Genomic DNA, 288,358 nt, shown 5'->3' with positions numbered 1-288,358 from the left:
TGCCCCTTCCTTCTGCTCCTGCACTCTTTCTCTCAAATAAATAAACAAATAAAATCTTTAAAAAATATTCATATATAAACATAAGAATGAAATTCCCAACGCACCCAGGGAAATTTCATGTCTGTATTTCCTAAACATAGTAAAAGAATGAAACACATTTCCCAAAAAGCCACAGGACATTTTAAGAATTTTATAATTCTTCTGCACACACAATGTTATTTTTTTAAGATTTATTTATTTATTTGAGGAAAAGGGCATGCACAGGTGCATGAGTTCGGAGAAGGCAGAGGGAGAGAATCTCTTTTTTTAAAGATTTTATTTATTTATTCATGATAGAGAGAGACAGAGAGGGGCAGAGACACAGGCAGAGGGAGAAGCAGGCTCCATGCAGGGAGCCTGACGTGGGACTTGATCCCAGGACCCCAGGATCACGCCCTAGGCCAAATGCAGGTGCTAAACCGCTGAGCCACCCAGGGATCCCTGAGGGAGAGAATCTTTAAGCAGACTCCCCACTGATCACCCAGCCTGAGCAGGGCTCCATCCCACCACCCACAAGATCAGGACCTGAGCTGAAACTAAGAGTGGGACGCTAAGCCAACTGAATCACCCAGGTGCCCCTGCACATACCATGCTATTTAAATAATTTTGACAGCTAAGTAAACTACTGATGTTTCCAATTTATTTTCCAAATAAACAGATTACATTGTCCCAATGGTAAATAGCTGGAACATGATATGGTTTCAGATTTAATTTTACTCTGGGTCCAATAATTTGATGTAGAGTCACTCTCTGTCCTGGAAACCAAAAGGGCTTGGATCACTGTTCTGTTTCTTTTTTTTTTTCTCAGCATATTATATTGTCCTGGAATTCTGAATTTGTCATAATTCTGTTATTTCTTCTCTATAAAATGGGGCTAATCACCAGGAATGGGTTTGGATCTTGTGGGACTCAAAACTTACGTATCAGGAGAGGCCTTCTTTAAGAAAAAGAATACAAAAGTATGTTGTAGCCCTACAAAAGTAGGGCTTTGGCCTTGATCTGTGACACTAAATGGCTCTGGAACAGCATCACAGTACATCCACTTCTGCTAATACCAATCCCATGTGATAGTAAGGTAGGGTGCCATGGATGCGGAAGGCCCATTCACAAACAACGTATCTTGACTCTTTTAGCCTCCCTCTACCTCTGAAAGACTCGACAGTTGCAGCACTGCAATGCATTGCTTCCCTATACCCTGAAACTTGGCAGACCCTTAAGAGATATTGGTTTCCTCCAACGAGAAGAAGAAAAAACCTACTCACTCCCCCGATTTGCATCATTCACTTCAGAAAGTAGAGATTATAAAAGATGATGCATTTAATCAGCTATGGGAATCCTATTCAAAAGCCATTTCTTGAGAGTTGAAAATGTGCAAAGGCACTTAGGTATCCAAAGTGAATAAGATAGAATTATGGAAAAAATAGCTGCTCATACAGGGAGTAGTACTGGTGGTATTGGAGACAGAATGATATCTACAGGTTAGGAAGTGCTACATTTTATAGTAAATGGGAAAAACACAACCTGAAAATTCTTAGAAAGTACACTAGTGGAAACAATTCAGAGCTTTAAATGAAAAAAAAAAAGCAACCCAATTTCTTCAAGACGCATAAGGAACTGATTTTGGACATGTGTACAAGGAAAAGGGGGACGGCCTAGACTGGGATTTTACCTGAGAACTAGGTACTTCTGGCCCATATGATGCAACTTTGTGTGTCTTTGTAAACTTGGGCTAACTACATTATGCTCTCTCAGATGAATTTTTAATATCCCAAGGGGCACTGATGAAATCCCATCACATTTTTAACCTGAAGCTGTTTTCAAACTCAGGAAGTCAGAATGTTCCGAGCCCAACCAGAATGTGTTCAGATTCATAATTTTCTTTATTAACAGCAAACGTTAAAACAGTGAAATAAAACATTTAACATAAATCCGCAAAACTGTGGCAGTTCAATAACACTAATTCAACTTGCTGCTGTCAAGCACTCTTAGAGCTAAAAATAGAGTGTTCTTCAGAATGATTCATTAGGTTATTTCCTAATCAATGGTAAATAATCCTGACAAAAGTGTATTGACTTCAAAAGTTTAGTAACTTCTAAAATAACAATTTCATTGTTTGCAAAGAAACTGCATTCAATCTTTTTTTTTAATTTATTTGAGGTTGCAAGAGTTTCTTACTAATACCAGGATATGTTGTGTGCTAACAGAAATGCAACCGATTCATTCATTTTCACCCCGGAAAGTAAATATTCACCACAGTTTCAGTGAATCCCCCATTGAACGGATTCCCTCTATTGCTTTGATCTCTGTCAATGGATTTGGTTTGAGAAAACTAATTTTACCAGGATTTCTCACTAGTCAAAACTAAACTTCGGCTCTGATAAGCAAGAAAACAAATACACATTTGACCTCACTTTATCTACAGGTCAGACTCCTCACTTTGGAGTTGGATCACATGCGTCTCCTTTCAATCAGTGCTCCTCACAGTGGTGGCTCCAGGATTTCTATAAAGGGAATGCTCAAGTCTCAAAATCTGATTGCAAGTCAGGCGGGATAACGTGCAGACCTCTCGAAGTTTCACTGGCTTTTTTTGCTCAGTTGTCCATCTGTTGGGGTGGGAGCCACAGATACGCCTCCCATGTCACCCCTTGGCACTGACACTGTCTTTTGGTTTTCCCCAGGAAGCCCACTCCTGCTAAAAGCTGGCAGAAAGTGGTCATGAATAAGAAGGACTGTCTGCAAATGCTATTATTTCTCCCTACCATCCGAGATCTACTTGGGCTTCAGTGGCTTAGGTTTTGACAGAATTTTAACATTACTCTTTCATCCGCTGTCCACTGTTCAATGAGCCAAGTCATAAAAAGCACAACTTTGAATTTCTCCAGAAATACTGTTGGAAACATCATTCATCCATTCCATTGTCCAGCTTCCCTTATATAACAATCACCACCTAACACATCAGGCATTCTAAAAGGACTTTCATGGACAGTGTTTTAATCCTCACAACACCACTGGGACACGTCTAGGCTTGTCCTCATTCTAGACATGATGAAATCGGGGCATGGAAAGGTTAACACAGAGAAGATCACAGAAAAGAGTAAGCGTGGCAAAGACAATATTAGGTGCTTATCAAACCTCTAGATGTTTCCTTTTGGGAGGCTAAGTACACTTCTTGACCTTTCCTAGAGTTAGACCGTGCCACGTGAGGGAGTTCTGGTTAGTAAAATGCGGTTAGAAGTCATGTGTGCCACTTCCTGGGGCCTTTAAAGTTCCCCACATAGTCCTCGAAGCTTTCACCTGGCCTTCACTAACATACCTGGACTTGAAAATGAAATAGAAAGTTTTACTTAAAAAGCCACAAAAAAGGGGTGGTGGAAAGGGAGGTGGGTGGGGGGTGGGGGTGACTGGGTGATGGGCACTGAGGGGGGCACTTGATGGGATGAGCACTGGGTGTTATGCTATATGTTGGCAAATTGAACACCAATAAAATAAAATAAAATAAATAAAATAAAATAAAATAAAATAAAATAAAATAAAATAAAATAAATAAAATAAAATAAAATAAAATAAAATACCACTGGCGGGGCACCTGGGTGGCTCAGTCAGTTAGGTGTCCAGCCTGATTTTGGCTCAGATTATGGTCTCGGGGTTGTGGGATTGAGCCCTGCATCGGGCTCGATGCTAAGTGTGGAGTCTACTTGCGATTCTCTATCTCCCTCTACCCCTGCCTCTCCCTCCCCACTCGCTGTCTCTCTTTAAAACAAAACAAACCAAACCAAATCAAAACAAAACAAAACAAAACAAAATAATTCTTTTAAAAAAAGCCATTGGAAGTTGGGGGCTTTTTTGTTAAAGGAGGTAGACTACCCTTGCTAACAGAGTGGAGCTGGCGCTCTCATCCTTTCCCACCTTATCTACCTCCATTCACTGCCATGCACTTTGCATTCTTAGGAGAAAAACCTACTGGGACATCATTCTCTGGTTCATCTGCCACCAAACTGTATCATCCACATCTCATTTTTATTTTTATTTTTTTAAATTTTTTATTTTTTTTTACATATTTTTTAATCGGAGTTCAATTTGCCAACATATAGCATAACACCCAGTGCTCATCCCATCAAGTGCCCCCTCAGTGCCCATCACCCAGTCACCCTCAGCCCCCGCCCACCTCCCTTTTTAAATGCTTTCTCTAGGGCAATGCTCTTTTTTTTTTTTTTTTTTTTGGTAATGCTGTCTTTGATTCCACAGCCTTCCCTCTGCTCTCATCCCATTTTGTTCATGTCGAATGCCTAGTAAGCAAGCAACTTGAATAAGTCACTCTCCCTCTTTGGGTTCCCATTTAGGATAATGTTTAGTTAGCACTTAGGACGCATCAAGGCCTGTGCTAAGCGCTGCCTGGGCTTCATCTCATTTACTCTTTACAACAAAGAAACTGGAAACGGATACTATCAGTATCCTCAGTTTAAGATGGAGAAATGGAGGCCTAGAGACTTGCCCAGAGTCACACGGGTACTAAGTAGTAGACCAACTTTTACACTTGCAGGACTATGCTATAAATCATTGTACACGTGGCCAGTCCCTCCACTATGTTAGAGAGCTAGAGTCCAAGTAATTGCAGTATTTCCTGTACTTAATGCACTGCTGATCCCCTGATCCCGAGTTAGCTGCAACAAACATTTTGGGAATGAACAAGTGGAGGTATGAATGAATCAGAACCAGAATCAAGTTCATCTGTTCCAAGTCTTCCCTTCACTATATTACACTGCCTCGTGTTACAGCTGCACATTCATCCCAGAAACAAGTGCTTACTTGAAACTAGCTACACAGGAGGCATTAAATAAATATGTGCTGAATGAATACAAGAGGTCACAACAAAGGGCTGAGGCAAGCGCAAAACAATCCTTCATCACTACAAATTCCCTCCCAGGAAGACGGTGCCCGTCTAATAGAAATACATCTTATGCTTCTGAGTATTTTTATAGGTTTTGGATATGCACGCCTGAGAATCCAAGCTAAAGAGCGGGCCAAGTAAATCTGCATAACAGAAGGTGAGGAATTTGGAGTTCTCAGTACAGTTCTGGATTGAGGGTGTGAAGAGAAGTGGGAGGAGGAAGACAGAAAGCAGCCAGTATGGCATGGCGGTGTGACGGTAGAGACTACATGGGATGAAAGCGTCTGTGGGAATACTCCAGAGAGGGGTGGCTGGTGCACATTTTTAGAACAGGGATAGCTAATGTTGAACTTGAGATTGTTGGCACTTTAACAATGCAAATCCCTCCTCCATATCTCTATGATTCCCAAATTTTGAATAAAGTCTACTACATTTTCCAAGGCTTTGTGTCATGTTTGATGGAACTCAGGAAGGAAGTGTATTGCACATCAGGGTTGATCCTGTGAGGGAACAGAGACCGGACTTCTAGAAGCAGGACTCCAGTGTCAAAGGCGACTGTGAGAACCCAAGTTCTCCGCGAACTGGAAGAAACCTGGGAAAAGAGGTTCGACGTGCCATAGGGGTTCAAGTCGATTTACCATGTACCCATGTCATGGTCACTCCTACTGACATCTGGGTTATCGGAGGTATCAGACAGGCCTAATTTTTACCACATTGATATATCAGAGAGCTGAGGGCAGGTTGGCCCTCGGTGAAATGAGATGCTGCAAGAACAAAATATCTCCCAGTCTGCATGGGCAATGAATTACAAAGAACTAAATATACTCTCATGGATGGATGCCAAGGGAAAGGAGTTAGATATTTTAAAACATTTCCTGAGAAGAGATGAAATAAAAAAAGGCTTGTGTAACTCACATTTAAGTGAGCAAGGAACAGCAAAATGGCAATTTTTCTCTTCATCCAGAATGAGGAGGCATGCTGTACAGGAAGCAAGCAACCACAAAGTAACGGACTTTTGAGTAGTGGAGGCCGAGACTTCCAGGGAGCAATCAGGCTGTCCTTCCAGGGAATCACATAAAACTGCCTCCGTGACAGCTGCCCTGGGCCTTAATTTGAATGTATAGGCAGCTGCAAAGACATTTGCAGAATTGTTAGAGTCACATGTCTAGCATTTACACAGATTGCATAATTAGCAATTAAGAGCAGAAACAGCCAGGGCACTGGTGATATCTGTACCTTAAAGGCTAGGTTGACAGCATTGCCGGCACAGAAACTGAAAACCCTTTGCAAAAAAAAAAAAAAAAAAGAAAACCCTTTGCAAGGCCAACATCGCCTCTGCTCAGGGTAGCCGACCCTCTGATGTGGACATGCTCCAGTCTGCAAGCAGGACCCTGACACCCAGAGCACATGAGCAACACTCCTCAGGGGACAAGATCTGATCTGATCCCCATTCCTGACTGTTCAGATCGTGGGTACAACGCTTTGGGTGCAAATGTTTGTTGTGCAGCCAGCAGCATCATTAGGCTTGGCTCACTCTTTTGATTTTTCTAAACCCCACTGGAAAAACAAAACAAAACAAAACAAAACAAACAAATGCAACCAACAACCTCGGCAACTCATGTCATGCCCCCCCTCCATTAGCCGCCTGGGGGAGGCATGACATGAGTAAGACCTCTGAAGGGCTGAGCAAGCCAGAGACTGAGGACCATTTCATGTTCGAGACAGTTCTGATCTCTACCTGTCAGTCACAAACAACACGGAGGTCGCCCTGTTTCAGACAGCCCCCTTGGGAACTTGAAACATTTAAAAACGGGCAATGACAGGCAGGGAAGTGCTCCCCTCTAGCCCTGTGCAATTCTAGTTAAGAATCAAGGGATTCAGAGGAGGCAGGAAGAAATGAGAATGAAATCAGCACTCAGCAGTTTAGCTCAGAGGACCAAACGCAGATCCAACTGCTTAATCACGGAATAAATCCTACTCAAATTCCAGGCTGTGGAGGGGGGAGCCATGGGGTGCTTAGGGAGGCCCAGCCACCTGCCAGTGTAAGAGGAAAGCTAGTCCAGTCATGGCCAGGTGAGCCAACACAATGCTGCCTCTGGCTTTTAGAGCTGGAAACTGACCCCTTGATTAACACAGAGTCGGAGATAGGTTAAGTCTTCTCTTTTGTCATTATTCGGCTCATTGATTCATACTACCACCTCTCTGAAGCCTTTGCGGGTACTACAGTCCCCCCCTCACTAGAGAGAAGAGGAACCATGTGGCAGTAGTGTGACCAGTGGTTTATAATCCTCAGTGGATTCTCATCAGACTCCTACCAACCCTGGTAGGGTGAACTGTCCTCTCTCCTTGCACATCTACCAGCCAGCTGCAAAATGACCTTTTGTAAATCACTGCTCATTCTCCACCTCTCACAAGCTTCCCCCATGGCAGCAGGGTGACTCATCCGATTGCTTAGATGGCAAGAATCAGACTCTGACACCCACTGTACAAGCAGAGAATGAATGAAATGTGGACGCTCAGCGTCTGCTCTGCCTGCAGCTCTCACCACACCATGAGGCTAGTTGGTTCCCGCCGAGCAGTCCCACATGTAGGGGCCAAGATCCAGACTTGCCAGGAAGGAGCAGTAAGCCTGATTCACCTCAGGCCAACTATTACAATAATTAGCATGGATATTTTGATTGCCTGACCTCAGTGTGGATTTCTCAGTCCAGACCATGGGAAAGAAAATAGTATGGTAAACTATTCCCCTTATCCTGGCAACAAGTACTTTTAATCCATGTTACAAGAAGAAGTTGACATCAGGGCACCTGGGTGGGTCAGCGGTTGAGCATCTGCCTTTGGCCCAGGGTGTGATCCTGGAGACCCCGGATCGAGTCCCACATCGGGCTCCCTGCATGGAGCCTGCTTCTCCCCCTGCCTGTGTCTCTGCCTCTCTCTCTGTCTCTCATGAATAAATAAATAAAATTAAAAAAAGAATAAGTAGACATGTAAGCCATTGATGTAACTTGCCCACTTGTTTCTTACCCCATATGTATTCATTTCTTCAGTCTATCCTATTTTTTTTATTTTTTATTGGTGTTCAATTTACTAACATACAGAATAACCCCCAGTGCCCGTCACAGTCTATCCTATTAAATATAAGTTACAAGAAGGCAAAATTATTTTTGTGTCAAGGCCACGTGTAGGGCTGAGAGGGCTCGGTAATATATGCAGGTGATGAACGTGTAGCAGGGTATCAATCTTTCATTCCTTTTCATTGTCGAGTACTATACCATTATGTGGATGTACCACAATTTACCCAGCTATTCACCCATGGAGACGTGTTTGGGTCGTTTCCAATATTTTTGCTATTTGGAATGAAATATTGATACATGCAAAATAGTGCGACCTGGATAGACCTCAAGGACATGATGCTGAATGAAACAAGAAAGCTAATATTTAAAAGTCACATACTAAATTATTCCTTTTATATCACATTCGTCAAGTGATAAAATTAGAGAGATGGTGGGGGATCCCTGGGTGGCTCAGCGGTTTAGCACCTGCCTTCAGCCCAGGGTGTGATCCTGGAGACCCGGGATCGGGTCCCATGTCGAGCTCCCTGCATGGGGCCTGCTTCTCCCTCTGCCTGTGTCTCTGCCTCTCTCTCTCTCTCTCTGTGTCTCTCATGAATAAATAAATAAAATCTTTTAAAAAATAAAATAAAAGAATCTTTCTATAAGCAGTTACTGTAAAGGGCACTTTCATTTAATCACACATTTAATTTTCAACACCATTAGACAGGTATTATCATTCCCACTGTAAAGGTAAGAAAACAGAAAAAGCAGACTGCTGAATTTCACAAAACTAGAATGTGGCCAAGCTGGAATTTGCATACAGCCTTATCTTATTCTAAGTCAATTTTTTACATTCACCCACATTTGCTTACAACAGGTTGGAAAAATTCCTAATAACCTTTCTAATCAGGAAGGAGGCCAAATTCTCCTATGCTAGCTTTGCAACACCACTCAGTGAGGAATGATAATGGCAAAGGCCCCACAACCCGCCGCACAGCATTTGGGACGGAATGGGCAGTCAATAAACTCTTGTAAGTTGAACAATAATCAAAAATTCTACAAAAAGAAAAAAAAAGTATGCTTTCATATCATTTGTAAAGTACTGGTTTACTTTATTTATTTATCTATCTATCTATCTATCTATCTATTTATTATTTATTTATTTATTCATTCATTCATTCATTCATTCATTTATTTAATTTTTTTACATCTCTTCTTAAGTTTATTTTTTTATAAATTTATTTTTTATTGGTGTTCAATTTGCCTACATATAGAATAACACCCAGTGCTCATCTCATCAAGTGTCCCCCTCAGTGCCCGTCACCCAGTCACCCCCACCCCCCGCCCACCTCCCGTTCCACCACCCCTAGTTTGTTTCCCAGAGTTAGGAGTCTCTCATGTTCTGTCTCCCTTTCTGATATTTCCCACTCATTTTTTCACCTTTGCCCTTTATCCTCTTTCACTAATTTTTATATTCCCCCAATGAATGAGATCATATAATGTTTGTCCTTCCCCGATTGACTTATTTCACTCAGCATAATACCCTCCAGTTCCATCCACCAGCTTACATTTTAGCGGAGACGATCTACTGTCCTTAAGACCAAATAATAGGTATTTTAAAAAATATTTTAATTAAAAAAGATTCTAAAATTATCTAATTTCTGGTTTTCCTCCCACTGTGTTTGCTAACTGCTGTGGTCTACAGAGTCTTCAACTATAGAATGAGGAGGATATTAATAATACCTGGCTCTGTTGGGGATTTACCCCAAAGATACAAATGCAATGAAACGCCGGGACACCTGCACCCCGATGTTTCTAGCAGCAATGGCCACGATAGCCAAACTGTGGAAGGAGCCTCGGTGTCCAACGAAAGATGAATGGATAAAGAAGATGTGGTTTATGTATACAATGGAATATTACTCAGCTATTAGAAATGACAAATACCCACCATTTGCTTCAACGTGGATGGAACTGGAGGGTATTATGCTGAGTGAAGTAAGTCAGTCGGAGAAGGACAAACATTATATGTTCTCATTCATTTGGGGAATATAAATAATAGTGAAAGGGAAAATAAGGGAAGGGAGAAGAAATGTGTGGGAAATATCAGAAAGGGAGACAGAACGTAAAGACTGCTAACTCTGGGAAACGAACTAGGGGTGGTAGAAGGGGAGGAGGGCGGGGGGTGGGAGTGAATGGGTGACGGGCACTGGGTGTTATTCTGTATGTTAGTAAATTGAACACCAATAAAAAAAAATACCTGGCTCATCGTATAGGGAAAGAGAAAAAAATATTCTAGGGCATACATCATCTATTGTAGCACTTATGATAGTGTACTGTCCTTGTTTTGTGAATTCCTCCCACACGAGGCCCTGAAATCCTTAAAGGAAAAGGCAATTTTATTCTATTTTGTGTTCTCAGTATCGTGCAATGTAAAAATATTAAGGAAATGAATGATATAATTTAACTCATAAAATAGTGACTGACTGACCACTGTTTTTCCAGAAGAGCATCACTACCTGTACGTAGAGTTAATGTACATTCTTATGTCTAACTATACAGCATATAGGACTACACACGCAGAGCGATGTGCATATAGAACTACATTAACCACACAATTATATATATTTATATTCACACACATATATATTTAATGAAGTGATTGAAATGTCTCAAAACTAACTTTTATTTTTGTTTTTTATTTTATTTTTTTTTCTGAGTCACTTTTAAAGAACTTCCATTACTTTTTAATTATCAACTTCTCCCCCCATCCCCTCGTTCATCACAGGCGGAGTTGGTGATGGTTGCACAGCGCTCAATTTTACTAAAAAATAGTTGAAGTGTATACCTAAAAATGGATACGTTTGATGGTAGGTAGATTATACTTCAATCAACCTTTTCTTTCTTTCTTTAAATTGAAGTTTACATACAACATTATGTTAGCTTCAGGCATACAACATCGTGGTTCGAGATTTATATACGTTATGAAGTAGTCACTAGGATAAGATAATCACCATGCAAAGTTATTTTAATATTACTGGCTATATTCTCTATGCTCTACTCTTCATCTCCGTGATTTACTTATTTTATTGTTATTAATTAATTAATTTATTTATTTTGATTTACTTATTTTATAACTGGAAGTTTGTACCTCTTCATCCCCTTCACTTATTTCAGTGCCCCCAACCCCTCCCCTCTCTGATAACCAATAGCTCGTTTCCTGTATCTATGAATTTCTTTCCATTTTGTTTTTTTTGTTTTGTTTTTCAGATTCCACATATATTCTACACAAGTGGAATCATACCGTGTTCGTCTGTCTTCTGATTTCACTTAGTACCTGTTTTATTCAAGATGAAATCGTTTTTATTTTGTTTTGTTTTGGTTTTTGTCTGGTAGTTTGTTCCAGTAGACCCCATCCGCTGGACTTAATCCAACATTCAAATTCCCTATCAGGATGCTTGTTCCCTGCTCTCAGTGGGCCTGCCATATTCTCTTTATTTCAAAGTTTGTATCTAGGGTACATAGAGCCTAGGGAGGCATTAGGGAAAGGCTCCCATGAAATGCAGGCTGTCCTCTGAGCTTCCCTGGTCTCCAGTTCAGTGTGGCATCTAGGTCCTATCCTGTGATTTGGTGGACATCTCTGCAATATTTTTGTCCTTCACACAGGCACTTGGGGCTGAAGTCTATGTCGCTGCCAAAGCCTATGACCACGAGATCTCTGCATTTGATGGCTTCATCAATTCCAGACTAATTTTGGTTCACCAGTTCACTCAACCATTTAGGGCCTGAGAAATCTTAGCTACCTTCTCCGTATCACTCTGGAATATGTGAGGTTGTTGGCTGTTGGCATTGGCCCTTAAATCCAGTTTCAGGACTTCTTCCTCAGGCATTTCTAACCTTTACACCTATGGGGTACCTTATTGCTCAAATGTCATGCTGATTTAAGGACATCTTCATGATACTTTCAATTTCCCCAGGCTATTCTGGGACCTGCCCCATACTGGGAATTAGGCCACATTCTCTCTCCTCTGCACTGTGTCCAAACAGAGGAAGTGAAAATACTCACATGTGATCACTGTGCCCTATTTTGGGAACCAATATCTGACAACCAACTCTCTTTGATTTCTCTCTATAATAATCTTTTTTTTAATAATTTTTATTTATTTATGATAGTCACAGAGAGAGAGAGAGAGAGGCAGAGACACAGGCAGAGGGAGAAGCAGGCTCCATGCACCGGGAGCCCGACGTGGGATTCGATCCCGGGTCTCCAGGATCGCGCCCTGGGCCAAAGGCAGGCGCTAAACCGCTGCGCCACCCAGGGATCCCTCTCTATAATAATCTTAATCCACCACAATCACTTCCACCTCTTTCAGGCAATGAGTGACTCTAGAGAAGGCTCAGGCTAAACACAAGGAAGAATTTTTAAAAAGCACACCAACGCATTTGAGAAACACTATCCTGTGTTACATGAGATTATTATTGTTTAATAATAAAGCCATAAATGACATAAATTGGAATGCGAATGACTTCGAGGTGTGAATCAACTTGGGTACCAGATTCAAATCCTGAATTTCAGCGGAAAACATGGTTTAATACAGCATAGCATCAACACATTAGAGTTCATAAACCACATAGTATGCATATCACCTGAAGATAACAACTGAAAGGGATATTTATCCAATGCTAAGGTAGATACTGCTGTAGATGACATAGGTTTATTTATAATAAACCTATAATTTAAGATTATGAGTCTAAGCAGTTAATTTCAATTTACAGTAAAAACATCCAAATAATGGGATCATTAGCACTAGAGGAGACAAGAATATATGCTAATGGACAATCTGCAGGTGTCTCAAAGACAAACCCATTGTTTAAAAAAAGACTGCTCTGCCATGATCATATCAGATTAGTTGGCTGCAACGATCTCTTTATCTAATCTGTGGCTTGGGAAAAAAAACTTTCTTGGTGATGCTATAAACTTTAACTATTCAAGACAGTGTGACAGCTAGTAAAATTCACGGCAGGTACAGAATAAGGGTGACCTGTTGTCAGATCCAGACCCTGCCACTGTGGCCCCTACCTTTTGACAGACTGTGTACATAATAACTTGACCAGAGTTCCTCAAGTGGGTCCTGAGTTATTTTATCCCATGGGCATTCCAGGTAGCCTTCAGCCTATGGACCCATTATCTCTAGTCATGAGCAGCCTTATGTGTTAATAGAATGCTGTTATGCACATTTCATTAGCTACGTGTGCTATGGAGTGAAAGAGGTTTAGAAACAGTGATGCAGATCCATAGTCGCAAAGGGGTTTCCATCTCATGAAAAAGTCCTATCTAGTGGTAGTAGCTGCTACATAAAGAGATTGTAGCACAATGGCTAGTGTCAGTGGGAGGGAATGCGCTACTTAATTATCAATGCCATGTGTTTCGGGGTGAAAATCACAACAGACTTTGTATTTGTTAATCTTGGCATATGATTCCAAGGCTGCAAAAATAAACTGTTGAGGAGGTGAGATATTATATATACAAGGAAGTGTGGTTGTGGAGAGGAGTAATGATTGTGAGAAGGCATTTAAACACAGATCTTTGCAATGGGTGTTTGCAGTGTATGGTATGAAGCCACTCTTAGTGAAAACCATTGTCCTTATGAAGAGACTTTTATTTTTTATTTATTTTTAAATTTTTTTAAAGGGGATAGATTTTTTTAAAGATTTTATTTATTTATTCATGACAGACAGACAGACACACACACACACACAGAGACACAGGCAAAGGGAGAAGCAGGCCCCATGCAGGGAGCCTGACATGGGACTCGATCCTGGGTCTCCAGGATCACACCCTGGGCTGAAGGCGGCGCTAAACCACTGAGCCACCAGGGCTGCCCATGAAGTGCCTTTTAAAAGAAAATTATTATGATCATGCCCGTTTTCAACTCCACTCAGGTAAATGTAGCCTGGGTCTAGTACCCTGGCCTGAGGTGTTCAGAGCCTTTGGCTTAACCCTGGCTATCCAAAGCATGCCACGTTAGCACTTCATTTATGCCATATGTGATATTTAGAAACAATCTGCTGGCTTGCACCATTCTAGTTAGAACAAAGGTGAAATTTCTGAACATAAGATTCGATTTTTGAATGCAATCACTCTGTAATAGATTCTAAACTTTAGTTGATTTCTATGTATTTTGGGAATAATTTTATTAATTTTATCATTTGCCTGTCTTACCATCAACAGATGGTCCTATAATTAAATGCTTATTCTTTTTTTATAAATTTATTTTTTATTGGTGTTCAACTTGCCAACATATAGAATAACACCCAGTGCTCATCCCATCAAGTGCCCCCCTCAGTGCCCGTCACTCAGTCACCCCCACCCCCCGCCCACCTCCCTTTCTACCACCCCTTGTTCGTTTCCCAGAGTTAGGAGTCTTCATGTTCTGTCTCCCTTTCTGATATTTCCCACTCATTTTTTCTCCTTTCCCCTTTATTCCCTTTCACTATTTTTTATATTCCCCAAATGGATGAGACCATATAATGTTTGTCCTTCTCTGATTGACTTACTTCACTCAGCATAATACCCTCCAGGTCCATCCACGTTGAAGCAAATGGTGGGTATTTGTCGTTTCTAATGGTTAAATGCTTATTCTACTACTAGTCATGTCTCACAGCTCATACATACTAGATAATAATTCTCACAGACATCTTCGTCTACTATTCTCTACCTAGATATTTGTACAAATAAGGGTTAGATGGGAAACTACTACTTAAAAGGCTGAAAACGATCTAAGCTTCAGTATCAAATTAAAGACAGGAAATATTTTTATCATGTTATAGCTTCGAGTGTCATCTAATTGCTGTATTTATTTCAGTGTAAAGGTATAAATGAAAAATAAAAATATTTCAAATGATAAAAAGCAATTATTTCCTCTTCAACATTTAAAACCATGTTTTACAAAGGTGCTGCATTAAGTATAATGTTTTAATAAGAGTAATTTTCATAATTACACCTCAACTTCATATCCCCATTTTAATTAGAATCTTCTGCTCTTCCATAAGATTTCTACAAAGTCAGTTGCAAATGTGTTACCAACGTTTTTATCAATATAACCAAACTTCAGAACAACTCAGTCTTCAAGAACTCCCAGAGTACTTGAATGCTTTAAGTCAATTTTTCTCCTACTTGAGAGAATAAATGCTAGTACTTTGAGGAGAACCATAATATAATTCAGTTAATAGGGATGCCTGGGTGGCTCAGTGGTTGAGCGTCTGCCTTAAGCTCAGGGTGTGATCTTGAATCAGGGGATGGAGTCCTGCAGCAGGCTCCCTGCGAGGAGCCTGCGTCTCCCTCTGTCTGTACCTCTGCCCCTCTCTGTGTCTCTCATGAATAAATAAGTAAAATCTTTTTTAAAAATTCAGTTAATATAAATGTGCATATTTCCTTTCAATTCTGAGATCGCCATATCTTCACAATTCCTACTTAGCGACACTATGGTGCCATTTCTCTTAGTTAATAATGACAGCCACCTGAGGAATAATTATAGATTAAAGCAGCATACTGTAAAAAAATAAAACTGCCACTAGAAAAAATGATTTTTGAAAAGATTCAATTATTCAAAAGGGCTCTCTTACATTCTCTTAATACAGCCTCTTGTTTTGACCATCACAGTTCATTTTTACCTTGACTATCCTTAAGAGGAGCACCCAGTGAATCAGGGGTCTAGCTTTTGTCTGTTTCATCTTTAACTTTTAATTCCCTTGATGACTTTCTGAGGAGATTAACCACCAATGACACAGCATATTTTAATCCCCATGCATTTAAATTCTCTGTAGAAAACAGCAGCTCCTCTTCAAAGAGTATTAGACTTACAGAGTCTTAGAGCTTCGGCCAGGTTCTATTTGCATTCATAAAACACTTTCAGTTTCTAGAATTTTCATTTCTAAAATTACATTTTAAGACAGAAGCAAATAGTATGTTCCTTTCTCACTGATGTCTGGGACCAATAACTTGTATAAAAAGCAAATTACTCAGTGGTTTAAACATTCCCTATGGCTATTAAAGGGCACAGTTAGGCTGCAAGCCTCAATAGAGCAACTGAATTTCTATGGTGGAGTAAAAAGCTGAAAGATGCTTTTGGATTTCTCTGCCTCAAACTACCTGGCACCTATCAGATTGTCCTGGAATTCTCCAAAACCCCTTCTTGCCAACCTCAATGTTTCCCCCAAATCTCCTGATTATGCCCATTGTTCTAAAGTGTGTTTTTCCCTTTCATCTCAGTGTCCAAATTTTGGAGTTAGGCTTTGGAAAGAATGCAGTAATATTGCATAAAACCTCTTTACAAAATGAATGGTTGACATCTTCCTATTAACCCTCATTCATTCCTTCAATGAATATTACACTGAATGCCTATTATGTACCAGGCATTGAGTTTGGCAATGGAGATACAACAGAAAGCAAAAATAGACACAATTCCCAATATTATGGCTTAAAATTTAGTAGGGAGACATAGATTTTAATGAACTAATTGCAAAGAGATGGGCCTGATCTCATGAATAGGCTTAACCTAGCCTTGAACTCAGGGAAGGGGAACTTCTGAGAATGGGATGATTGAGCTGATATCTAAAGAAAGAATATGAAGAGGGAAGGGAAGAGTATTCCAGACCAAAGGGTTCAAAAGCATGGGTAGAGGACAAATCATGGGGGAACATAGTTGGAAATGAAGCTAGAGAGGTAAGTGGAAGTCATAAGAATTAGGTATTTGTAGGTCATAATAAAGTTTTTTTCCCCCCAATGATGTGAAGTTATTTAATTGTAGAAGGTTGCAGATGATGATGGGATATGATTAGATTTGCAATTTGAAAAGATCAGTCCTACTGCTGTATGGAAAGAAATTAGAGGGTAGAGTAGTTAGGAGGCTGATGCAGTACTACATGTGAAAAATGATGATGATGGCATGAACTAGAATAAGCATCCACGTGGAGATTTTAAATAGGCCATTAAAGCATGGCCTCGGTGTTCAGAAGAGACATCTGGGCTAGAGTTGTGATCCATCTCATTGGGGCAGTCACATTTTAAAACAGGATGTTTATTCATTTAAACTGGCAATCAAAGAAATATATTTGTACCAAAGTTTCCTACTCAGTGACCTTTTCTTGATTAAATTATTATTTTTTAAATTTATTTTTTTTTTTTTTTTTTATTGGTGTTCAATTTACTAACATACAGAATAACACCCAGTGCCCGTCACCCATTCACTCCCACCCCCCGCCCTCCTCCCCTTCTACCACCCCTAGTTCGTTTCCCAGAGTTAGCAGTCTTTATGTTCTGTCTCCCTTTCTGATATTTCCCACACATTTCTTCTCCCTTCCCTTATTTTCCCTTTCACTATTATTTATATTCCCCAAATGAATGAGAACATATAATGTTTGTCCTTCTCCGACTGACTTACTTCACTCAGCATAATACCCTCCAGTTCCATCCACGTTGAAGCAAATGGTGGGTATTTGTCATTTCTAATAGCTGAGTAATATTCCATTGTATACATAAACCACATCTTCTTTATCCATTCATCTCTCGTTGGACACCGAGGCTCCTTCCACAGTTTGGCTATCGTGGCCATTGCTGCTAGAAACATCGGGGTGCAGGTGTCCCAGCGTTTCATTGCATTTGTATCTTTGGGGTAAATCCCCAACAGTGCAATTGCTGGGTCGTAGGGCAGGTATATTTTTAACTGTTTGAGGAACCTCCACACAGTTTTCCACAGTGGCTGCACCAGTTCACATTCCCACCAACAGTGTAAGAGGGTTCCCTTTTCTCCACATCCTCTCCAACATTTGTTGTTTCCTGCCTTGTTAATTTTTCCCATTCTCACTGGTGTGAGGTGGTATCTCATTGTGGTTTTGATTTGTATTTCCCTGATGGCAAGTGATGCAGAGCATTTTCTCATGTGCATGTTGGCCATGTCTATGTCTTCTTCTGTGAGATTTCTGTTCATGTCTTTTGCCCATTTCATGATTGGATTGTTTGTTTCTTTGGTGTTGAGTTTAATAAGTTCTTTATAGATCTTGGAAACTAGCCCTTTATCTGATATGTCATTTGCAAATATCTTCTCCCATTCTGTAGGTTGTCTTTGAGTTTTGTTGACTGTATCCTTTGCTGTGCAAAAGCTTCTTATCTTGATGAAGTCCCAATAGTTCATTTTTGCTTTTGTTTCTTTTGCCTTCGTGGATGTATCTTGCAAGAAGTTACTATGGCCGAGTTCAAAAAGGGTGTTGCCTGTGTTCTTCTCTAGGATTTTGATGGAATCTTGTCTCACATTTAGATCTTTCATCCATTTTGAGTTTATCTTTGTGTATGGTGAAAGAGAGTGGTCTAGTTTCATTCTTCTGCATGTGGATGTCCAATTTTCCCAGCACCATTTATTGAAGAGACTGTCTTTCTTCCAATGGATAGTCTTTCCTCCTTTATCGAATATTAGTTGCCCATAAAGTTCAGGGTCCACTTCTGGATTCTCTATTCTGTTCCACTGATCTATGTGTCTGTTTTTGTGCCAGTACCACACTGTCTTGATGACCACAGCTTTGTAGTACAACCTGAAATCTGGCATTGTGATGCCCCCAGATATGGTTTTCTTTTTTAAAATTCCCCTGGCTATTCGGGGTCTTTTCTGATTCCACACAAATCTTAAAATAATTTGTTCTAACTCTCTGAAGAAAGTCCATGGTATTTTGATAGGGATTGCATTAAACGTGTATATTGCCCTGGGTAACATTGACATTTTCACAATATTAATTCTGCCAATCCATGAGCATGGAATATTTTTCCATCTCTTTGTGTCTTCCTCAATTTCTTTCAGAAGTGTTCTATTCAATTAGCCAACATATAGTACATCATTAGTTTTACATGTAGTGTACAGTAATTTATCAGTTGTGTATAATATCCAGTGCTCATAACATCATGTGCCCTCCTTAATGCCCATCACCCATTTACCCTACCCCCCAACCTCCCTTCCAGCAACTCTTAGTTTGTTTCCCAGAATTAAGAGCCTCTCATGGTTTGTTTCCCTCTCTGATTTCTTCCCATTTATTTTTTCCCTCCCTTCGCCTACGATCCTCTGTGCTGTTTCTTATATTCCACCTTTGACTGAAACTGTAGGATAATTGTCTTTCTCCAACTGATTTATTTCACTCAGCTTAATACCCTCCAGTTCCATCCATGTCAATGTAAATGGTAGGTATTCATCCTTTCTGGTGGCTGACAGTGACCTTTAAATCCTACCACTGTCTATCTACCTATAAGTTTACCCCAACTCATAAAGAAGATGTAATATATAAATATAAATATATATATTATTTATTTATTTATACACACACAATGGAATATTACTCAGCCATCAGAAAGGATGAATACCTACCATTAACATTGACGTGGATGGAACTGGAAGGTATTATACTGAGTGAAATACGTCATTCAGAGAAAGGCAGTTACCATATGGTTTCACTCATATGTAGAATATAAGAAATAGAGAAAGGGACCATCAGGGAAGCAGAAAACTGAGTGGGGAAAGATTAAAGAGGAAGACAAACCATAAGAGACTCCTTCCTAACTCTGGGAAGCAAACAAAGGGTTGCAGAAAAGAGGAGGTGGGTAGGGAGTTAGGGTAACTGGGTGAAGGGCATTAAGGAGGGCACATTGATGAGATGAGCATGGGGTGTTATGCTATCTGTTGGCAAATTGAATTTAAATAAACAATTTTAAAAGTTTACCCCAACTCAGTGGCATGAGTAACTTTTTGAAAATTCTTCTTTGATTATAACAAATGATCAAATAGAAGAACAATAGCATTGTGAACTTAGGATCCTCTCTTTCCTACGGGAAAGATCCAGGAATCATGAATTGAAGGCTGAGAAAGCAAATTCTAGAACAAAAATTAAAATACAAAACATAAATTTCATCAAAGTACACTGCCCCCATTAAACAGGCTAAGACAAGAATAAGAGAGTACAGAAGAATTTCCAAAGAATTTTGAAAATTATTAATTTATGACAATGCCCTACTCTCTTTCAAAAATGATTTGTGGCTTTTAAAGATGTACATAATGCAAAACAGGAGGATCTAAAACAAAGGTAGAACAAAATCAATTAAATGGGAGCAATGAATTTGCGCACTCTGTACTTCTTATCACTTAAAAGATGATAAAGAAGAAACATTAAGTTGTATCACTTACATATGCTGAATCAAAACTGGGACTTCTTATCTAACAATGGGGTGAAGTTGAGACTTTCCTGGAATATCTAGAATCTAAGGTTTACTTTGCTGAATCATTCTCATTGCTTGACAAAAGACAACATGCATATTTTTTAGAGATATGTTTGCTTGTATTAAATTCAAGAAGGTATTAATGGACTCTATAATTTTTTAAAGATTTTATTTATTCATGAGAGACACAGAGACAGAGAGAGAGGCAGAGACACAGGCAGAGGGAGAAGCAGGCTCCATGCAGGGAGCCCGACGTGGGACTCGATCCCGGGTCTCCAGGATCACTCCCTGGGCTGAAGGTGGGGCTAAACCCCTGAGCCGCCCGGGCTGCCTGGACTTTATAATTTGATATAAAGTTTGGCATGCAAGAAATATAACTGATTGAAAAAATGATGGTTTGATCCTCTGTACTCTTGTTCAGTATTGCCAATGGCTGTTCGGAACTCCATTTCTTTTAACAAGCTTTGGGTTAGCAATGCAGGAAGAGATTCTCCAAGTCTCTTCCCTTCACACGTGGGCTACTCCCCCGCCCCCACAACCAATTATTATTATTATTTTTAAAGATTTTATTTATTCATGAGAGACACACAAAGAGAGAGGGGCAGAGACACAGGCAGGGGGAGAAGCAGGCTCCACTTGAGGACCCCGACGTGGGACTCGATCCCGGGACTCTGGGATCACGCCCTGGGCAGAAGGCAGGCGCTAAACCGCTGAGCCACCCAGGATCCCCACAACCAATTATTGATCTATGTATTTTAGCTTAGTTCACAAATGACCCAGTTTTCTAAATTGTAAGGAAGTGTCCTGAAACACATTTCTTTGTGTGTGTGTGTGTGTGTGTGTTTTCTGAAACACATTTCTAATGATAAGTTACTTTAAATAAATTTTTGTTCAGAGGACTAAAATCATATGTTGTGCTTCATAAATATGTACAAGTAATAGTGCATCAGTGTGATTTTTGTTTGTGAATAGACCTTTCATAAATCCTTAAGTGGCTTTCAGCTCCTATTTTATTTCAACTGCAATATTTTCTGAAAAGCTGCAAATTGTTTTGTTGTTGTTGTTGTTTCCAAAAATTTGTTTTATGTTATGGTGCAAATTATGTATCAGGAACAATTCCATCCCACAGCTCTGATGATGTTTTCATGAAACTGGAGGTACCTCTCTTTAAGTACTGAAAAATGCTAATAACTTTACTGAAAACTCTTCTTACATGAACATAAAATCCTGAATTACCAAGCCAGTTGTTAGGTTTGCCATCACTCCAAAGAGGTATTTCTGCAGTCTTTCCTCCCAGAGGACTGTTGATTACCTCTTTAGGACCCTATATCAATGAAACAAGACAGACTTCAATGAGCAGAATACGGGACACCCGGGTGGCTCAGCGGTTTGGTGTCTGCCTTCAGCCCAGGGTGTGATCCTGGAGCCCCGGGATCGAGTCCCACGTCAGGCTCCCTGCATGGAGCCTGCTTCTCCCTCTGCCTGGGTCTCTGCCTCTCTTTCTGTATCTCTCATGAATAAATAAATAAATAATCTTTAAAAATGAGCAGAATACTCCAAAGTAAATCTCTCTTGGGATTAATAGTTGAGATGTTAGAGAGAGGGGCACTTGCAAAGGTAGTTTTTGATTAGGTAATATAATTATGATAGGTTTCATCTGTATGGAACCATAGCATTTTGCAAAGTGTTTTTACATATAATACCCTTGACTATGAATAACATCTGGTAATATACAAAATACCAAATTAAGACAGTAATTCAAAAAGATACGAAATATAAGTATTTGAAGCCTTCCCATCTCTTCTGTTTGTCTGCCTGAAGTGTCCAAGAGCTTTTCTTGTTATCCCCATGAGTTCCTTCCTTGGCTATATTTAGCACACTGTGAGGAACACTCTTGGTCTCCTCCATTTTTCCACTGTGGGTCATTTTAGGGAAGCAAGTGATCCTCAATCAAGACATACTGATTGTTAGTTCCTTGCTGATGGATGAATTACTTTTTAAGAGTCAATTTAACAGGACATTTATGAATCTCCACTATGTGAATCTTCTAAGAGGCTTCTGAATATGGCTAATGCATAACCTCTGCTATCAAAGAGTCTGAAATCCTGCAGAGTTAAAGAAAATGTACACCATTAAATACAAACCAAGATAGAAAGAAATAATTGCTCTATTAGAAGTTTTAAGCAAGGTACTGTCACGGTACAGAGGAAAGAACAGGAGTTCTAGAAGTTTTCACAAATGAGCCATTTGTTTGGTCTCGGTCTCAAAACTTACTAACTTTATATGGAAGTACAAATAGGCAGAAGAAATATGCCTTTTGGTGCAGAGTGTTTGGGGGATCCAGAAGAGGCGATCCTGGCTGATCAAAATACTCTTCTGAAAACATCAACTATAATACAAATGCAACAGTTATGTCTATGTCAGAAACATATTCCCCAAAGTGGCATTTTTCAAAGCTGTTTTACACTTTCATAGTGGTCCAAAAAGATAGTCTCCAAACAGACCATGAAACATCTACTAGAAGTTTCCCTTTGTTAATCTCAATCCTTTGACATGAAATTCCGAATCAGCTGCCTCTCTGTGGGCGCCTGCAGGATCTCTATACACCGGATTGTACACTAGTGCTGCATGGGACGATCTGCAAACGTCCAATCGTGTGGCCCTTCTGGGTCGACCAAATTCGAGGGACTTGCGTCTGCGGGGAATCCCATCTTTACAAAATGAAGAGTCTTACTAAATATTTCCCTATGCTGTTCTATTACTGCATAGAAAATAGCCTCAAGTATAGATCTTGTTCTACTCAAACAAAACTGAATTGCAGGCTGCCTCGGTAGTAAACAGATGGATTTTACTTAGGGCAGAATCAGCCTAAGCATTAGCCTTCTGTTCCGTTACATATCTGGGGCTACATAATCAAGTGCGCTTTTATTTAAAAACATGCATTACCATTCCTGGAGTGGATCTGCAATTGTGCAGAATTTAAAGAAGCGGTTCTACAACTTTTCTATTTAAAGTAATGGGAGGGGATCCCTGGGTGGCTCAGCGGTTTAGAGCCTGCCTTCAGCCCAGGGTGTGATCCTGGGGTCCCGGGATCGAGTCCCATGTCAGGCTCCTGCATGGAGCCTGCTTCTCCCTCTGCCTGTGTCTCTGCCTCTTTCTCTCTCTCTCTCTGTCTCTCATGAATAACTAAATAAAATCTTTTTTAAAAATAAAGTAATGGGAGGCTGAGTAGGTTCACACATTTATTTATCAAATATCATCTCCGACTGCAACATACACAAAGGTGTTTATCTTCAATAGATTTATCTGAGATCGACGTATTTGGGGAATAATGTGTTTTTCATTAATTTATAAAAAAATAGATGCTAAAACATGACAACTGCTGGGTGACAGTCACTGAGGGGGGCACTTGATGGGATGAGCACTGGGTGTTATGCTATATGTTGGCAAATTGAACTCCAATAAAAAAATAAAAATAAATAAATAAAAATAATAAAAACAAAGAAGCAAACACACACACAAAAAAAAACCCTGGTGTTTTGCCAAGTCATTCAGTACAGGAAAATACAATGAATGGATTCTTCAAACACCACAGGGTCAAAGCAGTAAGTTAGCTGATGAATTGTTTCCCTGTTCAACTACTTGTGAAAAAGAGTCCATGTGTACCACACATTCCTTACTCCTGAATACACGTTGTTTAAATATTCAAACACTGGGGCTCCTGGGTGGCTCAGCCAGTTAAGCGTCTGCCCTCAACTCAGGTCATGATCCTGGAGTCCTGGGATCAGCCCTGCATAGGGCTCGCAGCTCATCGGGGAGCCTGCTTCCCCCTCTCCCTTTGCCTGCTGCTCTGCCTACTTCTGTGTGCGTGTACTCTCTCTCTATCTGAAATAAATAAATAAAATCTTTTTAAAAAGTAAATATCCAAACACCAAAAAAAAACACTCAAAAAAATCCCCAAAACCAAACAAACAAAAAAACCCACACCCGATTTTGGTGACTAGAGTCAGCACTCATTTTTGTTCTTCTACAGGTCCCCATAGCACATAGATGTTGTCTAGAATGTAATAGGCACATATAACTGTTGATTGCACTCACTTATGCCAAAATTATAACACTGTGTCTATATGCTGCTGCTAGAATTTTTCCAGATGTAATTTTTAGTACATATGATAGAATCTGATCTTGAGCTGAATCAGCACTATGAAAACATCATCACACTCTCCTAGATGATTAAAAAAATATTCACGTCACATGCACCTGAGAAATCCATTTTAAAATGTAAATATTGGGGGCAGCCCAGGTGGTTCTGCGGTTTAGTGCTACCTTCAGCCCGAGGCCTGATCCTGGAGACCCGGGGTCAAGTCCCATGTTGGGCTCCCTGCATGGAGCCTGCTTCCCCCAACTCCTGTGTCTCTGCCTCTCTCTCTCTCTTATGAATAAATCAAATCTTTAAAAAAGAAAAAAATGGAAATATTGAGTGTATTGTGAGTCAAATAATGAAAATATGTTGACAAAAATTAAAATATTAAACATAATATCAAATTTATTTCTTGGCATTTAAGAAAGTAGATTTTCTTAGGAACTGATGAAGGATGTATTAGTTTCATATTGTTACATAATAAGCTACCACAAACTTAGAAACTTCAAAACAATTTTTGTTTATTATTTCAAATTACTGTAGGGGAGACATCTGAGCTGGGGTAGGCTGGGGTTTGCTGGGTTCTCTGATTGGAGTCTCACAAGGCTGAAATCAGAGGCAGACTGGCCTTTCATCTAAAAGCTCTGGGGCAGAAATCGTTTCAAACTCTTTAAGGTTATTGGCAAAAATCTGTTCCTTGTGGCTGGGGATCTGATGCCTGCCCCTTTTTTCTTGTTCATTGTCAGCCAGGGGCTGGTCTTACAGGTTATCCACATTCCTGAGTATGTGATCCTCCCCATTTTCAAGCAACAGTGACTTGAGTCCTTCTTATACTTCTTATCTTTCACTTACTCTTTGACAATCAGCTCAAAAAAAATTTATGATTTTAAAGAGCTCTTATGATTAGGTTTGACCCACTCAGATAATCTCCTGTCGAACAGGAAGACCTCGACACCAATCCCAAACAAGGATTTCCACCATGGAAAACAACAAAGATCATCAATGGCTACCACCAAAGTTGGAGCCCATAGACCTTGGCCCACTTGCATTTTCTGTAGATTCCCAGTCACCAATGAGGACTCAATATACAAGGTGCTATTTGGAATGAGGCTTTCCTCACACACAGAAGACACATGGCAAGGGCAGTGTTGGAGTGTGCACTGGCCTCTTATGACCAGCGGAGCGGGTCCCTCCTGATGGACAAAACACTACTCCCACACTGTAGGGGAACACTCTATTCCCTTCCTACAGGGCTATATATACTGGTGGGCCTGGCCAGGTGTCCTATGAAGCACGTTTTTTTTCTTAAAGATTTATTTATTTGAGAGAGAGAGAGAGAGAGAGAGAGAACTCAAGTTTGGGGAGGGAGCAATGGAAGAGGGAGGGAGAATCCCAAGCAGACTCCCCACTGGCTGTAAAGCCCAATGCGGGGCTCAATCTCATGATGCTGAGATCATGACCCAAGCTGAAATCAGGAGCTGGCCACTTAATGGACTGAGCCACCCAAGCATTCTCCCTATGAAGTATATTCGTAAGCAGTTCAAGGAAGTTCACTACATACCCACAACAGGGGAAAAAGTTTTACTTAATAATAAGAATCTGGGGCCAGTGATAGCTTTGCCACCTAGCTTCCTACAGAGGAATGCTCCAGTCCCAGGGCACTGACTATGCAATTCCGAAAAGAAGCAGCAGGGTGGGTGATGGCTGCTTCCACAACACCCCATCTTAAGGTCAACTGATGTGAACCCTTAATCAGATCTGAAAAAAATCCCTTCATAGCAGTATTTAGATTAATATTTGATCGAATAACTGGAACAAGATGGAAGATGAGGACTAGGAATCTGGGAGGTCGTTGCAGAATAATGCCAACCACAGATAAGCTCTACAAATGAAGGTATAATCTAAGAAAGAGAAGAGTAGGCAATCAAAAACTAAGGGCAGGAGAAAAAGAGAAGGGAGGAAAGTCATGATGAAAGCTGTGATGCCATCTCAGGGAGATACAGGTCCAGCTTCCATCAGAACTATAAGAGATTGTGGAAAGAGGCCTTGTGAGAAAAAAAAAATACAACTGATAAGTTAGATCATATGTTTGAAGCTTCAAAACACAGTATGAAAAGGCCTTTTACAGTTCTGGCATACTCAATTATATTAAAATTAAATTGATTCGAGCCAAAAAATAATGGAAATGGAAAAAAACATGGAAACCCTGGTTCGAAAAACCATGGAAATTCAATGCTGGTACATAAAAAGCTGTAGAAAAAGGTGCAATTACAGCACCTCATATGGCTCAACTGTGGAGAATATTTGCAAAGTTCTAACAAGCGTAACTGCTGCATGTTAATCAAGACTGAAACTGAATTATATTGATAAAATTGGAAGAAAGATGAAGCTACATCTACCATAAAACAGTCAATAGAGAATATATACAAATGGAAAATACAAACAGCAATCAAAAATGTTATTCAGAAATGTGGAAGAAATGTAAGAATCAAGAGACAAAAGAAGAGAAAGTGGTTGCTTTGAAGGTGGGGTTCATGGGACTTCTCTTTTCCATTATAGACACATTGCTGCTTTTTGACACTTTATAGTAGGCCCAAGATTTACACTGAGAAATATTAAAGTAACTGCAAATGCATATTTATACATACATACTTTTGTCATTGAGGAGTCAAGAAATTATATTCCAAACTTCGGGACATTACAGAGGCTCTGTTTTTTTTTTGTTTTTTTTTTGACTTTTTTTTTTTTTTGACTTTTTTTTTTTTTAGAGGCTCTGGTTCTACCTTTGAAAGTGTCACTACTAAATGTTAGTAAATGACTCAGAGGCATATGTCTCGCTGAAGACTGCAACATCATTTGCAATGCTTAAGATACGGCATTACCAACTGCCTAACAGATGACTTTACTCATTTCCCTGAAAGCAGCATTAACTAATAAATGCATACATGATTCCACACCAAACCTATAGAAGTTGGCAAATACTCAACACTGTGCTAACTCTGGCATCATGATAATCTTCTGTCAAGCTCAAAAACCATCATTTTGCCAATATGTCCTAACGATGATACCACGGCAAAGTCATTTAACAAGTCTTTGGGAGAAGAGCAGCCAACACAGGCACCCTAATATGCTAATGGTTAGCAGACACTTGTCAGGCAACTACTATCCCCAGCACATATTTTCTTACATTCCTTGCTCGGCAAGGAGGGAGTGTTTTAGTATTTCACTTTAATACTTTGTCTCCCTTCCAACTCAAGTAAAATTCATGTATGATCTTAGGAGATACCTTAAAATAGGTCAATAGGTTCAAGTGATATGAAGAATGCCGAAAGAACTGTCAGGGCTGTAATATTAACGTGGTTAAGGTGATACAGGGCCAAGAAAGAGCTTCCAACAACCGTTACTGTTGAGACTGTTATTTGTGCAAGATGTGGAGCCCCTATTCACTGCAATAACCTAACAACATGCACACTGGAAGTCAGTTAACAAGCCATCATTTAGGGAATGAAGCAGTCAATGAGATAGATTCCCACATTACCAGAAACACTAGCACCTTATTATATTTTCTTTTTCATCTTACTATTTTTTTCTTCTCCTGATTTATTCTGAATTTCGAGCATTATTATTGTCCTGCACAGTATGTATAATTATAAACTCAATTTGAGGGTAAATATTGTTACACAGGAAGATATTAAAATTCAGATTACCTCTCTTTAATGCTTAGAAATGCATATACTATGTATGTATCAACCAGCCGCTAATTACCAAAAAGTAGTAGATTTGCATCCAAATGCAACTTTCAAACATCTGCATTCCTTAGGACGATTTTAATATATCTAAGAGTTTGTTTTATCCCCAGCAGAATAAAATTTTAATTCCCCATTGGAAGTCCACTGGAAAGGTAGATCCACTTAATGTAAGTTCATTTGACAGAAAACTTGGCTGGAACACGTCACTTCCACTTAGGAAAGGATATCTGACACCAAGTGAGAAATCACCATATTCTGGGTCTATTTTGATCTCCAATTTTTCAGCTCTAATACTTGGCTTAGCTAGTATGTTCAATAAAAAATGCACAAGCTATTGATTTTACATTTCGTCTGAGATTTTCTAGCTCCTTAAAAATTGAAGTAGACCAATTTTTATTGTCAGCAAATATAAATATCCAGCAAGCAGATAGACCACCTTTCATAATTCTTCCTGAAATGTCTTGAGGAATCACAGTCGAAAGGTCTTCAAATATACTGTGCTAAAAGTATATGTAGAACAGAGTGATAACACTGTGTGGAGTCTTTGAACGCCAAGAATACATACATAATTTAGTGAGCAAAAGGTGAAAGGGCAATAGACTATTTTTCAAGTGATGATGTTCAGTGTTTAGAAGGTACTTTTCACACAGTCACAAAAATGATTCCCCTTTGACCTAAAAGAATTTCCATTTAAAGCAATTCAATGCATATACATTCTAGTTAAATTTATATAGATATAAAATCATTTGAATTTTTAACATTTTCCATCCAAATACTATTTTTCTCCCTGATTTTATTTTCAACTTATGCATGCTGTACCAGAAAGGTAAAAAAAAAAAAAAACAAAAAAAAAAACAAAAAAAAAAGACTTTGCCCACTATTCATAAAATATCGCTTTCACTTTATCAAGTATTGCTATCAAACATCCCATATTTCAAGGGCATATCAATTCATTCTTTGCTCACCCCCACAGCTCCTATGTAAGGATGTTGGATAATACAGAATTCCATTCTCTTTTGTAGTTAGAGAAACTGAGGCACAGAAAATCAAAACATCTTGTTCCAGCCTTTTTATAAAATTATCTCAAAACAGGGCTGTGATTCAACTTCAAATCATTCTGACTCTTATTATGAAGGATTAAGATTAGTTCACTGTTTGATGGGGGTAGAAGGACACAGTTTTTGGTAGATAGGTTCTCTCTTGCGTAGCCTGGGAAATGTGCCAATTTATGACAGAGTCATCATTCTTATATGTCAGGTTTTTGTCCCATAATGAAAATTTTACAATGAATTCTGGCTGAAAAATGCATGGGTGAAGTTTGTTTTAATGACCTCCATGAAAGATCCTTCATTTTTCTCTCTTATTTGCGTTAAAAGTCAAATCAGGGCTTCATAACACATTACAGATTGTTCCCAGGATGTCAGGTGACACCAACGTTCAGATTCCTACTGTGTCTAACACTTGGTTTTCTCTCTAAAGTTCCCCATAAGCCTTTTGTTTACTATCTTGACAAGTTCTATCAAAATTTTTACATACTATGCCACCAATAGGTCTTTGTTGCTTTTTATATTATTAATTTTCTAGATTGGTGTGTCCCCTAAGTGACTTTGGCTGAGAAAGCAGATCAATATTTTTTTTCTGGTTGTAGAATATAAGCTAAGCATAAATGAACAAAATTTGCCAAGAGACATGATCTCTAGTGTTCTGTCTGAACATTTTTTTTCCACCAACATGGATCTGTTATTGGTCAAAGTTCACTAGAATATGCATCAAAGGCATTAGAGTTACTGAGAATTTGGATTACAGTTTAGGCCTCTACGTTTGTATAGACTTGAATTAATTTGTAATGACAACCCCAGCTTATGCTTTTTAAAATACTTTATAAGCAAGAGTGACTTTTCCATGCTCCAATTGATTTCTTGTTTCTTTTAACATTGACCTATCATGTCTGATATTGGTAACTTAATGTTTTTTTATGCAGTATTTCTCCTTCCTTAACTCCTTCACTGCTAAAATACTGCCCTAATTTCATTTATATTCCAAGAAAGAAATTACACACACACCCTATTTGAAACCTAATAAAATTAACTTACTCATGGCTTACTCCATTGTTTAATAGTAGCATCATCAAATCCTTGAAACTCAAGTTTGGAGGATCTTGCCTATGTCTATTGATTCAGTAGATCTGAGGTGGAGCTGGAAATCTATTTTTAGAAGTTCATTGGAGAGTTTCTCTTGCAGCTGGTTCTCTAGACCAAATCTCTGTAAGAAAACTTACAATTCGTGAATTTTTGTATCAGAAATAGACTATAGTCAAAATTATACCATGTCTAAAAGTTATACTGGTTAAAATTCCATATTCTCCTGTTCCATTTCAATCATTGATTTCAATATTTCAAATGCTGTTCCATTTTAAATGCCATGGGTTGCCCAGATGGTGTCCAGAAGTACTTACTCCTCCAAAAATAAAATTTGGTGACTCTGATTCTTCCCCAAAATACTTGCTTTTAATCTCCAATCATCAGTATCTAAAATAATGTAATAGACATTTGCTAAATTGTTCAATGCTGTTTGATTTGTTTAGATTTAACCAATTTGGTGCACAGCTATTATAAATACATTCTTTGTATGCATAACATGCATAGTAAATAGACATTGTTATTCAGTGTTTCATGATGCAAGAATAAAGGTCATACTGCATTAAATTTTTCTTTTAATTAATCTTATATGATAAACAAAATCTATTTTCAGCTCTCAAAGGCAGTAGAGCAAGTTTATCTAATCCATATAACTGTCGTAGTTTTACTGGATGAATTCTTAATAAGGACTTCCAATCAGGTTAAATTAATGATAATAAAAGAAAGACTGTTTTCTAATGAGACTTACTGATTTTGTGGCTGATTGTAATGACTACACAATGTAAAAACCATGTAAGAACTAACAGAATTATTGCATTTTAAGTCAGGATTATTGAACCATTGAAAAAAGAAATGCACCCCACTAAGGTATCTTATCTTTATGAAAATAAGGAGAGGGTCTAGATTTTTCCATTTCCATTTCAGTAAGGCTCTGATTTCCTCAAGGAATCCCACTAAAAAGAGATAAGAAAACTTAAAAAAACCCAAAGATGTTTTCTTCCTGCAGTTCCTATCGACCCAATTCAAATTGGTACTAAGGATACAGACTGTATCTTGCCAACCAATTGCGGTTGTTCTCAACTGAATAGTGATTTTCAGTGGTCTGAAGAGAAGCCTAACCAAAGCACACAAACTTGGCCCTCCCCTTGGAAAATTGACATACTTTTTAAAGATTCAAAAATTCTTAAACACATGTAGCTTCTTGGCTGACACTTAAAGAATATATATACTACAGCTGATTATACTTTTCCTTATTTTAATATCTTATTTGTATTCAGGTAATTTGTCTAAAGCCTGCAGTACAGCTGAATTTCTCTGATCATAGGCTCTAGAGTCCATCTTCAGACATATCTAATTAAAATCACTTCTGCTATGTGACCTTGGGGGCATGCTTAACCTCTCTGGATAGGAGTTTCCTCATGTGAAAATTAGCTAAAATAATAATGCCCGTCTCCTCTGGTAATTTGGCACTTAAATGTGTTAATCCAATATGTGCTATTGATGAATCATAGCACCGCAGGAGAGGCACCTGTGTGCATTTCATCACAACCACATGTTCCTGGTGGAAGTATTTTCATCACAGAATTCAGCACATGCTACAATCAGGCTGTTTCCTCCTCAGAAAACTAGGTGTTGAAAGCATTTACTAGCACACTGCTGATTAATACACTTAAAGTCATGCAGAATGCAGTGGTTCCATCAACAAGACAGTCATGTATGATATTATGAGCTCTCAGAGTACTATAACTGGAGAGTATTAGATTTATTCACTCAACAGAAATGTGTCTACTAAGCATCAGTCACTTATCTAGGTGTGAAACATAAGGAGCTTGTATACTCATTGGGGTTACACTCTATTAGGGCAGAAAGAAAACAAATACAATATATAGTGTTTTAGATAAGATAAATTATCCAGCAGATGATAAAGTACATGAAGAAGATGGTGGGGGGTGTGGAGGGTTTTTTTAGGAGAGTGGCCAGCAAGGAAGGCCTCGATGAAAAGGTGGCATTTGAATAAAGATGCAAGCAAATCTTGTGGATATCTGGAAGAAGAGTATTCCAGGTAGAATGAACAGCAAGTGCAAAGGTCCTGAGGTGGACATATGCCTAGAAAAACAAAAACAAAAAGACTAGTGTGGTCAAATCAGGAGGAAAGTAGTAGGAAATGAATTCAGAGAGGTAAAGACTGTGAATTCTTTAGTTGTAACAATGTTCTTTTTTTTTTCCATTTTGATTGTTTTGTTATTATTTAAAAAAAATATTTTTAAGATTTTATTTATTTATTCATGAGAGACAGGCGGGAGAAGCAGGCTCCATACAAAGAGCCTGATGTGGGGCTCGACCTGGCTGAAGGCAGGCGCTTAACCGCTGAGCCACCCAGGGATCCCCTGATTGTTTTCTTTTTTAAGTGAGAAGACATTGAAAATTTCAACAGGGACAACTGGGCCTTTGGCCCAGGGCATGATCCTGGAGTCCTGGGATCGAGTCCCACATCGGGCTCCCTGCACGGAGTCTGCTTCTCCCTCTGCCTTTGTCTATCCCTCTCTCTCTCTGTCACTCATGAATAAATAAATAAAATCTTAAAAAAAGAACATTTTCAACAGAGAAAATACATTTTCTGACATCATACATTTTTAAAAGATTATTTGAGCGACAGTTTGAAAATAATCTGTGAAGGGTAGAAGAGGAAGAAGCAGGGACAGCATTTAGCAGGTTTATTGCAATGATCTAGGTCTGAGATGATGGTTCCTTGGAAAGGAGGGAGAGAAGTGGTGGGTAAATGCAGATGGATGTATACAATTCTATTGCTTAAGCATTATCAAAAAATTTGGGGCCACTGGTACAGCTACTGTGTACAACAGTATGGAATTTCCTCAAAAAATGAAAATATAAATACCATATGATCCAATAATTCCACTATTGGGTATTTATCCAAAGGAAACAAAAACACTAATTTGAAAAAAAATATTTGCACCACTATGCTTATTGCAGCATTATTTACAACAGCGAAGATATGGAAGCAATCCAAGTGCCCATCAATAGATGAATGGATGGTGGTGGAAGGGGAGGAGGGTGGGGGTGGGGGTGAATGGGTGATGGGCACTGAGGGGGGCACTTCACGGGATGAGCACTGGGTGTTATTCTGTATGTTGGCAAACTGAACACCAATAAAAAATAAATTTATTATTAAAAAATAGATGAATGGATAAGGAAGATATGGGATATATATACAATGGAATATTACACAGCCATAAGAAGATAGGGTCCTTCTATTTGAGACAACATGGATGGACCTAGAGAGTATTACAGTAAGTCAAATAAGTCAAAGTGAGAAAGACAAATACCATAGGATTACATTTACAAGTAAAATCTTAAAAAAAAAAAAACACAACAAAAACAAATGAATAAACAAACATAAAGCAGAATCAGACCTAAAAATATAGAGAAAAAAACTGATGGTTGCCAGAGGGGAGAGGGGTGGGGGGCTTGGCAAAATGGGTGAAGGGGAGATGGGGTTAGGTTTCCAATTATGAAATGAATAAATCACAGGAATAAAAGGCACAGCCTAGGGACTATATATAGTCAATGATACTGTTAAAAGCAATGTAGCTACACTTGTGGTGAAGAGAGGTACAGACTTGCCAAATCACTATGTTGTACTCTTGAAACTAATGTAACAATGTGTGTCAACTATACTGAAAAACTTTTTAAATAATTTAAAAATGTAAAAAGAAATATGAATAAAAGCTTTTGTTTCTTCAACTGATGGATATATCTAGAGTTGCGTTAATTCTCTACAAAATATTCTTGGCACATAAAGATCATGATAAAAGGACATTTTATTATTAATAACACATCATTACATTAAGTACATTAAAATACACATGATTAATAATAAATATAGTAAAACTAAGGATTTATAATCTCTTAAAAATTGGTGGCCCAAATTTTATTTTCATGTTATTAATTTTCTCTCATGAATTACTATTAGGTTTTTGAAAAACATGATGAGCAACTACTTGGTTTCCTTGGTGTTGTAGTACTTGAAAGGAAATTCATATTTGTCTAATAGTGACATTTCAAATCGTGTAATTGCCTGCAAATAAAACAATGTTGTTGGTGCAGGAATGAATTTCAGTTTCATTTAATATTTCTCTAAAGCCAAATGTCATTTCCCTAATAATTATTTTCCCTTGTATAATGCCTCCAAGTCATCTGTACCATCTTAATGTAAAGTACACAGTGTTAAATACGTTTTGATCATATCTCAGAATAATATTCCCAGTAGTATTTCATATCCAACCATCAGGACAGGATTCAGAGTTGCTTTCTTTTCTTCAACGTGCTCCATACATTTTGAATCCTCAACTTAAAGAAATTCTCCCCAAAATCATCAACTGGTAAATTTCTATTTTTCTAATGCAGAAGAAGAAGAAGATGGAGGAGGAGAAGGAGGAGGAGGAGAAGGAGGAGGAGGAGGAGGAGAGAGAAAGAAAAAGAAGAAAGAAAGAAAGAAGAAAGAAAGAAAGAAAGAAAGAAAGAAAGAAAGAAAGAAAGAAAGAAAGGAAGGAAGGAAGGAAGGAAGGAAGGAAGGAAGGAAGGAAGAAAGAAAGAAAGAAAGAAAGAAAGAAAGAAAGAAAGAAAGAAAGAAAGGATTCCAATAGGATTTAAAAGAAAAAAATATAGTTTGTATGTGTGGAAGTAAATGATGGAGATGAACAAAGCTACCTCCCTTTGTTTTCCAAATATATTATAATGACTTTTTTTTTTGGCAGTGGATGTGAAGTCTATACTGATGTAGTAAAGATGTTAGGGTTCAAAGTGGACAGCCAAGAATTTTTGAGATGTCTTTGGTGCAAAAAGGTGGTTTTGTTAAAGCATGGGGGCAAGACCTGTGGGCAGAAAGAGCAGCACTGGAGTCATGAGGAATGGCCCATTATATACTTTCGAGTTGGAAGGGGGTGAGGGATAGCATAAGTCTCTGAGGAATTTTGGAAGCAAGGTTTCCAGGACCTTGAGGGGGCCTAGCTCTTGTTGGGAAAAGGTAATTTATTACCATCTAATACACCCTGAGTCATGAGACCCATCAGATGTATATAGTGGGCCATATGCTTGGGGGATGATCACCAACACGTATCTTGGGGGGTTTAGAGATAAAGGAAGTTTCTCAAGGAATTTTTATATGTTAAAGTAGATTTACAGGATCCTGGGGGTCAGGCTAAGATTGCCTGTTGCCCTTAGCCAAGTATCAATATCAAGGCAGCTGAGCTCCCAGAGGAATGTCACTGTGCCTGCCTCAAGGACTTGACAGTGGGCTGTAGGCAGTAAGGAAACTTAATTTTTCTTTTGCTTTATTTCTCATATCATAAATGCTAAACATGAGCTCTGTGAGGGTAGGGGTTGTTTCACACTCATTAGTTTATCTTAAGGCCCAGCATACCGCAACAGATCCCTATTATTTGTCGGAGGGTCCAATGTGTTTTTCTTTCCAACACCACCAAGCAATTTATGTTAGAGCTTAACTCAATTCTGACAGTATTACCTCATGATAATGTCATATCACAGAGGTCTCAGTCTCACTAAATTATACTCTACCCTCCTTTCAGAAACCAATCTCAAATTCAGATTGTTACCTCCTCAGGTTTGATTAATTTGTTAGAGTGGCTCTCAAAATTCAGAGGAACACTTACTAAGGTTTGCCAATTTATTATAAAGGATACACATGAACAGCTAGATGAAAAGGTACATAGGGCAAGATCCAGAAGTGTCCGGAGCCCAGGAGCTTTTGTCCCCACGGAACTGGGAACACGTGGATGCATTCACCAACATAAAAGCTCCTTGAAAATTGTTTAAAGAGTTTTTAAAGAGCTTCATCTGTAGCCTATCACCTCCCTTTCCCAGAGGCTCTTAGGAGTGAGGCTGAAAGTTCCACTTTTCTAATCAATTGATTCTCCTGGTAACCAGACCCATCTTGAGGCTGTTTAAGGACACCATCCTAAATCACGTAATTAGCATAAACTTAAAAAGGGATCCTATGAATGAAAAAAGATGCAACAATCATCGGGGAAATCCCAAAGGTTGGAGGAGCTTCATTCCACGAAGCAGGACAAAGACCAAATATATTTATTATACCACATAGTGTATTACAAAATAACAACCACCAAAGAGGAAGGGAAGCCAGATAACCACCAAAGCCATTGTTATCTGTTATCATTTCTGGGTCTTGCACTCTGCTCAAAATGGGACAAAAGCTATGAATCTTTTTACCATAAAAATGGACATATGCAAAAAAATTTTTTGCATCCATTTTCATTGAGTTGTTCAGTACTGAGGATTTTTTTTAAAGATTTTATTTATTTATTCATGAGACACACAGAGAGAGAGAGAGGCAGAGACACAGGCAGAGGGAGAAGCAGACTCCACGCAGGGAGCCCGATGCGGGGACTCGGGACTCGATCCCAGGTCTCCAGGTTCAGGCCCTGGGCTGAAGGCAGGTGCTAAACTGCTGAGCCATCCAGGCTGCCCTGAGGATTTTATTTACTCATTAATTCATTCATAATATAAAGGCAGAACAAAAGAGTTGCCAGACACTGAACTATGCATTAGAGACAAAATAAATGCAATAAATTCATAGTCAAATGTTGAAAAGCGCATAACTAAAATGTTATAGGTTTAGAGAAAGGAAAACAAGAAGACCCGATTTACACCGGGCAAGGGGGAAGGACTTATCAGAACTTATCAGAAAATATTTAAACGAAATACAGTTTTTTAAGGGAAGAATGAATAGTAGTTAGCTGGGGAAAGTTAAGGACCAGGAGCATGCTAGGCCGAAGTTTAGGGTAAGATCTGAAGCAGAAACCTATTGGCATGCTCTAGCAACACTCCAAACCTCAATCCAGGCAACCCTTATGATGCTGTCACCTTAGCTTAGTTTTGCAATTTCTAGACTTTACTTAAAGGGACCTAGTAGGCGCTCTTCTGGGTCTGTCCTCTTTCACTCAAAGTATTTTTTGAGATTTATCCATGTTACTGTGTGTCAACAAGTTTTTTATTACTGAACATATCCCATTAGATGATTGTCTCGCAGTTATCCTGCACTTGCATTGTTTCCACCTGGAGGCCAACAGGAATAAAACTGCCATAATCGTCAACCTACAGGTCTTTGAGTGGATATGTATTTTTCATCCTATTTAGGAGGAGGATGGCTAGATCTAGATTGTAAGGTAAATGCATCTTTAACTCCGTAAGAAATAGCCAAACTGCTTTCCAAAGTGGTCGTATTCATGTTACACCACTGGCAGCAAGATACTGGAGTTCCAGTTGCTTTTTTCTTTTTTTCCTTCTTTTTTTCCTCCCTTTTTTTTTTCCTTTTTTTTTCTTTCTTTTTTTTTTCCTTTTTTCCAGTTGCTTTCCATCCTTGTAGTACTTGGACAGTTATAAATTTTTTTATCTTTACCATTCTTGTTGGTGTGTAGCGTTATTTCATTATGGTTTTAATTTTCATTTGCTTGATAACGATATTGGGCATATTTTCATGTGCTCATTGGTCATTTATCTTTTGGTGACATTCTGTTTAAATATTTTGTCCATTTTAACTGGCTTGTCATTTTTGTTATGAGTTGTGTTTTAGCCTACGTGAAATAATAAATGCTGCCATATATAATCACCATGGCTGTACACTGCCTATGCATGTTTGTCTTTTGAGAGCTGAATATTTTAATTTTAATGAAACCTGATTTATATTACTTTATTGTGTCTTGAATAAGCAAACTCTGCCTGAAATTAAGTTTCAAGCATATTCTCTAAAGTTTTCTTCTAGGAGCTTTACAGGGTAAGGTTCTATATTTAGGTTTAGAATCCATCTCAAATTCATTCTTATATATTGTAACTGGAGTCAAGGCCCATATTTTGGCAAATGGCTATTGAGTTGTTACAGAATCATTTGTTAAAAAATAATTTTCTGGGGCACGTGGGTGGATCAGTCAGTTAAGTGTCTGTCTTCAGCTCAGGTCATGATTCCAGGGTCCTGGGATTGAGCCCCGCATTGGGCTCCTTGCACAGCAGGGAGCCTGCTTATCTTTTCCCCTCTGCTGCTCCCCCTGCTTGTGCTCTCTCTCTCTCTCTCTCTCTGTCAAATAAATACATAAAAATCTTAAAAAATAATTTTCTTTTTTCATGGAAGAGTTTTAGAATATTTGCCAGAATTAAGTGACTGGTTAAGTATAGGTTTATATTACTGCTCCATTTATCTATTTGTTGAACCCTTATGTCAGTATCATTCTACCCTAATTACTATAGCTTTACAGTGAGTACAGGTAGTGTTACTCTTCCAAATCTGTTGTTTTCCAAATTGCTTTCTATACCCTACATCATCTTTCCATCTTACTTTTGGAAACAGTTTGACTATTTCTCCCAGGAAACCTAATTGAATTATGACAGAGATTTCACTAAATATACAGAAAAATTGGGGAAGAAATATTGAGTTAAATTATAAATATTGAGTCTTCTAATCCATGAACATGGTAGACATTTTTATTTCTATATCTTAAAAAATTTCTATCAGTATTACCTTTTATTTTTCAGAGTATAGATCTTACACATGGTCGGTTAAATTTGTTCCAAATCATTTTATATTTTTGATATTATTATCAATAGACTTTTCTCCCACTACCTAATAGTTTGTTCTAATACTGCATAAAGATACTGTAAACTTCACACACAGATTTTCTAGCAAATGCATGCTAAAGGAAATTATTGGTTCCTATAGGCTTTTAAAAGATACATTAGAATTTTCTACAAAATCATTCATGTCTTATGTAGATAAAGAAAGTCCTGTTTTTTTAAAGATTTTACTTATTTATTTATGAGAGAAACAGAGAGAAGCAGAGACATAGGCAGAGGGAGAAGCAGGCTCCCTCGGGGGAGCCCAATGTGAGATTTGATCCCAGGACCCCGGGATCATGACCTGAGCCGAACACAGATATTCAACCACTGAACCACCCAGGTGCCCCAAGACAGTTCTGTTTTTTATTTCATTATGCATGCTTTTTATTTCTTTGATTTGCATGTCGAAATTGCTAGAATCTTCACTAGAATGCACAATAAAGTGAAGTAGTTTTTTCTTTTTTATTGCTCTAATGAGTAAGACTGTTAAATTTTCAGCATTAAATATTGTCATCTGTAGGTTTTATTGTTCATATCCCTAATCTAGACAAAGGGGTCCTTTTATATATCTTCTTTGCTTGGAATTTTTGTCATGAATGCATGTTCAATTTTGATGAATGATTTTTCTGACATGTTGAGATTATTACATGACTTTTCCTTTAACCTATATGGCAAATTACTTTGGCACTTTAACAAACTTTTAAATTTTAGAACACTCCTATATTTACAAAAAAACTTGTGAATACAGAAAGTTCTGAAATACCCTACAACAAATTTCTCCTACTGTTCTTATACATTTTTTCTAGCTTTATTTAGAAATATTTGAAATATTACCTATATAAGTTTAAGGTGTACAATGTGATGATTTGATTCACTTATATGTTGTAAATTAATTACCACAATAAGATTAGTTAACACCTTCATCATTTCACATAATTACCATTTTTTTGTGTGTGTGGTGATAACACTTAAGGTCTAATCTCATAGCAACTTTCAATTAACAGTACTGTTACCTACAATCACCATGATGGACAACAGATCCCAAGAAATTCTTACCTTACAATTCCAAGTTCACACTGTTTAACCAACATCTCCCCATTTCCCCCACTGTTCAGCCCATGTCAACCTATTTTACTCTGTTATTAAGAGTTTCATTTATTTTAGATTCTACATAAAAGTGAGAACATACAGTATTTGTCTTTGTCTGAATTATTTTTATTTATTTAGCATAATATCCTCAAGGTCTTTCCATGTTGTAGCAAATGGCAGGATTTCCTTCTTTTTTATGGTTGAATTGTATTCCATCAAACCTATATAATTACATTATATACATATATGTGTGTGGGGGGTGGGTGGGTGCACACGTGCCTCACATTTTCTTTATCCATTCATCTAATGGACACATGAATTCTTTACATGTCTTGGCTACTGTGAATAATGCTGCTAAGAACATGAGGATGCAGGTATCTCTTCAAGGTAGTGATGAAATTATCTCCTTCAGCTCCCAGTAGTGAGATTGCTTGATACTTCGAGGAACCTACATACTGTGGCTGCATAGTGGCTGCACCAATTTATATTCCCACTAACAATGTACAAAGGTTCCCTTTTCTCCACATCCTCACCGGCATTCATTATCTCATCTTTTTTTTTTTAAAGATTTTTATTTATTTATTCATGGGAGAGAGAGAGAGAGAGAGAGAGAGAGAGGCAGAGACACAGGCAGAGGGAGAAGCAGTCTCCATGCAGGGAGCCTGACATGGGACTCGATCCTGGGTCTCCAGGATAACACCCTGGGCTGAAGGTGTCGCTAAACCACTGAGCCCCCGGGCTGCCCTCATCTTTTTGATAGTAGCCACTCCAACAGGTTTAAGATGCTAACTCGCTGTGGTTTTGATTTGCATTTTCCAACGATTAGTGATGTTGAGCTTCTTTTCATGTACCTGATGGCGATTTACATGTCTTCCTTGGAAAAATGCCCCCTGCCCATTTTTTAAATGGACTATTTGGGGTTCTATTTTCTACTGAGTTCTAGGACTTCCTCATATATTTGGAGCATTAAACTCTTATCAGATAGATGGGTTGCAAATATCTTCTACCATTCCATAGGTTGTCTTTTCTTTTTGTTGCTTCTTTTGCTGTGCAGAGTTTTTTAGTTTGATGTCATCCATTTTTTAAAAAAAAATATGCTTTTGTTGCTCTCACTTTTGGTGTCATACCCAGACAGTTGTTGCCAATACCAATGGCTAGGAAGCTTTTTCCCTATTTTGTTCAGGAGATTTATAAATTCTGGTCTTACATTTAAGTTTTTAAATCCACTTTGAGTTGATTTTGGTGAGCGGTACAAGATTGGGGACTAATTCCATTCTTTCGCATGTGAATATCCAATTTTCCCAACATCATTTATTGAAGAGAGTATTCTTTACCCATTGAATATTCTTGGTTTCCTTGTGAAATACTAGGTGACCATATATGCTTTGGGTTTATTTCTGTGCTCTCAACTGTTCCATTAGCCTGTATGCCTGTTTTTATTCCAGTATCACACTGTTTCAATTACTGTATCTGTGTAATAAAGTTTGAAATCAAGAAGTATAGGTCCTGGAGCCTGGGTCTGTGGGAGCTTACCTGAATCCTAAAAATTCAGAAGCCCATATGAATCCTGAGGCCTTGAGGGACAGCTGATGCTGGGGTGAGCCTGGTGCCTGGGTTCAGGGGACCCCACCTAGAGTTTGGAGCTGCAGAGTTGGTCTGGCTCTGGGTCAGGCAGGGAGCCTAAGGCCACAGCATCTGGCCTGGTACTGGGGCAGCCCTGGGATCTTGGGCTCACAGAGTTCACAGAAGCCCACCTATGGCCTGGGTTCTTGGAAGCTGGTGAGCCTTCTTGTAGCTGAGACCTGGGTTCCCAGTACCAGGGGAGTTTATGGGGTCGAAGGAGTCTGCTGGTGCCAGAGTAGGTCAAGAGCTTGTGGGCACTACCTGGGGATACAGGAATGGCCTGGTTCTGGGAAGGGACTGCACTGGATTCCTGCACTCATTTCATTTGCCTTCTCACAAGGGGAAGGTATCTCTCTCCATGCTGGGTTGCCCAGGCTTGGGGGAGAGGTGACAGCGGTAATGTGAATATATTTTTCTTACCTTCTTCAACGTGTCTTTTCTTTTTTCTGTGCTTCGCCCAGATGCTATAATCCCTTCACATGAAACCCTTCATGTTTGTAACAGTATTTTTATGCACAGATAGTTCAAATTGAGTTTTCTGGGAGGGACAGGTGATAGAAATTCCTATACCAGCACCTTGCTGATATGATTCACTTGTCCTGTCAACATCTTAGAATAGATTTGTCACAAGGCAACCATAAAGATATATATTTTACTAAAGTACATACATTATCCACATTTCCTTAGTTTTTATACCAGGTGTCCTTTTCCTGTTCCAGGATCCCATCTAGTCAAGATATTACATTTAGTCATCATGTTTCCTGAGGCTCCTCAGAAACAATAGTTTCTAAGACAATTCTGGTTTGTTTTTTTGCGGGGGGGCTGTTTTTTTTTCCCTCTTTATTTTAGTTAGGATAGTTCCTTTGCTCTATGTTCAAGTTTTCTGATCTTTTATTCAGCAGTTTTGAATCTGCTTGGGAAGCCTAAACAGCCTTCTTTTTTTTTCATTAATTTTATTTTCCATTTCTCACACTTCATTTGATTCTTCTTTTATATTTGTAAGGTTTTCCTTACCATGTTTATATTTCCTCAAAATTTTTGGTCATATTTATAATAGTTCGTTAAAGTCTTTGTCTACTTAATCCATAATTTCTGTTATTTCTGTGTCTGTTTCTTTTGCATGATTTTTCTCTTGGTTATATGTTACATTTTCCTGCCTCATTGCATATTCACTATATTTTGACTGGACATTGCTGCACACTGTAATGTTATATTTTTGGCTGTCTGGATTTTGCTTTATTCTTTCAGAAAGAGTTGATTTAAAAAATATTTCTCTATCAGCCTAATATTTTTGAAGCTTATTTTTAAGTGTTATTATAACGGGTCAAAATCATCTTTTACTGTGAGGCTATTTTAGGTCTACCCCAGAGGCCTGACCATTCTGCTGTCTTTACTGAATGTCCTGGATGCTGAAAGAGTTCTTTTCACCCTAGCTACTATAAATCTTAGACCTGGTTGAGTTCTGGGAATTGTTCAGCATACAGCTTCATGGCAGTTCTCCGCTGTTTGGCCTCAGGGGAATTAACCCTATAAATGTTTGGCTTTAAATATTCAGTTGAAGAGCCAAAGAAATGTCCATAAATGTTTCTGGAGCCCTTTTGGTATGTAGCCTTCATCTATGACTCTTGTAAACAAATTTCAGTTGTTGAGTCTTTCTAAACTCTGTATCATAAACTCAATAGGACTTCTGTGACATGACACCCATAGTCCTGAAATTGCCTCCAGGGAGAAACCCTGGGTGATCATAGGATATACCTCATTAGTTTCCCTTTTCTCAGTCATTACTCGCCTTAACTGCTTGCTTTCCAATGTCTGAAAGCCTGTTTAATATATTTTCTGTTTTTTTTTAACATAAGGAAACAATTCTGGAACCAATAACTGTCATGGCTCAACACATTATTTTAATGAATATTAGGTAGGCTGAAGATAAATATACTGTCTCACTTAATAAAAGGAAAGAGTACGATTCATCATTATCTGAAATAATAGATGAAAATTGTATCTGTCCCTGGCAAACCCAGTTAAAATATTAACCTTATTTGAAAAAATAGATTATGTGGCTTTTTGGTAGAAAATAGATTGGAATGATAGGATCAGGTGTGGAAATAGGACAACCAGTTAGGTGACCACTGCACAGATGAGTGTGGCCTGCACTATGCTGATACTTGTAGAAATGGTAGAGAAATGGATGTATTAAAGATGGTTTAGAGATTGACTTGTTACAGTTGAACTGAATGGTGAATGATGGATGGAGAAAAGAAGCCAAGCAAAGATGAAAGTTTCTCAATTATGCATAATGGAATAACATGCTTCCATTTCCATATCACCCTAGAGAAGGGGTCACGGCATGCCACTAGGGCCATAGAGGGAGCATCAGGTTTTGATCAGGTGGCAGGAGACAGGAAACAGGGGAAAGTATGGGTCAGAGCTTTTATTGGGATTCTCATGGAAAAGGCAAGGCAGGGCCTAATAAACAGCATAGATTTGGTTAATTTGAATAATTCCAGGGCACTTCAAGCTATATCCCAAAGTGGTGGTCTCTAGGTGCCTGATACCTGACTCTGAGAGAAATTAGAGCAAGGGAAATATTAGCTTGGTGTGTGAGAGTTAGACAAGGAGGTGGATGGGGCTACCACCTTAGGATTGGTTGGTTTTGTGCCTCATCTTTGCTAGCTCTAAGAACTGGCTATGTCAGGAGGGGCAGTCTGTGCAGCCAACAAGATTTTTAAGATGTCAAATGATCATAATATGCAGGAAATTTCTTAAAATTGATCAGTAAAGATATTCAAGTGTGAAGACCTGAGAAGAGATCAGAGATTCAGATATAAATTTTGAGCGAATGGCTTTTTGTTTGCCATTGAAGCCATGGAAGAATTTGAAATGATCTCGGAAGAATATTTAGATAGAGAAAAGGTGAGAGCGCAGGACATATCTCATAGGAATACTGACTTCTAAGGATGAGTCAGGGGGACTGAAGGGACACAGAGAAGAGAAAAAAAAAATCTGAGAGGTAAGAAGAAAGTCAGAAGAGCATGGTTTCCTGAAATCCAAAATAACAGACTGCTTTAAAAAGAGGGGAATGCTTAACATCATCAAACACCGCTGAGAGATGAAATAAGATAAATACATAAAAGAATATATTCAATTTTGAATTGTGGAGTTCATTGGTGACCTTGATGACTTAAGTTTGGTAGAGTGGTGACAAAGCAGCCAGATGTGAGTGCATGAAGAGAAAATGGGAGGTGTGATAATAAAAAATGTAAGCAACTGTCAGTAATTTAGGGATGGGCAGTAAATAGAAAGGCTGGTAGGTAGCGATGATTGGTCAAACACTAACTTTTTAAACTTGTAAAACACCTCTGCGTATTGAAATGCTGATGGGAAGGATTCTGTGTACAGAGGGAGTTTGAACAGGTAAGAGGAAAGGGATAAAATAGTCAGAGAGTGGTAGGGGTCAAAACAAGAACACCCATCCAGAAACTAGGACAGGAAGTGGGGTAGTTCCTTTGATTGGAGATGGCACATCATTATAGTTGAGACTAGAGTCTAGGCTCTAAAGGTAGGCTGCTCTTTTTAAAATTCTTTTTTAAAAGATGTTATTTATTCATGAGAGACACAGAGAGAGGGGGAGAAACACAGGCAGAGGGAGAAGCAGGCTCCCTGCAGGGAGCCTGATGCGGGACTCGATCCCAGGACCCCATCACGCCCTGAGCAGAAGGCAGATGCTCAACTGCTGAGCCACCCAGGTATCCTTCTTTTTAAAACTCTTAATCCTTTCTATTTAACTTTGGGCAAGTTGATTAATCTCTCTGGGCTACAGTGTCCTCCCTGGTGAAAGGGGGGAATAATTATAAAGCTGACCACACAAGGTTGTTGTTAGTACTGAGTGAGAATTTTATAATGCCTGTGTGAACACACCTAGGCACACATAGTGCTTAACGTAGTGCCCTGCAGTTGTTAAGCATTAAGCAAATTTTAAACAGCATTATATAATAGGAGAGAAGAAAGAAAATATTCACGCATTGCAAATAGCCCAGCCAGATTTAAAAATCAGAGGCCATTTCCTTACTATCTGAATGGTCTTCACTAAATGACTTTACCCCTGATAGTTGATTTGTATTTTTTAAAAAGCCGGAATATAAATACTTACACATAGATCTGTGATAAAGGTTAATATCTAAAACAGTTCGACTCAAATTGACATCTGGATACAAATGCCAATACAGCAACTCTTTGATTCTGGTCTGTGAGGAGTACAGAAATTGAGAGGAAGTGTTCAAAAACATTTGCAATGAAGGTTATGTCTCCTAAATCTAATAATAATTTAAAAATTAGGCTTGGATCATTGCTTGGTTTTTCCATATCATTTTCATATTAATGTACTCGATTGGATTTTACAGAAGTGTCAATCCATATTAGATTAGGGAGAAAAACTGTTCCAACAGTACAGATAATTTGAGAACTACAAATCTAAAGAATAAAGCATATTGCCCTCCTTTAAGTGGATATTGGAAAACTTACATTTATGAATTTGTTTTGTGTACACAAAAGATGGCTGGAGATTATATAGAATACAAGACACAATGGCTTTCCTTACGGGTATGTATAATCTAGTATTTCTGGTGTAACATAATGTATACACGTGAAACAACCAAGTAATTATGAAAGAGTATCAATCTAGTCAAAATTATACTAATTAAAATAGACTGTCTGATGAAACAATTATTGCCCAATTTTGGAGGGGTTAAATAAGGACCAACACATCAATTTGCTTTGGGATTAGACTAGAATTGTAATATTCCTTAAACTTGAGTTTGTGCAATTGGGACAATTCATTAAAATATAATTAAACCAATATTTATTGAACACTTGATAACAAGACACTGTTGTACAGTTGAGAATATAGCAGTGAACAAGATAGTTATGGTTTCTGTCATAGAGTTTATAGCCTAGAGTGGGAAAAGTTTTTAAAATGCATTGGGGTTGGGGATCCCTGGGTGGCTCAGCGGTTTGGCACCTTTGGCCCAGGAAGCGATCCTGGAGTCCCGGGATCGAGTCCCGCGCCGGGCTCCCTGCATGGAGCCTGCTTCTCCCTCTGCCTGTGTCTCTGCCTCTGTCTCTCTCTCTCTCTCTCTATATATATATATATATATATATATGTCTATCATGAATGAATAAATAAAAAATCTTTAAAAAAACCTTAAGAAAAGAATATTACTTATAAAAAATGCATTGAGTTAATGATGTATTACATGTTGGCTAATTGAATTTAAATAAGAAATAAAAATAAAATGCACTGAGTTACATTATTTTAGGTGGTGAGAAGTGCCATGCTGAAAATTTAAGACAGGTAAACTAGGATGCTATTTTAGATAAGATGATCACTGAAAGGCTCTCTGTAAGGAGATTTGCACAGAGACGTAAGAAAAATAAGGGAGTTGGCTACGCTGGTACTTAGGACAAGAATGTTCCAGAAAGTGTGGAATAGCAAGGGCCAAAGTCTTGAGACAAGAACATGTGTGCTGAGCTTAAAGACCAGGAGTGGGATCTTTGCAACTGGAGAAAAAAGAGTGAAGAGGAGAGTGGTAAAAGATGAAGTCAAAGAAATAGCAGAGATGCTGATTTGCAGGAAATTTTATGCCAAGGTAAGGCTTTTCTGGCTTTTACTTGGCTTGAAATTGAAAGCCACTGAAGATTTTTAGCGGAGGCATCAAATGACTTATCTTACATTTTAAAGATAATTATGCATTTTGAAAATGGAGGAAGGCAAAAGAAGAGGCAGAGGGAATAGCATGGAAACTATCGTATCAGTCCAGGTAAGAGACTGTGGATGAATAAGAGCAGAGAGATCAGGGTCGAAGAGTTGGCTGTGGTGAGAAGTGGTACAGATCGTTCTGTAATGGGCACCTGATGTATTTTTTCCAATATCAATTCCTATTGTCTTGCCCAATGACAACAAATAGCATCAATAATAATAAAAAATATTAGTTGAGTGTGTATTATGTTCCATACATTTTTCTTTTCTTTTTTTTTTTTAAGATTTTATTTGAGAGAGCGACAGAGCATGCAAGCAGCGGGGAGGGGGGAAGGAGAGGGAGAAGTAGACTCACCGCTGATCAGGGAGCCTGACTTGGGGCCTGATCCCAAGACTCTGAGGCCATGACCCAAGCCCAAGACAGATGCCCAATGGACTGTGCCACCCAGGCGCCCCTCCACACTCTATTCTAAGCAGTCAGGGGATAGTTGAAGAGGAGTGAAGAGATATAACATTTTTCACATCATACATGTGTTCAGACTGTGTATAAGACTGTCTCTCTCCCATAAGATTATGAGCTCCGCAAAGATAAGAACCATGTCTTATTCATTCTTACATCGCCTACAGTATGTAGAATACTGTCCTGAATTGTATTTCCTCAATAAGTATTTGCTGTGTTTGTTCATAAAGATTGATGAAAGAAATCCCCTACACTCGGCATGCCAAAAAAGATGGTCACTGCAGAAAATGATGTGAACTCAAGGAAACTGGGCATTGTCAGCATCACCAATTTCACAAACTTCAACAACTGGTACAGAAGAGTAGTGATTTCACCAGGTTTCCCTGCTGGATGCTCTACAGCACCATGTAACTGTCCTTCCTGGCACTTAACAGTTACAATTTTATAATTATGTGAGCCACCCAATATGTGATCAATGTCTGAATCCTCCTCCACAAAAGTGTAAACTCCAAGAGGAAAAACCGCAACTGATTTTCAACGTTTTATCCTCATGCTTAGCACAACATCTGGCATATAATAAGCATTTACTATTTATAAACTAAATGAGAAAAGGTAACCAAAATGGATTTTTCTTGTGTGCTAAAATCTCTCTCAAGTACTTTACGGGTATCAACTCATTTAATCTTGGTCTCAACCCTATGAAGCAGGGAAGCTTTTATTCTCATTTTACTGTCTTGAATGAATTATTATTAATTATTAATTAACTGCTAATTAGATATTTTTATTTTACTACCTTAAATGATTTAATGAATATAAAGAAGAAGACCATTACGATAAGAAGGTCATGCCCACAGCACTGCCAACCACACACACACCACAAAGGTGATCCATGCATTAATGATAAATCTTTCCACCAGGCACAGCCAAGACTCTAATTTACTGAGCTTACTGAATTATTTGCTTTTCAACTGATACTGTGTTTCATCTCTGTGGTTCCAAAAGAAATTATGTGATGGGTTTATTCAACCAGTTAACATGTCTGATTAAATTGATAAAATTTGTTTTCCACGACTTATTGATATAGCCTGAGGTTTCAGTCACAAAAAATAAATGCTTGTGACTAAATTTACAGGTCAAGGTCTCTTTTGATGGTATCATAATTGCCTATGAATTCAGTTCTCTCTTTTTTTTGCCATTAGCAATGTAATGCTTTACCCTTGGATTTTCACTTTTCCACAAATTAATTCACACAATTAATCTCATTAAATAATGTATTTAATTAGATGTCTATTAAATTTTTATAATGAGAATGAGTCATAAGGTTCATTCTAAACAAGTAGAAGTTCATGCAATTAAAATATATAGCTGTTGTAGTAAGTCGGTCTCATACGCACACTGGTGAACATTATTATAATTAAAGGACAATCTGGCACTTTGGGGTCAGTCTGAAATATCTCAGCACGAAACTATATCCTTACATTTAAGCCATAAGACAACTTAGGAAAAAAGGGAAAACATCAGATTGCTTTTCTTTTTTAGTTCTTAAAGAAAGATAGTATTCATCATTATTTCATTTTCCTAATAGATTAATATGTAGGTTAATAGGACAAAAAGAAATAAACGAATAATTTGTGGCTTTTTGAAAGTCTGTTAGTGGTTGAGTGTTATGATAGTATTGTCACTGCCTTGACTGCATGTTCTCAGCCTGTTTGGATTCTTCTGACTTGAGAAAACAGCATTTCAGCAAACAGAGGTTCCAGACCAGGGAGGACTTCTTACAGTTTCCCTACTAGTTCTTTTGTTATCATCACACATCCCATCTCATATTGGGAGTTATAAGAAGTCAGGTTTTATGTTTAGCTCAGATAAAAAAAAAAAAACATGCCTTATTCCACACTTCTCAGTCCCTTTTAGGTTCTCCCAAGTAGATCTGTCCAACAGTAAAACATGCTGCCTTAGGAATTAGCACCCTTTAAGTTGACATGTTTAAGCAGAGGCTGAATTTGTGAACAGCCATCTGTCTAAGATATTGTATGGCATAATACAGATGATCTGTAAAGTAACTGTAATTATATGAATTGTTATTTAAAAGTCCCCACCAAAACATAGATTTATAAAAAATGGCAACCAAAGAGCATTATTTTTAGATGCTTCTTTCTAGTGGTTAGCTAATCTTTCAAAGTAATAACTGGTGACTTGAGAGAGAGAGGATATTATCCCTAGTGTTATAGTCAAACAATCTGTTGATACTATTTTTCAAGTCACAGAACACACAGACTGAATGTCAGAAACAGCCTGAAAATAATCTTTAGAACATATTCCTCTAACCCGTATCCTGCCTCAATGCTGGTCAAATCTCCTTTGGGGCATCAAGAAAATATGGGACTTAGATATATAGCTAAGGTTATAAAATATGGAAATCATAATATATTTTAATGATAATAGACAGACTACTAGAAATCAGGAGTGTTCTTTAAAATCCTGGCTTACGTTTGTTTGACCATTATTGGGCATCTCCACATATCCAACCCAAAACCTTCCATTTGAATTTAGGGTAAAAAATGTAAAAGAAATCTCTTGATAGGGGATCCCTGGGTGGCTCAGTGGTTGAGTGCCTGCCTTTGTCCCAGGGTGTGATCCTGGAGTCCCAGGATGGAGTCCCGCGTCGGGCTTCCTGCATGGAGCCTGCTTCTCCCTCTGCCTCTCTCTCTCTCTCCCCCCCCCTCCGTCTCTCATGAATAAATAAATAAAAATCTTAAAAAAGAGAAATCTCTCGATAGACATATAGATATCACATAATAAAGTAAAGTATATATATAATATTGCTCTCTCTATATGAATAGTACTCCTCTATTTAGGAGTTTTTTTAACCAACTAAAACAATTCATTTTTTGTAACCATAAAAATCTTTTAGTTATATAAAATTTTGTTTCTGATCCCCAAAGTAAAGGATTTGGCCAATGCAGACTGAAGCCACTGAATTTGATGAGTCATTTCTTTGATAACACTTTGCAAATTACTGCTTCACCCCTTGAAAAGTGAATCATCGAGTCTTTATATGAAGTCAATATAAGAGCCTCTAAAGCTAAAAGAAATTAGTATATTCATTTGGTAAAATTAACATAACATCTAAGCATTGAATAACTTGATTTTTCCACATTTCCATGCTTTGTATCATCTGTTTATCTCATTATTTTCAGTAGGATATGTGACAAAAGGCTCAAAAGATTTCAAAGTTATGAATTACAATAAAGAAAAATTATTCATTTAAAACACATCATTCTTTGGTTTTGAAATATAAATGTCCCAACCATATTTATACAAAAATAGGATTTTAAGTTGGTGCATAGTTGTTTTGGGTGTGAACTGTAAGGCGATGCTTGCTTCTGTTATTATAATTTCATGAGAATTCAACGTAAGTGGTTTTTAAATTTATATGAGTGTCAAACTCCTTTTTATTTGACTTTCATATGTTTCTTATATTTCAGGGATGGTGACCCCTCATTGCAAATTGGAAGAAAATCTAATTAACTTTCATTTGCATTGGTAATACCTTCATACAAGTAAAAGAGCTCATAAAAAATGTATACATTGATTCCTATTGTGTATTCCTCAAAATACGCCAAGTAGAATATTGATTATCTCAGCCTGAGTAGATATCAACTTGAGTAAAAAAAAATATGTCTTGATTATATCATGTTGAACTATAAAGAGGTATGCATATCACATGAGGGAAGAGATCAGCTTACATGGCCATTGCAAGACAGGTCTATAATTATTGGTGGCCCATGTGGTATTTAGTTCTGTACTTGAGCTGAACTAGCTAGACATATCCTTTTGAAAATTCTTTCAGAGCCCTGGCTTGATCTGCTTCAAGTTAATGTCTATCTACTTTAGGTTACACTAGGAGTTTTATAGTACAAAATGTCATATTCTGTGTCCCAGTATATTTAGAGGTTAAATCAATCATGATTCATGATTTAGTTTTAAATTTCTCTCTCATTTACAACTATATAAATGGATTAACTCACTACATATCTAAATAGGACTGTACAAAAGAAGTGAAAACAGAGCATATAAACATCATATGTGTTTCTGAGATATTATCTAGATTATGAATTACTGATGCATTTATTTTATTTAAGTACCTCTGAAAATAAACTTCACCTCTGTCCCCTTTGTATATCTAGTCTGTCGACTGGTTCAGGTTCCATGCAGCTTGTTATCACTAACTGACATAATTTTTTACAGTAACTGAGCTTCCACTGCCAACCACTTACACTACCTGTTGCATTTAAAAATGAACAAAAAGCAGAATCAGACCTATACATACAGAGAACAAACATGGCTGCCAAAGGGAAGGAGGCAAGGGTTGGGGGAAAAGGCAAAATGGGTGAAGGGGAGTGGGAGATATGAACTTCCAGTTACAGAATGAGAAAGTCATAGAAATAAAAGGCACAGAATAAGGAATATAGTCAATAATATTGCAATAGCAATGTAATGAGACAAATGGTAGCTACACTTGTGGTGAGCATAGCTTAATTCATAAACTTGTGGAATCACTGATGTATACCTGAAACTAATGTAACATTGTGTGTCAAGTATACTCAAATAGTAAAAAAATAAAATAAAAATGAATATACAATTCATCCATCAAAATGATAATAATATGACAAGTTAATGACAGATAACAAGGACACTACAACAAATGGTTGCTGTAACTAATTTATTAAATAACAGGATGAGCACTGGGTGTTATGCCATATGTTGGCAAATTGAACTCCAATAAAAAAAAGAAAAGAAAAGAAAAAAGAAAATAAAAAATAAAAAACATAAAAAATAAATAATACATAAATAAATAACCAAATAATAAAAAGAAAAAAGGTAAACAAGTTGCTTGGCATATATTAAAAATGTGTATTGTTAACAACTTTTATTTTTCATCTACTTTTCATAAATAAATCTAATTTGAAAGCTATGCATACCCAACAGAAACCATTAGCACTAAAGAAAATGTAGCCATTAAGTCAGAATTATTCAGGGAATTTTCTCCTATTCTCACTTCTGTAAACAGAACCATAACAATAAAAAGGGCCCAACCTATTTATTGTATGGAATATAAATTGCTGCCAACTCCTTTTCTAAGGCTTAATTTTTAATTCGTTTACTGAATGTGTCTTTTAAAAATCTATCCAGCGATTACTTCAGAAATAAGTTTTTTAAAAGTTTATATTTAATATACAAATAGGTTTGGAAGTTAGACATATTAACTTGTGTCATAATATGCAAAATGTTATAATACAGCAATTTAATAGTTGGAAAGTTATCATTAAATATTCCAGTGTATAGAGTAGCTCGCATAATTTAATCAGAAACTTTGCTAATGACTTCAATGATTTGCAATCAAATAATTTTCCTCTTGTCCATTCAATTCCACTTGGAATATATAAATTTAGATTTAAAAAAAACAGAAATGACTATGATTATACATATCTAAAGACAAAAATTTCCATATTTTTTGATTCCATAGAAGGAGCCTGCTGTGACTTAGAATTGAAAAATGTGGCTAATTAATCTTCTAAAATTCATTATGTTTATCTCCAAAATTCATTATGTAATATTAGTAGCCTCGCGCAAGATGCAACCGTAAACAAAATGGATCGTGCCCCTGTTTCAGTGCTTCAATGTGTAACAAGTAATCAAGACAAAAGAATAGTGTCTTGAAGCCAACTAACGCCTACACGAAGAAAATACAAAAGCTATATAAAATACAAATAATGTCTACTTAAAAACATCAGGGAGCTACTGAAGAAACAGGGACCAGAGGGGTCAAGATTCTGAAGAGTGGAAAAACACACTGAGAGGCCAGCTGACAAGCAGTAGATGCTTTTACCCCCAGAAGGCCCTGCATTAAAGGGCTCAGGGCAAGAAAATGCCTTCTTTGACCAGTGGAGACTGTTGCTGAGGAACAAAGATACAAGTCAAGTGTCTGTCGGCATCACCCAGTAGAGAGAAAATTCAAAGCTTCTCTGGCATGAAATCCCAGTAAGAAGGGCAAAGGAGAAAACTGGTCCTTGTATACATATGGCTTTATCTTCAAGAAATTTGCCAAACCCTGAAGCCACCAGTGGCAGGATACTGAAAGCTAAGCCCAAGTCTTCTGCAAAGCTCTGCCAAGTTTTCCACAGTTTACTTTTGCTGAGAGATGAAAGTGAAAGCTCAGAACCAGCTAGGGAAAAAGATCCTAGTTACCATACGAGGTCTCAGTGGAAAAGTTTAGATGGCTATGCTCTGGCATCAGCGTCAGCTCACAGATCTACCAAACATTCCCCAAAGTGGAATGAAACCCCTCTTCCGATCAGTCCATACTCACATTTAAGTGAAAGACCCCCATTCCATCTGCTTGGCAGAGGAAATTGGAAATGCCGTATCCAAGATAATAACCTCACCTGGGGCTTCAAACATGTAACCAATAACTTGTCTTCAGTTAAGAACAAATTTATATATGTATGTCAGTCCTACCAAGAGACGGGGCTATTATGACTAAACGCAAGACAGAAACCATCAGACATATAGACACACCAGAGGCTTTCAAATACTGCAGATGGAAGACAAAGATGGAAAAATAAAAAAATATGGGTCATTTAAGCAGAAGAGTTTTCTGATTGAAGCCAGGTCACAAGGCTGCTGCTGAGTCCATCATAGCATTTGCAGTCGGCAGGCCTATTAGCAGGGGTGTGGACAGGTGTGCATATTGTCTGATTTGGGGGGACAAGACTGTTTCTGGACATTGCTCTGTACAGTTCAGTTGGGATGACAATCGTTTTCTGGTCTGCAGTCGGATCTAAAGGCAGTGTGCCTATTACCAGGGGTGTTGATAGGTATGGCACCAAACAGGTCCCTGAGAGATCTGTTGTCAGGACACTGGCTGGGTCTCTGAGGGGCTACGATCCAGTCCCAGGGTTGTTCAGTGTCAATAGCTGGGATGAAAGTCTGTCAACCAGGCTCTGGAGAGACAAATGGGCATGTCTCGTCAGGTCCACAGTAGGAAGGGCCACTCCTTGACTATGGCTGGGAGGGCCTGGAGGCTGGTAGAGGGTCATTTCAAGACCTCTAGGGATGGGGCAGCCCAGGTGACTCAGCGGTTTAGTGCCTGCCTTCAGCCCAGGGCCTGATCCTGGAGTCCCAGAATCGAGTCCCACATGGGTCTCCCTGCGTGGAGCCTGCTTCTCCCTCTGCCTGTGTCTCTGCCTTTCTCTGTGTCTCTCATGAATAAATAAATAAAATCTTAAAAAAAAGACCTCCAGGGATGTATATGTGAGTGTTTCCCACTGGGTCCCTGGGCTAGCAGGGCTGCTTGCCACTGTGGCTAGGAGTGGGGGGAGCCCAGTTACAGAGAAATTTCAGAAAGTATAGTTGGACTGAGTTCAACAAGTTTGCCTCCAAAGGCTCCCAGACTGGCCAAGAGTTGCTATAACTGAGTCATGGGCCACTTTTGAATCCAAAGCCAGGAGTCAGGTCTGTGGGCCTATCACCCCAGGCATGGGTATGCACGACTCCTCCCAGGTACTTTGGCAGATTGTGTCAGTGGCAGGACCAAAGTGAAACTGTGCTGAAGCTGAGTTCTCTAGGAAGATGTGGCTGTTTCTTGGCCTATAGTTAGAACCGCAGTCGGTGGGCACCTGGGAAACCTCTTATTCTTATATCTTGCTAATGTCACTCCCTGGAATGTGTTTCTTCCAGTATAAAAAGTATACTCTCAACCTAGAATTCTCTATTCAGTCAGATTATCTTTCCAGATGAACTAAAAATCAATATAGTTCCAGATAATAACTAGGACATATGCCACTAGGAAATGCCCAAAATGTTCTTGGGGTAGAGAGAAAAGGGTCTAAGATGAAAAGATTACAATTCAGGAAGGAATGAAGCAATGGCAAAAATAAACAAATTGATATTCATCGTTCTAAATGAAACTTGCAAAGCCTCTTGTGATTTGAAATATACCTGGAATAAAACTGCATGAAGACAAGAATGCAAAAGTCTCGCTGTAGGAGGAGTGGAGGGTAACAGAGGTAAAATCATTTGAGATCGTAAAATTGTGAGGGAGCTGATAGAAGTAACATTTATTAGATTGTAATAAGTCAAGAAGCATGTTGTAGTATCTAGAGTTTCCACTAAAAGAAGAGTAAAGAATGAATGATGTGTTTTAGAGGAAAATGTTGTGTGTGTGTGTGTGTGTGTGTGTGTGTGTGTGTGTGTAAGTTAGAGACTGACAAAAGGAGAGACAGAGGATGATGAATACAAGAGAAGGTAAGAAAGAAAAATTAATATAGAAAGATCAATCAAATAGAATCAGAATCTGCCTCAAATCAAACTTTTAGGACTATTGAAAGTTTCAAACCCCTCCCATAATTCCCACAAATCCATTAATTTGAAGGGCTAAGTTTCCACAACAGTGGGGTCTTGAATTCCCTTCTCATAACATCTCCATCCAGCAGATGGCAAAATTCCTTGTGAATGATGAACTGGTTCAAATGTTTATACCAGCTCATTAGTGAGGCTATATCAGAGATAGCAAAAAAATATACATAGTCATTTTTTAACTCTGTGTTCACAATTACTATAGGACATGAAGATAATTGCACAGATTTGGCCTAAATGCATCTGCGCACCAACTACAAAATTACACAGAATATCTGAATAAGTACTGGTAAAACTTTAGTTTGAGTTTGTCAAACCTTTCAGTATCTACTAGATGCTGTCGCTGATCTAAGCACTACAGCTTCAAGAGTGAGTAACCCATTATGTCCCTCGCTCTCACATTTTTATAATCTAGTAAGGGAGATAGAAACAATCTCAATCCTGATTTTATATGTGTATAAATCATCATATTGTCATGTACTTCCGAAAAGTAAGAAAGTAATGAGAGATATCAATTAGATTTTGCAATTGAATGGACCATGGCTACTTTCGTGAAATTTCTTCCTGCCATTTGTAAGGATGAGAGTAATACTATAGTGGTTGACAAGGGCAAAAAATAGTAAGAAATCGGGGAAGGAATATATTGACTGATGATGAAAATATTTGGTTTAAAACTGAAAAAATAAAGCAAGAGCTGGACAAAAGAAGTTAAGAGGAGAGGTTATGATTACCTACTATGTATTAAAATGGGCTATGTGTATATATACGTATAAACTGAAGGGAAAAAGGAGTAAGAAAATAAGAAAGGGAAAAAAGAATGATCTCTATGGGAGATGGGAGGGGACAGAATGAATAGCACAGGACAGGAAATTTTGTACAAGAGTAAAGACCTCTACAAAGTTAATGGACTTTACAATGGAATTGATTTTCCTCTAGTTAAATATTTTCATCTAAATCTTTACTACTAGACAAATGCTTCTTCTCATTCACATTTTCATTGGGTACTCAAGCCCCAAAAGCAAAGACTTAATATCTCTCAAGCTATTAATTCTTCTCTTTTGGCCTCAAATTGGATTCCTAATTTGTTTAGTTCATGGATCATTCCCTTTGTCCTTTCCAAACCTACTGACTGTTGCCAGGACTAGAAGCCTAGGTTCTTCCAACAAGGATGTTAGGGAATAAAAAACCAAAGGAGCTAGTAGTATGTTCCCCACAATTTGAGTAGGGTTCTGAGTTTTTATGGAGAAGTAGATGGTATAGATATCTGCCAACAGTCAGTACAATACTTGAGGGTTTGGAATCATTAATGAAAGGCAAGAAAGTAAAAAGATCAGATCAGTATCACAGGTCTACACAGTTGTCTGGTATTTGTCTAGCATCACTCATCCACCAAAATACAGTTGCAGCAAAGATGCATTAGAGAATTGGTAAATTCTCGAAATCCTAGCGACATATGCACTCGGGGCATGTCTCTCTCATACCGAGCAGTCACCTCATCACCCAGCAAGTACTTCACTGCTTTGCCGAGAGCTGCAAACTCAAATGTCAACCTAGGAAGGACAGACTATCTAAAGAGATGACAGGACATATCCAAGGCTAGAGGCCAAAGTGGGATCTACACGACTCTCAAAAGATTGTATCCCATCTTAAATTATGCAAGCCAAATTTTCTTCCAATTAGTGAAGGTAAGCTGTTAAGAGCATTGTTTAGAGCCAAGATGAATGAGTTTGAATACTCAATCCCACAGCTTGCTAAGTATGAGGCCTTGAGCAAGTTACTTATGCTGGATTCCCTTACCTACACAATGGGGCTAATAACCAAACCTCTTCGGATTGTTGTGAGCATGGACTGAGTTAATATCAATAAAATGCTCAGCATAGTGCTTGGCTAATACAGGGGTGTCCTGTCATTAGCATTTTTGTTCTTTTCTTACTTCCTAAATATTAAATATAAAATTTATCTTCTGCTTCCAAAACCCAAAAAGTGCTAAGTACTTAACCATATGCAAAATGTACAGACTTTTAAGACAGAATATTGCTAACACATACAGATATATTGATTTCAGGGGATCCCTGGGTGGCTCAGCAGTTTAGCATCTGCCTTTGGCCCAGGACATGATCCTGGAGTCCAGGGATCGAGTCCCACATCAGGCTCCCTTCATGGAGCCTGCTTCTCCCTCTGCCTATGTCTCTGCCTCACTCTCTGTGTCTCTCATGAATAAATAAATAAAATCTTAAAAAAAGATAGATTGATTTCAGTGTTATTTATAATAAGAGATAACTAGAAACCATTTTAATTCCAAACAATAGGAAAATGGTCACATTACAGCAAACTCATACAATGTAGTATTAATTAATCACTGAAGTTTTGCTCTGAATAGTATATAATACGACATCTTTATAATTTATCTGTAATTTTTTTTACATTTTTTAATTGGAGTTCAATTTGCCAACATATAGCATAACACCCAGGGCTCATCTCCTCAAGTGCCACCCTCAGTGCCCGTCACCCAGTCACCCCCACCCCCCACCCACCTCCCTTTCCACCACCCCTTGTTCGTTTCCCAGAGTTAAAAAATAAATAAAATCCTCAAAAAAGAAAGAAAAAGAAAGAAGGAAAGAAGGAAAGAAAAAGAAAGAAAGAAAGAAAGAAAGAAAGAAAGAAAGAAAGAAAGAAAGAAAGAAAGAAAGAAAAAAAGAAAGAAAGAAAGAAAGAAACCCAAACTGGAAATTGTAGTAGATGCCTTCTGGGCTGGTTTAAGCCAGAAGAACAAGAGGAAGACCATTTCATGTACATTTATAAGTTTAAAGTTAAAATAAAGGGTTTATAGAACATAAAAAATTATCTGTAAATTTAAAAAAAACAGAAAGAAAAATGAAAATGTATTATTGTATAAATGAAAATATATACAAGATACTAGAAGAAAATAGTTTTGTCAATAGGATCAAAGCTACGTTTTGATTTTCTCTATTGGGAAAACTTTATATTCTTCTACTATGATACTTTAATAAAAATGCATTTAAAAGATAGGATGTAAACAATAAAAATATCCCATTCATTAATGACTAAAATGCAAAATGTTACGCCAATTTGGAAGATGGTTTCACAGTCTCTCACAAAACTAAACACACCTTTACCATAAGATTCAGCAATCACCTTCCTTGGCATTTATACAAAAGAACTGAAAACATTCTTCCACAAAAAAAAAAAAAACTTGTGAACAATTGTTTATAGCTGCTTTGTTCATAATTGCAAAACCTTGGAAGTAACCTGGATATCCTCCAATAAATAAATGGATAAAAAAAAATCTGTGGTCCATTCACACAATGGAATATTACTCAGTGATAAAAAGAAATGAGCTATCAAGCCATGAAAAGAAATGGAGCAACCTTAAAAGCATATTGCTAAGTAAAAGAAACCAGTCTCAGTCCAAAAGGGCTTCATACTGCAGGATTCCAACTATTTGGCATTCCAGAAAAGGCAAAACTGTGGACACAGTAAAGACATCAGTTATTATTAAGGGTTTAGCAGGGGAATGGAAGTTTGAATATGTAGACCATAGAGGATTTTTAGGGCAGTGAAATTATTTTGTATTATATCATAGTGGTGGATATTTGTCACAACATATTTGTCAAAATCCATATATTGTGCAACAACAGAAGTGAACCCTAATTATGGACTGTAGTTAATAACATATCAATATTGGCTCACCAGCTATAACAAATGTATCACACCAATGCAAGATGTTAATAATGGGGGATAATGAGTGTTGATGACAGGGTAAATGGGAACTCTGCACTTCCTACTTAGATTTTCTGTAAGCCTAAAACTGCTCAAAAATAAAGTGTATTTTTAAAAAATATTTATTTATTTGAGAGAAAGAGAGAGAGGATGTGCAAAAGCAAGCACAGGGGAGATTGGTAGAGAGAGAGGAAGAGAATTCCAAGCAGGCTTCACATATAGTGCAGAGGCCCACACGGGGCTCAATCTCGTGACCCTGAGATCAGGACCTGAGCTGAAATCAAGAGCCAGGTATTTAGCTGATAGAGCCATCCAGGTGCCCCCAAAATAGTCTATTAATAATCAAAATAGGGGCCCCCTGGTGGCTCTGTTGGCTGAGCATCTGACTCTTGGTTTTGGCTCAGGTGGTGATCTCACAGGTCATAAGATCAAGCCCGAGGCTTGCCACTCGGTAGGGAGTCTGCTTGAAGATTCTCTCTCTCTGTCTCTCTTCCCATTCTCTCTCTCTCTCTCTCTCTCTCTCTCTCTCTCTCTCACACACACACACACACACACACACACAAAACCACACACTCTCTAAAATAAATAACACTTTAAAAAATAATCAAAATATTAAAACCTCGAAGTAAAACAGAATAATAACAAAGGAATCTCAAAACATAAAATTAGAGAGGAAGACAAACCATGAGAGGCTCCTTACTCTGGAAAGCAAACAAAGGGTTGCAGAAGGGGAGGGAGTGGGGGAATGGGGTATTTGGATGATGGACATTAAGGAGCGCAGGTGATGTGATGAGCACTGGATGTTATACTATGTTGGCAAATTGTACTTAAATTAAAAAAAAATAACCATTATGGAATCTAGTCTTAATTACATTCCTCAAAATCTATGTAACAGTTTAAGTTTCAGTCTTCAGATCAACAATCTCCATAATCTCCAAAGTCCTGTCCCTCCAAATTTTATGATTCTGTTATTTTTTTTTACCTTAAGAGAGTGTTATTTAATTATCCCTAAATATTGGTAGTCATTTTGGTTAAAAAGGAAAATTATATATCAACCCCCACCTACTAACAGAGTACATTTTAGTTTTCTGAGTGCATTAAAACTCCTTAAGCAAAGAAAATCAATTACTGACACTTTTATTGACAGTTTCAGAAGCTAAACTTGGGGCGGAATGTTAGGCTAGTAGGAGAATGTGTAATATTTGTAAGGAAAAAGTATGATTTGATAAGTAAGACGTTAAAAGCTTAACTATGGAATTGCAGTGTATTCTAAAATAAAAGCACTTTCTGATATTACTTAAGCCATCATTTAAAAAAATAGTTTTAAGAGCTTGGCCTTAGATGAATAAAAACAATTTCACAGGAGTGGTAACAAAGGCCAGAGAGTCAGTAAAAAGGAAAAGTGCTGGAAGGTAGCAAGCAAAATAGAAGTATACGTCCTTATATTACTTTGATATAGTTCCTTGTCTTTGTCAGAGTGTCTGCTAGACATGAAGAATCTCAAAGGTACCAAAGGAGGGAGCAGATAATTGTCAATACCTGATTAGGGGTTGAATTAGTTCAGGCTGCCATAACAAAATACTATAAACTCAGTGGCTTAAGTAACAGAAATTTCTCACAGTTCTGGAGACTGAAAATCCAGGGTCTGTGTGACAACATGGTCAGTTTCCAGTGATGGCTTTGTTCCCGGCTTGAAGATGGCTACGTTCTTGGGATATGCTTACATGACCTTTCTTTGGTGTATTTATGCTTAAGGTCACTGATACTACTGGGTTTTCACACTGATGGCCTTATTTAATAAGTTCTAAAACTTCTACCTCCAAATATAATCACACTGGGGATTAGGGCTTCAAAATATGAATTTTGAGGGGACACAATTCAGTCCATAGAAGTGGTGTGACAAAGAAGTAAGAGTAATATTTTTCCTTTATTTAAAAATGATTAACATATAACTCAAAAGTAATACTTACTGTCTTTGGATCAAGATGGGAAACTGAGCATATGTATGTACTGGTCTACCTCCCAAAAGCCCACTAAAAGTATGTATGCAAGGAAATAAGCATAGAACATGAAGGAAAATGAAGGGCAACAAGAGATAATTCTTAGAAGGTAATATTTACTCAGAAAATTCTATAAGATAAAAAGTAGATGTCAGCACACCAATGCAAAGAACAAAGAAGCAGCAGCCACCGCCCAGAATAAACACAAGAATAGCTCACAATTGAGGTGGGAGCCAATCTTTTGAACATAGGATTGGAAAACCACCCACTCCTGATTGGAACATATGCATGTGGGATCAACACAGAAAAGAGGGTGAGCACGTAAAGGGGATATGAAAGGAATGGCTGCATGTGATGACACTGACCACCTTGCATTCCTATTAATGCAGAATCAGCCCCGTGATTACCACCAAAAGACCGTTCTCTAAAGAAATTGCACACTTGGCCTGAAAGAGATGGGCTTCTCAGAAGGGTTTTGCACACCAACTACTTTGTGACATGGTGTGGAACAGAACATGGGCTCATACTTAACCAATTCTCCAATGTACAATAAAGCAAAATCTAGTAGGCTATGACACTTATTCAATTACACAGAACTCTTTCAAAGAAAGAAGCAACCTATCGGGAAAAACAATCCACACTACAAATAAGTAACCAAGGCCTTCATTTGTTTAAAAAAAATCATTCATCATCAAGGATCAGCATATATTTGAAGAAACCAGTGTAAAAAATATAAAGATCAAGCCAAGTATTTTACACTGGAGAAAATGCGTGCAATTCAAGGAAGAGAAAAGGAACAAAAGAATCTAATTAGCCTCCTCAGACAGATCTGAAATGATACCAACTACATCAATAAGGACAGAATGTTTTGTAAAGGCAACTATAAGAACAAATAAGATTTTATAGAAATTAAGCATCACCAAATCTTAAAAGGGGAAGCCCTTAAAAAGGATATAATGTATAGCTAAGAATACCTCTTAAAAATAAAGTAAAATGGCAAAAACAGAACACATGGGAGGAATCTGATTAATAGAAATTCCAGAAAGAAGAGAGAGGAAGTTACCAAATGGGGAAAATATTACTCATAAATAATGATATTAAGTCTCTAAAGTGAACACACTCACCACGTACCAAAGAGCATGTGTTTGTTAACTCAACCAGTACTTAAGCAGAGTGTACTAGGGGCAGCCCTTTTATGGTTGCTGGGAATACAGCAGTGAACGACAGATAAAACAGACAAAACAGACAAAAATCACTCTGTTCTCACAGAGCCTACATTCTAGATGAGGGAGTCAGGTGATAAATAAAGAAATGAGTGAAATACATAGGGTGTCAATAAAGGATAGGCAGTGCTAGGGAAGTTGGTGTTTTAAGTAGGATACTTAGGATAAGTCTTTCTAATACTAAAGGTCATATTTAAACAGAGATTTGAAGAAATTAAGGGACTAAGTATATAGACATCTTTACAACAACATTCCAGGCAGTAGTAGGATCAGCAAATGGTAAGCCCCTGAGGTGACCAAGTGCCAAATATTAAAAAGTTAGAGCACAGAGGCCAACATACCTGGAATAGAATGAGCAAAAAGGAGGAAAGTTCTTATAAGTCACTGTGAGCTTAGACCTCCATCTCTATGAAATGAAAGTCTGGAGGGTTCTGAGGGTAGTGATGGTGATATGATGCAATATACGTTTTTTAAAGTCACTCTGGGCTCTCTTTTAAGAATGGGCTCCAGAAAGAGAAGAACAGAAATTGGGCTCTTTTTTTAATGGAAAAGGATGAATGAATTCCAGATGAAAACACAGACCCCAGACCCTTCTACTTCAGCAGAAGTATCTACCAAGTCCTTCATAAAACAAGCTTGCAACTACTGCAACATGAGGTCAGGGACACCAAAGACTACCATTAAAAATACTCTTTCATAATCCCATCTATCAGTTTCTGTCCTGCAGATAGACACCACTTAATGGGCATTTTCTTTAAGATACTTAGTGACCTTTTCACACTTTTCACAGTTTTAGGCAATAATATTATATTTATTTATAAAATAGATCCAACAATTCAAATTCCCGGGTCAATAGGTTATATCACTTCTTGTGACAGTGGTGTCTGTCAGTTAAAAAACTCCAAGTGATTCTGAGAGACAGCAAGGTCTTTTTTTTGTAATTTAAATCAATACCCTGACACTGAAGCCAGAAATCGACATTTATTTTCGACGTGGGAGTGGCTCCTGAAACAAAAACCTATGTGCCTTTGTTCCTCCTGAAACGATTTTATATTCAATGAGTTCTTAAATTAATTCTTAAGATTCTTATGAGAATAAGCCACATCGTGAATTTAGAAGACAAAGAGAAATGACATCTGTTAACCTCACAAGAGTTCATTCTCACTATATCTTTAAATACATTGATGCTCTCTCTACAATCATAGTTCTTGTTTCTAATTAAGGTACAATTCGCATAACATAAAATCAGTCATTTCAAGGTATGCAATTCTGCGCCATTTACTCTAGATCTAAAAATTCTTCATCATCCCAAAGAAATGATACCCAGTGAGCTGTCATGACCCCAGCCCCTGACAACAATCAATCTACTTTCAGTATCTATGGATTTGCTGCTCTGGCCATTTCATATAAATAAAATCATACAATATGTGATCCCTTCTGTCTAGTTTCTTTCTCACTATTTTTTTCAAGATTCATCCGGTCTGCACCATGTATCAGTATCATATTCGCGCACCCCCCGTGTGTGTATGTATGTGTGTGTGTGTGTGTGTGTGTGTGTGTGTGCAGGCACATACATACTTTTTAAAAAATCCCTTTATCAGCTGATGGATATTTAGGTTGTTTTCACCTTTTGGCTACTATTAATGGTGCTGCCATGAACACTCATGAACAGATATTTGTTTGAATACCTGCTTTCACTACATTTGAGTATAGATCTAGAAGTGAAATTGTAGAGTCATATGGAAATTCCTTGTTTAACTTTCTGAGGAATCCATATATTGCTTTTGAGCTTTTATAAGTCAGGCAAATATGAAGCTGTGAAATATATTGCTTTCTACATTCATTGTTCAGTTTTGTCAGTCCTTTAAGTGTAAAATTTAGAGCTCAATTTGATATTGTCGTCATCATACGAAATTAGACACATTACTAAGCATAAAAAAAAACAAAAAACAAAAAAACAAAAAACTAAGGATGCTGTTTTCTTAACTTTTCAATGAAGCTATAAAATTCAATTACCAAAAAAATACAAAATAAAAAAATAAAAAATAAAATTCAATTACCACTTTTGATGAAAAGTAAGTTCTTTATAACTTAAGAATATGATCATTCTTAAATAAGTTAAAATGCAACTGCATTGTCATTAAATAACATTTGAGAAAGGGAAGCCTAGTATCGCCTTAATTGCAAAAATAAGACAGACAAGCAATTTAAGCAAAATATATAGAAACTGAAAAAGAAACAGTTACTATCAAAAAGTGAAAAGGAGGGCAGCCCCGGTGGTGTAAAGATTTAGCGATGCCTGCAGCCTGGGTGTGATCCTAGAGTCCTAGGATCTAGTCCCACATTGGACTCCCTGCATGGAGCCTGCTTCTCCCTCTGCCCATGTCTCTGCCTCTCTCTCTCTCTCTTTCTCTCTCTCTCTCTCTGTGTGTGTGTCTCTCATGAATAAATAAAATCTTTAAAAAAAAGTGAAAAGGAGAAAAAAAAAGAAAAATTGTTTTAGCATACTTCTAAAGCAGAAAATAAACCAAAACAGTCAATAAACATGAAAATATATTCCACCTAGTAACATCTGAAGGAAGATAAAATAATACAAAAATATACTATTATTTGTCAAGCATTGAATTATTAACCAAAGTGAAGAAATACTTATATGAATTGGAATTGCTTTCTTAATGGCAGTACCTGACATTGGACAATTTGGAAGAAACCTATTTTCTCATTAAAAGTTGTAGTTTTGGGGCAACTGAGTGGCTCAATCAATTAAGTGTCTGCCTTCGGCTCAGGTCATGACCCTGGGGTCCTGGGATTGAGACCCACTTCAGGCTCCCTGCTTCTCCTTCTCCCTCTGCCCCTCCGCTCTGCTTGTGTGCTCTCTCCCAAATAAATAAATAAAATCCTTTTTAAAAGTTGTACAGGTTTTAAGCTTTTAGTATATATATATGTGGTAGTTTTTGCATTCAACTCAGGGATTTCTAACATAAACTTTGGCTACAAAGAAGTCCATCAGAATATTGTTTATAATATCATAAAGTATAAACAATCTAGCTGTCCAATAATTAAGGATACTCAAAGAACCACAGTCTGTCCTCACAATGAATGCCAAGAGAGTATTACAAATAATGGGTGCAGGATTTTATTAGGATGTGATGAAAATGTTCTAAAATTGATTATATTAATGGTTACATGATTCTGTGAATATACTAAACTTATTTAATTGTACTCTAAATAAGTCAATTGCATGGTAGGTATCCCAATAAATCTGTTACCATGAAAATCCACAAAACTACTTACGGGAAAAAAATCAGAATATAAAAGTTAGTGACATATGAAGAAATTAAGTGGGGGAAAAAGCAGCTTACAAAATAATATGAACAATATAATTTCCTCCTGTTTGTAAAATACAGAGGAAAAAATCACAACAAAATTTAAAAAACTTCTTGCAATTGTAATCAACTGTAGAAGGTAAACACAAACCCAATTTTAATTAGAAAGGAACTAAAACCACAATAAAGAAGATAGATATTTGTAAATTATAAGAAAAATATATAAATATATATATAAGAACAATATATAAATTATAAGAAAATACTACCAACAATTATATGCTATTAATTATTAATTTTCCATCAAAAGGATGATTTTCTATGTAAGATACAGATTATCTAAAGGAAGAAAACTTGAGTAAGACAGTGATAATGGAGAATATGGAAAAAAAGTATTACCTCAAATATAGCACTATGCTCATATTGTTTTACAGAAACTGTCTTTCAAAATTCAAAACACTGATAATTATTACGCTATATAAACAGTTCCATCACCTACAGAAACAACAAAATTTCATATTTTACAAACGTACTTTAAGTTAATACTATGACCTTGCATAAAGAGATGTAAAGACTAATCATACATGTACAGATTAAAAAACATTTTTAATACAATCTCAGCATATCAGATCCATTTTTGTATTAAAAGATGCTATTCCTGGGGCGGCTGAGTGGCTCAGTAGGTTAAGCATTTGACTTTGGCTCAGGTCATGATCCCAGGGTCCTGGGATCGAGTCCCACACTGGGCTCCCTGCTCCACAAGGAGTCTGCTCCTTCTTCTCCTTTTACCATCCCCACTGCTTGTACTCTCTCTCTCTCTCAAATAAATAAATAAAATCTTAATAAAAAAGATGCTAATTTTTAAAAATGTATTGCATACGATAAAAGTGAATGTATTTTTATTCTATCAGTACATGACTTAATGTCATGAGGTCCATTAATATTTTATATTAATATAATAAGTTATATCTTATTATCTCTAATATAAATAGGGAGAATGAGAAAAATGGTTCAAGCTCCTCAGGAGAATCCTAAAACACATTTTATTTAGCATCTGCACTTGCTGCTTCTCCTACTCCTGAGCCCTTGCTGTATGCCAGTCACAGTAGAAAAAAAACCTTTTATTCATTATATAATTTAATCCTCACAATCACTCTGTAAGATAGGCACTAGCAACACCTCACTTCTGTTACAAATGAAGACAGATTCAGAGGCTGAGTAACCTACGGAAGTCAGACAACTAGTAAATGCAAAATTACTCCAAAGGCCATACTCTCAGCCACGGTGCAATGCTGTCTGTCTTTCAATGATTAAGGACACTTATCTTAATTCAAAAGCCAAATTACATCCATTGAAACAAAAGAAATGATAACTACTATTATAATTGTTATTTAATATTAGTCTAAGTGACGTACCCAAGCTATGAGAAGAGTAACTGATTTAACTCTTGAAATATTGGTGATAAAATAATATTTTTTAATGGTGATCATATTATCTAACTAGAAAATACACAAGGCAACAACAAAATACTACAAATATTAGCAACAGAAGATGGATTATAAAGTCAATGCACAAAATCGATAGCTTCCTTATAAATGAGAAAATAGAAATACATCTAATGCAAAATTACAATAAAATTATAACAGTAATGGGGCAGCCCGGGTGGCTCAGCAGTTTAGTGCTGCCTTTGGCCCAGGGTGTGATCCTGGGGACCCGGGATCAAGTCCCATGTTGGGCTCCTTGCATAGAGCCTGCTTCTCCCTCTGCCTGTGTCTCTGCCTCTCTCTCTCTCTCTCTCTCTCTGTGTGTCTCTCGTGAATGAATAAATAAAAAATCTTTTAAAAAATTATACAGTAATGATAAAATTAACATAAATAATGTGTTTAATATCTTCACAAGTCTAAAACATTATTGAGAGACTTAAAAGAACCTTCAGGGTTCCAGCTTTTAGGATGGAATCACTTGAACCCATGTAGATACCATTTTGTCCAAAAGTAATCAATATGCCTTATTTCTAAAACGTCACAAATTATTCTGAATTTCACCTAAAATTAACGTTTAGAAGTTATCAAAACCAAGACAAAAAAAAATCTTGCACAAGCTGAAAATATTCATGAATGTATTATCTGATAAAATGTTTGATTCAAATAACTAGGGAATAAAAAATCCACTGGCTATAAAACACTATTGCTAATGATTTGTATTTTGATAACCACATATAAGATAAACCCCAGATGAATTAAACAATTAAAAGCAAACAACTATAAACATCTTTCTTAAAATGGAAAGTTTAAAGAAATGGTATTATCTCATGGTACTATCATGAAAATTACAAAACAATATTTCCTTGAAAATCTTTGATCAATTTGGGAATAAGATAAGGATAAAATCGAATTTTGTAAAATATGATCTCAGCTCTCAAAATTGAATAGTGATTGACCTCTAACCAATTAAATTATGAGACCTTTATTTTTATTTTATTTTCCAATTTGCTATAGTGAGGGCACATTACTTTTAAATTATCTTTCTTGATAGATGCTTTGAATAGCATAAAATGGATCCCGTTGGTGAGGAGTGTGATGAGTACTGACAAGTGTTACACACAACTAACTATACAACAAGAAAGGATATTTTCTTTACCCTATAAAGTTAACTCATGTTCATTTGGAGTAAATTCTTCACACACCTGGATCCAGGAGAATGCTGATAGGCTTTACCTCCCTATATTTTCATCTAACATTTCACATAAAGAAAATCATACAGAACGTATTTTTGTATTCCTACTTGTTTTCACTATGTTTTTATGGTGCATCCATGTTTTGTGTATCAGTTGCTCATTCATCTTTTTTTTTTTTTCCTATGAAATATCCCATTGTAGATTTCCTTCCTAAGTCTGCTGTAACTAATTGCCACACACTGGGTGGCTTATTTTTTTTTAAGATTTTATTTATGCATAAGAGACATAAAGAGAGAGGCAGAGACATAGGGAGAGGGAGACACAGGCTCCTCATCAGGGAACCCAAAGCGGGACTCGATCCTGGGCCCCTGGGATCAAGCCCTGAGCTGAAGGCAGATGCTCAACCGCTCAGCCACCCAGTCATTGGATTGGGGCTCACCCTCATCCAGTATGACGTGAACTGAACCTGATTACATCTGCAAAGACCCTGTTTCCAAATAAGGACATATTCACAAGTTCTGGGACAATTTGAATTGAGGGGAGGAATGCTGTGCATTAAATGTCAAGTCTTCAAATTCCTGACTGCCGTATCTTAGCATGGATCCGTGACTTCTTAGGTTTTTCTCAGCAATGTGGACAGTTGAGTATATGTCTTACATACGTTTTGTTAAATTTATCCTTGACTAAACTATATATTATTACACTTTAATGAATGGTAATTAAATGTCCAATTCATTGTTGCTAGTGTGCACAATGCACTTGCTCGCATTAGCATTGTGTGCATCCCTCAGGATTTTTACATCCGTGATCATCTAATATTCAAAAAAACAGAGTTCCTTCTCAGGCTATCTACCTTTTAGATTTTTTTCTTAGCCTGTTTCATTGCCTAGGGTCTGGAGGACAATTTTGACTATAAATGGTGAATGCAGATGTAAATCCTTGTTCCTGATTTTAGGGCTGTTCCTCACCACTAGGTAGCATGTAAAGTGAAGACTCCTAAGATGTCTCTTTGTAGGTAGAAGAAAAACCTTTCTCTTCTAGTTTTTTTTCTTCTTCTAGTTTTCTGAAGTGAACATAACACTCTGATTTTCTTCACTTCTGAGTCAATGTATCGGATAACATTAATTTTCAAATGTGTTAAACCCATTTTATATTCCAAGTTAAAAAAATCCACTTTCTCTTGATGTACTTTTTATATACTGATGGATTCTATTTGTTAATGTTTTGTAGGGTTTTTGCATCTATATTTAGGATAGATATTTGTCTGTAGTTTTCTCTTGCAATTTCTAGGTCATCTTTTGGTACTAGAACAGTGCTGGCTTCCTACTGGGAGTTGAGAACTGTTCCCTCTTCCATGTTTCCAAAATATTATAACATCGGTATTATTTATTTCTGAAGCTTTTGACAGAATTTAGCAATGAAAATATCTGGGCCTGAAATTTCATTGTAGAAAATATTTTTTTAAGGATTCAGTAACTTACATTTCAATAAGCCTATTCAGTTGCTGTGTGTGACATACACTTGGAGTTTACATTTCTCAAAAATGACTTCTTCTCTAGTATTATCATTTCACCTGAGGCAAAGATACTTAAGAGTTTTGGCTATATTGTGGGATTTAACTTCTAATAGCCTATGTTTCAGAGGGCAAGGCCTTGTAAATTTTTGCTTCATGGATGTTAAACTAAATGTCCATAATCCATATGACTTGTATTTCAGTTAGATCTCCCCACTCATTTTGGGGAGCATCTGCAGTGTCAGCTTGTACACTTCTCTCTCTGGCTTTTGTTCCCTCTTTATTTATAGCACCTGGTGTTTTCAGATTTTTTTTTTCTCTGCAAGCTAAGCTCTGAAAATTTTTCTCACATTTTATCCAGCATGCTTTTTAAATAAAAGGGTCTCCAAGCATTTTGATTTAATTCACCATGATATTGGGACTGGAAGTCCTAGACTGAATAGTAACAAAAGCCTTTTGAGAATACAAGAGAGAATTCTATGGGTTTTCTCTTTTTATATGCTAATGTAGTATTTTACATCTAAAAATTTCCTAATGTTGAGACATCTTTGAACTACTGGTACAAGTCCTGTTTGATCTCAATTTAACACTTTTTTAAACATATTGTTTCTGTTTGCAAATACATTTTTAATGATTAGTACATACAATTCAGTAAGGTAGGCTTAGAGTTTCCTGTCTTCTATGCTATCCTCTGTATGGTGATACCCAAGTCTCTCTACAATTATGGTGAACTCAGAACGATTACTTAGCTTTCTTGACATATAATTATAGAATTCACGTAGCAATTCAACTCAATGTCTATTTTATTATATTCAAAGAAGTGTAAGAATTGTGTGCCCATGATCACAAATAATTTTAGAGCATTTTCATTACTCCAAAGAGAAACTCAGTACCCATTAACACACACTCCTAATTCCACCAATCCCACCTTGCTTCCTTCAGGCTCTGGCAGCAAGCAATCTACTTTTTGTTATCTATGAAATCGACCATTCTGGATATCTGGACATTTCACATGAGTGGAATCATACAATGTGTGGTCTTTCATTTCTGGCTTCCTTTACTTAGCATAAGGTTTTCAAGACGCATCCATCCTAGAGCAGGTATCAGTACTTCATTCTTCTTGTATCACTGAAAATATTCCTTTGTATGGATATACCACATTTCTTTATGCATGACTTGATGGATATCAGTAGTGTTTTCATTGCTTATTATAAACAATGCTACTGTGAACACTTATGTACATGTGTTTGTATGGACATATGTTTTATATTTAATATAGTTTCTAATTTCTCTACATCGTAACCAACACTTGTCATGATTTCTCCTTTTGATTACAGCAAACCTAGTTGGGTTCAAACGGTATCCCATTATGGATTTGATCTGCATTTCCCTAATGGCTAACTATTATGAGCATTTTTTTCTTTTTCTTTAAGATTTATTTATTCATGAGAGACACACAGAGAGACAGAGACACAGGCAGGGGGAGATGCAGGCATTCTGTTGGGAGCCTAATGTGGGACTTGATCCCAGACCCCAGGATTACAACCTGAGCCAAAGGCAGATGATCAACCTCTGAGCCACCCGGGTGCCCCAGAGCATTTTTTTTTCATTTGCTTATTGGCCATGTGTATATATTCTTCTTTAGTATATTGTATACTCAGATCCTTTGCCTATATTTTGATTAGGTTGTCTTCTCACTATGGAGTTCAATAAGTTTTTAAATATATATATATATATATATTAGACAACCTAATCAAAATATATATTAATATATATTAATATATATATTATATATATAATATATATATTCTTCTATATATTAACCTAATCAAATAATATATTCTAGGGGAGCCTGGGTGGCTCAGTCAGTTAATCCTCTGACTTGATTTTGGCTCAGATCATGATCTCAGAGTTGTGAGATTGAGCCCTGTGTTGGGCTCCATGCTGAGTATGGAGCCTGCCTAATATTCTCTCGCTCCTTCTCCTCTGGCCCCTCTCTTGCCATGCTCACTTGTGGGGGTGCGCACTCTCTCTCTCTCTCAAAAAAAAATACATATATGTTTTACATATAAACTGCATATAAGATAAATAAATTGGAAATATCTTCTCCTGTTCCTGGCTTAGGGATTCATTGTCTTGATGGTGTCCTTTAAAAAACAAAATTTTTAATTTTTTATGTCAGCTTATCCATTTTTCCTTTATCAATTATTACTTTTGATGTTCTAACTAATAAACTACTATGTAATCCAGGTTACAACATTTAAACCTTTATTTTCCTCTAAGACTTCTATAATTTTAGGGCAGCCTGGGTGGCTCAGCGGTTTAGCGCCTGCCTTCGGCCTGGGGCATGATCCTGGAGACCCGGGATCGAGTCCCACGTCAGGCTCCCTGCGTGGAGCCTGCCTCTCCGTCTGCCTGTGTCTCTGCCTCTCTCTCTCTGTCTCTACAAATAAATAAATAAAATCTTTAAAAAAAGGAAAAAAAGACTTCTATAATTTTAGCTCTTGATTTTTTAGCTCTTCTGTCCTATTTTACTTATCCTTTAATCTGTGTTTCTAAATCACTGTTTAATGACAAAGTGATTATCTGTACATTAAAAATTTTAATAAATCAAAAAATATATTCTTGTTCCATTTTGACTTGATTTTTACATATGGTGTGAGACAGATTTCTGAAATAATTCACTCACAGGGGATATCCAGTTATGCCAGCATATTTAATTTTTTTCTTTCTTCACTAAATTCTACAGGTACCCTTGTTGAAAATCAGTTCACCATAAATATGAGGCTTCTAGACTTTCAGTTATATTCCATTGATCTACATGTCTATCCGCATCTAATACCTTACTGTCTTGATTACTGTAGCTTTGTCTGCTGTAATTTTCTAATTAGCAATTATGAGTCCCCAAATTTGCTCTTTTAAGACTGTTTTAGATATCTTCTATTGCATTTCCATATGAATTTTAGCATCAACTTTTAAATTTCTACAAAGAAAAAACTCTTCTAGAATTTTGACAGGACTTGCACTGAATCTGTAGATCTTCTTAGAGCGTAATGTCAACCAACATGTCTTCCAGTCCATGAACATGAAAGGATATCCCATATATTTGGGTCTTCTACAGTTTATTTCAACAGTGTTTTGTATTCTTTTAGGATTCATTAATTGAGAGAGTGAGCATGCATGGGGAAGGGGGAGAGAGAGAATCTTGAGCAGACTCCCTGAGGAGTGCAGAGCCCAATGCGGACTCACGACCTTGAGATCATGAACTGAAACAAAATCAAGAATAGGAGGCTTAACTGACTGAACCACCTAGGTGCCCTCGAAAATGTTTTGTATTTTTAAGAACATCAAATTTTCACTTCTTTTGTTAAATTTATTTTTTGATCATATAAATAAAATTGCTTTTGAATTTCATTTTCAGATTGTTCATTTGAAGTGTATGTACTGAAATACAGCTGATTTTTATATATGGATCTTGCAACCTTGCTGAAATCATTTATTAGCTCAATTTTGTTAACTGACCATATTTTTAGAGCCGTTTTAAGGATAGAGAGAATTTTTATGAAAATTCTCACATATCCCCTCTCTCCTGCACACAGTGTTTTCTCCTACTATTAACAATCCTGTATTACTGTAGAATGTTCCTGGAACCACACATTTAATAAACTATTTTCAATATATTATTAACTAAAATCCATTACATGGGAATTCATTCTCTGTACTGTATCTTATAGCTGTATATGTATTCTCCAGGATTTTTTTTTCTCCAGGATTTTTATACACAAGAACATATCAACAAGAAAGATGGTTTTACTATTTATTTCCAGTGTGCATGACTTTCACTTCCTTTTATCGTCTGATTACTCTGGTTAGAATATCCAGTATAATGTCAAACAGAATTGGCTATCTCCTTTTCTTGTTTCTAATCTTAGGCAGAGAAGATTCAGGGTTTCGCAATTAAGATATTAGGCATACTTCATAGAAGTCATTTGTCAGGGATCCCTGGGTGGCTCAGCGGTTTAGCGCCTGCCTTCGGCCCAGGGCATGATCCTGGAGTCCCGGGATCGAGTCCCACATCGGGCTCCCTGCATGGAGCCTGCTTCTCCCTCTGCCTGTGTCTCTGCCTCTCTCTCTCTCTCTGTCTTTCATGAATAAATAAATAAAATAAAATAAAAAGAAATCATTTGTCAGGTTGAGGATATTCCTAGATTGTTGAGTGTTTTCATGAAAAAAATGTTAAATTTGTCAAATGCTTTTTCTGCATCTACTGAGATATTAATACTGTTGTTTTTGTCCTTTTTTCTATCTGTATAGAACATTATATGGTTTTTAGGTGTTAAACCAATCTTACATTCCTGGGATAAATTCTGCTGGTCATGGTATATGCTTTTCATATACTGCTGGATTTGGTTTCTAAGTATTTTATTAAGAAACGTTTGGTATATATTCATAAGGCAATTTGATTTGTAGTTTTCTTATGACATTTTTGTCTGGTTTTCATATCGAGGTGATTCTAGTTTCATAGAATGAGTTTGGACGTGTTCTGACCTCTATTTTTCTTATTCTTTTATCTGTTTCTAGATCAGTTTTTAAAAAACAAAGTGATTATTTTACATTAAAAATTTTACAAAGTCAACCACTCTAGTGTGTAGGTTTTAAATGTTCTTAGGTTTGTATGTCTATTTTTAAATATTTAGAATGTAGTAAATGAGCCTATTATAAAATAAAAATTCAAGTACAAATTTGCAAATGTAGTTCTACTTTCCTTTCCTTTTCCCATTCCTCTGTCCTTCTCCAGTAAGACAGCATTTTGGGGCAGCCCTGGTGGCTCAGCGGTTTAGCGCTGCCTTCAGCCTAGGGTGTGATCCTGGAGACCAGCGTTCAAGTCTTGCGTCAGGCTCCCTCCACGGAGTCTGCTTCTCCCCCTGCCTGTGTCTGTGCCTCTCTCTCTCTCTGTCTCTCATGAATAAATAAATTAAAAAAAATCTTTTTTAAAAAAAGCATTTTATGAACTTCTGATTCCTTCTAGGTATAACAAATGCACAAAAAGCACATATTGACATAGATATGTAATCCATCCTCATTATATAAATATATACAAATCATATTACATACGGTCTACTAGATTCATTCTCTTTGAAATTTGTTTTTCAATTATGAACTTGTAATCAGTAGGAATTGGTAGATACATGAGATTCATGTGTTGTCCATTCTGTCAAACTGTTGCTATGGATTGTTTCTCATTCGCTTTATGTAATTTTCCCAACTTAAGGCTAATTCTCTTGTTATAAAAGTTACATACCAGGAAGGAGCTGTTAGTTCATATTTCGCTGCATATGTTGTAAGTCTAGTTCTTTAATTTCACGTAGCTGCTTTCCCTTCCTTGAGTCACAGGCAGATACAAGCTTCCTTTTTAATTCCTGAGCTAGTGAAAGGAATTTAAAGAGCTCTTTCTAGACCACAGATTAGTGCAGGGGCTCATCTCATCATCAGCTCACAGAGATCCATCCTATGCTTTCAATACCTTTTCTCCTATATATCTCTAGCCTACTCAAGATCGCATAACTTCTGATATGCTGTTTATCATAATTTCTACATACTAATTATTGTTTTGACTTGAATTCATCCAGGTCTGATAATATATAAAGATTTTCTTTTCGTGTTCTATCATATCAGTTTACTTTGCTATCTTTCCATATTTAAAAACTGTACAAGTGGTGCACTTGGGTGGCTCAGGGGCTGAGCATCTGCCTTTGGCTCAGGTCATGATCCTGGGGTCCTGGGGTCCTGGGGTCCTGAAGTCCTGGGGTCGAGTCCCACATTGGGCTCCTCACAAGGTGCCTGCTTCTCCCTCTGACTATTTTTCTGCCTCTCTCTCTCTCTGTGTCTCTCAAGGGCAAATGAATAAAATCTTTTTAAAAAACTGTATAAGCTATATTTGAAAATATAGTTTCATTATGATTTTTTTTATTTTTTTATTTGCCAGAGAAAGAGAGAGTCAGTAAGCAGAGACCCCAATGCAGGGCTCCATCCCAGGACCCTGGCATCACAACCTGAGCCAAAGGCAGATGCTTAACCAACTAAGCCAGCAAGGCACCCCTATTTATTTTTAAAGATTTTATTTATTTACTAGAGAGAGAGAGAGAGAGAGAGAGGAAACATGGGGGGGGGGGGCAGAGAGAGAGAGAGAGGCAGACACTCCACGGAGCAGGAACCTGACACAGGGCTCAATCCCAGGACCCTGGAAACATCATCTGAGCCAAAGTCAGACACTTAAATGACTGAGCCACCTAGGTTATGCGCCAATCGTTATGGTTTTAATCAGCCTTTGCATTTTCCTATAATAACTGATACTTACCTCATTTGCATGTATTGATGATATAAATTTGTTCCTAAAGGGCATCTTATTCCCATGATGCTATTTTCTTGTAGATTCCTCTTTTTTGTTTTAGTCTTTCATAATAATCTAGATTTATTTTTTATTTTCTACTATTTCTTTTAAAATTTGGAAGCTTTTTCATCTCTTTTCAGTGCTTACAATACTCATCTTTTAAACGTCATTATAATTTGGGGCACATGGGTAGCTCAGTTGGTTAAGTGTCTACTTTCAGTTCAGGTCATGATTACAGCGTCCTAGGATCAAGCCTTGTGTCAGGCTTCCTGCTCAGTGGGGAGTCTGCTTCTCCTCTCCCTCTGCTCCTCCCCCCACTCAGGTTCTCTCTCAAGTAAATAAAATCATATATATATATATATATAAATTATATAATAAAATTATATATAATATATAATAAAATCTTATATATATATAATCTTATATATATATATTTTTTTGCCTCCTGTCCTATTTTCCATAACCTATGAAACCTGTTTCATTTGATCATATAGAGGCATAATGAATAAAGAAAATCTTAAGGGACAATGTGATTAATATAATTTTGTAATCACTACCTTGATACTGAAACAGAATTCAAGCACCCCCACATATTCCCTCTCTTGGGAAGCCGGGGTGGCTCAGAGGTTTAGTTCCACCTTCAGCCCAGGGCGTGATCCTCGAATCCCAGGATCAAGTCCCACATGGGGCTCCCTGAATAGAACCTGCTTCTCCCTCTGCCTGTGTCTCTGCCTCTCTCTCTCTCTCATGAATAAATAAATAAAATATTTTAAAAAATCCCTCTCTTACACCTCCCATTCAAACCACATACCTAAAGTAATCACCATTCTGTCTGCTATTGCCCTACATGTGTTTTGCCTTCCTCATAGGAATGGAAAGCTATAGTAGGCATTATTTTGTAGTAAGCTTCTTTCTTTCTTCTTTTGCATTGTTGCGTGGAGCAATGATTTATATTTTTGTTGCCATGTAATATTCCATTATGTAAGTCTACCACAATTTATTTCTTCATCCTCTAACTGACAGACATTTGGGCTGATTCTAGTTCATGGCTACAATAAATAAAACTGCTACATTCTTAACTATATCATAATGAACATAACTCATTTCTCTTATACATCAAGGAGTGAAACTGCTGGGTCAATACAGTGCCAATTGGATTTGTAAAAAGCTGACGGCAATTTACACTTCCACCAGCAAAGTATGAGAGTTCCAGTTCTTTCACATCCTTGTCAACACTTGGTATCATTGTCTCTTCAATTTTAGTCATCCGGACATGTGCTGGTGTATCTTTGTGGCTTTCGCTTGCATTTAATTAAGACTGATGACTTTGAACATCATTCTATGTGATTATAGGTCATAAAGATATGCTGTTTTCTGAAAGTCGTGCTCATGCCCTTTCACCATCTAATTTTAAGTTACATTGCCTGTCTTGTCTTATTCACTTCCAGGGTTTCTTTACATATTCTGAATAGAGCCATTTGTTAGATACTTATTTTAATTATCTTCTTGCTTTGTATGTATAGGTTTCCTTTTCAAAAAATAAAAGTTCTTAATTTTAACAAGGTCTGATATAATGATTTTTAAAAACTATTAAACTATACTTTCATTAGATTATAGTTTGCAGGGATGCCTGGGTGGCTCAGCAGTTGAGCACCTCCCTTTGGCCCAGGCCCTGATCCTGGAGTTCAAAGATCAAGTCCTATTTCAGGCTCCTTGCATGGAGCCTGCTTCTCCCTCTGCCTGTGTCTCAGCCTCTCTCCTCTCTCTCTGTGTCTCTCATGAATAAATAAATAAAATCTTTAAAAAAAACTTTAAAAAGGATTATAGTTTGCATGGTATATTCTTTCCATCTTTTTTCTTAAATTTTGTATTATAATGTATCTCACTTTTATTATGTTTTTTTTTTAGATTTTATTCATTTATGAGAGAAGGAGAGAGCATATGAACAGGGAGAGAAGAAAGGGGCAAGGGGGAGGGGGAGGGAAGAAGTGAGAGAGAATCTGGAGCAGACTCTGCTATGCTGAGTGTCGATCCCAATGCAGGGCTGGATCTCACCACCCTGATATCATGACCTGAGCCAAAACCAAGAGTCAGATGATTAACTGACTGAGCCACCCAGGTGCCCTCAATGTATCTCTTCTTTTAAAGGGCCTATAATTGTATTTAAATCACTCTGACAATCTTTACCTTTCAACAGAAAGTTTAGTACAATTACATTTAAAACAGTGACTAATAAAGGAAAGCTCAAGTCAACCATTTTCTATTTATTTTATTATATCTCATCTACATCTCATTTTGGTAAATACATTTCCTTTCAATTAGTCATGTGTTCAAATACAATTTTTTCTTAGATTAGATTTTCATTATTTGTTCTATTATTCTTTTATTGGTATCACGAAATTAAAGTATACATTTTTAGACTACTATAATCTATTCTTTTCTTTAGTATTTTTACTATTTCTATAGAATGCAAGATTCTCACAGAAGTATAAATACACCTGTAGTTACTCTTTCCATGTCTTGTGTGATCTTTACCTTATATATACATCTATACATTTATTATAAACCTCACTACATTGTTATAATATTCTTTTATAATTACATATTAACAGATTGATGTCCTTCATTTTTTCTTGTGATTTTGCTTTCATGTAGTGTCATTAATTTCAATTTGAAGAATTCACTTATATATTTTTTCCAGTATAAATATATATATATCAATTTTTTCTTTAAATTCTAGTTACTTAACATATACTGTAATATTGGTTTCAGGAGAATTTAGTGATTCATCACTTACATGTGATACCCCCAGTGCTTAACACAAGTGCCCTCCTTAACCTCCATCATCCATTTAGCCCATCCCATGGCCACCTCTCCTCCAGCAACCCTCAGTTTGTTCTCTATAGTTAAAAGTCTCTTAAGATTTGCTTAATGGTTTTTCCTTTCCCCTATGTTTATCTGTTTTGTTTCTTAACTTCCACATGTGAGTGAAATCAGATGGTCTTCTCTGACTTTCTCTGACTTATTTCACTTAGCATAATACTCTCTAGCTCCAACCACATCATTGCAAATGGCAAGATTTCATTCTTTTTGATGGATGAGCAATATTCTAGTGTGTGTGTGTGTGTGTGTCGGTGTGTGTACACCACATCTTCTTTATCCATTCATCAGTCAATGGACATTTGGGCTCCTTCCATAATTTGGCTATTGTTAATAATGCTGCCATAAACATCAGGGTTCATATGCCTCTGTGAATCAGTATTTTTGTATCCTTTGGCTAAATACCTAGTAGTGCAATTGTTGGGTAACAGGGCAGTGCTATGTTTATATTTTTCGAAGCACTGACATACAGTTTTCCACCATAGATGCACCAGCTTAAATTCCTACCAATAGTGCAAGAGAGTTTCCCTTTCTCCACATCCTCGCCAACATCTGTTATTTCCTGAGTTGTTAATTTTAGCCCTTCGGACTGGTTTCAGGTGGTATCTCATCATGGTTTGATTTGAATTTCCCTGATGGTGAGTGACCTTGGCATCTTTTCATGTGTTTTTTGGCCATCTGTATATCGTCTTTGGAAAAATATCTATTCATGTCTTCTGCCCATTTCTTAACTGGATTATTTGGGGTTTTTTAGGTGTTGATTTGTTAAGTTCTTTATAGATTTTAGATACTAACCCTTTATCAGATATGTCATTTGCAAATATCTTCTCCCATTCTGTAGGTTGTCTTTTAGTGGTGTTGTTTCTTTTGCTGTGCAGAAGCTTTTTATCTTGATGAACTCCCAATTGTTCATTTTTGCTTTTATTTTCCTTGCCTCTAGAGATGTGTCTAGTAAGAAGTTGCTACAGTCATGGTGAAAACGGTTGCTACCTGTGTTCTTCTCTAGGATTTTTGATGGTTTCCTGCCTCATATTTAGGCCTTTCATCCATTTGGAACTCATTTTTGTGGGTGATGTAAGAAAGTGGTCCAATTTCATTATTCTGCATGCTATTGTCCAAGTTTTCCAACACCATTTGTTGAAGAGACTGACTTTTTCCCATTGGATAATCTCTCCTGCTTTGTCTGCTTGACTGATAAATTCTTTCAGCATCTTTTGAATATTACTTAACTTTCTGTTTTGAAGAATATTTTCCCTGTAGATTGCTATGGCCTGATTGCTTATCCTCTGAAAATATAAAATGTTGGAATCCTAACCTCCAAGGTGATGTGTTAGGAACTGGGGCCTTTGGGAGAAGATGAAATAATTATGGTAGTAGAGCCCTCATGAACGGTATTAGTGCCCTTACAAAAAAGGCCACAAAGGGATTTGCTTTCCCCTTTTAACATGTGAAGACACAGCATCTATGAAACAGGAAATGGGTTTTTATCAGACAGTGAATCTGCTGGCATCTTGATGTTGGATTTCCCAACCCCCAGAACTGTGAGAAATAAATTTCTGTTGTGTGTAAGCTACCTGTTCATGGTATTTTATTATAGCACCCAAATAGTCTAAGGGCTAGTGTGACAGGATGGTAAGATTTTCCAATTTGGTTTTATTTCTGCGTTTTAACAATGCCATTCAATTGTATTCTGCTTTCTTTTTACCTTTGAAGAAAATCCATCTTTTAATGTTACTGATGCTTACTTGAAAATAACCTTATTTTTAAAAACAGAGGAAAAAAAGTTGTATATCTTTTTTTTTCTTTGAGAACTTTGACTAAGAAATGCATATGTGTTGCTTTATTTGCATTTATTCTGCTTGGGATTCACTAGGAATCTTAAATTTGTGAGTTGAGGCCTTCTATCAATTTTAGATATCACATCTTCAAATATTGCATCTGCTCTGTTTTCTCTCATTTCTTTCTGTAACTCAAATTACATGTTATTTTTTTTTTACTGTAACATTTTTCTTATACTATGTCCATCTTTTAAAATTCTTTTGGCCCTGTGCTTCATACCAAATATTTTTAGTTCACAACTTCTCCTTTTCACTCATTTGTCTCCTGCAATGTCCCATCTTCTGTTAAACATATCAATATGGCTTTAGTTTGAGATACTGTATTTATTTCTAAAACATGAATATGGTTCCTTCTTTAAAAAAATTATTTATTTATTCATGAGAGGCACAGAGAGAGAGGCAGAGACATAGGCAGAGGGAGAGTCAGGTTCCCAGCAGGGAGCCTGATGTGGGATTCAATCCAGGACCCCGAGATCATGGCTTGGGCCAAAGGCAGATGCTCAACCATTGAGCCACCCAGGTGCCCCTAAATTTGGCTCCTTCTCATAAATTCTAATTATTTCTTAAATTTCTCTATAATTTCCACTATTTTTGCTATTTTCTTGAAAACAAAACCATTTCCATTTCAAGCTCTGTAAGGTAATGTCACTGCCTGAATATAACAGGTCTTTTTCTGATCTTTATATTATTCCTCTTATTGGGTTCAGCAACATCTAATTTTTTTCATATTAATTTAGTTGTAGAATTATAAATTGGCACAGATGTTCTGGAATGTGGTGTGGTGATAAGAATCAAAGAAATTTAAAATTTTAATATGCCTTAATCTAAATATGTAAAATATAGTGAACAGAAGTTAGAAGACACATGAAAACTTTTGAGTATGTATATCTTCACTGTACCACTGTTAATTTAAGCAAAAAATGGAAAGTAATTTAAATGTTCAATAAGTGAATCAACAAAAACATTCCTTTCTATTCTTGTAATTTATTATTTTGTGGTCATAAAAAAGTCACATTTTCAATGATTATTGAAGGACACAGAAAGCTTGCGTTAACATATTATGTGAAGCTTCAGGCTACAAACTGTAACTCCACATTTTTATCTACAACCATATATCAGCTGGATGACTGTCATTTTGGTGAAAGAGAAATTCATTATCAACTCCTTTCACATGTTCTGTAGAAATGAAAAGATCGCTAAAGATTATAGAAAATTACTAGAGACTAGTGTTTTTCTGATATTTATGATTCTAATGTTTTTGCCCAATGACATCTCAATTTCATATGCATGTCACTTGCCATGGCTATTTTTTTCCATCTCCTGCACACACACACATACACACAAGGAAGAAATCTTATTAAAATGTATCTCTTGATTAGTTTGATTTTTAATATATTGAATTATTTTTGTTTTCCTCATTATTTTTTTCAGTAGTTTTATATTTTAATCAAAAGAATTTCAAAAATTAGTAAGAACAAAGAAATATTGATGGGAACTATGAAGAAAATAACTAAATTGAAAACATGTGCTAGTTGATACTTTTCATCATATTAATCTGAGACTCTAATTCATGATTCATATGATCAAGTATGTAATTCAATCAGAAATAATTAATGTAGCAGCAAAACTGAAACAAACATTCCTCATTGGTTAACAAGATTTAGGTTCTGAAAGTAAACATACACCCAAAATCTTTATCATTTAGACAAGCACACAAAGTTGAGGATAAGCACATACTCCTACACCAGTACACTCACACACATGTCTTTTATCAAATAATCAGGCATGAATGGTGTAATATGTGCATACCTTATATATTTGCCATGATGAACTCTGAAACTATACAGAAATCAACACACACATGAAGTTTCTCTAGTACATTTGAATATATAGTTGTCATTGCCTGCACTAAAGGAACTTCTTAAGCATATCATTATAGCACAATCAGAGGTATAAAATTTCATTGTCCTATCTAGTTCCATTTCTAATTCTGAATTTAAGTATGTGTCTACAAACTTTCTCACACAGTTCTTTTTTAAAAAATATTTATTTTTTTATTCATGAGAAACACAGAGAGAGAGGCAAAGACATAGGCAGAGGGAGAAGCAGGCTCCATGCAGGGAGCCCGATATGGGACTCGATCCCAGATCCTGGGATCATGCCCTGAGCCACTCAGGCCAGTGAAGACAGACACTCAACCACTGAGCCACCCAGGCATCCCCAAACTTTCCTACACAGATGTTAAAAATAATATCTACAAATAAGCAGGGCTGTGAGAAAGAAAATTATAGATATTTTTTATAGATAATTAAGAATTAAAATAGTCTCTGGGAATTATAGCATCAAAATCGTTTATCCTTCATAAAAATAACTTCAAAGCAATAGTAAATAAGTAAAGATGTAGTGCAACTATTTTACAAGTCAAAATTTTAAAATAAATAAATGATGTGTTATTTTTTAGGGAAATATTTCCATAGGCTGGCCTTCTGTTAAATTTTGCCAAGTGAAAGTGACACACTCTCATGGAAACAGGGATGAGTTATACAAAATTGTCTTTATGAAAACAATTCACATTGGTTAAACTCTCTCAAATCAGAAAAGCAGTTACATTCTATTGACATCAGATACTGGGAAATTTAAATTATTACATTAAAATTCTATCAGCTTAATGTAATGGATTTATACAAACAATAAAAACCAAGGTAAGGTAATGTATGAAAAAGTATTTGCTATTACTGGCTCTATACTAGACAGTTTGCACTGTGCTTTGTGTGCCTTGTTCTATTTAATTTCACAATAACCGTATAATTATGACATGTAATTCAAATTTCATAGTAAGGAAATAGAGACTTATGAAGATACAGTGGTTTTATCATGACCACAAAGCTAAAATTGAGAAATTCTGATTTGAACCCAGATTTTTGGGATCCGTAAGTTATTTATCCTATAAAATGTGCTTCTGAAGCCTGGTATATTATCACAGAATTATCCTTGTCATTATTTTGTTGGTAAACAAAAAGGGGGGAAATATATATACATATATATAGATATATAGATATATAGATATAGATCTACACCCAATACCCTAAAACACACTCAAGACACATCCACACAAATTTATTCCTTTTCTCATTTAACATTCCTTTCTCCTAATCTTGTCTCTTTGAAAGTTATAGATTAGATTAGATGGACAGAACAGAGAGGAAAAAGACAGAAAGAGACAGATATACTATTAAGAAGAGGTTAGATTAAATTCTGCTTCATCCTTCCATCCCTGCAGATGCTTCTCAACACGACCCTTAATTCACAGGTACTCAGAATAGGCATGAACATTTCCTGTGACTTCATTCAGCAGACAGTTCCAATGCTGTGCATTAGTAGAAAGTTCTTCCTTATACTGAGTGAAAATTTTCTTTCCTGTAACTTTCACCTCTTAATGCTAGTTATGCCCTCTGGGCCTACAGGAAAAAAATCTACTCCCTCTTCCACATGACAGCTCTTCAAATATTTCAAGACAACTAGAATGTCTCCCCTTAGTCTTTTAGTCCCCAGGCTAAACACCCACAGAAGATTATACTGCAGCATTAATATCTCCACTTTGCATTTTCTACACTCCCACATGTCTTCTCCTTTGTTCCTTCTTCTCTCAAACAGTGAGAATAATGAGAAATTATATCATCTATGAACCAAGTTATATAATCTCACTCACCTCCTACTTCATTCACGCACATAGGTTCTTTGCAGACCTTCCAGGTAGTGAAGTACTATAGGATTTAGCGGAAAGAAATCATTCAGGAATCTTTCTTAGACCATGAAGTTCAGTTTTCAATCCTAAAGGTCAAAGAGACATAAAAAAGCAAACACATTGTAGCATTCACCATTACCCATTGAAGCTATTCACAGTAGCAAAGACGAAATCTATGAAAAACACCTGATTTTTTAGAAGTTATAATAAACTTACAAAATTTACAGGAGCCGGCACTGTAGTAAGAATGAGGAATGTTGCTACAAGCATGCTTTAGAAAAAAAAAAAGTTGTGTTTGTGCTCCAGCTCTGCATTTACTAGATATGTGCTCTTACACAACGTACCTATATTCACTCAATCACAATTTCCTCAAAAAGGGAAAATAATTCTTAATTCATATGGTTATTGTAAGGATGAGAAGCCTATGCATGGCAGAGTAGAACAGACTCATTTAATTTGAAAGCATACAAATGACTGAGTTCATTCATGTATTGGAATATTGTAATAGCCAAATTAATGGTTAATTCACTTTAAAGGTATAAGTCAAATGTTCAACATGAAGGCTAATTCCGAAAGGGTGGAACCTTTATCACGTCAGAATGAGGAGCTTCCAAGGTCCCTGACAGTCATTTATAGGCATTTATTTCACTCAACATGGTAAATTTAATCCACACATTAACCTCTGCTCTCAACCTAACCCCACTAAAATGACAGTAAAATATTTAAAGTCATAAATTTGCAAAGTCAGAAACAAGAGAAGAAACAAAAGATCACAAGACATGCAAAACAATTTTGGAAAATGGAAAAGCAAACGGACAATTGGAAATTGACTTAGCAGTCCAGAGAATTTAAGTTTCTACAGAAAAAAAAAAAGCCAACAAGTAAACCATTTTGTGATGCAGCAACCAAGAAACACTCAAGAATTGCAGACATCAGTTCCTTTTAAGATAGAGATATGTACGGTGATACAAAAAGGAATTTGTTGTTAGCCACTCCTTTCATACTCTGCATGGAAATCTACTCAGCTAAATATCCAAGTTGATCCCCTACGAGTGATGAACTTTCTACTTTCCAGTAAACAATAAAACAATTAGCCACATTCTGTTACTTTATAAAATGCATCAGTTGTTTTCCAGTTTCCAGTAGCATGTTCCTCATTTCCATTCAAGACTTCAACATAAGCACTGTTAATGTTCATATTTCTACTAACATTTTGTCCATAAAAATATATATGTATTCTCTAAGAACATACACATTTTCTCTACAGTGCTCCTCTTTCCTTTCTGACATCTCACCAGAATTGCCTTTAACATATTTGTTTTTTTTTTAAGTTTTTATTTATTTATTCATGAGAGACAGACAGAGGCAGAGACACAGGCAGAGGGAGAAGTAGGTTCCTCGCAGGGATCCCGATGCAGGACTTGATACCCAGATCCAGGATCACGCCCTGAGCCAAAGGCAGGCGTTCCATCGCTGAGCCACACAGGTGTCCCAACCTTTAACATATTTGTGATGGTTACTCTTATCTGTCAACTTGACAGGGCTATGGGGTGATTTAATGTTAATCTCAGGGGCTAAACGGGTGAAGGGTATTAAAGAGGGCACTTGTGATGAGCACTGGGTGTTATATGTAAGTGATGAGTCACTAAGTTATATTCCTGAAACCAGTATTACACTATATGTTAACCAACTAGGATTAAAACAAATTAATCTCATCAGAAGGTATTTGCAAATCATATAACTATGATATATCCAAAATATATAGAGAACTCCCACAACTCAATATCAAAAAAAAAAAATGAAACAATTCAATTTGAAGATGGGCAGAGGACATGAACAGACATTTATCCAAGGACAACATCCAGGTGGCCAACAGACACATGAAAAGATTCTCAACATCACTAATCATCAGGGAAAATGCAAATCAAAACCACAGTATGTCCTCACCTCATAGCAGTCAGAATGTATATTACCAAAAAGACAAAAGGTAAGAAGTATGGCCAAGTGGAGAAAAGGGAACCCTGATGCACTGCTGATAGGGATGTGAAACGGTGTGGCCACTATGGAAAACAATGTAAAGGTTGCTCAAAAAACTAAAAAACACAACTACCATATGATCCAGCAATTCCACTTCCAGGTATTTATATGAAAAAACAAAACAAAAACAAAAACACTAGTTCATAAAAAAATGCACCCCTATTTTCATGGCAGCATTATTTACAACAGTTAAGATATGGAAGCAACCTAAGTGTCCATCAATAGATGAATGTATAAAGAGGATGTGGTGTGTATGTATGTATACATATGTACATGTATAAGTACTTACACAATGGAATGTCACTCAGCATTAAAAAAGAATGAAATCTTGCCATTTGCAACAACATAGATGGACCTAGAGGGTATTATGCTAAGTGAAAAAGACAGAGAAAAGACAAATACCATATGATTTCACTTGTATGTGGAATCTAAAAAAAAAAAGTCAAAACAAGACAGAAACAGTCTCATAGATACAGAGAAATATCTGGTGGTTGCCAAAGGGCAGGGGAGTGGGGGGATTGGACAAAATAGTGCAAGTATATTAAAAGGTACAAATGTCCACATATAAAATAAATGAAACAGGGAGATACGATGTACAGCATAGGGAAAATATTTAACAATACGTAACAAATATGTGATAGACGATAACTAGATTTATCATGGTGATCACCTCATGATGTATATAAATGTTGACTCACTATGTTGTACACCCGAAACTAATATAATATTGTATGTTAACTACACAATAGAAATATTAAAAAATAAAAATATATTTAAAAAGCTTCCCCCAAAATCATTAGCGTCAACTAAAAAAGTACCCCCACAGCAACATCTAGACATTTGACCATATACCTGGTTACCATGTCCTAGTAAAGTTGACGGATAAAATTAACTATGACAACTTAAAACAGGTTTCAAAGGTACACTGATATTCACAGCATCATTACTTAAAATATCCAAAAAGTAGAAATAACCAAAATGTCCACGAATTGATGGACAAATAAAATGCAATCTACACATGATAGAATATTTAGACATAAAAAGGAATGAAGTACTGACACATACTACAACATGAATGAACTTTAGAGACATTATACTACGTGAAAGAATTGACTCAAAAATCTATGTATGATTCTGTTTAAATGAAATTTGCAGAATAGGACAATCCACAGAAATAATAAAGCAGATTGGTGGTATAGGGTCTAGGGCGAGAAAGAATGAGAAGTGACTACTTAATATGTACAGGGCTACCTTGGGGTAGTCAGAATGTTCTGGATTTAGATAGCTGTGATAGTTGCACAACACTATGAATAGATGAGAAGCCACTGAAACTGTAGTCTCTAAAATAGTTGAAACAGTGAATTTTCTCATGTGAACTTTACCTAAATAAAAGACTGCATAATGAAATTCGTATCCGTAATAACACAAGACACTTACAACTGAATAGCAAGAAGCAACAACATTTAAATAAATAAAGGGTAACATATTTCAACAGAAATTTCACCAAAAAAAAAAAAAATCAGAAGATCAAGACCCATGTTATAGGATAACATCATTAGCCATCAGGTAAAGCACTGAGGGGGGTACTTGATGGGATGAGCGCTGGGTGTTATTCTATATGTTGGCAAATTGAACACCAATAATAAATCAATCAATCAATCAATCAATCAATCAATCATCATCTTGTACCACTGTATAACAAATTAGAACTGGGATCCCTGGGTGGCGCAGCGGTTTGGCGCCTGCCTTTGGCCCAGGGCGCGATCCTGGAGACCCGGGATCGAATCCCACATCGGGCTCCCGGTGCATGGAGCCTGCTTCTCCCTCTGCCTGTGTCTCTGCGCCTCTCTCTCTCTCTGTGACTATCATAAATAAATAAAAGTTAAAAAAAAAAACAATTAGAACTTAAAATTTAAAAAATAAATAAAGACTGATAAACTTCAGTATCGGTGATGCTACAAAACACAAGAAACCCTCATGCATTGCTGGTGGAAACACAAAATGGTAGAGCCAATTTGGAAAGCTGTTTGTGTTCCTCTTCAAGTGTTAAAGAGATATTATTACCTGGTCTAGCAATCTCTATCTTAGCTATTTACTTAAGATAAATGATTTGCAATACCTTGATTCATCGTTTAAACCAACTGAAAGCAATACGATGCCTATCAACTAGTGAGGAGATAAAGTGTGGTTCATCCACAGGGTGGACTTCTGATAAACCGACAACATGGATGCATCTCTACAGTTTTCTGCCAAGTGAACGGATTTCAACAAAATATTGCTTAATGCATTACTCTACTTATGCGAAATAGGAGAAAGGCAAAACAGAGCACAGAAATCAGGACAGTAGATCCCAAGGGCTGAGGTGCACAGGTGTGATTAACTGCAAGGTGAAAAGGAGCTCTTTGCTGGGTCAATGGAAATGTTTTATATCATTATGACTGTGGTGGTGGCTACACAAATGTATACCTTTGTCAAAAGTCATTAAAGAGCATGGGTAAAATTAGTAGATTTTATTGTAGGCAAATGTTACAAAAATAAGAACAATGATAGATAAAAATGGATTCTTCTACTGTTTGTTCATAGAGGAGATCGGTCATTAAAACTCATGAAAGCAATCTAAGGCAACTCATTCACTTCTTTAAACAACCATTTACTGATTAAAAAAAAAAACATTTACTGAGCACCTATTCTTTACCTGGTGGTAGTCTACACAGTGGTAAGAGTCTAGCCAAGAAGAAAGGCAATATCCGGGGACCCCTGGGTGGCTCAGTGGTTGAGCATCTGCCTTTGGTTCAGGGCATGATCCCAGGGTCCTGGGATCGAGTCCCGCATCATGCACCCTGCGAGTAGCCTGCTTCTCCCTCTGCCTGGTCTCTGCCTCTCTCTCTGTATCTCTCATGAATAAGTAAATAAAATCTTTTTAAAAGAAAAGAAGAAAGAGAATATCCGTAATTCCATTTCGCTACTATTCTGCTGGCCCTTTGTAATACAGATTTTAGGAACCACACTGTTGACTACAGAGCAAAGCTGCGTCCCTGGGATGATGGCTGAAAATACAGGGTTAGAGCAAACAAAAGATTGGCTTGAGGAGTTGCTAGGTGGCTCAGTGTACCTGTCACCTAAGAACATCTATAAACAATCCCGCCCCCAGATCAGAGGCTCTGCTTGCAGTGCCCACTGGAGTGAGTGGGCTGCCTGCTAGACCTTTCCTTTGCCAAGACTCAGCTTTGACTTTGGGCTTTTTCTCTGGCCAGGGCTACACGATGGCTGGTTTACCCCATATTAGCAGCTCCTTCTGCAGACTAACCCCAGGCTGTCCTGAACTGTCCCCTCCTGTCCATTTGACAGTAACATTTAGCAGATACTTGTCGTTATCACAATGCATGTGTACATTTCTTCTTCCTTAGACTGTAAGCCCCGAGAAAGCATGAATCACAGCTGTTTTTTTAAAATTTCCTCATCCCCCCAACCCCCCTCAACCCCTCCAGTACTCATCATGCTACATGGCCACTAAGTGCTTTCCAATGTACTGAAAATGTAGTCATAGGATTTTGATAGACACATATGCAGCCAATTTATGAAAAATGAGCAGTTAATAGTTTCCGATTTGACTTTACCTCTGTACCTTAATAGCTGAATTCTATACCTACCACCTGCTTCCCTCCCAGCTTACCTCCCCATAAAAAATGCAAGGAGGATGCTTAAATAGGCATGACGCTCATAATTCACTCCTGCTTAAAGTCCTTCTCTAAGCTGACTCTGCCTCTCTAGTTAGACAATCATTGACTGTGTATTTTAAAACTCATGAGGAATTACCACCTTAAAGCTTTCAGAGGGCTCCGTTTGGAGGAAATTAAGAAAATAGCAGTGGGAGAACAGTCCCAGGGACCAAGTCTTCCTAATAAATAAATTTGTTTTATTTTCTTCTAGAACTGCCTACTTCAGCACTCCCCAGTAATCCACTCAATTATTCAAGTTGCCTCAATTAGAAAACATAACCTCCAACTCAATAACTCAGTGAATCCTATGATTAGTCCACATAGTCGAGATATATGGGAACCCTGTGCTATAGCAGAAAACATTTTAAGCCACTAGAAAATATGCTTGTTAGAGAGCCAGAAAACTTCAGGTGCCTCTGAGCAACTGAAGAGAACCTTGGGAATTTGAATAATCAAATTCTGCTCCTTTAATAACCAGCTAGGAACAGACAACAATATGACATACTAAGGTACGTAGCATGATTGATTTAGGGGCTATTTAATAAAATTCTGCATGATGTAGACAATTGTAAGACAAAGATATAGAAAATGAACCAAACGTTATGTGCTTTTGGGGGGTTTAATTGGGGGTAGTCAAATAGATTGTAGCACATTGGACCTTAAAGAACACTGAAATTCTAGCCCCAAGCTTCCGAAGCCTGCCTATACGTAGAATTATCTAGAAAGTTTATCTATTCTTCCTTCCATCCTTCCATCCTCCCACTAATGCCCAAGCCCAATTCAGATCCACTTAAATCAGAATCTTTGGAACCAGGGCTTCAGTATTAGTATTTTTAAAAACTCCTTTGTGGATCCCAATATGCAATCAACATTGTTCCATTCTAAATTATTCCTATTTATTTTTACATATGAAGACTCAAAGGGAAAGGGACTTGTCCAAAGTTCCATGATGGGTAATGTCAAGCAACTAATTCGTCTGAGTCTCCAAGAGCACTCTATTCTACTCTATGCAATGTTGCTCAATGAAAACTTTATATTTCAATCATAACAAAAAAGCCAGTATTCTGTAAGTGCCATTTATAGTCTTTGTAGGGAAATTACAATAATGAAATTTGAATATTTTTCACCATAAAAGTAATATATCTTCACTATGAAAAATTGGAGAAATACAAAAAAAGTTGAATATGATATTACAGCATCAAAATGCTTATATTGTCTTAACATCTTTTTCTCACAAAAACATATATGTTTATTTTCAACATTTAGAAAAGACTAACAAATGAAGAAGATAATCAATCACCCAGGTTTATCTGACTATTTTTACATTTTTGAGAATACTCACATCCATTCAAAAAGTAATTACTGAGACATTACCATGTGTCTGTCATTGTTTTGTGAACTTGGGATACATCAGGAAATAAGAAATAGAAAGATCTTGGCTATCATGATGTCTATGATGATAATTATGTGGATTGTGAAGTAGCAGTTATATTCTTATTCAGTTAAAAAATAAAATTTAAAATACTTTGGCCAAATACACATCCAGAAGCAGCAAAATTTAACATATGTGCTAATTCAAATGAAAAAGCCTACACATCACTAAACCATCTGTTTCTGAGAAATGAAAATCATCTTCAAGCACTAATACATGAGTATGGTCTACAGGGCCATTAATACTCTGGTTCATTCTTACTATTTTAGTCTAAATTGCCATTCCCAACATATCCCCTATGCTACTTTCACAAATCCAAATTCTTTGAAAATTATCTAACACTCTGTTCTCTTACATGGTTTTGTCACATTAAACATGTTTTTTTTTTTTTCCTGCTGAAATACCCTTTCGCTCTCATCCTGTATTGCCCACCCATAGAACTCTTCTTCACATTTTGATATTCCCCTGCAAGTTCCATCTCTGAAGTCTTCCCTCTCATTAAGCTACAGGTGAAAAATTCATAGTTCTTATGTGGTGTTGCCATTATATATACCTTTACTAAAACAAATGCCAGACGAATACCCACCATTTGCTTCTACATGGATGGAACTGGAGGGTATTATGCTGAGAGAAATAAGTCAATCAGAGAAGGACAATCATCATATGGTTTCACTCACACGTGGAAGATAAAAAATAGTGAAAAGGATTATAAAGGAAAAGAAGGGAACTGAGTGGGAAAAATTAGAGAGGGAAACAAACCATGAGAGATGCCTAATCCTGGGAAACAAACAAAGGGGTGCAGAAGGGGAGGTGGGTGGGTGGGGGAATGGGGTAGCTGGGTGATGGGCACTGAGGAGGGCTCTTGATGGGGTGAGCATTGGGTGTTATACTATATGTTGGCAAGTTGAATTTAAATTAAAAAAAAAAAATAGGGCAGCCCGGGTGGCTCAGCGGTTTAGTGCCATCTTCAGCCCAGGGTGTGATCCTGGAGACTCGGGATCGAGTCCCACGTCAGGCTCCCTGCATGGAGCCTTGTTTCTCTTTCTGCCTGTGTCTCTGCCTCTCTCAGTCTCTCTCTCTCTCTCTGTCTCTCATGAATAAATGAATAAAATCTTTAAAAAATTAATAAAATAAAATAAAATAAAAATAAATGGCAGAGTACATGGTAATCATTGATTCTATTCTCAGTATTTTCACCTAGACAGCCTTATTCCTTAAGGCTAGGATATGGTTATTAATTTATAAATATACAGTGAATATGAGAATGGGTTATAATAAATGTTGAGCAATTGTTTATTAATTTGAAAAAAGCATATATTGTTTCACTTTTCAAAAATATAGTGCTTTAGACCTTATAAAGTATTTCCTCATACATCAAAAGTGGGTACTTGTCCACCCTAGCAGAATGGAGACCCTTGTATAGTAGTCTCTGGCATAGTTTCACTATACTCAAACGAATTTTGGCCACATAGTCAAGCTGCCTTAGAATATGTATTGTTTTACTTTCCATAACACAAGGATGGAATTAATGAACATTATGTTTTCTCTAATTGCCTAAGGAAGGTGGCAGACAGTATAATATCCAACACCCTGCATGTCGAAAGGTAGATATAGTTATTCCTAGAGGTTGGTTATTTCTCCTTTTTAAATATAATGACCACATCATCAGAGTAAAACTTTCTACAAGGTTTTGAGGCTAAATTTGATTTGAAGAACTGCATCTTTATGAACCAGTCCAAGATTTGGGTCATATCCAGAAATTAGACATGGCCTTGTCTCATTATTTTGATGTCTAATTAGAACTAGTGGGATCCCTGGGTGGCGCAGCAGTTTAGCGCCTGCCTTTGGCCCAGGGCGTGATCCTGGAGACCCGGGGTCGAATCCCACATCGGGCTCCCGGTGCATGGAGCCTGCTTCTCCCTCTGCCTGTGTCTCTGCCTCTCTCTCTCTCTCTCTGTGTGACTATCATTAAAAAAAAAAAAGAACTAGTGCCCTGGTAAAGTGCTTACAAAAGCTTTCTAGTAGGAGAGTAGGAAAACAAATAGGATTGTTTACACTTTACCACCTAGACGTCGAGAGACCTCCTGGGTTCAAATTATGATCCTGCTACTTACTAGCAATAGGACTGAGTGTTTTAACAAATCCTTTCAAGCCTCATTGAGTAGGGTCTATAAATATGATGGGATAGTCACTCTAGTAATTATGATATATAAGAATATCTTAGCAGACTGAAGAGGGAGATTTAAATTGAGATATTCACCTGCTGAACTTGAAGAAGCAAACAACCATGATGTAAACTGCCCATAGAGGAGGCCATGTGGTAAGAACCTGAGAATGGTCTATAGGATCCCACAGCCATTCCTGGTCCATAGTTACAAGAAAACAGCGACTGCAATCCCAGACTCAAGCAAATAAATTCTACCAACAACTAGAAGGGTCTTGGAATCATATCTTTCCCAATCAAGCCTCCAGGTGAAAATGCAGCTAGTCTAGAGGCCTTGAATAGAGAACACTGCTAAGGGGTGCTTGGGTGGCTCAGTGGGTTGGTTAAACAACTGGCTGCCTTTGGCTCAGGTCATGATCCTGGGGTCCTGGGATATATATAGCCCCATAGTGGGCTCTCTGCTCACCGGGGATTCTGCTTCTCCCTCTCCCTGACTGCCGTTCCCCCTGCTTGTGTTCTCTCTTTGGGTGTACAAATAAACAAACTCTTAAAAGAAAAAACACCGCTAAGCTGTGTCTGGACTCCTGACCTCCAGAAACTGATACTAAATTTGAGTTATTTTAAGCCAATAAATTTATGGTAATTTGTTACACTGCAATAGAAAATTACCTATGTCATAGCACGGTTATAAAGACTAAATGAGTGTAATATTTAAATCTGCATAAGTGCCTGTTAATGAAAAATGCAGATCTGTGAATCATTCAAGAAACTCAAAATGAAGAGTGTCTACATCTGCAAACTCATATAAAGTAGGGAGCAACACTGGGAAAATTTCCTCAAAACTCAACCTCTATTTCCAAATGTTAGACTCTAGACTTATAATTACACTCCTTACCTCTTTCACATCAGAACCATTGTGACTACCTCTACAGAGTTGGACTATAATTCATTCTCCATTAGTCTAACATATATAATATCCTCAGAAACTGATTCAAATATATTTTTCTTCATCCAATACCCACTTAATAACAGTCCACTTCTCTTAAGATCTCTCCAAGCATAACAGCTCTGTGAAACTGATGAGATACAAAATATTTAAATTAATCCAATATATGCAACCAAGATGAATTCCTTTTTCACGAATTATTCTCAGTTACTGTATGATGATGCAAATGAAGCTTCAGTTCTTTCAAAAATTCATTTAGATTCTTTTTCGACCTCCCATTATACTTAAAACATCTGTAGTAGTTTAGAAAGCTTAGACTATTAAAACAAAATAATCGACATTTTAGCGCTGATCTCAAGCTGTTCCAAGAACAATGAATCACGAAAGATGCCAATTTTACACTATGAAATAAAAACGTTTCATCCAATAAAAGTTTATGTTCCTGGTGGCAGCCAATTTATTATTTTATTTAGAAAGATTCATTTAACATCCAGCTGTTGTATGCTACGTATATTTTGGAATATGTTAAGCGTTTAGATATTGATTTACATGCATTAAGAACATCAAAGCAAGTTGATGATTTTCTTCTTTTAAATGACTGTTACATAATCAGGTTGAAGACTTTTGCATGGGTTTTTGTTGCTGTAGCATATAAAACTTAAATTTTACCAACTGACAAAAGAATCATGTCACCCAAGACTCATTATATTTCTGCATTCCAAATTATATTGGAAAATAATGTATGCAATAAAAGAACTCTAATCTCACTAGATTTTATGACGTGTCTTACTACATATCTTGTATTGTATGACTTTCATTGTCCAGTCCACAACTGCCAGTATTTTTTGTGTAACAGGCCTGTGTTGTGGATTTCGGCCAAGTGTTCTTCATCCTTTGGGTGGCTGCATGCTAAATGGAGGGCTCTCCAAAGCAGAAATTCTCCACCTACTGAAATAATGATTCCTATACTTAATTACTGACCTGTAATATAATATGTATGCTTACATCCTCGGCCAACCTGAGAATATAAAAAAAAAAAATCTGGGATCCCTGGGTGGCTCAGCGGTTTGGCGCCTGCCTTTGGCCCAGGGTGCAATCCTGGAGACCCGGGATCGAATCCCACGTCAGGCTCCCAGTGCATGGAGCCTGCTTCTCCCTCTGCCTGTGTCTCTGCCTCTCTCTCTCTCTCTATCATAAATAAATAAATAAAAAATATTAAAAAAAATCTTTACCACGATGGTGTAAATTCAATCTTCTTTTTGGGGGGCTCCACTTCTCCACAGTTTCTGAGAATACTAAAAAGTACTTGCTGAACAAAGCCTCAGGGAAGGGTCTCTAATCTTTAACACATCACATAAATTGCTGAGGTGCATTACTCTCAAATTCTGTTGGGAACTCCAATCCCTTGGTTCCAAGAGTGGGTAAAGGGTTCTTTTACCCCAAATTCAGGGCTATTGGAATTATCCTTATTAATTAGTATTCAATTCTTTCAACTTATCTGTAAATCAGAGTTGCTGTTAATTGTTAAGATGCTTCATGGTAGTGGAATGGATATCTCCAGCACTGGAACCAACCTCTTTCATTTTTTTTTACAAGATTTTATTCATTCACTCGAGAGAGAGAGAGAGAGAGAGAGAGAGAGAAAGAGAGAGAGAGGATGTGAGCAAAAGTAAGGGGAGAGCAGAGGGAGAGGGAGAAGCTGGGTCTCCACTGAGCAGGGAACCCAACGCAGGGCTCGATCCCAGGACCCTGGGATCATGACCTGAGCTGAAGAGAAACGCTTAACTGACTGAGCCACGCAGGCGCCCCTGGAACCAACCTCTTTCACGATCCTAGTGGATCTCTTTCTACTCAAAGGCAGAAGTGGTTCTGTCCTGCATTCCTGCACATCTCCATATATCCCTTATCTCCCCTAACAAAAGCCTTGTCAGGGCTTTTGCTTCAAGTAATTTATGTATTTTTATGTTTTAAAATAATTTTATATTTTTGCAACAACTATGGATTTACTGCACATCTTTGAAAATACATTTCTCTAATCTAATTTCCTCTAATATTAATATATTACCTTAGTATATTTGTCAAAATTAAGAAACCAACATTTGTTTCAACAGGCTCCAGATGTTATTCAGATTTCACCAATTTTTCTACTAATGTCATTTTTCTGTTCCAGGACCCAATCCAGGAAGCAACATTGTATTTAGTGCAATTTGGTTTTGGCCCAAGAAATGAAAAGAAAATTAAGGTCCTCCACAAGCATCAGAAGTCTAGATTCTTAATACAAAGTTTTAGGGGCAAGCAACATAAGGCAACTCTCATTCTTTCCTCCATCATCCACAGTAGCAGAATAAAAATAAATATCTCAGTAAATTATCCTGCCACAATACTTAACAATGCCATTTCTCATTTGACAATACATTTCAACCACACACATATTTTTATAGAGGAAACTGATTGTCAGAAAAGAGATGTGATTTGCCACATCATGTAAATACAGCTTTGACATTCAGGCTCAATTTTATTAGCTATAATCCTGGAGATCTTTCCACAATACCATGTTGCCTCCCATCCTTTCTCTAAGCCAACAGACACTCACAGACTTGACACAATTTTGCCACTTAAACAAAATTAGATAATGGAGTGAAATGATGAGGTAGGATATAAATAAATTAGCTGTTTTTACATATGTATGAGTAGATATTAGATAATACATGACAGGGATAAAAATTATACCAGTATTTTGAAATTAGTTGATGTCAACAGTCAACCAAATCCAATTATAATAGATTTAAAGAGATATTCCAAGCTCCATTATACATTTTTCATAAAAAAATGTTTAAAATTTATCAGCAACCAAGCTGTCTCTTGGTGATCACTTTTTGTGTGTGTTTATTTTCACACCACGGACATTAGGATTCAAGGATTAAATGTACAGGTAGGACTCCATCTGATGGTGGGGGGGGTGCTGAAGTCTGTTTCCTGCTTTCTTGTTCTAAAAGGAATCCATGCTGTCCTTGTGGAGTTATATAATTAAAAGGATTTAAATAATTTATGTAAGTATACCGTCGTGGTCATAGCAATATGTTTCAGCTAAACATAACCATATAGATTAATTGGTTGGGAAATAAGAATTCAATGTTAAACTTCAAGATTAGGAATATAATTATTTTTATCTTGGAATGAGCCGACTTCCAAGGTACCATGACATTAAAAAAGTCAAAAAGATTAAAGCTGTTGAAGAATCCAAATCCTGTAATTCATGGAATATCTACACTGGATACTCATTAAACTCCCTTAATCTTTAATTTCTAAGAAAAGGCTCCACCTAAAATGACTATTTTACATTCTGTTTCATGATTGGTAATTGGTCAAATTTTATAAGTGTCTGGGATTACAAGTAGATATTTCTTTCCCTCTCTTTGTTAGAAGTCTATTAGAACATACCGGTTTTCCTTTATAACTAAATTTCTACTGAAGGAAAAGAAGTATTCAAAAGAACATCTCAGGAAAACATATTCCTTGCTTGCTTAATGGTCCAAATTTTCCATGAATCTTTATGCATTTTGCCTATCTCTGTTGAGAGGGACCAAGTGCAATGCTTTGTTGTCTTCATTTAGAACTGAACAAAGCTGATTACTAACTGAATAGAAAAAAGTATGTTGTGCCTCTCTTGTCTTACCCAGACAGGTTATTCCCACTCTAAAATGTATAATAAAAACCATCTTCATTTCAGAGTCTTTCTGGATTGCTCAAGAAACATATATTTGCTCTTTGCTCTCTCACAGACTTCCCACCAATTATATTCTTCTCTTGAGTCTAATCTCCCCAAACTGCATGCTCCTGACAAAATCTTACTTTGCCCATTCATGTACAATTCAGTATTTATGTGTGATATTATATTCATGTGTGCTATTTCTACATCTATTGATTAGAAAAGGTTTCAAAAATCAAGTCTAGGAAAACACAGATGTGATGAATGTCCTGTAATGACATTAATTATTATTATTTATTTATTATATTAATAAAATATTAATTTAATTATTTCTTTATCTCTTAATTACATTTGACATGTAATCATGCCAAAGAAATCTCTATTAGCTTTTCTGTTCTAGTCCTTGAGGAAATTTCAATATATTTCTTAGCACAACAAATTTCTTAGCATAATTTCTTACGCACATTGGTACCTTACAAGAGTGCTGTTTGGGGGCACCTGGGTGGCTCAGTCAGTTGAGCGTCTGCCTTCGGCCCAGGTCACAATCCCACCATCCATCCTGGGATCAAGCCCCAAGTTGGGCTCCCTGCTCAGCTGGGAGTCTGCTTCTCCCTCTTCCTCTGCTGCTGCCCCTGCTCCTGCTTTCTCTCTCTCTCTCTCTCTCTCTCTCTCTCTCTCTCTCTCAATTAAATAAATAAAATCTTTTTAAAAAGAGGGCTGTTTGATTAGCAAACAATAATGAGTAAACTACTTTTGTCATCTTCTATAATTTATCCCTTTTCTAAACTGGTGTCACTCTACATCTCCTCTGTCGCGTGGTCTTTTTGAACTCATTCTCCTGCTAAAATTATATCCCAACAAACTAAATTTCAACATACAAATTGAGAATACCTAGGTGGGGATGCAAAGCGTTATGTACCATATTACATGTTCTTTCTTCCAATTGTGAATACTAACTGCTTGGTTACTTGAAAGTTTATTGAAGCAGCACTGTTTACAAAACAAATGCGTCTTGAAAAAATATTTACATAAACACATGTTAAACATCTAACAAAGAAAACATGAAAATTAATACTGATTTTCCAAATGTCTGATGAAGGCTAAGGGCTTCTTTTGGATATGTTGTCAAGGGTCAGGCCTTTAGTGCATAAACCCAAACTGAAACACTAATACTATCATTTTCAGTTTCTGCTTCTTCAAAGGGAACCCAGAAACTTGTGTAGAAAGCTGGATATGATACTTAGGGGGTTCTGTAATTTCTCCCAATATTTTATACTTTTCTCCTCCCACATGTAATTTGACAACTTGTGTTTTGATGACTCATTTTTATACTCTTTTTAAGAAAGTCACCCTGATTTTCCATAGAGACTTTTCAAATTCATATTTCCTCAACATAACATAATGTTGAATTCAATTAGATCACTGTGGTACTAAGCAGAAGTGGCATCGCTAGGTTCACAAACACATACCGCTACCTGTGAAAGCACCCAACTCAGCTGCTGCGGGGAAGAGCGAAGGGTCCAGAACACAGAGGGATGAGGATGCGCTGGGTGGTGCCAGCATGCCTTAGGCACTAACCAGTCAGTGCTCTGCAGAGGAGGAGAGCAAGTCTGATGAGGAAGTTTGCTGAGCTCAACAGCAGTATAGACACTACACAGGAAAAAAAAAGTGGGAAGGAGGTAGAAGGAAAGAAGAAACTTCTTTGGCAAATGAGAAAGGGATAGTTTTATATAAATATATGCATAAACATTACTTTATGTTTCTAAGAGTATCCAATCAACTGCAATCCCAAAATATCTCCTCTCAGACATGCTGTACTCTGAAGGAATTCTTTCCTGAGAAATGTCCCTGATGAGTTCATTTTCTAATTTGAACTTGAATTAATTACCTTAAGCAATTTCACAAATGCCCCTAAAATATCTTTTTAAAGATGTTATTGAAAGTGTACTATGTAACTAGAGGTAAAAATAGAAAATTGACAGCTTAACTTTCTTCCCTGCCATTTCTTAAATGTGTACCCTAAATTCCATAAATAGAAATAATGAAATCAATAACACTGGGTTCAACAAAAGATGTTGAGTGAAATCACTCAAAAATATCTTTTGGGGGTGAGAGTTATACTTCCGCTTTGCCCACCTCACAGCATAATGCTTGAGAATTCTTATCCAAATTAAGACTCTTGAAATTTTCCCATCAAAATACACATTTAAAGTTCCCCATTAGTCAACTTATCATACCGTGTACTAAAAATACACCGATAGAAATTATATTCAATGAGATGCTCTCTTGCTAGGAGTCCCTATTTTTAGCAAGCAGGTGATGGTTTTGAAATTAAGGATTACTTCTAATACATAAAATGTTCCTACTTTAAGATGTTCAGCTCCTTTAAAACATCGTCAATCTTTGCAAAGTGTGGAACCCCAGAGGGTTTCTTCCTACAAAGGGGAATTATGAAAGGTCAACTTTCATTTGAGGGAACATGATGCAAGATCACAAACATTAAGAACTGAAACTTGTTTTTACTGGTGCTGCTCATTCAAAAGGCTAAGGTAGCAATGCCTAATTCTGCTTTTTGCTATCTTATAGCTGTAGGCTGCTGTCACTCTCTCTCTCTGGTCTTCCCATGGTCATGAGAGAATTTCCAAAAGAAAATTTGTTTATTTTCCAAGATGGTATAGTTTGCCAATGCAATGTCATTCTCAAAGGGTTTTTTTTTTTTTTTTTTCTGAGTGAAATGTTGCATTTGTAAACTAGGGAGACAATGTCTGGCAACAGATTCGATGTGCTTTCATTTGCATTTACCTTTACTTCACTCTGAACCTAAGGAGGTCTGGCAGATGCTAAGACCAGCTCGTTGCTAAATAGCTGATTTGTAAGACTGTAGACTGGACGATACATTCATTCTAATTAAAAAAAAAAAAAAAACTTCTGTGTAAAATCTTTCAACCGAAAAACTTTTTTCAGCAAAATACAATTTATGTTCTATTGTCACTGTTATCACCACAGCTGCATAAGTCTTGCAATAGTAAGATGGCTTAAATCCCTGGTAATGTGCCAATAAAAGCATTAAGATTTCTTTTCCACAGGCCAAAAATATGTGATGGTATCTTCAGGTAGATATGAGGGTATGAGTATGTATGTATATACACACTTATTTTTCCTTTTTTGAATGTGAAATATTCAAATCATATTCAAGAGCCTAGATATATTTCCTGAGATTTTTTTCCCCAAAAGCAAATAGCTTAAAAGCAGGGTTTCTGGAGATAAATGCATATAACTATCATAAAAATGGAGTCTAATGAAAATTCGTATTACCTGTATCCATTGCGGTATTGTTCATTTCAGCTATTGCTCTTATTTTTGGTTACTTTGGATTTCAAAAAATTGCACTGATTTAACTGCAGGACGCAATTTGTAGGCTTGATTATTGTAATAGTCACAGCTGAGAAGCACAAAACTGTACTTGTTTTTCAAAAATGTTAACCTTGTAATTGACCTTAACATTTGATCTACATTTCTGTGAGCAAATGATTACGAATGATCAATTAGAATAAAAGATGAGAGATTTCTATTTCAAAGCATTTTTCTGGTTTTAAAGAAGACTAATTGATAAATACATAACATTAATCTTCTTACCATAGAACATGACTACAAAAAGTACATACATATATATAAAACAATTAAGAGGATACACATATTAGTACCACCTGAGTCAGAAAATAAAATACTGACAGGACCCAATCAAAACAAACAAACAAATAAATAAATAAATAAATAAATAAATATATAAATATATACACATACCATAAAATATATAAATATATTAATTAATTAAAATTAAATTAATTTAATTTATTAAATAAATTGAATAAATTAAAACTAAATAAAAATATAAATAAATATAAATATATAAATAAAATATATGTATTTATATATATACATATATATATAACCCTGAAATAAATTTAAATATATACATATATGTGGCTTATATTAGTTAATTTCTTAGCTATATGAATGGAATTATTAAAAATGTACAATAAGTATCAAGTACCTTATTTTTTTTTCATTCAACATAATGCTTAAGATCATGGATGCAAAATTCCTCGTGCTATTCAATATAGGTACAGGCCATTTATTTTCATTGCTGTATAGTATTCCGTTGTATAAATATGCCCAGCCCATTCTGCTGTTTGCGGTCATTTTGGTTGTTTTCCATTTTACAACTTAAGTATAAATATACTACCAATATGAACATTCTTGCAGATGCATCATGATGTATATATTTATTAAAATTATCCAAAGGCCTATACCAAGGAGTATAATTTTGGGAGAAAGTAACATCTTGACGGTAGGTAGTGACTCTTCCCATCTAATAACATGGACTATCTTTCCAATTAGTTCTCAGTGTTGTTACTCAGTTTTGCAATTTTTCTCATATAAATCTTGTATATACTGTTAGGTTAATACCTGTTTTATTTTTGGGGGGGTGCTCATGTAAATTAGATTGTGTTTTTAGTTCCAGGTTCTACTTGTTGATTGTTGGTATCCAGGAAATTAATTCACCTAGGAAAGTATATTAACCTTGTTTCCTCTAACCTTCCTATAATCACTTACTAGTTTCAAGAATTTTGGCGGGATGAGCACTGGGTGTTATGCTATATGTTGGCAAATTGAACTCCAATAAAAAAATTTTAAAAAAAGAATTTTGCTGATTGTTCTGCATTTTGAACAAAATGAACTCAACAAAAATTTTTATTTTTTATTTATTTTATTTTTTAATACATTTATTTTTTATTGGTGTTCAATTTACCAACATACAGAATAACACCCAGTGCTCATCCCGTCAAGTGCCCCCCCTCAGTACCCGTCACCCATTCACCCCCACCCCCCGCCCTCCTCCCCTTCCACCACCCCTAGTTCGTTTCCCAGAGTTAGGAGTCTTTATGTTCTGTCTCCCTTTCTGATATTTCCCACACATTTCTTCTCCCTTCCCTTATATTCCCTTTCACTATTATTTATATTCCCCAAATGAATGAGAACATAAAATGTTTGTCCTTCTCCGATTGACTTACTTCACTCAGCATAATACCTTCCAGTTCCATCCACGTTGAAGCAAATGGTGGGTATTTGTCGTTTCTAATGGCTGAGTAATATTCCATTGTATAGATAAACCACATCTTCTTTATCCATTCATCTTTCGATGGACACCGAGGCTCCTTCCACAGTGTGGCTATTGTGGACATTGCTGCTAGAAACATCGGGGTGCAGGTGTCCCAGCGTTTCACTGCATCTGTATCTTTGGGGTAAATCCCCAACAGTGCAATTGCTGGGTCGTAGGGCAGGTCTATTTTTAACTCTTTGAGGAACCTCCACACAGTTTTCCAGAGTGTGGAATCAGAAAAGACCCCGAATAGCCAGGGGAATTTTAAAAAAGAAAACCATATCTGGGGGCATCACAATGCCAGATTTCAGGTTGTACTACAAAGCTGTGGTCATCAAGACAGTGTGGTACTGGCACAAAAACAGACACATAGATCAATGGAACAGAATAGAGAACCCAGAAGTGGACCCTCAACTTTATGGTCAACTAATATTCGATAAAGGAGGAAAGACTATCCATTGAACAAAAAATTTTAGGTCTTCATTCTGAATCTCTATATGCTTTATAGTATATATATGCTTTTCTTGCATTACTGCATTAGCAAAGAATTCTGATACAAGTAAAAAGGAGTGGTGAGAGGGGAAATCCTTGCCTCCCACATCATCTTACTGGGAAAGCTTCAAGTTTCTCACCATTAAATGTGATATAACTCATAGATGTTTCTGAATTTTTTCTCAAGTTGATAAATGTTGCCTTTATTCCAAGTTTACTGAAATTTTAGCATGAATGAGTGTTGGGTTTTCAGAAATGCTTTTTCTTTATCTATTACTATGACCATGTGATCTTAATTTTTAGCTTGTTAATGTGGATTGATTTCATAAAATTGAGGCATCCTTCTACAGTAGGGATAAATCCCACTTGGTCAAGGTTTATAAATGTTTTCTTTGGATTCTATTTGCTAATATTTTGTTGAGAATTTTTGCATCTAGATTCATGAGATATATTTGTAGTTATATTTTATTGTAATATCTTTGCATGTTTCTGGTATTGTGATAATGCTGGCCTTATACAGCAAGTTAGGAAGTATGCTTCTGCTTCTATTCTCTGAAAGACACTGTATTGGCACAATTTCTTCTTAAATATTTGACAGAATTCACCAGTAAACATATTTGTCCCGGTGCTTTCTATTTTTTGTATATTTTTTTATTAGAGTTCGATTTGCCAACATATAGTATAACTGGTGCTTTCTAATTTGGAAGTTTATTAGTGATTCACTCAAATTTTTTTTTTTGATTCACTCAAATTTTTAAATAGACATGGCCTACGCACATAATGTAGATCTTGTATGAGTTTTTGCAAATAATCTCTTTCAAGGAATTGGTCCATGTCATCATATTAGGCAAATCTGTGAGCATAAAGTTATTAAATATTTCTTTAACAAGCTTTGATTTTTCATGGGATCCTCAGTGGTGACCACTTTTCAGTTGCAATATTACTAATTTGGTGCCATTTTTTTTTTTTCTGAGTTTGGCTTTCAATGATCTCTTTGAACAACATGCCTTGAGTTTTCTTGATTTACTATTTCCTGTCTTCAATTTCATTGATTTATGCTCTAAATCTTATTTTCTTCTGCTTACCTTGGATTTAATTTGCTCTTGATGTTCTTTTTTCTTAAGGTGAGAATTCTGATTACTGGTTGCAGATCTTCTTTTATAATATATGCTTTCAGTGCTATAAATTTCTGTGCACCGCTTCCTCCGCATCTCAAAACTTTTGTTAACTTGTCTTTTCATTTGTATTTAGGTGAAAATATATTTTAATTTCTTGAGATTTTTTTCTTTGATCCATATGTCATTTAGATGGGTGTAGTTTCATCTCCATGTATTTTGGGACTTTCCAGTTACCTTTTTGTTACTGATTTCTGGTTTAACACTATTGTGTCTGAGAGCAGACACTGTAGGATTTCTATTCTTTCAAATTTGTTACATTAAATTTTATGTCCCCAAGTGTGGCATATCTCATTGAATGTTCAATTAAATTTGAGAAAAATGTGTCTTCTGTTGCTACTGGATGAAGAATTCGATATGTGTGAACTATATCCAGTTCGTTGTTGGTGTTGCCAAAGTCAACTCTGTCCTTTCTGATTTTCATTTTTTTTTAGTTTAAATCCAATTAGTCAACATATACTACATCATTAGTATCACATGTAGAGTTCAGTTATTCATCAGTTGCATGTCACACCCAGTGCTCATTGCATTCACATGCCCTCCTTCATGCCCATCACCCAGTTACTTCTCCCCAGCTGCCCTCCCCTCCAGCAACCCTTAGTTTCTTTCCCAGAGTTGAGAGTCTCTCATGGTTTGATGTCTCCCTCTTTTATTTCTTCCCTTTCAGCTTTCCCTCCTTTCCTCTATAATCCTCAGAGCTATTTCTCATATTCCACATGAGTGAAACTGCATGATAATGTCTTTCTCTGATTGACTTACTTTGCTCAGCATAGTACCCTCCAGTTCCATCCACATCATTGTAAATGTTAAGACTGCCCTTTCTGAACTTCCGCCTGCTGAAACTGCTCATTCCTAAGAGCAAGGTGTTGAGATCTCCAACTATAATGGTGGATTTATCTATTTATCACTTTCACCTAATGCAGTTTGTTGATCTGTTTTCAATCATGTACACATAAAAGAAAAATGATGTCCTTATCTGGCTATGGTATCAGAGTAAATTTAATCTCATAAAATGTGATTTGGAGGTTCCTTCCTCTTCAATTTTTTAGAATAGTTTAAGGCTTGGTATAAATTCCTCTTTAAATGTGTGGTAGCACTCACCACAGAAACCATATGGTTATGGGCATTTGTTGGGAGATTTCATTACTAAAATCTCCTTGCATGTTAGTGGTCAGTTCAAATTTCCTATTTCCTTCTGATTTGGACTCAGTAGGTTTTATGTTTCTAGGCATTTATCCATTTTTCCAGGTTATCCAATTTGTTTCAAAAGAATTTGTTCAGAGTAGTCTCCTATGATCTATCTTCTGCATTTCTGAACTGGTGAGTTGTAATGTTTCCTCTTTATGAGTTTTTTTTTTTTTTTGGTCTTCTTTTTATACTAACTTAATCTACCTAAAAGCCTTGTCCACTTTTTTTGCACTTTCAAAAAGCCAACTCTTGGTTTTACTGAGCTTTTCTAGTCTTTTTAGTTTTTCTTTGTGTACTGATCTCCCTGCTTCTGATGTTGGGATTCATTTGTTCTTTTTCTAGCTACTTGACTGTAAAATTAGGTTAATTGTGATTTTTACTATTACTTGTTGTAGGTGTTTATTGCTATAAACTTCCCACTCAAACTACCCTGGGTACATCCATTATGTTTTGGTATATTGTGTTTCCATTTCTTTTTGTTTCAAGATACTATTTAATTTACTTTACACTTCTACTTTGACATATTAGTTGTTCAGGAGTGTACTGTTTAATCTCCATACACCATACATTTGTGAATTTTCCAGCTTTCCTTCCATGTGAATTTCCAGTTTCTTATCTTATGTTTGGAATAGATAGATAGATAGATAGATAGATAGATAGATAGATAGATAGATAGATAGATAGAAAGAAATATAGATATAGATAGTGTGATTTCAAATTCTACATTTGCTAAGGCCTGTTATTCACTTTCTCCTGCTTTGTATATGTTTATCTAACCTTCAAATTTACTTTCTGAATATGTTTTATGTTTCTCTTATAAATATTATTAGATTTATGTAGTAGATGCACAATTTGATATTTTGACTTTATTAACCCTCTTACTTTTCAATGTTACGAAAATGTACTGAGCATAAAGAGATCTATATCACATGGATAGATCAGTATTTTCATAAACTGAATACACCTGTATAGTGGAAATAATAGAAAGGAATGAAAAAAAAGTAGAAACCAAAGAAAACTTTACATGCTCCCTTCGAAAAACTACTTAAGGAAAATCACAATCATATTTTCTAACTGCATAGTTACATTTTGACAAATTTTGCACTTCATATAAATGCCATTTTATATGTACTCCTTGGTATATGGATTTATTCATTTAACACCATATGTGAAAAACACTACCCACATTAAGCATAGTTGTTAGTCATTGCCAATTTTGGTACAGTATACCAATATGTGATATACCATAAAATATTTATCCATTATACAATTGGACATTTGTTTTTTTCCAGTTCAGAGCTAATATGTGACTTCCTTCTGTGAGCAAAATTAGTAGATCATAGGGTATTATAAAATTCTGTAGGCAGGCAGCCCGGGCGGCTCAGCAGTTTAGCGCCGCCTTCAGCCCAGGGCGTGATCCTGAAAACCCAGGATCGAATCCCACATCAGGCTCCCTTCATGGAACCTGCTTCTCCCTCTGCCTGTATCTCTGCCTCTCTCTCTCTCTCTCTCTCTCTCCCTCTGCCTCTCATGAATAAACAAAATCTTAAAAAAATTGGTAGGCAATGTTAGCTTTTCAAAAAGTTCATACTAATACATAAGAAATGTAGGATCATTCTAGTTGTTTAGCATCCTTCAGGTTCTTTGGAAATTTAGTCTTTCTATGTTTTCTTTATTTTTTAGTATTTTTAATTTTGTCCATTCTTATATTTATGGTATCATGTTGTAGATTTAATTTTTATGTCCTTGATGTTTAATAAAATCAAGGACTTTTTCATAGGTTTACCTTCTTTTTAAGTTTTTACTTAAGTTCCAGTTAGTTAACACGCAGTATAATCTTAGTTTCAGGGTACAATATAGTGAATCAACACTTCCATACAAGGCAGTTCTCATCACAAGTACTCTCTTTAATCCCCATCACCTATTTCACCCATTCCCCACTCTCTTCCCCTCGGTTGCCATCAGATTGTTCTCCATAATTCAGTCTATTTCTTGGTTTGCTGCTCTCTTTTTTTTTCTCTTTGTTTGTTCATTTGTTTTGTTTCTTAAATTCCATGTGAGTGAAATCATATGGTATTTGTCTTTCTCGGACTTATTTCACATAGGATGATACTCTCTAACTCCATCTATGTTATTGCAAATGGCAAGATTTCATTATTTTTATGGCCGAGTAATAGTCCATTTTATATATATTTACACACACACACACACACACACACACACACACACACACTCTTCTCTATCCATTCATCAAGTCAATGGACACATGGGATATTGCAGATAATGCTGCTATAAACATCAGGATGCACATATCCCTTCGTATTAGTATTACTGTATTCTTTGGGTAAGTACCTAATAGTGCAATTGCTGGTTCATGGTAGTTCTATTTTTAACTTTTTGAGGAATCTCCAAACTGTTTTCCAAAGTGCCTGCAGCAGTTTGCATTCCCACCAGCAGTGCAACACGCTTCCCCTTCATCTTCATCCTTGCAAACGTCTGTTATTTTATTGTTGATTTTAGCCATTCTGACAGATGTGAGGTAATAGGTTATTGTGGTTTTGATTTGCATTTCCCTGATGATCTGTGATATTGATCGTATTTTCATGTGTCTGTTGGCCATCTGCATGTCTTCTTTGGAAAAATGTCTATTCACATCTTCTGGCCACTTTTAATTGGATTATTCATTTTGGGGGGGTTGAGTTTTATAAGTTCTTTATACATTTTGGATACTACACTTTATCAGATATGTCATTTGCAAATATCTTCTCCCATTCCACAGGTTGACTTTTAGTTCTGTTGTTTCCTTCACTGTGCAAAGGCTTTTTATTTTTATGGAGTCCCAATAGTTTATTTTTGCTTTTGCTTCCCTCGCTTCAGAAGACGTATCTAGAAAGAAAATGCTATGGTAGATGTCAAAGAGGCTACTGCCTGTGTTCTCCTCTAGGATTTTTATAATTTCAGGTGTCACATTTAGGTCTTCAATCCATTTTGAATTTATTTTTGTGGATGGTGAAAGAAAGTGGTCCATTTTCATTCTTTTGCATGAAGCTGACCAGTTTTCCCAACACCATTTCTTGAAAAGACTTTTTCCTCTTGGATATTCTTTTTCCTGCTTTGTCAAAGATGAATTGACAATATAGTCATGGGTTTGTGGCTTTTCTTTTCTGTTCCATTGATTTGAGTTTCTATTTTTGTGCCAGTACCATACTGTTTTGATCACTAAAGCCTTGTAATATAACCTGAAGTTCAGAATTGTGATGCCTTCAGTTTTGCTTTTCTTTATATAGGTTGCTTTGGCTCTTCAGGGTCTTTTGTGGTTCCATATGAGTTTTAGGATTGTTTATTATAGCTCTGTGAAACATGCTATTGGTATTTTGGTAGAGATTGTATTAAGTGTGTAGATTGCTTTGGATAGTATAGACATTGCAACATTTGCTCTGATGCATGAGTATCGAATGTCTTTCCATTTCTTTCTGTCATTCTCCCATCAGTGTTTCATACACAGGTCTTTCTTTTCACCTCTTTGGCTAGATTTATTCCTAGGTATCTTATCGTTTTTGGTGCAACTGTAAATGGGGCTGATTCCTTACTTTGTTTCTGCTGCCTCATTATTTTGTATAGAAATGCAACAGATTTCTGTACATTGATTTTGTACCTTGCAATTTACTGAATTCCTGTATCAGTTCTAGCAATTGTTTGGTGAACTCCTTCAGGTTTTCTATATAGAGTATCATGTCGCCTGCAAATAGTGGCACAGTTTGACTTCTTCCTTGCTGATCCAGTGGTCTTCTACTTCTTTTTGTTGTTAGATTGCTGAGGCTAAGACTTCCAGTACTATGTTAAGTAACAGTGATGAGAGTGGATATCCTTGTCTTATTCCTGACAATAGAGGAAATGTTCTTTATTGTTCCCCATTGAGGATGATATCAGCTGTGGGTTTTTCATAGATTGATCTTTATTATGCTGAGGTATTGTCCCTCTAACCCTACTTCGTTGAGGGTCTTTACCATCAATGGATATTGTACTTTGACAAATACTTTTTCTGCATCTACTAAAATGACCATATGGTTCTTACCCTTTATTTATTTATTTATTTTTTTTTGTTCTTACCCTTTATTAATGTGGTATATCACATTGACTGATTTGTGAATACTGAACCACCCTTTGGACACAGGAACAAATCCCACTCAATCATGGTGAATGATTTTTAAATGCAGAATTCAGTTTGCTAGTATTTTATTGAGAATTTTTGCATCCATATTCATCAGGGATATTGGCCTATAGTTCTCTTCTTTAGGGGGGACCTTTGTCTGGTTTTGGGGTCAGGGTAATGCTGGCTCCATAGAATGAGCTTGGAAATTCTCCATCATTTTCTAATTTTTTGGAATAGTTTGAGAATAATAGGTTTTAACTCTTCTTTAAATGTTTGGTAGAATTCACCTGGGAAGCCGTGTGGCCCCAGACTTCTGTTTATTGAGAGTTTTTTGATAAGTGATTCAATTTCTTTGCTGGTTATTGGTCTGGTTATTCAGTTTTCTATTTCTTCCTGTTTCAGTTTTGGTGGTTTATATGTTTCTAGGAGTTTATCCATTTTTTTCCAGCTTGTACAGTTTGTCAGCAGAGTTTTTCATAATATTTTTTATAATTGTGTATATTTCTGTGGTATTGATTGTTATATTATCTTCATTTGTGATTTTATTTATTTGAATCAATTCTTTTTTCTCTTTTCTTTTTGATAAGTCTGGCTAGAGATTTATCAGTTTTATTAATATTTTCTTAAACTTCACTTTGTATAATTCATTTCATTAACTACAATAAATTAATATATAATAAACATAAAAGTGCACCCACCACAGAGTCTAGCACTATCGTTACATCAATTACTGACAGAACCTAAGCACCAATTGAAATTTTTATTGGAACTGTAGGATACTTTTAATTTTCAGAGTATTGATTTTTTTCCCAAAATGTTTTTTAAATATAAAAACAGTATATTCTTCTATTTACATTTGTCTTCTTTTATTACTAGATAGTTTATTTTTTAAGTCGAAGGTATCACAAATCTGTTATATTTATTCCTAGATATTTGATGTTTGTTGATGCTGTATAAATTCTACTTAAAAAAAATTCTACTTAATTTTTTATTCTATTCTATTTGCTTTATTTAAGGAATCTCTACACCCAACATGGGGCTCAAACTCATGACCTTGAGATCAAGAGTCACAAGCTCTTCTGACTGAGCCAGTCAGGTGCCTCTTATTCTATTTTAAATTTGTTACTTATATGAGACATATATTTGCTTTTATTTTGAACCATGTACTCAATAACCTTGCTAAATCTACTATATTACTATATTTATTATATAAATCATAGTATATAGTTTATGAACATATAATATGTAAAATATAAATGGAAGATATATAAAACAAATTACTATAGTTTGCTAGAGAATGCTTTTGAATTTTCTAGGAACACAATCATATTGTTTTACAAGTAATAATAGTTTAATTCCTTATTTCCAATTTCTCGGTTTTTTCATTCTATGCCTTCTTACACTAGTACAATGCTGAATATATGTGTTGGTAATATAGGCATCCTTGTCTCCTTGCATTCAGAGGAAACATTTCAATATTCAACTATCAAGAATTATACCTCCTATACATTCTTATAGATATTATCCATTGTATTTAAACATTCCTGTCTCAGGGGTGCCTGGGTGGCTCAGCCTATTAAGCATCTGCCTTTGGTTCAAGTCTGATTCTAGAGTCCTGGGATTGAGCCTCACATTGGGGTCCCTGCCCAACTGGGGAGTCTGCTTCTCCCTCTCCCTCCACCCCTCCTACTGCTCATGTGCGCGCGCTCTCTCTCTCTCTCAAATACGATCTTTAAAAAAATAAATATTCCTGTCTCAATCCCTTGATTGCCAAGAGTTTTATCATAAATAGGTTCATTTCATTCATCATTTCCTCACTGTTCACTATCTTAGATAAAAGAAACCATCAGCCATCCAGTTTTGCAAACCTGAAATCTAGGAACCATCTTTGACACCTCTCTACAATCAAACGCCAGGTTGTGATTTTATCTCTAAAATATATCTCAAATCAATTCAAATCTTTCCAGGTCCGCTGCTACTTAGTCCAAACTAGAGTCATGTCTTGCTTAGAAAACTGTATCAGCCTTCTAACACATTTATTAATTGTGCTTCCACATGACTCATACTTCACACTGCCCCATCTGTTATACACATACCAAACAGTATTCCCTTGTTTAAAATACCTCAATAACTTCCCAGGTGTTCTTATAAGGCATAAAATTACAATAAGATTTACAATATTGATTATGGCCTGAAACTCACTTATATCTTAGCATAATCCTACACATCTCTCTCTATCACTCTGAATTCCAGTTACACTGGCACTACTCTGCTTCCTCAAATGTACCATTCACCTTTCTCTTGGGTCATTCACTTGATCCTGAAGAGATTTTGTACCATTTTCCATTATAGTAGATAGTGTTTTGGGGTTTTTTTGTTTGTTTGTTTTTTCAAAATCTCCTAAATTTCAATCAGGTGAAAAAATAAGACAGCCAAGTCACATTTCCATATGGCTCTCCCCTAGGAGATGGGTCCACAAGTGGAATGAAATTCCTTTTCAATACTATTCTCTAGCATGCTGGACCCTGATTGATATCGCTAGGGATGAATGATAGGAAAGCAAAGCCTCAGGAAAACAAAAACAAAAACAAAAAAAAGCACTTCTCCAGTTAAAAATGGTTGTGTTCTGATTAAAAAAATCATATAATGTAAGAGTCAAATATCAAGACACAGTTCTATGATTATCCTTGTAACCTTGTGTAACTCATGCATCTATTATTCTGGTTTCCTTGGGGGGAAATGATAATAATGAGATCTACTTGAAAATAAACTATGTTCCTAGGAGAAGCAATTAAAATGTATGTGAAAAACATTGTAAATTGATCTACAATTGTTAGTTATTATTATTGTTGAGAATACCATTATTTCAGAACCAAATGGAGAACTATAGTACAATTTTTAAATAAAAATAGAGTAATTCTCAGGAAATGGGAATATCTGGTTATACAGCTGGATAGTTACCAGATCACAGTTTCCTGTGTCTGGCACAAAACATTTACATTGCAAGGCAACTACCAACAATACTGTATGTTCCAGGCAACTTTTTCACCTTAACGTGCATCCAACTCTGAATTCTGTCATGCTTTTTTAAAATGTAGTTTTAGTGGGACGCCTGGGTGGCTCAGTGGTTGAGTGTCTGCCTTTGACTTGGGTCATGGTCCTGGGGTCCTGGGATTGAGTCCCACATTGGGATCCCCACTGGGAGTCTGCTTCTCCTTCTGCCTGTGTCTCTGCCACTCTCTGTGTGTCTCTCATGAATAAATAAATAAAATATTTTCACATTTTTAATTTTTATTTATTTGGGGTGGTGAAGGTGCTGAGAGAGAATCTTAAGCAGGTTCCATGTCCAGCAAGGAGTCAGAGTACAATGCAAGAGTTGATTTCACAACCCTGAGATCATGACCTGAGTTGAAATCAAAAGTTGGAAGCTTAACTGACTAACCCACCCAGCTAGGAGCCCTTGAGTTCTGTCGTGCTTTTTAACCATAGTTTCATAACAAGTCACATATGTCTAGTTCTTGATGTTTTTGTTATATTCTCTACCAAGAGGAACCAGGCATTCTTGGAAAAATAGCTGATTCCAGACGTGAGGCAAAGAACCTGCAAGGTGAACTTGAACTATCTAGTGGTTCCCCAAAATAATGGAAGGGCTCTAAAGTACATACAATTTAGCCTAAAACGACTCCCACTAGACAGACCAGAAGCAATTTAAACATAAAATAAAATAATGATACCAGTAGACATGGCTCATGGAGCAAGTTACTAATCTAGGTTTCTATACTTACATTAATAAATGCATGAAAAACTTTTAATTATGTAATTCACTCAGAAAAAAGTTCACTATCATTTCATTATTAAACACTGGATAGGGGATCCCTGAGTGGCTCAGCGGTTTAGTGCCTGCCTTTCGCCCAAGGCATGATCTTGGAGTCCCGGGATCGAGTCCCACATCAGGATCCCTGTATGGAACCTGCTTCTCCCTCTGCCTGTGTCTCTGCCTCTCTCTCTCTCTCTCTCTCTGTGTGTGTGTGTGTGTGTGTGTGTGTGTGTGTGTGTGTGTCTCATGAATAAATAAATAAAATCTTAAAAAACAAACACTGGATAGACCCAGGTCAAAAGATATCCTATAGAACTATAAGACCTGATCTCCTAAAATATGTAAAATATTGGAAAGCTGTCCAAGACACATGAACTGTTCCAGATTGAAAAATTCTAAAAGCATGTGACAACTAACTGTTTTTAGGATGTTGGAATATACTCAGGATCAAAAGGTAAAAAAAAAATATATATATATATATATATATATATATATATATATATATATAGTCAAGGCAGATGGCAAAATCTAAACGAGATCTTAATATATTTTGAAAATATGATATCAATTTTACCGTCTCAATTTTAATAACTAATGGGGTATGTTAGATGATACCCTTGTTCTGGGGAAGTGCACACTGAAATTTTTAGTGGTTATGATGATTCAGAGACAAGTTGCATGTGTGTATTCAAATACAATAAACATAGCACGACAAACAGCTGGAGATAGAACAAAATAGTAAAATGTTGAAAACTGGCAGACTTGGAAGACTTTTATGGAAGGCTCTATGTGGGTATTTTATACTGGTTTTGCAACGTTATTAAAATTATTTCAAAATTAAAACACAAAGAAATAAAAATTCATCTATTGTAGAGAATATGGTGGTGGGTGTTATAAGGGGTTTAAGGGATCTGGCAACTGATCAAGAAAAAAGATGACCAGCAGAGGCAGTGACACAACAAGCTTTATTGGTTGGCACTTGGATAAGGCTACATGAGAAGGAAATTCCTCACAGGAGAAGATGGCCCAGAGGCTATGGCAAGTGGGCAACCATTGAAAAGGGAAGGAAGGTACGGGAACTAGCAGGGGAAAAGGGGGTCAGAAAAAGACCTGCATGTCTAAATGATGTTGCTCAGCAGAACAAGGAGTCTCTGGGTCTGACAGTTTTCAAAGGTCATAGCACCTTGGAGGTCTTCTAATTACAAGGTTGTATCTTAATGAGTAAAACCTATCAGATGAGGTTTTATAGGGTATGCAAATAAGGAAGGCCCTCCATTATTTAAAAAATTGCTTATTTGGTCAATTGAAGAAGGACAAACATTATATGGTCTCATTCATTTGGGGAATATAAAAAATAGTGAAAGGGAATAAAGGGGAAGGGAGAAAAAATGAGTGGGAAATATCAGAGAGGGAGACAGAACATGAGAGACTCCTAACTCTGGGAAACGAACTAGGGGTGGTGGAAGGGGAGGTGGGCGAGGAGTGGGGGTGACTGGGTAGTGGGCACTGAGGGGGGCACTTGATGGGATGAGCACTGGGTGTTATTCTATATGTTGGCAAATTGAACACCAATAAAAACTAAATTTTAAAAATTGCTTATTTGGGCTATTTTAAAAATAATTCAATGTGTGAAAATTTGAGTTTGGAGCCAGTATTCTTTCAAGCTCACAAGTCTCGGCCTGCTATGAAGAAATAAACAATCTATGGGCCAAAATACAAATTACATTTAGCTCATTGAGACAACAGATAGTTCTTTTATTATAAACTTTGCCTTTAATTGGTTTCCTTGGATGTTTTATATTTGATGCAATTATCTACATGGGTTTAAGTATACCAACTTGCTATTTGTTTTCCAGCAGTCTTTTTTTCCCTACTCTTCCTTTTCTGCCATATATTTGGTTAACCAAATAATTTTTAGTATTTTATTTTCCACTACTGCATTTTAAACTATACCCTGTTTTCAAGCATTTTCTTTAAGTATTACAATAAGCATACTTAATGTATCATAGTCTACTTAGGGCTCATGTTCAAATTCACATAAATGTTAGAATGTTATAACAGGAAAACTTCATTTGCCACATTTTTGGTGCTATTGTTCTCATATGGACATTGCATATGCAATAAATGTAAAAATATAAGGTTATTATTCTTGCTTTGAAGACATAGTCTGAGCAAGTACTTTTTAAACTTGATGGAATGAGCACTGGGTGTTATGCTATATGTTGGCAAATTGAACTCCAATTTTATATATATATATATATATATATATAATAAAATAAAGTTTTAATGATTTTTTCTATATTCTTACATATCTATCTTTGCTGGTGATCGGCATTCCTTGCCGTAAAACTTAGTTACCATTTGGTGCCATTTCCTTTCACATTCTCTAAAATTTTACTTATCCAACAGTGTTCCAAATTCTTTCATTTTTGAAGGGCATTTCCAATGGACATTGAATTCTAGCTTAATGGGGATTTCTTGACTTCTGCCCTCAGTACTAAAAGATTTTACCATCAGGGCACTTGCTTTCACCTCAAGTCATGATCTCAGGGTCCTAGGATCAGCCCCTCTGGGGGATCCCTGCTCAGCAAGGAACCTGTTTCTTCTTCTCTGTCTGCTCTGCCCCCCAATTCATGCTCCTGCTTGCTTGCATGCACTCTCTTAAATAAATAAAATCTAAAAAAAAAAAAAAGAAAGAAAGATTTCACTGTCTTCTGACCTGCAATCTTTCTGGTGAGAATTTAGCCATCACTTGTATTGTTATTCCAGTGTGTAAAATCTGTTTTCTTGATCATAGACCGATCTTATTTTGGAAACGTCTGGCCAGCATTTATTCAAATATTCCTCCCACCCAAATTACATATAATTAGGCCACTATATATTGTACCCCAAATCACAATTTCTAACCATTTCTTCCAAATCTTACTTTTTAAAATTGGAAAATTTCTACTTATAAATGTTCAAGTTCACTTTTTTTTCTGTACAATCAGTTGTTAAACCTCTCCACAGTGATTTAGAATTTTCTATACTGTCATTTCCAAGTCCTTACTTTCCATTTGGTTCTTTAGTATATTTCTTTTCACTGCTAAGATTCTCTACCTAGTCATATATTACAATCTTCTTTTTCTTTAACATCCTTACCTGATTATTCCGATATCTGGGCCACTCTGGGTCTCTTTCTTTTAACTATGTTTTTTAAATCAGTGTAAAATTTTCCTTCATCATGTGTCTCAGTTCTTATTAGGACTGCTCAGGTCTAGTAGGACCCTGTGACTGATCATTGTAGAGTCTCAACTCAATGTCTTCCTTTAAAGAACAGTGGGTGTGACTGGCAGACAGTTAACTCCAGTAGTTCTCAGCCAGGTATGAAGACTAGGGTCCCCGTTCTATGCCAATCTACATATTTGGCAATTTTAATATAATTTTATTTAAATTCAATTAGCCAACATCCATATATCATTAGTATCAGAAGTAGAGTTCACTAAATTTATCAGTTGCTTATAAAACCCAACTCATCACATCCCGTGCCCTACTTAATGCCCATCATCCAATTGTCCATCCCCCCCACCTCCCCTCCAGCAACGCTATTTGTTTCCTAGAATTCAGAGTCTCTCATGGTTTGTCTCCTTCTCTGATTTCTTTCCATTCTGCTTTCTCTCCCTTCCCCTATGATCCTCTGCACTGTTTCTTATATTCCACATGAGTGAAACCATAGGATAATGTATTTCTCTGATTGACTCATCACACTCAGCATAACATCCTTCAGTTCCATCCACATCGATGTAAATGGCATTCATCCTTTCCGATGGCTGAGTAATATTCCATTATATATATACACCACCTCTTCTTTATCCATTCATTTGTTGAATGATACAATGATATTACAGCTCTTGCTATAGTTTGGCTATTGTGGACATTGCTGCTACAAACATTGGGGTGCAGGTGCACCTTTGGATCATTACATTTGTATCTTTGGGGTAAATACCTAGTAGTACAATTGCTGGGTCATTGGGTGGCTCTATCTGTAACTTCTTGAAGAACCTCCATGCTGTTTTCCAGAATGGCTGCACCAGCTTGCATTCCCAATAACAGTTTGAGGGTTCCCCTTTCTCTGCATCCTCACCAACCTGTCATTTCCTCACTTGTTAATGTTAGCCATTCTGACTGGTGTGAGGCGGTATCTCATTGTGGTTTTGATTTGGATTTCCCTGATGCCAATGATGTGGAGCATTTTCTCATGTGTCTATTGGCCATTTGTATGGCTTCTTTGGAGAAATGTCCGTTCATGTCTTCCGTTCATTCTTGACTGGATTTTTTGTTTTTTTGGGGTGTTAATTTGATAAGTTCTTTAGAAATTTTGGATACTAATCCTTTATCTGTCACTTGAGAATATCTTCTTCCATTCCGTTAGTTGCCTTTTAGTTTTGTTGGCTGTTTCCTGTGCTGTGCAGAAACTTTTTATCTTGATGATTTCCCAATAGTTCAGTTTTGCTTTTGTTTCCCTCGCCTTTGGAGACATGTCTAGCAAGAAGTTGTGGCTGAGGTCTAAGAGGTTGTTACTGCCTGAGTTGCCCTCTGGGATATTGATGGATTCCTGTCTCACATTGAGTCTTTTTTTTTTTAAATCCATTTTGGGTTTATCTTTGTGTATGGTGAGAGAAAGTGGTCCAGTTTCATTCTTCTACATGTAGCTGATTTTCCCAACACTATTTGTTGAAGAAACTGTCCTTTTTCCATTGCATGTTATTTCCTGCTTTGTCAAAATTTAGTTGACCAGAGTTGAGGGACCACTTCTGGGTCTTCTATTCTGTTCCACTGATCTATGTGTTTTTGTGCCAGTACCACACTGTCTTGATTACAGCTTGGAAATATAGCTTTGAAGTCTAGCATTGTGATGCCACCAGCTTTGGTTTTCTTTTTCAACATTCATCTGGCTATTCAGGGTCTTTTCTAGTTCCATACAAATTTTAGGACTGTTCCAGCTCTGTGAAAAATGCCGATGGTATTTTAATAGGGATTTCACTGAATGTGTAAATTGCACTGGGTAGCATAGACATTTTAACAATATTTATTCTTCCAATCCATGAGCATGGAATGTTTTTCCATTTCTTTGTGTCTTCCTCAATTTCTTTCATAAGCATTTTGTAGTTTTTAGAGTACAGATCCTTTACCTCTTTGGTTAGGTTTATTCCTATGTATCTTAGGGTTTTGGGTACAACTGTAAATGGGATTGATTCCTTAATTTCTCTTTTTTCAGTCTCATTGTTAGTGTATAGAAATGCCACTGATTTCTGCACATTGATTTTATATCCTGCCACATTGCAGAATTCCTGTATGAGTTCTAGCAATTTTGGGGTGGAGTCTTTACACATTTGGCAATTTTTTAAAGTCTGCGTGTCCTTGCCTTGCATGCATGTATCCTAGTCCTTGGCCAAAAACATACCATGAATAATCTCACAAACTTCTTTTTTTTTTTTACATTTTTTAAATTTAAATTCAATTTGCCAACATATAGTATAGCACCCAGTACTCATCCCATCAAGTGCCCTCCTCAGCGAATCTCACAAACTTCTGAGGGCCATCTTCTATATATACAATTACCACTTTTCCAGTACTCTGAAAATTACTGTAAAATATTCCTCAATATTTGTTCTCAGAACAATAAGCATTGCTTCAAAGATTTGTGAAAATTCCCTCTAGAGCAGATGCACATATAGAGATTAAAGTTTAAATACTGGTTCTATCATTTTATTGCTATATGATTTTGGGCAATTTATTGAATCCCAATAGCCTCATCTGAAAAATGAGAACAATATCATCTATCTCTTAGATCTCTAAATGTATTCTAAAATGTATCAATATGTCTAGGACAGTGCCTGACAAAGAGTAGTGTTCAATAAATGGTACCATTATTAGCAGTAATGGTAGCAGCATTAATATTAATAACAGAGCCAAATAACTTTGAACATGGTTCTTGACTACAACCTATAAAAATACAAAATCTAACGTTTTTCTAGATATGGAAATTAAATTTAACGTTAAAATTCCTGTTTCTTTTGCACATGATCAATTTTTTAAAAGATTTTATTTATTTATTCATGGAAGACAGAGAGAGAGAGACAGAGACAGAGAGAGAGGCAGAGACACAGGCAGAGGGAGAAGCAGGCTCCATGCAAGGAGCCTGATGTGGGACTCGATCTCAGGACCCCAGGATCACGCCCTGGGCTAAAGGCGGCACTAAACCGCTGAGCCACCCGGGCTGCCCAGATCACTTATTTTTGATACAAAATAAATATTGCATACTTGATATTCAGCTTACCCATCACCACACAGGTTAAGCCTGGCCCACTAGGACAGAAGCAGCATGGGGAGGCCCTGCCATCTGCCTCTCCAACATTCCCAGGCTACAGCCCAGATTTCATGTACCCAGATACCCCACTGCAGGTGCTGGCCTTTTGGGGAGGGGTTCTCAGAGTCGTCAGGCACTCCAAGGAGCTAGCCAGCTCAGATGTTTATCTATCTGCCCCAGCAAGCATATCCTCCTTCACAACGGAGGGGAAGGAAAGATCCAGGGAAGTGTTTCTTTTTATGCTCATACAAAAAAGGTATGACTATAGAGATTGATGAGGGGAGGCAACAGGCAGGACCCCAGCTAGTTATCAGGACCCCAGGATGTTGGAGAAGGGGGCAAAAACCCAATTCTGGTCCTACTGTTCTCCTCCCAGTATTGTTCACAAAACTTGAAAAGATATTTTAATAAAATTCCTGATTCTCGATATAGCTTTTCTTAAAATACAGAAATTATCAATAATTAATCAATTGATCAACTTAAATTGCATTCACAGGTAGACCAAGATAAGTTTTGAATTTGGCCATGTCTCTGGCCATGGACATATTTAAAATAAGTTTGATATTTAAGCTTAGTTCATACTACAAATTAATCCAGAAAGCATCAGATAAAAATATAAATAAGAAGTGAACACATCTATGTATGGCTCACAACATTCAATATGCACAAAAATCAAGTTGTAACATCGGTAAAAATTAAAAAAAGAACTACTAATGGAAAATTAATATTACCATGACATGTGCTTACAAAAGTAGGTTGGATGGATTATTATTATTTGGTAGCTACAGCCTTATATGTTTATAGAAAACATCAGTTCTCCTATCTAGTTTAATATTGATTTATAAATCCAAATACTTTGGACTGTGACCTTAGCCTCTGGTTCCTGAAATAAACAGGAAATTTAGACTTTACGATTTGTTTTTTAGTTTTAAAATCCACTTTATTTTTTTAATTTAAATTCAATTTAGTTAACATATGCTGCATTATTAGTTTCAGGGGTAGAATTTAATGATTCTTTGTTTGCATATAACACCAGTGCTCAGTCTATCATGTGCCCTTCTTAATGCCCATCACCCAATTACTCCATCTCCTCACCACCCTCGCCTTTGGTAACCCTCAGTTTGTTTCTTAGAATTCAGCATCTCTTATGGTTTACTTCCCTTCTCAATTTTCATCTTATTTTATTTATCCTTCCCTTCCTCTATGGCCCTCTGTTTTGTTTCTTAAATTCCACATATGAGTGAAATCATATGGTATCTGTCTTCCACTGATTTATTTCACTTAGCATAATACCCTCTAGTTCCATCCACACCGTTGCAAACAACATTTCATTCTTTTAGATGGCTGAGTTTTTAAAAAGACATACTTCCTTTTTTAAGATTTTATTTACTGAGAGAAAAAAATGTCCATGGGTAGGACAGAGATAGACAAGGAGAGAGAACTGCAAGCAGACTGTATGCTGAGCATGGAGTCCCACGCATGGCTCTGTCCCAGGACTCTGAGATCATGACCTGAGCCAAATTCAAGAGTCAGATACTTAACTGACTGAGCCACCCAAGTGCCCCACCTGTTTTTTTTTGAGAATGTTTTCATGGAAATGAGAGAAATATCTGAAATTTTCAGTATAAGTTTTCTTGTAACTCTAATACCTTTTTAAAAAGATTTATGTATTTATTTTAGAGAAAGAGTGTGCATGTGCGTGTGTGGGTGAGTAGGGGGTGGGGCAGAGAGAGGGAGAAGGAGAGAAGCAGATTGCCCACTGAGCACAGAGCCCAACGTGGGGCTCCATCCCAGGACCTGGGGATCTTGACTTGAGTGAAAATCAAGAATCAGACGCTTAACCAACTGAGCCACTTAGGCACCCCTCTAATATCTTTCTTATGGTGCATGAGTTACAAAGTAGTTTCTAGATAGAGAACTTACATATTCTCCATTGCCACATTCAACATTATAACTTATGAGGATTAAGCTAAAATTGTTTAGCTCTTTTGATTAGGATGTATCACAGAAATCTAAATTTGTCAGCTCATTACTTTGAACAATTTCATACTCTTTCCCCAACCACACTCATGATCTGAAATGTCCTTCATGTATCACACTATGAATTTCATGTGACAACCTTTGAAAACCCTACTAAATTTTAATAAAGGATACAGAGCCAGACAGCATGAGAAACAGTATGCCTACATAAATCTTGAATGAAGTCAGGAGGGGGACAGTGAAACAATGACCTGAAGTAGAATTTTATGAATTACTTCTCCTGTATAACTCTGACTTATACTTACATATTATATTAATGTGAAAACTAGAATCATTACTGCAGTATTGATTTCTAGTCACTAGAAATGACATGGGAAGAGTGATACCCTTAAAAAATAATAAAAGATAATAATCTGTTTGTGAACATTTATCCTAAAATTTATTCTAAAAAATCCATGATTTTTTTAAGTTTGCACATATGTATTAAAAACATTGTTTGATTATATGGTCTCATTCATTTGGGGAATATAAAAAATAGTGAAAGGGAATAAAGGGGAAAGGAGAAAAATAAGTGGGAAATAACAGAAAGGGAGACAGAACATGAAGGACTCCTAACTCTGGGAAACGAACTAGGGGTGGTGGAAAGGGAGGTGGGCGGGGGGTGGGGGTGACTGGGTGACGGGCACTGAGGTGGGCACTTGACGGGATGAGCACTGGGTGTTATTCTATATGTTGGCAAATTGAACACCAATACAAAATAAATTTAAAAAAAATAAAAAAATAAAAACATAGTTTGAATTGTTTTTTCCATGATTATTATGACTTTTTAGAGGTTTGCAAGAGTAATATGAAGAATAGTTACTTTCCTGATTCTAAAAATTCCCTAAATCCCAATTAAATGTAAAGGAGAGCAAAAAATGTGTCAAACTCATGTCTTAAAGCCCTTAGTCCCTAACATGGGGTATTACAGTTATAGGTACAAGATAACTGTTCCCTGAATTGAGACTGAGGTAGTCTCTACCTTGAATGCCTATTGCCTTTGAAAATTATATAAAACTGAGTTACATTTTAAAAAGCTCCTTGGGGTACTCAAGCCATGTATTTTATTATTCTATGTCATAGGGAAGTATAACCCATTAATCCTAGAAAGGGTCTGGCATAATAACAAGTACCTAAAATTTGAAATCAAATACAGTTGACCCCTGAACAATGGGGAGATTAGGGGTACCTACCCCACACACAATCTAAAATATGTGTATAAAAAAAATAAAATAAAATAAAATAAAATATGTGTATAACCTTTGGTTTCCAAACTTAACCACCAACTGCCTACTCTTGCCAGAAGCCTTACCAATAGCATGAACAGTAGATTAACATACATTTTGTATATGTATTATATATTGTATTCTTAGAATAAAGTAAGTTAGAAAAAATATTAAGAAAATCGTAAGAAAGGGGCACCTAGGTGGCTCAGTCAGTTAAGCAGCCAACTCTTGATTTCTGCTTAGGTCATGGTTTCAGGGTCATGGGATTGACCCCCACATCAGGCCCTGCATTCAGCTGGGAGACTGCTTCAGGATACTCTCTCTGCCTCTGCCCCCACTTTCTCTATCTCTCAAATAAATAAATAAATAAATCCTTAAAAATAAAAGAAAGTCATAGGGGAAAAGACATTTGCAATACTGTTTTGTTTTTATAAAAAAAAAAAACTCATGAATAAGTGGACCCAGGCAGTTCAAACCCATATCATACAAGTGCCAAATGTATATGTAAGTTCTATCTATAGGCAACTTACTAAATGTAAAACATCAGACATCTTAACATCACTGAACTTTATGCCATACATCTATAAAATGAGGATATCTTATTAATATGAAGATTATAGAAGATAAGGCATGAGAATAACCTAGCATAGTATTTAATACATAGTTGGAATATAGCATATGGTTATTTCCTTTATCCCTTTTCCCTTGTTATATGCGTGGTCAAGTGCTCAAAAGTTTATGCAATAGATCTTGAGAAGATGTCTTAAATCCTGCAAGAATTTAAATATGCTCTTAAAGATGCATGGTGGTTCAGTATTTGCAGAACCATGTGATATATTAACAAGAGGAAAGATTAAAACCATATGATCATCTCAATAGATACAGAAAAAGCATTCAACAAAATGTATGTTCATGATGAAAGCTCTCAAGAAAGTAGGTTCCAAGGGAACATACCTCAACATAATAAAGGCCATATATGAAAAACCCACAACTAACCTAACAATGAATGATGAAAAACTGAAAGATTTTCCTCTCCAATCAGGAAAAAGGACAAAGATGTCTACTCTAAAGACTTCTATTCAACATAGTACTGGAAGTCCTAGCTGTATCCATCAGACAAGACAAAGAAGTAAAAGACCTCCCAAATTTCTATGGAGGAATAAAAACTAACACTATTCGCAGATAACATGATACTGCACATAGAAAAGACTAAAGATTCCACCCAAAAACTATTAGAACTGATAAAGGAATTCAGTAAAGTTGTAGTATACAAAATTAATATACAGCAATCTGTTGCATTCCTTATACACTAATAATGAAGCAGCATAAGAGAAATTAAGAAAACAGTCTCACTTACAACTGCACCAAAAAGAATACCTAGAAGTAAACTTAACCAAGAAGGTGAAAGATTTGTACTCTGAAAACTGTAAGACACTGATGAAAGAAACTGAAGATGACATGAGAAATTGGAAGATATACCTTGCTCAGGGACTGCAAGAATTAATATCATTAAATATCCATACTACTCAAAGCAATCTACAGCTTCAAAGCAAGCCCTATTAAAGTACCAATAGCATTTTCCACAGAAGTAGAAGAAACAATCCTAAAATTTGTATGGGGCCACAAAAGATCCCAAATAACCAAGTCAGTCTTGAAACAGAACAAAACTGGGGGTAACACAATTCCAAATTTCAAACTACATTAGAAAGCAGTAGTAATCACAGCACTCTGGTACTAGCACAAAAATAGACACATAGGTCAATCGAACAGAGGCTCCAGAAACAAGCCCACACTTACATGGTTTAATATACAACAAAGTAAGTAAGAATATATTCAATGGGGAGAAGATGGGTCTTTTCAATAAATGTTGTTAGGAAAACTAGACAGCTACATTCATAAGAATGAAACTGTTCCACTTTCTTATATCATATACAAAAATAAAGTGACAATGGATTAAAGACCTAAATGTGAGATCTAAAACCATAAAGCTCCTAACAGAAGACATAGGAAGTAATCTGCTGGGCATTGGTCTTAGCAACATATTTATGCATAAGTCTCCATGGGCAAAGGGGAAAAAAAAACTATTTGAACTTCACCACAATGAAAAGCTTCTGCACAGCAAAGAAAACCATCAATAAAACAAAAAAGCAATCTAATGAATAGAGGATGATATTTGCAAATAACATCTGGTAAGAGGTTAATATGCAAAACATATGAAGAACTCATACAACTCAACACCAAAAACAAACAATCTGACCTTTAAAAAAGGGCAGAGCTCCTTTTCCTTTTCTCTGCCATCGTAGTGTGTGCAGCTGACTGTCCCTCTCATGTCATCTCACAAAACTTTCACAATCAAGCTATTCCTGGCCAAGAAAAAAAAACAAAATTGTCCCATTCTGGTGGATTGGATGAAAATTGGTAAAAAAAAAAAATCAGGTACAACTCCAAGAGGAAACATTGGACAAGAACCAAATTGGATTATCAGGAATCACATGAGATGGCACACATACTTATGCTGCATGAAGGTCACTTGCTTATAACATAACACTCTGTAAAAATCACTATTACCTGAACAACAGACATGTTTTATCAGGGAAATGATTTTTCTTTGTTACTATGCTTCTGCACAAGTACGCTGGTTCAGTAATAAATATGTGAGACCTTTTGTTTGAAAAATGTATGCATATAAAATATATAAAATATATATATATATATATATATAAATGAGCAGGGGACCTAAATAGATATTTTTCCAAAGAAGCATACAGATGGCCAAAAGACACGGAAAAGGTACTCAACATCATGAATCATCAGGAAAATACAAATCAAAATCATAATGAGGTATCATCTTACACCTGTCAGACTGGCTACTATCAAAAAGATAAGAAATGACAAGTACTGGTGAGAATGTGGAGAAAAGGGAACCCTCCTACACTGCTATGAGAATGTAAATTGGTGCAACCCCTATGAAAAACAGCACAAAAGTTTCCCAAACATATTAAAAATAGAAATACAATATGATCTAGTAATTCCACTACTGAGTGTCCACACACAAAAAAAAAATTAAAAAAGATATATGAACTACAATGTTTATTGCAGCATTATTTATAATAGCCAAAAAATAGGAGCAACTAAGTATCCATCAACAGATGAATGGATAAAGAGGCAGCAGCATATGCACGTACACACACACACACACACACACACACACACACACATACACAATGGAATATTGCTTGGCCACAAAAAATAATGAGATCTTGCCATTTGGAGGAACATGAATGGACCTAGAGGGTATTAAAATAATAGTGAAAGCGAATAAAGGGGAAAGGAGAAAAAATAAGTGGGAAATATCAGAAAGGGAGACAGAACATGAAGACTCCTAACTCTGGGAAACGAACTAGGGGTGGTGGAAGGGGAGAAGGGCGGGGGGTGGGGGTGACTGGGTGGTGGGCACTGAGGGGGGCACTTGACGGGATGAGCACTGGGTGTTATTCTGTATGTTGGCAAGTTGAACACCAATAAAAAATAAATTCATCATTAAACAAACAAACAAACAAATAAATAAATTAATAAAGCATTAAAATACAAAAAAAAAACTAAGTGAAATAAACACAAATACCATGTGATTTCACTTATGTAGTAAATCTGAAAAAACTAAGAAGCAAAAATAAAACAGGTTTTTTAAAAGAATTTTTCTTTATTTCTGTGTGTGTGTGAGAGAGAACACAAGTAGGAGAAGGGCAGAGGAAGAGAGAATCTGAACCAGACTCCACGCTGAGTATGGAACCTGGTGCAGGTTTCAATCCCACCACTGCAAGATCATGACCTGAGCTGAAACCAAGAGTAGGGGGCTCAACAGACTGAGCTACCCAGGTACACCAACACAAACAGACTCTTAAATGTATAGAACTAATTGTTGCCAGAAGGGAGGTGGGTGGGGAGTAGGGGGTAAAATAGATGAAGGGGATTAAGAGGTACAAACTTCCGGTTATAAAATAAGTAAGTCGTGGAGATGAAAAAGAATACAGTCAATAATACTGTAATAACATTGCATTGTAAAAAAAAACAAACAAAACAAAAAAAAACATTGCATTGTGACAGATGGTGACTACATTTATTGTGATAAGCACTGATTAATGCACAGAATTTTGAAACAATATGTTGCACACCTAAAACAAACAGCATTTTAGGTCAATTATTCTTCAATAATGTAAATAAAATAATAAATTACATCAATAAACTTGTCCTTCAAAATGCACAGCCTTCCTGGAAAACATAATAGACTTTGTCTTTATGTATTTTCATGGTCTATCATGATTCTTGCTTTTTTATAAAAAAAAAGATATTGCATCTTTATATATGCAATCTTAATATTCTCCTGGGGGCGTTATTGCAGCCATGCTTTCCAAGCTAACCATTCCTTCCCCAGTGTGGCATGTAATTCGAATGTAAAAAAGAACACAGAAAACTTTTTGAAGATCTCAAATACATCCCAATACATCTATCTTGAGAGGACACTTCCTCAAATGTGAATTTGATTTAAAAGTGAAAATATAGTACAATCATTAATCATTTATTCATGTTTGCAATGTGAAGAAAATCTTATTGCCTAATTTCCACAATGAATACAGTTATCACAGACACAGATTTTTGGCCTAATAAGCTAATAAGAAATAATCTGTATTCTAGTGATTAGAATTGCTTTGAGACCACACAATGACTTTGTCTTTTTCCTTTTGAGAAAATCACTTTTATGCATAATTTTTTGTACGCTTTCAAATTAAACACATTCAAACTAAAATGTTACTAATCTTATTTTTCCCAACCAAAATGTACTTCAAACTGTAATAGACAATAATGAAAACACAATGATATGTGAAAGAGAATTCTGAGATATACTTTATTAAGGACTGATTGGTAATTAAATGTTTTATCTGTTCTTAAAAAGAGTCACAGTCATGAAAAGCTTATTGTGGTTGATTATTACTACTAATAATAAGTGATAAAAACAATTATATCATACACTTAAATATCAATAGTATACAAGACTTTTTTTTTTTTTTTACATATTGTTGCTACCTTGTCACTGCCAGCATAAGTAAATGGGAAATTTGAAATAAAATACTTATTAAATTACCTGCACACAGACTCTAAGATGGCTTACTATTTTCGAAGACCACGGTTCCACAATAGAACATGTACTTTCTGATTTTGTATCAAAATCCATGCCATTTCCTCTACTTGAACAAGGCTGCCTATGCTTAAGTCTGCCAAAATGGCAGTAAAGTAGGCTCTTATGGAAAGCATTCCCTTCCTCCTATCACAGATCCTCAAAACCATTTGTTAAGTGTCTGCCTCTAACTTTTCATAGTGCTTTGTTGCAGGAGTTCTTACAGCACCTTATCAAGATGGAACATGTGTCTCTTGCCAGTATTGTGGCAATATCTTTTCAAAAGGTATCTCTGTTCCCTATTTTATCCTTAGACGGCGGTAACCAGAGCAATATTTGAAAATCCAGATATGATCATGTTACTCCCTATTGAAAACCTCTGATAATGTCAAATCTTTTAACTCTCTCCTCACTGTGTATTTCAGCCACATTAGCCATCTTTCCATTCCTCATAATCAGTAAATTCTAACCACCTCAAGGATTTAATATATATGAGGCCTACAAAAAAGGGCGGGGGGACAAAATTGAAGGAGATTGAGTATCTAATATCTTTAGAACTGTTATATCAACATTGGACTTATTTGAGCCATTTATTTTTCTTGTTGCATGGAAGCACTTAATCAAAAGTGACATGGAAATCCCTCACAATAGAGTCCACTAGCTGAAATTTAATGAAATTATATTTAATGAACATCTTCTGCAATCAAACCCCAACTCTGACCCCTGCACTAAAATAGAGGGAGAGGGCTTGAGTGGAGCGGGTAGGAAGCATATAGGAGGCATTGATAAGAAAAAAGAGTCTAGATGTACCACCGGCTTTGGCAGGTTATCCATGCAGGAATTGAGGCTCTCAGAGACAGGTGAGAAATGTTCCAAACTGGACACTGTTCTGAAATGGCAGTCAAGGTAACAACAAGCTATCTGCATGAGATGGTAAATATGTGATATAAAGACTGCTTCTACGCCTCCTTCCAGTGCCCAGAAAAGCTGTTACCGATGGATATTGTGCGAGAGGAGCTCAGCCATGGTCTCGAGTTCTTCACAAACTACCAGAGATGATCATATTCTAGATTGATCATCATTATATTCAATATTAAACCTACTGACATCCTGTTTACAAATATTGGAACTGAATCAACTGGCATGGATCAAATAACCAAGTTTCAAAAAAGACCACTTAATTTCGCAGGCCAGGAAAGAGGCAAGGACCCATAATTTCTTTCCATTTCCTCTTTGCCCTAATGCTATTGACTTTAATGCCTCACCATCCTTTCTAATTATGACATATATAAATTCTTCTTTCTATATTGACAGATCCACTTGTAGTTTATTTCACAGAGACTGTATTATCAGGGCCAGGCTGCAATTCTATCCTATAATCCAGGCAATGGCCATGTTTATCTGTATGCCTAACTGATGTCTAATTTGAACATAATATTTTCATAAAATATATTTTTCACTTTAAACTACAGAGTCCTTAAAAAGTCAGTGTTTTGACACCAGCATAGTGTATTGGGGTTTGATGCTTTACCTAGAATAAAAGAACAGTCAAATACATCTAAAAACCTCTATAAATAGCTAGTAGATGGAATTTAAAATAATTTCACATAAAATCAGGATATCTTGGTAAAATTAAAAAAGTATATACACCTGTGATATGCAATATTCTATGATAGGTCCCAGGATTTCCACCTCTGGTTTTATCCCCGTGATTACATTACATTATGCAGCAATGGTAAAGAGATTTTCAGATATAATTAAAGGCCCAAATCACTTGACTTTGAGTTAATCAAAGGAAGATAATCCTAGGACTCCCTGGGAAAATGGCAAGGTAGGAGGACCCTAAGCACACACTGTCCTACGGACACAACTATATAACACCCACAGCAGTGTAAATAGCCCAGAAAATAACCTAAAGACTAGCAGGACAGATTCTCTACACCTAAATGTAGAGAAGAGGACAGAACGAAGAGGGTAAGGAAGGGCAGAGACAAATTCCCATAACATTTGGCACTGAAAGCCAGAGAACCAAATTTTGAAATTTTTGCAATCAGTGGAGCTTTAACACCTGGAACTGAAAAATCAGCCGGGCTGGCTCTCGGAGAGCCAGGAAGGCAAGAGGAAACTGAGTCCCCATCTTTAAAGAGGCAGCACAACAAATAGCCCCATGGAGTTACAGCATAGAAGTACCAGTTTCAAAAACATCTGGGATATACTGGAAAGAGATTTGTTTATTAATTTCAGAGCACATACTACAGGGACAGGAATCATTGGGAGACTTCTAGGAACAAAATAGCTGACCAACACCATTTTCCATCCCTGCCCCCCAGTGGAGACACACTGAACACTTACAGGTGCCAGCTCAAAACAATACTCTCCACCTAGCTGGCTAATATCGTGCCCTACCTGCATTTTCCTACAGATATGCCACTTCCAAGCAGGCCTCAGCTCCAGGCCCACTCCCACAAAAGACCTGCACAAATCATGCTAACACCATGCTCCCTGCCTGGGCACACTTCTGTGGGCCAGGCCCCTCCAACCAGGCTTGCGTCATCCAAGAGGGCTGCAAGTCCCAACGTGGACTTTGCTGGCAACATATACCCTATCCCCACATTTTACTGTGGACCTGACCCCTAATATAAGCCCTTAAATCCCATCCAAAGTGGTGCCACAAGTCTGGCACTGTGCAAACAACCTTCATAGGGGCCGGCATTACTACAAAGTGACTCCTGCCTCAGGGGAAAGGTAACCACACACAGAAGTCCAAGTGAAGCCCGAGTAAAGGGCTACGGTCAGACATCTGGTCTGAATGCAAATCCTACCCACCAACAAAAGCTTTCCATGAGACAACACAGGGAAAGCACCATGCAGTTTGGTGTTACTACATCTATGGCAAATGCTTGATCTTACTCAAGCCCAGAGTGGCCCCAGACTGGCTCACAAATAACAAAGGGACCAAACCACACCCACAAAAGGCAAAGACAGTTATTGGAGAAGAGTGGGCTACAGGGAAAAGCAGCTCAGCAACAACAACACAGGACATGCAATGCATATAGAAGATACCCCTGAGAAATGAGAGAAAATGAGTGAAAATATCAGTGAGGGTGACAAAACATGAGAGACCACTAACTCTGGGAAATGAACAAGGGGTAGTGGAAGGGAAGGTGGGTGGGGGGTTGGGGTGACTGGGTGATGGGCACTGAGGGGGGCACTTGGCAGCATGAGCACTGGGTGTTAAGCGATATGTTGACAAATTGAACTTTAATTTAAAAAATTAAAAATTATAAATAAATAAATAAATAAATAAATAAATAAATATTACCAACATGGAAAAAAAAAAGAAGAAGAAGATACCCCTGAGAAGCAACTGGTGAACAGGAGACATTTCACTGCAGGGCCCATAGGATCTCTTCATAAGGACACTACTTTTAAGAGCAGGAGACATAGGTGACTTTCTTAACATACAGAAACAGACACAGGGACTTAGACAAAATGAAGAGACAGAGGAATATGTCCCAAATGAAAGAACGGGACAAAATCACAGCAAGAAAACTAAATAGAATGGAGATAAAAAATATGCCTCATAGAGAATTTAAGGTAATGGTCACAAAGATGCTCACTGGTTTTAAGAGTGGAGGAGCTCAGTGAGACACTTGAGAAAGACAGAAAGCATTAAAAAGAACCAACCAGAGATGAAGAACTCAATGACTGAAATTAAAAATGCACTAGATAGAATAAAGAGTAGACTAAAAGAAGCAGAAGAAATGAACAGCAAATTGGAGGACAGAGTAACGGAAAGCAATCAAGCTTAACAGAAGAGAGAAAAATAATAGCAAAAACTGAAAACAGACATAAGAACTTAGCAACACCATCAAGCATAAGAACATTTGCATTATAGAGATCTCTGAAGGAGAAGACAGATAAGGGGGCATAAAATATATCTGAAAAAAATAGCAGAATCTATTTGCAAATAGATACCTTTGCAAATCTGGAGAAGGCAAGAAGGCAACAGGCATCCAGATCAAAGAGACACAGAGAAAAAAATACACACAGTAATTAAAATGGCGAGAAGTAGTCATAAAAGAACTTTAAAAGCACCAACAGAAAATAAAAACAGTTATCTACAAGGGAAATCCCTAAGGCCATAAGCTGATTTATTCAGCAGAAACTTCACAGGTCAGAAGGAAGTGACAGGATATATTCAAAGTGCTAAAAGGAAAAAACCTGCAGCCAAGAATACTCAACACAGGAAGCTATTATTCAGAACATAAAGGGAAATAGTTTTTCAGACAAACAAAAGTTAAAGGAGTTCATGACCACTAAAACCAGCCTTATAAGAAATGTTAAAGGGGACTCTTTGAGTGAAAATAAAAGATCACAAGTAGGAGTAAGAAAAGTACAAAACACAAAAAGAATAAAATTAAATATATCTATAAAAATCAGTCAAGGGATTCCCAAAATAAAAGGGTGTAAAACCAAGATATCCTATACCTACACCATGGAAGGAAGAGGAGTAAAAATGTGTTCAAACATAAGCGACTGTGAACTTAATATAGACTGCTATATGCAAAAGATGGTATATACAAACTGGATGGTAACCATATATCAAAAACCAGTTACAGATATGGAAAAAGTAAAGTGAAAGGAATCCAAATATATCACTAAAGAAAGCCAACAAACTGTGAGAGAACAGAGCAACAGAGGAAAGGAACAAAGAACTACAAAAACAAACATAAAATAAGTAACAAAATGGGAATAAGTACAATACCTACAAGTAATTACTTGCAATGTAAATGGACTAAATGCTCCAAACAAAAGAGAGAGTGACAGAAGGGATAAAAAAAAAAAAAAAGCAAGACCCATCTACATGCTGCCAATAAGAGACATAAATACATAAATACACCCGTGGATTGAAAGTGAAGGGATGGAAAAGCATTTACTATGAGAATAGGAGTGAAAGGAAAGCTGGAGTAGCAATACCTATATGACACAAATAGACCTTAAAACAAAGATTGTAACAGCAGACAAGAAGGATACTTTGAAAATCATAAAGTAGACAATCCTACAAGAGGATATAACAATTGTAAATATTTATGTACCCAACATGGGAGCACCCAAACACATAAAGCAGCTAATAACAAAAATAAAGGAAGTAATATATAGAAATACAATAATAGCAGGGGACTTTAAAATCTCACTTGCATCAATGACTAGATCATCCAAATAGAAAATCCACAAGGAAACTGGCTTTGAATGACACATTGGAACAAATGAATCTAACATATGTTCAGAACATTCCAGCAAAAAACAACAAAGTACACATTCCTCTCAAAGTATTGCATATGCAATACTGTTCAGAAGAGACCAAATATTTGACCATAAAAAGTGTCAACAAATAAGAAGATTGAAGTCATACCATGCATCCTTTCTAACCACAACACTAAGAAATCAGAAATCAACCACAAGAAAAAAATTTTGAAAGAACACATATACATAGAGGTTAAATAATATGTTATTGAAAAATGAGTAGGTCAACCAAGAAATCAAAGAGGAAATAAAAAATACATAGAGACAAATGAAAATGAAAACACAATACTCCAAAATCTTTGGGATGCAGCAAAAGATATTTTAAGAGGAAAGTTTATAGAAAAAAAGGTCCAACTCAAGAAGCAAGAAAAATCTCAAATAAACAACCTGACTTACACCTAAAACTAGAAAAAGAAAAAACAAAATCCTAAATGAGGGAAGGAATGAAATAATAAATATTACAGCAAAAAAAATAGAACCTTAAAAAACAACAGGACAGGTTAATGAAACTAGGAGTTGGTTCTGTGAAAATTGATAAACCTTTAGCCGGACTCATTAAAAAAAGAGAAATGACTAAAATATACAAAATTAGAAGTGAAAGAGGAGAAATAACTTATAACACAGAAATACAAAAGATTACAAGGGAATATTAGGAAAAATTATATGCCAATAAATTGGACAGCCTACATGAAATGGATAAATTCCTAGAAACATATAACCAGCAAAACTGAAGAAGAAATAGAAAATTTGAACTGATTACTAATGACTGAATCAGTAATCAAAAAATTCCCAACAAACAAAAATCTAGGACCACACAGCTTCACAGATAAATTCTACCAAACATTTAAAGAGTTACTAACTATTCTCAAACTATCCCCCAAAAATATAAGCGAAAGGAAATATTTCAAATTCATACTATGAGGCCAGCATGACCCTGATACTGAAACCAGATAACAACACTATGAGAGAGAGAGAGAGAGAGAGAGAGAGAGAGAGAGAGAGATACAGGTCACTATCTCTGATAAACAGAGATGCAAAGTAGTCAATACAATACTGGCAAACCAAATCCAACACCACATTAAAAAAATCATTCATGACAATCAAGTAGTATTTACCCCTATGATGTAAGAGTGGCTTAATATTTGCAAATCAATCAACATGACACTTCATATCAATACCAGAAAAGATAAAAATCATATAATCATTTCAGTAGATGAAGAAAAAGCATTTGACAAAGTACAAGATCCATTCATAATTAAAACCCTCAGCAAAGTAAGTTTAAAAGGAACATACCTCAATATAATAAAGGTCTTCTATGAAAAACGCACAGCTAACTTCATACCCAATGGTGAAAAATTGAGAACTTTGCCCCAAAGATCAGTAATAAGACAAGGATGCCCACTCTTACCGCTTTTATTCAATATAGTACTAGAAGTCCTAGCCACAGCAATCAGAAAAACAAAGAAATAAAAGGCATTCAGATTGGTAAGGAAGAAGCAAAACTGTCACTATGTGTAGATGTCATGATATTATATATAGAAAACTGCCAAGATTCCATCAAAAACTATTAGAACTGATAAATGAATTCAGTAATGTCACAGGATACACAAATCCATTGCATTTCTATACACTAATAATGAAGTAGCTGAAACAGAAATTAAGAAAACAACCTTGTGGGATCCCTGGGTGGCTCAGCGGTTTAGTGCCTGCCTTTGACCCAGGGCGTGATCCTGGAGTCCCGGAATCGAGTCCTGTGTTGGGCTCCCGGCGTGGAGCCTGCTTCTCCCTCTGCCTGTCTCTCTGCCTCTCTCTCTCTCTATGTCTATCATGAATAAATAAATAAAATCTTAAAAAAATCATCTTAAAAAAACAATATTGTTTATAATTGCAGCAAAAATAATAAAATATCCAGGAATGAACTTAACCAAGAAAAAGACTTGTACTCTGAAAACTAAATAAATAATTAAATAAATAAAATCTAAAAAAAAAAAAAAAAGAAAAGAAAACGAAAAAAAAAAGCTGGAGGTATCACAAGTTCCAGATTTCAAGTTTTACCACAAAGTTGTAGTAATCAAAACAGAATGGTACTGGCACAAAAATAGACACATAGAATAATGGGATAAAATAGAGTCCATAAATAAACCCATGATTATATGGTCAATTAATCTTTGACAAAGGAGGCAAGAACACGCAACGGAAAAAAGTCTCTTCAACAAAGGGTGCTGGGAAAACTGGAGAGCTATATGAAAAAGAATGAAACTGAACCACTTCCTTATACCATACATAAAAATAAACTCAAAATGGATTGAAAATCTAAAGGTAAGACCTGAAACCATAAAAATCCTAGAAGAGATCACAGGCCATAATTTGACATCAGCCATAGCTAAATTTTTCTAGATATATCTCCTGAGGCAAGGGAAATAAAAGCAAAACTAAACTGTTGGGACTACATCAAAATAAAAAGCTTCTGCATAGCAAAGGTAATGATCAACAAAACTGAAATGCAACCTACTGAATGGGAGAAGATACTTCAAAGACAGATAGCTGATAGAGGACTAGTATCCAAAATATATAAAGAACAGCTCAACACCATAAAAACACAAATAATAATAAAAAAAATGAACAGAGAATCTGAACAGACATTTTTCCAAAGATGACATCCAGATGGCCAACAGACACATGAGAAGTTGCTCATCATTCATCATCAGGGAAATACAAATCAAAACCACAACAAGATGTCACCTCACACCTGTCAGAATGGCTAAAATTAACAACTCCGTAAATAACAGATGTTGGCAAGGATGTGGAGAAAAAGGAACCCTTTTGCACTGTCGGTGGGAATGCAAACTGGTGCAGCCACTGTGGAATCAGCGTGGAGGTTCCTCAAAAAATTATAAATAGAACAACCATTTGATGCAGTAATTCTACAATTGGGTATTTACCCCAAGAATATAAAAACATTTATTCAAAGAGAGATATGCTCCTTGTTGTTTATTGCAGCATTATTTATAACAGCCAAATTATAGAAATAGCCCAAGTTAATATCCACTAATGGATGAGTGTATAAAGAAGATATTGTGTGTGTACATATATATAAATGTATATTATATATACACACAGACACACATAATGGAATATTACTCTGCCATAAAAAGAATAAAATCTTGCCATTTGCAACACCATGGATTGATCTAGAGAGTATAATGCTAAGTGAAAGCAATCAGAAAAGACAAATACCATATGATTTTACTCATATGTGGAATTTAAGAAACAGCCCTGAAAAAGGAAACAAAACAGAAAAAAGAGACAACCAAATCAACTATAGAGAACATACTGATGGTTACCAATTTGTTTGTGGGTGGGTTGGTAAGGGGTGAAATACGTGAAGAGGATTTAAGAGTACGCTTATGATGAGCACTGAGTAATGTCACTGAGTCACTATATTGCACACCTGAAACTAATGTAACACTGTATCTTAACCATACTGGAAGTAAAATTTTTTTTAAAAGTGGAAGTAAAAGAAAAATAAGAAGAGATAATCCTAAATGGGCCTGAATTAACAGCTGGAACCCCTTTAAAAAGGGCCTTGTCTTTCCTTTGATGTCATAGAAGCCCTCTTGCTGGCCCTATAGCACCACCCCTTAATGAGTTCTATAGTAGCAAGGAAGTGCACTGTGCCCACAACCACATGAGCATGGAAAAGAACCCACAATCTCATTTGAGACCCCAACCCTAGCCAAGGCCTTCACTTCAAATCTTGAGCAGAGGTCCTAGCTAAATTGTGCCTAGACTCCTGATCCACAACAACTTTGAAATAATAAATGAGTACTGCAATAAGCATAACATGTGCTGTAATTCAAAAGCTGAGCATAATATACCTAAAAAGTGCAGTGTTCTTTTCCCAAAATTATATCTGTATGTTTATTTTATTTTTTTTTTATTGGTGTTCAATTTACTAACATACAGAATAACACCCAGTGCCCGTCACCCATTCACTCCCACCCCCCGCCCTCCTCCCCTTCTACCACCCCTAGTTCGTTTCCCAGAGTTAGCAGTCTTTATGTTCTGTCTCCCTTTCTGATATTTCCCACACATTTCTTCTCCCTTCCCTTATTTTCCCTTTCACTATTATTTATATTCCCCAAATGAATGAGAACATATCTGTATGTTTAAAATACATATGCAGTGCTTACTCTGTCTAGTGAGTCGAACAGTGGGCCCCCAAATAAATTCATATCCTAATCCCTAGAAAGTACAGTTTGACCTTATTTGGAAAGCGGTATTTATAGATATAATTAAGGATCCTGAAATAACATCATCCTAGGTTTAAGATCAACTCTAAATCCAATGAGTGGTATTTTTTTTTATTGGTGTTCAATTTGTCAACATACAGAATAACACCCAGTGCTCATCCCATCAAGTGCCCCCCTCAGTGCCCGTCACCCAGTCACCCACACCCCCCGCCCACCTCCCCTTTCACCACCCCTAGTTTGTTTCCCAGAGTTAGGAGTCTCATGTTCTGTCTCCTTTTCTGATATTTCCCACTCATTTTTCTCCATTCCCCTTTATTCCCTTTCACTATTTTTTAATAAATTTATTTTTATTGGTGTCCAATGTGTCAACATACAGAATAACACCCAGTGCTCATCCCATCAAGTGCCCCCCTCAGTGCCCGCCACCCAGTCACCCCCACCCCCCGCCCACCTCCCCTTCCACCACCCAGTTCGTTTCCCAGAGTTAGGAGTCTCTCATGTTCTGTCTCCCTTTCTGATATTTCCCACTTATTTTTTCTCCTTTCCCCTTTATTCCCTTTCACTATTTTTTATATTCCTCAAATGAATGAGACCACTCATTGATGTTTATAGCAGCAATGAGTGGTATTTTTATAGGAGGCAGGAGAGGGCAATTTGAGACCCAAATTGACACAAGGTGAAGGCTGTGTGAAGATGGAGGCAGGATTGAAGTGATACACTCACAAGACAATGAACAGCTGGAGCCACCACAAGCTGGAAGATGCAAGGAAAGATTCTCCCTCAAAGGCTCCAGAGGGTGTATGGTACTGTCTACACCTTGATTTTGGACTTCTGATCTCTATAATTGTCAGATAATATATTTCTGTTACTTTAAGCTACCAAGTTTGTACTAATTTGTTATGAAAGCCGTAGAAAACTAATATGTTATTTGTGCAGCTATGGGGTTGGGGGGTGGAAAGGTAAGTTGAATGCAGATTCTATCCTCCAGGAATTCCTAGTCTAGTATTCTTAATCTATGATAGACATCACAATGACAAATGCCAAAAGAGAGGTAGAGAGAGAATGGTTCTGGGGTGGAGAGGGAAGATCTCCTTCCAGCCAGGGGAATTAGATAAGGTTTTCCAGAAAATAAAATGGTTAATAGAGGTAAATATCTGAGCATGAAAATATGTGAAAAGCACTTTCCAGAGAGAAGGACAACAGAGAAATAGAAAAGAAATAAGCAACTGTGAAGTCACCTTTTTTTCTTAGAGCAACCTACCACCTGACATCCATTATACATTAGTTGCATCTAGCATGCTTGCAGTAAGTTTCATAATCATGTTCTCACTTGAAGGTTCAAATGTTCTATGTAAATTCAAAAGATTCTAACAAGCTCTAACTGTATGATTTTATATAGATCTCAGAAAGCAAATTCTTCTCCTCTTGCAACTATTAGTCACTATTATGTCCCATTAGGCAAAGCCTCACACACATATAAACTTGAAACCATATAGCAATGAGAATAAATAAAATGAATGTACATGTCTGATGGTGTGTGTGTGTGTGTGTGTGTGTGTGTGTGTGTGTGTGTAATGACACTGGTCCAACACTAACCAACCTTTGTACAATCTTTATTTTTATTTAATTCAAAATTTTGCACTTGAAATGGTGCCACAGCATATCATTTGATAAGTTAGACTCAAAAAGCAATTTACAGATTCATTTTTATTATCACAGCCATCCACCATATAAAATTAATAAACTAATCTTCCCAAGAAAATTGAATTCTAAAAATTATTATTGCTGTGGCAACCAATAGGAAAGAGAAAGAATATTGCTTGGAGCTTTGTAAAACACAGGTGTCAGAATTAAAATAGAATTAGTCGGGGAAAGATCTAATATAATCATTGGCCACATCAGTGCACAAAAAAAAACATTTTATGATTGTATAATTTTATGAGGATGAAACCTAGACCAGAAAATTTACATGTGATAGTCTAGTAGTCATTTCAGTCGGTAGAGAAAAACATGAAGTTTTTATAAGAAGTATCAGCCACACGCACACACAAACAGGTGATTCTAAATATACTGAGTCAAGCCACTAAACTTCTTACCTTCACTTTCTTCATCGGTAAAAAGATGATTAAACACACAGACACAAAGTTTCTCTGTTACTTTACAGAAATATTGTGAAAGAAAGCGTGTATACAAGTGCTTTCTAAACTGTAACTCATGACTACATTGAATGATGAGAGATAGAGTCCAATATGGGAATCCATTAAAAACACAATAATTTTGATACATTTACACCCTGTTGATTTTCCTGCAACAGTAAACAAGGAACCTATCTAATAGATTCATATCGCTTATCAAATATTTTCCTCCTTTACTTCCTTATCTAAGGGTAAAATGGCTTTTGGCAGGAAGTTAGGGAAATCAGTGAAATCAGCAAAGGGCCATGGGCATAATCCAGATAAAGCTGGACATTCACTTCCCCATTTTAAAGCCTGTTTCAGCATGGTGACACAGGGAAATGGAACTCAAATTGGACTCCAAAACTTCCTTGAGAGATATATACAACTTTTTAGATGCTTTTATCAGGACAGTGAAAATAATTAGCATGATCACACAGCCAAATTTCCTAATTTTTATTTCACTCTTCTCTTTATTTTAAATTCCATACTCAGTCAAGGCTACTCTGATCCCTTCTCTGTCTCGGCCCTCAAAATTCTGTTTAATTGGCTTTCCTGGATTCATTTTTTTCCATTCAGCGTTTCTCACTGCATCATCTTGCTTCCTGGACCTTTTATTTTTCTCAAACTGTGTCTCTATGTACGTTTTCTTCTGAGCATTTTTCTCATGTCCTTCTCTAAGATATTTCAGTTTTGTATCTCAAAAAAAAAAGTTGTGCTCAGCACAACAGGTAATACAGAAGCACAAAGTTTCCTCCTTGAACTTCTAAAATCCAACTGATGACAGAGAGGGCAGCAAAACAAGGCCTTGCATCTGCAGCTCACAAAGTTCATACATTAAAGGCCATAATTTCCACCTCCCCATCCTCCTGTCCCCTATCCCGTTCTTCTGTAGAGGCTGTATTTTGCCATTTAAAAAACAGTTGACAAGCTGAGAAATGCATGTATATATGCACAAAATAATGTTTATGTATCAATAGTACCTATTTTATTATATTGATACATATTAATATATAATACATAACATATATAAAGCTATAACTGCAGTGGAGACTGGAATTTTAATTAAATTACCTTGAAATATTTTTGAAAGAAAATGTAACACCAACGCTTACTCATACACGAATAGATGTATTCAGGAACTTAAGATAAATTATTGTATTAGAAGAATTTTTCCAAAATTCCACATATATAAACTTGGAATGGAGGGCACGAACCAAAAGGAAAAAGATGAAGTTTTTGAGCACATAAAATATAAAAACAGGGCAGCCCGGGTGGCTCAGCGATTTAGCGCCGCCTTCGGCCCAGGGCGTGATCCTGGAGACACGGGATCGAGTCCCACGTCAGGTTCCCTGCATGGAGCCTGCTTTTCCCCCTGCCTGTGTCTCTGCCCTCCCCGCTCTGGTCTCTGTCTCTCATGAATAAATAAATAAAATCTTAAAAATATATATATATAAACAAGTCGTTATTATAAAGGCATTGTAACAAAGTTCAAATACAAGTTAATGTAGAGAATCCAATGAAAATTCAATACAAATGGCAAGGAAAATGGAATGGACGTGCTATGTAGCTGCTGTTTCTCCTCCCTTATCCACTCCCCACTCTTCTCCAGGGATGCTGATCCCTATGGATTAACATCAATTGTCTCCAATGCCCCTTAGCTTCTGGTGGGGTTTTGTTTATGGAGGCGCTGTAAGCGATGAAGGGTAGGGTCTTGCCTGGGTGCTGTGGGTTGGCTACACCCCTCAACCAAAGAACACAGCTCCTGTCAGACACTCCTCCTGATAGCCAGAGGCCACCCTCACACCTTAAGTCTTACTTGTGGTGAAGAGTTCTCTGTTGTTACTACCTCTGGGGTTCTGTAATATCCCACCCCCTTTTTCAAACCAGATGTAGTCAACATATAGTTCAAAGAACCCCTGGGACCCTACAACATTTTCAGAGATGACATGAGGCCAAATTTATTATATTCAAGATGATGTTAAGATGTTTTTTGCCTTTCCCACAACAGATTGAATGCACAAGTAAATAAAATACAGCTATAGTCTCTTAAACCACACATTAAAGGGATTTGTAAAACTGTAAAACAATGCAACTCTTCTCAGTAATTATGTTTTAGAGAATATTTTTCATAAATTCTGTTTCCATATTAACATATGATGGGTTTATTGATGCTTCTTAAATGAAACCGACACCATGAAAATACTTCATGTTAAAGTCTAATATGTTAAATACAGATAGATAATGAATACAAATAAAAGCTCATTGAGGTCCTTAAAATTTTCTAGGGTATAAAGTGATCTGGGGTCCAAAATGTTTAATAACCACTACCGAAAACACTGTACTCATCTTCATAAGTAGATCCTTTTATTTAAGCCTCCTAACTTTGGCTCAGTTGAATATGTCACGTTACTAGCCAGGACACTGAGTGATACACGGGAAATTCATAAAAGAGATATAAATTGCCAGTAAACTTTACTAATCGTTAATTTTTAAACATTAATACAAGGAAAAGAAATCATTTTACACTCCACAAACTTTTCCTGAAAGATTAAAAATATCTAATATTGTCAGCGTATAAGGAAGCAAGCATTTTCATTCCTCAGGGGGGTGTAAATTGGTACAAATTTGTGGAAAGCAATTTTTCAGCTCTTTTTAAAAAAGATTTACTTATTTGAGAGGGGAGGAGCAGAGGGAGAGGAAGAGAAAGATAACCCCAAGCAGATTCCCCACTGAGCATGGAGCCCAACATGGGGCTTGATCCCAGGACCCCAAGATCACAGTCTGAGCCGAAATCAAGAGTCAAATGCTTAACCAACTGAGCCACCCAGGTTCCTATCGGGTAGCTCTTAAAAGTAGAACTGTTGGGGCGCCTGGGTGGTTCAGTCGCTTGAACAACCAACTCTTGGTTTCTGCTCAGGTCCCGATCTCATGAGTTGTGGGATGGGCTCTGTGTAGAGCTCCACCTTCAGCCGGGAGTCAAGATTTTTTTCTCCCCTTGCCCCCTCCCCCAACTCGCACACAAGCATTGTAAAATAAGTAACCCAAAAAAAAAAAAAAAAAAAAAAAGAGCCATGAATGCTTTATGACCTAACATTTCAAATTCTAGGAATTTATCCTTCAGAAATAAAATTGTGAGGAATAAAAATATCATTACAAGGATACTAACTACAGCAGTGTTTGCAATGGCAAAAAAGGAAGTAAAAATACAGAGGAAAGAGATATGAATGTTCATCAAAAGAAAATTAGATAAAATATTGATAAACAAAAAAAGAAAAGAAAAAAAAATATTGATAAACATACAAATACTATGGAAGATTCTTTTTAAAGATTTTATTTATTTATTTGTTTGTTTATTTATTTATTTATTTATTGAGAGAGAGAGGACAGTATGAGTACAATCAGGAGGAGCAGCTGGCAGAGAGAGAGAGAGAGAGAGAGAAGCAGGCTCCCTACTGAGCAGGGTGCCCAATGAGGGGCTCCATCCCAGGATCTCCGGATAATGACCTGAGCCAAAGGCAGACTGAATACCCTGCGGAAGTGTTTTAAAACATATAAGTTTGAAAAAAATAAAATAAAAATAAAATAAAAATAAAATAAAAATAAAATAAAATAAAATATATAAGTTCGATTTACGTGTACTTATCTTAGGATTAGAACTATGATATATTAAAGAAAAAAATCTACAAATTAGTATATATAGCATAGACCGTTCTCATGTGCATATGTATAAATATGCATACATATTTATCTTTCTTTCATAAACATCAGAGTCTCTAGAACAATTTATTTAATAGTCAAGATAGGGAGAATAGAGGTAGAGGTTTTCACAAAAGGCTTCCTTAATGAAAATATTAGAACATGTGGGGTAGGGCAAGCGGTCTGAGATTATTTAACAAATGAACAAATGGCCCAGCAAAAGTCAGTCTGAAGATATTGGATTGTTGTTTTTTATTGATATTCAGAATGATTAGGGTTTAAAAATTAATTTTATGCTCACCTTTATCTTTGCACCGATTTACAATTATGCTAGTCTACAGCAAACACACACACCCATTTTACTATCAGTGGAAAGGCCATTTTTCCCCTCTTCCATGAGTTGTATCTAATACCCATGTGTCCTGGTATTCCATCCCTTCTCACCCTAACATTAATCACTTCTGGAGTCACAGGTTTTGAAACTCATTCACACCAATGTGTTAACTCTTCCAGCTTTGGCTTTGTTAAGCTTATTCCCAATACATAAAAAAAAACTAACAAAACATATAAACAATGACATTCTGACCTAGTAGACAGTATGCAAGACATGGATTTAAGTCCTGTGTGCATCGCTTAGCATATGGAGTTCTAGTTTCTCATCTGTAAAACAGAAATATTACCTTACTCCTAACATTACTTTGCATTTCAGATTAACTTAAGTACTTTAAACTGCCTAACATTTACAGTGAGTTCGTTAAATTTGAATGGAAAGCTCTTTTTTTTCATTATTAAAGCCATTAAGCAATGAAGAGATAGGGGGCATAATAGGTAGCTGGGATATTTTCTTTCTCATAAGACCAGTCCATAATTATAAAGGGGACTTTAGTAACTTATGTGAGGCTGGTCAACTAAAAACTGTGTAATAAACCTTTAAGACAAGAATTATATTTGCAAATTACTATTCAATTCCTGTCAGGCAGGGAGGGTCTGGGCAAAACACAGGAACTAGAGGGTATTTCATGCAACAAGTGATTATTGAACTTGTATGTGTCGAGTACGGTTTTCGTGTTTGGACATACAGGAAAAAGCAAAACAGGTTATCTGTCCTCTTCGGGCTTACTCTTTAGTGGGAGAAAAAAAATGAAGAGAAATTTTTAAAAATACAATTTCATATGAAAATTAAGTATTAGGAATTAAAAAGAAGCTAAGTAAGGAAACTGTTACTAGAAGGAGCAAACAGTGCTCTTTGCTTGGGAGGAGTACTCTTCGGGGTGTCCAGAGACTTGAAGGAGATAAGGGAGCTGTAAAGATACCTGAACAAAGACCATGAAGAGCATCCCCAGCAGAGGAAAGAGTAAGTGCCAGGCTCTGAGGTTTGAGAAATAGCAAGGTGCCCAATGTGACACTAAGGGAAGAGTAGTAGTACAGCTCAGAGAGGCAGCAGGAAGCCAAAATATGTAAAGAATCATAGGACCTTATTTGTAGTTTGTCATTTTTACTCATATATACCTTAACTTACAGCAAGATCTTTTTGACAGTGGTGTTCACTGCCATGGGGTTTCTCAGCACAATATATTGAAGGCAGAACCAGCAGGATTTCCAGGGTATAAAGTGATAGAGACAGATTGCCATCTCAAGTCCATATATAATGATAAAATGACAAAGATGGAAAAGATTGGAGAAGAAAAGGGCCATAGAGTAGATGTGGTTCTCTTTTGGGCATGTTAAAATCAAAGTATCTCTTTGATTTCCAAATGGAGATAATTGTGTGTGCAGTTAGATGTATGAGTCTGGATCTCAGATGTCAATACAAATTGTATATGAAAAATCATGGTATAGGGTGAGATTACCAAAAAAAAAAGAGTATCTACAGAGAAAAGAAAAGAGGATAGCTTGTTAAACATGTTCCAGTATTTAGAGATTGGTGAAGGAAAGACAGCCAGAGAGAATGAAGTGATGAGGAAGGAACACAGAGAAACAGGGAAGAGGAGTACACTGCATCTGGTAAGAAAGAGGAGGTGGATTTCAAGACAGGACTGTCTTTTTTATTAAGATGGGAAATACTATAGCAGGTCTTATTTTAAAGATTTTATTTATTTATTCATGAGAGACCCAGAGAGAAAGGCAGAGACACAGGCAGAGGGAGAAGCAGGCTCCCCCCAAGGAGATCACGAACTGAGTCAAAGGCAGATGCTCAACCACTGAGCCAGCCAGGTGCCCCAGCAGGTTTTATTGTTGATGGAGATGATCTAGTAAATAGGTAGAAGTTCAACATGAAGAGAAATTTGGGAGAAATGCATATTCTTCTTGAGTAAGCAAGAGGAGATGGGGATCCAGAGTCCAAGAAGAGACATTTCTATAGGGGCAATTCATCCAGCGTAACCATTTGTAAGGCAGCATATATGAATACAAATGTTAGGTCACCATCATTGGTAAAGGAAAATGCGAGCTATTTCCTCTTAGAGTGCTTCTAGTTTCTCAGTGAAGTAAAAGGTGAGGACTTCAGTTCAAAATTATAGGTGGGAAACGATATAGAAGGTTTCATAAGCCAGGCAAAGTTGGAAAGAGTCTTCTTAGGGGCATCGGCCTGCCTTAGCCAGGGAAGCGTGCTACTCTTGATCTCGGGGTCACGAGTTCAGCTGGGGGGTCGAACTTACTAACTAAATGAAAGTGAAGCAGTCTTCTGGAAGAGCATGGGAATAAGTATATTGGAACATGCAGCAACCCTGCCAGATATTGCTGAGCGTCCGGTCATGTCTTCTCCTTTAGTGCCACTGAACTCTGAGGGCAAGTTCATAGTATGGAGGAGACTGGCAAGTACGAGAGAGGAGAGAGGTACAAGGAAGCAATTTTCATGATGGAGCATGGGATATAAAACGAGGAGGGAGGAAACTAATGGCATAAGGTTGAGAATTAAGCAATAAAGCTGTGGATTTGAGCTCATGATGGCATAAAAGAATTGGTGCTGAAGGGACTACAAGTGAACCAGGCAGGTAGGTAGCAGTGTTCAGAAAGTGGTGCCTGAGGGATTTGGACTGTGAGGCTGATGCTGCTAAGGACAGGGTCTGGAGTCTGTCTATGTGGGGAGTGAAAGAAAACACCACTGAATATACCACTTATAGGAGAAACATACTGTCTATAACTAAGGATGCTGACAGGACATGTGGGACAAGTGGTAGACAACAACTCCCCCCCCCCAAAAAAAAAACCCAAAAAACTGGGGTGTGAAATTCTACAGTAGGAGAACAAGTGACAGGGAGAAAACAAAAATCAGCTACTCCTTTGAGCAGGCTGTAGGGGAGTCTGTATCAGCAGACGGCAAGCAGTCAGACCCCAAAGATGAAGGGAATATTGAGAGAAGTTAATGATACTGCGTGTTTTGCGGAGGACCATGAGTTCCAGAGGGCACCACAGAACATTGTGGAAGGTCAGTGAAGGATGTGCAATTGAGTCAGATTACATTATGTGCCGAAAGCTAAGTGCAGATAGCGTCTGGGCAATTGAGGCATGGGCTGCTGAGTGAAGTAAACAGGGATTTGGAAAAAGTTGAGATTAGTCCAGATAGCCTCTTACAGGAAGTCATTTCCCAGCCATCACAGGAAAGTTAAATTGTATCTGCTGGATGCTGTTAAGAAACATGTTCTGGGTCTGTCCAAAATGGGTACACAGAGATATTACCTAAATGGGAGGCAGTGGGGCACGGGAACAAACCTGGACTCCAGATTCATCTCAGCCACCCGGTAGCTGGACAAGAAAGGATAGGAATGTGCTCTGTGCCTCAAGTTCCCTAGCTGTAATTTGGAGTGAGTGATTATCACCTATGCCATAGGTCTGTCACAAGGAGTAAATAAGTCAATGTATGCAAGGTTTTCACCACAGTATCTCCAGTAGAGTAAGAGAACAAAACGCGAATGCTGTTACTCTGATATTCAAAAACAAAAACAAAAACAAAACAAAACAAAACAAAAAACAAAGACAAAAACACACACACACACACAACAGTTTGGTAATTATGTTTTGGTCAATAAAAAGTCTTAACCTTGATAGATCTAGTCAAATATTTTTTTCTCCAAGAGTAGAAGGATTTTTAAACCTTTAGAACTTACCCTAAAGCATTTAGTAAAATATGGTGTCTTATTAACAGTTTATAGAGCTCTTATTTACTTAACAGATTTAAGCTATTCGGTTCTATGTGTTTTCTCCATAATTATATAACATTATAACACTGGAGGATAGGTGGATTCATGCCCCCAAATCCCAGCCCCTATTCTGACAGCGTCTCCAACAGGTGACAATTATGTAACTCTCAATAAAATGGAAACTTTGGTGTTACGGAAGACAATGGAAGAAATTAGACGGAGAAAACACAGCCATTCCCAGATTTTAATGCATGTTTTAAATCATTTCCATGGGAACCAACATTTGGCACAAGGACCACTGTTATGAAAAACAGTTAGAAGACAGCTTCTACCAAGCCAGATGGTTAATTTTTAACAGGGGACTCTAGCAAGGAGGAGCTGGGTTATATAACCCCTGAAAACCCTGGATAATGGATTCAAGTGGACTACAACACTGGGCTCTCTTCCAGTTCTCTGTCAATGCTACTGTCTCTGGCAACATGATCAACCACAGGAGAAGGCGATACTAATTGCAAGGTGCTTAAAAAGTTAAATACCACCACTAAAGAAATATGACTAAATATGTGTAGACCAATCAGGAAAGTTAAGGTCAAGAACCCCACGATTCTCTAAATAAAGTTGTAAGTGGAAGGAAGCAGCAAGGCAGAGGGGGAAAGTGTGTTGGCTTAAATTCCCACTGCAATTAGAATAAAACTAATTATCCAGATTGACTATTAGTCCACCTTCAAGGCAGCATTGTGTCACTTTGGACTGCATAGAATCTGAGCATTCTCTAATTTTAGCACTAAAAGCAACCCTAGAGATTCAGTGAGTTACTCAAAGTCACCTGGCAAGTTATTAACACAGCTGGGGTATGAGCCCTGGGACTAAGACTTACAGATAATCCATCCGATGAGATTTATCTGGACATACTGTTCTGTTGAGGAAATGCTGAACTCTGTCTCCTTAAGAAAATTCTTGGAACAACTATTTCCCAGGGTCTTTGGCCAAATGCTCATGGGACTACCTATTACATTACCTGTTGCCACATGCTGGGACCTGGAATTTAAAATGAGGTGGGATATTATCATTCCCTTCCCTGGAGGTTAGCTTTAGTTACAAGGGTTACATAATAGGAGGAAATAACTTACACACACACACACACACACACACACACACACCCCTCATTCAAACAATCATATACTATAGTATATTACATTTTGGAAGAAGACACCAATACCTTGGGGCTCAATTCTTGAAGTCACGACTTTAAATTTGTTGTGATATTGAGAAAGATCAGTTTCTTTATCCCTCAATTCTTCTAGGTGTAAAATGGGTTTACTGATGACTAATCCCAAAAGGGTATTATGAATCTAATCCTCTAACTATGAGAAAACATTACAAAGATAATTCACAAGAAGGACCACATTGCTTGTATGGCTTCATTAACCAGTGTGTGATTTTTTTCATTATTACTTTCTTGCAATTTATTGATTTTATAAAACTAGTATAGCAACAACCATATTTTAGTACAAAACTGAACAGAAAGAAGGTGATGTTCAACTTACAAATGGAATATGCTTGTTGGACAGTGAAACAAAATATTTTTAGAAATATGAAAAAACATGAGCACTCTAACATTTGTGACTCAAATTTGTTTACTTCTATAATAATTTGAGAACATTTTCCTTTTCTTTTTCTTCTCGTTGCTGATAGAATTATCTATAAATGTCACTGAAAGCCTCATTATCTTACTTTGGATGACTAATTCATAATATAAAAGAAAAGACCCACTTTGTACTACTTTGCCTATTAGAGAAGATATTTAAATTGATAACCAGTTTTATGAATATTAATTATAAGAAAATACTTTGAATTACTCCCTAAACTCATTCAAAATGCCAACAAGACAACTATATCCCTGTGACTGTCTACAGATACAACAGAATTGGCCCAAATACCATTGCTTGTTCATTATTAGTGTTCTCAGTGGGCTCTCTTGGAACGTTCCAGCACAGCAGGCATTGTTCTGTGCCTCCAGCCATAATTTAATGGAGAAAGCTGTCAAGATAGACCCTACTTGGGAAAAAACATCAATGCAGCATCCAAAGGTGGTTTCTAACTCCTGTGAAAACATGTCTTGGAAGCCAGATCCATTGTCTTTGCTCTATGGGACTCATTAAGATCTACAGGGCCACATTTGGTCTCCGCATTCTCACATTCTCACATGTGACCATCAAAAGTGTTGCATTAGTAATTCTGGTAGGAGATAGTAGTCTAAGGGAAAGAAACTACTCTCAAATTCACTGAACCCCCTTCCCATAGTCTTGGTGTCCTCTTAGGATATGTTTACATGCTGACAGTGTGATCACTGGTGACCAGCTGCAAAGATGGATGCAATCTTAAAGGGAAACCTCCAGAGATGGTTCTAAAAGACCCACTTTTCTCATCACCTCATTCCTATCACTCTCTGAATCATGCATGTCAGATTCTTTCCTGCCTCGCCAGCTTCCTAAGTCACCATCAAAGCCAACTCATACTCGTCCTTTCCGCACAGGAATTCCTGGGTTTGGGAGGTGGTACCTCTCCCTCAAGCACATCTGCTCCCCACCACCAAATAGGGCACTTCTCTCTCAAACTGTATTCTTGTCACTTATCATGGCTCTAACTCATTCTCCCTACCTGTAGGCAATCATGGAATTCCCTGCCTGAAACAATCAGGGGCTACATGTGTGCAACAAACTTATCAGTATGTTCAAGCAGCAGCACTTACAGTAGCAATCCATACCCTGACTGAACCATTGAAACCTCCAACACAGTGTTCTCTAAATATGATTTTTACTCAAATGCAACCCCACATTCCAAGACATCATGATTCACTCTAACCTACAGCCTGAGCTTGAGACCAGAAGAGGTGCTCCCCTTGTCAACTCTAAATAATACTTCTGCAAACACGTAGAAGATAAGCCCATGATCACGCTGAGAGGTAATGGTTGCTTTGATCAGGGCAGTAACAGTGGAGATGGTGAGAAGTGGGAGGTGGTAGGATTTTGGATATATGTGAAGGTAGAGCCAGTAAGATATACTAATGGATTGGATGTGGGTCATTAAATAAAGAGAGGAGTCAAGAATGATCGCTTATGTGTGTGGAAGAAGGGACTTGCGATTTGTTGAAATATAGAAGATAACAGGAGTAGCAATTCATTTGGTAGAAAACAAGATTTTGCTCCTGAAAGGTGTTAAGTTCAAGCTGCCTATGAGATATCTGATTTACCCATAAGACTGGAATGAGATCATCACCAAGCAGATGAATAAGAATCAAAGGTTAAGGAAGGAGACCAAGAACTATTACATTTAAAACCTGCAGACACGTTATTTGCAGGAGCCAAGACATGAAAACAACCTGAGTGCCCATAGATGGATGAACAGATAAAGAAAATGTGATGCATATACACACTGTAATTATTTGTCCATAAAAAATGAGGAAATTACCACTTGTGACAAAATGGATGACCTCTAAGGCATTATACTAACTGAAATAAGTTAAAGAAAGACAAATTCTGTAAGACATTCCTAGCATGTGAAAAAAGAGATCAGACTTGTGGTTACAAGGGGGGCTGAGGCTGTTGGTAGGGGAGGTGGTAAGGGGGAGGGGGAGGGAGGTATGCAAATGTTATAAACAAACTATAAGGGACACCTGGGTGGCTCAGCGGTTGAGTGTCTGCCTTCGGCCCAGGCCCAGGGCGTGATCCTGGAATCCGGGATCGAGTCTCACATTGGGCTCCTTGCAGGAAGCCTGCTTCTCTCTCTGCCTGTGTCTCTGCCTCTTCCTGTGTGTGTGTCGCTCTCAAAAATAAATAAATATTTAAAAAAAATAAACTCTAAGATAAATAAGTATTAGGGATTTACTCTACAGCATGATGACTATAGTTATCAGTGCTGTATGATACATAGGAAGGTTGTTGACAGTATACCCTAATAGTTCTCATCACAAAGGAAAAAATGTTTTTTTTCCTTTTTATATGCATCTCTCTGAGAAGATGGATGCCAGCTGAAGCTACTGTAGTAATCATTTCACAATTAATGTAAGTCAAACCATTATGGGGATACCTGGGTGGCTCAGCGGTTTAGCATCTGCCTTTGGCCCAGGGCGTGATCCTGGAGTCCCAGGATCAAGTCCTACATCAGTCTTCCTGCATGGAGCCTGCTTCACCCTCTGTCTGTGTCTCTCCCTCTCTCTGTGTGTCTCTCACGAATAAATAAATAAAAGCTTAGAAAAACCCATTATGCCATATGCCTTAAACTTCGACAGTAATCGAGGTCAATCACTTCTCAGTAAAACTGGGCAGGGGGATGCTGAAGATTAGTGTGAGTCCCAACATAGTGGACTGAGAAAGAGCGTACGTGGATGTAAGATAAACATTGCATCCTGGAACCCACATGAATCTAGAGTAGAAAAAAAAAAAGGAGAGAGTGATCTACTGAAACAAATACTGCTGCTGGGCTGACTGAGGTGCAATTGAGAACTTATTAATGATTTTACAAACGCTGATGTTATTGATAAATTTTGTAAGAGTTGTTCTGGTGGAGTCACGAGGGCAAGGGCCTGACTGCAGGGGGCTGAAGACTTGGAAACAGTGACTATAGATGCTCTTACACAAGAAGCTTTGCTACAAAGGATAAAAAAGAAATAAGGCGGTAACTGCAAGGGGATCCACAAAGTATCGTATTTGTGAATTATAATGGAAGAAAATTTGAAGAATAAAAAAATAAAAAAACATGTTCCAGTGCTGCAAATCAATCTGTAGATAGAGAAATATCAATGGAGTGCCGCAATGAAATATTTGGCATCTGGCACCCAAGTGGCAGGACAGATAAGACCATAGAAATTTCCTCATAGTCAAAAGGCCAGAAGCCAGAGTATTTGATTGCAGATGGGGAGATAGGGTCGAGCGTGTCTACAGAAATGCTCTTCTGACTGCGTTCGTTTTCTCTCTGAGGTATGAAGTGAAGTCATCAGCTGAGCATGACAGCAAAGGCGGAGGAAGTTTGAGAGCTAGGAGTAGCTAGTAAAAGCAAGATAGAAAAAAGGGAAAGTGAGTTGCCTAGGGACTTACAGTGTGATGGCTTTCTTGACTGAGACAGGTGGGAGTTCAGAGCTAATTAGCCAGAACAGTAATATAACCTGTGCAGGACAACAGTATTTCTTATACAGGGATGAAGGAAGATCATTGGGAAAACAGACTGTGGAAATGGGAATCCAATAAAATGTTTATAAACCGTTCACAGTAACACAGCAAATGTTACCAATCTAAAGGTGAAATGAGGAAGGACACCCAACTCACACAAGCCACACGAACTTAAGTGTGGGGAGAAAACAGAAAAATATGTTTTCAGGGAAATATGCTCAGATATAATCAGTGACCATTGTGAGGGACAGAACGAGAGGTATTTTTTCCTAACATTTTTCTACACTGGGCCTGTTGACTTGTAGAATGGAAAGAAAATGACGGCACGTATTTCAAGGAAACAAGTCAAAATGCTCTCAAAGAATTGCTACAATTACCTAAAAATGCTAAAGCCGTGCCCATATTGCAAGCATTTTGGTTTAAACTTGCAGGTCAATGTTTCTCAAAGATCCTCCTTGAACACTGGTATCTGAAATACTTTGTATACTTTCTGAGTTGCAGATTCCTGGGCTATAGCCAAGAACTACTGAATCAGAACCTCTAGATGGGAAGCTCAGGAATCTGGGTTTCCACTAAATGTTCAATAAGGGGTCTTTTGACCTTTCCAAGGCTAATCCCTCCACCTGTGCTCCGAACCTCTCCCCTCTTCTCAGGAAATGGCCACTGTCAACTACCCCCCCAAGCTCTCTGGAATCATATAAATTTGTTCCTCTCAACTAGATTTGTTTTCACGAGGACTTAATACGATTAAGATTCCTTCCTTGAGATAATTATCAGAATAAACCCATTATCTCTCTTTTTGAGACTTCAAATCACTACAATCTGGTTTCTTCCCCCATCATTCAACTGATTTTTTGGATTTTGGGAATTTTTCATAAGAAAAAATGTATCTCTAGCTTAGGATGCTTTTCTCAGCTCAACAGCCCTATATCCAACTGTTTGCTTCACATCTCCTTAGTAGTAAACAGCACACAGAAGTTGAAATTAAATTTAGTAAGTTCTTACCAAGTTCTTGCCATCTCTCTTCTAAGCATTTTCTATTTATTCCTCACCAGAACTGTACAAAGTGGTTACTATTATTCCTGTTTTACAGATGAGGAACTGATGACACAACAATACCAGATAATTTTCTCAGGTCCCCCAAACAGAGGCTCCAGGATTCAAATTCAGGCAGTCAGCAGCATAGCCCTTCTCAAGTACCTCAAGAGGTACTTTAAACTCAACTTGTCAAAAATGAAACATGGCCTCCCCCCCTTCCTTTTCCTTTGTGTTATCTTTGTGAAGGTCACCTCCATTTATCCAGTTCCAAAAACCAGAAATGTACCTGTCAATTTGATGTTTTCATTCTCAGTATATCTACCTATTAAATAGCTACAGACTCTATCAGGTGATCTAACTTCCCATCTATTATCCATCTATTTTTCCACCTTCTACCACACCACAATTTTAGACCAAACTACCATTGCCTCTTTTCTCTCCACTACAGAAGATTGGACTTTTCGAAATGAAAATCTGATCTGTGACACCCCACCCCCACCCTCCACTTGAAACACTGCAGAGATATAAAAACGAAGTTAAAATTTATTTTATTTTTTTTTTGAAGTTAAAATTTAGACTGAACTCCTGAACATGGCCTTCAGTTATCCGTATGACCTGACACCCCCACACCCTGCCTTATTTCTAACCTCCATCCTTCACCTTCATTCTGCAGTTAGGCAAACTGGCTTTATTTAAGCTCCCTTAATGCAAAATGAGCCCCTGACAAAGTTCTTTGTCCTCTCTCTCACCCAGATCTAGAAGTCTCCAATCCTTGCCGTTAACTCTGCGTTATCCTTCAGTTCTCAGCTGAGTAGCTTCCCTCACACTTCCCAGTGTAAGTTGGTCCCTCTCTTGCATGCTCTTGTAGAAGCACATTCCTTCCAGCACTTCTCATCAATTTATTTACTTCACTGTCTCTCTCCCTATCAAGGTTCTTAGCTCCAGGAAAGCTGGCATGGTACCTGCCTGGCATGGTACCTGGCATGGTATCCACAAAACAGGTGCTCAATAAATATTTGTTGATTGCACAAACGAACAAATAGATTGATGACATCATTTGATGCACGCAAAGTTTGAGAATCCCTATTGTCAAATGCCAGTCTTCTCTTTTGCTCCCATATTCCTTAAGACTGATTACACTAGTAACAGGCCTGTTTGATTTCAGGCCTGTTCTAGTCCTTAAATCTAACATCTACAAAAGCAAAATCTATATTAAGGAATCTGTCAATATCGAATGTTGAAGACAGTGGAGAGCAAAAAAAAAAAAAAAAAAAAAAAGCTCTCATATATTGCTTACTGGAGTGTAAATTGGTACCACTACTTTCAAAACTGTATGACAGTTCTATGATCCTATGACCAAGCAACTCCCATGGATGTCCAATGACTCCAGGTTAAGAACTTCTACTCTAGAAAAACATGTACATACCCATACCACAAGATGCACGCAAGGATATGAAAAACAGCATTGCTCATGAATCAAAACTTTGAAAGAATTCAAATGTCATCAACAGTTGAAAGGATAAATTGTAGGATACACTGTATAATAGGATGTCATGCAATCAAAATGAACAAAGTAAAGGTATATAATGAATCTCACAATTTCAAACTCAGATCTATATCACAAGATACTACATATAGAATGACTTTTTTTTTTCTGTATGGCTCTGGGATACAATTCACCTAGCACACAATTTGTCTATTTAAACAAAACAGTGTTTTTTTTAGTATATTCGCAGACCTGTGCAATCATCCCCACAATCAATTCTAGAACATTTTCTTCACCTCCTCCAAAAATTACTGTACCCATTAGCAGCTATTCGTCATTTCCACCAATGTTCCTGGCCCTTGGCAACCAGTAATCTACTTCCTGTCTCATAGATTTGTCAGTTCTGGACATTTCAAATAGATAGAAGCACGATATGTTGCCTTCGGTGGCTAGCTTCTTAGTGTAACAATGATTTAATTCTTGAAGTCCAAAAGCAGGAAACACTAAATTATAAGTATTTGAGGATACATGCATGGGTAGCAAAAAAAGTAAAGGAAATAATATCACAAAAGTCATGATAAAATCGTCTGTATGATTTAGAACTTGAAGGGTTACCAGAAGTTTGTGATCTGATAGAGAAACACGAGAGACTTCTGAGCTGCTCTTAATGTCATTTCTTTTTTTGTCTTCAATTAAGACTACAGGAGTATTTAACAGCTATTTATTAAAGCACACATTTATGTTTATGCATGTTTCGAATGATGGATATTGTATAATTAAAGATTTGAATAATAAATATTTACTCAGAAAAAGCTATACCCATAGCCGTATGATCTGCTCATTTTCACTGTAATTGACTCAGAGTCCCACAGCATGGATCTAACGACCTTGTTGAGCCTATTGGATTATGAAGATCCCTAAGCCACTTTCCTCTCATTTATTGATTCATGTGGCCCTTCATTCATTTCTTCTCAGACTATTAGAACTGGGAGGGCTCTTGAACATCTACTAGTACAATTCCTTCATGTTGCAGACAGGAAAATTAAGGTCCAGAAATAACATAGCCCAAGGTCAAATGGTGACTGTGGAAAAAGCCAGCAGTGACTTGCAGATAATCTCGGCTGCAAACTCCTGCTCTCCCTTCTCTCTATTTTGATAGGAATTAGACGTTTTATCTGAGTACATGGTCACGCGGATAGAGACGAAATTTTCTACCTGCCCTTAAAGTTAGACGGGACCATGAGATGAAGTTCTGGCAAAATCAAGTGTGTGCAGATAGTATACCTTGTGATTGCTTCTAAGAACTTTCTGTAAGAAAGAGCTGGAAAACCTACTTCGTCTTTGTTCAACACTCTTCATCTACCCTGTTGCCTGAAATGTTAATGCTACCATTTTACCGTACAGAGACCCAGGAAGGCAGAGCATTCAGCTGGAAGAAAACTAAGTTCTTGAGGACCTCGTGGGGCAGAATGCTAGATCAAGCCAGGATCCGCCTCTGATGGTATCTGGGGTGGAAAGGAATTAAGTGCTATGGCATTTACCCCACTGGTCCTCTGGGTTTTCCTATTACTTAGAATCAAACTAATCCTTATCAATGCAGATACCAAATACACCTTGAATACATTAAACTGGCCAATTTGGTGACGTATGAGACCATGTTCTTCCTACCATACCACATCCATTATTCTTTTCCTACCCTATCTCCTACAATCACAAAAACTGAACTCCCTATGCTATGTCACCTCTCAGTTTTGAATGCATTCTCTGGTTCTCTTATCACAAGCGGATACACAAAGGATAAGCTACTTTAATTTAAAAAGATGGTCCAAACCAAGCTCCAGACTCATAAATAACTTCAATTGTGGACATGGAAGGTATGCTGATGATGTAAAGATAGGAGCTAAATTGCTGGAAATAAATCCAGAAAGTTCAGCCGATAGCGCCTCAGATATTGTTTTCAATAAAAGTTGTTCTAAGTGAAAATGCATTTTTTTTTGAGGTTGCAGCAGTTATGTATCACATGCCTGTCTTCCAAGAATGTTGTGGGGGTTGTTAAATTGTTTCCTGTTAAGTGCTTTCAGCTTTTAGGGGTAAAAATGCTCTATAAATGTATAAAGTGTTATTAGGATCACTACAAAGTGAAACATGAGAAATAAATGCATATAAACAACTATCCTGGCCACTGTTCAGTAAGTCCGGGCTGAAAATGAGAAATCAATTGTATATTATATTAAAGTATAAGGGTCATGATGAAAGACAAGGAACCTGAGAAACATGATGGGACAGTTAAATAGGGGGAAGCAGCAATCTGGAAATGCAGGATGTACTCATAGTCTTGGACTGGTGATTCTTGTGGACGTCCCTGCGAGACAGTTGTATGCCCCCCTCGAGACAGAGCTGAGCTTCCACAGAGACACAGAAATGTGGGAAAGGTATAGAAGTGTGTCAGGTCACTCTGGCCTCAGCTACTAGATAAGGACCAAGCAGTTGTGAAACAGTTGGAGCTCTGGATTTTGCTTAGAATCTACCCTTTAAAGGATTCACAGCAGGTGCTCTTAGAAGCTGCCTAATGACTGTCAAAGTTAGGTTCCAGAAGCAAGGAGGTTGAGAAAAAGATGGTACCATGTTAACATGGCCTGAACTTTTTAAAAAAGATTTTTATTTATTTATTCATGAGAGATACAGAGAGAGAGAGAAACAGGCAGAGACTCAGGCAGAGGGAGAAGCAGGCTCCATGCAGGGAGCCCAATGTGGGACTCGATCCAGGGTCTCCAGGATCACACCCCAGGCTGAAGGTAGGTGCTGAACCACTGAGCCACCCAGGGATCCCCAGCCTGACCTTTTCAAGCAGAAAGGGGCAACTAACAGGAGAGGAAACAAAGATGGCACAGGATGGGCTGGAGGGGGGGGGCAGTTAACCAATGTCAATAGATCCCTAACATTGTGGGGGCAAGGACCCCCAATGTCCACACAAGTTCTGATCCACCACATGCAGTCTCCCCTTGGGACCCTTAAAGCTAACCAAGCCCACCAGGCCCCTCACCTTTGTCAGCCACAACGTGTTCAGAAGGCAAGTCCCTTCCCCCTTATCCCAACCTATCCTATCCCCTTCTCCCACTCCTGCTGTGCCCTCCTGTCCCCTTCTGACTGGCCTGGGCTTCTTCCTCTCACACTGCTTTTGTGCTCCCATTTAGAATGCTCTACAGGTTTAACCTCTGAATTGTGTATTTCCTTCATCTTCCACCAAAACCAAAACTCAGCTCTACGCGGAGGCCACCTTCACGTGCTGCAGCAACGAGTGCCACTAGGACAACAGGAGAGATGTGCATCTACCTCAATTCCCAACGTCATTTCAACCCCTATAACAATCCCATGTCAGCGACACACACCACTTTCTATTCTTCCGTGTCGCTCTCATCTATGGTTTCCATGGCCAGTCCTGAATATTGACTTAAGATTTGGCTATCTGGCAGGGCACCTGGGTGGCTGAGTTGGTTTAAGTACCTCCCTTTGGCCCGGTTCATGATCTCTGGGCCCTGGGGTGGAGGCCCGGGTTGGGCTCCCTGCTCAGCAGGGAGTCTGCTTCTCCCTCTGTCTCTGCCTCTGCCCTTCCCACTGCTCATGTTCTCTCTCTCTCTCTCTCTCTCTCATAAATAAATAAATAAATAAATAAATAAATAAATAAATAAATAAATAAATTCTTAAAAAAACAAAAAAGAAGACTTGGGTACCTGGCTTCCTCTCTACCACTAACCCTGTTAGTACCTCAGGCAACTCCACATCTATGTCTATGACCTTATCTAATACTTGGGCCTCAAAATTCCTCACTTATTTCATGTCCAGTGACTTATACCTCCTTCTCTGCCTCCAGTTACCATTAGGACTTTGTCATCAACCAAGCTCCTACACCTTTTATATCGAAAATATGTTTTCCACATGCTAATTCCAACCACCCTTCCTTCCAGCTCTTTCACTCCCTAATTATCTCTATCTGTGCTCTTTGATTTTAGAGAAGCTTCCTGTCATCTTTTATTCCCTTTTTCTCTCAGATAATGCCTAAATGTATTCCTTTCTCCATCCAACTTAGGATCCACAATCAATCACATAAAAAACGCCTAAGCACTATCTTTCAACTGTGAAATACTCAGTTTCCCAAAGACGCCAGGTTTTCCTTTGCCTCACTGCCTGTGTGTTTGTTATTTTCACAGTTGATATGTTCCCAAATTCTTTGCCTGATTAATTCATACTCATTCTTCACGACTCAATTGTCTCCTAGGATGTTTCCTCAGTCATCCTGCCCTCTCCCATCTCTTCCCCCATGCTGGGATAAACATCCTCCTTCCTTCTGTGCTCCCCCATTGGTGTTCTGTTATCGCCCCTTTCAGAGTGCTTATCACACTCTATTAAACTTCCATTTGGTGTTTGTCATTTTCAAAAGACTGCAAGATGCATGAGGTTAAAGATCTTGCCTGTCTCAACCATAACCGGTACCTAGATCCATTACCGATACAATTTCTAAGCTCCACAAATATTCACCAAATGAATCCCCAAACACCAAGATTTCTCCTGTTTCCATGACTCTGTACTTCTCCTTCAGCCTATACATCGTGCTTTGACTCCATCCATTTCTTAACCAAATTCTTGCTTTCTCTTCAGTCATCAGTCCTGGTCCCATCTCTTTCAGGAAGTCGTCTCTGATTTTCCACCCTTCTCTGGTTTTCCACAACCACCTGTACATATGTATTATCATGTCATTTCTCACACTGTGTTGTAGTCCATCTGTTGATGACAGACTTTTATGTCTCGCTAAAAGTCAGTGGATAACTGAAGAAGGTCCATGGTTTATTCATATCTTTCCCCATCAACTAGAATGAGACCTACCCAGAAGAAGGGCTCAATAAATGCCAATTTAGATGTATAAACAAATTGCAATTTCCCTATCTGTACAAACCCATTTCTTCCATCTAATAGCATATCTTTTAACATCAATCAAATACTCTCAATTACCTACATTCTCTCTGCAGGGTCTGGGTAATCTACAGGGGAGTGGATTTCTTCCAAAATTAAAACCATATCAATGATCTTTATCTGAGCACTTGGTTATTTATTGCCTAAGTTAGTCTGCAGGTTGTTTCTTCCTCATTCCTGAATATTTGACTGGATAGTTAAATCCCCACAGCTCTCTGCTTCTTCAGCTCCTGTGGATGCTAACATTCATGCTTGCCTAAATGTTTGACTTCTCACTTTATTCTGTCCTCTTATGTGTCCACCTGATTTCTAAATGCATTATCCCTAGACCTATATGCTTAAAATGACACCCCTAAGCTCTGAAAGTTGAATCCAGTTTGCAACTGATTTTCCTTTGACTCAAACATCTGCAACATTGATATGCATTTTAGTAGAGATAGCATTATGTGAAGATTGATGCTATAAACGTTTTCAAAGACTACATCCCATAACAGATCTCTTCAGGAAGACCTCTCTTACATCGAGTCTCAATGGAAAGAACAATTATCAAAGTTTCTGGTGCCAGAACCCCTGCGTTTGCTCTAATGAGGAAGAACCTCAAAACCTGCCAAATTGACCAAGGTTCCAAAATATCCCATCTGGGAACCAGATGGAAGATATGAGCCTATGATCACAGTCCTCAAGAGTTTTAAATATGTGTCATCTTTCTGTGTTAGAGATCAGTACCAGTATTGGCATAGACTTTGGATCAAGGAAACTAGTGAATTCCCAGGCAACCAAGAGTACCAGACACCTACTTTAACTGTGAAAGCTCTCTAGGGACTTGTTAAAGACCCTGAAATCTTTCTGTTCTGTTCGATTCATCTCTGTCATGGGGGGAGGGAAGTTGTTCTCAGCATTGCAGGATGTTTAGTATGCCACGCCTCAGTTTTGGCAATCAAAAATTTGTCCAGATGTTACCAAACATCCTGTGGAAGGCAAATTGCCTAACTCAGAAATACCACCCTAGAATAATGTCTTTGTCTGCTAGGGTAAAAGTAGGTAGTCACCTTCTGTGTTCTGGCCCAGGGGAAAGGGAAAGAAAGGGGACACAGGCAAATCTACACCTAGCTTCAAGGGAGGTTGGGAAATGCTACTACTAAATGGGACACAATATACATAAAAAGAAGGGGAGAGAAAATATTGGGGGGTGAAAGGGGTAATTAGCAGAAGGCTACAGGTGTATAGCAAAACAAACAGTACTGTGCTCCTCTGTGCCCCTAAGAGTTATAATGGCTTATCTTGCAAGGGGGCAATGACTTACATCACATTCAGACGCTAGTATGCTATTCTTCAGGTGGTTACTCAAATATCACCGGAACTTGCGGGAGAGCTATGAGTACTTAGACAAGGCACTGACTTTCACTTCACTTACTCTTTAGGAGAAGGACAAAACTATAATTGTAAATATAATGCATAAAAAAGAACATAGGAACAAAAGAGAGCAGGAATAGCCAACAAGGCAACCACAGTAATAATTCAAGTTTGAGAATATCTTTTATGATTACATTTTACTTTTCCCTAGATTATTTTCTTCAGAGTTATGTTCTATATAAGTATTTAAAGCATACCGTGCTTTAGCTTCATTGAATATTAAAATACTGATGGGCCATATTTTAGCAGGTTGCTCTGATAATATTTAGCCTTTTCCCTGCATATTCTATTGAAAATCGTTGATCAAATTACCAATCTGCACTATTAAACCACATTTACTTAAAATATATGTAAAGACACAGTGCATTATTTCCTGATTAAATCTGCAGTGACTACTGTTACTTGTATTTAAACTCTCCAAAGTTAGTTGAGTTTATTTTCCTTTATTTATTTATTTATTTATTTATTTATTTATTTACTTATTTATTTTTGAGTTTATTTTCCAATAAATGCATAAAACACCTGCAAGGAAAAAAATAGCAAGACCACAGAACACCTATCCATACAGGATCTTAGAAAACTTTCTCCACCTTTCTATCTCTTGCCCATCCTCCCTGTCCCTACCCCCACAATTAGAACCTCACCAGACAGCAAGGTAATTCTAAGGAGCACTCTCTCTAGAAGATTAACAGATGGACCTCATGCCTTGGTAGTCTACTAAGTATTATCATAGACTCTCTATACTGACTGTTACTTTGGGTGATTTTGAAAACCAGCATAATGATGGCTTTTTGTTAGCATTACTTCCCAGTTGAGTAAATGGAGTCATGGAGATCAGACTGGTCAAAAGTACATAACGTAATGAAATCAGGAATGGTGAGATGACCTGGAGGATCTATGGAAAGCTTCCAGAAGCATAAAGATACCTCTCTACTACTCTTCTGACCCCATAAAATATGGGACCCTGTAGGACACCTGGGTGGCTCAGTCCATTAAGCGTCTGCCTTCAGCTCAGGTCATGATCCCAGGGTCCTGGGATTGAGCCCTGTGTCAGGTTCCTGGCTCAGGGCGGGGGGAGGGCATCTGCTTCACCCTCTCTCTCTCTCTCCCTTCCTCTGCTGCTGCTCTCTCACTGTCTCTCTCATAAATAAAATCTTTAAAAAAATTAAAAATTTAAAAATGAGATTCTGTTTATCATGCTCACCACAGTACCCCCTCATATAGTAGCCATCAATAAATACTTCATTGAAATAAAATAAGAAAAGAAGGAAGGAACATAGACAGATCTGTATCAAGTGTTAAAGGGTGGTTCAGCACATGGAGCAGACAGGCATTGCAGCCCCTAGAATCAGCACATACAATGACAGTGGCACTGAGCCACACCACAGCTGAGAGGGAAGGAAGGAAAGTCGAAATCGAGCCTGTGCTCTGCTCACCGTGGACTCTCCTTGAGGGCTGTATCGGCCCAGCACACTATATCTTTCTCCTAGCTTGTCAGACCAGAGAGCGTGCATTTTTCCTATTCACACAAATGCATCGTGTAGGCTTCTGTATAATGTGTTATATATAATGTATAATAATGCTCTAGTGGGATTTAAAAGTACAATGTATTCCAGGAATAGTTGTTAGTTTGATATAGCAGAACAGAGCATGTGGGGAAGAAGGAAGAAAGATAAAGTTGGAAAAGTAGGTTTGGGGTCATTTTCAAACCATGAATTTTCTCGTATAGGTAAAATGGACTCATTAAGTGATTACAAGCAGGGTGCTCAAATGACCAGCTTTGCATCCTGGTTTCACTACTTTCTATTACTTAACGTTCTTCAAAATAGGGCTAGTAATTGTAGATCCCTCATAGGGATCTATGATTCCTATACTTTTGAAGTTAGAGATGCTAAGTTTCATAAATGTTTTGTGTTTTTTTTTTTAAATAACTAAACCAACGGCTCCTAGTAAAGGGGGCCAAGAGAACCCCACAGGAAGCTCCAGAACTAGGGAAAGTGACACTTGTAGTTTTGAACACTCCAGCAAATGGGATCTCTGGGAGATCCTATTTATCAGCCTGAATACTATAGTTAAGAATCCCTCTAGTTGGGACGCCTGGGGGGCTCAGGAGTTGAGCATCTGTCTTTGGCTCAGGGTGTGATCCTGGAGTTCCAGGATCGAGTCCCACATCGGGATCCCTGCATGGAGCCTGCTTCTCCCTCTGCCTATGTCTCTGCCTCTCTCTTTCTCTTTCTGTCTCTCATGAATAAATAAATAAAATCTTAAAAAAAAAAAAAAAGAATCTCTCTAGTTGGTGAGACCTAGTTTTGGCTCCAAGCCAGGACAGGACATCAGTCAAGTAATTCAGTTTCCCACCTGTAAATTGTGAACAATGTTACAATAGCAATAAAATGTTGGAAACACTCAAAATGGAATACCAGGGACACCTGCCTTTTGTGGATTAAGTGACATAATCCAGGCATTAATGGAAGTGCTCCAAAACGTCACTCATCATATAAGATTAAAATCCATGTCTATACAAACCCAGTAGATAAATGACACGAGGGAAGCATTTACTATTCAGTTATTGTTGTTATCAACCCAATTACTACCAACGGTTATACTACAACCACTATTAATTAATAAATACTAGATAGGGGCTTAGCTTTCCCTAGAACATTCTATTTCTATAGACTTACCTTCCTGGATTGAAAAGTGCTATTAAGCTTCAATATTCAGCATACCCTTTTCCTTTGATAGCTAATTCCATGAACAGGGCCCCTGAACTGAGATTTACAGGGAAGGGAGAAAATACACTGCATACACCCCTCCTGTCTCCCAGGCTCTGTGCTAGGTACAAGGGACAAATATGGATAAGTCGAATTTCCTTTCCTGAAGGCACTCAACCAAAAACAGAGAGAAATTTAACAGGGATGATAGATGAACATACTCTGAGATCTACCAATGCTCTGAAATCGCAGGCAAGTCTAGGTTCACATGTATTCATTCATTTTTATTATAGGCTAGGCCCTGTTCTAAGTTAAACTCATTTCATATTGACCAAAACATTGTTGGGCATATACTGTTATTATCATGCACATACTGCAGATGAGGAAACTGAGGCACAGAGACATTAAGCAACATTCCCAGGGTCACACAGTCACTCGGTGGCAGAGCTGTGATTTAAACTTGGGCAGTGGGTCTTCAGAGTCTATATGCGTAAACTATTGGTGTACGCTCTAGACTTCCTGTGGCTTGAATCCAGAACTTCAACCAGATTTTTAAAGGTTTATGTGACACAAAATATTGTTATGAACTCAGTCTTGGGGAAGAAAACAGAGAAACTAGTAAGTACAGCAAAGTGACATGTGCTATAATCAAGATTTATGGCAGGTGCTATGTGAGAGAGCACCAGGGGAAAAAATACCAAGTATCACCGAATGAGTAGAAAAAGGAGAAAGTAGAAGAGAGGATTCTAAAAAACATGGAGCAGAAGTATGCCATCTTAGCAAGTTTCCAACTATTTGGTTCTCGTGATTTAGACAGCAGGGCAACACAAACACAGCCATGTCATTTTATTCTGATTTTCCAAACATTATTGATATTCATAGGCTACTGTGATGTAAGTGTACTTTAACTCTGGAGGCATTGGAGTCATGAGGTCTGTGACTGAACAGGGCTACCAGACCATACAATCACCCTTGCTATCAGGTTTAACCTTGGCAGGAGGCCCAGAAGCCTCTCATAACCCAGTGTTTCAGCACATATCAGGCCCTTACTATTCAGGATTGTTGCTGTATCAGACATTTTTGGTTATTATATATTTATGTTGTTGTTATAGTCTACATAATTGCTTCAAATTTCCATATTTCATGTGTAAAGAATTCCTAAATATAGAGATACCCTAACCCTAGCCCTAACCCTTATCCTAAACCTAGCCCTAACTTTAACCCTAACCCCTAACCCTAACTCACACCCTAATCAGTACAGAGCGGGATGCAGCACTTTCCTATTTCAAACGATGTCACAGAGACACAGGATAAAGCAGTGCTGTCCTCGGGACCCCGCCTGGCTCCGTCGGTTAAGCATCAGACTCCTGACCTCACCTCCGGTCCTGATCTCAGGGTCGTGAGTTCTAGCCCTGGGCTGGGCCATGGACGAGGCCTGGCGCCTACTTAAACAAACCAGACCCACGAGGGGTGGTCCCAGCATAAGCTGAAGGAGCAGAACAGAGAGTCCAGAAGGAAACGTGCTCTGATACAACTGATTTTAACTTAATTTAATTTAAACCCAATTAATTAATGTATAGTGTATTATACTTTCAGAGGAACAATTCAGGGATTCACCAGTTGGAGATAACCGCAGTGCTCGTGACATCACGTGCCCTCCTTCATGCCGGTCCCCTGTGATCCCCTCCCCCGTCCCCTCCCCTGCAGCGACACTCAGTTTGTTTCCTATAATTAAGAGTCTGTATTTCCTGCATCTGTTTTCATCTTATTTGTTTTTCCTTCCCTTCACAGATGTTCATCTGCTTTGCTTCTTTAATTCCACCTATGAATGACACCACACGGTCATTCTCTTTCCCGACTGACTTACTTCACTTAACATGATAAGGGTAAGGGTCAGTGGTTAGGAGTTAGGATGGGGGTTTGGGTTAGGGACAGGAGTTAGAGTTAGGGTTAGGGTTTAGACTTTAGGGATTAGGGCAGGAGGTTAGGAGTTGGGGTTTGGGTTATGGTTTGAGTTAGGGTTGGGCTAGGTTTGCAGTTAGGGTTAGGGGTTAGGGTTAGGGTCAGGTCAGGGTCAGGGTATGGTTTTGGAAAAGGGTAAGAGATAGGGTTAGGCAGTGGGTTAGGGATTAGTTTTAGGGTACAGTTTGGGGTATGAGATAGGATTAGTATTAGAGCGTTAGGGTTAGGGTACTGGTTGTCACTTCATTGTAATGTGTACCCAAGAATCAAGGTATGGTTTAGACTTAAGTTTAGCCTTTGTTGTATATGAATCTGTAAGCTTATATGGTTACAGTTATCTATGAAAGAATGAGCCCACATTTTCTTGAACTGTGTCTTTACTTTTTTTAAAATGCTATGTTCCTCTTCTTTGTTTTAAGATTTTATTTATTTATTCATGAGAGACAGAAAGAGAGACAGAGAGAGAGAGAGAGAGAGAGAGACAGAGAGGCAGAGACACAGGCAGAGGGAGAAGCAGGCTCCATGCAGGGAGCCCGACGTGGGACTCGATCCCGGGTCTCCAGGATCAGGCTCTGGACTGATGGTGGTGCTAAACCACTGAGCCACCCAGGCTGCCCCGAACTGTGCCTTTACAATGACACACACACACACACACACACACACACACACACACGTAATACATACAAATATATACCCATACAGAGCATATCCTTATATCCATTTGATATCACAAATGAGTTGGCATCAGTATGAATCTATAACTATTACATCAATAGGTCATCCTAAGGCCCCACTTGGAAAATATTTTCAAAGTTTCTCTTAAAAGGCACAGAAAGTTTAGTAGGTTCCTCAATCTGGAAACACTTTATCAAATACAAAGTTTAGGTTTAGGAGCAACCTAAACCACCTCGTAGTCTGGCAGTGTTCTTTCACTCAAAAGACATATCCTCACCATTCCTTGTGTGTTTTCAGAGAGTGAGAAGGTGTTCAATAAATACCAAGATCAAAGAGGTAAACTTTGACCTGTCATTTCGGACAGGTGGGATTTGGACATGCAGAGAGGAAAATTTTGCAAGTGTGGGGTCAAGGGCTAGAACTACGTCTGTGTCCTTGGTTGGCCCTCCTACCCGCAACCAAGACTAAAGCTTGGACATCCAGCAAAAATAACTCCTAACTTAAATAGTAATTGCTATGTGCCAAGCATTATTCTAGCTGTCTTACTCTTATATGAACTCATTGAATCCTCACGTTCTAATGAGGATTTCCCCATTTTACAAATGAAGAAATTGACAGGCTCAGAGGCTTAGTGCTTGCCCAACTCACAACTAGAATATGCTGGAGCCAGGACTCAAGCGCATGCAGTCTGGCTTTACGGTCTGTGCTCCCAACCACTACCTTAGTATTTCTCAAACATTATGGTCTTAGGATCTCTTCACACTCTTAAAGCTTACTGAAATGTCCCAAAGGCGTGTCGTTGAGTATACCTATCAAAATTTTCCATAGGAGGGGTGCCTGGGTGGCTCAGTTAACTGACTGCCTTCGGCTCAAGTCATGATCCTGGGGTCCTGGGATCAAGCCCCACATCGGGCTCCCTGCTCAGTGGGAAGCTTGCTTCTTCCACTCCCCCTTCTTAGGCTCTCACATTCTAAGACATAAATAAAATCTTTAAAAATTGCTATAGAAGTAATCAAAACTGATAAACATTAAGTGCTTATGTATTAGTTCACGTAAACAACAAAATTATAGACATTGAGAACGCATCGGTGGTTGCCAGGAGCTCTCTTGCTGAGAGGGAAGTAGTTGGTGGGAATAAAGGGCAATATCCATGTGGTGATGAACCTGTTCTCTATATTCCATATCTTGACAGAATCGATGTCACTATCCTGGCTGTGGTAGTTTTGCAAGATGTCACTATTGCAATAAACTGGGCCCACAATATACATGATCTCTATTATTTCTTTTTTAAAAAAAATATTTGAGAGAGATGTCACTATCCTGGCTGTGGTAGTCTGCAAGATGTCGCTATTGCAATAAACTGGGTCCACAATATACATGATCTCTATTATTTCTTTTTTAAGAAATATTTATTTGAGAGAGAGAGAGAGAGAGAGAGAGAGAGAACAAGCAGGAGAATGGGGAGAGGGAGAGAGAGAGAATCTCAAGCAGACTCCCCACCAAGGGCAGAGCCCAACAAAGGACTCCATCTCACAACCCTGAGCTCATGGCCTCGTCATGACCTGAGCTAAATACCAAGAGTTGATGCGTAACTTGACCGAGCCACCCAGGCGCCGCTCTCTTTATTATTTCTTACAATTGAATGTGAATCCTTGAATTATTTAAAAGTAAAAAGCTTAATTAAAAAGGCAATGAAACCATTACATGCAAACATAAATAGCATTTCTTAAATGAAAGAATCACATTTCAAAAAATAAACTCGTGAGGAGGACAGCATTGCGTTACACTATTATAAATCTTTTCAACGCTTTAAAAGCAGGTTAGACTTTCATATCTGCTTCTGCATCACCCTATTGCAATATCACACCTCATGTAGCCTTTGGAATACTCTGCTTTATGCTTGTGAAAGAGATTGCAAAAGGGAAAAAATGATTTTAGTGCTACGAAAAAGTTTTCATGGGTACCCCAAAAATATCTCAGGGACCCCAATGGTCTCTGGACCACAAACTGAAAATCAATGCCCTATAATATAATCCTGCCTCTTGAAACAAATGTCTGATGCTAGCATAATATTAATTGTGTTAATAGCTGAGTTTCAGCTCCAAGGCAGTTAGTACAAGCTTGCCCCCCAAGTCGGTGGCAAAGTGTTTGAATGCACAACTTCTCTTGCAGCCTAGGAGATCTAAATGCTCCCAAATGAGCACACAGTAAGCAAAACAAACTGTTCGAACTGCTGCAATTTGCCTGCTCCCTCTCTGCTGAAGATTTCTGGCTGCCTTACTTCAAAGGGAACACTGTGTGAGAGGAGCATCTGTGGGGAGAAGATAGCAAGGCAAACGTGGCAACTAAAGAACCATCAACTTGAAATGTTTTTGTAAAATGCCAAGATACTTATGTACAGGGACACAGTGTCATTGGAAAGCAGAAAAGAACACTGGAGCACTACAGTTAGCCGTGATGTCAGAAGCAACTACTTAACCCTTCTGAGATCTCTCATACTACCCTTTGCTTAAATTGCTACTGCCGTGGGGCAAAATTATAAAAGGAAAGCTCTGACATTCAAAATCAATGTGCCTATCTCTCCTAATACACCCACTTTGGGCTTAGTGGTGGATTCAATTTCAAACTGGGCAATAAATGCTCAGTGCTAAGCTTCAACTTTGGCTGATACCAGTGCCAGGAAGCTCAAAATTCCTGTACGTAATACTGTACGTAGCCTCCTGAGTACACTAGAGTTAAAACAAGACCAGAAGAGGTGAACATAAGACTTTGTATATTAAACATTCAACAGAGCTACTGGGAGAAATTGAAACAATTAATGTTATAAGAAATTTAAAGACCAGAGGAAAATACTCTCCAAAGTCTCACTTTCACGGATGAAATTAAGTGAAGGCTGATCATAATTAGTTTTGCCTTCGCCCTTTATAGCCCAAATAATTTTCCAAATTGGCTTTATCTTTCTGAAACTGATATTCCTACACTTCTAAATTTTTGTTTAACCTAGTTTAATAACAGCTCTTGTTTACCGAAGGTAGGATATTAGCCAGACACTTTACTAGGTCCTTTGTTACACTATCTCCACTCTTCACAAAATCCCTGAAGAACAATTGTGATTTTTCCTATTCTTTGCCTGAGTAAATTGAGGCTCAGGGCCCATAAGTACCTTCACCTTGATCTTACAGTGACAAGATAGAGGAACTGATATTCAAAATTCAAGCCACATTTCTTACCTCCAAAGCCATGATTATCATATTGCTTCCTCCTTATTTCTGCGCATTTAAGAGGATTTTCAAGTAGGCTTTATGTAATTGCCTTACGTGCATACTAAGATTCCTAGCCCTTCTTGACTCTGAAGGTGTAAACGAGTGCCAAAATAATGTTCTTATGTCCTTTAATGCTTTAGGCTACAAGATGTGACCGAGATTTATCAGAACTCCCCAACTTTTAGCCATGGGAGGTCCTTCAATTAAATTGGTCAAAGGCCTGACATACAACACTTGAACATGCTAATGACAGCCAATCTCCCTCATTTTCTAAGCCAAAGATCCGCCTCGTAATGAGCATGACAGCTGAAGTAGATCCTTCAGAGGAAGACACTACCTAAACTGGGGCACTATAGTATCTTCCATAGGGCCGCCCTGACAAAGTACCACAAAACAGGTGGTTTAAAACAAGAGAAAATCATTCTCTCATAGTTTTGAAGACCAGAAGCCAGATATCAAAGTGTAGGTAGAGTCAAGCTTCCTCTGAAGGCTCTAGAAGAGAATTACTCTGGCTTCATCCTGGTTCTCTCGATGGCCACCAATCCCCATGGTCCTTGGCTTGCACAACTACTGTCACTCCAAACTCTGCCTTACTTGTATAGCCTTCCTCCTGCATGTCTCTGCGTCTTCATTTGAAGAGCTCTTCGGTGTATGTCTGTGTCCAAATTTCCCTGTTCTTTTAAGGACACCAGTCATTGGATCTGAGTCCATCGTAATCCACTAAGACCTCACCTTAATTTATTATTATTCTTTCTTACCATATCTTATCTAATTACTTCTGCAAAGTATTAATGATTTACAACCTCACATGCTGAGGTTCTGGGTGAAGGAATTTTTGAAGGAAGCTATTGAACCCACTACAAGGAATTAATTCAGATGAAGAGAGAGAAGAGTCTCATTTTAAAGATTTGTATAGCATTTGTTTTTTTGCAAGGCCAAGGAGTGGACTCTAGAACCCTTTGTGTCATTTCACCCACATCCTTGTTTTGCAAAAAAAGAAATATGCAAACTGGTTGGTGGGTAGACCTCATGTCCATTTCTGTCACATCAAGATAATCACCTTACTCTATTTCCTTCATGGGCACATGCCTGTGTGTGAAAACATTTCCTATGAGTGCCGGTTCACAGTTTTGCCTCTCTCCATTATGATGGAAGTCCTCTGAGGGAGGTAACTTAGCACCCTTATTTGCCACTGTACCCCAATACCAAGAATAGTACCTGGCATGTAGGCATGCAGTAAATGCTCAGTGAACGACTGGTTGGGCGTGTCGATGAGTTCTCAGTAGCAGACTCATTAAGGTTTCAACAATGCTGTTCATTTGCTCATTGCCCGAACATTTAGTGACTGCTTACTATTTTGCCAAGCACTGTATTCAGCACTGGGTATACGAGGATACAGCTGCAAGCAAAGGCAAGCCTATATTCCCAGATGTCCTCAACATTAAACAAAGAATCTTCAAGGCACCTACAATATATCGAGAAATGTGCTCGGTCTCATGGGTACATACACATAGACCTACCCTTGTCCACAGACAACCTCTGTGGACAAGATTAATGTGAGTGTTAAGTGTTAGATTGTATAAAATTATGCCCATATTCAGAGTACATAAAGAAAAAAATAAGAATAGTCTTTATTGGGATCCCTGGGTGGCTCAGTGGTTTAGCGCCTGCCTTTGGCCCAGGGCCCGATCTTGGAGACCTGGGATCGAGTCCCACGTTGGGCTCCCGGCATGGAGCCTGCTTCTCCCCCTGCCTGTGTCTCTGCCTCTCTCTCTCTCAATCTGCGACTATCATAAATAAATTTAAAAAAATAAATAAATAAATAAATAATTTAAATTCTCAAGTTACATGATTGGATGAGAGCACTAAAGATCCTAAATAATACAGCTTTTTTCTTCCTCAAATAAGAGTGTAGGCCAGTATGCAAGCTCTGTTCCATGGAACTATCAGGCAGGGCTGGTGTGAAGGTAGGGTCCTCCTTAGTACCCAGGATCCACATTCTTTCTGTTTGTGGCTCCTGTGGTTCTCACATTCTTAGGTTGCCGCCCTCGTCTTCATGATCAATAGCATTATGTGCAAAATGTTATGAAAACAAAGAAGAGAGGTAGTTAAGTCTTCCTGAGAAGTTGGAGGGTATTTCACAAAGTTTCTTTAGATTGCATCTCTTAAGTAGAATTTGATCAGGAAGGAAACACAAAGGGAGATAATTATAATCACAGATACGTCAGTACACAGCCATGACAAAAGGTATGCTGGGAAGGCACAGTGGATGAAGCAATATCCATTTACTGAATTTCTATTGTGTTTAAAGCTCCATGATGGGAAAAGCTATATCGAAAATTAAGGCATTGTTTCCCATCTCAAGACATTTAAAACTAAGGAGACATACAGGCATGTATCTTACCACATATGACAACAAAGGTATGCGTCCTTATGGAGACACAAAAGGAGACCCACCATCACATATTTGAGTGCCCTTTTTTTTGGTTGCTGTTAAATACCTTGTCCTGTTCACTTTTATCCACCCCAGTAGAATGTAAGCTCTTAGAGGGCAGAAGTCATTTATTGACAAACATTTATTAAGCATCTATTGTTTGAAACGATTGTTCTAAGTGGTGGGGTTGTATCAGGGAACATCATTTCATTATTGTGAATACGTAAATTTGAGAAATTTTATTGTATTTTCATTATTTAGACTTCCTACATGGGATCGTGATTTTATATTCCTTTAATCAAGTCACCTTCTTATTCTCAAGAAGTATTTCTAGTCTATTCATATAGATCCGGAACAACAAACTTATTTCTAGGTGTTCCTACGGACTTCATTTATTTTTTCTTCATGTTGGGCTCTCCGAACACAATTGCTTTTTGAAAAGTAATTGTACTCATAATAACTATACCTTCATTCAATTAAAATATTCAGTGACCACCATTTTGTGCCAGATAATATTCTTGGTGGTATAGATGTGGCAGAAAGTAAAATGAAGGAAAAAAAATAAAACTTCCCTTCATGGAGCTTATATTCTAGCAAGCGTCCTCAGAGAAATGAACATAATGAATAGATTAAAATATGCAGTTTGTGGACAATGATAAATTTTAAGGAGAAAATAAATGAGGAAAATGGGGAAGAAATGTCAGGGTGTGTGTGTGTGTGTGTGTGTGTGTGTGTCTGTGTGTCTGTGTGTCTGTGAGTATATTTTTCAAAATTGATCAGGCAATGTCTTCTTGAGTAAAAAATATCAGAGTAATGACTTAAAGGACATGAGGGCTTTAACAATGTGGATAGTATCTGTCTTGAACAGAATGTTTTAAACAGTGCTTTTAACAATACAGGTACAAAATCCCTGAGACAAAAGATGAACTGTGTGTTGGGGGTGGGCAAGCATTACGAGGTGTGGACAGAGTAAAAACTGTGACAAGACCCCAAGGGCTTTAAAAGCTGGTATAGACTTGGGTTATCACTTTGATCAAGACAGGGAACTAGATAATTTTAAGCAGAGGAATGACAGGACCCTCTGTATATTTTTAAAGGATCACCCTGGCTGCAGTTCGGATAATAGACTTTGAGAGAGATAAGGGTGGATTTGTTGTGGGAAAGTGAGGGGAGACTTAAATATGGAAAACACCCAGGTTTTTTGCCCATAGTATTAGAAGGATGGGCAACTCTGAGGGAGGAGCAAGTTTAGACAAAATTTCTGGGGTTTGAATCAAGATCATATTTGGATGCTCTAGTTATTATCCTTACCGTATATAGGCAGACAATCACAAAATGTATGTAGAATGAAAAGGAATGCTCCTGAACAGGTGAGTGTGTTCGAGAGTGAATGAAATAGCAAATATTTAGGAGTATATGCCCTAGTTTTTGCAGTAAGTCATGAGTGTTGACTGGTCTGCAGCAGAAGCCAGTCAGATGATATGCATCTGGGTATAATAAACCAAATAAAAGGATTGGATAAAAGGTTGAGACAATAACCAAGCCCAAAAGAGATTGTCTTTGCCAATATATCAAATGATAAGAGAGTTAAAAGAGAGGACCAAGGGCTCACAGTAGAAATGTTGTGAATGACGGTATGAGCAGTGAAGCTATAAAAATAATAGCATGTAAGAGACTGAATTAGACTCGCTTAGGTGTGGTTTTGACCTTGAAGGATACTTTTGATGCACTGTAACACATCATTTAAATTATTATACGCCAGTCCTAAAACAGCTTAAATGAGGCAAAATTTTGATTTAATACACAAAACAAAACACATGAAGGTACTTTGCTCTCTTCTCTTCCTTAGCATGTCTACCCTCTTTCAAAGGCATCCGTTGCAGGTGGTAAGCCACAGTAGTGAGGATGTGCAGCATGAGAAAAGTTCAAGATCCATATGTTATTGAGAGAAAAATAATTGTCCAAAATCCTTGAATTTCTAATTGACATTTCAAGAACAATTTAAGAATTGACGTATGAGGGCTTAGAACTAGAGACCACTCCATAAAGTGCAGAAGATAAGCTTTCTACCTACCATGTTTGTTAATGGCCTGTACTGACCTATAGTAAAAATTTTACAACCTAGGAAGATGAGGTAAAAGCAAGCCCATTCTTTCTAGTCCAAGAGTGTGAAGAAAAGAGACATAATGAGACATGTGTGTCACAGACTCCACTCTCTAGTCCTAGGAAATGTAAATAAGCTGAGGTAAACACTGAAGGCAGATTCTTCCAACCCATTTGGGATAATGAATGGAGACAGATGTGCTACATATTTGTCCTGTTTTTTGTTTTCAAGGATTTTATGTATCTACTGGAGAGAGCGGAAGCAAGCAAGCATGAGCAGGGGGTGAGGGGCAGAAAGAGGAGGAGGAGCAGACTCCCTGCTGAGCAGGGAGCCAGATGTTGGGGGCTCCATCCCAGGACCCTGAAATCATGACCTGAGCCGAGGGCAGATGTTTAACCAACTGAGCCACCGAGGTGCCCCCATTGTTGTCCTTTTGCTACTAGTTAAGAGTGCAGAGTGGTATGGTTAGGCTGAGAGGGGTTCTGGATGGTACCCAAGAGTTCACTTCAGTTTCTCCTTGTCTGTCACAGAGGCAGAAGTGAAAACCAGCAATCCTTATGTGGGGCTGAACAGGATATGGGCAAGGAGACCCTGCAACAAAGGCCAGGGACACCTAGATAAAGAAACTGGATGAAGACTACATCACAGCCTAGGAGGGGCTTGAAAGCACTGGAGTTTAAGCATCGATTCTTCTTAGGAGCAAAGAAAGAGACTGGTTATCTGAAAGAACAGTTTTATCTAAATGGGAAATGCACTACCTAAAACAATTGCATATATAATTATACTAGATAAATATATTCCTTCCCAGTCACAGATAAAATAGAAAAACGCATTTCTCTCTGTAGTCTGAATTTCAGTTTGAGGATACCTGTGATCCTGTTACACAGATATATTCACAAGTTGTCATATCCCCAGGACTATGATAATTTTACATAATTTCCAATTTCAAATAATTGTATTCCATTTATTCTTTTCTTAGGTCAGGCAACCTGAGATCCAAAAGCAAGCAATATAGGTAACATCAAAATGTGGCTTATGTTTTCAAAGTCAAGTGTTACAGATGGAACTCTGAACCGCCCCTCCACCAATTATTATGTTGAAGTCCTATACCCCAATGCCTCAGAATGTAACTTTTTTTTCAAAATTTAAATTCAATTAGCCAACATATGATACATCATTAGTTTCAGATTCAGGAGACAGGGTCTTTATCCATGTAATCAAGACAGTCAACTAAAAGCCAAGGAAAGGGCCTGGAACAGATCTTTCCTTCAAAGCCCTCAAAACCATTCCTTGCCACCACCCTGATTTTGGACTTCCAGCCTTCCAGACTGTAAAAAACTAAATTTCTATCGTTTAGGCCATCCAGTCTGAGGTACTCTGTTATGGTAACTATGGCAAACTAATACATTAGGAAACCTTTAAGTTGGAAACAAGCAAAATTAATCACCATAACATTTTGTAAAATCAAGAGCTAATGCTGGATAAGATACCATGATAAAGATAGGCCAAGACAAAAATTAGTAAGTCTTCTAGATGCTTACATAACATTCTAATTAAAGACTACATATATCAAGAACCGAAGTATAGATCTCCAAACTCATTTTCAGCATGGCCAACAACAGGAAGCAGTATATACTTTGGGATCAGAGTGACCTGGATTCCAATCCATTATTAACTATCTGATTATAGGAAGGTTAGCTAACTTTAGGGAACAAGAGTCGGGTTCCATTATTTGCACCCTTTCTTTCACCATCAAATACTCTTTGAAACACAAGCATGAAGAACATCTCTAATATGCTAGATTAAGAGTCTGCGTGTGTCTGTGTGAGTATATGCAAATGTATATAGTGACTTCTAGTAAGTCCCTGATATAAATCACAAGATTTTAGTTAACAAAAGCAGCAGTTGATCTAATTATTGGTTTTCTAAATGTTTCTAAGATTCCTTCTTTTTCTACACACTTAACGGTGGTAAGATTTAAATTGATATTATACAAAGTACTACCCTGGAATGATAGAACTCTTATTCTTTATCTAGATGATTGAAATTACTATTTTAATTGTACAGAACTATTTTATTGCAGCATTATTTACAATAGCCACATTATGGAAGCAATCTAAGTGTCCATTGATAGATGAATGGATAAAGAAGATGTGTTATATATATATACAATTTAATATCGTGCAGCCATAAAAAAGATCCTGCCATATGTGACAACATGAATGAACCTACAGGGTATTATGCTATGTGAAATAAGCCAGAGAAAATCAAATACCATATGATTTCACTTATACGTGGAATCTAAAAACAAAAACAAAAAAGACAAACAGACTCTTGAATATAGAAAACTGGTGGTTGCCAGAGGGGAGAGGAAATGTGGGGGATATACACAAAATAGGTGAAGGGGATTCAGAGGTACAAACTTCCAGTTATAAAATAAATCACAGAGATGAAAAGTACAGCATAGGAAATACTATCATAATATTTCAGTAATTTTGTATAATGACACATGGTAACTATACTTATAGTGGTAAGCACTGCATAATGTACAGAATTGTCCAACCACTATGTTATACAGCTGAAAGAGAACATATGTCTGCTATATTTCAATTTAAATTTTTTTAAAGGGGATCGAAAACAATAAGACATAAAAGTGTGTTTGTTTTTTTTATTCTTTCTCTAGAAACAGACATGAATTTCCCCTTTGAGAGAGCTCCTTTGTTCTGGGGTTGAGGGAACAACTGACAACCCTTTTCGTTTTGCAGAAGTAAAACTAGATCCATTCTAAAATGGAAAGCTTCGAACAAGAAAAAGCTAGTGTTTGGATCATACAGTAATAGATGAATTTATCTAATTTACAGTTTTAAGACAGTTTTACAGATAATAATTCAGATATGTTATGTCTAAGTCTGGAGTAAATCTTATTAAATATTATAATCTGACCCCATCTGAAACAACAGAAAATTAAGACAAGAATCTTTGTCCATACAAATGTCATGTCAGTAAGGGTGACAACAGTAGATACCAGAAGGAACATTGTATTCAGATGGCCAAAAGTGATATGCAAATTAAAATCAGCTAAATTACAACACAGAAAAACCCAGACCCAGGATGTATCACTGGTAAATTCTACCAAACATTAAAATAATAATACCAATCTTTCAAAAACTAGAGGAGTGGGGCACCTGCGTGGCTCAGTGGTTGAGAGTCTGCCTTGGGCTCACGTTGTGATCCTCGGGTCCTGGGATTAAGTCCTACATTAAGCTCCCCCAGGAAGCCTGCCTCTCCCTCTGCCTGTGTCTCTGTTTCCCTCTGTGTCTCTCATGAAGAAATAAATAAAATATTAAAAAAAATATAAAACTAGGGCAGCATGGGTGGCTCAGCGGTTTAGCGCCACCTTCGGCCCAGGGTGTGATCCTGGAGACCCGGGATCGAGTCCCCCGTCGCGCTCCCTGCGTGGAGCCTGCTTCTCCCTCTGCCTGTGTCTCTTCCTCTCTGTGTCTCTCATGAATAAATAAATAAAATCTTAAAAAAATATAAAACTAGAGGAGTATGGAATCCTTCTTTACTCTGTCCACTCTAGCTGCTATGAGCAAAAATACCATAGGCTAGGTGGATTATAAACAACAAAAATTTCTTAAATTCTGGAGGCTTGAAGTCCAAGATCAAGATGCCAGCCCACGTGGGTTCTGGTGAGATCCCTCTTCAGACTTACAGACCAGCAACTTCTCACTGTACCCTCACACGGCAGAGCAGAGAGAGGAAGCAAGCTCTCTAGTGATTCTTACAAGGGGACTAATACTCTTCATGAGGGCTCCGCCTTCATAACTTCATCTAATCCTAATTATCTCCCAAAGGCTTCACCCTCCAAGTACCATCACAAAACGGGGAGTTTTGGGGGTAGCATTTAGTCCATAACGCCCTTTTACAAAATTCAGACAAACACATCACAAGTACAGAAAAATATCCCTTTTGAATAAATGTTTAAAAAAATAAAAAACCAAATTCAGCAGTAATAAAAGAAAAAGGGGGGGGGGGGTTAATGACCAATAATGACCAAGTGAGATTTAACTCAGGAATCCAAGTTGTTTAATACCCCCAAATCAAGCAGTGTAATACAGAATACTGAAAGAATAAAGAACAAAACCCATACCATCTCAGTAAATACTCAAAAATATTTGACACAACCCAACTTTCTCATAATAAACATAAATAAAGTAGAAATACAATAAGAACTTCCTCGATCTAATAAAGGTCATCTGTGAAAAATTCAAATATAACATGGTGCTTTAAAAAAAAAAATTTATGTAGGTATTCATGAAAGACACAGAGAGAGAGCTAGAGACAGGCAGAGGGAAATGCGGGACTCGATCCAGGACTCCAGGGTCACAACCTGAGCCAAAGGCAGACGCTCAACTACTGAACCACCCAGGTGTCCCTAACATGACACTTAATTGTGAAAAATGTCTCCCTAAATTTTTGAGCAAGATGTTTGCGGCCACCATCTCTAGTCAACATCATACTGGAGATTACAGCCAGTGAAATGAAGAAAGGAAAAAGAAACAAAGCATCCATATTTGAAAGAAGTAATTAAGCTTATCTTTGTTTACAAATAGTACATAGTTGTATATAGAACATTCTTAGAAATCAAAGTTGAAGCTAATAAACTCAGCAAGACTGCAAGAAACAAGATCAATGCAAGAAAATCAATTGTATTTCTATGAACTAGTAAAAAAATGGAAAAATTAAGAAAATTTCATTTACAACAGCATAAAAAAAGAATACCTAAAAACAAGTTTAATAAAGTGTAAGACTTATCATGGGTCAGAAGACTTAAGATAGCAATACTTCTTGAATTGATCTTCAATTTTAACAAAATCCTTATCAAAATCTAAGTGAGATACTTTATAGAAAGTGACAAGTGGATCATAAAATTCATTCGGAAACTCAAACGAACTCAAAATAGCCAAAATATGATTGAATAAAAAAAGAACCAATTTAGAGGCCTCATACTTCCTAATTTCAAGACTTACTACAAAGATGGATAATCAAGATATCGTGGTATTTGTGAAAGGAGGTATATATCTATATCTGGGTATCTTGATATACATAAATACATAGGTCAATGTAATAAAATTTACAATCCAGAAACAAACTGTCACATTTATGTTAAATTGATTTTCAACAATTCCAAGATAATTCAATGGGGAGAGAATAATTGCTTCAACAAGGAGTGCTATGACAACTGCATATCTTTTTTTTTATTGGTGTTCAATTTGCCAGCATATAGAATAACACCCAGTGCTCATCCCATCAAGTGCCCCCCTCAGTGCCCATCACCCAGTCACCCCATCCTCCCACCAACCCTTGTTCATTTCCCAGAGTTAGGAGTCTCTCATATTCTGTCTCCCTTTCTGATATTTCCCACTCATTTTTTCTCCTTTCCCCTTTATTCCCTCTCACTATTTTTTATATTCCCCAAATGAATGAGACCATATAATGTTTGTCCTCCTCCGATTGACAACTGCATATCAATATGAAAAATGAAGTTGGACCCTTACCTCACACTATATACAAAAATTAGATCGTGGGATGCCTGGGTGGCTCAACGGTTGAGGGTCTGCCTCCGGCTCAGGGTATGAACCTGGGATCTAGGATCAAGTCCCGCATCAGGCTCCCTCTGGGGAGTCTGTTTCTTCCTCTGCCTATGTCTCTGCCTCTTCTCTCTCTGTGTCTCTCATGAATAAATAAATCTTTTTTAAAAATTAAATCAGAATGGATCAAAGACCTAATATAAGTAACATATAGCTGAATCTATAAAACTTTTAGAAGTAAATACAGGTATAAATGACTTATATGATTACAAAATCACAGCCAACAAAAAACAAAGTAGACATCTGAAAGTTAAAAATATTTGCTTCAAAGGATACAATTAAGAAAGTGAAAAAGACAACAGAATGAGAGAAAATATTTGAAAAAATACAACTGATAAGTGTATATAGTACCCATGACGTAAAGAACTCTTAGCTAAACATTGAAAATAAAAATAAGCTATTAGACAATAAGAAAATTTTTGAATACATTTATCCCAAGAAATGGCCAATAAACACATGAAAAGATGCTCTAGATCTTTAGCCATTAAAGAAACAAATCAGAACTTCAGTGAGATACCACTTCACATCTACTAAAATGGATATAATTTGCTACCTCTCTACATAACACATGGTTTATGTTGATGGTAAAGAAAAGTAGGATATAGGGACACCTGGGTGGCTCAGTGGTTAGGTGTCTGCCTTCGGCTCAGGGCATGCTCCTGGGGTCCTGGGATGGAGTCCCGCATCTGGCTCCCTGTGTGGAGCCTGTTTCTCTCTCCGCCTATGTCTCTGCTTCTCTCTCTCTGTGTCTCTCAGGAATAAATAAATAAAATCTTAAAAAAAAAAAGTGGGAGGTATTACCAAGAATTTAGTGTTTTCTTCTTTTTACCAGGAGAGCCAGTGTGCACTTCTGGTATCAGGTACTGTCATTTACATCAACAGCAGCATAACTATGTCCTTATCTTAATGTTTAAGAGTAAACTAGAGCATCCCAGCCACTGAGGTCTGACCTGCATACAAAAGTCAGCTGACTTCAGCCCACTTGCTGGGAATGGAAAGGATGAAGGGGCAAGAACAGGCGAATTATGACCTCATGGTCGCAGATCTACTTTCCAAGCAAAGCCCCATGGCCAGATATCTAGGGACTGGAACCTCATAGGGAAAATTAATTCAACAATTTTCTAAAAACTCAAAGCTAGTTTCTATCCACATATTTACATTTTTGACATAGTGGTATCCCCTGGACTCAAACTCCTTGATTAGAATAAATTGCATTCACCAATTTTCTTTTAAGTAGATGATTTAATTACTCCAGAAAACAGTCTAGTGACCTAATGACCAAAGAGCTAAAATTCTGACTTCATTTTCTGTTTGTTTGCTTGACTGTTTGACCTAGAATTGCCTTGACCTAAGGATGGGGATTTTTCTTAAGACATTCCTTTCTAAGAGTTTACAACAAATAAGCCCAGCAGAAGAGGAGGAGAGGTAAAGACATATGCCCTTGTTCAAAGTTATCAAATAGAATTTGGGCTTATAAGATAAATTCTATGGTTATTTTTAAATCCTATGGTTTTATTTCCCCTATATGCTCTCATTCACTTTATAAAAAAGCATTCCTTAAAATCTCAAATCTGATAAAGAAATAGATACATAGTATTTAGGGGAGTTAGAAATCTGCCAAGGAGTGAATCCATGATAAAACAGATTAGAAAGATCTGAAATATGATTGCACGCCTAAAATACGGAGGCCTATATTGGGAAAAAAAAAAAAAAAACATGCCCACACCCACTTTCTTTTACATGGACAACAAAACGTCAGGCTGGGTATAAGATTAAAGAGTAGGAAATTCCCAAATGATTTCTCCAGTATCAGTGTGTATGGAGAACGGCATTAAATCCAGTGGCATCCCAGAAACTTCCACACAGAAGTCCCTGAAATGAGACTTTGTGACCCACAGCAAAAAGGCTGTTTACCACCTTTTAGTAGTAAAGGCTGTATAATTTCAAATAATTGAACTTACTGGCTAAACAAGCATTACCACACAGCTGCAAAACCCTAAAGAAATTGTAGACAGGCTATTAAAGTATGATTTATGAAGTCAGCTTTTGTTCAACCAAGTGATTACAATTTAATAAGTTCGCCTACTTAGCTCTGAATTGGACACAACCAGTCAGAAGAATGTATGAGAAATAAGCTTATGAGAAGATTCGTGCCTCCTATCTGAACAGGCCATTTACCCAATTAGCCAACAATTCTTCAAAGTTCACTTATAGGCACTTTAGGGAATATAAACCGGTGTTGAATGTGGGCCCTGCCCTCTGGGGGCTTATTATAATCTAATATGTGAACCAAATTTGTACACAAATACCTCTATACAGGGCACCGAGGAGGCACAAATACTGTGGAGTTCAGATCTGGGCAGAAGCACTATTTAGCTAGGGAAAAGGCCCCCCCAAAAAAACCCCAATACAAAACAACAACAACAAAAAACAGCACTTAGGTAGGCTCTGATGCTGGGCACTGTTTGGATATAAAAGGATTGTAGAATTGCACAAAAATGTACATGGATCAGAATGTAAGTCACTTTGATTAAAGTGTGTTAAAAGGGAGGTAAACAGGCTGACTGTAGGAAATGCAAAGGTCAGATGGTAAATAGCAAAATATCTGAGCTATGACCATGACTGTATGTGGAGACTAGTTTTAATGGGATTCAGTTAGGCCATATTTACCAAGTGCCTACTATGTGCTAGACACAGAGAAGTGAGGGACAGAGATATGTTGTCAGTTAATGAGGGCTGGAAAGACAATAAAGATTAGAGACAACAAAGGTACCAAAAGCAGGTACCTCATCTGTCCTGGGCAGTTGTCTCCTCTGCACCTGGAACACCGCATCTGAGAAATTTTACCTTTCTTGGTGTATTTTAACCAGGTCAAAATAAATTTTGGAATCTGCTCCTGAGATATCTGAAACAATACATCATGGGTAGCATTCTTTTGTTCTCTTCAGATTGGAAGAACAATATAAAATTTAGGGTAGCATAACTGTCCATAAAACACATCCTCGCCCTCTAGGAGTCTAAACCATTCATTTCACCTTCTGGAAGTTTTGATGATAATGTGGTAGACACAGTTTACAAATCCACCCTATCATTTAATCATTCATTCAGTAGGTATTTATTTTGAAAGCACTGCACATCACTAAATGTGGTGGGATATGAGAAAAACGATACAAAAAAATACCTTTCCCTCAGAGATAAATATTCTAGAGAAACAAACAGAAAATGAGTGAGGATTATGTCATTTTGCAATAAATGCTATAAAGCAAGTAAGTCAAGATAATACAGGCAGAGAGAAGGATGGATGGACTACAGAGAATTCAGATGCTCTTTTCGTGATTGATTCTAATGTATGATCGTTCACATTTTTAGATGTGCGGGTAAAGTTTTCCTGAAAAATTACAAACAGGATGCATGCAGACTGTGCTAGTTGAGTTACCTAATTTATTTGATGATTATTATTCCACTAAGTGATTCATTGTGTGACAAAATCAGTCCCATCAATAAGTTATTTTAAACTTTTCATAGACACAATCAACATGAATATTTTGGAGAAGTCACATTCTTTACTTTCTAATTAACAGATAATGTCATCACACTGGATTACATTTTTCCTGTGCTACGTTGCATACTGCATTCTCTGTTCACTAAAGATTCCCCTTTTCTTAGTCACTTTTTCTAAAATTTTGAAAAAGGATGTAGCTAGACTAAACCAACAACATAAAAAACAAACAATTCACATACTCCCTGCCCTGCATCCAAGATGTTTCCTGTAATTTTCCCCACCTATCTGTCCTGAGTGCTGCCACACTAACTCATCTCTCTCCTTAAATAATTGAGTAACTTCTTAAATTATTTGTATCTCTTGTTTCTCTCTTTGCTGATTCACCTTTCCCAAAAGGGCTAGATTAATATTCCCAAACTATGACTCTTATCATATTTCTTACCTCTCAAAACCTTATGGCTCCTCATTTCTCATGGAATCACTGACATTTTTCCAACAGCAATTATGTATTATATTACTAAACAGCCAGTACCATTAATCCAATGAAGGTTGGCTGTCACACTATGTTTAAACTCAAGTGACAATTGATAATGTGTGTTTACTGTAGTAGTTCACCTCTCAACTCATAAATACATGTACCAGAAAAGAAAGGCTTAAACTAAATAAGGATCAGTCTCAAGATAAAGAAAACAAAACCAGATAAAGAAAGAAAGATGAAAGAAAAATCAATGGCATAGAAAACAATGTACAAAAAAAGAGAATTAGCAAAACCAAAAGTTGATACTTGGAAAAGAGTAACACAAGTGAAAAATCCAAAATAAGATTGCTTAAGAAAAATGGAGTAGGCAAGAATGAGCAATGTTGTTAATGAAAAGAGGGAAGATCATCCAGGGTTCTATAGACAATAAAAGTTAAAATATATTAGTATACACTTTATGAAAATATAAAAATTTATATTAAAATAATACATTCCAGGGCACTGAGGTGTCTCAGTCAGTTAAGCATCTGACTCTTGATTTCAGCTCAGGTTGCGATCTCAAGGTCCTGGGATTGAGCCCTGCATTGGGCTCTGTGCTCAGTGGGGAGTCGCTTGAGGATTTCTCTCCTTCTCCCTCTGCCCCTCCCCCTGCTTCTTCACACTGTCTCTCAAATAAATTTTTAAAATCTTAAAGAAAAAAGAATACAATCCTAGAAAATCTTAATAAACCAAAACTAACAAAAGAAGAGAGAAAAGGGATCCCTGGGTGGCTCAGCGGTTTAGCGCCTGCTTTCAGCCCAGGGTGTGATCCTGGAGACCCAGGATCAAGTCCCACATCAGGCTTCTGCATGGAGTCTGCTTCTCCCTCGGCCTGTGTCTCTGCATCTCTCTCTCTCTCTCTCATGAATAAATAAATAAAATATTTTTAAAAATTTTTAAAAAGAAGAGAGAAAATGTCACACTAGGATGACTTTAACAGTTAATTTTCTTTTTTTGTAAGATTTATTTATTTACTTATTCATGAGAGACACAGGGAGAGGGAGAAGCAGGCTCCCCAACGGGGAGCCCGATGTGGGACTTGATCCCAGGACCCCGGGATCATGACCTGAGCCAAAGGCAGACGCTCAACCACTGAGCCACCCAGGCGCCCACTAGTTAATTTTCTAAACTTTTAGGGAAATAACAACATGGAATTACACACATTTTTTCAGAGATTAGAAAAGAAATATTTTTCGATTCATTTAACGAAGTCAGCATTACTCTGATAGAACATTTTACAACAACAACAACAACAACAAAATTATAGGGCAGTCTCTCAATCAAAAATGCAAAAATCCTGAATACAAAAAAATGCAGTATTATATAAAAGGTATAAAATACAAGCAAACTGAAGTTGAGTTATCCTAAGAAGGTGAGTTGATTTAAAGTTGTAATATCAACATAAATTATTCCATTAACATAGAAAGGGAAAATAATATGATCATATCAATATATTCAGGAACAAACATGCTAGAATTCACCACTCATTCATGGAAAAAAAAAAACACTCTTAACAGACTAAGAATAAAAGAAAATATCTTCGGGCTCCCCGGGTGGCTCAGTGGTTTGGCGCCACCTTCAGCCCAGGGCGTGATGCTGGAGACCCGGGATCAAGTCCCACGTCAGGCTCCCTGCATGGAGCCTGCTTCTCCCTCTGCCTGTGTTTCTGCGTCTCTGTCTCTGTCTCTCTGTCTCTCTCTCTCTCTCTCGGTGTCTCTCATGAATAAATAAATAAAATCTTAAAAAAAGAAACTATCTTTAAAATGGTAAAATATCTACCAAGTCTTCCAGCAAACAGAGTATATTATAGTCAAATGTCGAAAGTGTTCCCTCCTAAGATCACAAATGGGAAAAGGACAACTGCAATTGCCACTTCTGTTTATCAACACAAACTCTGGACAGTGCAACATGAAAAAAATATTTAAATACTTAGTAGTAATAAGTAAATTTTGCTAAGTGGCTGGATAGAAAATCATAAAAATCATTTTTATTTCCATACTAAGACCAACAGTTAGAATTTTTAAATACCATTAAAGGCATTAAACATCAAGTATCTAGGAATAAATTTAACAAAGTATATGACTGACCTTTATACAGAAAAGTGAAATATTACTAAGGAAATATTTTAAAAGGACTAAATATCAAAAAATATATACAAATATGTTTATAGGTTATGACAATACCATTTATCCACAAATTGATTTATAGATTCAATGCAACTTGAATCAAAATCCCCTTGAAAATATTTACAAAATTGACAAGTTGATTCTACAATTTATATGGAAATGCAAAGAGACAAGCATAGGCAAAGCAACCTTAAAAGAAGACGACTACTGGATGAGGTACACTATTGTCTATAAAGATATTTTAAAGCTAGAATAATGAGAAGTGTGTATTTGGCCTAAGGACACATTGGCTAAAAAGGAGAAACCAAAACACACACATACATTGTAGTTATTTAGGACACAGAGATCAATGCAAGGCAGTCTAAAAGTCATTGTTTTTTCAATGAATATTTCTGGGACAATTTGATATATACTTAGAAAAAAGAAATCTTTATCTTTACCTAAAACTACACATGATCATCAATTCCATATGTTTTACAGCATGAAAAGTAAAACAAGTCTTCACACACACGAAAATATATACATATATGGGAAATCATCTTTGTGAACTTGAGGTATTCAAAGATTTATGAAGATTATAAAACACTAGTAGAAAGATATTCACAAATTGAACTTTCATCAAAATTTATTAACGGGGATATGAAAAGGCACTCTACAGTAATGAAAACAACATTTCTAACACATCTGACAAGATTCGTTTACAAGATACACAAATGCTCTTACAAATCAACATTAAAAATCAAACTCAAAAGGGAAATGAGCAAAAGAATTGAACAGGCATTTCGAAAAATATTTAGATTGACAATAAACATATGGAAAGCTGTTCAATATCTTTTGTCATGAAAACTGAGATTCAAACTACAACAGGATACCACTATACAGTCATCAGAATAGCTGCAATTAAAAAAGATAGTCAATATCAACTGTTAGCAACAACATAGAGCATCTAGAATTCTCACGCACTGCTATAACAGGTTCAATGGCACACGAACTTTGGAAAACCTCTAGTTAGTATCTACTGAAGGTATTCCAGGATCTGGCAATTTTAGTCCTAAATGTAGAGTTAAGAGAAATGGGTGTACATATGTACCAAGACATGTACAAAGGATTACATAAAAACACTTTTTTTAGCATCTGAAATCATTTGTTGAAACACCATTGCAGTTTACCATATAGAAGACTTGACAGCAGATGAACAGAAGCATAATTGTAATGGCCCCGAACTGGATACAACCCAAAAGGGGAAAAATCTTGATATAGTAATTGATGGAATACTATACATCAGCCGAAAATAGATGAATCCATGGTATATGTAATAAATAGATGAAAATTGGAACACAAAAATGAGCAAAAAAAAGATAAGTGCAAAGTAGTAAACACTGTATGAACATGTAATAATGTCATTCTGACACCACACACACACACACACACACACACACACACACACACAAGCATAATGTCAAAAACAGACAAAACTAGTTAATGGTATTAACTACCAAGATAATGGCTATTTATGGGGAAGAGAGACAAATATTTACTAAGAAGGGTAGGAAGGTATCTTACGGCATTTCTGTTGATACTCTATTTCTTAATCTCAATTATGCAGGGGAATGTAGAGGTGAACTTGGACAGTGATATTACAAGTGTTGATTCTTACAATGGCCTCATGCATTCTTACATGAGAGCTCATCTGTGGAAGAATTCATGAGATCCATTGGGAGAATTTCTACTAGTTGGATGATTTTGTTTTTCCTTTTTTCATATGTCTGTCTCTAGAGAACTCTAGATACATTCTCATATTTCAAACATTTCTCTGATAAATGGCATTATTGAGATTGTTCCCCATGGAAGACTAAACACAATTAAAATTTTTCTAACACTGGGAATCACAATACCTCCACTTTCCCTCTGCATCTCATTATTATAAATGGTACCATTTGACTATGTTATGGCATACGTAAGTTATATATAAATGATACCTTTTAAATTAAAATATAATTTTTTTGAATTGCATACTTTTAATTTAAAAAATAAAAGATGAAGGATGGCACAGCCATTACAGGAAACAGTATGGAAATTCCTCAGAAAATTAAAAATAGAACTACCATATGCTCCAGCAATTCCACTTCTGGGTATATATCCAAAGGAAATGCAATCAGGATCTCAGATATCTGCACACCCATGTTCACTGCAGCATTACTCACAATAGCCAAGAGACAGAAACAACATACATGAAATATATATATTTTGTATCCTTCTCTAAGTCCGAATAGCACATAAAATTAGGATTTGCTTATTGCTTTGAATATTTATATTTGACAAGCAATTATAAAATAAATTAATAGAAATGGATCCATTCTTTTGCACAATATCTGTTCAGTGCTTATTATGTGCTAGCATCTTCATGCATGTTAGTCTTATCTAACTCCCACAACTCTGACTCCCACAACAAACTCTGAGGAGTAGGTTTACTCTCACAAGTGTGTGAATATGAAAATTGAGAGAAAGCTTAAGTGACTTGCTCAAGGTCTTGTAGCTGCAGTGTGGATACAAAAATTGCAGACCTTGCAGGCATCTCTCTGGCCTCAGAGACCTTATTCTTTCCACTATAATGCACACTCTCCCTTTGCTCTAAGAGTGAATGGAATGGAGGAGAACCCCAGGAAGACGTGATCAGGGAAAGCTTCACACAGTAGGTGAGGTCTTGCTTCCTTTGCTCTGCTCTCCACCATGTAAGGATACAAGTCAGCAGCCCACAGCTTAAGGGCCCTCACCAGAACCCAACCATGATCTTAGACTTCCAGCCTCCAGAACTGTGAGAGGTAAGTTTCTGTTGCTAGTAAGCCCCCTAGTCTATGATATATTTGTTATAGTAGCCTGAACATACTAAGAAAGGCATCATAGGTAAAATTTAGTGTGAAAGGGAAGGCATTTGATTCAAGGCAGGGATGGCATCAGAAAGAGTCAATCCAGGGGATCCCTGGGTGGCTCAGTGGTTTAGCACCTGCCTTTGGCCCTGGGCGTGACCCTGGAGTCCCGAGATCGAGTCTCGTGTCAGGCACCCGGCATGGAGCCTGCTTCTCCCTCCTCCTGTGTCTCTGCCTCTCTCTCTGTCTATCATAAATCAGTCAATCAATCTTTAAAAGAAAGAGTCGATCCATTTTAAGGCCTTTGAATTTCACTCCGATGGTGAAAAACCAAATTCAGAAAGTCTCTTAAGTGATCAGCACCATGTTAATGACTGTACGCTATTTGAATAATCAGGTTGTTGAGTGCCTCTAAAAATGCTGATATACTACTACTATAACCACATATTGACCAATCATCATAATCATTCCAGTATACACACCACTCTTTTGCCCCTTATCTTCATCATCATGATGGCTTTTTTTTTTTTTTATCATGATGGCTTAAACTCAACTATCTGCATACTCCATGCCCAAAATGAACATGGAGGATCACTAACCACTTCACGTAAGCATCGGACTCTTGAGCATCAGGTCATGATCTTGGGGTAATGAGATCCAGATCCCTGTTGGGTTCAGTGGGGAGTCTGCTTCTCTCTCCCTTGCTCCCTTCTCTCCGTCCACTCTCTATGCCTCTCCATACCACTCATGTTCTCTAAATAAATAAATCTTAATAAAATTATGATCAATAATTTTAGATTGGAGGGTACCTGGGAAGCTCAGTCGGTTAAGTGTTCCACTCTTGATTTTGGCTCAGGTCATGAGATCGAGCCCCATGTCCTCAGGCTCCATGCTCAGTGGGGAGTCTGCTTGAGATTCTCTCCCTCTCCCTCTGAGCCTCCTCAAGTAAATAAATAAATCTTTAATTTTAGATTGGTCCTTAATGCTTTCAAGTAATCCTAATACTCTTTGTTTGGTCAGTTCTTTCTCCCACCTTTGTAGACTGATATTCCAAACTTTTTCCCATTTCTTCAAACTTCCCACACCTCCTCTCCAATTCTCACTCTCAGCTGATAATTCTTCCTATTTCAACAGGGATGTTGAAGAATTAGAAAAGAATTTCCAAATGCTCCCACCATCCACATATACCCACCTACCTACATCTGTGCCTATGTTGTCTGTGCCAAATTAGAGACATCTCTACAGCAATTGTTCCCTATTTCTTCTACAGAAACAATTTTCTCTCTAATAGATAGTTATAATCAGTTTTTAAAAAAACACTGATAAAAATTAAAAAAATAAAAATAAACACTGATAATTTCTCCAAATTAAAATACACCCTTTGTAAGCCTATTTTTCTTTTATTTACAGCTCTAGTCCTTCTTATGTACAGCAGAACTATTTGAAAGCATGAGCCCAATCTCTTCCCTCCAATCCTTTCCAGAATCTACTCATATCATGCATTTTTCATCCATTCACTCTCTAGATGGTCTCATCCAATGTCCTGTCTTTACCATCCAAATGCTGACTTCCAATATATACTTCTAGAATACTTTCCTGATCTCTAGACTCATATATCAATCAGCCTCCTTAACATCAGTACTTGAATGTCTAATAGAGGATTTAAACTTAATATAACCAAAACAAAGGTCCTGATGTTCCCTTCAAATGAAGTCCTTCTGCAGTGTTTCTCATTTCAGATCATGGCAAGTCTTCAAGTTGTTTATGCCAAAAAATTGTTCAGTCACCCCTGACTTCACTCACTCTAACATCTCACATCTAATATGGTAGGAAATTTTGTTGACTGTAACTTCAAAATGCATTTAGGATCCAATCATTTATCACCATCTGTAATGGTATCACACTAGCTCAAGCCAACAATCATTTCTTACTTGGATTATTACAATAGCCTTCAAATTGATTTCCTGGCCTCTGTTCTTGGAAGCCTTTTCTTTCTATACTCAATAACACAGCTAGAGTAATCACATTAAATGTACAACAGAATATGTTATTTCTCAGTTCAAAACCTGCAAAAGTAACCAATTTCCCATAAAGTAAAAGGTGGAGTACTTACTAAATCCAAGAAGAGCCTATTAACCTCTATGTACTTTTACAACTTCATCTCCAACAACTCCTGCCATCCCTCGATACTCTCCATCCACACTGGCTTTCCTACTATGCTTTCACCACAGTGAGCAAGCCCACACCTATGTGTCTTTGTACTTCCTATTCCCTTCCACTTTTCTTCCCCAGAGATCTGCATGCCAATCTCCCTCATTTCATTCAGTTCTGTACTCAACGGACACCTGCTCAAGGTCATCTGTTTACAGTCAGGATGTAGAAATCTGTAAAAAGAACATAGTTTTCACCCCAACAATGAAAAAGAGCCAGGTAGGCTACAAAATCAATGTTAAAAAGAAGAAACAAAAGCAAGCAAATAAAACGTCAGAAAGCTGAGATCCAAGAAATCTAAATGAAGTAAATTCCAGAAAAGGAAAAGCCCTTCATGGAGGAAAAGAAGTCCATGATTGTTTTTGTCCATGGTAGAGTTGTGGGGAAACTATTTTTCCACAGAATGGGATAAAAAGAAACTAGTCAAAAGTTTAGTAAGTTGTAATGCCTACACATTGGCTGGGGTGATAAACTAGAATTTCAAAGAGCCCTCAAAACAGAATGAGATTGCATCTGTCTGCCAAATCTTTCCCAAGAGTCTCTGTGGAGTACACAGAGGTGCTTTCACAAAAGCTAGGGTAATGGCAGGAAAGTTGAGAGAAATCCTTTCTAGCCCACTCTAGTTCTTAGTAAATTTTATAAGGCAATTGTTTTCTGAACAATGCTGGTTGAGCAGCAGGGTAGAGAAAGATCCTAAGATACAGAAAGCCTGGAGCAGGAATGGAGAACAAAGAGAATTCTGCAGTTACCCTAAAAACTGGCAGCCATGCTTGAGAGCAGAAAAAGATCTCCCACAGCCCTGAAAACACAAAGAGAGGTAAGCCATATTCATGGACAGAAAAATTCAACATTGAGATATTTATCCATAGATTCAAACACAATTCAATAAAAATTCCATCAGAAATTTTTGAAGAAATTGACGTGGTGACTCAAAATTTATTTTCAAAAGCAAAGGACCTAGAATAGCTGAAATAATTTTGAAAAAGAACAAAACTTAAACAATTATCTGACTTAAAGACTTACCATAAAGCTACAGTAATCAAGACCTTGCAATACTAGTATAAGGATAGAAATAAAGGTCAGCGGAACAGAATAGAAGTTTACAGAAAGAGACCAATGTATGTTCCATCAATACACTAAGTAATTTTAAAGGGAGAGGAAAATCTTTTCAGCAAATCATACTAGAACACATGGTTCTCTATATGGGAAAAAGGGGCTTTGGCCTTACACCATAAATCACATCCCAAACATAAATCTCACAATCATAAACCTTCTAGAAGAAAACATGGAACACTTTCTTGACCTTCACATACATAATATTTCTTGACAAGTTAAAAAAGCACTAGTCTTAAGAAAATCTTTAGATAAAAATGGGCTTCATCAAATTTAAATTTTCTATTCAACAACAAAAAAAACACACTAAAATAGGCAAACCCCATACTGAGAAAAATAATGCATATATCTGACAAAGACTCCCTATTCAAAATATATAAAAAAACCTTCCAAAACTCAAAAGTAAAACCCAAACTAGGGGTGCCAGGGTAGCTCAGTCTGTTAAGCGTTTGACTCTTGGTTTCAGATCAATCAGGTCATGATCTCAGGGTTGTGAGATAGAGCACCAGGTCAGGCTCCATGCCCTTGAGATTCTTTCTCTCCCTCTGTCCCTGCCCCTTCCCACTACTCCCCCAAATAAATAAATAAAAATTAAAAAAGCCAAATACAATAAAATGTATTGTAAAACAATAAAAATTAGACAAACAAACAGATCCCCTTTTTTAAACAAATGGTCAATAAACACATGGAAAGATACTCAACTTCATTAGTTATATATAAGAGAAACGTAATTAAAACCACAAAATGTCACTACGCTTTATTACAGCTGTCATAAAAATTTTACATAATATCAAATATTTGTAAGGATGTATGTGGAACAAGTGGAATTCTCATGTATTGCTAATGAGAGCATTAAAACGATGTTTTTAGAAAACTATTCGGTAGTTACTTGTAAAGTTAAATACACATATACCCCATGATAAAGTAATTCCAGTTGTATTTACCCAAGAAAACTGAAAACATGAGTCTACAAAAAAACCCACAAAACTTTATTTACCATGATAAAGGCAGTCCTATATATATAAGCCTAAAACAGAAAGAATGCAAATGTCCATTAATAGGATAGCAAACAAAAAAAAATTATGAAAAACATGTTGGATGTTATGCAGCCATGTGAAATAACCAACTATTGCTACTTAGGCAACTTGGAGAATCTTACCATTATATTGAGCAAAAGTAGCAAGGCAAGCACACATCCACACCCACTCATACACACCACACAAACACTGTACAGTTTTACTATAAAGTCAGAGAACAGGCAAAACTAAGCTAGAGTGATAGAAATCAGAACAGCGCCTGCTTACGGGAATAGGGAGAAGGATTTATTAGCACTAGAAAAAAGAAACTTAATGAGGACATGGAAATATTCTAGAACTTGCTTCAGGTACTTGTAGCATGAGCATATGCAACTGTCAAACTTCTTAATTGTAAAAAAAAAATTAACTATACATTTTAACACTTGTAAGTTAAACTTCAGTAAGTTAAGCTGTTGCTTTTTTCCTTGAACAACATACTCAAAATTTCAACTTCATAAGCCCTCTCCTCATTTATTTGCTTAGCCCTTATCCCCTCCAGATAGATTATATGTAATTACATATTTCTTTTCCATCCTCCCCCTGAATATTCATTCCACAAGGCAAGATAATTTTATTTTCTTCATTGATACATCTGCAGACCAAGAACATTACCTGAGACACAGTAGGTGCTCAAGAAATATTTGTGGATGGGTTCTCAATAAATTGAAATTTGTTAGAAAATATTCATTATTTTCTAATGAATCTGTAATGGCGTCCTCTACTCAGCCCAAGAATAGGAGCACTTGGAGATGCCTTGATAAAGAGCTGGTGTTTTACTTATCATTGTCACACCCAGAATGGATAGACTGCATTTCTTTTCCAGATATGAATGGCTGCAATTTTTGTAAGCATCAGTATCTCCGAATGGGATACCTACTAAATATTTATCTGGCAGTGAACTTTGGTTGAAGGACATGCATCAAAATTATGAGGTCAGTTAAGGAAAATAACTCCAATTATCTCATGTTATGTTGAATAAACAATTTTAATTAACATTTAATTATTCAAATAATGGATTTGTAAATGCCTGTGTGAGATTTGCCTCAGGCTCCAGGAAAAAAAAATCAGTGATTGGCATTTATGCCAACTCATATGTCTCAATGAGATGAGGGAAGGGAGGCCAGCCCCTGAGGGGTTGTTTCCTTCTAAAAGTTTCCCTTAAAAAAATAAAAATAAAAATAAAAGTTTCCCTTAAAAAAAAAAGTTTCCCTTTGTTAGATGTATTTGTTAGTTTTAAATCCACAAGAGCAAGAATATTTGCACTTTTGCACACGAATATCAATATGAAAGGGTCTAGGATACCCCCAATAGATTCCCTGGCACTTAAATCACAACCTTTCATTTTAAGAACCACCTGTGATCCTGCCATCCAAGATGTACCACTGTTATCATGTTGATGTACCTCCTGTCAATCTCGCAAGTTTATATTTTATTGAAAATTCATACAACTATTTGTACATTAATGACAAACACTTGGGATCCCTGGGTGGCACAGCGGTTTAGCGCCTGCCTTTGGCCCAGGGCGCGATCCTGGAGACCCGGGATCGAATCCCACGTCGGGCTCCAGGTGCATGGAGCCTGCTTCTCCCTCTGCCTGTCTTTGCCCCTCTCTCTCTCTCTCTCTCTCTCTCTCTCTCTCTCTCTCTCTCTGTGTGTGACTATCATAAATAAATAAAAATTCAAAAAAATCTAAAATCTTTAAAAAAAAAATAATGACAAACACTAATAGTCCAATTTTTGCCACTCACTGTAATGATCTTTTTTTTAAAAAAAATCTTGTCTTTTTATTTATTCATTCATACTTTAAGAAACATTGTACTGGCGGGTAGAACTTATACGTGCATAACTTCACGTTCAGCTTAAGATTCAAAGCAGGTCCCAAGATCAGTACATTCCTCTTTTTTTTTTTTCCTTTCTAATTTTTGTAACATACCCAGAGGGGTGAGAGGGACTCCTGACAACAGCAGATGGGATTATCCTGGAATATTGACTCTTCAAAGAGATGATATGCTTTTTCTGAGTCTCTTTTGTTGTGAGTGACAATTCTACTGATGATGTCACAAATCCAACCAATCAACACTGCCCATGATACTGCATTAATATAAAGAAGAGCACTCCCATGGATTGTTCCTGTTGAGAACACAAGCAAGACCCCACCCCATACGCACAGTAACAAAGCTCTTCACTAACGGTACAAGCGAAGAGTCCTATAGGCTCTGCATTGCAGAGGAAGTTTCCGCCTTTATATGATTAATATATGCTTCTATTAGAGATTTCTGTATCACAGTGCCTCTGGCAGAAATAATTAGGCTTCAAGTTCCTCCTATGCCACTTCTATCATAAATCTTGGCAACTGTCATCTATGATCAGATGATTCCTCTAATATCCTGAAATTTCTCAGTTCCTTGATCTCTTCTCATCCAATGATCTAGTTTTCCACATAACCTAAATCACTTACTCCTGGGGACTGAAGATTTTGTTAAAACAAAACAATTGCAATCTCTGTATAATCTCCGTTTCACTGTCTACCATGTCCTATCTTCCAGGTTATTTTCTCTAGTACCTAGATTCCAACAAATTCTAATCTCCCCTTTTTCATGACTCTTTTGATGTCATCTCTCCTCTCCTTACCCAACTTATTAGTTCATTCAAATTTATGGTAAATCATAAAAAGAACTCCATCACATGCTCCCTAGCTCCCTCCTCTCCCCTCTTCTTTCTCTTTACTCATAGTCTTCTTAGACTAAAACTACAAAATTAGTTCAATCTAATGCTGAAGAATATGGCCAGAGAGATAGCTATGCTGATTAACGAGCATGAATTTTAAGTGAGAACAACCTCAAGTAAGTCTTTAATGCTACGACATAATTCTTTTTTTTTTAATATTTTATTTATTTACTCATGATAGATACCGGAAAGAGGTAGAGGCACAGACAGAGGGAGAAGCAGGCTCCCAGCAAGGAGCCTAACGTGGGACTCGATCACGCCCCCGGGATCATGCCCTGAGCCAAGGGCAGACACTCAACCACTGAGCCATCCAGGCGTCCCAGCTGCCACATAATTCTAATACACTTTCTACTCCATCCTCTCCCAACTCTGAGTAAATGGTTTCACAACTTTTCCTTCTCACCTCAAAACTCCCAATAACTACCTTCTCATCCTTTACAATCAGCTGATGACTTTGCTTCCTATTTCACTAACAACACTAAAGTAATCACAGGACACATTCCAGAAAACCACTTCAAACAAAATGTTCTGCCTGCAAGAGAAATTCCAGACCCCCAGCCACCAAATCTACCCACCCGCCTGCATACATCCTCTATCATTAAAGAACACATCCTTTTCAACTTTTTCTCCAGTACTGTGCCCATCCCTGACTTTCTCCAACACACACACACACACACACACACACACAATGTATATATACACACACTCCCAGAATAGTGTTCATAACTCTAAACCAATATAGTCTCATCAACATGTCATAATATATATAAAACTGAACCACTGATTCCCTGAAACCTGTTCCAGCCATAGTCTTTGTCACTTTACTTTATGATGGCATTTTCCTTTTTCATTACTGTACTGAAAAGCTTAGTCATCTTTGACTTGCCTACTTTTCTCCCATTCCATGTCAGTATGTCAGGAAATCTTGATGTTACAGGTTGAATTGTGTCCACTTCAAAAGATATGTTGGAGTCCCTATACCCACCTGGTACTGGAGTGTGACTTTTTTTGGAAATAGGCCAGTGCAGAGGTATTTAAGATGAGGCCATGTTGGAGGAGGGTTGGGCTCCAATCCAATATGACTGAAGTCCTTATAAAAAGATGGCCATGTAAAGACACAGAGATACACAAGGGTAACATCATGTGATGACAAAGGCAGAAAACTGGAGTTATGGAACCACAAGCCAAGGAAAATGAAAGATTGCCAACAAACCAGCAAACCACCAAAAGCTAGGACTAGGCAAGGAAGGATTAATCCCCTGTAGGTTTCAGAAGCGACATGGTCTTACTGGCACCTTGCTTTTGAACTTCTAGCCTCCAGAACCATAAAATCATAAATTCTGTCATTTTAAGCCTCCCAGTTTGTAATACTCTGTTACAGCAGTCCAAGAAATTAATAAAACTATTAATCTCTACATTTAAAATATTTTATTGGAGTTTGATTTGCCAACATATAGTATAACACCCAGTGCTCATCCCGTAAATTGCCCCCTTCAGTGCCTGTCACCCCATCCCCCCACCCACTTCCCCTTCTACTGTTCCTTGTTCGCTTCCCAGAGTTAGGAGTCTCATGTTTTATCATCCTCTCTGATTTTTCCCACTCATTTTCTCTCCTTTCCCCTATAATCCCTTTCACTATTTTTTATATTCCCCATATGAGTAAAACCATATAATGATATACAATGGAATATTCCTCAGCCATTAGAAACGACGGATACCCACCATTTGCTTCGACATGGATGGAACTGGAAGGTATTATGCTGAGTAAAGTAAGTCAAATGGAGAAGCACAATCATAATCTCTACATTCAAAATACATCTATAACCCAGTCGCTTTTTATCATCTCTGCTGCTACCTCCCTATTCTAATGGGTCTTGTGTGAATATATCTAATGATACTAATATATTACTGGAAATATTGCCTCTATAGGAGAAGCCATTAAATTTTTGAGGAACATCAATACCAAATAATTATGAATTCCACACCAGCCAACCATATCCAAACATTTGTCACAGAAAAAATAAACTAAATACAAATCAAGTTTATAGGGGTGCCTAGGTGGCTCAGTCAGTTAAGCACCTGACTCGGTTTCGACTCAGTTCATCATCACAGGGTCCTGGGATCAAGCCCCGCATCAGGCTCTACACTCAGGGTGGAATCTGCTTGTCGCTCTCCCTTTGGTCCTCCCCCCACTCTCACGAGCTCATGCCCATGCTCTCCCTCGCTCTCTTAAATAAGTAAAAATATTTTTAAAAAATCCAATTTATATAAGCAACACACAAAATGCAATTAATCAGTTTACACTAAGTGTAACACAGTGAAAGTTTGTTATACTTGCCATACTTGTTAAAAACTTAGTAGTGGATGGTGGTTGGTGGAGAAAAAGAGACAGACTGTGATCCTTTGCAAAGTGGTGAAAAGGCAGGTGACTGACTTCTAGGCAGTTGTTCAGTATCATACCCAGCAGAATGAGCTCATGCTAGAGAGGTCAGTATCTTTTGCTTTCTCCAGCTTTTCCACTGCCTTTGTCATATCTGTCACATATTTTGCTTAATGCCTAAAGCTGTTCTCATTCTTCTAATTTTTGTACTATTTTCTTCACAAAGTTTCAACCATTTGGGAGTTCATAGTACTCTTGCACTAAAATTACATTTAAAAAATAACATTGTAGCATAGAAAAATACCTTAGGGCAAAATAAAGGCTGAATATGAGAGCATTTTTAATTCCACAGAAAAAGTGAATGTGCGCAGCAGACTAAAAAGCCATAAAAGATGCTATGTCTTTGCCCCATTCACATGCTGTGCCTACACCAAGTAAAAGTTTTAGGGTTTAACCAAGTATGGTACATGACTCAAATGCATTGCATATACTCTGACTGGAAACTGCTGCTTGAGTAAATAAGTATGTCTCCCTGAAAATCTAATGGCAAAATGTCATTTCTTGTAATGTATTTAATGTTTTTGGTGAAAAGATTTTATGGCCCCAATTCAACACCCCCCCCAATTCATTGATAATTTGTTTTTATATGTTTTGAAGGGCTGTTGTGGCAAAATCATTAACTAATTAGGCATTACATGAGGTAGTCTATTTTGTTTGATGTCACCCACACATCACATGACTTTATTTTTTTTATTTTTTATTTATTTTTTATTTTTTTTAAAGAAAACATCTTTTTTTTTAATTTTTATTTATTTATGATAGTCACAGAGAGAGAGAGAGGCAGAGACTCAGGCAGAGGGAGAAGCAGGCTCCATGCACCGGGAGCCCGATATGGGAATCGATCCCGGGTCTCCAGGATCGCGCCCTGGGCCAAAGGCAGGCGCCAAACCGCTGCGCCACCCAGGGATCCCTATTTTTATTTATTTATGATAGTCACAGAGAGAGAGAGAGAGAGAGAGAGAGAGAGAGAGAGGCAGAGACACAGGCAGAGGGAGAAGCAGGCTCCATGAACCGGGAGCCCGACGTGGGATTCGATCCCGGATCTCCAGGATCGCGCCCTGGGCCAAAGGCAGGCGCCAAACCGCTGCACCACCCAGGGATCCCCACCACGTGACTTTAAATACCACTTCTTTCTGACAAGTTCAGAGATCTTCAGACTCCCTGGTACTAGTCAACAACTGCTCCTCTCAGCAGAGGGTGTGGCTCTATTTAGAGAGGAGCTAGATGAGGTCAGGGTATTTCCAAATTTTTCTTACTTTCTTCTTACAACATTAGGGAAAGTTCAACCACACTCAAGGTAGCAAAGAACATAGGTATCAGGTCTTTAAATCACTTATGCTCTAAAATCAATCAATCAATCAATCAATCAATCACTTATGCTCTAATTACATAATAAAATACATCAGCTCCTTTGAGTGAGGGCACTCTCTCTGTTTCCATGTTCCACTGGGCAACCCATCTGTATTGAAAGAGTTGTCAGACTTAGAAAATAAAAACAGGGATCCCTGGGTGGCGCATAGGTTTGGCGCCTGCCTTTGGCCCAGGGCGCGATCCTGGAGACCTGGGATCGAGTCCCACGTCGGGCTCCCTGCATGGAGCCTGCTTCTCCCTCTGCCTGTGTCTCTGCCTCTCTCTCTCTCTATGTCTATCATGAATAAATAAATTAAATCTTTAAAAAAAAAAAGAAAAGAAAAACACACAATGTCCAGTAAGTTGGATTTTCAAATGAACAGCAAATACTGGATGCAGTACTTGCTATACTTTTACTGAAAAAATATTTGTTTACCTGAAATTCAGATTTAACTAAGTATCCTGTATTTTATCTTAGCAACCTTATTACTAGAGGATGAGACATCTATTAAAGAATCCCATTTCAGCTCACTAGAGTCCGCCAAACCACTTCGATAATTCCTTACATCACTCCCATGAGGGACATAATCCCCAATCACCAGGGGTTCTATAAATATGCAATCCACACTTACAGAAATTCTCAACACACACTTACAGAAACTTGTAGATCACTTACTAAGTGCTGGGCACTGGGGACACAGGATTAAATAAAGCCCTCTCGCCATCCTGGAGAAGTGCACCCTCCAGAGGAAGAGGTAGACATGTAAACAAATACAAAATAGTGTGCTTGGAATAGCAACATTAACAGATTCTGAGGAGCCATGAAGAAAAAAAAAAAAAAAAAAAGAACTACATAACAAATTATTTCTGAAACCGTAACTAAGATTCTCTGAGTTTATAAAAGTCTGTAATAATGAGGGAAACAGATGTACACGACTTTTCTGTGAATGATCTCCACATCTAATTGTTAAAGCACCTCTCTGAGTCTTTAAAATGCTGGGATATTGCTGGAAAACCCAGGCCCTTGACTAAAGAAAATGACATTCGCCTGTGTTAAAGACAGATGGTTTAGGCCTCTTTAATCCATGCAATCTATCTAAATATATCTTTATTCTCAGTGTCTATGCACACTGCTGGTTTATGGTCCTTGGTTGGAATGTTAGCCAAGTCATTTTGTGCAAAAAAGGAACTGCGTAGGCTAAAGCTTGGATGAGCTCACTAGAAATTACTTTCTATTCTGGGTCTCTAAGCGACTGCGGTTTGGGGATCATAAAATAAGATGGCTTTGTCTCTGGTCACAGCCTGTGTAAGCTTTACATACAGAAAAAAAAATAGAGAAGGTCGTGTAGACAATAGCTAGAGAGAAATAGAAAAAGAAAAGGCCTATGAAAGAAGTCTGTTGAAATCGTTTTTAGTCAGCTTCCAGGCCACCTGGTAGTAACATCTTGAATTGATCAAGCCCTACTTACACAGGAAAATATATTTATATTGATTATCATTTATCTTGATAGCTTAAATTATACTTCCCTATTTTGGCATTAGATAAATATAGATTAGCTAAAATAACGTATAGACTATTACTGTTCCAAAGATGCGACAACAAAGAATGCCAAAATTATAGTAACATGCACTATTAATCTCAGTTGCCTTATTTTGTATTTGCAGTAACATGGAACATATTGAACAATAATTGATATTCATATTTCTATTATTAGTTGGGAATCTAGATTGCATCATTTTCATCCATCATAGTTAGCAGGGCCAAAATAAGCTTCATCACAAGTCATTCTCCAGAATGAAAGCCTTACTATACAAATCTGGTAAACTCCTCTCGTGCTCTCTCCCTGTCTGTACTTCTGTGTAGTTCCTCTAACAGAAGCACTCCTGTCCCAAGGGACTTAGGTTGGTTTTGGAGGGGTCACCAGCATCATTTTGAAACCAATTCCTACCTGCAGTGTAGGAAATATTCCTTTAAAGACACCAAGGTGTTGCCAGGCACTCTGGTCCCAATCTGCCAAGAACCATTCAATCACTGAAAGGTACAGTACCAGTATCCTTTGAAGGGATGACAATTCAGCGAACTGCATACTCAATCCAAATACATATATGCCAAAGTTCCCAGTACCTAGCTCTTTCCCCTTATTGTGACTCAGACATCAAATTCTGATCTTGATGAGGCACTCTCATCAGACCTGCACTTAAGACCAATGTGGCTGTTCCAACTCACTACATCACCTGAATTCTAAATAAAAAAATTATTCTGTGTGTTTATTTGACAAAACACCTCTTTGAATGAATGTAAATTTGATCTATCTTTGTGGTCAGGGAGTGAAATATTCTTTCTGGACTTTTCTTCTCTATGGGTCATATCACCTTTTCATTTCTGAAGAATGAAAGAGCATGATCAAAAATATCAGATGCCAAGAAAACAACAATTTCAAATGTCTAACTCCTTTTGGAAATTTAGTTTTTATTTTTTTAAAAAAAGATTTATTTATTTATTCATGTAGACACAGACTGAGAGAGAGAGGCAGAAACATAGGCAGAGGGATAAGCAGGCTCCTCGCAGGGAGTCTGATGTGGGACTCGATCCCGCATCCTGGGATCAGACCTGAACCAAAGGCAGGCACCCAACTGCTGAGCCACCCAGGCGTCCCCAGAAATTTAGTTTTTAAATCTTTACTAACATTCAAAAAAAAATAATACATTCAGGTCAATTCATTCATTCATTCAATAAATTTTTATCTAATGTCTACTAAAATGGCAGGCATATTTTCAAATCCAAACAGTGAACAGAATAGACAAAGATTATTTTGTTAATGAAGGCAATATTACAGATGGTAAATCATCGAACTAAAAAATTCAGGATTCTGAAACATTGTTTTACTATAAAAATCAAATATTTTAAGTAGTATCATTTATTATGTTCTGAGTACCTAAAAGAAGCTTGGGGTTGACCAGATGGTACAGAAGATATAGCATATATTTAAAAATTAGAGAATACAAAAATAAACCCACCTGGGACCTTTAGGAAAAGGAAAGTTTATTCATTTTACTATATAATGTTTTAGATGGTGCCTCTCGGAGACAGAACATGAGAGACTCCTAACTCTGGGAAACAAACAAGGGGTGGTGGAAAGGGAGGTGGGCGGGGGGTTGGGGTGACTGGGTGATGGGAACTGAGGGGGGCAGTTGACGGGATGAGCACTGAGTGTTCTGCTATATGTTGGCAAATTGAACTCCAATAAAAAAAATAGATGGTATCTCTACTAGGATTGCTACTTTAACCTATTTGCCTCCCAGTACCCTGGCTCTTTAGTGGCTGGTTATGAAAATGGTCACATTTTCCCCTAATTTAGTGGTATGTACACTGTCACAAAAAAAGTGAGAGTGATAAGCCTGAGTTGTAATTAAATGGGAGCACATGACAGGATAAATAAAAATGAGTATGGCAACTTCTATAATTAGCTCAGGAGAAGCTACAGAAACAGTAGGTTTGGAGATCTCTGGCTATGAATAAGCGACTCAGGGACTTTATACTTGACAGTAAAAGAATATATGAGAAATATTAAATGCAGATGATGAAGTGGTCTCTTTGTAATTATATATGTTTGCCTTGAATGTATGTTAGAGAAGGTAAAAATATCACTTTCAAAGGGTTCAAAGGTAGAAGCAAACATACCATGTAATCAATAAAGGTTTCCTAGAAGAATTCCATAGAAGAATTGGGATTCAAGAAAGGATAGAATGCTTCAGCAGAATGTGGGATGAACAAAACTCTACCAAACAGAATGGTGTATGCTATGTCATGTATGCAGGGAAGTATAAGGTGTGTTTGAAGTAGAGGGAGTAGCCCATTTGGTGAGAGCACAAGGATAAGCAGCGGAACAGTACAGGATAAAGCTGGAAGCTAGAACTGAGGATCATATTGCAGGACTTTGAAACTGAGGGTAAACAGGGATTTTTTAAGTTGACATACAAAAAGGAACATTGAGATTATGGCCAAGTACCAGTATACAAGACTGCCTCTGTGGTACTGGGAATTTATTCCAAGTTTTCAAGTTTTGTGTTATGTAATGAATTTCCTAATTATACAAAAGTGGGTCTAATACAGTCAAATGGTCTTTGACAAAGGAGAAAAGGCAACTTAATGGAGAAATGACAGTATTTTCAGCAAACGGTGCTGGTACAATGGACATGCACATGCAAATAATGAATCTGGATGCAGACCTTAACATCTTTCACAAAAATCAATTCAAAATGGATCATACACCTAAATGTAAAAGGCAGAACTATAAAACTCCCAGAAGATTACAAAGGCTAGGTTTAACCCATATGGTCTTATTATCGAGTCCTGTTCTAGGACTGGCCACGAGTACAGAGACAACAGGAATCGAGATCCTCTCACTTCTGCCCTAGAAGACAAAATCCTGAAAGGCAATAGTGCAATGAAAATTCTGTACAATTTAGTGGAATCCTGATCAGTCTAGCTAATCTGACATATCACTTCAACAAAGGATCAAAAACTCCTGGAGGGTTCGTCATTTTTCTCATCTGTTCATTTTGTCATCCACGTATTCAGTGATTATGTAAGCTTCTTGTTATGTACCAATTCCAGGGCTACATGATGGAGAGAAAGAGATAGAGCAGATACAGAATTTCCTGAGCGAACTATCAAGTTAATAAGCAATTTTAAAAGTAAATAATGAAAATCAGATGTGAAGAGTGGTAATACAAGAGAAGTATACAGGGTATTGTGGAGTGCAACCAAAAAAGGAGTATCTGATCCACACTGGCCAAGTCATGGAAAGCTTCTCAGAGGAGAGCTAGACTGGGAGGCTGAACTGGAATTATGCAGGCAAGGAGGGTAAGAAAGCTTCCTCCTGAGCATGGAGCTGCCCACAGGCCTAGGGGTAAGGGCTAGCATGGGGCTAATGGTGCATGATACACCTGGCCCTCCCCTCTGACTAAAGCAGAGAGAAAAGGGGACCAAGTAGCAAGAGGGAAAGCTGAGGAAGCTGGCAGCCCCAGATCATAAAGGGCCATGTGTGGCTTGATAGGCTTCTGAATGTTCTCCAAATAGCAAGCCATTCAAGACTTCTATGCAGGAAGGTGACAAAGCCAAAAAAAAAAAAAAAAAAAAAACTTTCAAAAACAGTCTTGTAGAAGGAATTCAATGAAAAAGGAGGTAGATCTACACTCAGGACAGGAAGACTATTTAGATGAGATTAATTCACCTAATGCTCAAAAGGTTGAGCTCAACGCCAACGTGACTCTGAAAATCACTCATCCTGCTGTATCGAGTTAGAGTGAGAAATCAACCCGAATGGTTTTGTGGATAAAAACACTAAGATCCTCGCAGAATCTCCTGGAGGCATTTCTGTATCTGGCAAAAGGTATTCAGGTGTCTTGGGTGACAGGTACCTTTGCAATCTTTGGCAGTACTTTCTATCTTGAACTGTGTCCTTCTGTTTCTATTTATTTTTTTAAAGATTTTATTTATTTATTTGACAGGGGGGGGGTAAGAGCAAAATCAGGGGGAGCAGCAGAGGGAGAGGGAGAAGCAGGCTCCCCACTGAGCAGGGAGCCTGATGCGAGGCTTGATTCCAGGACCCTGGGATCATGACCTGAGCCAAAGGCAGATGCTTAACTGACCGAGCCATCCAGGCACCCCAGAACTGTGCCCCTTCTCTGTTGACCTCCAGGTACCTCCTGCTGGCAGTAAATCCTCTTTTCTGAATTCAATCCCCACTTAGTTAAATGTCTACTATAATACTTGATTTTGATAACAGGCTGTGCCAACATCCCAGAATGTCTAAAACTGAGCCACGATCGGGTCCCCCACATATATTAGAGTTTGAAAAACCTAAGCCCTGTGAATACAAAACCACCGGAATGAGGCACTAAATCACCAGATGGGAGTACAAAAGCACAGGTTAAGAGTATTAAAATACAAAATAACATCTCTTTGCAAGACAGAGTGGGGGAATCTACTTAAGACTCACCATTAATTATTGACAACAGGAGAGAGTAAGTTGGTGTACCATTTGTCCCACAGCTAAAGGAGAACAGATGCCTCAGTACAGTCTCCAAACAAACAAACAAGCCTGCCAGTTTTACTGGCTCCAGGAAAAAAAAAATTAAGAAATTTCAGAATTCCATAGTGCTCCTTATTTTGTCATTGACTTAAAAAAAAATAAGCCTAAATGAGTTAAAATTAGCACACATTGAAAAATATTTCTGGAAGGTAAATTTCATTTTATTTAACTCCAGAACATATATCCCAACCCTACTCAGAGCTGCTTTATTAAAAGATTAAGAAGAACTGATGTTTAACAATTCACAATATTGTGGGCAATGATTTTACATCTTTCGTGAATAGGATATTGAAGTATACTTTGTAGGGAATCCTCCTCAGTTAAACAGCAGAGTTCAAGTGTGCTCTCTATGGAAGATCAAAAGCTTCCATTTATTTTCTACTCTTAAGAATACCTGTTTTCAGAGGGTGGGAAAAATCTGTGACTGCAAGGCACATCCCCTGTTGGACTGCTTCCTGATTCAATTCCCAATGACATGGCTGAACGTGGAAGCTGAAAATGATGCAAATGCACAGCTGTAGAGCATCCTGACAAACCTCTTACGTGGTTCCCAGGGAGATTCTTTTTCTTTTTTTTTTACATCCCATTTCCTTCACATTACTGTCTAAGTGCTATCCTGTCAGGACTATCAGCTTTGGTGCAACATATCCCCCTGAAACCAACTTCCACACCACCTACTACCCACATAGTTGAAGCATGAGGAGCATGCACGGCTTCTTTTGTGGTGTTTCTTGTCATTTGCATTTCACGTAAGTGACATTTCTGTGGTTTTGTCTGGTTCATTCTCCCGTAACAACAACAACAAAAAAAAGCCTACCTCTAAGAAAGTTGAAGAACATGATAAGATAAGGAGCAGTTGAGGTGCTGCATGTCACAGAATTTAAAACAAAGCATAATATTGGGGGGGGGGAGAAAATTGCAAGTAAAAAAGTGCCACAGACATTCCAAAAGCTGTTTTTAACATAAGGCTACCTAATATATCAATTCTAGACCCTGCTCTGCACCCCACTGTTAACTGATGGTCATGAACAGGCTTTGGGCAACCATTGCCCAACGTTGGCTTCAGATCCTATCCTACATGCTGGGGATGCAGACGCAGTCTCTGCTCTCGGGACTCCAAAGGTAAGTGGGGTAAGGACAATGAATGGCAACCAGACTACAGTGCGAGAAGAATGGAGGAAGATGAGGCAAGGTATACCTTGCCCAGGAACAAAGAGCATTCTTTATCCATTGGGCAGCTTTTCACCTCATCGACCCCCATCCATAACCATTAACACAAGAAACAGCATTACCATTTACCAAAGGATTTTTGAGATATCCTAGTCTTCTGGTGCACACTAAGTAACCAAGCACAACTAAGAATAAACAGTAACGTGTCTGGCTAAGACATTTAAAACACTTCGAATTAGGTAAGGGAGATCACCGCATTTGCTAATTACCCTACTTTTGGTAACTAGAAGATGCTTATTCTTTAATCACGTGTGTTTCTGTTTCTAATCACACTGGGGGCACCTTGGGTATGAAATATGCAAAACCTTTAGCACCTCGCCAGGCATACAGTCGGTGCTCGATAAATGGAGGCAATATTGAACTCTGAACCATTTCTCCATCATACTCATCACCATAAAACAAGGGGACACATTTCACTAGCCACATAAGTAAACGTGTCTCTTTACAGTTACTCCCCACCTATATAAACATATTCATATTCCACATAGATAAAATCAATCTTGTTCCACTGTACCCACATCTGCTCCAGAACACATGGATGTCTTGAGTTGATTAAGCATATTAACGTCATAACAATAATTCATAGAAGGAACAATTTGAAAGAACAGTGAATTATATTCTCCTAGAAGGAACTTTGAGATAAATCTAAGGGCTTCCGGTGTCTGTGGCATCTATTCCTAAATAACTGAAAGAATAGTTATCCAACTGTGTAAGACTGGGGCCTCTGATGGGTTCAACTGAAGGCATCCATGTGCTTTGAAGCAGATGTGGGTGCAATACCAAGATTTTTATTTTATTTTATTTTATTTTATTTATTTATTTTATTTTATTTTTTATAGACTGGTTACAAAAGGAAAGGAAGGGTAAAACAGACTTTGACAGTCCTAAGCAAGGCAATAGGCTAGAAAGTCAGGCTTTGTCTTGAGAGAGGGAGATATTTGACATTCCTTTATCTCCTTATTTAGTGTATCAAGAGATAGGCCAAGGGAACTTGATCTAGGTTTAAGGAAGAAAAGTTTCCAACTGGAAATGGAAAGAAAGAACTCGAATTTTACTTTTCTCAGTCTTCTCAGAGCAAGTGGACTGAACACAATAAGGCAGAAGAAAGGTTAAAAAAAAATCAAAGGGATTACATAGGGCCAACATCTCCCCACTTCCCCCACCCCTCCACCTCCCAGTAACTACCACTCTACTGTCTGCTTCTATGTATTTGGCTGTTTTCAACTCCATATATAAGTGAGATCATACAGGTTTTTTTTCTTGCTGTGTTCACCATATTCACTATGTATGTGTATATCAAATCATCATATTGTAAACCTTAAATATACAATTTTTATTTAAACCATTTTTTAAAAAGAAAAACTATGTGAGAACATTACCCCCTCATATCCAAGGAAGCTAAATCTCAATTTGAGGAGAAATCTTTGGAAATATCCCATCTGTTGAGTCCTACAGTTATGCCCAAAGGAGGAACATCAGGCTTTTCTCTTCTTCAAACTCCTAATAATTAATGGAAATAAGTAACGCTCATAAAGCACTTCTAGTAGGTGCTGTTACAAATGCTTTAGCTAGAGTACCTCATTCAGCTTTTACAAAGACCATGTGGGAAGGTATTAACTGTATTCCAATTTTGCAGATAAAAATATTGAGGCATGGAAAGATGAAGTGGAGGGCCCAAGGCCACTATTAATAAATGGGAGAAACAGAATTTAAAATATGTCATTCTGTCCCTTAACTGGGTTCACCTCTTGTTACTTTTCCTTCTGTGCTAGCTTTTTTTTTCTCCCTGATGGGAGACACTTGCCTCCCAGAATTTTTTCAACTGTACTCAAACCTCTTTGAGGTCTCACCTTTCATTTGTATACTTCCCACAGTGCATAGCGCAGTGCTACTATGACATGCACAGTTTTGAGATTGGAGTAACTACATTCTAATGTCAAGGATCCCCTTACATACTGAAAACCTAACATCTGTTTGGACTCAATGCAAAAAGGGACTATGTCAAAATGATGGTATAATGTACCTATTTATTGGAATGCCTGGTTGACTCGGTTAAGCATCAGACTCGGGTTTCAGCTCAGGTTACAATCTCGGGGTCATGAGATGAAGCCCACAGTTTGGGCTCCACACTCAGCAGGGAGTCTGCTTGAGATTCTCTCTCTCTCCTCTCTCTCTCTCTCTCTCTGTCCCTCCCCCTGCTCATGTACCCTCTCATTCTAATAAAAATAAATAAAACCTTTAAATATAATAAAAATAGAACACCCACCTGTTGCCACAGCACAAACCAGATACGGATCTTGACAGAAGATCACAGTGTTGAGATTAAAGAAACAAATCTGCAGTAATACACAGCTACTTCCAGCCCTATGAACAGGCTATTTGAAGGAAGTAATGCTGTTTATAGAATTTAAGCATCGCTAAGGACTTAGAATGTAAAGGCTGTATTTAAAATATCTATGCAAACACTATGAGCTTTTCTACCTTAAAGGCACAAGAGCAAGACCAAACCAAGGGAAATAAGTGCAGTGTACAAGGACACGCAAATAAGGAACAGACTAACACAACTCTTTCCAGGGCCACACTTCCTAAGGGTTATCGGCAATCTCTTCAAGAGAAGGAATTATAGATGATAAAGAGAACTTATCTACCTTGTGTAGAGTTTGTGACATGTAACTATATACTTTAAATTGAATGGAATTCTCATTCTAGTCTACACTGGGGCTGCACTCCTTCACATTATAAGTTCTTTGTCATCTTCACGATGGCCCACGTTCAAAAGCACACTCAAATCATGTTAAGTATTAATGACTGAACTTGGGAGGAGACCTGTCTGAAGAGTGAGGGCAGACGCTAAGGACCAGAGAGAACAATATCCAAGTAAGCCAAGGTCCTTTCAGAATTTCATCTTTCATCAGGGAATGTAACATATCTCCCTGATATTCAGTAAGTGTCAATCAGTGCTTGGTGTAGAGACTTGTTGAGAGCCCCTCATCAGCCCTTAGCTCACGCTTCTGGACTCTACAGTAATGTTGCTAGAACCGACCTGTAGTAGAGGTTATGTTGGAGTTAATGTCTCTTTCCTACTGCCTCAGTCACCAAGAGACATTGAAGTAATAATAAGGTCACATTATTTCCTCATTTCAGCAGATAATAATAAGAGCTAGATTTTTATTTAAAAGGAGACTTGATATATCACATACATTAATTAATGGCACTTTCCCTTGAAATAAGGTAAATGCTGTAGTTTCAGAAAACAAATGAAGAAACAGAAAGAAATAGGCTTAGCTCCTTGCCCAAGGCCATTCTGCATGTCAGTGACAGCCACAGTTTTGACACTTTGCCCTAAGCTCAGTCTCCAAAGATGCATTTCTGATCTTTAATCATTACCAAGTTGCTGGAGAAGAAACACTGCTTATTTCAAGATACTGAAACAATTACATAGAAAAACATTTTTTTTTCCAGATACTGACGTCTCCATTTAAAGCATCAGAGCTCACATTTTTCCCCAAAATGTATTGATCAACATTTGGTAGCATGACATTTCCTAATCTATATGAAAATATTGTGACCATGCCAAGGGCATGGACTGAATTTTCCCAGCAATCGCTCAATAGGCAGAGTTAGAACCCTTTCTAGTTTTAGAGAAGCAGAAGATTTTTTGCTGAACTTGTATTGAACAGTAATTTCATCCAAGGCACTTAGCTCAGCAGCAGCTAGATTAAGGTACAAGTGAGGCCTGCATACTGGGTACAGACCTTCTAAAGCTCACTTAGCTTCACTATCAATACAAATATCTCACCAAGTCACTTGGGGAGCTTTTAAGAAACACATTCCCATATCCTGCCCTTGGCCTAGTAAATTTAGGTCTGGTGGAAGGGCCTAGGAATCTGTATAATTACAAAGCACTCCACTAGTCAGTGCCCCTATATTCAGACTAATTCCTAGTTTTCATTAAACGGATCCTTAAATGTTTGTTGGTTGGCTATAGGAACCCTACATGGTGGATGCCAACTGTCCTTGCTACTGACAAGACCACTCAAAGATTAAGTCTGAAATGTCATACACATTTTGACTATGGGAAGAGACTGGGGAAAGGTCTTCATGGAAAAGGCAAGAAATCATCCTTTCTGTGTTCAAATAGGACTGCATTGTGTTTACAAGCAATCTTCTAGCACTGGAATGTCTGGTTCAAATTCTGGCTTTAAATATTACTAGCTTGCCCAAAGGAGCAAACCTCTTAACCTCTCTCTGCCTCAATGTCTCCATCTGTAAACTAGAGACAATAACAGTACCTACACCTCCTAGGACTGTAATGTAACTTACATTAAAAGTTATCTACAAAAAAAAAGTTATCTCCATATCCTAAGTACTTCAAAAATACTAGGTTCTATTGTACAAAATTCATATTTTCAAAAGGGTTTGTATATATCCTATGGAATAGATTAGGATCGATCACCCCCTCACTACTGAGATGGCCAAACTTACACAGAGTAAAGGACTTTTGCCATGTGACTCTGAAGATTCATGGTACAAATGATAATAAGCCCAAGGCTCATGATTTCTAGCCTTTTCCTCTTCTTCACATATACATGGTTTCCCTTTACTCCCAACTTAATACCCTCTTGGACTGAAACTTATTACTACGTAGACTACGACCCACAGGAAGAAGGAATTATATTCCTTTTTACATGACTTTTCATCAGCATATACACAAGAAAATATTTAAAATAAATTGACACTTACTTAATAGGGCAAAGTTTTAGTTATGTGCAAAATTCAGTTACGCACAAATATGTATTTCCCAGCCATGTTGGACCCCATAAATGCTCTCAAGCCTCATTATGGAAGATTCATTCTGCTATTAATCTACTGTTGCGTGACATCAACCTGCATGGCAACAGTTGACAGATAGTTGGCCAAGATGATAAGCAAAAGGTCATAGGACTTTAGGTATTTCAGGAAGCTCTGATACAAAAGGCTTTGAGAAACAGATCTCAAATGGCCTTCCGTGTATACTGGTGACTTTTACAGAGAAGACATTTGAAAAAGAAACAGGGGTTAGCATACCTGTCTTCAAACTCCAAAGTGGCAGAGCGTCAACACCACCGGCTTCAGCATTGCTGCTGCCACTACAACTAACACCACTGTCTTAAATAAGTGCCTGTTTTACACCATGCAGAAACTGGCTGGATGCCAAGGAGGGTTGAACAGTTCAAATTTGTTCCATTTGAATAGAGTCTTACAGCAGCATAAGTTAGCCAATTATAGACCTCTCTCAGACTTACTCTATTGTCAACCCAGTGCTCCAGAGGACACTGAAATCACTGGATGTGCCACCATACAGACTTCTGGCCAATTAGCTGGGGACAAGCGGGCTGGCAGAAAGGCTGGCCTCAGTGGGGCAGGAGGCCAGCGTGAGCCTGGGCTGCGTGCCGGGAAGGCTGAGCAGCAAAGGATGAACAGAGTTATTGATTCGTTTTATTTTTAGATACTTTAAAGAAAACTCAATCTAGTTAATCAAGATTAATTAAGATGTTATAATTAGCCAGAAAAGTACAGACCAATGTTTTCCTCCAGGTGCACATGGGCATATATCTAACCAAAGAGAATTAGAACCCCGCTTGTCAACAGACAACATTTATCAACTGTAAAATGTTCACCAGTATAAGCTTCTATACAAGTTACCGTGAATATCCCTTTAATCTTATATAGTAATTATTTTACTACAGAAAAATCTTGGTATTGTTGGCCAAGTTTTCAATTTATTTATCTAGAATGTTTTTATTTAATCTTATACTTAAGACATCAGCATAAAAAACTTCACCTACAGGGACCCCGGGGTGGCTCAGTGGTTGAGCGCCTGCCTTCGGCCCAGGGCATGATCCTGGAGTCTCGGGATCGAGTCCCACATCGGGCTCCCTGCATAGGCCTCCTTCTCCCTCTGCCTGTGTCTCGGCCTCTCTCCTCTCTCTCTCTCTCTCTCTCTCTCTCTCTCATGAATAAATAAAATCTTTAAAAAAAATTCGCCTACAGCTTGCGCACACACACACACACACACACACACACACATTAATAAAACTCTTAAAAATGCAACATTAACAGATGTGTCAACATATACAACAGAAACAAAGCAAAGGACTCAAGACCGATCAGTGTTAAATAGATACATGAAGAGGTGAGAAATATTTTTTAGAAAGTCGGATTTGTTAAAGATGAATATGCCTAAGAGATTAATGTCAAAAAACCTAAACTTATCCCCACAGACCACTTTTCTACATAGCTCCACGGACAGTTTTCAAAGGGCTAAACGGATCAAACAGAATAGGACCAAAAGGAAATGGAATTCATTATTTTGTTCAAAGGAAAAGGAGAGTAAACAATACTAAAGGCAAATGTAAGGGTGATCAGTAAGAGTGAAAGCATCATCTAATTATGCTAGTCAAGATACGAGGGGGGACATGAGGGAGGGAGAAGCCACATGTGGTCCACTGCTGCTTTTCTGCCACTTGCACGCCTGACAGTGTAGAGAAATATCAGGGGTATTCACCAGTTTAGCAGCAATGTGGCCAGCAACACCTTTTCCACTCCAACTCCAAATGAAGTCACACATCTGATGGCAAGACACGCTGAATTACATAATCAAGTGCTATTGGAAGTTACAGGAAAGTAAGTGTTCTACTTCAGATAGCCTAATTTGCCTAGCAGGACCTTTCCAAAGAGCACAAGGCAGTCTGTCAATTATTTAGGAGATGTACGATCTCTGACTGGACCAAGTTATTTGTATCTTGGGTTCTGTGCTTTAGATCTCCGGTCAGTAACATACAATATAAATTCAGGCCCACTCAGCATGTCAGCATGGCTGATACCTTAAACAGTATGGAAACTAAATATGCTGTAGTAGGAGCTATGAAGAACAAGGTACTTCTCAGGAAGCTTAGAACAGGATCCCATTGCAACTTAACTTCTAAAATAAGATGGGGTAAAACAGGATATAGGCAAAGCGTATATACGTGCTTTGATGACAATAAACATTTTGGAAATACAGCTTACAAATGAACACAGAAATAAACTACAGTTCTAAAAGAGCCACAAAATAATGAAACTTAATTCCCTGAGTGGCCAGAAGCCACCATGGCACTTCTTGTAAGGGCTTTTAATAATGTCCCTAGTCATAAAGAAGGAAAGAACAAACATTCGTTTAGGGCCTACTCCATCTCAGATAGCAAGGGTTCAATGAATGGTTATTACCATTTCACTATTATTTTTACAATCTCATTCAGTCCTTACAATCACATTGGAAAGAGATAGGTATAATTATCAGACTTATTTTTAAGTCAACTGTAGAGGTTCAGGTGACATGACGTAACCAAGTATTGCAGCTAGTAAATTGCAAACTCCAGGGGTATCTGGTGCCAATTCTCCAACAGTCTCAAATAAGGCTCACTTTACCCAAAGAAAAACATAAGAAAGGTAAAATAATGGCTCTGTGGTAGGCAAAATAATCCTCCCCCCCGTCCCGCCAAAAGATGTCCACATCCTAATTAACTCCCGGAATCTGTGGGTATATTTGTTTATATGGGCAGAAAGGAATTAAGGTTACTAATAATCAAATGACTTTGAGATGGGGAGATTACCTTGGATTAAGTGGGATGTCCTAATGTAATCAAAAGCAGGAAGACTCATTTGGGGAATATAAATAATAGTGAAAGGGAATAGAAGGGAAGGGAGAAGAAATGTATGGGAAATATCAGAAAGGGAGACAGAACATAAAGACTCCTAACTCTGGGAAACGAACTAGGGGTGGTGGAAGGGGAGGAGGGTGGGGGGTGGGGGTGAATGGGTGACAGGCACTGAGGGGGGCACTTGACGGGATGAGCACTGGGTGTTATTCTGTATGCTGGCAAATTGAACACCAATAAAAAATAAATTTATTATTTAAAAAAAAAGCAGGAAGACAAAAAAAAAAAAAGGGGGGGGGACAACCAGACAAATGCCAGTGATGAAGCATCAACTGGTCTTTGCTAGTTTTGAAGATGGAAGGGAGCTACAAGCCAAGGAATGAAGGCAGTTTCTAGAAGCTAGAAAAGGCAAAGAAAGAGTCAAGATACTCCAATGGTAACTCCAGAAAGAAAGCTTCCCCGGTGACACCTTCATTTTAGCCCACTCAGATCCACTTTGGATTTCTAACCTCTAAAGCTATAAAATAGATTTGTTTTGTTTTAAACCACTAAATTTGTAGTAACTTGTTACAGCAGCAATAGTAAAGTAACATCGATTGTATTACTAAGTGTCCTGAAAATGAAACCGACCACATAAAATGACATACTAAATTTCTACTGCGCTGATAGCTTATACAAGTGACCAGGATTAGACAATTAGCAAAAAATTTCGACTCGATTAATCAATATTTCCAAAAAACACATTAAGTTCTTTGCATAGAAATCGTTCTCACAAGACTTATTAGCAGTTTAGTTACATTCATATTCCAAAAAGGAGACAATCCCAGGAAGCTTCAGCACTTATGAACATGTAAAACCATGATCAACCTCACTCATGTTCAGAGAATTGAACACTGAAACAAGATTATTTTTATGAAATCTCTGAAAAGAAACACTAGTTTTGATAAATCAGATCCTGGCAAAACCTACTACAGTGTCTTAAACAAAGAATTACTATCTTACAGTTTTGGGGGTAAGTTTGAAATGAGTCTTAAGAAGGGTAAAATAAAATCATGGTGGCTGCAGGGATGAAATCTCTGCGGATATTCCAGGAGGACAGAGTCCCTGTCCTTGCTTTTTCCCAACCTCCTAAAGACCACCTGCACTCTGGTTCATGGGCCCTTCCTTGACGCACGTCTTCACATCTCTTACTGTGATTCTAATCTACTCTGACTTTGATCTTCTCCCCCCATCCCTTATCTTTATTATTTGCTATTTATATATTCTCAAAATGTATTTGTAGTTTTTTAAATATCTTCTTGCTATTTTTTGCAAGATACATTCTGAGATTAGTTTTGCTCTGGTCTTTGACTTGCCTTTTCAGTGTCTTCATGATGCCTTTCATTAATACGAATTTTATTAGGTCCGGCTCTTCATCCATTACTCTTTTATGATCACTGCTTTCTGTATTCCAAGAAATATTTTCCTGTCCAAAGTGACAAAGATATCCCCTCCTAAAGTTCTGTTTTAGGCCCTTTATGTGTAACTCTCATTTTTATTATGTTTGCAATTCATTTCAAGTTAACGTTTGTGTACGATGCGATCTAGGATTGGTGTTTTTTTCCTTATCAGTATCTAGTTGTGCCCACAACCATTCCTTAAAAATACTGTCCTATCTCTATTGAACTACATTGGAGCCTTTATCAAAAAAAATATTTGACCATACATGTGAGGGTCTATTCATAGACTCTTTCTGTTTCACCAATCTATGTGTCTGTCCCTTATGTAAATACGTAACTACTACTATCACTAAAATACCACCACCACCATCACTACCACTTACTTATATTGTAACAGTTCTACATTTTAAGTATGTCTTAATGAGTATAAATCCTCCAAACTTGTAATTTTCCAAGATTGTTTTCTCCTGTATTTTCTATATTCACACATAAAAATCATTACAAGCTTGACCATTTCTACCAAGGTTAAGTGTTAGGGTTTGAATTATAATTGCAGTTAAGCTATTGGTCACTTTGGTATTGGCAAATTAAGTCTGAACAGAAGTTTACTTTCTCTTGCCCAATACGTCTGCCTTTTATTTTATTTCCTTATTGCTTAGGCTAAGACCTCCAATACAAAGTCGAATAGAAATGGAAAGAGTGTTTGTTCCTCAAGTATGGTTTGCTGTTGGATTTTTATGAATGTACTTTATCGAGTTGAGAAAATGTCCTTCTATTCAGATCGTGTTGAATGGTTTTTCATGAAAGGGTTTTGGGTGTCATTTTCAAAATCTCTATTGACAGGACCATATTTCTTGGGTTTATCTTGTTAATGTAATAAATTGAGTTTCATACATTGTTTTTACTGCTAGACTTACTAGTATTTAATGAAAAGTTTTGTATCTATTACTGAAGGATGAAGAGTCCAATTTTCTCTACTTATCCTTTTCAAGTTTTGGTATTATGACTATACTCACTCATTACAGTAACTTAGAAAGCGTTCTCTATTTTATGAAAAGATGTGTGTAAAAATGGTATTATTTCTTTCACATATTAAATAGAATTATGCAGTTATGCTGCTGGACCAGATGTTAGAGTGAAGTTTTTACCTATTTCCATGCATCAGTTCCAGTAATGAGAGGAAAAAAAATACCAGGTAGGACAAATGAGAAACACAAAATGATACCTACTTTCCTTAACTCATCTTACGTGCCTAAGAAAATCTAGAAACCAAAATCTATGAATGGCATTTTTTAAAAAGAAAAAGTACGGGCCAATCACACTCATGAACGTCAGTCTAGAAATTATTTTTAAAAACCAGCAAAGCAATTTCAGCAATATATAAAATATGTCATGACCAAGTTGGCTTAATACCACGAATGGAATACAAGATTGTTTTAACGTTATGTAATTAATTTTGTTCATCATATTAATGGATTAAATTGAAAAATAATAGTTACCTCAAATACAGAAAAATTAAATTTTAGCTCATTTATAATTAAAACAAAACTTTTAACTGAGGAATAAAAGCGGTCTGCCTTAATATAACAAAGTATATCTATAAAAACCTTGAAGCAGGGTACCTGGGTGGCTCAGTGAGTTAAGCATCTGACTCATGATTTTGGCTCAGGTCATGATCTCATGATCTCAGGGTTGTGAGATCTAGCCCCAGGTCAGGCTCCCTGCTCAGTGTAGAGTCTGTTTGAGATTCTCCCTCTCCCTGTGCCCCTACCTCTGATTGTGCTTTCTCTCACACGCTCTCTCTCTCATGCTTTCAAATAAATAAATCTTTAAAAAAAACCTTAAAGCGAAGATCATATTCAATGGTAAAATGTTGAAAGTTTTCCCTTTGAGATCAGAAACAAGGCAAGCATGCACACCACAATTATTTCTATTCACCACTGCCTTAGATTTCTTAGCCAGTACAGTGAAAAGCAGAAAAAAAAAGAATTAGAGTCTTTTAAATTATTTATAAATGGTATTACTGTGTACATAGGAAACTCAAAAGTATCTACATTACCACATTTAACAAGTAAACAAAGCAAGTTTACTGGATGATAAATCAATTAAGGAAATCAATTTAGCTTTGCATACGAGCTACAAACAATTAGAAAACACAATTTTTTTAAATTTATTTTAAGGGGATCCCTGGGTGGCTCAGCAGTTTAGCATCTGCCTTCAGCCCTGGACATGATCCTGGAGTCCTGGGATCAAGTCCCACGTCGGGCTCCCTGCATGGAGCCTTCTTCTCCCTCTGCCTGTGTCTCTGCCTCTCTCTCTCTCTCTCTCTCATAAATAAATAAATAAAATCTTTAAAAATTTTTATTTTGAGAGAGAGAGCGAGCACAAGCTGGGAGAGGGGCAGAGGCAAAGGCAAAGAATCACAAGCAGACACATCACTGCGCGAGGAGCCCAACAAGGGCCCTGATCTCACAACCCTCAGATCATGACATGATCTGAAATCAAGAGTCCAATGCTCAACAAACTGAGCTACCCAGACACACCAGAAAAAAATGTTTTTTAAAAGATAATCTTTAAAAGGCATCAAAAATATGAAGTACAAGGGATAAATTATTAAAATAAGTGTAAAAGTCTAGAGAAAATTATAAATTTTATTGAGAGATATTAAAGATGAACTAAATAAGAGTTACACTATATTCCTAGGTTAAAAGACTCGATTTTATAAAAAGGATCTCCCAAGTAATCTAAAGATTTGATGCAATCCCTATTAAGATTGCAGTGGATTTCATTGTTTGCAACTTGAAAATCTAATTCTAGGTGCTTAAGAAAGAATGTGAGGCGTCTAAGTAAAAAACTCTCAAGAAACCCATGCACATGTGCACTAGAATATACAATTACCATTATAGCACATTGTATTAGCCCCAATATGGAAACAATTCAAATAATTATAACATGAAAAAATGAACGGATGTATTTTTACTGCAATTATATAGATACAAAAATGAGTGAAACACAGCTATAAGTATCAACTTGTTTTAATCCCTCAGAAAACATTTCATAAGAGACTTACTTAAAATTATGATTTATATAAAAGTAAAACCAGCCAAAACTAAATTATATTTTAGGGATGTACGAAAAAAAAAAAAAACAGTAAAAGTGTCAAGACAAAGCAGAGAGAAGATTATCACAAAACTTAGGATCACAGCTTTATTTCTAAAGCTAAGGATTATGATTAGAGAGGGAAATAGAGTATTCTAATACCCTAGTATGATGTTCCATTTTCTTGACCAGAGTAGGGATTAGAGATTTTCACCTTATAATTAAATATTAATTTGGATGTATATTCTTTGTACCTATCTATATGCAGATTATATTTAAGGTTAATGCAAGTTGTTTTAACAATGTAACTAAATACATAAAATATACAAGAACAGGATAGAAGAGCATGAGAATCATAAAAATATCTATTCTCTCTAAATAAATCAATAAATTCAATACGATTCCAATTAGCAATTCAAAAGCTAATCTCCGGTACTGCAAACTGATTCCAAAGTTCATATGGAAGAAAAATGTTCCAAGAATAGCTGAGACAACTATAAAAAGAACAAACTACAGAGACTATTCCTATCAGGTGCTGGGCTATATAATACATATCTTATAGTATCAAGACACAACAGTACTAGCATACAGAAAAAGGAAAATGCCTATAGGAATGGAAAAGACAATCTAGAAATACACCTAACTATATATGGGATCTTGATAGAAAATCATGGTACAGAGGCCAAACGAAAGTACACCACAATGAAACTGATGTTCTTTAAGATTTTTTTGTCCAGCCTACTGAGATAGAACTAGCATATAACACTGTCACAAGAACAACACTGCAGCGTTATTTACAAAAGTGAAGATATAGAAACAACCTAAATCTCCACTGATGGATAACTGGATAAAGAAGATGTAGGGACACCCAGGTGGCTCAGTGGTTAAGTGTCTGCCTTCAGCTCAGGGTGTGATTCCAGAGTTCTGGGATCGCGTCCCACATCAGGATCCCTGCAGGGAGCCTGCTTCTCCCTCTGCCTATGTCTCTGCCTTTCCTCTGTGTCTCTCATGAATAAATAAATAAAATATTTTTAAAAAAGAAGATATGATATATATATATATATATATGTATATAAATGGCAAAATCTTATTCTTTATGATGGACTATCAGCCATAAAAAAGAATAAGATTTTGCCATTTATAACTACATATATAAACCCAGAGGGTATTATGCGAAGTGAAATGAGTTAGAGAAAGACAAATACTGTTTGACTTCACTTATATTTGGAACAAATATAAGAAAATATATAAGAGAACAAACTAACGGTTACTAGTTTGGGGGGATGAAATAGGTGATGAGGATTAAGAGGTGCAATTTTGCAGTTATAAAATAAGTAAGACACAGGGATATAATGCATTGCATAAGGAATACAGTAAATCATATTGTAAAAACTTGGATATGCTGATAGATGATAACTAGACTTATGGTAATCATTTCCTTACATATATAAATGGCAAATCACTATGTTATATACCTGAAACTAATATCACATGTCAATTTTACTTCAATAAAAAAATGGCATTGCACAATTGGATATCCACACGTGAAAGAATGAAACTGGATCCCTATATTATACCGCTTATAAAAATTAACTCAAAATGAACTAAAAACATAACTGAAAAACCTGAAACCATAAAACTCATAGAAGAATAAAGAGAAAAAGCTCCTTGACATTGATCTTCCTAATGACTTTTTAGACAGGATACTCCAAGTGCAAGCAACAAAAGCAAAAATATGCAAGTGGGACCACATCATATTAAAAAACTTCAGGGTACCTAGGTGGCTCAATTGGTTAAGCATCCAACTCTTGATCTCGGTTCAGGTCTTGATCTCGGGTTTGTGAGTTCAAGTCCTACATGTAAAAAAAGAAAAAAAGGAAAGGAAAAGAATCAACAAAACGAAAGAGAAACCAAGAGAATGGAAGAAAATATTTGCAAAGTATACATCTGAAAAGGAGTTAATATCCAAAACATAAAGAACTCTTACAACACCAAAACAAAAAGAAACTTATTAAAAAATGGACAGAGGACCTCAACAGACATTTTTTCAAAGATGACATCCAGATAGCCAACAGACACATGAAAAGATGCTCAAAATCAAAACCACAATATTATACTCCCTCATACCTGTTGATGGCCAAAACCAACAACACAAAAAAACAACAGCTGTTGGTAAAGATGTGAAGAAAGAGGAACCCTCCGGCACTGTTGGTGGGAATGCAAACTGGTATAGCCACTCTAGAAAATGGTATGGAGGTTCCTCAAGAAGTAATAAATAGAACTAGCCTATAATCCAACAATTGCATTACTAGGTATTTACCCAAAGAATACAAAAAGAATAATTCAAAGGGATACATGCACCCCAATGTTTATAGCAGCATTATCTACAATAGCCAAATTATGGAAACACCCCAAATGTCCATCAACTGATGAATGGATAAAGAAGGGGTGATATACACATGCACACACACACACACACACACACACACAGAATATTACTCAGCCATCAAAAGAATGAAATCTTGCCATTTGCAATGACATGGATGGAACTAGAGAGTATGATGCTAACTAAGTCAGAGAAAGATATACCATAGGATTTCACTCACATGTGGAAGAAACAAAACAAATGAGAAAAGGCAAAAACAGAGGCAACGGAAGGAACAGACCCTTAATTCTAGAGAACTGATGGTTACCTGAGGGGAGGTGGTTGGGAGGTTGGGTTAAATAGGTAATGGGGATGAAGGAGGGCACTTATTCTGATAAGCAGAGGGTGATGTATGGAAGTGTTGAATCACTACTCTACACCTGAAACTAATATTACACTGTATGCTAACTAACTGGAATTTAAATAAAAACATACAAAAATATAAAAATGGTAATATTCTATTTCCCAAAACAGAAAAGAGATGAGATAAATTCTTGAGATGATGTGGAAAACCCCTTTGTTTTCTATCTCAGCTCCGCCATTTACAAACTGTGTCATTTTGTGCTACTTGGTTTGATCTCCTGTGCCTTAGTTTACTCAACTACATAATGGAGATAATAGTAATATGTATCTCATGGATTATTGATAATACCTATATCAAACATTTAATACCATGCCTAATGCATATTAAGAGCTTAGTTATCAATTTCTTATATTATGCTGGAGCAAAAATTACTTTTACCCAAATTAGATGGATTAGAAATGTAAACATTAAAAACAAAGCTTTAAATCAGAATATAGAACTTTTGGATGGGACTGGAGTTCTTCAATAAAATGTAAAAAGCATAAAGAAAATATTGATAAAATTTCAGTCCAACATAACTGTATTTCTGTATGAAAATCAGCAACAAAATAAAGTTTAAAGAACAGCCTTCAAGAGGACATTGATATAACCTAGGAAACATAAGGAAAGGTTATGAATTTTTCTACAAAACAGAGAAAAAGACAATCAACCCAATAGGTAAATGATGAGTGAAGGATATGGCCATGCAATTCATACAACTTAGACGTAAAAGTGACAATTAAACAACAGTAATATACTATTTCAGACATACTTCATTTTGTTTCAAATGATGGATCTTTAACAAATTGGGTCATAAGGCATGTTTTTAAAAATGCAGAGAAATGACAAAACCAAAAGAAATGCTGGTAAGTTTTATACTTTAAAAAAGAAGACTTACAACAATATAAATGGCTTTCAGTAAGATATTGGATGAACTGTGGTGTACACTTCAAGTTATATATTACACAATTAAAATCTAATCAGTCTCACTTTCTCTTATATGTAAATATATATAAATATTTAATATTTATATAGGTGTGTTAATTTTTTGTTGACATATATTTGACAAAATTGTGCAAATCTAAAGTGTACATGCTAGTCTGATACATTTGTATACTGTAATGATTGCCATCATAGCAATAATTAGCACTTCCATCACATCACATGATCATTTCTTCCTAGTTGTAATAATTAGTGTCTTAGCAAAACTAATAGGACACTTATGTATAAACATATAAATAATATAATACTTGAATAGTCAATAAATACATAATACGATACAAGCCTGGATCACGTAGATACATCACAGGAGTATGAGAAATCAGAAAGAGAAGGCAAATAAGGGAATTGGTCAGGTTTACAACATTACTTTTTTTATCTCTTCAATCATTTCAAACTACATGTTAAGAGGTAAAATGTCATTTTTAGGAATAGAACTGAAGGATCATGAAGAGTTTTCTATGTTTTAGGTCAAAAGATTGTTGCGGTATTTGATTTACTAGGTTATTTTGATTAAATAAAAAATGTTAGACCGGAACAAAAATAAAATTTAAGAAATAGGAACTTCTGCTTGAGCCATAATGGAGTAGTAACAGGGACCAGCTGAACTCTCACCTTAAACAACTAAAATACAAGACAAAAATGTATGATTCAATTGGTATAGATCCTTAGAAAATGTAATCTGTAGTGACAGCAAGCAGATCAGTGATTGCCTAGGGATGAGAATGGAGGCAGGTTGGAATACAAACCGACTTGAAAACACTTAGGAGACTGAAAATACTCGTTATCTTCACTGTGGTGAGGATTTCATGGATGCAAATGTAAAATTCAAAGTATATATTATAAATTATTAATCAGATCTCAGTATTTAATTATATCTCAGTTATTTAACAGGTAAGGCATTTGATTTTACCCTTTCTATACATCCAATCCTTAATTTTGCATAGTGGAGATTAAAAAATAATACCTACCATGTAGGATCATTTTGAATTATCATTTATTTTTTATTCATTTATTTATTTATAAAGATTTTATTTATTTATTCATGAGAGACAGAGAGACGGGGTGGGGGCAAAGACACAGGCAGAGGGAGAAGCAGGCTCCATGCAGGAGCCCAATGTGGGACTCGATCCCAGGACCCCGGGATCACGCCCTGAGTCAAAGGCAGACACTCAATCGCTAAGCCACCCGTGCGTCCCTAGAATTTTAATTTAGATAGCATGTATGAAACACTTAGAAAAATATCTAAGATATAGTAAATGCTGGATATATTCTTACTATTATTACATAGTAGATATTGGCACATATTATCTCATTTAATCTCAAATTACCCTAATATTTCTGTAAGAGAGCAATTTGTACACTCACTTGACAGATGACATAAGTTCAAATTAATGCAGTGAAATGAAATACTTAGTTACACAGCTCACATTTGGCAAAACTGCAATTTGAATATAGATCCATCTGAGTACACACCTCTTGCTAGTCTCCATGGCATATTATCAATATATATATATATATTGATGTCCTATTGTTCAATACTTTTACTTGAAGCATAAGGATTTATAATTCCTCCAACTACCACACAGGTAGGGTCATCCTACACAAACATTATTTATGGCCAAAATTCCTAAGCCCAACATTTCCACAGTTGTTGTGTAAAGGTAGCCCTTGGTCATCAACACGGTATAGATTTTCTTGCCTCCAAACCTGGGAAAGCCCAGGCACTAGAGTGATGGGAACTGGTAGTACTTCCCTTTATTTCTTTATAATCCTGTATTTAGTGCTTTAAGAGCTTACAAGTCTATTTAGTTGTTTCTAGAATCATGCCATAGATCCCACCAATCCTGGTTATTGAATGCCTCATCGAGAGATAAATTAAGTTTTACAGATATTTATTTTCTTGGTTTTATCAATACTTATAATTCTGTGCAAGGGCATATAGCTTATGATATTTATATTTCAAAATCTACTTTAACTCAGTGTTGTTTTGGTTGTTACTACATAGTAACGCTCATTTATTATTCACTCAACAAATAATGAAGCACCTACTTTGTATTTGCAATGTTGAATAAGATCTAGTCCCTGATCTCACCGAGCTTATAGTGTAGGGCAGTATATATGATTTAAGGAGTGCTAACATCATAGTTATTCAAGCACTTGTTCAAATGTATGATTCTAGACCTCATCCAGACCAACAGTATCAGAAGCTCTAGGGATGGGCTCCAAGAATCTACATATCTACATGCTGATAAGAGCTCTCAACTGATTCTGATGCAGGGCAAAGCATCAAATTCATAATATATCAAGCACTGTATCAAGCACTAGCCCTTATGACTGAAGGATAACTTGGTAACCTTCTGGTGTCTCATAAAACTTCGTTTTACACATGAGGATCTTGAGATCTGGTTTGTCCAAAGTCACCTGTCCTCTGGGTGCATCCACCGCTGGAAAGTAAGTCTCCGCATCATCTGAGGTTGACTATGCACTTCACTGTCCAACTTGGTTTAATTTTGAGAATAGGAAAGATGCACTATTAATAATTACAATGGGATGACAGATGTAACCTGGAACTGCTGTGGGCAAACCCAGACCTAGCACCACCTTACCTAATCCTCAATGTTTCATAGTTCTATACTCACATATAGGGTAACCTACCCTCAAATATTTTCCTTCTTTTAGATTCAGTATTCTCATGCACAACCATTTTTAAGTTCCCCCACTGGCATCTCCTGAATATTTGAATTTAGTGGAAATGTATTTATTTTTCCTATTCTAACAGAGGAGAGATGTGACCTTTACCTTCCCATGTCATATTGGGGCTTTTTGGTAGAAGATAGGTTTTAAGAGATCAGGCTATGGAATCTTACACACCTGAGTATGGATCACAGCTATACCAGATAGTAGAAAAGTGACTTTGAGAAACCTTACTTTATGTGTGACTCAGTTTCCCCACTGAAAACCAAATTATTGAGAGGGTTAAGTAAATTAATGCAATCAAAGTGATCAGAAGAGAGGCACCTGGGCTTGCTCAGTTAGTAGAGCACTCCTGGTCTCAGGGTGGTGAGTTCAAGCCCCACGTTGGGCGTAGAGTCACTTAAAATAACAAATAAAAATGATAAAGTGATGAGAAGAATAGGCAGCACATGGTAAGCACTTAGGGATTCTTCACCATTATTGCTATTAATAGAACTTGCCACGTTGAGATTCTAAAACATTTTTTAAACAAGAGATATATGTAGGAAGACTAATTAGAACATCAGATACTTTAGAACAGAGGTCGCTATTCATATTCTCTCCGTGGTTTCAAATCAGGCCAATCCAAGTTTGAATACTGACTTAACCATTACCTGTATGTCCCTAGTCGAGTTACTTCACAAGTCTACAACGTCAGTTTTTTCAACTATAAAACAGTAGTAATTCTACTAACAGTCTTAAAGTCATGTCATGTTTAAAAATCATCAGTACAAGTAATTTCCACAGAATCTTGGATAGTAGGCACACAGTAAATATCAGATCCCATGCAGTTGGTTAAGTGTCCAACTCCTGATTTTGGCTCAGGTCATGATCTCGGGGTCATGAGATTGAGCCCTGCAGTAGGCTCCATACTGGGTGTGAAGCTAGTTTAAGATTCTCTCTCCCTCTGCCCCTCCCCAACCCTTATATGTTCTCTCTTCAAAAAATTAAAAAAAAAAAGATTCCATTACTGTTAATATATTTACTACATATCATCAATACTTACTTGATTGGTTTTAAAATAAAAGAGAATTATAAAGGACACAAAGCTTAGAATGTTGATAAACATTCAAAATCTAACAGACTGGTGGCTTCTGCATACATATTTGCGCTGCTGCATTTTCATAGATACAACTCCTCGTTTGCCAGTTCTAAAAAACTGGACAAAAACATAGTATTCAGAATGTATTACTCAAAATAACTAAATGTTCAGCCTTATATTTGCAGTGATTTCTTCTCTTTTTGGTACAGTTGATACATAATGTAAGAATCATTTTAGAAGTACAAACCAAAAAGTGTGTTCTTCTGAAAACTACTAATCCTTTTATAACATTGGCTATCAGAATAATCTACTTGCAACCAACTTTCTATCCTCTAAATATTTTAGCAACACCAGTGTGATAATGAGAACTTAACTAGAAATTATAAATTTTTGAAATGTGCATTTTTTTAAAATTGACTACAACCCAAGGTCAATGAATGAGATCATTAACAAGCCCTCATTACTTAGCAGTGACCTCTAATGTTATTCATTTTAAATTTGCCATTGGGGATTTTAATTGTTCTTACGCAGCTGTGGTCCCTCATTATTTGAATATCATACATGTCATTGTAAACATTAAAAATCTTATTCAGAGGAATATTTCAAGAGTGACATTAGAATGAGACCATGTATTGGAGGGCATTGGAATTGTACACTGCTCCCAAGAGTGTGCCTATGCAGGGTCATATATGAATGTATGTCCAAATCCATATAGTATATAAAAGACAATTTAACCTTGAACACTGAGAAAGAAAAATTATATTATTATAACCATATTAGTAATTATCAACTTGGCATAGGGAACTCTCACTGATAATCCATTCTTCATTATAGATGAGCTCAGAGTTGTTTTTTCAACATTGGGGATGAGTCTGCACAAACAAATCCAAGGGTTATGGCATAAAACCTTTTATTAAAATATTTTTGCAAAAACACCAGGCTCAGATTAGAGGTTCTGTCCCTGGCTCCAGACTGGAGTTTCACCCGGTGCAAGGTTAAATTCCCCATATGGAAATTTAACTAACCAACACATTTAAACCCAATAATTAGTCTTCAATGGCTTGGATTCTTACATACATGAGCATTCATAAGTGTCTTTATATGTTTTAGGATTCATGTAGGAGTATTTCTTTCCTATACTTTTATTCCCAAGTTTAACTATTGTTATACCCTTTAATGATCAGTTCCCTCAAACTGGCATTACCTCAATGATCAGTGCTATGAGAGCTTGCTCAAAACATGTAACTCCAGATATTGGATAAAAATGCTTATTTAATGAGTATCAATATTTGAGTGCCATTCTACTCAACCAAATATATGCTCGAGCAAGTACAAGCCGCGTGAAAGTCCTTGTCGTGACTGTTCTGCTTAAGATACTGAAGACATTCATGAATATTTCATAGGAGTACATAGTCTCAGGAATTTCTAATTGCCAACATAATTTCTTGAAAGGTGGAATACAGAAGTGGTGTGTCAGAAATAGAGGGCATTTTTAGAGGCTGCCATAGCATATATCTGCCATTTCCATTCTATAACCTTGAGTTATTAATTGGAATAAACAAGGTTGCCCTTCATCCAAATAATTCCTAAATACCCACTAGGTTACCAGATACTTTTCTAACTGCTGAGGATAGAAAGAAGAAACGGATACAGTCCAAAACTTTGAGGCTGTATTGATCAGAGTTTAGATCTCTTTAGTTTGAAATGACTTCTATCTCTTGTTATAAAACAAACATTCCCAGGTCATATGATTATGTCAATCATTCTTTCTCTCCACTGGGGATGGAATTCCCCTGAAATAAGTTTGGGACAATCATTAACAAGAAAATAATGTCTTAAATGCAAGGCATTTCTTCCAATTCTTAAGTTATAGAACTGTTGGATGGATTTAAAATTGTGTTTCCTCATCTGGCTCCTGCGCTCTGTCAGTTCGTGTCTTGATTTTATTCCAAGAACTATCTGGTTCTTTTCCTCCCTCACCAGTAGCGGTACAAGCATGACTTTTAGCCAAACAGCTTTGGCATGCTTCATTCTTGAGAATTCCAACTTGGACAGATGTTTCCTCAGCTTGTCTTTTAGACTCTGGGCTGAAGTTCAATCCAGATTTTCACAATGAGCAATGTCACCCAGAGAATATACTAGCACCCCAAAAGAAAAATGATCGACAGGTCATCACTAGAAAGCTAAAGCAAAAACAAGAACAAAACAAACAAAGAAACACACCCACGGACACAGAATTATATTGATAAATGCATTCTCTTTGCCATGAATTTTTTTCTACTTTTTAATCCTGGCTTATATGCAATATAAGAAATCTTGCCTTTAGATTAGCATTTTGTTTGTAAAATTTCAATTTAAAATCATCATGACATGTGCTTAATAGTATTTATTACTATGCATTTATAGTATTAGGTCATATAGATAGTTGGATATTAAAAACTATCATATAGTCGACAGGAAATGCCAAGAAGTAATAAAAGTTTTAGTGAAGATCAGATTTCAGGTATGTCTTACATTTATTGAAGTATCACATATACATAATTATTTAAACCTCTGAAAACACGTATAATGACAATATAGAATTTTCTTGAAATCTTTTATCCAGACAATTTCTGCCTTTAAAGCAAATCATATTCATTTCAGGTTCAAGATAAGGAATAAATAAGTACAATAAGATACTGTCCTTAGAATCAGGTGTCTAAACTGTTCACAGTGAATACACAAAAAAAGTCTTGAATAGTGAAACATTGTTCCCACACCTCAGAACAGAGCTAGGTCTATTGAAGAGCAGGAAGAGGTTTGGAAAAGGATTATCTAGGCTGCCATACAAAAAATATGGCAAAATTAAAGAAACACACAAACACAAGAAAGTATGTTGGTAGCGGGTTACAATGGTTCAAACTTTTTGGAGCAAAAGTTTTGATTCAAAATATTTAGAATTTGCATACACTCTGACCCTGAAACTCAGCTTCCAGTATTATATCTAAAGAATTTTAAGGGGTACCTGGGTGGCTCAGTTGGTTAAGCATCTGACTCTTGGTTTCAGCTCAGGTCATGAGATTGAGTTCTGAGTCAGGCTCTGCACTCAGTGGGCAGTCTGCCTGAGATTCTCTCCATCTCCCTGGGCTCCTCCCCTGCTCATGCACACGCATGCATGCTCTCTAATAAAATCTCTTAAAAATATGAAGAATTTTAACACAGAAGATTATGGCAAAGGGATAAATGAATACCACCACAAAAGTCATCAAATCACAAGAGAAGACAGCAAAATAAGAAGGAACAGAAGATCTATACGAGATAATTACAAAGTAATAAGTAATTGTACATCCTTACCTATAAATATTACTTAAATGTAAATGGATTGAATTATCAAAAAACACAAAGTTACAGTAATCCAAAAAATATGGTAGCGGCATAACCTTAGATACAGACGAATAGAACAGAATGGAAATCCCAGAAATAAAACCACACATGGTTTTATTTAGTCACCTAATATTTGCAAAGAGAACCAAGAATAGTCAGTTGAGGAAAAGACAATTTCTTCGATAAACAGTGTATGGAAATTTGGATGATATCTATATGCAGAATAAAACTGCACCCCTATTTTATATTACTCACTAAAATTGACTTAAATGAGTTAAAGAATTAAATGTAAGAACTGAAACTGTAAAACTCCTAGAAGAAAACATGGGGGGGGGGGAAATTCCTTGACATTATCTCAGCAATGATTTTTCAGATGCCATATCAAAAGCACAGGCAAGAAAAGTAAAAATAACTGAGACTACACCAAACTAAAAGTCTTCAGCACAACAGAATAAAGTAAAATAAAAAAATAACAAAAAGGCAACCTACAGAAGAGCAGAAAACATTTACAAATCATATCTGATAAAGGATTAATTTATACAGAACTCCTACAACTCAACAGCAAAAAAACCAAACGAAAAACAAACGCAATTGGCTTAAGAAAATAGGCAACATACGCGCACAGATCTTCTTCCAAACGTGACAGACAAATGGACAACAGGTCCATGAATGGTGCTTAACATCACTAATCATCAGGGAAATGCAAATCAAACCACAATGAGATACCTCACACCTGTTCAAAGGGCTATTATCAAAGAGCCAAGAGATAAGAAGTCTTGGCACCTAACATAACACTGTATGTTAACTAAATGGATTTAAAAATAAAAACTTTAAAAAAAAATGAAAAATATTTTAAAAAGAAGTCCTGGCAGGATGTAGAGAAAAGGAAACCCCTGTGCACTTTGGTGGCAATATGATTTGGGACAGGCATGAATGGAAAATCACATGGAAGTTCCCTCAAAAATTAAAAATAGAATTACTCTTTAATCCAGCATTCCGCTTCTGGGTATACATCTGAAAGAAAAATCATGATCTCTAAAAGATATCTGTACCCCCATATTCACTGCAGCATTGTTTACAGTAGCCAAGACAGGAAAACTACCTAAGCACTAGTCCCTTGATAAACAGAAAAAGAAATTGTGATACGAAAATGGAATATTATTCAGCTATAAAAAAGGAAATCTGGGCAGCCCCAGTGGCTCAGTGGTTTAGTGCCACCTTTGGCCCAGGGTGTGATCCTGGAGACCCGGAATCGAGTCCCACGTTGGGCTCCCTGCACGGAGCCTGCTTCTCCCTCTGCCTGTCTCTCTGCCTCTCTCTCTCTCTCTCTCCTGTGTGTCTCTCATGAATAAATAAAATCTTAAAAAAAAAAAGAAATCCTTCCATTTGTAACAACATGGAGGAAACTTGAGGGCATTAATGCTAAGTAAAATATTGACAAATACTATATGACAGTTTTATGTGGGATCTAAAGAAAGACAAGCTAATAAAAAACAGTAAGTTAGTAGTTTCCAGCTGTGGGACTATGGGGAAAATGGGCAAAGGTGGTCAAAAGGTATAAACTTCCAGTTAAAAGATGAGTAAGTTCTGGGACTCTAATATACCAGCATGCTGACTGTAGTTAAGAATTCTATACTGTATACTTGAAAATTCCTAAGAATCTATTAAAAATTCTCACCCACAACAATCAGAACAGAAAGGTAACTATGTCAGGTAACAAATATGATAATCATCTTGCAACATGTTACCTATATCGAATCGTCACACTGTTCACCTTAAACGTACACGATGTTACATGTCAATTATATCTCAATAAAGCTGGGAAATAATCTCTACTTCAGAGCAGGTTTTTATTTCCCCACTGAGGGGATTAATCCTAAAACTTCTTTAGTAATTAGTTCCCTTTCACTGCACCCTAGGAAAAATAAGTAGGACTTACTGGAGAAGAGACAAAACATCATACATTATAAGCTACTGCCTGGTTCTAGGCTCTACAGAAGTCCTTGACCTAGACAAAGGATTTATTATTTTGCTGCCAATGTGGTAAGTGGAACTTTATGCACAATGAAATTAATTAACCCTGGCCCATTTGATGCTTGCTCTAGGATCAACGGTGGGCTCGTTAATAGCCAGAGTTTGAAAACCATTCAGATCATTCTAGTCCAACCCACTCACTTAATAGTGAAAAATCAAGCCCAGAGAAGTTTCTTACGCAAGAACACACAGTACATTAGTAGTTGACCTGAGAGTTGAATATATGTGCTCCCATTCTGATCAACTACATTTTCCCCTACCATGCCACCTTACTCATATTTCTAATTTTAATCATGCACCAACTTGTACACCACACAAGGGCAGATGCCTGGTTTTAGTAACTCTCACATGTGGCACATTGTGGTCCACAAAGCAGATGTTTGCTAAAATGTTATTTTAAAAAGATATTACCACGAGGGAGGCAGTAACAAAGAGGTAATACAGACACAGAAAAATCTGAGTTTGCACCTTAATTTTGTTCCCAAATGAAGAACAAGCCAAAATGGAAGAGCAAGTTAACAAATGGCCTAAAGTAGTAGAAACCGTACACTCAAGGAATACAAGAGCTCCTAGTTTCTACAGCCCTGGAGAGCAAGGACCTGGTTATGTATTTTACGACATCGTCATGTTTGACTCACAGAACCCTAAGCCTCATAGACTGAGATCACAGCCAATTTAGATTTTGCAAGGAATTTTCTTCTTACTGGCAAATATTTGACCTATTTAATGAGTCTCCTCACAAAATTATAAGTTGCAAAGATTTCTTCAATGTAAGCAACTCAGGAGCTTCCCACCATGATGCCAATGCCATGCATGAACAGATGTTCAGTAAGCATTTCTTGACACTGCTAAGAAAAGTTGTCTCGGAATTTGAGTGCTCAAGCAGACATTACATGAACAAGCCGTAGGCATACAATGATTAAATTACTTGTAGCCAGAAAAATAACTGAGGCAGCAGAATCTTCTCTCAAGCTCACCAAACAGATTCCTTCCAGGAGAAATCTGGCCTTGGCCTTGGTTACTGTATAGAGATCATATGGATTAAGTAGTGATATGGATATTTCTGCTGCTAATAAACCAATTAGGACTCTTATATGAACATATTTCAAGGTTGGTAGTTAAGCTCTAATAGAAACATTTAAGGTGATTATTTCTAGGTTCTAGGCACTTCCCTCTATGTGGAAAATCGATGGTTGTTTCCCAAAAAAGCCCAAGTCCAGATGAATATATTGATCTTCCTCAAAATTACAGGACGGAATGTATAACATCCCCATCTCTTCTACTCTTCATCTTCTGTGGCTGGTAGCACAGTTTAAAAGTAAGCAGGTCTCCTGATGCTAATAAACTGACATTTGTGGTGCAGCCTACAAACTATGTTCACAGGTCTAGTGTAAGCCACACGAAACTCAAGAATATCTGCTTCAATAAGCTATCCAACACAAGGAATATGCATCTTCCCTCCCCCACTCCTTAGTATTTTCATTTGATCTCTTTTGAAGTAAACCATTTCATTAATACAAAAAATAGACCAACATAATAGACACAGTATAAATTATTTGGATACAGACTTACACTGCTACATAAATTAATTAAATTCTCAGTGATGTGTAATCTGATGGAATGGTGAAATAGTGCTGCAGCAAACATTCCGCAAGGATTTGGCTCAATTGTATATCATTTGACACTTTGGAAATAAATTCCTTGTTAAGTTGAAAGTGATAAATTTGGTTTATAGTAATTATACATAGACCATATAATTAAAATGTAATAACATTTCAACTCTTAAAAATGGGCTCTATTTGGGGTTTAACATAGTAGCAACTTGAAGATAGCATAAAGTATAAACTTGTTTTTAATCATTTTCTAAAAAATTTCGAATTAAGGGGAAAACACGGTTCTGAAGTTAAAACATATCAATAATGCAATGGAAATCTCAGGTGACTGAGCTAAGGTATAAAGAAACAGAGCTAGAAAGCCTTTTCAATACTATGAAAATACCTCATTCTTGACTCAATCACCTATATTACAGAGAGGGGAAGAACTGGCTAAAGCATGGTTCTTTAAAATAGCAGCTAATCCAAAAATAATTCACACTTATATTTTGGAAATTTATAACTTTTCAAGTAAAACACTGAACTACAATTTAAAGAAGGCTCTTAGGAATAATGTCAATTTAATTCAATTTTACAAATATTTATTGAATACCTACCAGGAGCTAAGAAGGCTCTGGGGTATTTAAAAAAAAAAAAAAAGTAAGATCAAGGTTTCTGCCTGTAAGAATGGCAGTAATGAAGGGAAACCAGATGTGTAAACAAGTTTTAAAAATGTGATGACTGCTATACTCTCATGTGCACATAGAGAACCACGAGGGCACAGATGAAGAATTAATTCAATATAGTTTGAGGGTGTCAAGGGAAGCTACAGAGGAAAACACCCGAGATCAGACTTCGGCAATGAATTCGCCAGGTAGGGAAGCATGGAAGGGACATTCCAAGGGTATGGCAGCATGATCAAAGACCTAGGAGAATGCAGTGCACTTGGCTAAGAGAGCATGACAGATCAGGACATTGATTCTTGAACTGGAGTACAAAAACCTGCCCCATCAGAATCTGGAGTTAAATGAGACTAAGATGCTTAGGTCCCACGTCTAAAGATTCTGTTTCAGTAGGAGTGGGATACAGCCCAAGAAATTTTAGAATCTTAATTTGTTGTCCAACATTTTTGATTCAGTAGATCTAGACTAGTCCCTGGACCACACTGCAGGGACACTGGCTTAAAGTGTTGGTGATAGCAGGGAAGGGGGACTTGAATTGAGGCTGTAAATCTAGATCACGGCAGAAATGTGGAAGATTTCGTATTTCATGGTAAGGAGTTTTGTCTTTGTTTTGTAGACAATGGGAAGTTAGGAAAAACACCGTGGCTGAAAATGACAACCAGCTATTTAATTCAGTTCTGCAGACTGGCTTAGCTGGATGTTTCTTCTGACCTTGGCTAGGCTCCCTCATGCATCTGTGGCCAGATGTGGGTCATGCAAGCAGTTTTGCTGATCTATGCTAGCTCTCTGGTCTCTGGTGCTTCAATTAGGCCAATTGGGCTGACTCGGCTCTGCCCCAAAAGATGAGTGGTCTCTCATCTCCTAGGAGGCTGGCCCGGGCTTGTTCACGTGACAAGAGCTGGATTCCAAAAGAAAGAGTGGAAGCACTCAAGGACACTTGAGACCTAGGCTTGTAACTGATAGAGCGCTAAGTCTGTCACATTCTATTGGTCAAAATAAGCCACAAATCCACCCCACCTTTAAGGGGTAGGGAGGATTACCTTTTGATGGGTGTGAAGGGAAACAGAATTTGCCACTCCAAAGTAAGCCTCTTTAGCCTAAGGATTATCTTGAGCTGGTTATTTTTAAGAAACAGTAGACACAGGAAAAGCTCTGAAAGCCTAATAGAAGTTACCCTTCCATAAGAGACATTTACAAGGGAAACCTCCGTTTCTAAGGGTGTCTCCCTTTTCTGTACCAGGAAGAGAAGGATGATTCTAATCTCAAGACGCTCTTATCAATGGAGAAGCCCCCCAGGTTAAATCTGCATAAAAATCTTACCCTTGTTTACCATACTTGTCCTGATAACCTCCCCCAACTGGCTCTCCCCACTCTGGATCCTTCTTGTGTCTTTAGCTGGAGATGTATTTAAGGCAGTGGCTCAGGTCATTTCAGAGAGTTGCTCAGTTTTCCTGGGTCTCTCCCACTGAGTGATACAGGAGGTATGTTATTCAACTTATGTTTCTATCTTCTTTATCTTTTACCACAGGGGGTCTCAGCCAAGGATCCTGAAGGGAAATTAGTTTCCTCCCCCACACGTGGAACTTTAAAGTCCTGTTGTAAAGGGGCATGGGTAAAGGGAAGCCATCATTGCCCATCAATTCACCACTGAAGTTAACTCATGTCCTTGTTTCTCTTAATTTTCATAGGTTAAGCACCTAGCAGAGCCTCTGGCACAAGTTAGGAATTTAAAAGGGAGAGGAAAAAGGGGCAGCCATTTACTAAACAGGATAGAGATGTTAGCATAGCAATGTTTCAGGAATATTCCACTGACAGTGCCATTGAAAAATCAGTTAGCAGTAGTGGAGACCAGGGCACTTAGGTGGCTCAGTCAGTTAAGCATCTGCCTTCAGTTCAGGTCATGATCCCAGGGTCCCTGCTCAGTGGGGAGTCTGCTTGTCCCTCTGCCTCTGTGTGTTCTCTGATTCTCCCCCCCCCTCTCTCAAATAAATAAATAAATAAATAAATAAATAAATAAATAAAATCTTTTTAAAAAGTAGTGGAGACCAGAGCCAGAAAAATTATTTTAACATTTTCTCCCAGTCTGTGAAAAGGAGAAGAATGCCAACTGAAGCAGCGGCAATGGAAGAAGAGAACAGAATGGAGAACTCTTGTGTAGGTATATTCAGTGGGTCAATGTGGCAGAGTGGCTGAGGTGAATTCTAGATTGTGAATATGACTCCTGGATTTGGGAAGATCTAGGATTACATGCGAACCCTGTCATCTTGAATCACTTGATTCAACCAACCTTAAATTTCTTCATCTGCGCATGAAGTACACAGTGCACACACCAAGGACAAGGGACAACACGTGTGCAGTGAGGATCAGGTCTCCAGAGAGACAACCATCATCTACCAATCCTCTATGCAAGGATCTGGAACAACAATGAATGCTGTCCCAGAAAACCAAGGCATAATCTGCGTAAAGACCATAGTATTCACAGATACCACCACCAGCAGGCCAATGTGGATCAGGAATATGGGTGCATGCCCTCTGTATTGCTGCCTCCAGAAGTAATCATAACCAAATGTAGACCCTAGTTTCCCTATCCAGTAGAGGACAGGATGTTGACACTAGCAACCGGAGAAAGACCAAATAGACAAAGCGAGAACAGCTGCCCTCCCACCTACATGTTTTAAAAATGGAACCCCACTATACATACAGTTTGGTCAACTACTTTTTCTACTATGTACTATGAATGTATCAACTGATATAAGTACTTCTATCACATCATTTTGTTTTTATTAAGTAGGCTCCACACCCAACATGGACCCCAACATGGGCTTGAACTCATAACCCTGAGATCGAGACCTAAGCCAAGATCAAGAGTCAGATACTTAACCAACTGAGCCACCCAGACACCCCTCTACCAAATCACTTTTAATAGCTGTGTAAAATTCCACTTACTTGTACCATTACCGAATCCCTATGTGGGAAAAACTTTATTTGCTCCATATTTGTTAAAGCAATTGGATCCTGTAACGGAGAACACCAGGCACACCTGATCCTTTACAATAAATATTTAGAAGTAAAATTCCTGAGTCAGAGTGTGAATAATTGCAAAATTCTTAGATATACTGCTAAACTGTTTTAGTGATTTATATTCCTGTCAAAGGAGTAACAGAATGTTACCTTCCTGGAATCTTCACCATCACTAGCTATACCCCCGTTATGTATTGCTACATAATGAATTACCACAAACATAAAGGCTAAAAACAACACACATTTGTTACCTCCCAGTTTGAGCTTGTCAGGAGTCTTCACATGGTTAAGCTATGTTCTCTGCTTCAGTCTCACCAGCTACAATCAAGATCTCAGCTGGGCTGCATCCTTATCTGGAGGTACAATGAAGAATTCATTTGGAAGTGCTCTCAGATTGGTGTCCAAATTCATTTCTATGTGGCTAGATGACTGAGAGCTTCTAGAAGCCTCCCTCAGCTCCTGAACGTTTCCTGATAGTTCCTTGTCATCTAGCCCTCTATACAAGCTGTTCGCCACATGGCACCTTACCATAGTATAAAATAGAGCCAGTTTGTAAGAGTCTTTTTTTTTTTTTTTGTAAGAGTCTTATATAACATCATGCAATCACAGGAAAAATACCCCATCGGCTTTACCACTTTCTGTTGGTTAGATGCAAGTCACAAGTTCCACTCAAACTCCAGTGGAAGGTTTTCTACCATGATGTGGATACTGGGAGGTAGGAGTCCTGAGAGTCCACCTTAAAGTCTGGCCACCCCCTAAATATTATCATTTGTTTTACTTTTTACAAATTTCACATAAATTAATCATTGTTTTCACTTGTGATTTAGTTTGCATTCATTTTGCCTTGATAATTAAAATTATTTTTAGTGGGAAATGTGGTCAACACTAAGTGCTGCTCACAAAGAAATAACATAGAATGCTCACAGCTCTAGCAAAAATTAACCATAAATTGCCTAGAGCTCTTTCTGTACTGAATTTAAATGACCAGACATCAAAATAATATCAAGAGAAGTAGTATTTCATGATGTTTAGAAGAATGCTCTCTGGAGCAAAAATGCCTGAGTTTGAATATTGACTTTACAAGCTATGAAACTTTCTGGCCAACTACTTAGCCTCCGAGGCTCAGTGCTTATATCTGTAAAATTTGGACTGTGTTAATTATGCTTATACTGAGCACTTGGTACATTCTGCAAACTTTCTAAGCAGTTTAACATGAATTAACTCATTTAGTTCTCACAGTAACCTTATGAAATAGATATCCTAAATTATCCTAGGGTATACTGAAAATTAAACGAGTTAATTTAAGTCAAGGCCATAGAACAGTGCCTGGCACATAATAAACACTCATTAGACATTAGTTATTATTGGGATACATGCAGTGCTGTGTTCCTCTCAGTACTCTGGGTGACACAAAGAAAATATAATGTTTAACTTTAAGAAGATTATTGAGAGAATAAGACATTCATAGGAAAACAGCGAAATCCGAATCACAGGTATTTCATTAGGCAACATCATTAGGCACATGCTTTGGCTAAGTCCACGGCACCCGGGAACTTCTGGAAGTGGCAAGCCACAAATCTGTTTTGAAGAATGGGTAGGATTTGGTTCTGGAGAAAAGTAGGAGTAGGAAATTACAAGTGAATGGAGCAGTTGGCTCAAAGGCAGAAAAAGCCAAGGTTGCTCTCTGCCAATAAATTAAATATAACTCTGATAGAGAATCAGGCATTCAGGAAGGAACAAGGTGAGGCTGGATAGGAATGTTGACACTACAATATGGGTGGCCTCGATGGACTGCATTAACACGTGAATATCTACTCATTTAGCTATCTTTCTTGTATTTATTCAGTGAACAAAATGACAGTTTGTCATAATGAAGACTCTATTTCAGTAAGAACATGAAATTCGATGCTAAGCTTACCTTCCTGATGAGGAAGGAAACAATGGAATGCCTTCAAGCCTTCAGTCTCTCACTTACTAATCTATCCCTCAAGACTTAACTCATATACAAGATGTCTCCCCAGACATTTACAAACTCCCAGAATATCTACTATCATTTATCACATGAAGACATAGTACCAATGGGATTCAGGGCAGGCATCCCCCAAAATATGGCACTTTGGTTATTTTCTATCAAAGTTACTTATTAGAAACAGCCCATATAAGAAGGAACACTTTGACCTCACCTTTGAACCCCTACATGCAGGAAATTCCACATGTGAAGGATATTCTCACTGCACCCAGAATGTAGAAGCATCCTTATAGCCAGAGGTAAGGAGTTCAGGGCCAAGAAGCCTATATAAAAAACAGGATTCCTTCATTAATTTGCTATTGTTTTGTGCCAGTCTCAGCCTATTGATAGTAATGCTATCTGCTAGAAATGTCTGGGCACACTTGCCTGGGAACCAGTGACTTTCCCATAGACATCTCCCCTTTCCAAACTATTGCTACAACTGGAGCAACCCTCGGGATTCTTATGATTACAATATGCCCTTCAGCAACAACTATGAGGGGAATTTGAAAAATAGAGGTTTATTGCTTACAAGACCTAAAAATTACACAGTACACCTAGGGCCCATAGCGAGGTCACAGGCAAAGAGAGGGGGCACATAGTCTTGAGGTTCTGCTTTTATTGAAGGTGGAGGCCTATGGTTTCACAGGCTCCCCTTTATTGGTGAATTTAAAACCCAGGAAGAAAAACGACCACTAGTCCAAATGGTCCGTTACTAAAATCAACCAAGAGCCCTAAAATGAAGGAGCCTGGGTGGGTGGAGGAGGCAGCCTGGCTCTTGATCTAGTGTTGTGGCTGGCCATGTATTTATTCGAGACAGCAATCTTTGAAGTGGACACGTAGGCATCAAAGCTTAAGTCAACAACAATAAATAAATAAATAAATAAATAAATAAATAAATAAATAAATAAAAATATTTTATATATATATATATATATAAGCTTTATACCACAGCCACCACAAGCCCAGACTCCTCCTTATCAAATATTTGTTTCTTTGCTTAAAAGATATAAAAACCTGCCTGCTTTGGTCTTCTTCAAGTTTATATTTCTGTAGGCTTCCATACATATGCAATTACATTTGTTTTACTCCCTTTTCCTAGTAATCTGTCTTATGTCAATTGAATTAGTAGACCAGCTAAAGAACCTAGAAGGGAAAAAGGAAAAGACTTCCTCCCCTACACTACACTGCATCATTAACTATCAAGTGTGCAAACTGCAACTTTCAATAAGGTCCCTTTCGAGCAGGGACCAGGATTTACAGCAGGAAATTACACTATTTACTGAGCACCTAGTACATTCCCAGCATTACGCTAGGTATCGTCACACATTGTGCATTGAATCTTTATCACTATCATGTGCTGTAAGCCTAACTCCAGAACCAAATTTTACTGCTATGATGACTAGAACAGTTTATGCTGAGGAAATATATTCTTTTTGTTGATTTATCTAGAATTATGGACACAAAAATTGGACCACAGAACTCATAGCTTTGTACCACACTAACACACAACGACAGCACCCCTGATTCATTTAACCTGTGATTTGAAAGGAGCTATGTTTTGGACAGGGCAGAGGTATAAATGCAAGAGAATGGACACTATCCTGAAAATCAGGCAACATGAAGCCTCCATTTAGGTTCTAAGTCTTGTCATGCTACTCCTATATGCCACACAAGGCCAATAATAATGTTTCTAGTGAATTTTTCCTATAGCTAGGCACATCTATTAATTCATTTTCCTCTTCTAGGCACGTCTATTAATTCATTTAATCCCTACAACTATATGAGTCTAAGTACTATGATAAACTTCATTTTATACATGAAAATATTTGCCTTCTGTCGGGTGAAAAAATTTCACTCCATATCAATCTTTTCCCTTACTGGTGAATTTTGACATGATACTCCTCTCTACCCTCCACCCCTAGCCTTTTGGGTACCAAGAGTCAAATTATACAAAGAAATGTTTTATCAGTGCTTTTTAAATGTGAGTAACAGGGCAGCCCGTGTGGCTCAGCGGTTTAGCGCCACCTGCAGCCCAGGGTATGATCCTGGAGACCTGGGATCGAGCCCCACGTCCGGCTCCTGGCATGGAGCCTGCTTCTCCCTCTGCCTCTCTCTCTCTCTCTCTCTCTCTCTCTCTCTCTCTCTCTCTCTCTGTGTGTGTCTAATAAATAAATAAAATCTTTAAAAAATAAAATAAATGTAACTAACATACATTTTCTGCTTAGCAAATTACTCAAACTATACAAGTAACTTGTTTTGAAACATGAGAAGTATCACGTAACTCTGCACCTCAGCCTATAAAAAAAAAAAATCAATGTAGTTCTATGTTCTACTCATAGGAAGATTACTCAAGTCAGATTTCGACTATAAAAGCATTTACAGGGGCACCTGGGTGGCTCAGGGGTTGAGCATCTGCCTTCGGCTCAGGTCGTGATCCCGGGTCCTGGGACTGAGTCCCATATCAGGTTCCCCACAGGGAGCCTGCTTCTCCCTCTGCCTATGTCTCTGCCTCCCTCTCTGTGTCTCTCATGAATAAGTAAAATATTAAAAATAAAATAAAAGCATTTACAGAAATTTAAAGTTCTCAACATGCAGAAGCATTAACCAACTGTAATACTTGCTAAATGGAAGATCTTATTTCTCCTGGGCACCTTTAATTTGCTTTTTCAGAGGATCTATTTACTTTTAAAAAAAAATCCTATCCTTTTTCACCTTGTCCTGCCATTACATCAGAGAAAATTTTCTCTACTCTCCTTTATCTGGGTCTTTCTGCTTCTCTGATTTTTTTTTCTTTTTTTTTAATTTTTTTTTTTTTTTTGATTCTCTGATTCTTGATAATAATTAGTTCTAGTTAAAAGAGATTGCTTTGGGTGCTGTTCATATTCATTAAAATGGGCAGCCACAGAAAACCGGAAAGGAAAGGGGAGAGTGGGAGTTGAGAAACTACAAAATAATGTTTATACGGCAGCACAACAAAGAGCAGAAATTCAACCAGTCAAGCGAAGGACTTGAAGAGTAAGTCTAGCAGGGCAGAGCCTCTTGCTACTACTCAAGGCCCCTGAGGATTCCCAGCAGTAGCAATGAAAGAGAAGCAGGGCTACCTCAACACACAGTAAAAATATTCAGGAATCTCAAGCTTAGCAACAGGGAAAATTCCAGAGGTGAATGTACACTGGTGCTGCTTTTCTAAATTCACAAGCTATAATGAGGTATAGATGGACAAAGTACTTTGTTAAAATGTTTTTTTAAAAATGATTCATCATGTCTTTTCATGAAGAACGATTCCTTTATACCTTGATGGGTCTTCTGTATTAAAGCACTGAGTTGTCAGGATGCCCACTATCTTTCTTTGTAGCTTATCAATATGTTATGAGAAAGACATTGCTAAAATAGCAGCGAAGTAAACAAAAGACTGGAAATTAGAACACTGGGTCCTCCACCATGTATTTTCCTTACTCATGGCAGCTATAAGGAGTTTCACTCTGGGGCAAGTTAAGTGGCTTTAAGTGGGTTGAAAAATGTTTAGGATTCAAAGTTCAATAAGATACCTATGTTTTTTTAAGATTTATTTGAGATAGAGGGAGATGGCATGCACGAAAGTCTGTGTGCACACAGTAGGGAAGGGCAGAGGGGGAGAGTGAGTCTTAAGCAGACTCCCCACTGAGCACGGAGCCCTACACTGGACTTGATCTCACGACCCTGAAATCACGACCTGAGCCAAAAGCAAGAGTCAGACACTTAACTGACTGGAACAGCCAGGTGCTCCAAAATAATACCGATTTTAAAGATATCAAAACTGAGCTTCAGGTTGTTTAAGAACCTTCCCTAATTAAAAAAAAAAAAAAGAACCTTCCCTAATATTACACAGCTAATGTGAAGCTCATAACTTTCACTATCATCTGTGTTCAGTTCCAAAGCTCTTGTCCCTTTAACCAATGTAGTCTACAGAAAAATGGGAACATGTCCCAAAGACTGCAATAAAAATAATTGAAGAGATGGATAATGGGCTTCATGAGGAGTTCTTAAAGATTCTGATAACATTCTGGATTATGAGACGTTAACATAGACTAATGTACACTTCTATATAGTCCCACTAGTTCTATATTCCCTTATTTTACATGCCTGTCTATAAAATAGAGGACCTTATTTTAAGATACAAGGGAAAAAATTAAATACTTTATAAAAACATACTAAGCAAAGAAGTCCTGGAGAAAGGAACCATGTGTAGTACCTATTCCTAGAGAATTTCAAGCAAAATTTGGACAGTCCCCTTTAACCTGCCTAAAAAGACATAGCTAGGGCAGATGTGCTCTCTATGGTCCTTTCTGCTTTATGATCCCATGATCCCATTACCTAACAGTTTGCAAATCACGAAGTCCGCAGTAGTTCATGATATCTCCATTTGTGCCTGTCAGTCGGGTAAGGAGTATGCAGCATAAAATCGTTTGCCTGTTACATGCAGTTAATATTAATACAGTATAATGAAATAGGATATGTTGATCCTATTTTGATTTAGGAGCTCTAGAAATGAAATAAGGTGTGCTCAAGGAGCGTTGGTGAAACTATTTTTCTCCTAAATGTCAGATAGTTAAGAAAGAGCCCATTTAGACACACTCATTTATATGAACCTTGTTCTTCCAGGCCTCACATCCAAAGTCATCAAAGATGAATGGTGTAATGGTTTAATGAACCAAGATTTCCTTCAAGTCATGGGTCACAGGGAGCGAAAGACATTAAAAATATTTCATTACTTTTAAATATCTTCAATAACACCATTTTAACTGTATTCTCCCCAAGACAACTCTATCAGAGCGTATTAGTGTCCAGCTGAACTTATTTCCCTCCTTACTCAGTTCATTTCATCTGTTGAGAAGATGCCTCTCGCCTTTCATAGTTCAGAGCTCAATCTTCAAACTAGGATGCTCACCTGCTCCAACATTCTCTTTCCTATGAAGCCTGTCAAACTAATGAACACTTTCACAGGCCATGGGATAGGAGACTCGAGTGATTGTGTGAGGGCTAAATATATCCTCTATACAAAAATGAAACACAGAGCAAATAAAAGCCTCAACTGAACCAAAATAGTGGCGATTCTGAAAGCTCATTTATGCTTCATAATGTTAATGTATTTGGAAAGAGAATCAGAAGCATGTGAGAAAAATATGGTATAAGGTCTCCGAGGGAATAAGGTGACTTGAGCTAATGCGTGCAAGGCTGCCTCCACCCCCATTACAGTAGCTGGTGGACTGGGCAATGGAAGAGTCAGGGAAGCATGCCCCAGCACTGGAGGGGGGTGGGCAGGAAAAGGCGCCATGGGCCTGCCATGAACTGAGCAGTTTCCACTAAGTGAAATTCATATAGGATCACTTAAAATGTAAGACTGACAAAATTCAAATCATCATAGAATACAGAAGCACAAAGCCTAAAGTAAAACGCATAGGTGGTATACCTGGAGAAATCAAGCATGATTGGGATTGCTTGAGAAGAGAATGAAGAGAGCAGAGAGAGGGACCTGGGAAGAAACCCAGAGGAAATTCACCATTAAAGAATTAGAAAAATGCTGCTGCATAAAATAAGCAGATTGCTGTAGCACTGAAGAAGAGGACTGAGTGTACTCGTGAAAAATATTTATTCCAGAAAACAAAACAAAAAAAATCACATTTTCATCATTAACGCCTTTCAGCAGGATGCCTGGGTGGCTGGGTCAGTTGAGCACTTTGACCCTTGGGTTTGGCTCAGGTCACAATCTCAGCAGGGGTGAGGGGTGGTGGGGGGGGGGTTCCTTGCACAGCAGGGAGTCTGCTTGAAGATTATCTCCCTCTTCCCTTCCCCCTGTTCTCTTTACCAAAATAAATAAATCTAAAAAAAAAAAAAACCACCCACACCTTTCGTCAAATAAAAGCAAACAAACTGTACAGGAAAACAAAACATCAGCACATAATCTTAGTATTAGAACCAATAAAGAACAAGACAATTATTGCAGAAACTGAATCTACCGTGCAGCAATCTGCAAGAGGCTTCTCAACTGAGATTTCTGTAGAAGACATTAGAACAATCATAACAAAAGTCGTATGCAAACATTAGAAGGTAGCTTTCTTGAATGAAGAGGTTAGCTTTCCAAATTGAAAGAGTGAAATTAAAGAAAATAGATGAACACCTACACATACTGTGGCTGAGTTTATTTATTTTTTTGGAGATTTTATTTATGTAGTCATGAGAGACACAGAGAGAGAGAAGCAGGCTCCTTGCAGGGAGCCCGATGTGGGACTCAATCCCAGGACCCCAGGATCACGCCCTGAGCCAAAGGCAGACGCTCAACCACTGAGCCCCCCAGGTGCCCCTAAATAACTTATTTTTAAGTGTGACGAGTTTTCCACTCATCTAGAAAAAAAATTACTTATAAAGAGACACACAGCTGGCTTCAGGCTTAAGAGTCTGATCATGTATGCATACATGTGTATCATATTAACAACTCCCCTACCACCACAACCACAAAGAAATGCATTAAATATATAATCTTAAAATCCTCAATAAAATGTCAGCAACTTGAATCCAAACATTAAACGTATAACAATCATTCAGTTATTGCAGGAGCCAAAGCAACCACTTCAACTCTTTTCCCCTCGGAGATAGCAAGTCCCTCAACTTATTACACTCTCTGCCATTTTACCCTCTTTCCCTTAACCATAATCTTCTTGATCCTTCCAGACACAATGCAAATGCTATTCCTTTCTCTTATCTTACATGAGTACTTGAACTTTAGTGGTTCAAGTTTTTATTTAGATTCCAGTTAGCTAACCTATAGGGTAATATTAGGTTCAAAAGTGGAATTTAGTGAGTAGGTGGGATGTCTGGGTGGCTCGGTCGGTCAGGTGTCCAACTCTTGATCTCAGCTTAGGTCATGACCTAAGGATCTCAGCATCCTGGGATCAAGCGCTGCATTGGGCTCCCTGCTTCACCCCTCTCCTTCTGCTGCACCCCCTGCTTGTGGATCACACTCTTTGTCAAATAAATAAAATATTAAAAAAAATAATTTAGTGAGTACTTGACCATTAAGTTACATATCCTGCTGCCTCTCCACAGCCGTTTACTATTTATTCTCTAGCAGCTCTTGCCTATCACTTGTAGATGTAAGTTCTCCTTCATTCTAAAAAACATACCAAAAACAAACAGGTAAGTCAACAAGCCTATCCCAAGCCTACTTCCTTTTCCCTTAACCATTTTACTCCTTTTCTTCCAAATTTCTTGAAATCGCTGTCTTCAATGGCGGCCTTCATTTCCCCCACTTAAAATTGACTTTCTTTCCCATCCCACCACTGGCTTGAAACCTTTCTCAGCTTTGTCTTACTGGACCATTCAGCTGCATTCAGTCTGATGTGCTGTACCTTGCTTCTAGAAACACTTTCTTCTCATCCACAATAACACACACTCCTGACTTTCTTCCAACTTCAATGGAATTTCTTAATCTTTGTTGCCAAATTCACTCCTACAATCTTCGCCTTAAATGCTAGTTTATCTAGAGTTTCTCACCGAGGCCCTTTTCTCACACTAGACTTTCCAAGTATGATCTCATCCGTTCCCAAGGTTGCAGTGATAATATATATGTTGGTAAGTCCTAAATTGATCCAAGTACTCCTTAGGCACCTTTATATGCACATCCCATAGGTTTCAAACATAGTATTACTATTTTACTTCCACTAGCCCTTAGTGTATTATACTGTATGTACAGCTTTCTCCCTCCATTTATTATTTCTCCATATGTGAATCAGTGTATACACTTTATTAAATACCCTGAAACTTTTCACCTAATACACAAAACACCTTTGTGTCCTTAAATATCATATGGCATGGTTTTAAAATTTACTAAAAGCATATAGAAGCAAATGTAACACATGTAGAGTTTAAAGAGTAGTAAGGAAAGAACAAGTGGGAAAACATATGCTCCACAAGAAAATAAACTGCAATTTAATCCCAAGTGGAATATTAAAGTGCAATCAAAAGTGAATGAAGTGTAACTTCCTCTAACAACATGAAAAACCTTAGCAAAATGATAGAGAATATTAGCAACATGGTCCTGAAGGGAAAAAATGTGCATCCCACAATAAGAAGTCCCCATTTAGAAAGTAATTCTATTTAAGTTTTTTTTTTTCTATTTAAGTTTTTAAGTAATTTTATTTAAGTTTTTATAGGATATACTTTTGGCGGCACCTGGGTGGCTCAGTGGTTGAGCGTCTGCCTTTGGCTCATGGCGTGATCCTGGGGTCCTGGGATCAAGTCCCACATCAGGCTCCCTGCAGGGAGCCTACTTCCCCTTCTGCCTGTGTCTCTGCCTTTCTCTGGGACTGTCATGAATACATAAATAAAATCTTAAAAAAAAAAAGAATATACTTTTGAACAGATGTATTATATATACATGAGGGCCTGTGTATGCACATGTGTATGCAAATATTGTAAACAGGTTGAGCTAAAAAGCAACACAAGATTCAGGATGGTTATCTCACGTAGACATGAGGATGGGATGGGGCACACATATGTAGGTATTATCAAAATTTTTCTAACTCATGTGCTGAATGATGACTTGACAAGTATTCATTATGTGATTCATAGATCGAGCTATTATGCCCACATGCATGGGTCAATGAAAAGAACTTTTCAGGAACCGATTAATGATTTACTCAATTCTGCATACCTTAGATTCAAAAATAAAGTCAATCCACAAAGAGAGTATTACTAGGGCCTTTGAAGTGCCCAACGACATCACATAACTTTCCTTCCTTCATTGTCCTAAATTTTGTGTCAATCGCTCTAAATGTGTTTGTATTGCTAAACTATCTCTCAGGGTTTTTACTTTTACAGAAATTATGTCATAGCAAATATATCCTTGCATTTAATTTTCCTCAGTATTTTCAAATACATTCATTCTAATGCATTAATAGTTTTTATTGTTATGTAGTATTGCATATGAATATAACATATTTATCCATTCTAGTTATTAGTAGACATTGCCTTGTTTCACATTTCAAGCTTTTACAAACTTGTTTTGAACATTCTTTACACAACTCTAGATGCACATGCCTAAGGGTCTATTGGGAAATTTTATAGATACATATAAGGAATCCATAGCATACAGAATTTGCTTTAAAAAAAAAAGAATTTGCTCATCTTCACCTTTAATAGGTAACATCAAAGAATTTTCCAAAGTTGTACTAGTTTATATCCTCACCAGCCATTTGAGTTTTATGATGTTCCACAGCATTTGGTTTTTGTTATAGATACAGTGGGAGTTTTCATATGTTCTAGATACTTCTCCATTGCCAATTTTGTGTTGCACAGATCTCCAAATTTGTGGTTCAGCTTTCCATTTCCTTTATGGTGGCTTCTGATAGATATAGATAACTATAGAACACTTCTGAAAGAAATTGAGGAAGACACAAAGAGATGGAAAAATATTCCATGCTCATGGATTGGCAGAATTAATATTGTGAAAATGTCAATGTTACCCAGGGCAATATACACGTTTAATGCAATCCCTATCAAAATACCATGGACTTTCTTCAGAGAGTTAGAACAAATTATTTTAAGATTTGTGTGGAATCAGAAAAGACCCCGAATAGCCAGGGGAATTTTAAAAAAGAAACCATATCTGGGGGCATCACAATGCCAGATTTCAGGTTGTACTACAAAACTGTGGTCATCATGATAGATAGAAGTTCTTTATTTAAATGTAACCAGATTTACCAGACATTGGAGCTTCTTGCCTTAAAAATCTTTCCGTGAACCAAGAGCAAGAGTAAACAAAATATAACCCGATGGCCAAAATTTGGGATTGTGCATTTTTATGGCCTAAGAATGTTTTTTACATTTTTAAAAAGTTGTAAAAACAAACAAGGACTCAGAGATAGTATGTGAGGTACAAAGCCTAAAGTGTTTATTCTTTAGTCCTTTACATAAGTTTGCTGACCCCTGCTCTAGGGCCATGAAGACCATCTTTTACATCAGCACTGTCCAGTAGAAGTTTCTGTGATAGAAATGCTCTATAATCTAGGCTCCAATAGGATAGCCACTGGTTCTATGTAGCTATTGGGTACTTGAGATATGCTTAATGGATTGAGAAACTGAGTTTTATTTAAATTTAAATCACTAGATGGGTCTCTTGGCTACTGAACAAGTAGTCCTATATTTTTATCTACAAGTTTTAACATTTTGCCTTTCAAAACTATCTTTAATCCAACTAGAACAGACTTTCATACACATCAGAGATCAAATGTCATTTTCTCATTGGAATACAAAATGTTTCATAAAGCACTTTCCTAAAATGGTGCAGAGAGAGAATGAGAAAGAGAGAGAGAGAGAGAGAGAGAGAGAGAAGCAGGCTGGAGTAGGTATATGCAACTGCTTGGGCCAGAGGCAACTTCAGAAAATGATTTCTGTGATTTTTTTTTTAAGTAAATGCTGCATCCAATATGGGGCTTAAACTCATAAACCCAAGATCAAGAGTCACATGCTCTACTGAATGGGCCAGTCAGGCGCTCTTCACCTGTGATTTTTTTTAATTCATCTTTTTCATGACACTTGTGCACTAGGCTTACTTCCAAGCACTTTACAAATATTAACTAATTTAATCCTCATATTAGTACTATTGGTACCAATTTTAAGTAATTAGTATGTGTTTTCCACCTGGGGAACTGTGGCACATAGATCCAAGGATATATAGATAATAGGGGCCAAAACCAGGACTTGGACCCAGGCAGTTGGGCCCCAAAGCTCCGCTCTTAAATCATTACCCTAAAGGACTCAGCAAATAATGGCTTTGCATCTTCCATTCTACACTATATGCATTTAATTTATTGAACTTTTTATGATCTTATTGCCTTGGCTCAGGACTCTAATCACTGCATTTTTAGAGTGGTAGTGGTAGTGTTCTTTTTTGCCCTATTCCATCTTTTAAAGGATTTACGTTAGTATATTTGCTTCAGTCATGTCAATATACCTGATCAAGGAGTTTCTTTCTATACCCTGTTTGCTAAAATTGTGCATCATAAATTATGAAATCACAGAGTTAAAGTTTTAATCAAAGTCTTTTTCTGCATATACTGAAGTTCTCATATAGATTTTCACCCTTAATCTTTTAATAGGAACCGTGTTAATCATTTAATCATTAATCATTTTTCTAATGTTGAGACAGACTTACATTCTTGGAATAAACAATCTTACGATGTAGGTCATACGTAATATGTGGTATTTATATGTAGACTTAAGAAACTGCAAAACCAACTTCTAATTTCTATTAAGTATTAATTTTCATGACCAAGACCAGCATAGAAGTTTCCTTTGTTCTACTGCCCTTGTCTGGTTTTCCAAGTACATGAGCCTAATTAAGTCAGTCGAGGAGTACTCTTTTAACCTTAACATACTTTCTGAGAAAAGTATCTCTTCATTGTTTGGAAGAATTATTTTGGAAAATGAATTCTCTTAAATCTATTTATAGGAAAACAATGTCTGTCCTTATTTTTAAGAGCTAATTTAAATCTAATGCTCTTGGCTGTCTCCTGGCTTCCATCTTTACAGTTGCTAGCTCAGCTCTAATGGTCAGTCTTTTGTATGTGACCTAGGTTTTCTCTGGCTGCTTTTATAATTTGTTTTAGCACTCCTTAGTTTATCTTAAGTGTACTTCAGCATGGATTTAATCTTATTTATCCTATTTGAAATGTGTTGGGGATCCTCAGTCTAGAGATTAGACTCTCACCAATTTTGGAGAATACTTAGGTATTAACTTAAATTAAAAATTTCCTCTTTTCCATTCTTTCTATTCTATACCTCTAGTACCTTAACTAGATGCTTCTTAGTCCTAGGTCTGTCATCCATTACTCTTGGCATACACGTTCTATTTTCCATCTCTTAATTTCTCTGTGCAGAATTCAGAGTAATTTCAGATATACAATCAAGTTTATCGATTCTCTTCACCTACACTTAACATTCTTTTTAACCCATATACTAAGTTTGAAATTATTTTTTTTTAGGTCTAGAACATTAACCCTTTATCAAATTTCACTAGTCAAGTAGCTTATTTCTTAGCCCTACTTCAAGACCCTCTTATTTCTTCAAACATGTTAAATATACTTCCTCTGATAACTCTAGTGTTTACAGTCTATATAGGTTGGTTTTAAGTTCAGAAGTTTGTTGTTTCTCTTGATACTCAAGAGTTACAGTTTGTTTTGTGTTACCTTTATGAGTTTTGATTATGAACTCAATACTGGGTATGTAAATATACAGAAGAAAGAGTGATTCAATGATTAGGAAGCAAGTCAAAGAAACTCAGCTCTTTCATAAGTCAAACAGAGATAAAATAATGTGATTATCTTGATAGAAACTGAAAAGGTAATTTATATCCTCTGTCATCCAAGCCAGATGTCTTACTTTTAAGGAAATAGTAAAGAATAAATACAATAAAATACCCCTAAATACAATTAAAAGGTATATCTTAAAATAGGAGACAATAATATACTTGTGATGTAGGAATTGAGAACTTCAAAGGATTGTTTCAAAAGAGGTTTATTCCACAGTTTCAGGGAAATGGGCTTTCCACGATGATGGGAACTAGGAAGAGGTACTTCTTAGCGACTCAAGGGCATAGACTCTAGTATTAAGAGTGAAGATGTGATCTCACAGATACGGAGTCTGGGCCAATATCTAGGAAAGCCTAATGTTTGCAACGATCCCCTTAAATGGAAAGGCTAAGCAAAGAGATACGGATATTTTTCTTCAATACTGATGTGAGCCTGAAAATGAAAGATAACTGTGGAATAACTTAAAATTAAGCTTCTCCTCTGTAGAAGTCTCTACCTTTTGCAGTGTCATCAACTGGGTGCTGTTCATCAGGAGACCGTGTTATATCTGTTAAGATTCTGTGCCCTTGGCTAAATTAATCTGCAAGTTATAGCAGACTATGAATGTATGTGTTGGTCTTTTCCAATCAATCAACTGTACTTCTGAAATCACCCAACGAGACACTAACGCCAAGGACTGAAGTCAACACAATATTATGAACAAGTTTAGAAAATATGTATGTAAAGACATCCTCTTCTGAGAAATTTACAAGGCACATTAGATAATTGACAGCTCTGTGAACTCTAGCAAGTAAGACGACTTCTGGGTTCAGGGCAGCCCAGGTGGCTCAGTGGTTTAGTGCCACCTTCAGCCCAGGGCCTGATCCTGGAGACCCAGGATCGAGTCCCACGTTGGGCTCCCGGCATGGAGGCTTATTCTCTTTCTCTCTCTTTCTCTCATAAATAAACAAAATCTTAAAAAAAAAAAAAAAAAAAGATGACTTCTGGGTTCAGACAATGGGTTAGCCACTTTTTCTATAATGGTCAGATATTTTAGATTGTGCAGGCCACAGAGTGTCTGTTGTACCCACTTAACTTTGCATTTGTAGTTCAAAGGAGCATTCAAAATAATAGAATAGATATGGCTATGGTTGTGTTTCAATAAAACTTAATAAAGATAAGCAGAGGGCTGGATATGACCCATGTGCCATCATATAGAGTAAATGACCATATCCTACACTTATTTGATTACAGAAATAGATTTGGGTGAAAAATCAGTTAATAACCTATAGGCTTTAAAATAGGCAAGTTAAAATGATCAATCCAGGGTGCCTGGCTGGCCCAGTCAGTTGAGCATAGGACTCTTGATTGTGGGGTTGTGAGTTCAAGCCCCACATTGGGTGTAGAGGGTTTTTTTTAAGATTTTCTTTTTTATGTACATAAAATAATAAATCCTACTTGAAAAGCAAAGTATTCTTTTAAACTGTTTTATTTAGTCTTTTAGCTTTACAGGATTTATGTAAGATATATTACATCTTATCAAAAAGTATTCAGATAATAGAAAAGTAGTTTATAGGTTGTTATTCAATTTCTTTATACATGGACTTCAATAGGGTTCTCATTCAACCTACCTATAATGATGTATCTGTGTCATGATTGTTATGGAAAATCAATTTGAAGACATGAGATCCAGAGTTAGGCCTAAAACCTAACAGAATATTAGAACTGCAACTGCAAATTAAATAGATTTTAAAATGTATATATTTTATGACTTTCTGTTCTTGAACTCTTAAATGAGGTAACATGTGCCCATGAACTGAATAACCAACTCTGAGATAGGCACATCTTTGGTAAATGCTGACAGTCTGGACACCAAATTAAATACGGGGCATCCTACAATCCTTACCTCATAATTGCCCCGACTTTTGGTCACCATATTTGAACCTTTAGTATTATTAAGCAACTCAATCAATAAAACATGAGGTACTAGAAGAAAGGATATAGATTTTCTTTCTACTTTCTAAACTTAATAATTTTTCATTCTTCTGTTGGATTGATAGGTCCTATGTGTAAAATATGGCCTTCATTTCTTAACATTTAGCGTGTCTCAAGGCAAGGCAATACTGAAGATTTTAAGGAACGTAGAGTAAATGGAACAGAGCAAGGTTCACCTTTAGCTTAACCACTGTGTGAACCTGAACAAATCACTTTACTTCCTCAACCAGTTTCATCATCTGTCAAACAGGATAATTAAACCCTTCTCATAAGGTTATTACATGTCACCACATAGGTGAAAATCTGAGATCTCCTGATTCACAGCACATACTTGAGAACAGATAGCTGTATCTGAAGAAGTGAATCTATTTCATTAATTCCATTCATCATGACTTCTTTGTAACTTAAACATGTTTAGAAGGAGGGCACTTGTTACAGTGAGCACTGAGTGTTGTATGCAAGTGATGAATCACTAAACTCTACATCTGAAACACACACACACACACACACACACACACACAGCAGGTTTCATTCTTTAGGAGACTAAGTTAAAGGAATCAACAAGAATCAAATTACATTTCAAAACAAGACATTGTGAGGATTCTCCACTGGGTTTAAAAGTAGTCTTCACCAAAGTTGTGTGGTAATAGAGTCCTAAATAGTATAGTGATTGCAACACAGCATTATTCATTCTCATGACAATTCCAGAGCAACAGCCTGGTGAAGGCCACACATGCATTATTACTAACAGTTTGTAAGACTTCACTTATTTTAAAAGCATTCAATCAGCAAAACCAGCCTTTTCCACTAACCATTTCCCATCACAAACCTCTCTTGGCTGACTAGAATGCATTTCTCATTATGATACTCTATCCCATCCAGCCAACAGTTCAGCCATCTCCAACTACTTAACTTCAGATTAAAAATATACTACTTCTATTTTACTGACCTTCAGAGATCAAAAAACAAACCTAAGTCTAATCTACACAGAACATCAAGTTACATAATACAATTTATCAGAAGACTACATGCTGTTAAAAAAAAAAGTTAGCTTAGAAGAAAAATAAAAAGCTTGGTCTGAACTTACTTAAATAGCTGTTATAATGCTTGCATTCGATGTTTTAGTTGACTTTTTTTTTAAAGACCTAGAACCTTTGAACTACATCCCCAGACAGGTTTGGGCAATCACTGCCTAGCATGAGCAAAGCTATTCGAACACCTCCATTGTGGAATCTTGTTTGCTACCTATAGGCCGCTATACATAGCACTTTCAATTAGGGAACCTGGCCTATTCCAATGCCCCACAGGACATGATCTAATTTTAAACTCCAATCTTCATTAGTACACTATAGTCTCAACTCTTAATCTCCTGCCTAATTTAATTCTGTTCATCTACTCATTTGACCTCTACAAAATTAACTTTAAGGGATTTTGGCACAATTGTAAATATCTTACCTGGGTGCATATCATGGAGGATAAAGCTAGGACAAGAGGATGGGATTATGGGCTATTAACCCCCAACAAGTCCTAAACTTTCCAAGCTTCTGGCCTTGGGGTCAGTATTTCTCTACCTGGATCAGACTTCTTTTCTTCTTCCACTGGAACACTTAAACATCTTTCTAACTCAAGCCAACTGACTTTCCCACAGAATGATCTTATGTGGGTGGTTTTCTTTTATCCCTCAAAAATCCTTCAAGAAGCAGAGACCTGACATTTCCTTTCGTCTCCTCCAGTTTGTACATTAGGAATAGGGGGAGCTGCTGTGCTCCCCTAAGAATTTGCTTAAAAAAGGATATACTGTAAATCTAATAAATATGCACATCTCATTGGAATCCCAATACCTAATGCCTTTCACTTTTATCTGCAGGTTGCCTTCATCCTCCATTATGGCATGTAAGTGTTAAGCACTACAGGGATGCTTCTACGTTTGTCCTTTAATCTTAAATTCCATGCTCCCTAAGTCTTTTTTCCTTAACTGCTCTCTCCTTTGCCCTTAGTAGTTTCACCAGCTGATGAGTTTTTTTTTTTTCCCCAGTCAGATGTGAACTTAACCCACTTACTAGCTCCTTTTCCTTTCATGGACCATCGAAGGGTTTCTTTATATTTATCTAATACCATAATTGTAACTTCCTTTAAAATATGGGTTTATTGAAGTCCTCCACACCTAGCATAACATCCAGTACAGGTAGGCAATTGGAAAAGGTTTACTGAATAAGCAAATCCCCTCAGGGTGCCATGAGGGACTCATTCATTCATTCATTCCAATGATACTTTTCTTTTACACCACTTATAACATTTTGAAGGGAGACAGTCCTGGGTTCAGATTTTGCTTTTGTTACTTATTCCAGGTGCCATTGTTTCTTTTTTTTTTTTTTTTTTTAATAATCTCTACCCCCAAAGTGGGGCTCAAACTCATGAGATCAAGAGTCACGTTCTACTGACTAAGCAGCAAGGCACCCCTGGCCCCATGCCATTTCACGCAGAGTATTTTACATGCCCAGTTTTCCACTTGACTATAAATTCTTTAAGGATATAGAGTATGTATTGTTCGTCTTTAAGTTATTCCCTTTTAAAGGTTATCATGATGACTCACAAATCTGAATTCCATAAAAAGGGTGCTTAATGAAGAGCTAGTGCAAAAGCAGTAGAACAAGTATGAAGTGCCTTATAATAAACAAGACATTTTCATGATTCCTGTGCTGCCCCCCCCCATTATAACCTCTTCTATGCCAGCATTTCCATGGTCTACAGTACAAACCTGGTAATGAGAAACCTCTGGCTTTCAGTGCTTACTTTGCTACTTGCATTAAGTTCAACAAATCACTGACAATAATCAGCCTCTACATTACCGCTTTAAGGTAACAATTACATTAGATGATGGTTTTCAACCCTGGTACATAGGAAATACTCAGCATTTGTTACCTTTCTTCTCTTTTGGTTCAAAGCATTCTGTAAGATGATCTGCCTTTACTAAAACTCATTTTTGAGTAAACATCCTCTTCTCCAGATATCTCATCCCAACAATGTGACTTTTTATGAATGGTGGTCACTGTAGGTTGAATTTCTCTAGGTAAAATGTGGTAGAAAAACAAAAAGTAGCTGAAATTATTTTTAACAAGTTTAAAGAAAAACACTGAGGGCACCTAGGTGGCTCAGTTAGTTAAGTGTCTGCCTTTGGCCTGGGTCATGATCCCAGGGTTGTGGGATCGAGCCTTCATTGGGTTTGGTCATGTCTGCTGTCCAGATGGTCTCAATACCATATCACTATCACAAGGGTATGTCCTCGGGACACCTTCTGGGAGTAGGTAAGGCAATCATAGTGCACATTCCAAGAACAAAGGAAGGGGTAAAGAGGCTCCAATTGCTGGGGCCAGGCCCAGCTCGCAGGCCAACCACCAGTCCTTCTGATTACCTCTCCCAACTGGGAGGTTGAGACTAGGAAAACTGGAGATAGTAAGTAGGTACAAACCCTAGGACTTGGTTATGGATGACTAATAGATGCCAGGGAGAGAAACAAGAGAGGTCCTGAGTTTCTGATATGAGCAAGTGGATATGAGGAGAGACTTTCACAGAGCTAGAAAATGGAGAAAAAGTAGAAACTTGAGAAAAATACTTACGAATGAGAAAATCATGAGCTGCATTTTATCTGATTATGTACTTTTCTCCTGACCTTAGAGTAAATTGCATGGATTAGACAATTTGGTCCAGAATTAGGAGGGGAGGGCTTCCAAATAATAGCGAATATTTAGCTACTAATTATTAACAAGAACTTGAACCTTCATAACCATTAGGAAACTGCAGATACCTGTGTCATCTCTTACCACCACCACCACCACCACTCAAAACTCCCTGGCCTGCCTATTCCCAAATTCTTACAGATCCTAATCAAATCACTCTTTTACCTCTGGGCCTTTGCTTACACAAGCATTTTATCCTCCCTGGAACACGACTGTTCTTGGCCTGATTCACTCTTCATCCTCTAACACCCAGCCCAGATATTATTGCCCACAGGAAGTCTTGCCAGACAACCCCCACCCCAAGACTTAGCATAGCTGTCCACCCCTTTGCCCAATAGCACTTGTTTACCACTACCTGTCTTGGCACTGATCATATTATTTTGCAATTGATAATCTACTTATGGGTCTTCCCCATTATAGTCTAAGGCACTTCAGGGAATGACCATGTTCATAACCATATTCTCAGTACCTTAGTCTAGTACCAGATACATGATAGTAGTTCAATATACACTTAGCAAATGAAAATCTATTCCTGGCCTGGAATTTTACTCATTTAAGTCCACAGCAAGGAAATATTTCAGATTTCAGAAAGGGCTTTTCTCCTCCCCACTCCTCACTGGTAATTTGTAGCAACTGTGCTCGCCATAGCTGTGGGCCCAGCTTGCTGAAGAGGAGGGGAGGACTACACCTGAGACTGCTAAACCTAGAGTGCTACAAGATTCAGGACATAAGACCACTGGTCTTCTGGCAGCTAGTCTCCTTTTCTAGATACTAAATGTGCATGTGCTGCATGCATGGAAACACCAGGGGGAGAGGGAGGAGATGATGAACAAATATTCAATGAACATTTATTGCATGCCTGACTCAACTGAAGCACTTTCAATCCATTATCTCCTCCAATTCTTACAACTACCCTACAAAGGAGGCACCTTTGCCATACCTATTGCACATGAGGAAATCTGAAGGCTCAGATACTTGTCAGGACTTACCCCATACCATAAACAAGAGGCAAAAAATCAAATCAAAATTTAAATCCAATCCTAGGGACACCTGGGTGGCTCAGCGGTTGAGCATCATGTGCCTTCAGCTCAGGTCGTGATCCTGGAGTCCCAGGATCGAGTTCCACATCGGGCTCCCTGCATGGAGCCTGCTTCTCCCTCTGCCTTTGTCTCTGCCTCTGTGTCTCTCATGAATAAATAAAATATTTTTTAAATTAAAGATAAATAAATAAATCCAATCCTATCCGATTTCAGATTCCATATTCCTCCACGATGGTGGTTATCAAATCTTTTTCACAAAGAGCTGGATAGCACTTGTGCTTTTATCAGTTAGATGGCCTGTCACAACCACTCAACGCCACTGTTGTGGCACAGAAGTGGCCACAGACAATACATAAATGAATGGGCATGGCTGTATTACAATAGAACTTTATTTACAAAAATAGGTGGCTGACCAGCTTTGACCCTTGGATAATAATGTGCAGATACCTGCTCCGTTAGGTTTCTCAACCCTGGCTACACAGAAGGATCACCTGAAGAGCTTTAAAAGAAATGCAGGTGTGTAAATCACACCTTGGAGCAGCTGATCCTGAAAAGGCTTTTGAGATAGACAAACCTCAGTGTGACCTTGGAAGCTGCTTGACTGTTTTTAACCTCCACATGGGGAAATTGAGGTCCAAATAGGTTAAGTCAATTGTCCAAGGCTACAGCTGTCAAGTGAAAGAGACAAAGGGCAATTACATCTTCTGGCTGCCTTCAAATTCTTGTCCCTTTCTACGGTGGGTCCCCACAGCACCTGGTAGCCTGTCAGCTGTGAAAGATTTGTGTTCTCATGTCAGTTAGAGTGATCACTAATGTGCCTTTAACCGGTTGAAAAGGCTTGATTCCACATTATGTCTCCTTTTGTTTGTAGAGGGGAGAATTTAAATGGAAGAAAATACTGCTGTTAAGAGAATTTCAAGGGGCTCCTGGCTGGCTCAGTCAGTTGAGTGTGGGACTCCTGATCTCGGGGTTGTGAGTTTGAACCACACACTGGGTGTAAAGAGTACTTAAAAATCAAGTCTAAAGCATAACAAAAAATAATCTGTTTTATAGGACATGTCAAATATCTCATTTATACTTCTAAGTCAATCTTATACCCAATTAACATTTACTGTTAAAATATTGGAAATGCAGATTTTTCAGCTCAGAATTGCACTCCGAAAGCTTGAAACAAGACTACCAGCTTTTGCCAGAATTAAATATATCATTACCGCTCAAATAGAAAAGCATTTATTTTTCCACACAAAGCCAGTGGCAGTGAGTGATAAAAAGGATTCTGTTTGATGTGAGATTATATTCAAGACCTCTGGGTCAGTAAATCTAAAGAATGCCACAAGTCATGGAAGATTAGTATAAATTGCGACAGATGCAAAACTGCTATTAAAATAAAATACTTTAGGGTCCTATTTAAAAGTTGGAGTGTGCTCATCAGATTTAAATTCACAGTGAGGAGAACCTGCCAGTCATAGTCTAAAATCTACAATAGTCGCATATATAGGTCTGGGAGGAGAAAAATTTATATGAAAAAAACTTACAAGCTCTTATTCTTATAGATCTCAAATTCCACCTGAAATTGAATATAAACAGCTCAAAATCACTCTTATATAACCTCAGCTTATGTTAAAAAGGTATTGTGACTAACACGGTTTAAAAAAAAATCAGCATGATCCAAAATTTAACCAAGAATGTTAATATACAAGTATGTTTATTGTTTTTCCAGTTTCTATAGAGATTTTTAACCGCATATTATCCTTACAGAGCTGATTATTAAATACAGATGGTTTGCAGTAATTTGCAAACTGTAAAAACAACAAATATTTGCTAGATGGGGCATTTTGATGTACTGAATGATCATCACACAAAAGCTAAACATTGTTTATCTTAACGAAGGGAGAAAACCAATCTGAAAATAGGACTTTACCAACTCACAAAAGAAAAGTTAACCTTAGACTACTCCCCAAAGCTGTAAGGAACAATCACAGGGCATTATACGACCTTTACCAGCTCGAAATCTTCCAAAATCTTCCGTACTTGCTGCAGCTCCTAACAAATAAGAGGCAATTTATTTGCTTAGCACTTCTGAGCAACTGGTGCTTTCAATCAGATAATTAGAGAGAGCAGGGGAATTGGCACATTTGCAGAATCAATCACATCTATAGTGAGTCAGAAGCCTTTTAAACCCTTGCTCCTGTAATTGGCCAAATCTGTCTGAGGTTGGGGGAGTCAAGTATGAAACTACCAAAAATCCAGGCTCCTTCAAGGGTTCCTTCACTTACTTACATTTGCAATTTTCACCTCCCCGCTTTGTAAGCACTAATATGATATTCATATTAGTCAATGAATGGATTACTGAGAAAGTGTATGAAATGTATAGATTTTCACCTGCTAAATCTCATTTTCAATGTGTAAGGCAATTTGACTTTTTAAAGGAACCCTAGGGAATCCTTTATGAAGGAAAGGCCTCTTTAAAGCACCACACATCCCCTGATTGTGATTCTTAACCCTTCTGGGTCATATACATAAAGTTTTGGGGGCAGCCTGGGTGGCTCAGCAGTTTAGCGCCGTCTTCAAGGCGTGATCCTGGAGACTCGGGATCGAGTCCCACATCGGGCTCCCTGCATGGAGCCTGTTTCTACCTCTGCCTGTGTCTCTACCTCCCTCTCTCTGTGTGTGTGTCTCTCATAAATAAATAAAATCTTTAAAAAACAAAGAAGCAAGAAAGAAAAACACCTAACTCTATAACTTCTATAACCAGTCCCATAGTCATACTGGTATTTGAAAAAAAATAAAGTTTTGGAACTTCTGGAAACAAACACACGCACACACATGAGCAAAACCTTGCAGGCAGTTTTAGAAGCTCAAAGATCCCATCCCAAAGTCTCACATTTTTATTTTAGAATTTCTACTCTAATCACTTGTGAGATGTATTAAAGCTTGAGGCAGTAAATGTAAATCAAAAAGAACATATTTTATCTGCTATCAGGTTGAAAATACCTTTGAATCTGTTACTTCGGCTATACCAACCGACTGAATGATTTCCATTCATTTGTTCAACAAATACTATTTAGCACCTACTATGTTCCAGGACCTGTTTTAGACCCTGGGAAGCAGTGAACAAAACAGAGATCCAGCTCTCGTGAAGTTCATACACTGAAATGTGATTCAAGCCATGTACAGTGTATGGACAAAGGTGGAAAAAAAAAACTCAAGAGACAATACCAGAATTACTTTTAGGCTGTGATTCTCAATCTTGACTGTATATTGCAATCACTGAGGCACTTTAAAAACCTGTCAATGACAAACATTATATGGTCTCATTCATTTGGGGAATATAAAAAATAGTGAAAGGGAATAAAGGGGAAAGGAGAAAAAAATAAGTGGGAAATATCAGAAAAGGAGACAGAACATGAGAGGCTCCTAACTCTGGGAAACGAACTAGGGGTGGTGGAAGGGGAGGTGGGCGGGGGGTGGGGGTGACTGGGTGGCGGGCACTGAGGTGGGCACTTGACGGGATGAGCACTGGGTGTTATTCTATATGTTGACAAATTGAACTCCAATCAAAAATAAATTTATAAAAAATAATAAAATAAAATTGAAAGCTTAAAAAAATAAAATAAAATAAAATAAAATAAAATAAAATAAAATAAAATAAAATATGCTTATAAACGTGAAAGAAAACCTGTCAATGCCTCAGGCATACTGCTGCAATGGCACCTCCCTTCTCTCAAGCTTTCTGTACAGCTATACACTCAAATACATTATGTATACAGTTGTACTTTACACGTTGGGGGAGGTTGTTTGGACACCGTGGAGAGGGAAGGGTTTGAGCTGCACCCAGGAATGGAAAGATCGCAGAGGTGGGCCAGCATGTAAGGGGTGAGGAGATGATCAACGAATAGGACAATTCAGTAGAAAAAGGATCTCAGCGCCAGAGGTGACCATGAGAACCTAAGGCCTCTGAGGAAGGACAGAAAGACTTTGAGAAGCCACTGAATTCTCAGTGTGTCCCTTAAAGGCTAGGGAGACTCCAACAGGCATCTAGGTCATACTTTGGAATATAGCTGTGCTAACTGTAAGAGGACCTGCATTATGAAGGACTCCCTACAGGGACTTCACATTAGGGAAAGGTAAGTCTTTGTAATGCTGCGGTCTTCGTGTTTATTTTGGAACATGATATTTCCAGGAAAGGTAGGCAGGCAGGAGAGATGGACATAAAGCTGGAGAGAACAAGAACAATCTGAAATCTACAGACATGAGCTGCTGCCCAGGAGTTGGGGCAGGAAACTGCGAACATGGGACAGGAACTGCATTAGTTCTCTCCGCCTCCTACCTTCATAAAGTGGGTGTTCTTCAGGAAAAGCTGGTGCCCTTTGTCAGGACGCTTAACACTCACCTGATCTAGAAGTGAAAGGAGCTGAAGCAGGAGGGAAGTGAAGATGGAACAGTGGGCGGCCAGGATGTGAATCAGCAGGTGAGTGAAAAGAGTTATAAAGACACCCACCTTGACCACTCAAGATGAACCACCTCAGTTCCTGCTGCTTTTTTTCCACCCACCAAACCCAAGCAAAATGTCTCTGATGGACCAAACTAAGCAAAACTGTACCGGGGAAGGAACTCTGTGAAAAGTAATTCAGCTTAGCCACGTTGACACATTACAGAGTCACCATATCTTCTCATCTGATGAAATTCTGGTACAGAATATAAATTTATCTATAGATTTTGAATAAAATGCAGCCAAAATTTAGAAGACCTCCATGGAGAAAAAAATTAAATAACATAGAACTCTTAGGCTGATTTATCAGTAGTTCTTCAAAAATTCAATATATATATATATATTTTTAATTTGAGAGAGAGAGCAGGAGAGAGGGCCAGAGGGAGAAGGACAGAGAGACTGAGCTGAGCACAGAGCCCAACGCCGGGCTATCTCATGACCCTGAGATCACAACCTGAACCAAACCAAGAGTCCGACCCTTAACCAACTATGCCACTCAGACACCCTAATAATTCAATCATTTCTAAAATCAGATTGATCATGGACATCACACGTCTAAACAATCATGCTGATTTTTTTGTTACTATTACAAAATATAAGTGTTTTCACAAAAGCACAATAGAAACTCTTTGTATATATGTAATGCGATTTTTTTGAAGTCTGAGAACAACAGCTTCTATTTGAATTGATAGAATATTGCTTTCATGGGTGTAATTATGACTTATTTATACATTACCACCAATTCCAAGCACTGCTCTGTATCTTTTTTTTATTTTAGTAGAACATTGTTTTTCCCATTATACCGGGTGGACTCGACCAAAAATTTTATTATCACATTTGTATTTTACCACAAAACAAATCGATTCATATTTTAAATATATTTAAATGTAAATAATACATTTGTATGTAAGTATAAATTACAAAATGGTTATTTCTTCAGTTTTGATCCTTCTTTTTAATTTTTTTTAGTTTTTAGTTTTGATCCTTTTTAAAATTATTTCTCTTTTTTTTTAAAATAAACTCTCCTCCCAATATGGTGCTTGAACTGAAGACTCTGAGATTAAGAGTCACACGCTCTACCAACTCAGCCAACCAGGCATCGCTACAGTCTTGAACGTTTAAAAGTGAACTTTTATAGAAGCATTCAGAAAAATGTTAGCTAAAAAAAAAGAAAAAGAAAAAAAGAAAAATGTTAGCTATTTCATCTTTGACACAATGACCTTCCCAAAGCCTTGCCTTGATTCCATAAATTTGGTTTCTTAAAATGGTACCATTACTAAAATAAACCCATTTTTAATCTGAAATATCTGATGATACTGATATGAAATTCAAATCTTTGAACTGTGCAAAGATCCTCTTCTGCCAGTGGAGCCAACACATTATGAGCTATGCTTTTATTTTACCTGTATGCATATTTTGAAGTTTAAAAAAATCAATTTAGAACAGTGATCTCATTCTGAAAGACAAGTCATGTTTCAATGAGTAACCTGTAAACACACCTTTTGCAGCTGCACGTGTTAATAGGAAATCATCACCCTCTGAACAGTCTTCTTAAATGACAACTAACATTTGAAGTGGTCGTCGATACTTCAGCAGATTTGTGACTTCTGGTTTTCATATGATCAATCATACCACTATGACCCCAACTGAGGGAGTGGAAAACACTGATGAATATTTTGTTTTTAACATCAATTTTCTTGAGAGGTAAAAATTGAGCACCTAATTTTTTCATTAAATATGCACTTTCACTTTTTGGAGCTCATAGATACAGAAAAGGTATATTGCAAAAAAAATTCACATAAAACCAGTAAAATAACTAATTGTCAAATTGCACCTTATAAAACTGAAAAGCCACGTGGGGTGCCTGCGTGGTGCAGTTAGTTAAGCATTTGACTCCTGATTTCAGCTCAGGTCATGACCTCACGGTCCTGATATGGAGCCCCATGGCCAGCTCCGATAGGAGTGTGGAGCCTGCTTAGGGTTCTTTTTTTTTTTTTTTTCTGCTGCTTAGGGTTCTTGCTTTCCTCCTCCCTCTGCCCCTCCCCCCTTCTGAAAAACAACAAAACAAAACTGAGAAGCCAAAAGAGGAAACACATTTGGATTACTGTCTACACAGACTATGGCATGGCTGTCTAGACCCAATTTCCTTCCTATATTTCTTGGACACAGCCTATAATTTCCCATGTTTCCCACTGACCCAAACAAGTGAGGATTCAGTAGCTTCATGAATTTTGCGATTCGTGGCACAATGTGACAACTGAGTCAACTACTTCTCCCATTCCCATCTGAGACTAGAAAGTAGTCATCCCCAGCACCATGCGTCACACACTTCCTTTTATCTTGCACACATTCTGCTGCTGTCTTTAAAAAGAAAGGGCAGAGGATGAGAAATGGGCTAGCACTGTTCACTCCACAAGCATCTCACACACTACTAGATAAGACCAAGTCAGAAAATGGAAACATAAATTGCAGACCTGCCAAAGCTACCCTCATATATTTTAATGTAACTATTAATATTAATACTTCATTAAAAGTTAAATATTCGGGAAAAATATAAAGTCAGTCTGGATAGAAGTACAGCAGTAAACAAGGACTCTCCCATGAAAACTGGGACTTACAAGTGTTCTACATTTAGTAACTATGACTCATTTTCAGCCTTAAGTCTGATTCAAAGCACCTCCCACTTTCCTGAATTAGGCTCTGAGAGGTCCCATGGAGAAGAGGGAGTGAGGATCAAATGTTTGGCCTCATCTTTCCCTCTTCCCTCAACTCTACCACTCTTGCTAGCCAGGTGTGGCCAGCCTTAAAATTACCTCAAATAATTTGTACTCCCTGGTAGTCACCCAGTTCTTGTAGTCCCCTCCCACACTGAACAGGGCTGACCTGTGTGACAGCAATTTCCAGAAATGACAGAGTGCTATTTCTGAGTTAGTCATAGAAGGCACTGTGGCAATCCTCCCTGTCCTGTTAGATAATGTTCTATTAGAAAACCAGCTGTGAAGACCCTTGAGGAGCCTTATCAAGAGGGTCACATGGAAAGGAAATGAGCCCTCCTTCCAAAAGCCAACAAAAATCTGAAGCTTCCTACCAACAGCCAAGTGAGTATGCCATCTTAGAAGTGAATCCTCCAGCCTCAGTCAAGCTTTCAGATGGCTGCATCCCCGCCAACATCTGGAATGCAACTTCATGAAAGATCTTTAGCTAGAACTACCTCCAAGCCGCTTCTGAATTGTTGATCCATAAAAACTGTGAAAAAATTAACTTTTATTGTATCTAAGATATCACATTTGAGGATTAGTTGTTACATAGCAATCAATAACAGACTCCTCCAGGGTTGGAAAAGAATAGGGGAATTAGAGGAGGAGGAAAACGAATCTTATATTGGCTGATGTATTTATAAATCTAGGCTCTAGGACTCTATTTCATAATATGTGGCGACATGCTTTCTTCTTTGTGGAGCTCATTAGTCATTCTTCAGAGCACCAGCCATTGACCTCCATAATGAATTCTTTCATCCTCTGGATGACTTCTTGCAACACCCTCTAAACTCCTGGGAGGGCAGTACACCCATAGCTTTTCCCTGTTTTGGTCCTTTCACTCCATTAAGCAGTCTTCTTGGGCATGGTCCCATCCAGACCTCAAGATGACTCAAGCTGACTACCTTCTGAGCAGTCTACTTGGCCCAAAGGAAAAACCACTCATTTTGACACACCAAAAGGTAAAACTGCAGTCTGGCCAGCTGCTGATCTCTTTTGCTCCTTGCATTGCCATTTGGAGCTACTAAATCCACTCCTGATTCCTTTTTTTTTCTAATTTTTTTTAAATTTTTATTTATTTATGATAGTCACAGAGAGAGAGAGAGAGAGGCAGAGACACAGGCAGAGGGGAGAAGCAGGCTCCATGCACCGGGAGCCCGATGTGGGATTCGATCCTGGGTCTCCAGGATCGCGCCCTGGGCCAAAGGCAGGCACCAAACCACTGTGCCACCCAGGGATCCCCCACTCCTGATTCCTATGTTCATTTATGCCCCACAAACTCTAGAAGATAATGTCCAATTCCTCCAAGAACTGTTCCACTGTACTCCATCTGAGTGGGAACATGACTTGGACATATAAATTTCTGCAGTTCAGGAATTTCCATCCAGAGAATGTAATGCTACTCTCCTTTTATAGGCATACTGAATCTGTACAAGTGGTTTCTTAAGAAACTCTCTAGCAACTCAAGTTTAGAAGGAAATTTTTAAAAAGTCATTCTAGTTGCTATCCCTAAAAATTCCTTTCGACAATTCCATTTAAAATGTTTTCTAGGGATCCCTGGGTGGCGCAGCGGTTTGGCGCCTGCCTTTGGCCCAGGGCGCGATCCTGGAGACCCGGGATCGAATCCCACGTCGGGCTCCCGGTGCATGGAGCCTGCTTCTCCCTCTGCCTGTGTCTCTGCCTCTCTCTCTTTCTCTCTGTGACTATCATAAATAAATAAAAATTGAAAAAAAATATTAAAAAAAAAATAAAAAAAATAATAAAATGTTTTCTATTTCTCTTATATAGCAAAGATGGAGAAGAGGTCACTGGGCCAATTTCACTAGCTTTTAGTATGTCCTACATGAATGTATCTAGCACTATTGTCCTAAGCTTTAAGATTTTAGCCAAAATTCCTAGAAAACTGAAAAAAAAATTATCCTGTTACATTCTAGCTAAAATGTCTTTTTTCCCCACTGCCAGGAATATGGCTGGTAGGTGTACAAATGTATTTTTGAGTAAATAGATGGAATCATCAAGATCTCATTATCAGAAAGGTATATATATAATATATATATATTATATATATTTTTAAAGTAGGCTCCCCACCCAGCATGGAGCCCAATGTGGGGCTTGAACTCACAACCCTGAGGTCAAGACCTGAGCTGAGATCAAGAGAAAGGATGCTTAACCAACTGGGGCATCAAGGTGCTCCCTATCCATATTTTAAAATAAAGTACTCATATAAGGCATCCTATAGCGGTTCCTTTGTAACATAAAAGCTAATTTCTTTGACATTTATTTAAATCAGTAATGACTTTATAAAACTTTTTTAAAAACTGTTCCTTGCTAAAAGGAGAGGACATAACAAAGCTATTGTTGCTAAAAATAATCTAATTCATATTCTTTGCAAGACTCTGGAGGAGAATGCTTCTAGTGAAGTAGATCAAACATCAGAAATGAGGCATAATCTGAAATAAGGAAAAAAGGTAGAAACCACAATTGCCAAATGAAAAACTACAATGAAAATGAATACCTGACTCACCCTGAGGAAACTAGATGATGAATTCCTTAGGAATATGGACTCTGGGGTTGAAATGTACCATCTCTATGAATATGTGCAAATTACTTAAATTCTCTCAGCATCAGTCATCTCATTTGTCAAGATAAAGATGATAATTGAACTTTACTCATAGAGAATTGGGAGAATTAAACAAGATACTGCATATAGAATATGTAACATCTAGTCAATATATAATAAATGAGAGCTTCTTACCCTGAAAAATGACAAAAATTATGAGAAACTTGAACAGGTTCTTTCAGATTCATGAAGGAAAGGGATAAAATGATGAACAATTCTACAATAAATACATGATCAATGTAGAAGACATATTCCAAAGATGCAACCTACAGATAATTGGTGCTCTTGAAAAAAATAGAAAAAATAAAATAAAATAGAAAAAAATAGAATAAAAATAGAATAAAACAGCTAATAAGCAAAGATACAATACAAAGTTCTCCATCTATAGGCAAAGACCTTTTTCCTGACAATGCAGAGTATTCAAAATGTATTAAGGAAAATAAATAAAATTAATTCTATACGTATCTTAGTGTATTATTTTTTTCTTAGTAGCATTTCTAGACTTCACTCCCAAAGAAAAAAATCTCATGAATATCCATTAAAGTAATACAAAGGAAGAGGAAAAAAAGCCTACAAATGACTGATCTGAGATGACCCCGGGCCCTGTCTCTGCAACACCAAACCCCTGAAGGATATGGAAGCAAAATCTGAGACAGTTTTACTCAGAAAAAGTGTTGTTCATGTGTAAGTATATCTGTAAGCAAGCTATCACTCAGGAATTATGCCAACTGGGTACTCTTCATGAATAAAATATTGAAAGGTCTTCCCAAATAAAAGTACTTGCAAATATATGTGAGAAAAAAAATATCAAGAGAGAAACAATTAAAATTCAAGGCAATTTTGGAAAACTTTGAAAGAACAGGCTGCTGTATAAATACTCTCTAAGTAACTGCAAATATATACTTTAAGTAATTGCTTTTGGTGTAATTATGTAATTAATTTTGTATGTGATTTAAAATAAGAAAATGATATTGTGAAAACCAAACAAAAATAAAAGTTAAAATGCAAAAATGGATTCCATAATCCCAGGGTGTATTTTCAAAGACTTAGAAAGAGGAGGAAAACAAATGCAAGAAATTCCAATTCTGGGGTGCCTGGATGGCTCAGTTGGTTGAGGGACTGACTCTTGGTTTCAGCTCAGATAGTGATCTCGGGGTGGTGGGATTGGCCCTGCATTGAACTTTGCGCTTGGCATGGAACCTGCTTATCCTTCTTCCCCTCCCCCCTTCTCCCAACACTCATTCTCTCTCAAATAAATAAAATATTTTTTAAAAAAAATTCCAATTCTCAAAAACAAAGTGACAATTAAAGGAGTTGTGTTGGGTAAAAGACTAACAATATTCTTTTTTTTTAATTTTTATTTATTTATGATAGTCACACAGAGAGAGAGAGAGAGGCAGAGACACAGGCAGAGGGAGAAGCAGGCTCCATGCACCGGGAGCCCGACGTGGGATTCGATCCCGGGTCTCCAGGATCGCGCCCTGGGCCAAAGGCAGGCGCCAAACCGCTGTGCCATCCAGGGATCCCTAACAATATTCTTAATAGTGAAATAGTAGGGTTCTACCCACTAAAATCAAGTAGAAGGCAAAAATATTATCACCATTACCACTTAACCTGAACATTACTTTGGGAGTTCTAGCCAATCTATTAAAACAGAAATAAAAAGTATCAGGGGACAGGAAGAAAACTGTATCATTATTGCAAATTATGTGGTTGTAGAGCCAGAATTATTTAAAAAATTGAAAAGCTACCATAAATAAGAAAAGTTTTCAATAGGACATTAAATTAAAAGCTCAAAAATTAATAGTGTGCCTATGTATAGAAATAGATAACTAATAAATAATAGGGGGAAATACCTGATTCATAGTATTAATTAAAAAAATAAAGCACCTTTGGGCAGCCCGGGTGGCTTAGCAGTTTAGCGTCACCTTCAGCCCAGGGCCTGATCTTGGAGACCTGGGATCGAGTCCCACATCCGGCTCTAGGCATGGAGCCTCCTTCTCCCTCTGCCTGTGCCTCTGCCTCTCTCTCTCTGTGTCTCTCATAAATAAATAAAATCTTTTAAAAAAATAAAAAATAAATAAAGCACCTTAGAATGATCTTAACAAGTATGGTATCTACATGACAAAATATAAACTTTAAGGAGTAAATTTTTGAAAATCTGCATAAATGAAGTCATCCCATGATTTTGGACAAGAACATAAATGTTATAAATCAATACCTCCGAAATAGACATTATGTATTTGATACGATCTCAAACAAAATATCTACATAATTTACTGAGAAAAATTTTAAAATAATTCTGAAGATAAACTGGAAAGATACTCTAACAGAAATTGCTAATATTTTTAATTTCATATATTTGCAGATATCAAAGCATGTCATAAAGATCAACAGGGCATTTCAAAATGGCATAAAAATCAATACTTTTATGGAAAATACACACTAATATGTATATATATATATGTCAGTTTACTACATGATAAAAGAAATATCATAAGTTAACATAAAAAACATTTTCAAATGGTAATGAGACTCCAGTTATTGGAATGGAGTTGAGAGAACAGGAATAAATTAAAAACTCCACCTCACAATATGTGCAAATATAACTTCCAGAGGAATTTAAGTGTGAAATACTTTTAAATCATATATTTTTAGGAAAAGTGGTGAAGATTTATCTTGCATTTGGGGGAACTTTCAATGCTTAGATGCAATGCAAGAAACTGCAAAGTGGTAAAACAGGAACTTTAAAAATGCATGAACCTAAAACATCTAAATGTAAAAAAGAAAGACCAAACAAAATCCAAAGGCAAAACTGAAAATTTTGCCTTGTATATGGCAAATGGTTACTATTTCAATTTATAATGAAGTGGGAGAGCAAGGTTCTTTTCTCACAAAGAATGAATCTCGTGGACAAGGAGATTGAATAAATTGATAAGAGTTTTATTAAGCAAGAATACAGAGAAAGTTCTCAGGAGTGAGAGGGGTCCCTACAGGGTTGCCTATGTGGGCCTCCATGGACAGTCTTTTATTTAGAACTGACCAGGGAGCTCCTGGCTTTATCAGTCTTGTGATGTCTTGGTTTGAGTAAGGACTGGTGACAGTATCTTTAATGGCTTACTTTTTCTTTGGGGTCTGGTTATTCTTTGTTGGTCATGATGTGCCTGCCATGAAAAGACCCCACCTCTGACGCCCAGAGCAGGCTGGTCTGGTATCATTTTGCATCAGCATTTCTGGAATTTCTGTGAGCCTGATTCCATAACCCCCTACCTATTCTCTCCATACCCAGCCCTGCCTGTCCCTTACTCAATGAGACCCTTCAGATGCATATGGGTGGGTCATATACTTGGGGGATGATTGCCAACATGTACCTCCAGTGGGGGGCAAAGTAGAGATAAAGGAAGTTTCCAAAGGAATTTTTATATGTTAAGGTAGACTTACAGGATCCTGGGGGTTGGGCTAAGATTGCCTTTTGCCCTTAACAAAGTGTCAACAGTCAGGCAGTTGAGTCCCTAGAGGAATGTCACTCTGCCTGTTTCAAGGACTTGTCAATGGGCTGTAGGGAGTAAGGAAATTTAATATTTTTTCTTCTGCCTTTGTTTCCCACATCAATAACATCCACATGATACAGTATTATGCAACTGGCATGTTTACGACTAAATTTTCCCTAACAAATTTTCCCATAGGAAATTATTATTCTAATTTCATTTGCAGAATGTTAATTTACATAAATAGTGTGATATCAACTGTTTGGAAAATGTACAGATATGAAGACTGCAGGTATGTATACGAAATATCCATAGACAATGGGATCATAAGTAAATTTTAATTTTTGAGTATTTCTCTGTATGTCAAACTTCTAAGTTCTTTTCAAAAACCATACACATTAAAGGTGAATGTATATTCATAAGTTTATAAACATCTATTAAAAATACTCAAAAACCCAATCAATAAATGGACAAAGGAAATGAATGGACAATTCATGAATGAAAATATGTAGTTATCTATCAAAAATATGGAAAAGTACCCAACTTACCCCAGTGGTTGAATAAACATATTAAAGCAAAGACTCAGGATTTTTCTACCATCAAATCAGTAGTGATTAAAAAATAATGATTGCACCAGGGCACCTGTGTGGCTCAGTTGGTTACACAGCCGCCTTCTGCCCAAGTCATGAGCTTGGGGTCCTAGGATCCAGCCCCACATCAGGATCCCTCTCTGTCTCTCTCAAAATGAATAAATAAAATATTAAAAAAAAAAAACAGTCTTTGGGAATGCTGGTAAGTACGTGGTGAAACATGTTCTCTCATATGTTAGTAGGGAGGAATATGCATTAGTATAACTTTTCCTAACAGATATCAAGAAGCCTAAAACTATTCATGCCCTTTAGCTACGCAACTCCATTTCTGGCCATCTCTCCAGTAGTAGACAGGATGGCTTCCCAAAGATGGCCATACCCTAATCCCTGTAATTTGTGAAAACACTGCCTTCTAGGGCAAAATGGTTTGCAAATATCATTAAGGTCATGAACCATAAAATAAGAGGATTATCCCAGATTATCCAAGTGGACCCAATTTAATCATATAAACCCTTATAAACAGAGAACTTATTATTTTTACCTGAAGCTTCTTCATAGAATTGCAAACATTTTCATTTCCTTGTTCTAATATCCTTGTGCTATAACAGAATGCCAACTTTTGTTATACATTTCCCATGCAGCTTCTTTCAATTAAATTTTTATGTAAATTTTTTTATATTTTCAATCCCTCAAAAATGTTTATAAACTTTTGTTAACATTACTGATACCAAATAACTGAATAACGAAAATTCAAAATAATCACTTTCTACCAAAGATACAATTTGTTCCTTATTTAAGGATCTATGCTCTAATGTAATCTTGTACCATACCTAAAATTAAATTTAATTGCTTTGATGGCATCATTCCCATTTTGTATTTGGAAGTTTTAAGGGAAAATCGGATATGTACTTCATCAAGAAAATCCATTTGGGAACTAATCCATAAATATTGTTGGGAAGACCTTCTTCTGCCCTATAGTCTTTCTAGCTGGACTTAGAACCAAATTGGCATGAGACAGATTAACAGGAAAAATCAATTTAATAGGTGCGTGTACAGGGAATCCACACAGACATGAGATTCCAAATACAATGAGGCCAATGAAGCTTATAGGAGCCAAGGAGAAGGGGAGGAGTCTGAGGACACAAAGGGGAGGAAAGCCATTAGCAGGAAGGTGAGAGGAGATATTTGGAAAAACAAAGTTATTACATAGATGAGTTCCTGGGATAAAGGGGAGTCTCTATTAATAGGTCTCTTCCTGTTACCCCCTCTCCATTCCCCTGTAAATGTTGGCAGTTGTCAGGGAGGCAGAGAGCTTTTCTGGCATCTGCTGGGCTTTGATTACTTTTAACTTGAAATAATCTTTATGCCAACGTGGCCCAGCTTGGGCCAGCCTGCCCTGGGCCCCTACAATATAATATTTAGTTTTTAAGTTTTTCCAAAGGATGTCATCACCATCAATACAGTTAAGGCCATCTGTCCAAAGGATAATATTAAAATAAGTGTCTCATGTGGCACAAATAATGTTTCTAGATTTTGATCAAAATTCTAGTTTGCACACTCTTTCCTTTGCCAGATTTTTAGAACCAGTCACACAGGCCTACCTTCAACAGTACCTTAGTTTATTTATATAAATAAATAATTATTTATATAATGCTGATGACATGTTTTTTATAAAGATATATGTCTCATTAAATATTCTTATAAAAATAAAACCTTTCATTTTAGTGGTGAGTCCACATCCATCTCGTTTCCAGTGTAAAAAATCAGTATGCTGTTTTACACACCTTATATATAGCACATATAAATGCAAACTTAAGAAATATGGATTTTTTCATATTGAAAAAATGTTCCTCACTGCCATTTGCGAACTTTGCTAATATCATACTATTATATAACACTTGGGATATAAGGAAAAGCAAGAGAATTAGTGCTTGCCACCAGTAAAAAATGACACTTCTTCATGAAAGAATTATTGCAATTATACCTTTTGAGAGAAAGGATTTAATAAGTTAATTAATTTGCCTTTTTTCTCACCTAAGCATATTTACAGCTCAAATCCTCCCTGCATTATGAAGTAGGGTTTGTCTCCAGTGTTGCTGGTGACATAACAAGAAATTTTCTTGGCAATGAAACATAGTTACCTTCTGTTTTAAGAACAAGACATATGAAGAAATGTTTCCCAGAAGGCTGAACCACTGTTGGTGATATGCATGCATGCAGCTCGGGTGCCCCTGTCTAAGGTATTAAGTCTAGGAATGGCCCCCAACCAACACTATTTATTGAAATACTCTGAGGAACTTTTGGATAATAGAGTAAACCAAGTTATTTAACTGGTTTAAGAATGCTTTAGGGAGGGGCACCTGGGTGGCTCAGTCGGTTGTGTCTGACTCTTCTTGATTTTGGGTCAGGCCACGATCTCGGGGTTGTGGGAATTAGCCCCACATCGGGCTCCATGCTCAGCTCAGGAGGCTACTTGAAATTCTCTCTCTTCCTCTACCTCTGCCCCCCACTCAAGCTTGCACTCTGTCTCAATAAATAAATAAAATCTTTATGAAAAAATGTTTTAGGGTATTTTATTATAAAAATATAAAATAATTCTGTGAAAAATAAAACTTTCTCTTATGACTAAATTTAAATAGAATTTAAACCCTGAATAGAACATTAGAAATCACCAAGTTAAAATCCTCTTCATTTCTCTCATTAGAAAACTATAGCCCAGAGAAGGGAACTGAGTTGCCCAACACCTCAGATTTCAAAAGCAACAAAACAAGACAATTGTCTTGTCACCTGACTTGTGGGCTTATTATCGATGCTCACTCAATACTGATAATATTAAGTTGGCAAGAGCAAGTGGAACATTTAGGAAAATGGAGGGATTTTTATAAATTGTGAAAATTAGTACTCAAAGCAAAAAAGTTTATTACAACCTGAATGTCCTATTTTCTCACTTTCTCTTAGTCTAAATGTGTTCTTAATTTAATCTGAGGAAACAGTATACCACAGGGATGTATTTAATAGAATTTTTAATGAATGACAGTAGACTCCAATAAAACAAAATAAGTAAAATCCCATAATAACTTCAAATGTTCAAAAGTACTTGGATAAAAGAGGAAATTTAGAGCTGAAATTTTTTTTATAGAATTTCAATTAAGTTTGACAGCTGTTTCATTACCAGACTTTATTCGTTGTAATAATACATTGTGAAATGATAATCCTTTTATCAGTAAAAAAAAAAAGGCTCCTATAATTTAGGTAATACGATCCTCATATGAAATCTAAAAAAAAAAATTAATATCATTATTTCTGCACTTTTGCAGTGACTTTCATGGAGAATGATAAGAAAAAATACATAACTAAAATGTGGAAAGAATAAGACAATTTAACTGTGATGAATAACCAAATTACATAATAACTGGTGGGAGAAGCCTAACTTCTCTGTACTCATTCTAATTTGAGCTCATTTATTGAATCACAAAGGTTTTCCAAGGTAAAAGGCAATTAGTCTGAATAGTTATAAAAATAAGATTTAACCTCAGGTTCAAGTGAATGCTTAAAGAAACAATATTGGTAGCACAAACTTATGATGGGATAGAAACTGCTAGAATAAATGCACAAACTTTAACATTTGAAACAACAAATCATTGCACTGGAATCACAGCAGTTTAGATATAGTAAGACTCAGAAAGCATAATTTCATAGATCAGAATGGGAAATAAAGATAACTTACCAAATATAAAACATCAAAACAGTATCAAAACTAGGCCACAGTAACAATCATTAAATTAAAAGAATAGCACGGATTTCAATCAATTCAGATACAGTAACACAATTCTCAAGCGTACCACAATCAGATCCCTACTTTACAGTATATCTGAATTACCAACCAAAAATGAGAAAAGAAAGGGATCATAGTATTTCTGGAGATAGCTTTTAAAACCTAGTTAGCAATTTGAGATTCATTTTTGAACAATGAAAACACATTATATTCAAACCACTCTTCCAATAATTTGTTAAAACTACTCCTTATTCAAGTCATGAATTCTAGGTCTTATACAACTTTATACACTTTCTGTTTGCTAGAGATGTGATCAGCTTCATCAGTGGGGTTTCTTCTATTTCACCATTGGGTCCAGGAGAATGACTACCATGCCTAAGAAAAACCCTACTTCTGATATTATGTGATGAAACCACCAAAAAAAAAAAAAGTCTCCACATTCAGTTCTGATTTTCATATTTCAGCTAATGAGTTAAAATTTCAAACCATGGCATAATGATGTTAACATCCAGTCAACAATTCTTGCTCAGTATCAACATCTTTGTTCTGAAATGTTTATGCAACTATTTTTAACGTTAATGTATTGTCATTTTGTTTTTTTAAAAAGTAGAGATAAAAGATACAAGTACTGATTAGTAAATGAGAAGCCTAGAGCTCATTATTTAAAATGATAAAAGAAAATCGCAATGCCTGCCAAAAGCGGTGTTTCTCCAGTTTTAGACATTGTATTAATTTGAAAAAAAGGAATATAGAATATGATAAAAGGAATACCCTACACAAAAATTAATACAGAATCAATCAGAGGCATTAATTTTAAAATGTGAAACTACAAAACTTCTAGAAAAAGATAGGAGAAAATCTACATGTCCTTGGGTTGGATTATGAGTTTCTAGATGCAATACATAAGGCATGATTCATGAAAGAAAAATCATGTAATTTGGACTTAATTACAATAAAAAACCCTTCTCTATGAAAGTTAACATTAAAAGAATGAAAAGACAAGTCATCCTGATAGAAAGCACTGGCAAAACACATATCTTGATAGTGGACTTTTCACAAAAATATACAAAGAAGTCTTAAAACTCTAAAACAAGAAAACAAAATTTTAAGAAATCAATTTTAAAAAGGGCAAATAGGGCAGCCCCAGTGGCACAGCAGTTTAGGGCCGACTTCAGCCCAGGGCCTGATCCTGGGGATCCGGGATTGAGTCCCACATCAGGCTCCCTGCATGGAGCCTGCTTCTCCCTCTGCCTGTGTCTCTGCCTCTCTCTCTCTCTCTCTCTCTCTCTCTCTCTGTCTCTCATGAATAAATAAAATCTTTAAAAAAATAAAAATAAAAATAAAAAATAAAAAGGGCAAATATATGAACAGACACCTCACCAAAGAAGATACACAGATTGCAAGTAGGCATACAAAAATTTTCTCAATATCATTTGTCATTAGAGAAATACAAATTAAAACAGCAATGAGTTATGACTACACACCTATTAGAATGGCTAAACTCAAAAAAAAAAATCACCAATTGCTGTAAAGTGTGCGGAGCAACTGGAACTCCCATTCATTGCTCGTGGGAATGCAAAATGGCACAGCCACTTTGGAAGACAGTTTGGCAGACTTTTAAAGAACTACACATAGTTTTATCATACAATCAAGCATTTGCGCTCCTAGGTATTTGCCCAAATGAGTTGAAAACTATGTCCACACAAAAACCTGTAAAAGGTTGATATCAGCTTAATTCATAATTACTAGTAACTGGTAGCCACCAAAATGTCCTTCAACAGATAAATGAATAAACAAACTGTAGTACAACCATACAACAGAATATTATTCAGCATGAAAAGGAATGAGCTATCAAATCAGACAACGTAACTGCATATAGCTTGGGCTTCGGAAAATGAAGACATTTCTTTAGAGAAAGGTCTAGCCTTCCTGAGCTTCTCTACTCTCATCTTTGTAGGAGCATGCCATGTTCTTCATCTCAAGCCTAAAGAGAGTTGGAGAGCTTGCCCTGTGTGTCCTGCAGTTTAGGACTACCAAGAGCAGGGATCCAACTGCTATTCTTAGAAATCTAGAGGGCTAGAGATGAGCTAACTGTTTTGGTGGCTGAAACAAGGGAATGTTGTCAAACTGAAATCAGCCTGCCCTAGTAGGAGGAGGCAGAGGTTGCCCCGCATTCCACATGGGCCAGGTGTGGACTCCAGGTAAGAAGAAAACAAAGGGTAATTACAAAATACTTAGATTGAATGGTTATCACCAGATGTCAAAACAAGAATCGCAAAGTCTAATAATATCTGAAATGGAAGGAGAGAAAAAAATAAATTAATCTATATCACTTACAGATTCAAGAAGCTCAGTCAACTCCTCCAAGGAGGAAAAATACATCATAGTCAAACTGCTAAAAAGCAAAGACAAAAAACAAATCTTAAAAGCAACCAGAATAAAGAAATATGCAAAGAAATGGGGGTAGAAATGAAGAATGATTACCATCCAAAACGAAAGGAAGCCAGAAGACAATGTAGTAATATATTTAAAATCCTAAAGAACCAAAGGAGAGAAGAAAAAAACTACATGATTATTTCAATATGTTCTAAAGTAATATCTGATAAAATTCAGCACTTCAAAATGAAAGCAAAAACTCAGAAAGTTAAAATAAAAAGGAACTTTCGTGATGAAACCCCCCCCAAATCCTCCACTAAACATTTTATTTACTAACCATTAACGTTAAGATCTAAAATAAGAAAAGCTGCTCACTGTCAACGCTCCTTTTAAACATAGCACTGTAGCTCCTCGCCATCACAGGAAAGGAAATGAGATGTTTATGGATTTTAAGTGAAGGGACTCAACTGTCATAATCTGTCATAATAGGACGATCTATATAGAAACACCACTCAATAAGTTCACAATTTATCAAAATTAGTAAGAGATTTCAGCAAAGTTACCAGATACAATAATTGATAATAAATGAATCACTTTCCTTTACAGAAGCAATAATGAACAAATTGTAGTAAGAAATTAAGGCACCATTCATAATAGTAACGATAGTTATTATATATAAGAATTAACCCAATAACTTCTAAGACTCCTGTTCGGAAAGTTGCAAAACTCCAAAAATAACTTTAAAATGATATGAGTAGGGCTGCCTGGCTGGCTCAGTCAGTAGAGTGTACAATTCTTGATTTGGGGGTTAGAGGCTCAAGCCCCATGTTGGGTGTAGAGATCACTTTTTTTTATTTTTTAAGTAATTTCTATACCCAACATGGGGCTCAAACTCACAACCCCAAGATCAAGAGTTGTCCCGACTGAGCCAGCCAGGTGCCCCAAGATTACTTTTAAAAAGATATGAGCAAATGGAGAAAAATATAATGTTCATGGATTTTATGACTTAATATACAATAATCTATGAATTCAATATAATTCTAGCAATAATTCTAGCAAAATGTATGCAGGGATCAACAGATTCATTTCTTTCTCTTTACTAATCCTATTACTTATTTAATCTTTTTTTTTTTTAAGATCTCATTTTTAAGTAATCTCCACATCCAATGTGGGGCTCAAATTTACGACTCCGAGATCAAGAGTCACAGGCTCTACCAACAGAGCCAGCCAGGAGCCCTTCTTAAATGGGTTCCTGGACTCAAGTCCAGTGTGTCTGTAGAGGCCTCCCCACTATCAATAAGCAATTGTTGAATACCCTGCTAGCATCTGAAAATTCAACTCAATTCTAACATTATCTACTAGGAGATAGCATCAGATACCACAGGTAAAGGACTCAGTCCCCCAAGACCACCCTCCAACTCAGAGGTCAATCACAAACCCAGTTTGATAACTGTGCTTTCGAGTGACCAGCTACAAACCAAAGGTTGCAAAGACCCCTCCAACTGAGGATGCAACTCCCTAGACCAAGTCATTCCTGAGCTACTGACCGACTGGCTATAAATCAAAGGTTCCCATGACCAGCTCCTTGGGTTCAATTAATTAGCTAGGGCAGTTCACAGAACTCAGGAAACTCATTTACTCACTAGATTACTGATTTATTGCAAAGGAGATTAAAGGATATGAACCAACAGCTGGATAAAGAAACATAGAGTGAGGTCCTAAACAAAGGAACTTCTCTCCTCATGGAGTTTGAGGTCTGGCATGGTGGCCCATTAAAGTGTTCTGGTCCCCCAACCTGGAAACTGCCACTCCTTTCCTTTTGGGTTTTTATGGAAGCTTCATTACATAGGCACGATTGATTAAATCATTGACCACTGATGATGGATTAAACCTGCATCTCCCTTCCCCTCCAAGAAATCAGGGAATGGGGGAAGCCTGGGTGGCTCAGCGGGTTAGCGCTGCCTTTGGCCCAGGGCCTGATCCCAGAGACCCGGCATCAGGTCCCACATCAGGCTCCCTGTATGGAGCCTGCTTCTCCCTCTGCCTGTGTCTCTGCCAATCTCTCTCTCTGCCTCTCATGAATAAATAAATACAATCTTTTTAAAAAATCAGGGAATGGGATTGAAAGTTCTAGCCCTCAGTCATGGTTTGGTGCCCCTGGCAACCAGCTACCATCCATGGGTACTTTCCAAAATTCATCTTTTTTTAAGATTTGTATTTATTTATTTATTCATGAGAGACACAGAGAGAGAGAGACAGAGGCAGAGGTTGCAGCTGGCTCCATGCAGGGAGCCTGACGTGGGACTCGATCCTGGGTCTCCAGGATCACACCCTGGGCCGAAGACAGCGCTAAACCGCTGAACCACCCAGGCTACCCCAAAATTTATCTTATTAACAAAAACCTAGTCGTGGTGGAAAGGGGCATTATGAATAACAAGACGCCCATTTCACTTTTATGGCTCTAAAGCATTTTCAGGAACTGAGAACAAGAGACCCAATATTATGACAAAAGATGCTCCTATTGCCCATGTCACTCAGGAAATTTCAAGGGTTTTGGAAGTTATGAACCAGGAACTGTAGAGGAAGACAAAATATACATATTTTTTCATAAACCACAATATCATACTTATCTACTCTACAATATTAATATTATGCTACACTAATACCCACTAGGTATTAGAATGTAGTGGAGAAGCAAGTTGCCATTAAGAGCACTGGCTCTTGAATCAGACTACTTGGGTTCAAATCTATATGCTACCATTTCTTAGCTATACGACCTTGTGCAAATTACTTAACCTCTCTGTATCTCAGTTTCCCATCCACTTCTCTGGAAATAATAACAGTAGCCACCTCATACACTGTTGTGAGAATTAAATGAATTTATACGGGTAAAGTACTTAAAATGGTACATATTAAGTAGTAACTATTATTAGCTTATCTATTACTATTACTGTGGCACAGTAACAGATATGGTGTAGTCCTGGCACATACCCACAAAATAATAGATGAAAAGAGATATCAGAAGCAGATTTATGATAAACATAATATCTCAAATCAAAGGGGAAAAGTCACTTAGTACATGGTACTGAGAAAACTGACCCATAATATGGATTCATGACATAAATGTGAAAGGGAACTTAATAGAGGTAAGCAAATGAAGATTTTTTTTAACCTTAATATTAGTGAAATTCTTCTTAAATAAGACACACACACACAAAAAAAACCCACTAACCATAATGTTCAAAAATAAAACCTTTAGCTACATCAAAATGGAGGATTTCTGGTCAATGAAGGGAACCAAAGACAAATTCACCAGTGACAGACTGAAATGTTTGTAGCATATGAAACTGACAGGAATATCTGAAGTACACAGGGAACTTGTGCCAGTTGACAAGAAAAAGATGTCACATCTAATAGAAAAAAGGGCAAGAAATAAAAGGGACAAATGCACAGATGATAACAGATATATGGAGAGACACAACCTCAGGGAAAACCCTCAAATGATACTACGCCACTTGACTGACGCCTATCAGATTGGCAAAAAATGAAAAGTGGGATAATATCATGTCTTGGAGAGCGTGGAAAAATGCACACTATCATGCCTTGTTGAGAGAAGGTAAGTCTGAACAGCCACGCTGGAGAGCAGGCAGGCAAGGGTTTGATGAAATTAAATGTGCATATGCCAAATGCCTCAGCAATCTCACTCCTGGTTATATGTCCTAGAGAAATGTTCACGCCTTTCACACCTGTTCATTAAAGTACCTGTGTGAACATGCTTATTAGTGTGTTGGCTGTGAATCTGGGGTATTGATGAACCAAAGCGTCCATCACCTGGGAACAGATGAAGGCAACGTGAGGATGCGTGCAATGGATTGCTGTTCAGCTCTCTGGAGCAAGGAACTTTAGATGTACGCATAGTATGAAGGGATCTCAAAACTAAAGTGCTGAATAAAAAAACAGAAGCAAAACAAGTTACATAGCACACACCAGTTGTATTCGAATTTTCCAGAGAAACAGAACAGAATACATAGAAATATATATAAGAAGAGGTTTTTTAAAGATTTTATTTATTTATTCATGAGGGACAGATAGAGAGAGGCAGAGACACAGGCAGAGGGAGAAGCAGGCTCCATGCAGGGAGCCTGATGTGGGACTCGAACCCGGGTCTCCAGGATCAAGCCCTGGACTGAAGGTGGTGCTAAACCACTGAGCCACCCAGGCTGCCCATAAGAAGAGATTTTATTCTAAGAAATGACTCACATGATTATGGGGGCTAAGAAGTCCCATGATCTGCCATCTGCAAACTGGAGAACCAAGTAAGCTGGTGGTTTAATTCAGTCTGAGTGTGAAGGCTTGAAAACCAAGAGCACCTATGTCAGAGAGAAGGAAAAGATGGATGTCTCGGCTCAAGGAAAGAATGAATTTACCCTTTTTTGGCCTTTGTAGTCCATCGAAGCCCTCAGCGGATAAGATGATGCTAGGCACTGGTCAGGAGAAATCGTCTTTACTCAGTCGGTGGATTTAAATGCTCATCTTTTGGATTCAAATGTGGATTCAAATGCTCATCTTTTGGATTCAAATGTTCCTCTCTTCAGGAGACATGCTCATACATATACCCAGAAATGATTTTAATGAAGTTTTTATGAACTATCTGGGCATCCCTTAGCCCAGTCAAGTTAACACATAAAATAAAGCATCACATTATTTATATAGGATTTTTACAAATATAAACAAAGACATATACCAAATAATTAAAAACGAGTTCTTCTGTGGAGGAAGAGAATAGGGGAGGGATTAGAGACAAAGGAGGAAAAAATAAAGAGGAGAGCTTTGCATGATCCTGTACATGGGAAGTAGCACTGGGATTGGATCCAATTTCTGCACCTCAAGAAAGGCATAGTTGGCAGATAGATGATAGAGATAGAGATAGAGATATATATGAGAAAGAGAGAACGTTCTGAGAATACCCACCCATCCATCCCCACGCAAAACAACTGCTGTTATTTATCTTACACATTCAAAGTTTTCAGTTATGCTTTAGGTCTAAAAGCAGAAGCTTGGTACCACATCATTTAATACACTACTCCTATAAGTGATTATTCCTATACTACTATCATCTTTTTTTAAAACCATTATTTAAGTAACCTCTACACCCCATGTGGAGATTGAACTCATGACCACAAGATCAAGAGTCACATGCTCCTCCAACTGAGCCAGGCAGGCACCCCCCATACTCTTTTTAATAAAAAGAAACTTGAAACTCTATGGTCAATTAATATTCAACAAAACAGGAAAGACTATCCACTGGAAAAAGGACAGTCTCTTCAATAAATGGTGCTGGGAAAATTGGGCAGCCATGTGCAGAAGAATGAAACTGGACCATTCTCTTACACCAGACACAGGGATATTTTCAAAATGGTTGAAAAGGGACGCCTGGGTGGCTCAGCGGTTGAGCGTCTGCCTTTGGCCCAGGGCATGATCCTAGAGTCCCAGGATTGAGTCCCTGAGTGGAGCCTGCTTCTCCCTCTGCCTGTGTGTCTGCCTCTCCCTCTGTGTCTCTCATGAATAAATAAATATCTATAATTAAAAAAATGGTTGAAAGATCTAAATGTGAGACAAGAATCCATCAAAATCCTAGAGGAGAACACAGGCAATACCCTTTTTGAACTTGGCCACAGCAACTTCTGGCAAGATACATCTATGAAGGCAAGAGAAACAAAAGCAAAAATGAACTTAATGAAGAAAATGAGCTTCTGCACAGCAACAGAAACAGTCAACAAAACTAAAAGACAACCTTCAGAATGGGAGAAGATATTTGCGAATGACCTATCAGATCAAGGGCTTTCCAAGATCTATAAAGAACTTATTAAACTCAACACTCAAGAAACAAACAATCCAATCATGAAATGGGCAAAAGACATGAACAGAAATCTCCCAGAGGAAGACATAGACATGGCCAACAAGCACATGAGAAAATGCTCTGCATCACTGGCCATCAGGGAAATACAAATCAAAACCACAATGAGATACCACCTCACACCAGTGAGAATGGGGAAAATTAACAAGGCAGGAAACCACATATGTTGGAGAGGATGTAGAGAAAGGGGAACCCTCCTGCACTGTTGGTGGGAATGTGACCTGGTGCAGCCACTCTGGAAAACTGTGTGGAGGTTCCTCAAAGAGTTACAAATAGACCTGCCCTACGACCCAGCAATTGCACTGCTGGGGATTTACCCCAGAGATACAGATGCAGTGAAATGCCGGGACACCTGCACCCCGATGTTTCTAGCAGCAATGTCCACAATAGCCCAACTGTGGAAGGAGCCTCGGTGTCCATCAAAAGACGAATGGATCAAGAAGCTGTGGTCTATGTATACAATGGAATATTCCTCAGCCATTAGAAACGACAAATACCCACCATTTGCTTCAAGGTGGATGGAACTGGAGGGTATTACGCTGAGTGAAGTAAGTCGATCGGAGAAGGACAAACATTATATGGTCTCATTCATTTGGGGAATATAAATAATAGTGAAAGGGAATAGAAGGGGAAAGGAGAGAAAATGAGTGGGGAAATATCAGAGAGGGAGACAGCACATGAGAGACTCCTGACTCTGGGAAACGAACT

General features: G+C 37.4%; 1 long non-coding RNA gene across 1 annotated transcript; it reads right to left on the bottom strand.

Moving 5' to 3' along the window:
• Positions 1-85,567: 85,567 nt before the first annotated feature.
• On the bottom strand, positions 85,568-241,016 carry LOC144307546 (uncharacterized). The gene is made up of 3 exons (XR_013374393.1): positions 240,779-241,016; positions 224,066-224,142; positions 85,568-85,690 (listed from the first exon to the last, which is right to left on the bottom strand). It is a non-coding gene; the product is annotated as an uncharacterized LOC144307546 (long non-coding RNA).
• Between the last annotated feature and the right edge of the window lie 47,342 nt (positions 241,017-288,358).

This window comes from Canis aureus, chromosome X (genome assembly GCF_053574225.1).
Source record: "Canis aureus isolate CA01 chromosome X, VMU_Caureus_v.1.0, whole genome shotgun sequence".
In the NCBI taxonomy this organism is placed as follows: Eukaryota; Metazoa; Chordata; class Mammalia; order Carnivora; family Canidae; genus Canis; species Canis aureus.
Note: the sequence above shows the minus strand (reverse complement) of the source record. Positions and strands in the feature narration are given on the sequence as shown.